Source organism: Prinia subflava, chromosome 12 (assembly GCF_021018805.1).
Source record: "Prinia subflava isolate CZ2003 ecotype Zambia chromosome 12, Cam_Psub_1.2, whole genome shotgun sequence".
NCBI classification, from domain to species: Eukaryota; Metazoa; Chordata; class Aves; order Passeriformes; family Cisticolidae; genus Prinia; species Prinia subflava.
In genome coordinates this window covers 17,855,130-18,082,775 of record NC_086258.1, presented here as the reverse complement: position 1 = coordinate 18,082,775, position 227,646 = coordinate 17,855,130, and the positions used below count along the sequence as shown (strand labels likewise).

General features: G+C 51.7%; 1 protein-coding gene and 3 long non-coding RNA genes across 10 annotated transcripts; all 4 read right to left on the bottom strand.

The window, feature by feature from the left end:
* Positions 1–34,826: 34,826 nt before the first annotated feature.
* Positions 34,827–37,970, bottom strand: LOC134557038 (uncharacterized). The gene is made up of 3 exons (XR_010081974.1): positions 37,547–37,970; positions 37,178–37,271; positions 34,827–36,333 (listed from the first exon to the last, which is right to left on the bottom strand). It is a non-coding gene; the product is annotated as an uncharacterized LOC134557038 (long non-coding RNA).
* Positions 37,971–51,896: 13,926 nt separating this feature from the next.
* On the bottom strand, positions 51,897–190,507 carry SEPTIN9 (septin 9). Of its 7 annotated transcripts, none has more exons than XM_063409336.1 (12): positions 190,273–190,507; positions 164,717–164,773; positions 108,398–109,057; positions 70,176–70,367; positions 67,195–67,323; positions 66,703–66,784; positions 65,503–65,640; positions 58,577–58,694; positions 57,153–57,248; positions 56,286–56,382; positions 54,731–54,782; positions 51,897–53,943 (listed from the first exon to the last, which is right to left on the bottom strand). In XM_063409336.1, exons 1-12 carry the CDS (start codon positions 190,490–190,492, stop codon positions 53,808–53,810), a joined length of 1,977 nt encoding a protein of 658 aa, XP_063265406.1. In that variant the 5' UTR covers positions 190,493–190,507; the 3' UTR covers positions 51,897–53,807. The 7 variants fall into 7 exon arrangements, with proteins under 7 accessions (XP_063265406.1, XP_063265408.1, XP_063265410.1 ...); XM_063409338.1 differs by lacking the exon at positions 190,273–190,507 and adding an exon at positions 189,680–190,026; XM_063409340.1 differs by lacking the exons at positions 164,717–164,773; positions 190,273–190,507 and adding an exon at positions 189,680–190,026.
* Positions 60,232–65,495, bottom strand: LOC134556900 (uncharacterized). Its single transcript, XR_010081955.1, has 2 exons — positions 62,033–65,495; positions 60,232–61,991 (listed from the first exon to the last, which is right to left on the bottom strand). It is a non-coding gene; the product is annotated as an uncharacterized LOC134556900 (long non-coding RNA).
* A 928-nt stretch (positions 190,508–191,435) lies between the features above and the next one.
* LOC134556899 (uncharacterized) lies at positions 191,436–203,446 on the bottom strand. Its single transcript, XR_010081954.1, has 3 exons — positions 203,328–203,446; positions 200,934–201,370; positions 191,436–197,790 (listed from the first exon to the last, which is right to left on the bottom strand). It is a non-coding gene; the product is annotated as an uncharacterized LOC134556899 (long non-coding RNA).
* Between the last annotated feature and the right edge of the window lie 24,200 nt (positions 203,447–227,646).

Below are 227,646 nucleotides of genomic sequence, written 5' to 3'. Positions count from 1 at the left end.
TTTTTGAGGAATAGATGGAGGTGACAGCGGGAAGGCTCCAGAAAAGTCCCGGGGAATGCAGCCAGCTGTGGCAACAATGGCTCTGCAGATGGTTGTCCTGGTGGAAAGGCAGCTTTGGTGGTGCTGAAACCCCAGTTTTCCATCATTACCTGGAGCATGCAATGATGGCCCTTTGAGGGCTGCAGGTTGGCAAAGCAAAACGGAGAGGGGTGAACGGGAGTGCCAAAGGCACCCGGACACTTCTCCATAACACTGGACTCCTAAATTATTGAGGTGCTTTGGAAAGATCCCATTTCTCAGAATTCCGCAAGATATTGGCATCCTTCCCTCCATCCCTGTCCATGACCGAATAAACACCCTAAAAAATGTAAATTGTTGGTAAATTGTTGTGTGGTTGCTGGTGCCTGAGGATAACATCAGGACTTTGGACAGAATCTCCTCACTTATTCTTCGTTTAGCCTAAGAAAATGTCAACAAGCTGCTCCAGAGTGAGCCCAGCCTCCTCAGAATTTGTGTGATGCTGGTGTTACTTGTTAGACATTTTCCTCAGGCAGAGCAAGGGAAGATACTGAGAGTACGAGGTAGGGGTTTTTTTTTAAAAAATATATGTACATTTAAAAATGCGTCAAAAATATTGTTTCTACAGTGTGCACTATTTTTTCTTCACCGTGGCTACGTTTGGACATCCTGCCCTAGGCACCTGTACACGCTCGGGTTTGCACAGGGGTTTTCCCCTTGATCTCCTGGCCAATAAAGTTTAACACGGTGGAAGATTCTGCCGGTTTTTTGCATTCGGAATACCCAACAGCGAGGGAATTACGGCGTGCCAAGCTGGACACCTTAAATATCACATTATGACACCAGCAGTGCAAAAGGCACCCCCCACATGTTCCTCAGTGAACACAGGACAGGGGCCAAAGCTTCAAAGAACAAAAATTCTCTTTTAAGGCCTTTAGGAAAACACTCCTTCAGCAGCACTGACTCGGCTCAACTTTCCAATTTTGATTCAAGAGCCACTGACCCCCCATTTCTGAAAAATTCTGAATCAGATGCCGGGAACGTAAAAGATGGGGCTGGCTCTGCTGTCCCTGGGCAGAAAGTTGGGAAATTGAGCCCAGAAAGTCTCGATCCATTCACACAAGAACTGGTCCCACATGTCTGTGCCGATATTCTTGAGAAACTCAGTTATCACCCACTCCCTTTTCATCCTTCTCTGCTGAACTACCCGGGGCGGATTAAGGGAAAGAGGAGACGCAAAGCCATCAGCATTTGTTTCTGGAGAAGACAGCTGAAAGCTGGGGAGGCAGAATGAGAAGGAAGCAGCGCCGAGACACAAAACATTCCAAGACAAATGCCCATTACCCAGCACAATGCGCTGCTACTTTCTTAGCAACACGCGTCACTTGAATTAATTTTCCGAAAGAAAACAGACTGTCTCAACAGCAGCCTGATGGCCTCAGCAATTCGCTTTACAATTACTCACTAAACTACCTTGATTTAATTATTCAAGAAGAATCTCACTGCCACTGATAACTACTTAATTAAAAACACAACTTTAGAGCAATAAGAGAGTCACATTATATTGCATTTGAAATAGATTTCTTGCTGTAAACATGCGCAGTTCATTTTAACCGGCTTAATGTGCCAATATATTTGGAGTCACAAGGATTTTAAGAATGGCTCGAGCACCAGTCATCATCCAGGGGCTGCAAACAACACTCGTGAGCTTGTTCTTGCTTGGAGCAATTCCACTCAGATCAAATTAAGAAAAGCAGCGCTGCGACAGAGACGGTGTAGAGCATAAAACTTGATGCTCGAAAAAGCCAGAAGCTGAGAAATGAGGACAAATTCTTATCCTGCTCCACTGTTCTTGTTGGAAATTACACAAGTTTTGATTTTTTTTAAGTAATTTTAGCCAGGGGTTTTGCGTTCCTTTGCCCAGGGGGGAGGGAATGGAGATCTCCTTTTAAAAGTCTCTGTTCCCTGGACGAGGCCTGCTGAGTTTAACACCTACAGACTGGGGGTAGCACAGGAGATACACAGGAGATAAGAGACCATTAATGAACATCAAGGCCCCAACATCCCCCCTGGTGGGGTGGAGACACCTGGTCTGGGGAGAGATCGATAAGAGAACCAAGAATGAGCACCTAATTAGCATCGGAGGCGAAGGGATCAATAACCAATAGGCAACCAAATACCAAGAATTGTGTAACTTGGGACCAGTGAACACCGAACCAATGAACTCCTCCGGGTTTTGTGTGTGTATCTGGGAAATCTGGTAAAGAACCAGGTGTGACAGAATACACAACCCTGGTTATGTGTGGATAAAATTATTTCTGCTGCACGTCCTGGCCAGAATAAAGTGTTAAAAATACATATTATAATATTGACTTTTCACAAATATTAAAATGGATGCTGTATGTATAATGTTAGAGTGACTTTGCTCTAAATACAGTTTTTATTTCTGCTATTAACTAAACTTAGATATAGTAGTGGAATAGCTGATATAGTTATGCTTGTAGTAATTGAACTGCCTGGATGGGATAACATCCAGTGAAGGTGTGATGAACACCCCTGCTATTGATATGCCAACTATGAGCACCTACTGCCTGTAGAAAGTATAGACTGTGGAAAACAAGGTTTATTTTTCTGGTAAAACTTAAGAAGTTTATTAAGAAGGCAATAGGAGACAGAGATAAAGCAAAGGGTTGTGCTGTTTGGTGTTGGCATTCAGCCAAGATCACACCTACTATTTTTGGACACATTCTTTAAATACCTTTTCTATTACATCAGCCTGTTGTATATTCATAGACCATTATGCATATTTATACTTTCCTACAAACTAATGTTTATGTTCCAGGAACTGTTTTGCATGGCCACTCCTTGGGTCTGCCTTTTTAGAGCATGGGTGTTTCTTGGCTGTGGTTTTGGTCCATTTTCTTTATCACTTCCATTTTGGGCCTTGGTCTATATTTTCTTCAGATGGCAGATGCTGATAGTTGGCATATCAGTAGCAGGGTCCTCATGATGTTTACTGGATTTTATCCTGAGCAAACAGACAGTTCATATATAATTATATTAGCTACTATTACTACCATGTCTAAGTTTTAATAATAGCAGAAATAAAAGCAAAGTTATTTTAACGTTATACATATAGCATTCATCTTAGTATTTACAAAAAGCCAACTTTATAATATGTATTTATAACAGGACCTAAACCCAAGCTGGAGGTGATAATAAGAATGGACTAAAACCACTGCCAAGACATGCACAAGCTCTAAAAATGTGGACCCGAGGTAGGGCCATGCTAAACAGCTCCTGGAATATGTAAACCAGTTTGGGGGAAAGTTTAAATGTGCATAATTGTTTATGACTATGCAATAGAATGGCACAATAGAAAAGGTATGTAAAGGGTGTCTCTGAAATAGCAGGTGTGATCTTGCACCCAGCTGTTAAAATTTGCTTTATTATCTTTGTCTCCTATTGTCCTCTATTAAACTTCTAAATTTTACCAGGAGAATGAACCTTTTTTTTCACAAAAGTAATGCCTTAATTCTCTAATGCTAAAAAATATTGCTGGAGAGTTTTTGTTTTCCACGTTGATTTTGTGACATTCCCCAGCACCCCCACTGTGCTCTCCTGGCCTCTTAGTTCTGCCAGAGCTCCACAGGTGAAGGTCCAAAACCTTGGCTGGTCCCACCCTCTCCATTCCCACCAGCAGAGAAGGACCTGCCCTGGTCCTAGCTGGGGCAAATACTCGTGATTTGAGCATTTTCCAAATCACAGCACAAATCTCCTGTCCCCCACTCTGTGACCTCACCCTGAGAGTCCCCAGGATCTTCTCCAAGAGCACAGAGGGGACATCCAGCCCTTCCCATGTCAGCTGGTGGGACCAGCCCACATCCTGCACAATGGACATCTCTGACTGAGGGCAACTGCCTGAAAACAATTCCCTTTTTTATGACTTCAGCGTTTTAATGGGTATCAAGTATGGATATCACGAGGTGCTTGCAAGAATCAAGAGGAATCTTTGAAAATCTGGTGCTTTTTAACCTGTGACAGAAGGGGCTGTGAATTCACTGCCTCCATTTCCACTGGGATAGAGATGGGTAAAGCTTTGGGGGAAGGAGCTCTTGGCCAGAGGGACCAGGGGCAAGCTGCAGACACCAGCCTGACTCATGAGGAACTTCCTGAGACCACTGGCTGGATTTAGGCTGTGCCAAGTGATGTAGGAAAGCCTCCCAAATCACCAGCACTCCATCTCCTATTTAGTTATTTAAAACCTCTCTCCTTCCCCCTAACTAAGACCCAGCTACTCCTTTGGTTTTAATGCATTTTCAGTGCAGATGAAAAACTATAGATGTATTTATATACGAAAAAAATTAAATGACTGCCTTCTTGAATATTATCTTCCCGTTTATTGTGTGCCCTCTCTCCCCTTCTCTTCCCAGAGAGACCAACCATCACATGAAAATGCTTTTCATCATCTGCAAAATTTGATGCCCAAAATAGCCCCATGGTTGCCCTAGCAACAAGCATTTATTCCCCCTCCCCCCAGCATCCCCCCCTTTGCATATTGCTGCATATTTCTATCATCTCTTTCCAGGCACAGTTCATAAACACGGCTGCATAATAAAGAATGTTATCACCAATGACTTACAGCCCAGCTGCTGCAAATAAGATATGAAGTGGCAAGGAAATACAATTTCATGCAGCTAGGACAACAGATTGATTGGGTGCCCTTCAAATTTGATGCCACTTCTTTAAGTCTGTCCAAATTCAAAAAAAAAAAAGGAAAAAAAAAAGTTAGTTTCCCCACCTCCCCATCTTTCCATGGTAGCAACAGACAATAAAAATGGGAGATAATTCACTAGGACACTCATTATGTCTGCAGCAACCTTGCCCTGAGAGATTGACAGTTTAAAGGCATGTGCTTCTTCTGCCACCTCCTCTACTTTTCCCCCAGCTGCCCTTCATCAAAAGTCTCATTCCTCCAGTTTGGTTGCCTGTTTAATTCAATCATCTTCCCTTTCAAATGATTATTTCTGTTCAGATTATGAGCCAGAAGGTTGTTACTGATAGAGACAAGCAGCCCCCTTAATTTCATTACCATCGTCTCCAAAACTTTGTCCTTGTTTTTACTTAGTTTTGGTAGCACAAGAGGAAAAGCCTCTGTCCCACAGCAATCCCATCAAAGAGCACTCCATCAAGGACAAAAGGAGGTGGGCTTGTAAATCCTTCCTCGCTGCTGTCAGCTCTGATGGGTTCACTTTCAAGGCTGTGGAGATCTGCTTTGGAGGCTGATGTGGATGTGCAGGGAGCACTTTGTGATGTCCTGGTGCCAACGTGTGACATGGCAGGGCAGGGACCTGCACTGCTGAATGGTGCTGATGGACCTGGGTGCTGCTGCTCACAGGAGAACAGCTCTGGGAGCAGACACCTCCCCATGCAGGGTTTGTCCCCACAGTCACCTCTCATTTCTGTCCCCTGCCTCCCCTCTGCTTTACTAGCAGAGTTTTATGGAATTCTTCACTCCCAGTGTGAAGATTGTGGTGTCTGTGTCTGAGCCATTGCTCCTTCCTTCCTTCCTTCCTTCCTTCCTTCCTTCCTTCCTTCCTTCCTTCCTTCCTTCCTTCCTTCCTTCCTTCCTTCCTTCCTTCCTTCCTTCCTTCCTTCCTTCCTTCCTTCCTTCCTTCCTTCCTTCCTTCCTTCCTTCCTTCCTTCCTTCCTTCCTTCCTTCCTTCCTTCCTTCCTTCCTTCCTTCCTTCCTTCCTTCCTTCCTTCCTTCCTTCCTTCCTTCCTTCCTTCCTTCCTTCCTTCCTTCCTTCCTTCCTTCCTTCCTTCCTTCCTTCCTTCCTTCCTTCCTTCCTTCCTTCCTTCCTTCCTTCCTTCCTTCCTTCCTTCCTTCCTTCCTTCCTTCCTTCCTTCCTTCCTTCCTTCCTTCCTTCCTTCCTTCCTTCCTTCCTTCCTTCCTTCCTTCCTTCCTTCCTTCCTTCCTTCCTTCCTTCCTTCCTTCCTTCCTCTCTGCAGTGAAAGAAAATCTGGTTTGTTCCCATCTAGCAAAGAGAAGAGAGAGCCCCATCGTGGTGTTGTGCAGCCTCTGGCCCCAAATTATCTCCAGGATTAGTTAACGCTAATCAATCCCCATCAATCAAATAAAGCACAGAGGAGGAAATGGCTCCTTGCAGAGAAGCCCTTCTCGTGTGCTCGACAGCAGCACCGACTGCTCCCAGATCCTCCCCAGAGCCCTGCAGTAACTCACTCCACATATGGGGAGCACACCAGGGCTGAAGGGAGCACTCCTCACAGCCAGGCTGAGCTGCAAGCAGCTCTCCCTGCCCACGAGCACAGAGATGCAGAAATTCTCCTTCATCTTTACACCGATTTGTTTCCTTTTTCCACAGAAAGGGTGGTAACACATTTGAATGGACCGAGCAGGGAAGCAGTGAGTCACCTTCCTTGGAAGTGTTCAAAACCCACATGGATGTGGCACTCGAGGCCGTGGTTTAGGGGTGAACGTGGTGGTGGTACGGGGCTGGCAGCTGGATTTGATGATTTTAAATTCTTGTCCAGCTTTAATGATTCTGTGGCTGTGCCTGAATGCAATGCAGGATCCCATTGCCTCTCAGCTCCCCCACGCCCATCAGGACATTGCAATGATGAGTCTAGAACAAGGTTTCAAGCACAAACAGCTCTGATTTGTGCAGTGAACTGGATCTGAATCCTGGCAGCTTGCACTCACTGGGCCTTAGGATGCTGTGATGCTTTAATGCATAGGACATTTGCCAGCTCTTCAGATGGAAAGCATGAAAGCAGCTCAGAACAGGATTATTACTTTTATTAAAATGAGAGATGAGGTTTTAAACCAAAAACTGCAGATCAGGAAACTTAAAACCATTTTCCATCTTGAAATATGTTCAACAATGGAGGAGTGAAGTCAGCATTAAAGCAGCATTCATGGGTCACACAGAGGAGTGGGCTCAGAAATGGCACTGGAAGAGCACAGCAAAGTTGGTGGTTTTTTGTATCTTTTAAAGCAGAGATGAAGAAAAGCAGAAAATGTGTAATACGAGAAGGAAAGATTTTTACAAACTAATTCCTACCAACTCATTTGAGGTGTGAGCAGTTCTTTAATCTAGGAAGGGTCGTTTCTGTGGCATTTTTCTGCACTAAGTGGAGGCCAAGTTCAAGAGAACTGTTTCTTTTAATTTCTTTTGGATACAAGTACTCGGAATCCAGATGCCCATTTATCTTTCCTGACTCAGGTAAACAAATTGAAAAAAACCCCAACATCTTAGTATGTCCTACAAATACCCCATAACACAGTGAGATCCAACATCACCTTTTCTTTTTTTTTTACACCTAAAACCTTAAACCCTTCTGACACCATAAAACACCGGCGTCCCCCATCCCATGATTGTTTCCCGTTATCTAGAGGGACATTAAAGAGAGAAAAATCGTGCTGAAAAAATGACATCTTATCTATTTCCTCCCTTCCTGCCGCCACTCCGTGCTTTTGCCGTGGCAGGTCGGACACCTGCTCCCCACACTGGGGCGGAGGAGGTGATAAATGCACCTTGGAGGTGATTAGGAGCGGCTGCATTCACCGAGTGTCAGCCTGGAACAGGCATCTCCGCTGGGCTGCCATTCTTTGTCCTGCCAACAAGCCCTAAAAGCAGGGGAGAAAGGCAAAAAAATAGAATAATTTTAGAAAAGAGGAAGGGACTGACAATTTTTTCTCTGTCTGGAGGGGAGAGCCGCTGCTGGGATGTGACACAAACCCCGGGGGATGCTGCAACCACACCAGGGTCCAACTGATGCCTTGGGAAGGCTGAGCTGGAACAGACACTGGGCAGAGCTGGAGAATAAAGCAGAGATTTATTGAAAGGCCTTTGGAGTACACCTTGGGCAGGACAAGAGCCTGGCCAGGGCTCTACACCCAAGGTGGACCCAAAATGGACAAACAGTCATGAGGTCTTACATTTTTATAAGTTTTGGTCCATTTGCATATTGGGGTTTAATTGTCCAGCTCCAGGTTTTGAGGTCCCATCCTTCTTGTTCCTCCCTCCAGCCACCCTTGTTTGTGCTTTAGGGCTGAAAGTTGTCCTTGGTGTGCAGCAGGAGAAGGATTTGTTTTGTGTCCCTGCTGTGTGCAGAGCTGAGTGACCCTGAGTGTGAGCTCAGAGCTGCACCCCTGGGCAGCACAGAGTCTGAAATACATGAGAGATAAAAATTAAGGCATCATACAAACTTTTTAATTTGCAGGAGGTTGGCTCTCCTGGATTCAGCTGTGACCCTCACACGTCTCTGGATATATTTACCCTGGCAGGACCCAAATTGCAACCCAGCCTGGCAGAGCCCAATTTAATCATCGCTGCACCAGTGACCGGCAGGGCCCTGATTGTTGCTCTTTAGCATCTCTGGACTGCATCACATCCTCATTTAGGCAGACTTTGGGCTACCCCAGCAGGGCTGAACAGGTCAAGGAAGAGGAGCCTCCTTTGGTTTTTCCCTGCCCCATCACAGCAGGCAGTGCTCTGCTTCCAAAGGAGTGGCTGCAGCAAGTGCATTGAACATTCCCCCCAGAACAGGCCCAGCTCTGACATTCTGCACATTCCAGTCCTGCCACAAGCCTTTGTCCTTTCTTTTGGGACTCCTTTTGGTGCTGGGATCTGCCAGTGGCTGTTGAAACTTGTGCTACACCACATGGCCACATCCCTGTGCAGATGTCTGGCCTTAAAACACACCTGGAGGTACCTGGAGAACCTCAACACTGAAAAATACAGGAACTCAAGAGTGCTGATGGCCACCCCTGTTCACACTCACAAGCTGGAGATGGACACTGGCATCTCCACGTGGATTTGCTTCAGCCAGTCGGGAGTGGCATCACATCCCTGAGCACAGGCTGAGAGGAGCAACAAACCTCCAGCACATCCTTTTTGTGTCTGAACCACTGAAGTGGGAGTGATGCCCCCAGCACAGCATCTGCTGGCCCCCCAAGCCACTCCATCACTTCCCAGGTGGGGAGGACACACCCGAGAACCAGCCCAGCCTTCGAGTTGTCAATTATGCTGTGGTTCCGCAGTGCAATTATTCATAAATATTTATACACACACGCTCCCTTTGTTCTGCTTTTGTGTGACATAGAGGGGAATTTTGGTTCTGTTCTCTCTCCCTCACCTGGATTTTCTCTGCTCTTTCTGTTGGATACAAGGGATTTGATTGAATTAACTTAATTGGCAAATGTATTGTTCAGACAGCTGTGACAGAAATGACTTTGTGCATTAGTTGGGAGGTTAAGTGGCTCATGGCAGCTCCCAACACCTTTTTTTGCTTTCAGCCCCCCTGTACAGACTCTGAGTCACTTTTTGTGTTTGGAAGCAGTTTTTGGGGGGTTTGGAAGCAGTTTCAGGGGGCAGGCAGATCTGCTGTGTTGTACATCATGTTTGGGTGCTGAGAGGCCACGCAGTCAGAGCTGCCGAAATCTCTGGCTCCTCACCTTGCTCCCAGCCACTGGCCACACCAGCTGCTTTGGGAATTGTGCCTACATGGCATTTTTGTTGAAAAGAGGATAACTACATGTCTGGAAAAGGCACCTGCAAGTCAACATTTCTGCCTGGTCTTTCTCTCACGTGCTGTGGCTGGACTTGGTGTGTCTGCCAGACCTCAAAGCCCCACAGGAGGGCTGTGAGTGCCCAAGTCCTGCTCTGCTGAGGCTCTGTAGGGCTGGTACCTTCACCCCTCACCTCACCCTGCAGCCCAGGTTCCTCACATGGGACTTGAGGTGACTGTGACCCAAATCCCTCCATGGGAACCATCTCCAGACAGACATGCAGGTCTCCAGGCAGGAGGAGTTGCTCATGGGCAGACCCTCCTGTCTCCCCTTTGACTCTCCAGCAGCTGAGCTGACGAGGTTCTCAACTTCACTACCTCAACTAAGAGCCTAAAATGGGCCAGTTTTCATCAGCCCTTCCCCTTTTCCCGTGAACTGTTGCCTGCCTTTTATTTTGCATAAACTACATAACTTTACAGCTTGGAAGTGTGTTGTTTGCAGGAGATCTTCGATGAAAATATTCACACCTTGGCATCCTTTTAACTCTTGCAACCACAAGAACAGCCAAGGAGCGGCAGGTCAGCAGCAGAGGGAAGCAGGAGAACCTGGTTTCTGGGGGTGCTGTGGGACACGTCAGGACACAAATCAGGAGAGGCATTTCACCCTTGTTCTCGTGGGCTGCACCACTCGAGGCCAGCCAGGCCCTGCAGTTCCACACTGCTGTGATTGCTCAGAAGCCACTGCCACAGCCATGGCAGACAGGCTGTCACCTTGTGTCCCTGACTGCAGGGGTGGCCGTGCTGCAGAGGGGATGGACACTGTCAGCACATGTGTAAGGCAAACAGCCCTTTGAATGTCAGGATTCGAGCATCTCCTCTGCTCACAGCCCCCAGGGCCCCAACACTCTCCAGAGCCCGGCCCATGATGGAAAACCAGGAGTCTCCAGTTTGTGACACACACAAACCTGACAGAGTCAGTGACTGAAGCCCCAGAGATGTGCAGTGACTTTGTGGGTGCAAAGAGAGACAGCAGCAATAATCCTGATGTCACCTGAGAAGTGGCTCTGCCCCAGCTGTCACTGTCACCGGGTGCTGCCAACACTCAGATGGGACCAAATTCCCTCTCCTGCATGGAGGAGGTCACCTCTGGATGACTGGCAAGGCAAGGTGTGGGAGAAGCTCCTGTTTACCAGCTCTCTGCACCCTGATCATCCTCTGGCCACTGGTCCATCACCCAGAGGGGCAGGACAGCCCTTCCCCAGTACCACGGGCACTTTAAGAACACATTCAAAGCTTACAGGCAGAGAGAGAATGGGAAATTTTCATAACCATTTTGATTCCTGCTAACTGAAGCCAGTGTAAATCTCTGTTTTTTATGAATCTCACTTACATTTCGTGCCTGACTTGTGCATAAAACTTCCCCAGATTTATACAAGCCAACTCCATAAGTCATCCCCTTCCCAATCGGGCCCTATATCTTGATGACCTTTTAGAAACCAATGACTGCTTTCCTGTTGTTATCCATAATTGGAAAAGCACTAGAGATAAGAAAATTTATGGCAATGAGTGATCTACCTGCAAGAGACAATAAAGAACCCTGGGCGGTGAAAGAAGGGGAAGGAGAAATCCCGCACACGGAGCGGCGCAGGCGTGGGGAACGCTCAGATGCACACACAGCTCTGCCTGAACTTTCCCTGTTCTCAAGCTCTCTCTCCTTGAGCCCTCATCTCCCCTGACATTGAGCCTCCACTCTACAGGACAGATGCACCCCTGCATTTCAGTTTTCTTGGGATTTACTTGCAGATCTTTGAGGTTTGAGGTGAACGAAGCGTTGTACAGGAGTGGGTTCACTCCTCAGGGGAATAATCTCATCCACACAACCCCATCCCTCTAGGAAAGGGAATCTTATCCACACAACCCCATCCCTGTAGTGCAGTGCTCACGCTGTTATGGGTGTAACACACAGGGGGTGGGCAGGGCAGCCCTACACCTCACTTTGGAGTTATCACAGAGACAAAAATCACCTCACCACCACCCACAGCAATCCAGCAGGAATCATTCCACACCACTGAACTGCTCCTGGGCACCACCAGCTCCATTCCCAGAGTGAATTTTGGTTTGTTTTGAAACAAAGGCAGGAGCTCACCTGCTGCCACACCCCTTCTCTGGCACTGCACAAACAGATTGGGGTGTAGCACTGCTGGGTGTGAGAAATGGGAGTTGTCCTTGAGGCACAGGTCCTAATCTTGGTTGTTCCCAAGAAATCCAGGACATGCCAAGACTCAAGAAGGGAATTGTTTCCAGTCACATCCACTTTCCAGTCAGAGTAACCCAGGTGACCTTCCTGTCTCTAAGGGTGCTGAAATGCAAAGGAGCATTCTCTAGTCCAAGGGTGAGACAGCAGCCACCAGCAGCACTGAAAGGGCTGAGTGTGGAGGGGAAGTCCCAGGTCTGCAAAGCAGAGGGATGAAAATCTGCAAACAGGCAAATAATTCAGCCAGCCTTACTCTAAAAGTTGCCTTCAACTCTGCTGCAAGAGCAGGAGCCTCCAACGAGAGGCAGCCAGGTTTCAGGGGCACTGCAGGGAAATAAAGCCCCCTTGTTCCTGGGGCAGCTGAGCACACATCCAGGCAGGATTCAGGATATCATCCAGCCCTTTCTGTTCTCCACATCTTCTACTGAAAAGTGCTGATCAAGGGGCAATGCTCAGCCCCTATCACGACAGCATTCTCAGGTAGCTGGAGGAGAGTTGCTAAAGCAGTGTAAAAAGTGGCTTTCCAAAGCTCTGCTGTCACTTGAGACACACAGATGCAGTGACCTGCACCCACTCTGATTGCTGTACAAGTGTTTGTGCTGCCCCAGCTTAAAATGGATCCTGGCCACAGCTCGTCTTTCCTATTTGCAGTCAGGAGGATTACACAGAACTATCTGTAATAATTAACTCCCGAGAGAGAAGATAAAGAGAAAACAGTCAGAGCAAGCGGCTCAGACCCAGAAAAAAACCCCAACAAAACAACGGATGACAAATTCCTGGCAGGGGCTGGGGTGAGGAGAGGCAGACAGAGAGGAGGAGTGGTTGTCATTGAGGAAACCCTGGCAGGTCTCCCCTACCAGCCCTTGCAAATAAAGATCTCTGCAGCTCCATTGAAGGTCGCCAGGTCTGTGCAGCGCAAGGCTCCTCCAGTTTGCAGCTTTTGAATGGCTCCCAGTGAGCTCTGCCCCTTTTTTAGGTTTTTTTGGGGGGTATGAGGTGGTGGCAGCTCAGGGCTGAACACCCCTCCCTTGCTGGGGTCTCCTGCAGCTGCTCTCCTGCAGCTCTGCTGAATTCAGTCTGTGCCGAGGACGTCTGCATTTTCGGATTATTCATTATGAATTGATTAGTTCATCCCACAGTCACCCTGATCATATTCTTCCTATGTACTAACATCTCAATGAATGAGCAGTCAAGTAGAAAATGAATGCATTAGTGCCTGATTGTATTACTAAGCTCTTGTATATGCTAACGAATGCAGCAGGGCTTAATTCAGCCCAATAACAAACAGGTAGTTGCAGAGTTAAGCTGCACAAGTGTCCAAATAAGAGTAAAACATCAAAAAAACCCTCTTAATATCTTTTGTGTTTAACATTCAAATTAGCTTTGGACGTGAGCACTTGTTTGTGGAGAATTCTTTTGTCTGGGTATAGAGACATTTTCCTGCTAGGATTTTCACAGTCATGACACTGAATCAGCCACTTTCGTCCCTGGCAGGGTAGAATTGATTACAAACCACCTAGTTAATTAAAAAAACCAGCTTGCATTCAGACCTGCTTTTTAGCAGAAACTAAGCTCAGAAAATTATTTTTAGAAGTCCACTGGAATTGCTATTTGCAGTAAAATATGCCAGATGAAGTTCTCTGCTGGGAACCGAGAAATGAAACTTTTTTCCCTTCCTTTTATTTTTATTTTTCATCATACTCTGTATGAGATAATTTCCTATTTCTACCCACAGCAGCTACAATTGTACATGGAGAAAAGAAAAGCTCAGAGAAAGCACAAAAGGAACGGGTACATTTTCTGAGCAGGTTGGCCAGGCAGGAACTTTGTCCTTGTCCATTGACTTACTGCGTGATGCAGAGAATAGCAGCTCTCTGGATCACAATCTGCTCATCAAAACTTTATGAGTAATAGATGAAAAAGTGTGGAAATTTTCCACACAGGCTCAGGTTTGGCTCACTTGTTCACTGCAACCAGCACAGCTGCAGACATGCAGAGCCCTGCAGTCCAAGCACACCCATTGCTGTGGCTTTTGGGGGGCACAGAGCACACAGACCCACTTGTGCTCCCCAAATTTACAAGGATGTTTACTCAGGGAGCTTTCCATAAGGATTTCTAGACAGGCTCAGATGGTGCAAACAACCAGCATCCTAACAGGTCCACATTATCCCTTCTACCAGCTGGTTACCATTAAAATGTAACAGGGACACTAGTAAAAAAAAAAAAATCCTCCTTCTGAGCAAGAAAAGAATCACCTAAACCACAAGAGACTCTGTAGCAGCTGTCAGAACAAGGCCTGGACAGCACCTCCCTCCACAAAAGGGTGGGCACTGACCCCTCCAGAGCCCATGGAGGTGACAATTCAGAGGAGCAGCAGCTGTGCCCAACAGACCTGAATGCAGCAGGGTGACTCAGCCGTGAGGCTGCATCTCTTAGGCAGCCTTGCTGGCTTAGGGGCTTGCACAAAAAGCTCTAAGAAATCCCTCCTGGATTGGACTCCCCTTGACTTTGCTCCTGAAAGGGGCAGCAGCAGGCAGCAGGGCTGCAGAGGGGCCCTGGGCAGGGCTGGCTGCCCCAGCAGGAGAGTTTTGGATCACAAATCAAGGCTGTGGCTGATACTGGTTGCTGAACCCTGGGACAGCAGCACCAACCCTCAGGCACCCTCATCCCCTGCTCCTTGCACCAGAACCAGGCGTGCCAAGAGCCACACATGGCCCTGGCCCAAACCCTTCTGAGGGATTGCCCCAGCAGGGGAATTTGGCTGCTCCTTCATCTCAGCCATGGGCAGCTCTTCCTGACGTCAGCCAAGGGAGATTTTCACTTCCCACCTCAGATGAGCCTTGGCTGTGTGGAGGTGGCCAGACCCTGTGGCCAAAGACCTGTCCTCCCACGGGCAGTGGGATATTGTGGAACTGAGCACTCAGATCCTCTGAGCAGAGTCTAAATTAGAGCCTGCAGGAAGTGCCTGTAACAACCTGAGTGCAGAAAACTGACTCATCCCCGTGTTTTCCCCAAGCACAGACTGTGGCTGTTTGGCAATACACCAGAGAAAATGACAGTATAAACTGGCAGATCCCAGCAAATCTCTTCTTTTGCTGCCTCTCTTTTTCACTTCCAAGAGGCAGAGTTGGGTTTGTTGCTATCCCATAGAGAAGCCTCATTCTCAGGTCTAAATCTGGCTCTCCCATCCTCTCAGTAGGCAAAGTGACAGAGGGATTGGTCTCGTAGATTAAAAAGACTCTGAGAATCAGTCAGTCCCAGAGATGCATTTGGGCTCTCTTCAATCAGTAGAGAGACATGTAAGCTTTGAATTCTGGCCCTGGGGAGCACAAGGTTCAGGTTTTTCACCACCACAAGGGCTGCACCCAGCTTGAAGGGAAGGTTCAGCACCTGATCCACTGCTCAGGTGAGAGGGCCCCACCACAGGCATAAGGCAGCAAAGGCTGCCAGAAATGCTGCATTCATCAGCCTCTCTCTGCATGGGGAAGAGATGTGCAGGCTTAAAAAATGCATGGTAATAACCTGATTTGAGTGCAGATGAGAAAGCTGCTGGGCCCTGGCTCCCAGGAGAGCTCTGCGGGAGTGGCCGCGGTGCAGAGGATTCCCAGAAATAAAATTGAGAGGATTAACCCCAGAAAAGGACTCCAGAGGTGCTGCCTTCTTGGGGCCTGGGGAAGAATGGGTGCTGGAACAGGGGGTGAGCTCAGACCAGCAGGAGAGTCAGCATCCCTGGCCCCCTGCAGCATCCCTGGCCCTCTGCAGCACCCCTGGCCCCCTGCAGCACCCCTGGCCCCCTGCAGCACCCCTGGGTCCCTGCAGCATCCCTGGGCCCCTGCAGCATCCCTGGCCCCCTGCAGCATCCCTGGCCCCTTGCAGGATCTCTCAGCCCTGCTGTGGGGCCAGCAGAGATTGTGGGTTTGTAACACGGGTGTGTTCTCACTAAGAACCACAGCGAGACCATTCACTCCTCTTACAGAGCCCACCAAAGAGCCATTTGTGATAATGGCCAAACTTGGTTTCATCTTGGAAATCTTTAATAGACTCCTGTATGTTATTGAGGTTTTAATGGAGCTGGGAGAAATCCAGAATAAACACCACAGACTATATGAAGACACTGGCTTTGTTTTTTGTATTCAGAATAAACCACTACTTAAATTTTTTTGTCAATATTTTCAATACTTCCCTGTGCACTCAGAGAAATATATATTTATTATTTCAGATTTTTCACCTCACCTTTTCTCTTTTCCTTCAGTTTTTTTTCTCCCCCTTCTTTCTACAGCCACAGAAGGAAAGGAATACAAGAAATAAGAAAAAGAAGTAGTGATGCCACTGCCATTTTCCAGGAGCAGCTTCTCCTAATAAATCTTAATAAATCTAATAAACCTAATAAATGCCTTTGGTGTCTCCCAGGGGCAGGGAGCTGCAGGAGGCAGCATGCACCAGCCCTGAGCAGGGAGCAGGACGTGGCTCACGAGCTGTGTGACAAGGAGGTGACAACTTTTGATGGGACATGATTGGGAGAATCATCTGGACATGTACTGGAAGAGGGTCACCAAACCCGTTCATTTGCCTTCCTTGGAGAGATGCCACCCTCCCTTCTTGGTTGAGGGGGGATCTCAGGCCTCTGTGAAGGGAAGAGACAAAGAAAGGAGGATGGGACCCTCCACGTGCCCCTCGACAGCAGCAGCAAAGGGCAGCAATGGTGTGCCCATATTAGAAATATTTTGCTCACCCAGAGACAAACAGAACCTACCTGGTAACTCAATAGTCCCAAGACTTGTCCTGTTACAAACAGGATAAGCTTCTCCATAGAAATTATCTCCTTGACATTAGCTGGGTGTTCCTGAGCCAGAGGAACAAGCTCCCTGGAGAACAGTGATAAAACCTCTCCAACTGCTGGGTTATCAAATGTTTATGCTAATCAGAGGGAGATGGTGATTATATTTGACCCCAGTGGGTGAGCACAAGTATCAGGCAACCTGGGCACAAGTACTCACGATTATGAGCTCCTGGACTAATAAAGCCAATTAGATATAAACAAAGGCATCAGGAGCAAATGAAAGTAGGACCTCTGTTCACAAACAGCTCTGGAAAAACTGCCAGTGGAGTGTTTTGATCTGTCCAAGCAAAACTGCTTCAGATAAACAAATTTGATGAGCACATGCTTTACTCAACATGTGCAGCTGAGGAGCTCTCCAGATTTACCTCATGTCTCCCAGAGAAAGGAAAAGTTCTGAGGTTTTACTCTTGGAAGTGTAACTGCCTTGGAGGAGACCCTCACAGAGATTAGAAGCTTTATATTACACAAAACAGCGGTTTATAATGTAAGGAAAGTCTTGTCTTGCTTCACCAGGAAATGAGGTACACAAGCAAACTGTCCTGTGAAAGCTGCAGGAATAGTCCAAGCAGTTCAGAAAAGGAACACAGGGCTGGGCAAAGTCAGACAAACAGGCCTGCAGACAGATGTTCTGTATTAACAGACAGAAAAAGGAAAAAAAAGGAGAAAAACACACCCCAAGACAACATAGCCTAAGAAACAAAACAATCCCCAACACTATTTCAACCTGGAAAAAGCATCTCTGCAAGTGTCCACACACAGCCAGCCCTGGAGGTATTATATGGAACAACAGATTCCACTATAGAAATCTCTATCCCACTTTCTGACATTTCCAATCCCTACATACTCAGTTAGATCCAAGAGTGAATCTAAAAAATACCCCTGCCTTACCCTTGCCCAAAGGAGGAAGGCCATGCATGCTACTCAAGAGCTTGCCTATATACTGTTCAAGACCAGGAAAACAGATCTAAACTATTTAATTTTTTGTTACCAGTCATGTTTTGTCTTCAGAGTTACTTTTCATGACCTCAGTAGAAGCTCATGTCTTTGGAAGGGCTTTCACAAAGCTGGAAGGAAACACAGGGTGGGGAACACCTGCTCTGGATTTTGTACCAAAGCTCTTGGAGCAAAAACACTTTGCTGAGGCAAGAGCTGGAAAGCAGGAGAGAGGCAGAGTGAGAGGGTAACCTGCTTTCCCAACAAGATCAACTCCCTTCATCCAAAAGAAAGAATTGGCACCTACTGCTATGGGCAGCAAGCAGGGTTCAGTCCAAAATAACCCCAGGTGGGCGTCCAACCTCACACACATTCCAGGGGTGTTGCTGGTGGTGCCAGCAGCACACAGAGCACACAGCCAGCTCACTGCTGAGGGACCCAAAGGAGCCCAGAAAACGATGGACACACCGTATCTGTGGCAGACATGGGCTGTTGCTGCTGTTAGCTGTGCCCAAATCAGGGCCTGAGGCAGCTCAGATACTTTTCCCGTGGTGTTCCCAACACCCACAGCCAAACCACTCAGGTGGCCTGGGGAGAAGCAAGGAGGAACTTGTCCAAAATTTGACCAGGGCCCTGATCCTAGCTTACACAGGAGCCTTTTCCCAGCCCTCCAGCATCTTCTGAGCAGACTGAAATCCTTCAAAGTGCTTTCTGCTTCTCCCTGGACGAAGGCATAACCAACAGAGGCTGGGAGCCAGGAGGAAGAGGCCAACAGCGTGGGCTGTGGAAAAGAAGACACAGGTTGTTGGTGCTCTGGCATGTTTTCATTTTTTTCCTTCTTTTTGAGGAGCTGTAGTGTCATCTTGTTTTATTTCCTGGCACTGCAGGCTGCTGGCAGGATGACTTGGTTGCCAGGGAAACTGCTGGGAAGGTGCACAGGGCTGCTGCCCGCATCTGGGCACCCACCCACAGCTGCCAGCCAGCACCCTGCTGCCTCCAGCCCTGCCACGCCAGCCTGGGAGGGGCAGGAAACAGCAGCCAGACAAGCCCCTGCTCCCACAGTGCCCAGATCAGGGGCTGGGGAAGTCTCCAGAGGCAGGGAGCGAGCCCTGCACAAGGGTCAGGATGTACAGCCAGCCCTGGCCCACCAGCAAGGACAGGGTTAGCCCAGAGCCTAAGGCAGGCTCTATTTTTATTGTTTTTTATTTTTAAATCGCTGCCATTTAGGAGGATTGTTATGGTTGGCAATTTGCAATAATCAATTTGAAACCACAGTTTGATTAGTTAATGCACTTTCTGCTGCTCTCTGCTCTTAATTTGATTGGGAGGAGAGAGGGGGGATGGATTTTATTTCCTGCTTTGTGACAGAGCTGGTTTGTGCATGTAGTGACACATCCACTGCTCCCGTGGGGCTGGGGCATGTCCCAGCCAGGGGCAGGACAGGCTGGGGACACCCTGGCAGCCAGGGGGACCTTTTCCAGGCAGCCAGAAGAATTTTCCTTCCCCACACCCCCCTCAGACTCAGCCAGTTCCTTCTGCCTCCCCAGCTCCACACAAAGGGCTGTGGGCAGGTGGGTGGGCAAGGCAGCTCTGGAGCAAAAGGAAAGCTGAGCATCAGCTCCAGAAATGTCTGCAGTGCATGGTAATATCCAAAATAAGCTGCAGGCAGGCTCTGCTCTTCGCACTTGCCAGTGATACATGACTATCCTGAAGGTTCTCACTTCAGTGCCCACACATAATTCCCACCAACAGCAGAGAGAGTAACAAAGCTGGGGAGGCATTTACAGGAAGGAGGAGAAGGAAATGCATTTTCCTCTCCCGTTCATGATCTATCCAGACTCCAAACACCTTGCTACAACCCGTATTTTCCCATGAAACCTGCCCAGCTTGTCAGAGCAGTGCAGGAATCCCCAGTCAGCTCTTTCAGAAGCTGGCACAGGTGTGTCCATGCCAGTGCACATCTCCTCTCCAGGGTACCCAATGGCGTTGCACACCAAGGCTTGCCCCCCACAAGCCCCAAGCCCCAAGCAGGGTGATGCTAATTCTGAATATCCAGCAGCCAGCACCCAGCCTCAGGAAATCCCAATCTGGAGCTGCAAAGCACCCAGCAGCTGGGACTCCAGGGCTCACCTGGGCAGCCACAACCCTCCCAGCTCCTGGAACAGCAGTGTCACCCACTTGGGAAAGGCCTTTCCACCTTAAAAATGACAGTATTGTGACACAAAGGTCTTTACCAACCCCTCCAAACCAAGTTATGTCTGAAGAAAAAAATTACTCCTGTTTTAGAAAAAAATGAACAACAAAACCAAACTCCCTTGTGTTTGCATGTCCTAAATTGTAGAGGGGGAGAGCCCAGAATGTGCAGGGGAAACTCCAGTGCTGTGAAGCTGTCAGAGAGGCTGAGTCTGTGTTCAGCAGTTATAAACCCCAGGGCAGAATGGTGAGCAGAGTGGTTAGCAGAGAACCAGGGGGAATATTTCCATCAATTAACTTTTACTACATCCCCACCAAGGTGACTCAGGCATTGACAGAACCCAGAGAATCCCAAATTGCTCCTCTCCATAGCAAACACTGTAACTTCCAAGGAGTCAGCTGGGGCCACCCAGCTCAGAGCTATTTTCTGCCTCCGTCACTCATGCTGTCTCTCAGAGCTCTTCACTGCTGCTCCTTCCTTTCCCTTCCTGCTCACACTATTCCCAGTCTTGGCAGCTTCCTCCACCCACCTCTCCCTGTCCCCAAATCTGTGTTTGATGATCTGTTCCCATCTCCCGGGTTATTCTCAGCACCACGTACCAAAGATACACCAAGCAGAGAGGCTGTGACGCTCCCCTCCGCTGCCCTAAGTGAGCAAGTTTATCTCTGTGCCATAAAAGGGAAAGGAAAAACCCAACAAACACATTTTTTGAAAGGCTTTACCCATCCCACCTGCTCGCGGAGCATCCTTGGGAGAAAGCTGGATTGTTGTGACTGGCGTTACCTGGTGCAGCAATTAGAGGCTGTATTTACAGCCCTGCTACCATTTTAATGCTGTTTTGCAGCTGTTGTACTCTCACTTAGAGAGTAAATGTAGTGGGGAACATCTGTTTCCTTCTGCTGGCTCGGGCGGCGTCCCCGGCCAGCGATTTCCCCTCTGCTGCCTTGGGCTGTCATTATTTCAATTACCATGGCAGGGACGGCTCCCTGTGCTGGGGAAGATGAAACTGGAAAGTCTCACAGATATGGCTGCTTGGCAAAAGACTCTGAGAATAGGAAACCTGTAAGTGAAATAGAAATGAGAGCAAGTTTTGATGTAAAAGATGTCAAACTGGTCAGTGACTGAACAACTGGAAAGATAATGGTTGAGTGAGCTGAAGGGAAGATCCCTGTTGGTTAAACAATGTCCTTGGCAAATAAAAGGATGCCAAGGGTCCAAGGGTCAGAGAGACCCTGCCAATGTGGCAAGGAAGAAAATAAAAAAGGGGTCTAGAGAGTAGTTTTTGGGGTTTAAATTATAACACAGTAATGTAGTATTTCTAATAGGCTGTTTGTAGATTCTATAGGGTTTGTGTTTTTTACTGGTTGGATGTTGTAATTTAGCATATTCAGTACAGAAAAAGATAAAATGTATTATAACCAGAACTTGGTGTCTCTCAAGCACGCTTTCAGTTGTGACTGGGAACTTTCAGCTGGCTCTTCTTACCCACGACCCAAGATTGCTGTAATTTCATCTATGCAATAAACAGCAGCTTTATTAAGAGCCACTTCAGAGTCCCACATCACTCATCTAGGCTCTTACATCCCTGCAGCAACAGGTCCCTGGCCACATTTCCCAGCAGAGTGGAGGTTTGAGGTGACCCCACTGGAATTTAGCTCTGAGCCCGGGGTCTGTGCTCCCTCTTCCCTCCAAACCCCAGCCACTGGTGTTTGGTCACCTCCCAAAAAGGGATGAAGATAAAGCAGAGACATTTAAGTCCTTCATGTCTCTCTTTATGCCCCCGGGATGCCTGGAGCCCCAGGCTGGAGGATCCTGACCCAGGGAGTGATAAGTTATCTTTGAAATTGTACAGAATTTGCTGCTCCAACTGAATGCCTTTGAGGCAATGGAGGCTGCTGGGATTCATCCCAGGGGACAGAAGGAGTTGGCTGATGTTGTTGTGAGCCCTCTCACAGTTATCCATCAATGGTCCTGGGAACCCAGAGCAGTCCCAGGCAACTGGGAGCTGCCAAATGTCGTTCTAATTTTCAAAAAGGGCAGGAATGAAAACTCTGGTAATTACAGGCCTGTCAGTCTCACATCAGTGCCTGGTGAAATTATGGAGAAGATCATTCCAGGAGTTGCTGAAAAACACTTGAGACACAATTCAGCCAGTGGACAAAACCAAGGTTGATGAAGGGGCAGTCAGGCCTGACCCTCCCTGAATATTCTTTTATTCCAAAATTACCCTCCCAGTGGGCAGAGGGAGGCAGTGGGTTTGGGCTTTAGGAATTTTAGCAAAGCTCCTGATGCTGTTTCTCACAGTAACCACCTGGACAAAGTGTCCAGCAGGCATCTAGACATGTACAAATCATCTGGACAAGGGTCAGGCTCCAACAGCAAATGCTCACATCTGGCTGGGGGCCAGTCAAGACTGTCCTCAATTTCAGAGCCTGTGCTCTTGTGTTTTATCAGTTACCTGGACAGAGGAGTTGAGCACAAACTAAGTAAATCTGCCAACAGTGTCATATTAGGAGGTCCAGTAGATTCTCATGAAGGTAGAGGAGAGACCTTTTGGCTTTATGGAGAGATCTTGCTACAGCAGAGCTCTGGGCTATCAGGAATTGAATTAAATTTAACAATTTCCACATTCTGCACCTGGGCCTGTGCAAACCTGGATGTATGTACAGAATGAGGGACAAGAGGCTGGAAAAGCTGCCTTAGAGCTGCATCAGAGGAAGATCATATGGGCTGTGATTAAAGAACCTTCCATTGAGAGGGTGATCAAGCCCTGGAATTGCTCCCCAGGGAGGTGGTCATGTATAGGCTCAAACACAGCCTGCACAACCCTCCTGGATGCATGGTTCAACTTCAAGGTTGTCCTGTTTGAAGCCAGGGGTTGGACTCTGATCCTTCCAGGGCCCTTTCAAACTCAGGATATTCCAGAATTCTCTGCTCCCGCCCAGCTTAGAAGTGCGTCGGCAATTCTTGGATGGTCCATGACACCCTGGAGGAGCAGTGCCATCAAGGAGGGGCTTTGAGACAGCAAATCGCTGCTGAATTGGTTATTCCTGGACACATTTATCTCTTTTTTCAAATCACTTAATCCATTCTGACCCTGCACCCAAGCCAGTGCCACCAACACCCCGAGCACACCCAGGAGATTCCTCCAGCAGCACCACGGGCCTGCAGCTGCCTCTGCATCCCCCAGAGCCTGCAAACACCTGAGGAGGAAAGGCTCTGATGGAAAGCACATTCCTGAAAGCCACACCCAGCCCTGTCTGTGCTGTGCATCAATCCATAATCTCATTTTACTGTCTCATTCCTGGTCTGTCCTCCCACCTGCCCCAGGTGCTCCACCTGGGGAATGTGTAGAGCAGGGAAATCTCAGTCACAGGACTGCCAGAACTTTCAAAGGAGCCAGGCTATTGTCTGACCTGTCTTCCAAGAGGAAAACTGCAGCCCAGGGAAGGGAAGTGGCTGATTCCTGTCCTGACCAAGCTCACCCGGGGTTTCCAGGTGAAAACCAAGGTCTCCATGCCTGGCCAATGCCCAGGGCCCAGCCCCTCAGTGTTGCAGGTACCTGAGCTGGAGGCTGATGTTGTGCCCTTTATCTTCCCATCCTCTTCTCTGTCCTTCCCCAGCCTTTTGCTTCCCCAAGAACTTGTCTGGATTAGAAAAATGATGTAAACGCAGCCAAAAAGCATTTTAGACCCCTGCACTGATACAGGTGTGGACAGTCCTCCTCCTTCTGGCTTCAGCTATTCCAGGCAGCCCTGAATGGAGATAAACCAGCCTAAGGGCTCCTGCTTGCTCAGGGTGGAGCTGTGTGGTCCCCCTGGGACTGGTTTTCCCAAACCCCAGAGTGGTGAGGCACAGAGGGAGAGCTGGGGGACAGCTGTGGCAGGGGAGGGCAGGGCAGGAGGCAGCCTGGGCTTGCAGGGCCAGCAGGGAGCAGCTCTCGGATCACAAAGGTCATCCTGGGTCTCAAGGGTCAGCCCTAGGTCGTGCTTGGAAAACCAGGTGCTCTTCCAGCCCCTGTCCCCTCTAGCAATGGGTCTGCTCCTCCCTCACTTCTGGCAGCCCTGCAGCGACTCGGGGTGAGGAAATCTGCCTGCACAGGGCCCTGTGGCCAGATCAAATACCGAGGCAGATGTGAGGAGACCTTCCTGCAGCTCCAGGATTTGCTTCCCGCCAGCAGTCTGCAGCCAGCCCCTCTCCTGCTGCAGACTCACTGCCCTGCTCTGTCCTTCCCAGTCCAATCGAGCTGTTCCAGGCTGGTGCTGCCTCCCCAGCCCTGCACATCAGCACCGAGCACGACAAATTCCCCAGGGCAGGGCTCTCCACACAATCCCACACCACAAACCCCTGCCAGCAAAGAGCAGCAGCTCGGGAATGCACCAGGAAAACCACTCTGCTGCTCCACAGGACGTTTAAGGAGAGCCAGGGTTATGCAAGTTTTTTATTTTTTGTACATTAAAGCCAACAGAAGGTTCTTAGCTTATTTAGGTCAATTAACTACAGCTTTCAAATTAAGTTCTCATCTCGTTTTACAGACAAGCTGTAAGCAAAGCGTAAAAAAAAAAAAAAAAAAAAAGGTCAGCTGAGAACAGCAGAGCCCAGGAGGGTTTCCAGACAAGTTATTTAAACCCGAAGGGTAGAAACAAAATTGAGATCAAAGGAGAGCACAGAGACCACCTAAACAACATCTGCTGCTTCTCCCACTTGTCTTTCCTTTGCTCTGTGCACCAAACTCGGGCCAGGAAAAGGTGGAAGGAGAACACGAAGAGCAGTGCAGGGAAGCCATTTGTGGCTTCCTTGGTCTCCCGGAGCCAGCAATGACGGTCCATATTCTGGAGTGCCATCTACTGGCATTTTTACCTCTTTGCTGTAAATTAAAGCCAACCCCGGTGTTAGAAGAGAGCCTGGGCAGCAGTCAAGCACTTGAAAAATGCCAGAATCCAGATAACCCCAGCCCAGTCCCCTTGTACGGGTGCATCACAACACGCAGTGGAATAATAAGATCATGGAGCACTTTTTTTTCCTGCAGGAAAAAGCCCCTTTCGTACACCAGATGGATAGTGCTCTCTTAATGAGCAGCTATTCAATATTTTTCTTTATCCTCATCCTTCAATATGTAGTCCTGTGTCCTGGGCATGGCATGCTATTGAAGTCCCGGGCTAAATAATGAGCTATTAATTTTCTCCTGGGCTTTCACAGCATTTATTATCGCAGTATCTGAGAGTGGTTTGCAAACATTAATTTGCCTGAGAGCAGCCCTGCAAGAGCTTGGAATTATTCTTGTGCAGATGGAGAACTGAGGCACGGCCAGTTTAAAACCAGAGGGGTTCCCTGGGGTTGGGGGCTCCAGCTGAGATGCAGAAAGGACCCACTTTTTGAACAAGCCAAAGCTTTTTAGGGCACCACATCCACAACCTCCACCTTTGGCCAGCTTTCCCCAGCCCACCTGGCTGGGAGCCCAGCAGCTCTGGGTTCACCTGAGATGAAGCTTCTCCACATTTTGTCTGAGGTTGCTGCAGTCCTCCAGGCTGCCCCATGAGCTGCAGACCCCCAGGAGCAGCACATCCCTCTGGGGTGGTCACCTCTGACCACAGCCTGAATTATCCCTTCCACCTGGGGCAGCCAAATTCACCCTGTGGATTTACTGGGGATCTTCCCAGAGACCATCTCGTCCCCATAACAGAGCCCACCACAAGACATCTCCTCACACACCTCTGGCAAGCTGAAAATTTGGGTAAGAAGACCAGAAATCACAGGAAAAATGTGCCACAGGAGGAGAGAGCAGGAGCAACACACTCAGGCTGGGCCCTGCCACCAAAGAATAACAGACCCTGTTGGTGTGGAGGAACTCAGAGCACTAGGGGAGACAGCACAAAGCTCATCCATATTCCCTGTCCAGCAGGAAAAATGTGTTATCCCACCCCTAAATCCAGTGAGCAGCATGACCCAGCCCATGTGAGCAGCTACGCCAACCCCAGACCAAGAGAACGGTGCCAGGGCACGTGGTGAGACTGCCACAGCAGCTCCCCAAGCTTCAGGAGATGCAAAACAGATCCAGAACAGAGCCAGCACATCACAGGAGAGGGCAGGGGAAAGGGTAAGACCCTTCTTGACACCTCTTTCTCCCCGTGCAGCCCTGACACCAGCCAGGCTGCAGCCACACAGCCACCCAGGAGAGGAAGAGCTCAGGCTGGGACTGCCCTCGAGTGTGGAGCTCTTCACATGCCCAAGTGTTTGGAAGAGGCAGAGCTTCAGTTCCCCTGCTCCAGGGCTGATGAATCCCATCGTGGCAGACCCAGCCATCCACTCTGTCCTGACAGGGCATCCTCCAGCCCCTGGTCAGTGTCTTCATTTCACCCAGAAGAATCACAAGACAACTTTGGGGACCAGAAGTCAATATTTTATATTGTGCTTTGAGAAGGAAGAACTACTCACATCATGACTATTATATTTTCTTTTTACTTTTCATCCTTTCCAGTCCCTTGCCCCTCCTAAGATCTTATTTGCATTTTTGATCAGACCCATACACTAAGAGAAAGCCCTCAGGGAGCTGGCTGTAACGCTGCCCAGGTCCTTTTCCTGGGCTGAATCAATTAATCTACACCCCTGGGAATAAAATGGATTTTTCCTGGCAATGTGTACAATTACTCCCAGTTTTCATTGGTAAGAGAAGGGGAGAGTGAGGCTTTGAAATGCAAAGTCGTTCGTGCAAATCACCACCCCCAGCAGCAAAAGCTTCCCCCGGTGCTGTGATCCCAGGTGAGGCAGCATCTTACCTGTGAGGGAAGGAGCTCTGCCTGCCCTGCCTGATCTGCCCACAGGATCCACCCGGGCTCATCCCTGCCCTGGGGCCTGGGGATCAGCGATGGCTCTGCCCGGGGAGATGAACGGGATCCTTCGGTAAGGGACCAACCCCCCTGTGCCTTCCCCAAACACAGCAGCATCCCATAAAAATGGACACAGGGATTTGCCCTTGCAGGGCTCTGCCAATTTACCCCCCTTAGCTCCACTGCCCAGGACATTTATGATTTTAAACCTCTACCTCCAAGCTCAAGGCTCTTAACCCCCTCCCCAGCATGAAGCACAGCAGGAGGGAAACCTGGCACAGGGACTGTCTGGGGGGGATCAGCCCAATTTGCTATTTTAAGATTTTTCAGCTCAATTTCCTCCTGTATGATTACACTGAGGTTCCTTTCTCCTCTCTCCTTTCCTTTCCTTTCCTTTCCTTTCCTTTCCTTTCCTTTCCTTTCCTTTCCTTTCCTTTCCTTTCCTTTCCTTTCCTTTCCTTTCCTTTCCTTTCCTTTCCTTTCCTTTCCTTTCCTTTCCTTTCCTTTCCTTTCCTTTCCTTTCCTTTCCTTTCCTTTCCTTTCCTCATGGACTAAATCCACTCTGAGCTGGCAGCTGGGAATATTTTCTCTCACCTCACAGTGGAAATATTGTTTCTTGATAGGAGAAGAAAGGAGGAATGTCCTGGTGTGGTCTAACACATCCTGCAAGTGGCAGCCAGTGCTTTGTGGACCCCAACAAGCTTCGTGGGGGTGCCACAGATAAAATGCTTTGCCAGGTCTTGCTTTGCGTGGAAGCTGAGTCACCTTCTTGCCTCACAGCCCATGCAAAGGCAACAGCACTTTTAGAAATGTCCAAATTAGTTAAGGGTATTACACCACAGCCTTGATAATCTCCAAATGCAAATGCTGCTGATTAACCACACACAGTGCCCCTTTCCCCCCTCATCCTGACTTTTTAGCACCTCTCATTCTCTCATCCCTGCTCTCTCTCTCTCTTATTCCACCTCCCACTGCCTTATCCATTTTCCTGACTCTTCTCCAGCCATCGTGGAGGGGTTTTGAGGGATTTCATGTTCCCTTCCAGCTGAACAGCTCCTCCCCCAGTCCTGTCCTTTCCCAGAGACACCAACACCTTCCTCCCGTGCTTTCCTGGGCACTGGGAGCTTTTCCCAGCAGCAGCAGATCCACCAAGAGCTGCCAAAGGCAAGGGCCAGAAGAACTATTAACCTAAAACTCACCAGGCTGCACAGAGGAGAGTCCCACCGTGGTTAACTTTATTTCTGGTTACTGACCCTCACAAGAGCCAAACGGAGCTCCAGGAATCCTGTCCTGCAAAAGCTTTGCCCAGGGAGCTCAGATAACTCTGGCTGAAAAACTTTGGGGTTTTGTGGTGTTGCCAACCCTCAGCAAATTCCCCAGAGCCTCTGTTCCTCTCCTGCTTCAAAGCTGGAAGGAAATTTCCAGGATGTTTAGGATTCCTGTGATTCACCACCAAGGTAGAAGAACTTTCCTGCATTAAGGGATGGTCCCAAGGGGAAGGGAGAGCCACAGGCTGCAGCGCTGTGTGTGTGCCTCAATTTCCCACTCAGGACCCAGGAATGATCCCAGCCACCCCTTCAAGGACCTGTGAGGGCTCTGGAACAGAGAGCTCCACACCAAGCTCCAGCCTCAAGTGGAACAACTTAAAAATCAAGTTCTCCTCCTCGGACCGACTCCCTGCACAACCCCTAGGTTGAACTCTGTGGAAAATAGTTAATTAATCTCTCCTGCTGCAGCCTAATTCTCTCTTCAACATGTGGCTGTCACTTCCCTGTCATCACAGCTGATTTACAATGGGGTTTAATTAAATCCTCCGTACATTATTCAGCATTCTCTGAAGACAACACCAAAGCAGCCAAGGGTATTTAAAATGTCACCTGCTGAGACGTATCATCTCCTCCTAAATAAATATGACAGTGATCAAACTTTGGCTAATTACAGTGACTTCGTTATTTGTTTGTATGTTTTAATATTTAATTGCTTTCGTGTTCATCCAATTACAAAGCAACAGCAAATAGAAATTAACTTTTTATCAGCGTGTTCCCAGCCCAGTTAATCAGCACTTCAAAGGCCAGACACAATAGGAGGCCATCCAACCTGAGAGCGCTTTACAATATATTCTCTGCTGAATGGACCGTTCTATTAAATTAAGGGAGAATTGTGTTTGTCAGGGCACTCCCAGCTCCCACCCGGATTCCCTTTATGTGGCCATTTAGGGCCTCCTTGCAGCAGGATTGTAAATTGTTTGTATTGCTGGTGGGGTTGTTATCTGCTCTGTGCTGCCCGAGGTGACAGGGATGCCTTGGGAAGGCAGAGCTGAACAGAGACTGGACAGAGCTGGAGAATAAAGCAGAGATTTATTGAAAGGCCTCCAGGATACACCTTGGGCAGGACAAGCTGACCAGGGCCATACCCAGGGGGGACCCAAAATGGGCACAAAATGGACAAATGGTCACGAGGTCTCACACTTTGATAAGTTTTGGTCCATTTGCATCTTGGGGTTTAATTGTCCAATTCCAGCTCCAGGCTGTGAGGTCCCATCCTTCTTGTTCCTCCCTCCAGCCACCCTTGTTTGTGCTTTTGGGCTGAAAGTTGTCCTTGGTGTGCAGCAGGAGAAGGATTTGTTTTGTGTCCCTGCTGTGTGCAGAGCTGAGTGACCCTGAGTGTGAGCTCAGAGCTGCACCCCTGGGCAGCACAGAGTCTGAAATACATGAAAGATAAAAATTAAGGTGTTAACAGTGGGTGGCTCCATGTCAGCAGAAAATCCTGGGAAATCACTTCCCTTTGGAAGCACATTCACATCTTGGTCCCTTGCATGTGGGACATCACTCAAAGTGTCCTGTCTGAAGTTACAGATGAGTTGAACCTCACTTTCCCCCCACAAATCTGAATTTTCCAATGCAGCCAGAGCAGACCCTGGAGTGCTCTCAAGCCAGGGGGCTGCAATAACTTTAATTTCATGTCCATTCCCTTGTGCCTGTTGAAATTAAGCTCAGCTTGGCAATGGGAAGAGGTCCATGAACTCCGATCCTGTCTGAGTCTGGGACACCTAGACCTATTTTAGTGATAACCAGGGGAAAACAGCAGGAACAGCCTGGAGATTCAGAGCAGATAGAAAAAAAAAAAAATTCTGCCAGTGCAACAATCTTGCTGGCAGCCAGCAAACTCTTTATATTGTCAGAAACCCAATGAAGAAAACAAAAGGTTAAGTGTGGCTGCTTTCCCCCAACAAATCTCCCAGCAGAAGTGGAAGCTGAGTGCAGACAGAGTGATTTAGGGTCACAGAAAACAGATATATAGCACATATACCAAACAGCAAAAGAGAAATAACACCAGACCAGCACACACATAAATGAGCCACATTAAAGAACTGCTCTGCATTGCCTTAATCCTGCATTTCTTTGCTTTACCCCATTATTACCACTCCAAAAAGCAGGATTTTTAGTCACCGCAGTGAAATTCCAGACAAGACACAAGAATTGTTCCATCAGTTAACATGATTTTGGTCAGCAGTCCACATAATGATAATAAAGCACAACCTCCTTGTTTTAAATATTCAAGTATCAAATATTCAAGCAGAAAAACGTAACCCTAACTAATGGTTATGCATCCACAAACCTGGGCCAGGCAGAGGTGTCTCCCTTGGAAGCACACACAGATTTTGATGTTACAGCCCAAACACGCTTTGTTGGGTTTTGGAGTTTATCAGAAGCCTTTCTTCCTTTGTGCATATAAAGAAAATAAAGAAAAACACCTGCACAGTCAAAAATGGGACAAATTGGGAGGTTTCTTGCCCCCCATGCTGCTGTTTCTGAGAGGGTTGAACCCAGCCCTCCCAGCAGTAAATGAAAACCTCCAAGAGCCCAGAACAGCCACAGCTCCTTCACACAGATTTTGGGAGATGCCAGAGCCCTTCTCACACCTTAATTCTTCCTGTTTACCCAAATCTATTGCAGCAGCAAATAAATCACAGCAAATCCATTGCTCACAGTAAAAGAACAATTCTGTAGAAAATCTGTTTCTCCAAACTCCACTGCAGCAGCAAAAATCATCTTTGCCCCTGGAGCACCAGGAGATCTGGTAGCCACAGAGGCACCAGCTTTCTGCAAAGGATGCAGGGACAACCTCACATTGAAATCCTCATGTTGAAGAAAAAAAGGTATTCTAGAGAAAAAAAAAAAAAAGTACTTTTACTAGATGGATTTATTTTTTCTTTAAAGCATACAAAAACAACCTCTGTTTTTTCCCCAGAGAAACAACTCTGTGTTTAATTTTAGGCTTCACTCATAAAATATTAAATGGACAAAGAAATCTGTTTGAAATACTTTGATTTTGTTGAAATTAAATATTTAATTTGACTCAAAATATTGTCTCAGATTTATTTTAAAACCACTTTGAGAGTGGTTTCATTTGAGAAATCAAGACTTGCTGAGGTTTTCATGGAAACAGGAGATCCGCTTTCTGCTATCTCCAGTAAGGACTCATTCACTTAATTTCTTTCCACCACAGTTACATGGTTCATTAAAAAGATACAGAAATATTGGTCTGACATCAAGGATGAAGCTGAAATAACTCTGGTGGGGTCCTTTGAAACAGCTGAGCAATGGGGAGGGAGAGATTTGAGGCTGGGAGGAAGAAAACTGAGAAGAAATGCAGAAATATGCATGTGAAGAAAAACAGGTATTTCCCACTTTGATGAAAAATCTGAGCATTTTGAAGTCTATGCACAAAGACTTCAGCAAAGTTGACTGCCAGTGACAAGAGACAGGGAAGCAAATAAAACCCCACCAAACTCCCAGGTAGGAAGCACAGCAAAGTAACTTTCTGTACAGAAGCAAGAGACTGGGAGGAACAGGTCTAAGGGATTAAAAACAGTTAATTCCAAACAAACTCCTGAGATATCGACCTTGCAAGGAGGAAATCAGACAGAAGAAATATCCTGATTTTCCTGGCCAGTCCCAACAACACCCAAAGCATCCTGCAAATGGGGTAGAGGCTTCAAGCTCTGCTGGTACCAGTGTGGGGATTTATATTGAAAAATAATCTATCACTGCATTCCCAACAAAGTCCTGGTTTGAATCATTTCAATATCCTTTGCCCTGAGGGGGAAAAAAAGTTGGAGAAAGTCCTGAAATCATGTTTATATCACTTCCAACATGCAATTTATTTTCCTCCCTCAGCTTGGAGGGAATTTGTATCCTGCAGCTTAAGCTGACTGCATCTGTCCAACTCCAGCCAAAGCACAAACCTCAGGCTCAGCTCCCAACCCCGGCCTGCACCAAATCAAAGGGCTCAGATGGCACAGCCTGTTCACTCTGGAACTTGCTGATGTTTGGAATTATGATTTACCAGCCTCGTTTGGGCCAACAATTATACTGATATTATTATTATTATTTCTGTATCTACATTTTTAATGTTTTCCAGGATGGCAAATACATCTCCTGCTCAGTTTTACTGCTTGGTTTCTGCATTTTTCAGCTCTGTGATAAATGGGGAGGCTGAGTACAGGGCATATCTCCAGGCTTCTGAAGCTGTCATACCATCAGAACTCAAGAAATAACTCCATGCTGGGGACAGCACAGAGAATCCAGTCTCTCCTCAGCTCCCCATTTCTCTGCTCCCAGGTTCTCATTATGCAGCTAAGTTTTAATTTGGTAATTTCATAAACAAAAAAAACCAAACCAAACCAAAAAAAAACCCCCAAAAAAGCCACAAACAAATAAACAAAAAAAAACCCCAAAAAACCCAAAAAACCCCCCAAAAAACCCCAAAACCAACCCTAGAGCCAGAGGACGACAGGAGAATTTGAACTTTCCTTCCCTAAAGCCAGGCTGGACAGGGCTTGGAGCAACCTGGTTTACTGGAAAGAGCCCTGCCCATAGCAGAAAGTTGGAACCAAATGAACTTCCAGGTTCCTCCCAAACCTTTCTCTGATTCCATGGAGAATCAAGTTTCTAACCACATCTGGTGAGAGTTTTTTTCAAAAGGCAACACTCAAAGCTGAAAATTGAGGAGAAAAAAAAAAAAGAAAGACAGAACTATGATGGTGAGGGGAAAAAAATCCAAGAGGACACGCCACAAATTAAATGTCAGGATTGGTTTTGATCAGCACCACTGAAGTGTTTAGTGTGAGTATTCCTGGGGGATTATCCAGGACATTTGGGGTGGGCACTGGGGTTTGATAACTCTTGACCACGCAGTGAGAAGGAACAACCTGCACTGGACATGCTGAAAATGGGGCTGTGGAGAAGAGCCCTGACAGTGTCCATCTCACACAGAGGGCAGAAATGTATAAACTCATTTTCATTTGCTCCTCCTGTTTTTCATCCCCCTTTTCAACCTGTTCAGCTTTATCAGTCAGGCCAACAAAGAGCGTCTTGGGTTGCAATGCAAGATGTAACCCAAAGTGTGTATTCTATCTGTCAAAACTGGGTGGGGAGGGGTTTTTTTTTCCTTTATCTCTTGTATAACCCATTCCTCAGAGCTCTGGGGGAGGGGGTGGGTGCCTTCTGTTAATGTTAAACCAGCTGGGGCAGGGTTCTTTATCCCTTCCAGGACCCATCCTGCCTCCAGGGGATCTCTGCTGTCCATGGGCCATCGAGGCTCCCTGCAGGGCTGATACAATTCCATCATCCATGGGAGATGCTCCACCCAGGGGAGGAGCCCGGCATTCCCACCTGGATAAACCCTGGCATTCAGAGCCCAGCACAGCCTGTGTGCACTGCATTCCCACCTGGATAAACCCTGGGATTCAGAGCCCAGCACAGCCTGTGTGCACTGCATTCCCACCTGGATAAACCCTGGCATTCAGAGCCCAGCACAGCCTGTGTGCACTGCATTCCCAGAGGAACACCAGACCCATCTCACACCACTGGAGCCTCCTACAGGATCCTCTCTGCTCCAACAGAACCACATCTGTCACTGCAGGAGGATTTAACTGCACTGCTCCCAACACCCTGAAAAACAGGGTATTCTGACTCTGTCAGTGTTTTCTTTTTTGTTTGTTTGCTTTTTTGTACTACTACATTTGTATTTTTAATATTCCTAGTAAAGAACGGTTATTCCTATCCCCATATCTTTGCCTGAGAGCCCTTTAATTTCAAAATTATAATTCAGATGGAGGGGTTTACATTCTCCATTCCAAGGGAGGCTCTGCCTTTCCCTGGCAGACACCTGCCTTTCCAAACCAGGACAAAGAGAGAAAAGCAGCTTTGTCCAGCTGCAAAAGCCCAGTGAAATTCCTCAGGATCTTTCTGCCTTCCCCGCATGGGGATCCTCTTGCTGCACACAGCTCCAGCTACCCCAGCCCATCCTTCACCTGACACCTGCTTCAGAAAAGGGAATCTCTGCTTCCCTCCACCTCCTGGCAGGCTCAGAGCTGCCCCAGGGTCTCCATGGGGAGATCCGTCAGGTGTTTTAGGATGAGCCAGGGTTCTGGATAAAGACAAGGATGCAGTGGATCACTGGGAAAAAAACCTATTGAGGCACAAGCTGTGGGCAAGACCGTGCCACATCCTGGGAGATGGAAGTGACCACTGGGGATATTCCAGAACCATCTGGACACAACTCTGTGCCTGGGATGACCCTGGATGAGACAGGACCAGATGATCCCACCTGGGGTCTTTTCCAACCTGGCCCATCCTGGGATTCTAATCTCAGCAGCAACTGCACACAAGGAAAAGCTCAAATGTGATCCAAGAGCATTGGGCTGCTCCTCCAGCCCCTCCAGCATCAGTGCCCTGTGACATTCCAAAGCTTTTGCAGAAGGAAATGCTTTTGCAGAAGGAAATGCTCCCAGAAAACCCCAGACAGGAACAGATTGACTTCCAACACACACAAAATTATATTTAAAAAAAGGGAAAAAAATCAAAGCCAGCAGCTTGCACACAAGCCTTGCATTTGCAATTCTGATTCTCTAATACGAAACAGCCCCCAACTGGGGGAGGGGTAGACAGGAAATATTACAGCAACGTTATTTTGTTACACTAATTACCAATAATGGCACATACTAGACTACCAACTACAGTCAATTCATTTTGAAAGCTATATAATAATGTTTAGGATAAGGAATTAATTTTTATAGCCACTGAAGCAGATTTACTTGTACTGTAATGCTGATTTATTACAAATTAAATTTCTTAACTCCAGAAGTTTCCTTGGAGAGCCTCAGCAGGACCTGGGAGGGACATAGCCGGCTGTGAGGGGGGAATTTGGGCAGCATTAAGGTCAGGGTGGCCAGACCATTATTAACCCTTAAGCACACATCTGTTTGGATGTATCCACCTTCATGGGCAAATTCAGCCCCAGAGTGTGCACACAACCCACTGGATGATTTTTCTCAAGTCAACTGATTGTTAAAGTGTAGGGTTTAATTTATTTTTTTATTGTATCATTTACAAAGGTAAAATTTCAGTACTACAAGGATTACACTTTTTCTTTTTTTTTCCAGCACTGAGAAATCCATAAAAGATTCATAAAGTGAAAACTTTGAAGTATAGTCAAGAAGATACACTCATTAATTTACAAAAACCATCCCTGGTGTCAATTGTTGACTGTGGAGAGGTTTAGATTGTTTCTTTCACTTCCATACAGGAGCGGATGGCTCAGACTTTGTACAGAGCTGAGGGTGAGGCTGGGCCTGGGCACAAGACCAGAGAGGGAGAGCAGGACTTCAGACAGGGACTGAATGTGATCCTTTCTGAGTGAAATAATTCATGAAATGACTGGGATAACGCCAGTTACTTCACTCCTGCTCACAAGCATCCATTACTACATCCATGACTGTCTGGCTGGGAAGCCTCCAGGGCCTTCTCCTGCAGGAACTGCAGGGTAGCTGGGCTGATCTTGCAGAAGGTTCCCTCCAGCTCTGGAGATGTGGTTGGCTGAGGGTGGGTGGATGAGGACAGGACTCAAAGGGGTGGCTGGGCTGAGCTCTGCATCCTCCAGAGGGAGGTGATTAATCCATTCTGCCTCCAGGGATGGAACAGCCACTGCTCCCTGAGTGCTTGGGATGCTCAAAGCAAACACAGGGAGGGTATGGCAGATGGAGGGAACAGAGGCTTGGGTTTTGGGATCCCTCTCTTTTGGGTGTGCAGGGAATTCTGTGATGTCTCACAGGGGACACATGTGGCCAGAGAAGGAGCTACACATCTGCATGAACCACACCAAGGGACTTCTGATGGGATCCAGCCCTGGGACCTTCATCGTTAAGAAAACCCAATGGAAAAATGTCCCTGCTATCCAGCCAGCCCTGAAAAAATATTCAGGCAAACACCCACAGATGGGGACCCACCAGGGAGCCTTTCAGGGTCAAGGACTAAGCTGTGGTCAGCCCCTCCTCATCTTGGAAAAGGGCCCCAGCCTGCCAGCCCAGCTCTTGACATTGCTGCTCCTTTAAAAAGAGCCGCTTATTCAGCCTAAGCCTTCCAGCGGCTCCAGCGATCACTGGCAGCCCAGGGCGGGCTTGCAGTGCTTTCTAAACATCGTCTCTGCACCATCTGATGTGTGCAGGCACCAAACAAAACCCCACTCGAATTCCTCAGGAGAAAGAACAAGGCAGCTGGAGCTGCTCCAATTCCCGTCCTGGCTGGAAGCAGCTCCCGGCGCGCAGACGCAAAACCACAAAAATAATTTGTCTGATGCCGTTGTTCCTACGTTTGGTGTCGCGGGGTTGTTTTTGTTTAGTTTTGTTTTTAATGACGCTTCTAGAGATCCCACCGCTTTGAGTTTCGTCCTGGGAGGGAGATGCAGAGGGAGGAGAGTCATTAGCTCATCCCGAAAGCCTGGCGAGGACAAGGAGAAGGGAGGAGGGCTTTCCCCTGCTAATCCTGCTCAGGCTGATCTCCCACCGCTGCTCTCCTGTGCTCCAGGATAAATGAGACTTCCCTAATTCTTTCCCCGCTGCAAATAACCAGACGGGGAGCCCGCACCATGCGGCTCGCACTGCCCTATCCATCAGCGCGTCCCGGCTGTAGGTAGCGGTGATTACAGCTCATTAGCGGCAATTACCGCCGCCGAGCTCGTAGGTGTTTTCCCCCAAGAACTTTCAGCAGCTCCAAAGCTCTTTGAAGGCTTCTCTGTGAAGAAGGGCTGGAGGAAATCCCTCCCCCTCTGCCCAGCAATGAGATCCTCCTTCCAAAACCCGCAGCCATCAGACAACACAGCGCAATCACAAAATGTAACTGGGAAAAACTCGCCAACACCGTGAGCCCGAAGGATGGGCGATGCTCCGGCTCTGTCCTCCGGGCACAGCTGGTTGGTGGGGAGCGCGTCTGCTCAGAATGACTCTTTATTTTCTCTCTTTTGCTCCTCAAAAAGCTTCTCCCGTGAGCAAGCCGGCCTCCCCCCGCCCCTCCTCCGGGGCCACAATGTAATTCCCACAAAAACCCCCACACAAGAGAAAAGCACACGTACAGTGGGTGCTTTTACCGCATACAAAGTACCACGGCAGTGGACTGAGGGATGGACCCTTTGAGAAATTCATATGCCAGCCTTCCCACTATAGCAATTTCATTCTGTCTTTGTAATTGTCTGATATTACATTGTTCCCTGCCAGAAGATTAATTAGCTAGTCTTACCCTCCAACATACCATCCCTCTGCAGCCCTCAAGGAAGCTGGAGTGGTGCCAAGTCGCACGGATTTGCTATTCTGGCTGGCAGCTGCTACTGTCGCTGCAGAAAAAAAAAAAGAAAAAAGAAAAAAAAAATTCCTCCTTTTGTCCCCAAGCAGCAATTGCTGTGCCAACTGACCCCCACATCCCCGGCCCTCCCAAAGCCACCACCAACGAGGCAGCCAAGTTTCAACGCCATGGGCCTGGCAGCGCGGAAAAATAAAAGAGTGGCAGGAAATGTAAATTAAAGATTAAAAAAAAACCAAGCAAAAAACGCTCCCCAGCCAACGCCCAGCACTCCCCACAGCCCGAGCCCCTCCTGGTGTCAATACTCACGCTGGCTGTGCCGTGGCCACGGGACACGCCGGGGAAGGGCACGGGTGAGGTGACATCCCAGCACGGACACCAACATCAGCACCCGACATCACCACCCCTCATCCCAGCCCAGAGCCACCTTCACAGCCCGGCCCAGCCTCAGCCCGTGCCCCAGAGGAGAGGCCAGCAGGGAGCATCTCCAGCCGTGCTGGCAGCAAGGAGCCACCACCCCAGCCGGGGCTGCTGCTGCCACAGCCGCTCTTGGCAAGGAGCCCGGCCCGGCACCGCGGTGGATGTGCTGCCTTTGTTCCCTCTCCATCTTCTGTCCTCACACACACACACTCACTCACGCTCTGGATCTCTCCATCTAACCCTAAACGTGGTGCCCAGGCAGGTGGGAGCTGCGGGGGTATGAGCACAACACACCTGCAGTCAGCATCCCAACGAGCTGTGGGGTTTTCCCTCTTCGTAAAGAGCAGGAGAGCTCAGAGACTGGGAGGTAAAAACCTGAACAATATGGTCACTCATCTAAACTGGTGCACACCACAAAGCCAGCTGCCAAGCACATCATCTTTCCCTCCAGACAGTGCTCAAAAACTCTGTTCTGCTAAAGTCACCCCAGCAGTTGATGTTTGCTGGTTGATTTGCTGGTTTGCCCCATCACCACCCACCAGGGCTCTCCAGCCATGTCCCACCAGGGCTGCAGCACAGTATGACAAGGTGTTTTCAGCACAGGAGGCACCACAAGTGCCAACAAGTTGTGGTTAAAGTAAAAAAAAAATGAAGAAAAGTAGAGCAGGACGTCTGCAGCACCAACAGGCACAGCTACAAGCAGTGAGGGGTGTACTGAACCCTGTACAACCCAACAGGCTCTGGTCCCCAAAAACACCAAACCTGGTGGCTTTGCCTCCTGCCCAAAAAGCAGGAGCTCAAAAGGAAGCCAATTTGTGATTTGTCCAGCTAAAAGGAAGCCAATTTGTGATTTGTTTCATTTTTAATCTGGGCAGCTGTTGCAGGACATCACCCTTCCTCCCCAGCACACACAGCCCAGCTACCCGAGGACTGGCACGGGGACAGGGAGCTCAGTTTGCTGGGCACAGGAGCCACTGGAAGCCACCCGTTCCTGGCTCTGGAAAGGAGCCCATATTGTCACGGGGGCTAATTAAGCTCCTCCACTAAGACAGCAGCTCCACACTGCCTCAGCACCCGCCTTAGCTGGCAGCCCCCCTCCGCGGGTGCTACGGAAACGGGAATTAAGCGGTGATGAATGCAGTATTAATTAATTAAGAGAAGATGCACATGAAGGGGGCGGGAGGCAGGGGGTCTTTGCGCTGTGGAAATCACCCAAGGAGGGGCCGCCGTAAATTTGTTTTTTATTGTTTTTGCTCGGGAGAAGGCGCTGCGGGGGGACCCGCGTGCCAAGGTGGTGGCAGTGACCCGCTGGCACCAGACCTGCCCGTCCTGCATCGCCGAGGAGAGGAGGATATCCCAAAAAAATGGCAAGGGAGGAAAGAGGCGCCGGCGGCTCCACGCCGCCATCTTCTCCCGCTGCGGAGGCCGAATGCAAAATCAATTTTGCACACTCTGAAATGGCTGTTCGGGAAGGGTTCGGGCTCTGCAGAGGTTAACGGGGAGGCTCAACCCAGCTGGCGCTGGGGGGATGGATGCCACTTTTCAGTTTGCATATTGAGATTGTTTACACACATGATTAGCTAATATATTAAGCTTCTTGAAAGGGAAAGAAAAAAAAAATGGCAAAGCACGTGGATTAGTTTTGATCTGTGTTCTTCATCCACTCGCCTCGCTCACAATACACCGCTGGAGAAGAGCAAGGACTTGGCCATCACTGCCAACAGCTGGCTTCTGGAGAAGGGCAGCAAATGGTTAAAATTCCATCAATGACTGCGGTGTCCAGGGTGATTTAGCACATCCAGCCTTACATCACAGCACATCAGGTAAATGCTGGTCCCCATCGTGCAAACTGGGGCAGCTCAGCCTGCTCAGAGGAGAGCTTTGGGTGGGTACCCAGCAGCCAGGGGTGGCCAGACCCTGACCTCCGTGGGAAGGACAAGATCCCTGTGGTCAGCCTGCTCTGCCAAGCCTTGGCCAGTGGCAGTGGGGTGCCAGGGACAGGTGAGTGCAGGCTGCAGAGCCCACATGCCATGGGAAGTGCTCAGCACTGCAGCTTTTGTTCTGCAGGGCTCTGCTCCTGGGGCTGGGTGTGGTTTCAAGTCTCTTTTCTGTCTCTAGGCTAGAGACAAACACCCTGGAGATAACCAAGGCTTTGTTTCATCACCAGCAGGGGCAGAGAAACTCAGCTGCAGACCCAGCTGACACTTCCCTGGGCTAACAGGACAGAGACCACCATTCCCTGATCCAGAGACATTCTGGGCATCTCCAGGACTCCCCTGCCAGGTATCTCCAATGCACACCTGGCTGTTTTCTCACTCCTCACATCACACACACTCCTGGCAACGCAGACCCAAGGTGTGGCTGTGCTTCCAGCAGCTCCACAGATCTGTCCCTGTCTCTCAGCTTACGCCAGTGTTTAACTGGTTTCACTCAGCACTTCTCCATACAAACTTCTTCCTGAGCGATCTCAGCAGGGTGACTGGCTGGGAAGTATTTTAGGGGAGCACTTTGAAACACCAGAACCTTGTGCTGCTCCTCCAACCCAGAGCCTGTGCTGCAGGCTCTGCTCCTGCATCCCTGCTGCTTGGACCAGCTTTTTGGGATCCTCCAAACACAATGCCCTTGAGCATTTCCAAACACACTGGCAAAGCTCTTCCACCTCACCATCCTTCTCCTCTGATGTGGTTTTAAAACCACACTTCTTCTTTGCTCCTTTTTTCCCCTGCTGCAGGGGTAATCCCTCCTCCCACAGCCAGGCATCACAGCAGCCACAGCAGCAACTCAGCTGCTCCTCTCTCCCTCACGTTCCTCCCCAGCTCTCACCACCCAGGGTGTGTTATTTATGCAACATCTCTTAACACTGACTTCTTCAGCACAACTTTTCCTTTAATTACTTGCATTAAAAATAAAAATGCCAACCTATGCGAGCAACTGCTCTCATTACAGTATCAGTCCTCCAGCTAATTAATATCTGTTAGCTTTGGCTTATGCACCAGGATGCCTAAATCCAAAATACACAAGGCTGCCAAGTTACTTTGCAAACAGGAGCGTTTGCCTTGAAGAAAGAATCACGTTATCCAATTTCTATGCAATCTCACCACAGCCTTTACCTTCAAGGTCTTAGAAGAGAGAAGGAAAGCTCATCCAGCTCAAAAGAGATTGCAGTGAAACCAAAGGGGAGGCCCAGGGGAAAGCAAAGAGAAAGAGAAGAGGAACAGCTTTCCAGAAGAAAGAGAAACACTATCTTTGTACCCACTCTGTTGTACTCACACAGGCCACATGGGGAAGGCTGAACCCGAGAAAAAAAACCTCCCAGCAGCTCCCAAGCCTCTCCCAGAGCACACACACACTTCTGCAGCCCGTGGGGAAGGAAAGGGAGCAGAGTGCAGCCGAGCTCAATCACAGCAGCAATCACAGCAGAGATCATCCCCTCCCTTTGTGGCGCTGTGTCACTGCCAGGTGACAACACAGCCACAACACTCAGGGCTGTGATGCAGCATGGTGACAAACAGAGCGGCCACCCCAGGGGTGGGTGACACCTGGCAGGGTGGGAAGGTGGGTTTAGCCCTCCTGCAAGCCCCCCGATGGCTCCTCAGTGCCAGCACACCCAGCACAGCCCAAGGCGGCGGGCTGGGAACTGATTAAAACCAGAAAAGCCTTCTGTAAACTTAATGCATAATTAACCTGAGCAACGCACTCGCAGGAGACATTATTGAGGTCAGGGAAGCATTAGAGCCACAAAAACAACTCTACTGGCAGATGAGGGATGAGAACATCCACTGTTAAATTATTTGGATACTCCTCTAATGCAAAGGATAAAACCTGCTGGATCCTAACTGGGACAAGCCTCTCCTCCAGGCAGATTATAGCAGGTTTCTTAGATCCTACTCCAAAACATCCGATGGGAAAGGCCAGAGAGGAGAGCTTGAGGTGGACAAGCCCTTTTGAGATTTTCTGTCCATGTCAGGTCTCAGGGGATTCCTGCCCTAGTGTGTGTCCATGAGTGGGACACAGAGGTGTGCACGAGCCACCTTTGGCTGTCCTTGCCCTTAGCTGAGGCCACCAGCCCACACAGGGAAGATTCATCAGGTCCCAAGTGCAATCCCTGGGAGGGGGGTGGTCCTGGGGTGGTCCCAGGGTGACCCAGCCCCACAGGTGCCCTGGACACCACGTGCATGTGGGAGATGCCTTGTGGTGCTCACCCAGCTCTGCTGGTCACACACCCTGAATCCAGTGGGTTCCAGGAAGGCTTTGAGTATTTTCAAGCCTTTACCAGTCTGGGCAAGGATGGGTGGAAGTTCTCCCTCTCCATTTTCACTTCCTGCACTTTCCTTTGTCCCTTCTCTGCCTTCACACCACTGTCACAGTTCCATGGTGCAGAAGCTCCTTTCAGACCCTCCCAAGTGGTGTTTGGGGCTCCAAGGTCCCAGTGATCTTCCTGATGCCAATTAAAACAACAGGAAATGCTCCCATTTGCCAGGGTCCATAACCAGACACCCACAGGCATGGCCCTCCCTCCACTCCTGGCTTGCTTAGAGCCACAGCACCCGTTCCACTTTTTAAAAACTCACATTAAATCAAGGTCTCTTTTGCAGAAATCCAATAAAACAGACCTTGTGAAACATTCCATGGAGACCAAGGGCTGCCCTTCCCAGGCTGCCCCTTTCTCAGAAGATCACGGTGTAAATTCTTGAGGCTTCCTCTGGAGAGAGCCAAGGGCTTCACTGGCAGCTCTGCTCCCAAACATCCCACAGGCACAGCACCTGCTTGGGATCTCCACAGCACCCCAGAGGGCTTTGTGGCAATGGGTTCACCTGGATGAGCCCTCTCACCCCCTCCTGCCCTGGGGCAATATCTCTGATGCTTTCAGCACACACAGACCAGGGGCAGCGCCAGCAGCTCTCTGGGGCAGTGCCAGGCTGTCTTCCTTTTCCAAACAATCCAAAATAATAAACCAGAATGTCCAAATGGTTCATTTTACAGCTAATTTTATGATAATTGGATAATAAGCATGGAGTCCTTGTATTTGCAGAAAACAAATATTTTAATTGTGCCAAGCTTCACTTGCTGAAGTGCCTCCCTGCCCCTCCAAGGGCTAGAAAGGCTCCCTTGGGCAAGAGGGATGCTCTCAGCCCACCAGACTCCAGCAGAAACACAAACAGCAGCTGTCCACAACTCCTGAATACAGCAGTGATGAGGCAGGACACGCTTGGGCACAGGTGAAACAAAGCCTGATCCAAACCCAGCTCATCCCACCCCTGGCACAGTCCTGCCTGCTTGCCCAGGCCAGGGCAGAGGGAGCCCTGCAGCCAAAGGGCTCAGGGGCTGCATCCTCCCAGTGCCCCCCAGTTAAACCCTCAGCCCCACGAGGGGGCAGGGACACCCACAAGGTGAAGGAGCACACCTGGGAAGGCAGCTCAGAGGGGGAGATGGGACAGCCAGGGAGCCCACAGAGCTGCAGGGATTGGGACACTCCTTAACAGCCCCCAGAAACAGAAAAGCCAGGTTTCCATCTGTTCCTGTTAATGCTTGGAGTCTGCTCTTCCACTGCAGCAAGTGGAAGCCTGGAGCAATATGGTCCTTCAAACTGGCCACAGTCCTGCAGCAGCATCACACATTTCATCCTCACTTCCCTCATCCTCTTGCTCAGGGCCTCCCATCACACTTAAAGAGGGTTTGTGGCGTGGCTGTCACCCAGATATCCATGGCCAACCCCTTGGAAGAGCCCTGACAAGCACAGCATCCATGGCTCTGCCCTGTTGAAAGGGAAAACTGGCTGCTGCTGCTGGCAGCACGGGACTTGTGGGATGCAGCTCCCTCACCTGCCAAGCAACAAGATAAAACAGCCCTTCCTCGGTTCACAGAGGTGCTATAATTCATCCCTGACACGTGCAACATTCCTTGGCAACCCCTGGAAAAGCCATTAGCACCAGAGGGGAGGTGAGGCCACACTCTGCCACCTCTCTCTGTCCACGTGCAGCAGGTGACAGCCACCAGCTCGCCCAACATGTGAGACTGAAAATGAAACAACTCTCATTTGCTTTCTGTTGCTTTCCAAATGACATCTCCCACACTTGCTGGAGGTGCCACTGTCACCAGGTCACCATGGATATCTCTTTGCCTGGAGGAACTTGGACTCACTTTTTCAAAAAAAGGGTAATAATGCAAAGAGGCTGGATGACATTTTCCCTTGTTCACATGGAGAAAAAAACCCTTGCAATCTCAGGTCTGATACAGATTGCATGATACAGAAATTTCATGAATCTGAGAATCTGGAAGCAAGTGAGAGAAAAGAGAAAGGGCAGTATTTTATATTTTGGGTATGGCTCAAGGTGGCCTCAGCTTTAGTAACTCCCCATGAGATGGTGCCACCCAGCCCTGCCAGGCCTCACCAGCTTGCTCCCGAATGGTTTCAGCACATTTAACACATATTTAACAGCTGAAATCCCCTTTGAATCTCCAGGCATTTCCCTGGTTTCAGCTCTGCTGGTGGATCCTTTGGTGGGATCTTTGCCTCCCTCTCACAGACCTTTTGTCCCACCTGCACATCAGCCCTGGCACAGCTGCTGAAGGTGCCCCACACACCCCATGAGCAGAAGCCCTTCCTCTCCAGGGCTCCAGTCCTGCAGGGTGTGCAGCTCATCCCCACAGAGTGTGGGATTGCCAAAGCAAACTGGCAAAAAAAAAATCAAGTGCAGCCAACCCGAAGGAACACAAGGAGCACAGGAATCTCATCCAAATAACCAACACTTATTTTCCTGTCTCAGCTTCAGCTCTCCAGGCTGCTCCTCAGGGTCAGCTCCTCTGAAACCCCTCTGACCTTCTCCCCTGCTTTATTTTTGAGCACATGGAGCTTGCCTCTCTTTTGCAGAGATTTTCCCTGGACCTGTTGATTCCTCACCCATCAAATTTAAATTTACCTTACCCAGGCTGCAGCCAAGGCTCTGTGCCCATGACTGCCCATGCTGGTGGCAGATAATTTACTTTAGTAACCCCCATGCTGCTGGCCCTACACTGAATCTCCTTCCAGTTCAGCACAGAAGGAAAAAAAACCCAAAATCCTGCATCCCAAACAGGTTTTGGTGGGTGGTCCATGCACATGAAAGTCCCACAGGATGGCAGAAATTGGATATCAGCAGCTGGATTCAGGCCTTGGCAAAGATGAAGATGTTTTGTACCCACCTGAGCCATTCTTATTTCCACCCCCAAACCCAGCATTTGCTGAGAACCTACAGCCTCTGCAAATAAAGAGCCAGGTTATTCCAGCTCCCAGCCGTGCTGCTGCTCCTCTTCCAGAGGAATTTTACACCCAAATCTTTGGCAAAGCCTGCTCTGAGCCCACCCAGTCCTCCTGTCAGCCACCACAAGGGAGGAGCTGGGCCAGGATCTCTCCTCGGTGTAAAACAGGATCACTGCCCAAGCCAGCTCCCATCCAAAGGGAACCTGCAACCCACTGGGTCCTGTTCCCTCCTCACAGGGCCTTCAACTCACCAAGATCAAGGGCTCCTTCTTTGCTTGTCCCTGAAAAGCAGGAGGAGGCTGCAGATATACTACGAGCACTTAGGAGGAAAAACATTACAGCATCTCAAGGTACTTTAAATGATTTAGATACAAACTTGCCTGTAATAAGACATCTATTTTGGTTAATCTCTTAGTTGCAAATCTTGAAACTCTTGAACCTGCCTCAGGCTACTGTCAGCAGCACTTCATTTAACAGTGCTTATTGGGAATAACTGCTATATCCCACTGTAACCTCCAAACCTCTTAAAGTCTCTCTTATTGCTCTGCCCAAATATACTTGCCTTCAGGACACAGGGAGTTTTTTCTTGCTAAGAAGTGCTAAGATGATTTGAACAAGCTGAATCAGAAGAGACTGTTTCTCAGGCAAAGCAGCCAAGACTCCAAACACCATCCCTATTTTGGGAGTGATTCCTTTTTTTTCTTTTTTTTCTTTTTTTTCTTTTTTTTTTTTTTTGAGCATTGACTCGGGTTATGAAATCTAATTACATCCTGCATTGCAACCCAAGCCAAGTGGCCTGGTTGACAGCAGCAAACCCCCCTGCTTTAAACACCCTTCTCCTGTTTAAAGAAGGAAGAACTGAGAGTGGGGTGTGCTCTGATGAACATCAGAGGTGCCAGAGTGAGATGGGAGAGGTCCGAGCCCAGAGCTTCCAAAGCTGAAATGTCCCACGTGCAGCCACCCAGCACAACCCCAAATGTGCCCACTCCTCCTCTGTGGAGTGCTCAGAAAAGGAGACATCAAACACCCATGGCCTCTCTTTTCCTCCACAGGGCTCAAATTGGGATTGGTGCCTCCTTCTGCACACACAGGTGGAAAAAATCCATTGCAGCCAGGCCTGGGGAGGAGCACAGAGGGTGCCAGCAGGACAGGGGGATTTTTAGGGCACAGAAAGCACCTCCAAAGTGTCACTCCTAGTTCTACTCTCACCCTGAGATGGGTTCCTCAGAGCTGTGCTGAACATCAATAAATCTTTTTGGTGGGACAGGGATCATTAGAGATGCTCCTTCCAAACCCTTTGTATCTTCATCCATCAGTCAGCTCTTTCTGCTGGAGAAGGTTCCTTCCATCCTGGAGAGTTTCAGGATTTGCAGACATCTCAGCTTTGCCCAGTAATTTTCTTCCTTATAAAATATTGCTAATGACAGAGTTTTAGACTCTCGGCCATACATCCACTTTCTGTTCCAGTATAAAATTTTCATCTGTCTTCCCTCTTCCTTCTAGTCTTTAAAAAAAATTACTGGAATAAAAAGGAAAGCACCGAGTAATTGAAAAGAGCTGCTAAAAACAGAGAGGAAGGAAAGCTAAGGGAAGTTATAATGATTGAAAAGTTCAATAAAATAGGAGGAAAGCAGGAAAAATTCCAATTTTTAATGAAATGGATGGCGAGGTGTCACTGGTACATGGCAGCAGATCCCTGGAAGGTGAGCTCTGTTTTCCCCTCCCAGGTCAGGCTCCCACCTCTATGGGCCACTTCAAAACCATCACCCCATTCCCTTCCCTTGTTTTAAATACAGCTGCATTTTCTCCTCTCCATTCACCCTCAAGCGAAATCTTTTCATCTGGTGCTTTCAAAGCCTGACCAATAAAATGTTGAAACCAATAAAACTGTTTGTGGGGAAAAAGTTTTCTGAAGAAAGCAGTCACAAAAGATGGTGTTTTACCAAAAGCTACGGGCAGAAAATGGAAGGTTGGAGTTGAAAAGCCCATGCAGATGAACCTTGAACGCTCTATTCTCACCATCATAATGAGCACATACATGATTAATGAAAATATTTATCCTCATAACCCACTGCAGCGAGTTAATATTTAATCCAAAGTCCACGTGAAAGCCCAGCCTCTCCCGGTTCCTCACCTACCTTTGTGTTTCCCTGGCAATGTCTGAGCTGTGCCAGCTGACCTGAGGTCTGGCTCTCTGGGGCTGGCTTTCCCTGCCTTTCTGCAGAAGTCCCACACCTTTTGATCCCGAAGGCGCCGCCGCCTGGGACCTACAAGGGTTCTCAGATAATCCCGTGGAGCCGGTGCTTTGTAACGCGCCTCACTTTGATATTCAAGGCAAAGCCGGACAGCCCACACATGAAAAGACATCCTTCCCTTTCTTCCCGGGCTTAATTTCATCTGCAAATTAAACATACCCAGACAGATATTTGTAGAGGAGTGCCCTGATCCTCCCGGGAGGGCCATGGAGTCTCCAATGTGTAATTTTGCTTTAGGAATATGATTTTAATCTTGGCTTTTTTTATTTCTGGGGCTGGTGGTGGGAGAGGAGAAGGGCAGGGAAGGGGGAATGCTGGAGGTGGGGCTCTCCTCTGCTCCCCCACAGTCTGAGCCCTGGGCTGATGCAGTGTGGGGTGGCTGGATGTACACAGGGGTCCAGGCTCTCTCTGCTTCCCTGTCCTTGTCCTCTGCAAAGCTGTTTCAGGACACGGGCCTTAAAAAGTGAATTTTTTTACCTTTCAAAGAGCAGGGTCTGTAAACTTTGCCAGCAAGAGCTCTCAGCTGTGACTTACAAAAAATACCCAAACTGAACCAAACCAAACCAAACCAAGCCAAACCAAACCAAACCAAACCAAACCAAACCACACCAAACCAAACCAAACCAAACCAAACCACACCAAACCAAACCAAACCAGACCAAACCAAACCAAACCAAACCACACCAAACCAAACCAAACCAAACTAAACCAAACCAAACCACACCACACCAAACCAAACCAAACCAAACCAAACCAAACCACACCAAACCAAACCAAACCAGACCAAACCAGACCAAACCAAACCACACCAAACCAAACCAAACCAAACCAAACCAAACCAAACCAAACCAAACCAAACCACACCACACCAAACCAAACCAAACCACACCACACCACACCAAACCAAACCAAACCAAACCAAACCAAACCACACCAAACCAAACCAAACCAAACCAAACCAAACCAAACCAAACCACACCAAACCAAACCAAACCGAACCAAACCAAACCAAACCAAACCAAACCAAACCACACCAAACCAAACCAAACCGAACCAAACCAAACCAAACCAAACCACACCAAACCAAACCAAACCAAACCAAACCAAACCACACCACACCACACCAAACCAAACCAAGCCAAACCAAACCAAACCACACCACACCAAACCAAACCAAACTCCTTTCAAAATTATGTACAGATTGAAATAACTGCTCAGCCCTGGGTCCTGATGGCCCTTTGTGACAAGGAGCTCTCAGAATCATCCACCTCCCTGTATCCCAGTCCTCCATCCCATATTTTCACTGTGGTCAACCCCTAGCACTAAAAATTAACCACAAAAAGGGAACATTTTGGCTTATGTCATTTACAGATATCCCCTAGAGCAGAGGATAAAGGACTTTTATTTTGTTTTCCAGTTAAATATTTTCATTTTATCTTCTTGTTAAAGAGTAACTCAGTGCTATTCTCTTGCCCAGCATCACTCATTTAAACATCCTCCTGATGGGAAGAGTTCAGGGGAGGGAAACTTGCAGCAAAGATGGTTTCAGTAGTAATAAGGCAGGGGACTTTGGCACATTTCTGCATGCTATGAGGTATGTCTTTAAGCTTCAGTAAACTTTTGGAGTCCCTGGGAAGCTGGTAATGTGCCTTTGAAGGAAGTATGACTTATGAAATTGCAGTTTTTAGCTTAGCTGGGTAATGTTAATGAGAAAATATCATGGGCTGCTGGTAGAAGTCTCCTGAATCCCATAAGTTAGGGATAAATTATTCTGTTTTCCTAAATGAAGCAGCACCGTGCAGTGCTGCTCCTAAATCAGGCTGATGGCGAGAATTATTTATTAATTTGTGAAGGTCCAGGGAGAAGCTCAAGCAAATAAATACAAACTAAACAGAGTGAGAGAGTTACAATACAAATTCAACAGAGTGAGAGGGTCACAAACTTGAGCTTTGTGGAAGAAAAGGGTTTGCTGGGGTTGTGAGAAGGAGCAGGAGGGTTGGGACCAGCACCTTCTGTGATGAAGGCAGCGTGAGGAGCTGGAAGTGGAGGGACAAATCCTCCTTTCTGCTGGAGCCACAGTGAAGGGGATCAAACCCCCCCAAGCTTTCAGCTGCAGTGCAGCAGCTTCCCTGTAATTAAAGCCTGAGCTCTGCAGCTCTGCCTGTGCCTGCTGCAGCCCGGCTGGCACATCAAAGGGAGATGTTTCCCACAAGGACAGCTCCCACATCAGGGAATTCGGGGTTTGATGCACACTCCAGTGTGTAAGTTATGGCCCAGCAAAGCCCCTGAACAGCAGCTCACACCCAGCAGGTGATGCCACATTCTCCTGGTGCCCTGTGGTGCCCTGGATTTTGGGCAGCACAGCTTTACCCAAGGCTCCATCCCTGGAGCAGGTACCACAGCTCCTCTGGGCTCTGCAGGTACCACACAGCTCAGCCTCCCCTCCTACCCAGAGAGGATTTATTCCTGCCTGAGCAGGTCTCCAATGGTGGCATTAATCAGGGAGATGGACGAGTACAAGCCCGTTTATTGTGCGCTGTGGGTGAGTGATAAGTGTGTGCCGGTGCCTGGGATAGCAATCAGCAGAAGGGAGCGAAAGGAAGAGGAGGGAAGAGCAGCATTGTGGGTAAATATGTGCTCTTCTGGTGGTGATTACCCTCCAAGTAATTAGTTTTTAAATCAGGCAGACGTTTTGGGAACTACTTGCTATGAGCTGCTTTAATTATTTATACTCCCTTTTTATTCTTGTTATTTATAGTCCTCCTCTTTGGATGGAGATGCTCTTTGGAACCTGACCCATCTCCAGCCCTCCCTGGCCCCACAGCTGCCTCCTCCAGGGCTGCCAGGCACCCCAGAGCCCGGCTCTGCTGGGGGCTCCCCTTCCCTCTCCCTCCCAGAACCAGGCAAGGCAAGGGAGGGCCCATCCTTGCTGTGGAAAGCCCTGTTCAGATGGGTAATTAAACTCTCACTCATCTTCATTTCCCTCCTTTGTTAAAGTGAGGCCACTCAATAAGCCATTAGTGCAAGGTCCTTTCTGTCAGCCAAGGCATCCCTAGGCACATTTCCCTCGGAGACAGCTGGGGACGGTGTGGGCAGGGGGAGCAGCTCCTTGCCTGCCCCCTCCTCTGCCCAAACCCTCCCCATGCAGCCCCTGCCAGGTCACTCCTGCCCTTTGGCCGAGGCTCTGGGGAGAGAGGGGGAATTTTGCAATGGCCAACCCTTCCCCCAGCTGGGATTTTTCCCACAGCACCACACAAGCCCCTGTTCCATCAGAGCATCTGGTGTTGTTGCTCTTCCTTCGCCAACCCCACCTCTCTGGAGCTTCCCAACATCTGGAAGCCATTCCCTGCACCATTCCCATGAAGGGACCTCCGACCTCCCCAGCTCCTCCTCTGGGCTAAACAAAAGCTGCCCTTGCTGCTGAGCTGGGGAATTTTGCCTGCTTTCCCCTCTCGCCATCCACAAACCATTTCTCAATGTGTCACCAGGGCAGCATCTGCCTGGGAAGCCCTGGAGCATCCTCTGCCCCCTCTCTCTCCATGGACACACGCAGCCTCCAGCATCTGCCTGGAGAGCCCTGGAGCATCCTCTATGCCATCTCCCTCTCATGCTCAGACACCAGCAGTGAGGAAAATTGCAAAAAACCCCAAAATCCCAGCACAAGAAAAACCACAATATGGGCAAAACTTGCTGCAGATTCCTCCAGGAGCAAGGCCATGGCCCGTGTTTGTAGCTACTACAGGTACACATTGATTTTTCTCTGCTCCCTCCTTAGGACCTTTTGTTCTGGGTCTTGCTCTGGTTACAGCAGTGAGAACACCTTGACTTTGCTGTTTCTCACCCTGGAATCATTTGTGAGCTGTGGGGGTGAGGGGGGTTTGGGCTAAAGCAGCTCCAGAACTACAGTGGAGCTCAAAGAAGGGAAGGGCATTGATGGGTGGGTTTGGCACTGGGCACAGGGGGCCATCACTGCACACCTCGCTGGATGCCACCTGAGATGAGACAATTCACTGCACCAAAACCCAGGTGCCAGCAGAAAAGCAGAGTTAAAATGTACATGAGCCTGTCCTGTGCTCTAGAGCCCCACAGGAACCTGAGTGCTGTCCTGCTGGGTTTGTTCTCATCCAGTCCCACAGAATCCCAGAGGGGCTGAGGCTGGGAAGGGCCTTTGGAGGTCACTTGCTCCAGCTCCAGCTCAGGCAGGGTCACTTAGAGCTGGTCACCCAGGAGTGTGTCCAGGTGGCTTCTGAGTTCCACTGCTTGGGGGGAAAACCACAATAAACACATCAGAGAGAGATCAAACCACCAGAGGGGACAGCGTCAGCTCTGTGACACCAGGGGAAATGAGGTTTTCAGGATGGCAAATCTTCCAAGGGAAGCCAACTTCCAAGGGCATCCCAAGGCCAGCCCTGCAGCCATGAAGGGTTTTGAAGAGCATCTGCCAGTGGAGCCAAAGCCACACTCGTGTGAGACAAGCTCCTGCTTGCCTTTGAACGAGGGGCAACTCGCCTCTCCATAAAAAACCCAGGAAGCACAGTGGGAACAGCTTCACCATGGATCCACCTGCCTCCCTCAGGATCAGGCTGGCTCCATCCCGAAGGTGCTCAGCAGAATCAGCTCCAGCATTTTGTAGGGTACCTGGGGCAAGTATCTGAGGTGGGATGGGTCAGGGGGGTGAGGAAATTATCTTTCACCAAACAGGGCAGTTCTGGGGCTGGGAACAGACATTTCCAAACAAGCCTCCTTCTATTTGCATTCGAAACATTTATTTTGGGAAATACATATTAAACACTATTATTTATACAAAAATGGACTAAACTTTCATAATGCTTATAACCCCCAAAAGGCCATTTTAATAGATCTGGATGAAGGGTTTTTTTATTGTATTATTTTCCTTTTTTTTTTTTTCCTTCAAAAAAAAAAAAGTCAGGTTACAAAGGAGAAAGCGGCGTGTCTTGCTTGGCCCAGCTTGAGATACCAACTAGAGGAAAAAACAAGTTTAAGATGGCATTTGCAGAAGTGCCTCACACAAGAGATTTTTCTCCCCTTTCAGTCTTTTTTTTAACACTTGAAATATATATATATTTTTTCAGTTAATACATTTTTTGTTGTTGTTTTTGCTAAAATATAGCAAGTCAGCAAGTAGAGAGTTGCTGTTCCCCAACAGCTCCGTGGGGCTGCTGTGGAGGGGGAATAGGAGTGAAGGAGAGAAGGGATTCTCACCCCACACCCCTTTGGCTGCTGGGGGGGATGTTTGGGGAGCCCCTGATCCCCTGGGCATCCCCAGCAAGGGGAGAGGAACCTCCTCCTCCTCCTGGTCACTGGTGCTGAGCCAGGCTCTGTCCCCTGTGGGCTCTGCAGGTGCCTTCCAGTGCTAGAGGATGGGCCACGCTGCCACTTCAGGGTGTGCCCCCAAAAATGGGTGATTTGCAGGAAGATTTTCTCCCTTAGAGAGGATTGGGGGACAGGTGGGACACCAGAAAGGCGAGGGGAGCTGGGGAGAGGGGCAGGACTGCAGAGCTCTGCTCCTGTGTCACAGTGCTACCTAAGGCTGGCAGGGTCTGCTTTACTGGAGACACAGAGAGAGGAGGGTGTGGGGGCAGAGCAGGGGGAGCAGCACCCACAAACAGCCCCAGCCCCCCACAGCTGCAGGGCTGGGTCAGCACATGCACAGACCCCTGCACAAGGACCAGAAAAACAGGAGCATTTTCCCTGGATACACACCACACAAGGGGAGCCAGGCAATGAGAAGGAATTAAGAGACACCCAAGAGCCTCCTCTGATGTAGGGAAAAGCCCAAGAATCACAAGGGTCAGACAGGACAACCTCTGCCTCCCACCGCTGCTTTGCAGAGACGAAGTTCCACGCTCAGCCCCCCCAGGACAAACACACTCCGACAAAGACCCACCCAACTGAATGACAAATAAATACACGAGTGTTCCCAGCACATCAGCCACAGCTCTGGCCCAAGGGAGAGGGAACCAGAGCCTCCACGGAGGTTCACAGCCTTTTACAGGCTGCAAAGACAGCCCCTCCCTCCCCTCTCCCACACTATTGCAAGGTCACAGTCTGAAAAGGCACTTCTCCCAAAGCAGGTCGCTCTGCCTGGCCGGGGGTGGGTGACAGGCGAGGTGACACCTAAACACTCCCAGTTTATTGCATGTAGAAGGGGTACAGGGGCGGGGTTGGGGGCTGGCAGGTCCCAGAGGGCTGCAGAGGGCTCGGAGGAGGCGGCAGGACACAAGGACGGCGCTGCCTTGCTCTCTTCATCCCACCGCGCCTTGCTTCATTCTGCACTCACCCAGAGGAACCCTGGCCCTCAATGGACGGAGAAGAGCCCCTGCAGGGAGGGGCTGGAAGGGCTCCCAGGGCACCCCAACCCTGCTGGCCCCACAGCTCTGCTCCCCTGGGGGAGAGCTGGGGACAAGCGAGAGCCTGGCCTCCGCAGAGGGACGGTCCCCAGCCCTGGGGCTGAGCACACAGCTCATGGCACAAAGCAGGGGGACAGCGGCCACCCCGCTGCACGTCTGGTTATTTGGTCAGTGAACAGGCAGGGGGGCAGGGAGCAGGGCGGGAGGGGCAGTGGCAGAGGATTGATATAAAAATCGAGGGGCAGAGGGGAGGAGGAGCGAGCGCGGTCCCGGCGGCGGCGCGGTCACATCTCGTGGGCCGCCAGCTCCTTGTCGGCCACGCCGTTGGACAGAGAGCTCTGGCCCTCGTTCAGCCTCTTCACCCTGTAGGCTTCGAAGTGGATGTTGCTGGTAATATCCTTGATGTTCTGCATGTGTGTCCTGCGGGGAGGGAGAGGGAGAAATCACACCTTGCTGGGCCAGCCCAAACACGTCCCCAGCCCCGCTGTCCCCTCCTGCCCTGCTGGTTCCTGGTGCCTTTGGGGCACAGGGGGGAGCAAAGGCAGGAATGGGCAGCATTGCTGGGCAGCAGGAGCAGAAGCCTTCACTTGTGCTTGGGGACACAGGACCTGTGGCTGCAGGACACCCACACAGGGAGAGCCCCACCCTGCCAGCCCTGGAGCCCTGGCACCCTGCACCTCTGCAGCCCCACAGAACTCTGCCAGCAACAAACAGACCACAAGAGCAGAGTTAACCTTGCAGCCACACTGAGGAGGAGCCCAATGTCCCCTCTCTAGCAAGGCCAGAGGCTCAGCCTCCCTCTCCCCCACAGCAGGGCACTGCTTTCAATCGGGACCAGCCATCACCCAGACCCCACAGCGAGCCCCCAGTGGAGGGTGATGTCTTTGGGGGTGACATCTGACACTGGTGAGGGACCACTAAGGCCAAAAGCTGCTTGCAGGCGAGCTGGAGCCACCCTGCCAGCAATCCTAGAGCATGTCCTGACCCCTGCACGCTCCTCTCCCCCTTGAACTCAGCACTGCAGCTGAGAAAAGGCCCCAGGGAGTGGGGCCAGCCCTTGCAGAGGGGCTGCAGAGTGGCAGGGGCTGGCAGGGCAGGCAGGGATGGGGCAGCAGAGCAAAGCAGCAGCTGCTTGGAGCTGTGCTGGGCTGTCCCCTCTCCCTGGATGCCACCTGGTGACCCAAGGCTCTGGGGACAGGGCACTGACCTGATGAGGAGGTCTCGCAGGTAGGCGAACTCACAGTGTGTTGTGTTCTCCACTGGAAGGGAAACAGAGAGACAGCAGTGAGCACCCCTGGCCACCACCCGGGGCCAGCAGCACCTGGGGGCTTCCCCAGCCTCTGGAGGGCTCAGGTGGGCGCTCACACCCCGGGGTACAGGGCTCAGGAGTCCTCTTTGCTGCTGAAAAGCTGGCAAGAGCTTTCAGACCTCCTCTGCCCCAGCCCTGGTGAGGTCTGACTGAGCATCCACAGCCCCTTCCCAGTGTCCCACCACCAAGGGAACTACCTGCAGCACCCCCAGCACAACGCTGGGACCCCCAGAACCCTGAACAGGACAGGGAGGGGCCATGGTGAGCTTTGCAGTGAGCACCAGGAGTGTCTCCACAGAAGTTTCATCTGTAGCTTGGCCACGAGCATCCTGCAGCATCCCAGGCACGCTGCCAGGGCTGGGCAAGGACATGAACTCCTGCTGCCAAAGGCTGCTGCTGGCAGCAGGAGGAGTGCTTGCAACAGGGAAAAATCAAAGGGTGCTGCTTCACCACAATCAGTCTGACAGCTGCTATTTTACCCCTGATTTTACTCAATTTAGAGGAAAAACTCCTTTTTAAATTTCTTTTTTTACCCAAACAATCCTGTACATAGAAGAGAAGAATCCTTTATGTTGGAGAAGACCTCTAAGATCATCAAGTCCAACCATTAAACATCGTGCAGGAATGGCAAAACAAAAGCAACACTGCTGTGCAAAGGCTGCCTGTGGCCATGGCTGTGTCCTGGGGGTCTCCCTGTGCTGAAGGCAGATGCCACAAGTAGAAGGTGAGGGTTTAAATGAATCCCATTGAACTCAGAATGTTCAGGGACACAGCACGAGAGGGCAGCAGAGCTTCAAAATACACTGCTTTTCCTGGCAGCTTTGTTCAACCATCCCTCAGCACAGGATTCCTGTTAGAAAGGACTCGTAAATGAGAGGAAGCTGTGAAGTGCAGGGGAGGAAGATGAGAGGGGTGGCACTGGAGATGAGCCAGCTGCCTGCCAGAAACCACAAACGGGGAAATGTGCAGATGTGCTGGAGACAGGAGCTTTCATCCAGCCTTTAAACCACCACTGTAAAATGGGGGAGAAAAAAGGGAGATGCTGATGGGAAATGGAAGAGATCTCACAAGGGCACCAACCAAAGCCATGGTGGAGGGTGCAGATGCAAGGGGAAGGTTCTAACAGGGGCCTGAGACACGGGGATGTCACTGGTGTGCCCTCAAATCCTGCCATCAGGCAATTAACTGTGCAAGAAGCACAAGCCAGGCCACGAGACTCCCAGAAATGTCCCCTCCAGCACTCAGCCACCCCCCAAGACACACCAAGGCCCAGGAACCCAGCCCAGGAGCACTGGCCAAGGTGTTTCCAGTCCTCCAACATCAGGAAAATTATCTTTTTTGGAGGGGCAGGGAAGCACCACATCCACCTCAACTTCTGCTGCTGGTTTTGGGCTTTATTGCCTTCTGCCAGGGCAGGGAGATGGGCTCAGGGGGGGAAGCGAGGATGAGGTACCTTCAATGGTGCCCCACTTGGTCTTCCTCCCAAGGATTCGTCTTCCATTCACCTGGTACTCCTGGTCACTGCCCACCACTGCAAACGGGATCATTTCCTGTGGAAAGAGAAAAACAAAGTTGTGATTTCTTCCTGGGAACTGATCAAGAAATCAATCCAGTGAGGAAAGTCCTCCCTAGAGCTGTTTCCAGGAGGGTTTCATGGTTTGCCCCTGAAGTTCCTGGGCAGTGCTGCCTGCCAGGGCCCACAGGCAGCCCAGGACTGGGTACCAGCATCTCTTGCACATGTGCCCAGCCTAAAACCAGCCCAAACCCAGCCTAATCCACTCCCTCATTGGCAGGCACCAGGTACAGCTGGAGCAAAGGTATCCCAAAGCTTCCCTGGGAATTTCCCCCAGCTCTGGCAGCCTGTGGCTCACTCATTTCCTGATCCAAGTTGGTGTCTTTGAACTTCAGAGTCCCTAAAAGACATTTTTCTCCCTCGAATTTGTCCAATCCACTTTACCGTGTAAAAAAAATTGCTGGCTGAATCCTGTAGCACAGAATTGCCAGCTGCAGGCAGCCTACAGGTAAAATTCCATCCCAGTGCTGGCAAGGCTGCTGCCCTAGCCAGGGGTGGGTGGGCAGCTCTGTTCCCTGAGCCTGGGGCAGGGGAAGGGGCCATGGACCCTCTGCAGGGGTGGAGATGGGGACAGCACACCCTCCCCACGAGCCCCTCTCACCCTCTTGCCACCCTGCTCTGAGCTCTGGCAGGATCCTGCTGCTGGGCAGACCCCAGGGACAGGGCACGGAGCTTGGGGAAGAAAACAAGAGGCCTTTTGGAAGGGAAGCCCCAGGACACGCCCCGGAGCTGCAGGGCTGCACTGACCCGGAATTTCTCGTTCACCAGCCGATCTTCGGAGTCCTCATCAAACTCCTTCTGGGGATACACGTCGATCCCGTTGGCCAGGAGATCAGCCATTATCTAGGGGGAAGAGCAGGGGGACAGCTGAAGGACAGGCACAGGTGATGCTTGAAGTTTTATCTTTTGTGTATTTTAGATTCTGTGCAGCTCTGAGCTCACAGTCAGGGTCACTCAGCTCTGCACACAGCAGGGACACAAAACAAATCCTTCTCCTGCTGCACACCAAGGACAACTTTCAGCCCCAAAAGCACAAACAAGGGTGGGCTGGAGGGAGGAACAAGAAGGATGGGACCTCACAGCCTGGAGCTGTAATTGGACAATTAAACCCCAATATGCAAATGGACCAAAACTTATAAAAATGTAAGACCTCATGACTGTTTGTCCATTTTGTGACCATTTTGGGTCCACCCCTGGTCAGGCTCTTGTCCTGCCCAAGGTGTATCCTTAAAGGGCTTTCAGTAAATCTCTACTTTATTCTCTAGCTCTGCCGAGTCTCTGTTCCAGGTCAGCCTGCCCAAGGCATGACATCATCCTCCCAAAATAACAGAAACCAGCCGAAAATAACAACAACAACAAAGCAGGAGAAGCAGGCCTGGATACGCAGAGCTCCAAGCTCACCCTGCACTGCCAGAGATCCAAGAGAAACACCAGGAGGTGCTTGGAGAGCTGCCCTGCCCTGGGGCAACGCGGGGTCACTCAGAGCTGCAGCCCCAGGCACAGCCCTGCCACGAGAGCCAAGGGGGCAGGGGCAGCAGGGATGGGCTGCTGAGGGAACCCTGGGCACTGAGAATATCAGACTCTGTGCTGACAGAGGAAACTGTGCTGACCCCCAAGGAAACCCTGCATTCAACCTGAGGCCATGGAACAGGCTCGCAAAGCTGAGTGACAGCACTGGGATTGTGGGTGTGGAGTTTGAACAGAAGTGTGTGACATCACATGGTGGAAAACTTAAGAGTTCAAGGTTTTAGAATACAGTAATATATATATAAAGGAAGATGGAGGTTTTAGGGCAGAGGCTGAGTCCTTCTTTTTTACCTTTTTCTCCATGGGTTTGGGTGGTTTTTTGTAATTGGGTAGAAAAGTCCTCATTGAGTGGTTGGATATTGGGTTAAAAGTAAAAATAACCTAGGTGTCATTTCTTAATTGGACAGTTTATCCTTAGAAGACCTTGTAGAGAGATAGATACGGCTCCATTTTTAGTTTTTTGGCTAGAAGTGCTGTAGACCTCACAGGTTTGGGGACAGTAATATAGATAAGAATTAATAAACTCCTGACTCCAAACACAAAATACAGAATCGAGCATTTAGTCCCAAGCCTGGAAAAAGAAGGTAAAAGCAGCAGGGTGGCAGAGCTGGGAGCCCGGGGCAGGGGCAGCAGCCCCTCCTCACCCGCTGTTTGAAGTGGTCCCTCTCCTCCAGCGTTAGCGTGTCGGCCTTGGCGATCACCGGCACGATGTTCACCACCTTGCTCAGGCGCTTCATGAACTCGATGTCCAGCGGCCGGAGCCTGCAAAACAGCAGGGAAAAGGGGATTTGTAGTCCCCTGGCAGGGAGGGGGCATTCATGTTGGAGTCTAGAACATCCCTCTGGCCACCCTGGAGGGTTTGGAGACCGGACAGGGGGTCTGGGATCTGTACAGGGGGGTCACAGCCTCACACAGAGCCCAGGAGGACACTGCCTCTGATCCCTGCCATGGCAGTGAATGCCCACATTGTATGGAGAATCACAAGCTGAGAGAATTCAAAATAAGCAGTATTTAGTTTATCATAGAATGTAAATGTAGAATCTAGGATTTTTAGTATATGGGGTTGAAGAGGCAACATGGAGGAATTGGGGAGTGGCCCCTGTGCTCCTTGTTCTTGCTCTCGTCCCCCATTTTCTGCTGAGTTGGATCTCAAGGATTGGTTTAGAGTAGAAATGACATGTTAGCATAGGTAGTAGGCATTGGTACAATTTTGTAAATAAAAAGTTCTTTGTGGACAGTGGTTGGGTCAGGGGTACTGTACATAAGGTGTGGGGCTCTCTGAGCCGCCCAGTCCCCCGCGTGTCCTGCTCTGCTGGGGACGCCTCACAGAGCTGAGACAGAACTGAGATAATGAAGAATAAACAACCTTGGAAATGTGCACTGGTGGACTCAGCTTGTCGTCTCTACCTCTAGTGTGTAACACTTAGGGCAAAGAGAAGACTGAAAACCTGATTACCTCTGGGAGCAGCAAACCAGAGGAAACTCCCAGGGAACAGCAACCTTGGGGGAACCCTTACTGCCTTGGGGAACAGCAACCCCAAGGAGAATCTCAGGGAATCAACAACCCTGAGACATTCATAGAGCACACAGAGAGGGAATTGCTTCCTTTCAGACAGGACAAGTGGAGGCGTTTTCTTAAAAGCACAACAGCGCAGGGAGGGTTTGAAAACACTTTAAACATTTCCCTTTCAAAGGTGCTGCTGTTGCCTGTGAACCCTCACAAAGCCCCGTGAAGTGGCAGAGGGCTTTTATCTCTGCACAGAGGGCTGCAGGGGCTTGCCCAGAGCTGTGGTGTCCTTGGTGGAGCTGGGATGAGAGCAGGGAGATGCTGGCTGCAGGGCCAGCCTGATGCCATGCACAAGTCCAAACCTGCTCCAGCTCCATGCCAGCTGCCACCAGCCACCCAGGGACAGCACGACATGGGAATGGCCAGAGGTGACTGTCACACTGCCCACTGTGCTGAGCACCACTCCCTGGTTGTGCACAAGCCTCTCACACTCATCAGCTGGGATTAAAAAAAGGTCTGGAAATGCTCCAGGGGCTCACAGAGCACAGAGGAGATGCTGCTTGTTCCAGAGGGCGAGAGAATGTCAGAAAATCTCTACAACAAAAGTCCCAGCAGAGGAAAGCAGCGGGGATTGCATAACCCCAGTGATCAGCGCCTGGGGAAATCCCTCCCTGCTGACAGCAGGGGCACGGCTCCAGTCCCACACTGCTCACATCCAAGGCCTGCAGGCAGCCAGGAAGGCACCTGGCCATCCCCCCCCCTGCTCCTCAGTCCTCCCTGAAGGTGTTGTAACTGCTGAGGGTCCCAAACCAGGAGAAAACCCTCCCTGGGACGCCTCCAGTTGCTGCAGGTCCCCCTCGGTGGCTCTGAAGGTGACAGGGACAAACAGCACAGGTGAGCAGGTGATGCCTTGGAAAGGAATCCTGGAGGTGCCAGGATCACCTTTGGGGCAGGAGCCTGTCTGGAATGAGCCTCACTGAAGGGACAAGAGAGCACCCACTGCCAACAGACTCAAGCCAAACCCCAGCAGGGTCTCCTCAGGCCCTACAAAGGGCTCAGAGATCCCTGCAGCCCCAGACACAGGAGTGCAGAGGGGAAGGGGCTGATCCTGCCCCTCAGCAGCCATCAGGCAGCGTCCCCAACCCATGGGGACACCTCTGCCTGGCTCCAGTGCTGAGGGAGGGACATTCAGCCCCAGACAGACCCACTCAGCTCCAGCTGATCTGAAAACAGCAGCTCAAGGCTGCCCCAGGGCACCCAGCACTGGTGACCCCCCTGAACCCTGCCCTGGTCATCCCCTCTGCCAGGGGTGGAGCTGCACTGTGCCAGGTGAGTCCTGTCCCCACACCCCAACAAAACACACACAGCCCCCAGCACATCGTTAGCACAGGGATAAACGAGGTCCTAACACAAACACAGGGTCACAGATCACCCTGGGCCCCAGGAAAGAGAGATTTTGGCTATTAAAGGGAAAAAAGAATAGAAAAAAACACAAGGAACCCCCCATGGACACATCTAAGCTGACTTGCTGCTGGCAAACATTGTTTGGAGCTCTGCATAATGTATTTCCCAGACCTCCAAGGAAGCAATGCAGTAATGCTCCCTTCCCAGCAGAATTCTTTCCCCTCCTCTCTCTTTGCTATTTTCCAAACAATTTTTCTCCTCTAAAAGCTTCTTCCCCACTGAGCCTGTGTTCCTGCCTCTTTCATCAGCTTTTCCTTTAAAGACCAGGATGCACACAGAGCAAATGCAGAGCAATCCACAGCCAGGCAGACTGTGTTTGGAGTTTCAGCTCAATCTACATGTGAAAAGCTCAGTTCCCATCCCTCAGATCCCTCACACATCCGGAGGATGCCGAGGATGCCACAGTGGAGAGGAGGCAGAGCCAGAGCCTGCCCACGCCCCTGCTGTGTCCATCTGTACCCACCCAGGCACCTCTGACACAACCTCCTGCTCCCATGGGCTCCTGACAGTGCCTCATCCACAGAGGTGACCCCCCTGCACCACCCTGAGACCACCAAGGGACTCCCCAGCAGAGCAAACTCTGTGTTTTTAGGGTTTTCTGCAAGTTTCTAGATATTCTATCAACTTATCCTAGGTAGGTAGGGGTTTTGGTTTCCACAAAACCTTAATTATGTAAAAGAAAGTGAACCTTTCCACTAAGAACAATGTCTGCCTGTAGCTAAACATCCCATTCGTGTGAAGACACCGAAGGAAAATGGATTAGGTGGTGACAAGTGCTATTTGCTCTGAGCACATCATAGAAGAGAATGCTCAAGAAAAAAAATAAACCTATTTTCTTCCCCTTCCCCAAATGGGCCCTGATATTATTAACTTATAACTCACATTCTGGGCTCTGCTGGGAGGGGTGGAGGAGCTCAGAGGGGAGTGGATGGGCTGGAGCAGGAGGTGCAGAACGGGCTCCAGCCACTCCAGCTGGTGCTGCTTGTTCCCTCAGCCCCTCCTGGGCTTGGCTGTGCACCTGGGCACACCTTGCCAGGGCTGGGCACACCTTGCCAGGGCTGGGCACACCTTGCCAGGGCTGGGCACACCTTGCCAGGGGCTGGGCACACCTTGCCAGGGCTGGGCACACACTGTGGTGCCCAGCACACACGTTATTTATTCTGCCACAGTGCACAGACAGGATCTCAGCACAGGCTCACTCCTGCTGGTTCCCCTGAAATGCTGTTACAGGAATCAAAATCCACAGTGAGCTGCAAAGTTATTTCCTTTTGGTTGTGCCCCAGCTCAAACCCACAGCAGGAATTGGAGCTGTGTGTTGAGCAAACACCAGCGAGGCCCCAGCAGCCACCCAGCCCCACCACCTGCTCCAGGGAGCTGCTGGGCACCTGAGAGGGGCAGCCAGAGGGGAAACAGGGATGGGTGGCAATTCCTGAGCCACCAGCTCTGGTAGAGGCCAGGCAGAGCTCCAGAGCCATTCCTGAGCTGAACAGAGCTCTGCACGGGTCAGAGCAGGGATATTTTTTGGGTGGCAGAGCTGGAAGCCCCTGCCAGGGCCATCCTCGGGCATGGTTACATGGGAGTGCTGCAGGCTGTGTGTGTGAGCTGCAAAACCTGCCCTGAACTCCCTTGAGAACTCCCTCATGCAGCAGAAACTTCTCTGCTGATTAACCCTGGAGCTGCCAGGATGGGAGGGCCAGACTGGAGCAGAGCCAAGCAATCCTCTGCTCCGGCCTCTGACTCTCTGCACCAACTTTGATTTTATCCCTCACTCCTTTAAATTTAGAAAAAAGCAAGCTCTCACCCCAGCTCTGGCAGGGTTAACCCAGCTGCCTGCAGCATCCCCAGGGAGTCCTGAGCCATGTCCACCCTCACCACCAGCAGCAGCTCCCCAGGAGGGCAGCACCCAGCACCGGGGATGGCCAGGGCAGCGTGGGGATGGTGCCACTGGGGTTCCCTGCAGCTGGTGACAATGTCCCCAGGGCTGGTCCCTGGGGACCAGGTGCCAGGAAGGCACCTGGCCATCATCCCCCCTGCTCCTCAGTCCTCCCTGAAGGTGTTGTAACTGCTGAGGGTCCCAAACCAGGAGAAAACCCTCCCTGGGACACCTCCGGTTGCTGCAGGTCCCCCTTGGTGGCTGTGAAGGTGATGGGGACACGCAGCACAGGTGAGCAGGTGATGCCTTGGAAAGGAATCCTGGAGGTGCCAGGGTCCAGGCAGGAGCCTGTCTGGAATGAGCCCACTGCCATCCTCTCAGTCACCTCCTGGAGAAGACAGAGGCACCACAGCAAGGACTCAATGCCCTTCCCATACCCTGCTGCGAGGGTCCATGGCCCTGCTGCCTCAGGTAGGGCACAAACTGCACCCCAGTTGTGTGTGACAGCCCCAGGACAAGGCTCCCACACAGGATCCTCTGCTACAGCACTGTCACAGCAACATCACCCTGCAGGAGAGGTGGCCCCGTCACCTTTTGTGTCTATGTGCTGGGGAAAGCCTGTCCACAATGAAGGAAAAACACAATTTGGACTTCCCAAGAGAGCAGAATGAAACCCAAATGCCTGCTTGAGTTCTCAGAGAAGCAAAATTTCCCATCAACTTTTGGAGTCCTAGAAACTTAGATTTAAGGTTTTAGTATATAGTAATATGTGTGAGTTAAGATGGAGGATTTTGGGTGTTGCCTTTGTGTTTCTTCTTCACCTTCTTCCATCCCTTCATGGGTTTGGGTGGTTTTCTGTAATTAGGTGAAAAAGGTCCACATTGCGGGCCTTGGGTGGTCATTATTGGGTCAAGAACATAAATAATATAGGTATCACTTATTGGGGATTTATCACTTCAATAACCTTGGAAAGAGTTAGAAACTCTCCATTTTACCCTCATTTTCTAAGAGCTCACGGTGCGTGAATCTGTAAATACTGCAAACAGATAAGAGATAATAAAAATTCCAAGTCTGAACTCAAAATCTACCTTTCCCATGTTATTTATCCTGACCTTGGCAGAGAGAAAAAGGAACCAGAACTGTTACAATCAACTTCCCCCTCCCGGTGGGGTTTGCCCCTCAGGTGGCAGGAGGGGACGGGTGAGCTGGTGGCAGCAGGGACAGCTCAGCCAGGCTGGGGGGAAGGAGGATCAGCACAGGGCTCAGCAACAGCAGCCTCCAAAGGCCAGGCTTGCTCGGATATTGGAAACACATGTTCACTGGAGAGAAGGAAAAAAAGCAGCTGAAAAGCCACACAATTGCTGTTGGCCGGCGGGTGAGAGAAACCAGAGCGCGGCTGGAGAGGCTCCGCCGGGGGACACGGCCCCACATCCCTGCCAGGCACCCTGCACTCCCAGCCCCCTGAGCATCACATGAGCTTTCTAAGAGTTAAAGAGTTTAAGAGTTTTTAAGAGCCAGAGGGGTGAGGAAAAGCTGGAGCTCAACTAATGCTGCAAGTCAGAGCTGCCAGCTGCAGATCTGTGTTGAGATCGGTGGGACCAACATGTTAGACTGGCCTAAAAATGTCATTTCTCTTTGAAACCTTCTCTGTTTTATTGTGTTCAACCATAAATGTTTCGTCAGCCCCTCTGCTCCTGATCAGTTACACAACAGGGGCATAACTGGCCCATGGAGTAATTTTATTCCAGTGAAGGATGCATTTTTGGTCTACCCACTGACAGAAGCAAAACAAAGTCTTTTCTATTGGAATAAATCTCCACATGGGGAAGTGGAAAAGGCTGACATGAATGCAGTGCTGGAGGCTTAAGTTTACTTTTGAAAACAGACCCAAAAACATCCCCAGTGCACACAGAGCCAGAAGTGGAAGGAATTGACACAAATCAAAAGGAAAGTTAGGTCTCATTTTGTGTTGCCCTACTTTAAATCACAATTTTCAAGACATTTTAAGCACCCCAGATTTTCAGGGTGGGCTGTGTGCCTAGGAGGGGAAAAAAAAAAAACAGAAAAGCAAAAAAATACAGTGAGATCTGGGCCTTTTGATGTTGTCACTTGAGAAGTGCCAGAGCCAGGAGAACTCTGGGCTGAATAAACAGCATCCCACTTGCAGACGAGTCAAACAACCTACAAAATGCTCTTATGGGGTGAGGGTGTTCACTGCCTTGGAAGTACAAAACTGGCTTCTCCCCTTACAATGTCAGGGGCAAAGAAAGAAGAAAATTCATGTTCTACTTGCAAAAGTAGCCTCTCCATCCAATTTGAGACCTGTGTCCATCCTTGGCGAGGTGACCACAGCACAGCCAGCAGCTCTGGAGCTCAGGGAGCATTCTGTGGCCCTTCAGAAAGGAAAAGCCACACTTCTCTGGGGCACAGCAGCTCTGCTGTGTTACTGCAAGGCCTCCAGATGACACAGCCCTAAGGATGGCTTCAAGCTGCCCTCGAGCTCCTCAAGCCCCCAAAAACGTGGGAGGATCCCAGGCAGGAGTGCCCTGGTGGCTGAGCTGATGGGGCACAGAGGTGACACCCGAGGGGAGGCAGGGACAGCGTGGAGTGACCCCTGGCTGGGATGAAATAAATAAACACAGCCCCTGGGCTGGGGTCCAGGTGCCCTGCTGGCACATGGAGGGGGAAGGCCCTCTGAGGGGTGGCAGGGACAGCAGGGTACGTACGAGTGGCCCGTGGCTGGGATGAAATAAATACAGCAGTGCACCCGCGTGTCGGGGATCTGCTTCTTGCGGTTGATGTTGATCTCCTCCTGCAGGTACTTCTCGTACTGGTCGTTGATGAACTTCATGATGGGCTGCCAGCTGCAGAGAGAGGGAATACAGGATGGTCTGAGCTGATGCCTTAAATTTTATCTTTCATGTTTTTACAGATTCTGTGCTGCCCAGGGGTGCAGCTCTGAGCTCACACTCAGGGTCACTCAGCTCTGCACACAGCAGGGACACAAAACAAATCCTTTTCCTGCTGCACACCAAGGACAACTTTCAGCCCAAAAGCACAAACAAGGGTGGGCTGGAGGAAGGAACAAGAAGGATGGGACCTCACAATTTGAAGCTGTAATTGGACAATTAAACCCCAATATGCAAATGGACCAAAACTTATTGAAGTGTGAGACCTCGTGACCGTTTGTGCATTTTGTGCCCATTTTGGGTCCACCTTGGGTCTAGCACTGGCCAGGCTCTTGTCCTGCCCAAGGTGTATCCTGGAGGCCTTTCAATAAATCTCTAGTTTATTCTCTAGCTCTGTCCAGTCTCTGTTCCAGGTCAGCCTTCCCAAGGCATGAGGGACGTGCACCACCCTGACCCTCCCACCTGCCCTGACTGTGTGAATCAGAGCCTGCAGAGCCTGGCATGCTCAGCATCTCCTAAATCACGAACCTCAGGTGTTCACTGCTTAGCAGCTCTGTGCACTGTTGCAGGAGGGGATTTATTGGCTGGTTTAGACAAGCAAGAGCCTAAAAAGTGCTCCCATTTTTCCTCCTGGAGCTGGCTGTGGAGCAGCACAGCGCTGGGGCCGTGCCCGGGCTCCTTGCACTGTCAGGGCTCAGGAGCATGAGCAGAACCAAAGCCCCCAAGCCCAGCCTGGGGCCATCCCACAGTGACAGACACTGTGCCAGGGATCCCGGGCACAGCTCAGCCTCCAGAGCCACAGAGCAGGGTCTGGGGACCGGCCCTGCTGGCACACAGCTGCTCCCAGCCACAAACAAAGGTTGCCTCATGCCTGGAACAGCAGGATGTTTGTGGCTCTCACGGGGAGCATGGCACTGCTCTGCCACCACAACAGGCTCCTTCCTGCTGCCCAGGGAGCAGGGGCACAGTGCCAGGGGTCAGGGGGTGCTGGGGCTCCCCTGCCCTCCCCCAGCTCACCAGTTCTCGTTGTTGATGTGGTCCCCAAAGCCCGGCGTGTCGATGACTGTCAGCTTCATGCGAACCCCCTTCTCCTCAATCTCTGAAAGAGAGGAAAGCCGGGGTGTGAGGCCAGTGCTGGTGGGTGCTCTGGCCAAGCCCACCCTCCCAAAATCAGCTGCAGGGCTGGAGCTTGCTCCCAGGGGAGAAATGCAGCTTCACAGCTCCTCAGAGGGACAAATCAGCCCTCCAAAGGGATCCAGCCCCTTATCCACCCTGAAATGCCAGCCCCACAGCCACCTCACTGGTGCCTCCCAACACAATTAACTCAGTGCTGATGAATAAATAAAGAATAGATGATTTCTCAGCCCTGCAAGCCTCTCTGGATGGTAAAAGCCCATTCAGAGAGATGAGAGTAGAGGTTTATGGAGCTCCACAACTCTGAGTCCCCAGAGACACAAGGCAGAGCAGGACCCAAAGCCAAAGCAGCAGGTGGGGCCTGCAGGGCCTCACCATGAGTGATGGATTTGATTTCAATGGTCTTGGGGATCCTCTCCTCAGCAGTTGGCTGTACAGATTTCCGGCTGATCTTGGATTTGAAGAGGGTGTTGATTAACGTGGATTTCCCCAAGCCACTCTGACCTGGAAGAGAGCAGGATAACCCAAATCAGCACTCCCTGGTCTGTCAGGGGCCAGGGGATGGGGCTGCTGACAGCCTCAGCCTGCACCAGATCTGCCAGAGGGATGGAGGGAGGCAGGGACGAGGAGCAGCTGCTCCAAGGAGCTCCAGTCCAGCCCAGCCAGGAGGATGCTGCAGGTAGCAAAGCCCTTCCCTGACTCCAAAGCAGCAAAGCAGCTGCTTCCCTGCATCCAGGCAAAATCCCGAGGACAGGCAGACAGCTGGGGATGTTTGAAGGGCTGTGGTGATGCAGTGGGGCATGGGGACCAGGGAACCCCGGGGAAAAGCATCCCAAACGTGCCTTCACTCTCCTGCAGTCTGCTCCTGCTGTTCCACAGGGAAGGCTTTGGAGCAGCTTGGCAAGCCTTTATCTGGACAGGACTAACAGCAGCAACAACCCTACAAACCTGAGCCCTGCTGCATCTGCTGCTGCTTCCCTGACAGGCCTGCTGCCCTCGGCCCAGCTGGCTGCACAGACACAGCTCCACGCCAGGGGCCTCTCTCAATCCCACAAACAGCCCAAGAAGCACACGAGATTCCACAACTTTAGAAAAACAGCTTTTAGAAAAGCATTTTCATGCTTAATATCCCAGAGCTGATGCTGATCTGTGTGGAAAGGACAGCAGCAGCTCCTGACTCTCCAGGAACAGCTGTCCCATGAGCTTGGAGAACAATCTTTCCAGAGCAAAGAGAGCAGAATTAACTCCTCAAAGCCCAGGCAGCAGATGTTCTGGGCCCCCTGCAAACACTGCAGAGACCCTGCACACACCATGGGGACCCAGTGGCCCCGTTCTGCCAAAACACATCACAGCCAACATCATGGCACTGCCACCAGCACGTCCCCTGCCCCCCAGAGTGTCCCCAAGCAGAGCCAGCAAGGGTTTTACCCACATCCTTCAGGACCCTGGCCCATCCAGGCTGCCAAAGCCAATGGTAGGGCCAAGCAGCACTGAGCATCACCTGGCATCAGCCCTGATCAAACAGCAATGTTAGAGCTGAGTTTGCAACATCACCAATGGCTGCAATCCAGCACAGGGAGACTCTCTTTGACAGCCACTGCCACTGCTGGGCTGTAAGAAACACATGGGCCAGGCTGGTGGGAGTGCTCCCAGTCCTCTGCTGCCTAAAAACACAGGGCCAAGCACTAACAGGCCTGGAGCTGGGCATGCAGAGCCAAAACAGCTCTCACTGCACCAGTGCTCACCACTAAATGGAGCACCTGGGGAGAGGGGAGGCTGTGTGACACACTGGGGACACACTGAAATCAGGGTGACACACTGCCAGAGCTCCAGGCAGTGGTCTCTGCATTCATGTCTGTCCAAGCTGCCTGGAAAGGGACAAGAGCTGAGAGCCACCAGCAGCCAGGATGTGATGTCCCATGGCACCACAGCCACAGGCCAGCCTTGCTGAGCCATGGAGGGGTTCAGCTGGGGACTCTAAGGTTGTGACACAGGCAGCTGAGCACAGGGCAGAGCCCCCTTCCAACAGCCCTGGTGTGCAGCCCACTGCCTTTCCCACAGCTGAAATCCAGTGGGAAAAAATGCAGCTGAGCCTGGCCACCTCTGCTCTCCTTCCAGCTGCTTTGCACAGAAAACTGAATGCAAAAGATGTGCTTTGGGGTTGGGATTTTTCAAAGTTTTGACATTTCTCTTCATCTCTGCAACTTGAGAGGACAAGGGACTAAGCTGACCACAGCCTGCAGCCCTGTCTCAGCTCTGGCTGGGATTGTGAAACTCTTCTGAACAGGGGCCTTGCTACAGTGGGGAAAGGGTTTTCAGAAAGCCCCATCACAGGGAGGCAGTGAGGAGTGACCCCCCCAGGGCAGCGATGCTCAGTTCCCTCCTCCCCTGCAGGACAGGTCACCTCCCTCCTCCCTGCCCTCTTCTCCCACCTGGAAGACAGAGATGGGAGCAATTTCAGCTCAAGGACTCACAGCTTAGGCTGGATGGGAGTCCTGGAGCTAAACCCATCCCCAGGGAGGCACAGCAGGGTGAGGGCTGGCTGCTGCCCCTTCCCTGCAGTGCTGCTCCTCCTGCATCTTCTGGGAGGGCCAGAGCTCGACTTGTTTATGCTGCCCCGAATTCCCAGCCTGTAAACAGCCAGCCCAGAGCCTGCCAAGGGCAGAACAATGTTTTCCAGGCACGGGCCTCCATACCACACACAGCGCTGCCAAGGCAGAGCTGCTCCTCAACATCCCTCCCCATCTGCACAGCGAGGTGCTGAGGCAGCACAGCCTGCTCCTGGAGGGATGGGAGGCTGCCCCTGGAGGGATGGGAGCCTGCTCCTGGAGGGATGGGAGCCTGCTCCTGGAGGGATGGGAGGCTGCTCCTGGAGGGATGGGAGCCTGCTCCTGGAGGGATGGGAGCCTGCTCCAGCAGGGAAATGGGAGCTCAGCACAGGTAATCTCTCTTTCAGGAGACAAAAACCCTGTGAGGAACAGCTGAGGGAGCTGGGGTTGTTTAGCCTGGAGAAAAGGAGACTCAGGGGTGACCTTATCACTCTCTACAGCTCCCTGAAAGGGGTTGTGTCAGGTGGGGTTGATCTCCTTCTCCAGGCAGCACTGACAGAATGAGAGGACACAGCCTCAAGCTGCACCAAAGGTTGGATATTAGGAAGAAGTTTTTCAAGGAAAGAGTGATAAAGTATTGGAATGGTCTGCCAAGGGAGGTGGTGGAGTCACCATCCCTGGATGTGTTTAAACAAAGCCTGGATGTGGCACTGGTGCCATGGTTTAGTTGAGGTGTTAGGGCATGGGTTGGACTCGATGACCTTGGAGATCTCTCCCAACCTGTGAATCTGCGATCCTGTGACTCACCCACGACCATGATGTTGAACTCGAAGCCCTGTTTCATGGCTTTCCTCCTCAGCTGCTCCAGGATGGCGTCGATGCCCACGTAGCCGAAGTCCGCAGCCGGTTTGTCCGGCCGTGCCGGCGCCGCCTGCTTGGGGCCGGCATCGCGCGGGGCGTCCGTCATGCCGGGAGCGTGGCTGGGAACGGCCTCGGGACCTGCGGGGCAAACACAGCCTGCTCAGAGCTGCTGCTCCTGCCAGGGAGCCGCAGGAGCTGCCTGCTGCCTCCAAAGTGGGAATAAAAGATGGGCAGAGACTCGGGGTGTCTTGGGTTGCAATATGTAACCAAAAGTTGGTATTGTGTTCCCATCTGTTGAAGGTGGTTGAGGAGGTGTTTTTTTCCTTTATCTCTTGTATAACCCATTCCTCAGAACTCTGGGGCAGGGGGTGGGTGCCTTCTGTTAATGGGCAGCTGTTAAACCAGCTGGGGCAGGGTTCCTTATCCCTTCCAGGACCCATCCTCCCTCCAGGGGATCTCTGCTGTCCATGGGCCATCGAGGCTCCCTGCAGGGCTGATCCAATTCCATCATCCATGGGAGATGCTGCACCCAGGGGAGGAGCCCAGCATTCCCACCTGGATAAACCCTGGCATTCAGAGCCCAGCACAGCCTGTGTGCACTGCATTCCCACCTGGATAAACCCTGGCATTCAGAGCCCAGCACAGCCTGTGTGCACTGCATTCCCACCTGGATAAACCCTGGCATTCAGAGCCCAGCACAGCCTGTGTGCTCTGCATTCCCACCTGGATAAACCCTGGCATTCAGAGCCCAGCACAGCCTGTGTGCACTGCATTCCCACCTGGATAAACCCTGGCATTCAGAGCCCAGCACAGCCTGTGTGCACTGCATTCCCACCTGGATAAACCCTGGCATTCAGAGCCCAGCACAGCCTGTGTGCACTGCATTCCCAGAGGAACACCAGACCCATCTCACACCACTGGAGCCTCCTACAGGATCATCTCTGCTCCAACAGAGCCACATCTGTCCCTCCAGGAGGATTTAACTGCACTGCTCCCAACACCCTGACCCACAGGGTGTCAGGTCATATTCTGACTCTGTCAGTTTTCTAGGATTTTTTTTCCTTGTTTTTGGTTTTGTTTCTTTTTTGTACTACTACAGTTGTATATTTAATATTCCTAATAAAGAATTGTTATTCCTATTCCCATATCTTTGCCTGAAAGCCCCTTAACTGCAAAATTATAATAATTTGGAGGGAGGGGGTTTACATTCTTCATTCCAAGGGAAACTCCAGCTTTCCCTGGCAGACACCTGCCTTTCCAAACCAAGACACAGGGGTACCAGCAGGCTGGGAGGAAGGAGGAGTGTGGAATCTTCCTCTACAATAATTACTCTGAATTTGGGATTTTCTTTCTCTATTTACTGTGTTTGCTTGATCCCTGCCCACTGCACCAAACCTGCCACAGCAAAGGGGTTCTGCTGAGCACACCAGGTCCCACAGCAGCTGATCTGCTGCCACAGAGCAGGACCCAGCACCCACAAAGTCCTCAACCCACTTTGTTTGGGAGTGACAAAGGCTTTTAGCCCCACTGCCCCGTGCCCTTTAGCTGCTGCTGAAGGCTGGCAGACCTACACACCCCACTCCTCCACAGCACTGGAATTACAGCACTGTGCACACTGCTGGTGTCAACAACTCAGCCACGCTCTGGGGGGGAGCTGGGTGGCTTTGCAGACACACAGAGTCCTTGGCACCCACTGCCATGTGCCCTGCTCGAGCTCTAACTTACACAGATCAGAGGCTGCCGGCCCTGGCTTGTGGAAAACCCAACACATTTGCATCAAGACGGGCTGTGCCAGACAACACCCACGCAGCCACGGAGCTTCTGCGATCTAATTCTGTCGATATCTGCTCAGAAACCCAAACCCTTCAGCTGCCCTCAGAGACAGGGGGCCTGTCTCCCCTGCAAGATGCTCCAGCTTAGCAAAGTTCTGCAGAAAAAGCAAATGTAAAGCTACTGCCCCAGCCAACAGCTTATTAAGGAAAACCAGGGAATTATCTACTCCCCCAGGCACCAGGCAGGAGCCGGGAAGGACAAAGTGCCCCAAGTGCCCTGGAATGATGTGGCCTTGTCCCCTGCCAGCCCCAGCTGCTCTGCATCACCCACAGCGGATACAGCAAATATCCCAAAGGCAGGGAGTGCACAAGATCAGCCCAGCCCCCTGCAAGCTCCTGGAGGCATCAGCCACATGCAGCACGCTCCTCTGATCCAGGCACACAGAGGGAGCTTTAGGAAAACACACTTCTAAGAGCCCTCCCCACCCCAGGCTGCTGCTGCTCAGTGTCTGGGTCCCTGCAGCCACCAGCCTAAGTGAGCATTTTGTTGTTGCTCAGTGTTTTGCAATGATTATTTATTATTTTTAATCATTTATTGTTATTAATGAAAACATTGCTATTTGCAAAGCCCTCACCCCTCTAGACAGCAACACGGCTCTCAGCTCATCTCACCCCAGTTATTCCTGGCCTTTGATGATGTGCTGCCTGCTTTTCTCTCCCTCCCTCTCTCTGTAGGACTGTGGCTGGGCCAAAGGAGCTCCTCCAAACACAAGCCCATCATCCCTTTTCCTCTGGCTGTCTCAGACTGGACCTGCTGGGGTCTGTGAGGTGGAACCACACTCTCCCTGCAAGCACAGCACACTTCCACACGCTTAGTATAGGCCAAGCAGGAAACAAAAAAAGAAAAAACAAACCTAGAACTAATCCCAAAGACTGCTGGGTCACTTTGAACACTTTTTTCCAACCCTCAGTCCCAGGCTGTGCAGCTGAGCATTACTCACAGAGCTGCTGGAGAGCAAACATGCTGGCCCTGAGATAATCCCACTCCTCCAGGGAACCCTGCACTGCTGGAACTGCACTGGCATGGGAGCAGGAACCCTGCACAGCTGGAACTGCACTGCCATGGGAGCAGGAACCCTGCACAGCTGGAACTGCACTGGCATGGGAGCAGGAACGCTGCACAGCTGGAACTGCACTGGCATGGGAGCAGGAACTGCACAGCTGGAATTGCACTGCCACGGGAGCAGGAACTGCACAGCTGGAACTGCACTGGCATGGGAGCAGGAACCCTGCACAGCTGGAACTGCACTGCCACACTGCCCCTCACAAAGTCAACCAGCCTCACCACAAATCCCAAATTAACTTTGTTCCAAAATGGCAAAGCCAAAAGTAGAAAAAAAATCCCTGCATAACACTAAAAAAACCACCCCCACAAAACGAGAACTAAATCATGTGGAAAATATGCTGCCACCAGCAGCAACACCAGCATAACACAGGTTATGCAATGGGTTTAACTCCTCCAGGCACAACTTTTGTGCACAGGACAGCCCCAAGGATGGGACAGCAAACTGGGACAGGTAAGGTGCAGAGAAATTGAGAAATTAAATAGATCAGAAAGCCACCCTCCCCTTAATAAAGGCCAGGATAATCTCCAGTACCCCAAGGAGCAGTTGGCAGCTTGCAGAGGGGCTGACCTGTCCCTGGGCAGGGACATGTGCAGGCAAACTATCCCCAGCTCAGGGAGCAGACACTCCTCACCAAACTGCCCTCAGGGGGAGGAGAAGGGCTCAGGGCTTGCCAGGCTCCAGCCAGAGGAAGAGCAGCACCCCTGTCAGGGCAGCCCATGTGCTTCAGCTGGTCTGTGGGGAGACTGTGATTTAAAGCACCTGGGTCCTGACTGGGGAAAAATAGAATAAAATCAGTATATCGCAGCTAGGAGTGTCTGCAGGACAGCAGGGAGGCAAAGTCACCAATGCCTCAGCAGCACCAGCAAACTCTCAAGGGGAATGCCACAACTCAAATGTCCAGTTTCTTTTTTTCCAGCTTCCCAGCACTGAGATGGTCTTTTCTCAGAAAAACTCCAGTGTCACACTCAGGTCCAAGGGGTTTGTGCCAGCAGAAGGAGGGTGCAGCCCAAGCACAGGACCACTCGGTGACAGCACACAGGGATGCTGTGCTGGGTGGCAGGGAGCACTCCCAGGAGTCACCTCTAAAACAATTGAGATCTCAGAAATAAACTGGAGCGGAGCAGTGGATGCCTGGGATGCACCATAGGTACATCCTGGATTTGTCTGACCTGCTGCGCTGTCTGAGGGGACGATGTCACACCTGTGGTGCTGTCAGAGCCAGTGTCACTGAGCTGACCCTTCTGGAGCACTGCAAGGAGGGATGGTTAATAAACACCCTGTTACTGTCTGAAATCCCTGACTGCCACTGAGCCCCTGCAGGAGCAGGACCAGACTCACATGATTCACCACTGTCACCTCAACCCAACTGCTGTCCCTCACACCAGGGGCCATCGCTTCACTGATGGGGCAAAGAGCTCAGAGCCTGCAGCTCTCTCCCACTAAAGTGCTCCTGGATAAACACCAAGCACAAGGGAACAAGTGCTTGTGCCACATTTAGACCTTCCCTGCCAGGGAAACCCTGCCCACGTGGGCACAGGAGATGTGGAGATGGTCAGGACAGTGCTGCACTGAGCAAGGACAGAGCCAGAGCTCCGGCTCGGGCACGGCTGACTCAGGACAGCTGCTCCAAAGCTGATTTTGCCAAAGGCTCGGGGCTGTTGCTCTGTAATTGATGCATGTCAGACACGAGCCAAAGCCAACATCTGTGAAGCAGCAGATGAAAGGCACCCCGTGGGCAGGGAAGCCCCTGGGAGCCCCCCGGGACCCTCCTGCTCCTTCAGCCAGCTGGATGCCGTGTGCTGTGGGATGGGCTTGGCCAGGGGCTGCTGGAGCTGCTGTGCTGGTGCCACGAGGCTGCCACAGCCCGGGACACTGCGGGCAGGGCACGTGAGGACAGCCATGGGCTCCCCAAATCCCAAAACCAGGGCTGGTAATGCTCCCTGAGGATCTGGGACAGTCTCTGCAGGAGACTGGGGCTGCACTGCAGACACACAAAGGTTAAAGCAGCCTGGCAGAGGCTGAACTGGGAAGGTCTCACCCACCCCAGGTCCTGGCTAGACCCAGCAGCTCCATGCTCTGCTGGTGATCTGGGAGAGCTGAGCTGGTCCTGGAGCAGGGTTGGTCACAGACCTGGTGTTCAGTGCTGTGCAGAGGAACCAGAGAGAGGCCAGGAGGCTGCACCTCTGCTGTGGCCGCCTGTCAACAGATCCAAACCACTGCACCCTCCACAGATGCACACACATCAATGCCAAAATGGCAATGTCTGGGGAGTAAACACAAGAAACACCCTCTGATGCCAGGAACACCAGGCACTGGCCACCTTCTGATGATGTTGCAACCAGTTCTGCAGAGCTATGAGCACCCAGAAGACCAGGACACTGCGGATAACTTCCCTTCCCTCCACACAATAGAAGCTGGAAATACCATGGGCTTCCAGATTTGTGGGATGGGTTTGTGCAAACACAGAGAGCAGGTTCAGAGCAGTGAACAATGGTGTATCAGGGGTGAAAGCACAGCCTAGGCAGCTGAGTATCCACACTTGTTTTCACAGGAAAAACGTGAATCATCCAACCGTTGGAGTTTTGGGGGCAGCTCTCTTGGAGGATTGTGCCAGTAGGGTGTCACAGTGACATTTGCAGCTCCAAAGAGAGAATCTACAGCTCCTGGTTAAGCACAGCAGGCTGTGGGACTGCAGCACAGGCAGCCTCCAGGGCCTCTCCCCTTGGCACACTGAGCCAGTGACCACAGGCTGTGGAAACAGATCCAACCTGCAGAGGAGGTGGCAGGGACACAGCTCTCCCTCCCGAGGGGACAGCAGGAGTCTCAGCAAAGCCAGGACTGGATGCAATCCCAGCACAGCCCAGGCACTGCTGGCTTTTTCAGCTGCCACGGGCTCCCCTGGTGCTGAAGGTGGCAGGTCCCTGCTGGATGTGTGGGTGCCAGGGAACGTGAGGCACAGCTCACTGCAAAGCTGAGGTGGCTCAGACTGGCACACAGAGCCAGTGCCACAGACCCTGCAGCACCAAATTGGAATTAAGGGACGTTCCTGTTCCTCAGCTGCAATCCCCAGCACCTGGCTGGCACTGCCAGCCCCAAGCTGAGCCTGTCCCTTGCATCCCTGAGCATCGGGCTACAGTTTCAGGCTGGCCACCAGCCCAGGCCCCCCTACCAACCAGTCACGTTTCCTTCTCAGCTTGCAGTTCCACCTGGGTGCCAACAAACACGACCCAGAAATATCAGAGTGTGCTTAACTCCCCTTCATTAGACCAAATCCACCCAAGAGCTGTCAGAGAGGTGGCCAGGTGCCTCCTGAGCACGCAAGATGCTCCGGGCTTGAAGCCTTTTACTCCCGTGGGGATTAAAACCCATGTTCTCAGAGTTTAAAAAAGGAGGTAGTGATTCCTGCTGTGGTGTGAACGCTTCCACAGACAACCAGGCAGGGCCACAGCCCTGAGCCACACGTCCTGGGCAGACACCACGTGCAGGTCGAGCCGTGCCCGCCAGCCACGCGCGCTTCCGTCCTCCCTGTGCTTCCCCTCCTGCTCCGGAAGCGCGGCAGTCCCTGCCCTCTGCAGCTCAGCCCTCCTGGCTCTCTTACTCACCAGAGATCCACGCTGCAGGGCTCCCCATCGCTGCTTCCCTCCCCATCCTAAACCCTCGGGCTGCTGCAGGCTCCGGTCACCAGCGTGTCTGGGCTGGGATGCAGGAGCCCATTCCAGGGTTCAAACCGTGGCACCAGCTCCACAACCTCAGACTCTTACCCGTGGCTCCTGGATGTGGAGTGAGGCTGACCACCAGGCTGACCACCGGGCTGACCACCGGGCTGACCACCGGGCTGACCACCAGACTGACCACCACCCTGCCCCGGCTGGACACATGTAGCCCTGGCAGCACAATCCCCAGTCCAACATTCTCCTTCCTCCAACCACAGCAGCTCTAAACCACTTACTAAAACCTGAAAAGATTTGTCAGGCTGTTTGCCTCCACTTTTAAAAAAGCAGCAGATGATCATGAACAACCCCAAGTCTCAGCTCGGGCATGCAGAGATCTCTGGCCATGCGGCCCCACTGCTCCCAGCTGTAAGGAGCTTCTTCCCCTGGAGCAAGGCTGACCCCAGAGCAGCCCTCCCTCCCTGGGAACACCCCACTGAGAGGAGCCTTCCTGCACACACATCTCAGCAGAAGCTGCTCCATCAACAGGCCCCACACCAGTGGCCAGGACAGCCCTTGCTCCCCACAGGCAGGCTCAGGGTGCCTGTGCCCAGGGAGTCCAAGGACACCCACAAAACTGATTCCACGGGGCTCTGAGTGTGGGATCCACCCCTGCCCACCCAGGCTGGACAATGGTACTCAGCACAGGAGGGGCACGGGGACCCTCCCCAGCCCCCAGCCGAGGGAAGGCACCCTTCACCCCTGTCACCACTGCTCTGCACAGCTCTGTGCTGTGAAAACAAAGAGCCAGGCAGCGCTGCCCAAACTCAGCCTGTCCAGACAACCCTGCAGAGGGAACGAGTCGGGCCGAGCCCCAGGAACGGGCACGGCTGAGTGTGCACCCCATGCCCCCATCCACGAGGCACTGACTGCAGCTACGGCAAAAAAAAAGGGAGCAAGCCAGAGGGATTCACATCCCGGGCTGCAGTTCGGCTTTCCTTCTTTTTTTTTTCTCCCCTCTTTATTTTCCTCCCCGTTTTAAAATCTCTTTTTCCCGCTTGGTTTTGTTCTTTGATGGGTAGGGTGGTATGGATTTTTATTCGATTTCTTTGTTTGTTTCTGTTGTTTTCTTCCTTTACCGAAGGCAGCTGTGTCCCAGCCGCCCTGCCAGGCCTTCAGCGGGGGCAGCAGGCAGAGCAGGGGACATGGGGGTTCCCACGGGGACAGGGCAGGGGACACGGGGTATTCACAGTGACAGGGCAGGGGACACGGGGGTACTCACAGGGACAGAACAGGGGACCTGGGGGAGCCCCAGGGCAGGGCAGGGGACATGGGGGAGCCCCAGGAAGGGCAGGGGACACGGGGGTATCGACGGGGACAGGGCAGGGGACAAGGGGGAGCCCCCAGGCAGGGCAGGGGCTGATCTCCTGATCTCCATGGACCCCGGACAATGCCGGCAGCGCGGCCAGGCGGTGCCGAGCAGCCGCCCCTCCTGCGGGGCACGGCGGCGGCAGAAGGGGCCGAGCCCCCCGCAGCAGCCGGTGCCCGTGCCCGGGGGATGCCCTGCCCTGCCCTGCCCTGCCCTGCCCTGCCCTGCCCTGCCCTGCCCCGCCGCGGAACCCCCGCACTGCCCCGCTGCCCCCCGCAGGATCCGCGGAACCCACACCCCCCTCGCCGCTCTCTCAGGCCCTTCCCCAGGATAATTCACCCCCCAAAAAAGCGCTTCCCCACCGCCGTAATCCCCGCTCCGCTGCCCCACGGAGCCCCCGGGCAGCGGAGACTCACCCGCGGCGGCTCCGGCAGCCGCTGGCTCCCGCCTCCTCCCGCGCTGTCCTCCGCCTCCTCCCCCATCGCCCTTCCTCCTCCTCCTCCTCCTCCTCCTCCCCCATCACCCTGCCTCCTCCCCCTCCAGCCCGGCCCGGGGGGATGGAGCCTCTTCCCGGGAAGTCGCTTCGCCCCCGGGCGGTTTCCATCCATCCTCCGCCGCTCCCGGCCCGGCCCGGGGGGGCCGCAGAGGGTGAGAGGAGGAGGAGGCTGGGGGCTCGTCCCAGCCCGGCTCCAGCGCCCAGAGAGCCCGGGACAAACGGGGCAGCGCCGTTCCAGGAGGAGCCCGCTTCACCCACTGCGCCAGGGACGAGGGTCCCAGCCCCATCCCCTTGCCCAGGGAAGCCTTGTGCTTCCAGCATCCCGGAATTCTCCAGCAGAGCGCCGGAGCAGCCGCGGGTGGGTGCGAGCGCTGGGAGCGGGGCTCACTTTGCTCTGCAGCTGGTTGGAGATGTCCGGGCTGCATCTCACATCTGCCACGACAAGATGTCAGCAACCCCCACGGGCACGGCTGCTCTCTGAGATGATGTCAGTGCAGCCGAATGAAGATATTAGCTGTCTCCACAACTCCTTCCTGCCTTCTACCTTGATCCCAGAATGTCCCCAGCCCTCTCCCACCAGCAGAGGGAAGCTGCCATGTGCCCCGGGCCAGGGAAGCCGGGCTGCAGCACCTGACCCTGCTCCCTCCCACACACCCTGGGGTGGGGGGATGTCCCCTCTGTGGGGTCCAGCAGCAGTGGTGGCACTCTGCCCTGTCACAGCCGAGGTGAAGCCAACCTCCCTCTTTTGGGCTCCTGGGTCTGACACGTTACTTTGACCTACCCTAGGTCCTCGGGACTTTTTCCCTGCAGTTCCCAGACTTGCATTCCCAGAGAAAGGCCTGCAGGTGATGAAAGGGTTAAGACAGATGTGCACATCTGCAATCTCCAACACCCAGAGGAGTCCCTTTCCCACACACAGCCCCTGCACAGCCTGCAAGCCCAGGGCTAGCACTCGTACTCCCTTTTGGACCCGTCACCAGTGCCACCAGCCTCTGCCACACTCCTGCCACCCGTGCCAGTGGCACCACAGCCACCCCAGCCCTGTCTCCTGCCTGTGGCTCTAGCGTGGCTTCCATGTCTGCTTCCAGACCAGCACCAGTGGCAGATCTTCCTCCAGCCAGCACAGCCAGCACGGCAGGCTGGCAGCAGCCCCTCCCCACCACGCTGGGCTGGCAGCAGCCCCTCCCCACCACGCTGGGCTGGCAGCAGCCCCTCCCCACCACGCTGGGCTGGCAGCACTCCTCCTGTGATGCCCAGCAAGGCTGGCACAGGCTGCTCTGCAAACGATGGGTGCTGAGGGGGGAAGGGGGAAAAGACCCACATCCTTCCACTTCAGCAAGTGCCACAAATACCAAATTCTGAGAAAGCTCCACCCAGCACCCAGGCAGGAAACCCAGCCTCAATCTGCTTATGCTGCAGCTGCATGCAGATTTCTGCCAGATTACACCACTTTTTATGACTTATTACAGCTTTAACCCCTATCAATGGGCATTAGCGTTTTAATCTCTCTAATCTCCAGGAAAATCCAATGCTAGATGCCAAACCAGGCTTGCCCGAGCAGCAGCTCTGTTTGCAAGTCACTCCAGCCTTGTTCTAGCTGGAGAAAGGCAGGAAAAAGGCTGAGCCAGGCTCACTTTGGTGCTGTGCTTGCACAAAGAGCAAAGGGAGGCTCTCAGGTGCGATGGCTTCCTGTCCCTGCCATTAAGTCAACCACATCTGTGGCAGTGCAGGAGTTAAGCATCAGCACAGGGTTCGTGTGCCCAAACTGAGACCAAACTCCTCGCTTCTCTGAGTTAATTTTTTCAGATTGAAATCATGGGCATGCTTTAGTCTTGCCTGTGAGGGAATAAAAAGAAACCAGAGGAAAGTTCTCCCCGTGGTCACTGAAGCTCTGCAAAGATGTTTCACAGAAACACAGACTGGTTTGGTTGAAAGAGGCCTTAAAGACCACCCAATTCCAACCATGGGCAGGGACACCTTCCCCTAGACCAGGTTCAACCTGGCCTTGGACATTTTCGGGGATGTGGCAGCCACAGCTCCTCTGGACACCCCCTGCCAGGACCTCACCACCCTCAGGGAAAAAAATAGGGTACATGGGAACTCAACACTGTGTACAAGTTGTTTCCCAGAGTAATTAATTGAAAATATTTTGTTTCAGCTCATATCTCCTCCTTCCCAGGAGCAACAGGTGGTGAGGGAGCAGCTCAGAAGGACAACAAAAGTGTCGTCCTTGGCCTCACAGCAAGTGCAGCAGGGCTTTGGGAGCACTGCTGTCCCCAGGACGGCTCTTGGTGACTTTGGGGTGTTTGAGGAGGCACTCTCAGGGTGACAAACAGCCCAGACAAACTCTGGGATTTGTTCTTACAGGAACATCTCTGTTCCTGTGAGCAGCACAGGGCTCTGCCTGCAGTCCTCCCACTGCTCATTTCTGGCTCTGAGCACAGGCAGGGCCCACAGGCAGAGCGAGGAAGCAGCTTCACCCCTGGAGTGCAGATGAACTGGGGAGGGAACAAGTGACTTGCCCAGGGTCACGCTGAAATCCTACAGCAGAGCCAAGAATTGGATCCAAATCCCCTAATTAAGGGTTTTAAAATCACAAACTCATTGTTCTTCTCTTAGAAAAACCTAATTATCAGAGTTACGAGCAATTCTAACAAGGCTTATTGCTGTTGTAAATTGTATCAAGGGATTTGAACTAACTACAGATCCAGCTTTTAGTCTTGCAGCTAATCTGAAACATTAAGATTCCTGCCTGGCTTACACAATCCAATCTGTTCTGCTTTTTGGGCCATCCCTACAGGTGAAAGCAGGTCCCCAAGTAAAAGCCACACTGCAGGGCTCACTGGAGAATGTGGTTCAGCACTGATGCTCAGGGATACACCAACGAGGGCTTCAACAGCCCCTGAGTTTTGGGGACAATCCCACAGCCCTGCCCAGCAGTGGGGCTCTCCCCCAGCAGCCTTGCAGCCCTCTCCTGTGCCAGGCAATGCTCTGCCCTTGGCCAGCTCCAACCATAAATCCCCAGCTTTGAGGAATAACCAAGATCTGGAAGTGAGGGCAGCTCCACCAGCACTACCCAGCCTGTGGGCAGACCTGCCAACAAACTCCCTTCATCCCAGGCTGCCCAGCTCCTAGGAAAACACCAAATCCCTTGGGCAACATGAACAGGACGTGTTCTCTCACAGGAATGCTGAAGGGACATTTCCAATTTTACTGCACCTCAGCAATCTCCAGTCAAAAGTGCACCATTAGGGCTTAGGAAATAATTTTTATTCTTTCAATATTGCTGCAATGCTACCTGCCAGTCCCCAGTGACTGTGATAGATGGAAATTCTGCCAGCTATATTTATAATCTCAGATCAATAGCAGAGTGAAAAGCACATCCAGAGACCTTGGTAGAGCAAACTCAGTGGAAAGTAGAATGACCGAGAAAAGGACACAAGCTTGCAGATCACAAGACAAAAATTTAACTTTTTTAGCACTGAAAGGGACGCCATCACCTCTAGCAGGAACAGCAAAGATCCCCCAATGCCAGGAACAGCTAAAACCAGCCCCAAAGCTTTTCTAAGAGCCTGAGTGCAGGTCTGCAAGTGTTACCACCCAGGGAGGGCTCTGGCAGGCAGAGCCTGGTCCCTTCAGCAAGGGACTCCCCAGAACATCTTTAAGACCCACAGATCAATGACATTTCCCCCCCTCTGGCTGTTGTGAACTCCCAAGTCCATAGATGATGCAGGTTTTTTTTTCTTTTAAGCTACCTGGTTTCTGGCACTGAGCAGCTCCTCTGAGCAGCCCACGTCAGACACACCTCTGCAGGTATCCCCAGTTCCTTCATGAAAGCAGCTCTTTGGTGGCTTAAATCTGGAGAGAGGGGGCAGTGGAGCAGCAGTAACATGGGGTGCAGGCACTGCCAGGAGCACCCCAGAGCCCTCCAGAGCTCAGGGACATCCTGAGCCAGCACAGGGAGCAGCCATCCCTCCGTGCCTTGCCCAGGAGCAGATCCAGCCCCCCCAGCAGTGCTGCACCGTGGCTGTTCTGCTGAACCCACACCACACCCAGGCCTGTCCCAGCTCCCAAAACCCAGAGTCCCCTCCAGCTGGACACCTCCAGGCTGTTCCCACTCTCCAGGAAGGAAGGAAGGAATTATTTCACACGCTGTCACGCGCAGCTGGCACCGAGTCCTTGGTGAGTCACCCTGTCCCTGGGGACGCCATCCTGGTGTCACATCCCAGCAGTGTCCCTGCTGCAGCCTCCCTTCCTCTGGCACATTCCTCCTGCAGAGGGTCTGCAGTGCCTGCTCCCTTGAGAGGCTCCTCACCGTGCTGGAGCAACCCAGCACTTTCCAAAAGGGAACAGGCTTTGCTAGGAAGGCACCCCGCAGTCACAAATATTTGGAAAAAGCAAGAAAGGACTCTGCTCTTCCCAGATTCCATTTCCCTGGCAAGGGGCACTGGTTGGGGCACTGGTTTGGGCGCTGCTGTGCTGGTTTGGACAGACACCAAGCGCACCCAGCATCTCCCAGGCGCTGCCACGGCCTCAGCTCTGAGCACAGGTTTTGCCCAGCGGGGACAGGCCTGCCTTGGCACCAAAACCTGCTGCTCACATCCCCGGGCCAGCTCTGCAGATGGCACAGCCCAGCCATGCCCAAGGAAACACACTTGGCTCCTTGGGAGCAATCCTCACCCCTCCTCCTCAAGGGCATGATCTGCTTCCCCAGACACCCCCACAGATTATCTCAAAGGACAAATCATCCCCCAAAAGGGGTAAAGCAAAACTCTGCACCTCACCCCAGCAGCATCCCTGCACCCCACTCCACCAAACCCCTGTATCCTGCCCTGTGGAGAGCAGATGGAGCCTACACAGAGCTCACACACCAAGGAGCACCTCCGAGAACCCCAGCATCCCCAAACACCCCCTCTGCTCCTCTCACCACCAGCAGCACGGTCAGAGCAGACCCAGCAGCAGGGGCAGAGGATGAGTTTGGCAAAACCAAATCACCTTTGCAAGGGAGAACAGCGGGGAGTGAAAAATCCGACTGCCTGAGGCACCCCAAAGTTGTTCCAGTGGTTTAAACCCTTTCACCTCTCTGGGTGGGGAGATGCCCAGGCAGTGACATCCCTGGGGGTCACAGCGACCCCCTGGTACAAACCAAGCTGCAAAGAGGCTGCTGGGCTGTCCCAACAGTCCCTGCAGGCCACGTGCAGGGATACACGTCCCTGCAAGCTCCACACAATGAACCCTTCTCCCTCCTTTGTCTGCTGCCCCTTTTGAACCTATAAGCGCCGTTTGGAGGTAAAGAAGCGAGTATTTAGGGCATCCTAACCCAGAAAAGAAGGAAAACTCCATTCAAGCTGCCGGGCTGTCTCCTGCAGCTTAATTAACAACAACCCATCCCCAGCAAGCCGCTGCAGCGCCAGCTGTCTGCTCGCATGGAGGTGCCTTGCTCGGAAGAATAGTGCTTTGTGTTTGGATGGGAAAAGGTCAGGAGGATGGGGGGAGGAGGAGCAGGGGCAGGGGAGGGAAATGCGCTGCTCCCCTGCAGTTCCCGACGCTGTCAGTGAGCCCTGCTCGGTGCCCATCTGCTGCTGGCTCAGCTCTGGGAGATGGTGGCACCCCTCCACCAGCCCTGCAGTGATCACGTCCTAAAATTCGGCACAGAGAGGGACACAGGGAGAATTCAGGGCTGTGGGCTGCATCCCCCCACTGCTGGGAGGTCTGGGGAGCTCCTGATGCCACTTTGACACGGTCCAGGACCCCCTCTGGGGAAATCCCTGCTCTGCTCTTATCAGGAGGTTGATAAGAGCACAGGACCAGCGCTGCAGGGAGCCGGCACTGTGTGCCCCTGGCAGCTTTTCCAGGCCACCAGAGAGGGACTGTTCCTGCTACCATTTGGCTTTTGTATAAACAAACGAGCCAAGCCAGGCTCACAGCAGCAGTGCATGGATCCAAGGTGATGCAACAACGGCACAGTGGGGAAACAAAGGCAAAGGGAGCCAAGCCCTGGGTGTGAGATGCCCACAGCCACAGACTCCAGGGCATGGCTGTGAAATCGCCTCCATTTCTGCTTGGCCACAGAGCCCTGCTGAGTACCAAACCAGGACAGCTCCCTGGACCCTGGGCACCACCGCCAGGGCTACAGGGAAACCTGGTGAGGGGCTGGGAACACAAACCCTGTGAGGAGCGGATGAGGGAGCTGGGGGTGTTTAGCCTGGAGAAAAGGAGACTCAGAGGTGACTTTATCACTCTCTACAACTCCCTGAAAAGTGGCTGTGGTCAGGTGAGGTTGTGTTCTCACCCCCTTATCAGGAGGTGATAAGGCAGCATCTGACAGATTGAGAGGACACAGTCTCAAACTGCACCAGGGGAAATATAGGTTGGATATTAGGAAAAAGGTTTTCACAGAAAGGGTAATAAAGTATTCAAATGATCTGCCCAGGGAGGTGGTGGAGTCACCATCCCTGGATGTGTTTTAAAAAAAATGGATGTGGCTCTGGGTGCCGTGGTTTAGTTGAGGTGTCAGGGCTGGGTTGGACTCAATGATCTTGAAGGTCTCTCCCCGCCTGGTCATTCTGTGATTCTGTGAATTCTGTGGATGCTCTCTGCCTGCCATCACCCTGCTCCTGGCTGGCTGTCCAGCCCTCCAGCTCTCCTGATAAAGTGATGCCCCTGCCCCAGCCCAGTGCCATGCCAGGCTGGGCCCTGGTGCCCAGGGAGCACCACAGGCACGGTCACTGCCCTCTGGGGAGCACACAGGCAGCTCTTGTGCTCTGCCAGCTGGCCTGGCCTCTGCTCTCACTGTCACTTTTGCCCCCTCCTTCTCCCAGCCGTGTCCCTGGGGCTGCCCCAGCACGGAGACACCTCTGGTGCCAGTGCAGGACTGGGGTGCAAGGTCCCATCCGTTTATCCTGGGAATAAAGAGAGACTAAAAACAGCAAAGAAAGGCAGTGGGAAGCAGTGTTAAGGCAGGTCCCTGTCCCACAGACACGTCTCCTAGACAGGCACAAAGGCTTTGCACTTCATCCCCTAGCTGTGCAGGGGGGATGCACAGTGCCCCTACAGTGCTTCCACCCCAGGAAAAGGTCCCTGTTGCTTAGCAAAGGGCCATTCATCAGCAGGACTGTGTGGGATGACAAAGGGTTAACCCACTGCAGCTGGGCCAGAAATACCATCCAGGACAAAGAGAGACTTCATGTCACCCTCACGGCATCCGCCCAGCAGCAGAAAAAGGGGCCTTAATCCGATTCCCAAAGAAAATGTGGCTTTTACAGCCCCGCCTGGCCAGGGCCCTCCTGCAAGTTCTGCCATCTACAGCAACAGTTAACCCAGTCTGAGTTTGAGAATTGGCCAGAAAATAGGAAGGGAAATCACTTTTCCACGAGTTTGTGAGAAGGGAGAGCTGGGTGGCAGCTGGATCCAGGCAGCGTTCCTCCAGCAGGACGACAGGGACAGGGATGCCTCAGCCTGGAAAATCTGATGGCCCCAAAGCATCCCTAGAGCAGCCAGACCTGGGCAGTGGCTTTCAGGGGATTTATCAAGGGCTGGAGAAAGCACCACTGCTGATTTCCCACTGGCTGCACTCCTTCCTAGAGATCACAGTGAGGGACCTGTGAGCACCCCAGCACTGCCTAGTATTTTGGGGGTGATAAGGATGAACCAGCAGAGATTTTGTGGCAGAACTCTGCCTCGTCCCCGTGGGGACAGGGACCCCAGGGACACTGCTGGGAGGCAGACAGTGCTCACACCCACGAGATGTGGATGAAGCACCTCTGCCTTCGCCTCCCAGCTGCCAGCCAGGCACTCATCCCACAGTGCCACGTCCCTGCCTGAGCCACAGCTGCGTCCCTGGGGTAAGCAGGGTTTGCCAGCCTGGCCCCTCCACCCCGTTACCTTGAAATGCCACATGCCCACTCCCCTCCTGATTTTTGGACAGACTCTTCCAGGAAGCCACTGAGCTGTATTTGCAAGATTAACTCTTTCAGTCCCATTTTGGTGATTATTTTTTAACAAACGAGGTGGCTTTACTGTACTCTACTCCACAAAGCCTGACAAATCCCAGGGATAAATGAAAAGAAATACAGCTGAATTCAGCCATAAGATCACAGCACCCAGCAGGCTCAACCCCAGGAGAGCCAGCCTTCCCTCTGCCCTGCACTGGAGCAAAGCTCAGACACGTTACCCAAGGAGCAGCAGCTCCAGCCCGTGTTTCACCCAGCCCCAGCACAGCTTTGACAGGGCTGCATGCGGCGCCGGGGCCATACGGAAATCACAGCATTTAAAACCACAGGCTATAAAAATTCCACCGTGCTCAGAGAAGGGAAGTCTGGATTCCCCATGGCGAGGTGTCCAGGAACTGCTGCTGCCGGGTTATTGGCCACCAAGCCATCAGACCCTGCCACATGTGCACGCCTGGAGCCACGGCCAGCACACCCCGGGGAGGGGGGACCTGCTGAGGGGCTCTGGGGTCCAACACACCCAAACCCCACCACGGAGCTCCCCACGAGCCCCACAGGGATTCTGATCTCAGCATGGGAAATCATGGATGGCAACTACAACAGCATGGCAGAGGCCACAGCTCCCAGGGCTAATGCAGTCCTCTGTGTGTCCCAAACTTGTTTTAGGTGTCGTGACATGTCCTTATCTGCACTCAGAATGCCCTTACAGCAGGGAACACACCCTGGACAGCTGTCGTTCTCCTGGATGCTCTATCCTACAATCTGGAATCACACCTGGACAAGGCAGCAGCACTTAGGGGTTCACACATAATCACAATTCTTGCTTTTTCGCATTTTTAGCTTGTCTCAAAACCAAAGCTCAGCCCAGTGCTGCCTGCACACACAAATGCCCCATTTCCTGGCTCACCTGTCTCCCATGAGAATTCAGTCCAACCAACAGTCATTAATTAGCACCAGGGAACCCAGGATTCTCAGCCAGCACATCTCCAACAGCAGTGCAGAATCCCCTCCCACCCCAGAGCTGCCCCACCAGCCTGCTCCCTCCGCCGCACCCACAGCAGCAGGAATTCAACAAAATCAAGCAACTTTAACCCAAAACTTGCCTGGCGCTGTGGGAGGCTGTTCCTGCACCCCTCTGCTCCGTGTGCTCCTGTGAGCTGGCCCTGGGAAGCAGCAGCAGCCAGCCCGGTGTGCCGTGCAGGGCGCACTGCTCAGCTCATGGGTGGCTGGATCCCCGTGGTTCCAAAGCAGGGCTCAGGGCCGAGGTGGAATGAGCTGATATTTGCAGAAGGGTGGACACAACACCGATGGAATCGCCGAGAAATCAACACCAAGAGCTCGGTGTGTGCTGGAAGTGAGAGCACAGGGCAGCAGGGCTGGCCCCATTGGATCCCAGCTGCTCCCCTGGCCCAGATCTGCTCTGGCAGAGCCGAGATAGTCCCAGCCCTGAATACGTCAGCCCAGATCCATCCCGGATGCTCCTTCCCTAAATGAAGTGTGGCCACACTGGGATGGATATAAAAAGCCTAGCCTGAAATCCTCTGGCGTGGAGCCTTTCCTGCAGCCCTGGCTGCTTCCAGGGGCTGTTTGACAGGGAGACATTGGGATACAGGGGGAAAGAGCAGTTCCTGGGGGTTCACACTGACACAGCCCAGCACCCCCAGCCTCTGCCAGACTAAGGCAAGAGGGAAAAGCCCTGTGCTTGGCAAGTCCTGGGGGTCCCAGCGCGTCACCTCAACATCTGTGTCATGGTCACTGGGAAAACAGCCACCAGGAGGGGTGGGACAAGGATGCAGAGGGGACCTTCAAATCATAAAAAAAAACTAACAAGGAAAAGAAAAGAAAAAGGAAAAGAAAAGAAAAGTGAGGCTTGGAGCTAGGCTGGTTTGCAGAGCTCCAGGGCTGCAACACAGCACAGAACAAACTGTGGGGACACAGCTGGGCTGGAGCATGGTGTGACCCCGCTGCCACCCCTGGGACCCTGGCCCTAGGACCACTGAGCCTCTGTGTCCCCCTTTCCCCAAACCCCACTGTGGGGACCCCCAGCCCCATCCCCCTGCACTCACCACCGGGGCCAGGGCTGGTTCAAAGGAGCCAATTAAAGAGAAACACGCGGGGGATGCTCCCGGGATGGGGGAGGCCAGTCCTGCTCTCGGGGGCTGTCCCTGGCAGCACATTCCTCCCAGGAAGGGATCAGCTCTCCCCTGGCAGGCAGCCGGCCATCCCCATGTGCCCTGTCCCCAGCCCTGTGGTGTCTCTGTCCCCATGGTGTCCATATCCCAGTGACATCCCCACGTGCCCCTTCCCTGTGCTGTCCCCATCCCCATGGCAGCCACATCCCTGGAGTGTCACTGTCCCACTGGTGTCCCCAACCTTGTGGCATGCCCACCCTCACAGTGTCCCCATCCATGTGGCATCTCCACACCCCTGCCCTTTTTCAGGGGTCCCCAGGGCTCTGGGTGATCCCAGTGCACCCCACAGTGCACAGGGGCTGTGTGACCTGGGCACAGGCTGCAGCTCAGGGGGCTGCTGTGAGCGATGGGGCAGGATGGGCAGGAGGAGAGCAGCAGGCTGGTTTTGGGGAGCACTTCCCACACAGGCACTGAGAGCCACGGGCAGGGCCGGGCACAGGAGCCCTGCACCCACCGGAGCACACAGGGATGCTCAGGAGGTGGGGTTTGCCCCGTGGCCATCAGGACAAGGGGCCATCAAACAGCAGGAATTTCCCTTTTCATCAGTTCAGAGCCGACTTCCAGAGCAGAATCCAAGGCGACTTCCAGAGCAGAATCCAAGGCGTGAGGCTCCCCCGGGCTGCCAGGCCTCCCTTCCATCACCAGACACACTCCCCACCATGTCACAGGAACCAATTCACCAAAAGTACCCTGAGAGCATCTCCAGTGCAGCCCAAAGAGCTCTCACATCTGCCAGGCTGGAGAGGCTGTGGCAGCCCCTTCCCACCACCTGCACAATGCAAACCACCCCTGGTCCCTCTGGGGCCCCCAAACCAGCCCAGACCCCAGCACAGGCAGCACCCTCCCCTTCCCTGGCACTGCCAGCAGCCAGGGCTCCTTCCCACCACGGGGCTGCAGGAGCTGGGTGAGGACAGCAGGGTCCTGTTCTGCTGGCAGCTGACACCCCAGGGAGCCCCCAGCCCCTGGATCATGTCAGGGTTGCTGCCAGCCTGTGTCACCCCCAGGAGCTGTGATGCCCTTGTGCCACTCTCTGCCTGCTCAGGCCCCGCACATCCCATCCCATCCCATCCCATCCCATCCCATCCCATCCCATCCCATCCCATCCCATCCCATCCCATCCCATCCCATCCCATCCCATCCCATCCCATCCCATCCCATCCCATCCCATCCCATCCCATCCCATCCCATCCCATCCCATCCCATCCCAGTTCTGCCTCCCCCCCCAGCACAGCCCCTGACAAATCACTCCCCTGTGACAATGCCTGCATCCCGTCCCTGCTGTTTTCCCCCTGCTGAGCCACTGCTCTGTTTTTTCCCCCCTTTACCCTTCAAACCCCCACGCCCTCACTCTCAGCTTCCCCACTCCACAAATCCCCGCTGGCACGGCTGTGCAGACCCCAGCACAGCCCTTGCCAGAGGTTTTTACTCCCTCAGGCTGGGGACAGCTCAAGCAGAGACACTTACTCAGCCAAGGATGAGGCGAGGACAATGCACGCTGCACGCCAGAGCCAAGGATGCCTCAGCACCTCCTTCAGCTGCTGCCCCAGAGAGCCTCCCCACAACTTCTGCAAAGTTCTGCTCAATTCCCTCCGAAAAGGTCTCACAAAGCTGATCCCTCCTGGCTCCCTGCCTCCCTCACCACCAGACATGAAAAGCACTCGAGTTTCTCCCCGGGTAACGCGGGTAAAAGCCTCCAACATCAAAGGCACCACACAAGAGTTCTGCCCTCCCATTCCTCCCAGGCACCAGTGCTGGGGCTGCCTCCCTTGAAAGCACAGCAGCCTCAGTGGCTGAGGCGCCAACTGTGCTGAAAACACAGTTTTGATTTCTTTTTCTCTATTTTTTTTTCCTTTTTGTCCCTTTTTTTTTTTTTTTTTTTTTTTTTTTTTTTTTTTTTTTTAAATCAGCCACAAACTGGGGAACTTGTGGGCAAGTCTGGGCCAGGCTCTCCTTCAGGGGCAACACGACCAGTGTGGTCTGGGGGGGTTTTGCCCACTGTCTGCTGCATGGTCACCCCAGGAAAAGGGGGGCAAAAATATCCCTTGTGCCACTCCTGCCTGCTCATTGCCCAACACTGAAGGAACCCACTAAAAGTGTCCTGAGGCAAAACCACAGGCACCCTCCAAGCCAGCAGATTCCCATGGATTTCTCAGCAACCTCTGTAACTCCTCTCCCCCATCTGCAAAACAGAAACAACATCTCCCCCCTGCTTGGGGACACATTTGATATCTGCACAAAGCAAAGCAGGGCGAGGGAGGGGTGTTTACCTGCCTGCAAACAGGGAGCAGCATTCCCACCCAAAACAACACGGCCTCTGCACAAAATTCCCGGGCAGAGGGAGCAGTTGCAGGCCCAGCAGGAACAGCCACGGATCCAGAAAAGCAGGAGGGCTAGGAAATAGCTTCGAACACCGCAGGGATTTCAAAGAGCCCTAGGAGCACGTGGTTTCTTGGCCCGTTTCAGAGCGTTCCTCATCCCCTTCATCCCACACAGCAGTTGTTCCTGCCAGATCACGGCCTGCCCGGGAATGCTAGGTTCATTTTATTGCTGCAGCATGGAAACAGCGCTGGTTTGCAGGGGGGAGGTGGGAGGGCTCTGCCGTGCAGCACTTGGCTGCATTCACGCTGTGATGAATATCACCCGACACACAGATACCAGATGTGCTCGGGGCAGGCTGGAGCGTATCCTAAATTGCACCAAGATGGAATTTTTGGGCAGTTTTCAGGGAGTGCTGAGGGCAGGCAGTGATGGGAGAGCAGAGATTTACACAGATAGGCAAGAAAAGAGGATTCTGTGGGGTTATGGCACTGGTCATAACCCCTGGGCCAGCTGCAGTGCCACGGGCTGTGCTTATAATCAGCACCTTGTCATTTTGGGGGCAATTACTCCAATTCCCGTCCATCTGTGGGTCTGATTTCCACATGCTCACAGCAAAAAACACTTCAGTTTTACCCCTGCTTCTGCTGATCTCACAGAACTTTAGCTCCAGGAAGGAATTGCTGGTTCAGGAACAGCAAACACGGGTAAGGTTGGACCTCTCCATGCTGCCTCCCCAGGGTCCCACTGCAAGCCCACCCCTAAGCAAATCCATCACCAGCTTCTCCCCACCCTTCTGGGGAGTGCCCTGGGGTCACCTACATGGGCGTCCCTTTAATTAGAACCAAAACCTGGAGCAGCACTGGAGACTCATTCCAGCTTTTTGGAGGCCACACACTGCCCTGACAGAGAGCTGACCTCGAGCAGGGCTCGCTGCTGGCTGCAGGGGGATGTGTGGCTGTGGCCCATGGCCTGTCCCTGTGCAGGGTGACACAGCCCAACCCTTGCTCCAGGATGGGAGCACCTCGCTGAGCAGCCACGGAGCAGCAGAGTCCCTGTGGAGCCCAGTGCAGCCCCACTGGGGGACCAGCCAGCAAACAGAGCCAGGCAAGGAGGGGATCTGCTGGAATGCCTTCAGATGTCAGAACTGTGGGATGCCCCAAACCCTCAGCATGGCATTTCAGAGACCTCTCTGCTCTGTGCAGGGCTCCCTCCTGCTGATCCCACCCCTGGGACATGGCTGATGTCCTCCCAAAATGAGTTCAGGCTGTGCCTGGACCCTCTGGTTTTCACTTTTCTCCTTTGCCCAGATTTGGGAGCTGAGCTTTGGGTCATCCTCACCTCCCCCAGACCACATCAGCCCCACACAGAGGTGCCCAGGTGTCGTTCACACCCCACTCCAGTAGCTCTGGGTGCTGCTGATGACATGAGTGGTGACAACCACCAGCACCAGTGTCACCAGGGCTGTCCCACGGGACACAAACCAGAGAACAAAAAGAGGGTCCAGGGCAGAGTAAAACAGTGCTAGCTGTGTCTTCTGCTGTAAGCATGAAAAGAAGCAACAAAAAGGAGCATTTCTCCTTCCTGAAACTCCATGGACGTGCTTGCTGCCAACAGGGAAAACTTGGGAGCCTGTGTGTCTGTCCAGGCAGGACCTGCAGCAACTCTGGGCGTGAGAAACCCCAAATTCTGCACCCCGCGGGGCTGCTTTGTGCTTCTGCTGAAATGGTGGGGTCTGGTTGGCACCTAAAGCCTGGTTTGGGAGCAGGACAATTCTCTGCAGGCTCCCAGCTATGGCTCAGAGGACTTCACCCAAGCGAAGTTTCCCTCTTTCCTCCTCCGTTTTTTCCCACCATGGGTCCGTGCTGTGCATGTAAAACCAGAGCTGAGTTGTGAATTTACACCCAGAAACCAAAAGTAAAAGATCCCCATTATTCACTTTTGTGAGCAAAGGTTAAATCCTACCAAATACATCAGCTTTTGTGGACAGGACAAGCGTTTGGCAGCCAGCAGGAAGGAACAGGAACGTGGGAATTCCTCCTACGACTTGGCAACAGACTCTTCCCCCAGCACGGGAGCTCTCTGGGGTCTGCTCAGCCTCTGCCAAGCTGAGAAAGCCCCTCATTCAAGCACTCAGTAATCTCACAGGACATCCTGTAGCTCAAGGAGGAGTTCAAATGAGCGGCTGGATGGATTCAAGCTGCCTAATTGTTGGAGAGAGCAATAGGAAAGGCGGGGTGGCAGACCTGGAGCTGTGATGTCCTGAGCTGCTCTTTGGAGAAACACCTCATCTTGCTGAATACAGAAGGTGTCTGCAGCAAATCAGCTCCTGAGCCAGTCGTGCTAAGCTGTCACACCATGTCTGCCTGCAATGGGCTCCACCACGACGTGAAAGAAGCAGTGTTAGTATTTCCTGGGAGGGCTAAGAGGGGCATCCTGCCTCCTCCTCCCTCATCCCAGCTGCTCCCATCACCCCACTCCCCGTGACAGAACACATCTGGGGGTCTGATGCCCCTCCAGCATCAGGGTGAGGGAGCACTGCTGGGTTCAGAGGCACAGGAGAGCCAAGACATCCGTCCTAAAAGGTATTCAGGCACCTAATTCCAATTAGGCTGTAATATTCCTCAAGAGATTGCAGAAGGTAGATGATAGATAGATAGATAGATAGATAGATAGATAGATAGATAGACAGACAGATAGATAGATAGATAGATAGATAGATAGATAGATAGATAGATAGATAGACAGATAGATAGATAGATAGATGGATGATTGGATGGATGGATGGATGGATGGATGGATGGATGGATGGATGGATGGATGGATGGATGGATGGATGGATGGACGGACAGATAGATGATTAGATGATTAGATAGATAGACAGACAGATACATACATACACACATACATACATAGATGTAAGGACCAATATTTGAGAGATGTTTTGGGGCAGACCTGCACCACAGTCACTCCAAGTGGGGCAAGAAGCACTCAGCAGCTGCAGCCAGGTCTCCACCAGCATCCACCCTCCAGGGCATTACATGGGCTGGGACCAGCACTCAGACCACAGGCAGGTGTCCACACACCCGTGACAGAAGCCAGGGGGGCAGGTGGCTGCATTTGCTGGGGAAATGGAGAGACCTGAACTAGAAACTGCTGCTGCAGCTCTCAAAGGAGTGTCAGGAACCATCACAGGAGCTGCTGGGGGCAGCCACCTCTAAGGAAGCAGAGCTTAGCTTCAGGTGTGAATGAAAGGAGCATTTCAGAGCTGCCCTGCATGCTTGGTGCATGTTTTTGGGGTTCATTTGTACTGTTTGGCTCCAATCCCCAGCTTTACAGCACCCACAAACCTAACATGGTAACCACAGGTCATACTTCCTGCAGGTCTCACACAGGGCAGCTCTTCAGCACACAAACCCACAGGACACCAAGGGTCCTCCCAGCCCTGTCTCCGTTTCCTGCAAGGACTGGAGAAAGTGTCAGGGGAATGCTCCAGGCTGCAAATCCCACGGGACCCCCATGAGGAGGGAACAGCACGTGCTGCCCCACAGCAGTGGGGGAGCATAGCGGGGTGCTGTGCTCCCCAAACGCCCATCTCAGCCTGGCCAGCACTGAGTGAGCCCAAGCTGAGCCCCATCACCCCATGAAACCATAGCAGCCCCACTACCTCCCAAATGCCAAGCTAGAGAATCCAGGACAGCCCTGCAGCCACCCAGCCCTGCTCAGAGCCTCCCCCCGATCTGAGATAAAGGCAGGGGCTCTGCTCTGTGACGCTCCTTAAAGGTCACAGGCCCCAGTGGGGTTTGAGGTTTTCAGTTCTGCAGGACACACCTCTCATGTCTGACACCCTCCTGAAGCTGAGAGCAGAGTGCTGCTGATTTCACACTATTCTTGGTGGCCAAGGTCCCCCCACAACCTCACGAGAACATTCGGGAATCTGTCAACCCTCGGTGAAGTTTTTTAACCTGAAAAAAGCATTGAGGGTTTTAAGACCCCGGACCCAAAGTTTGGGACCATCTAAGCAAAGGCTGTGGTGGAAACTTGTTTTCTAGATGAAGAGCAACAGGGAAAATCAGCTTTTGAGGCAAAGACTGGCTGGATCCATCCCTTGAGGGATGCAGGCACGTCCAGCACAGCCCCTCTCTCTGCCCCTTCCCATCCCAAACCATGCTCCTCCAGAGCACATCAGGGCAAGGCAGAACCCCAGTCTCACAGGGACTGGCTAAAACTCACTCCCTGGGCTCCAGATCACCCATTCATCTCAGGTTTAAGACAAGCTTCAAGAAGGATTTAAGACAAACTTTAGCCTCCCTGCAGCCCTGTGGTTCAGCAAGACGAGCACTGCCCCCTGCCCTTGGACAAAGCCTCTCAAGGAGCCCTTTCCAAACCTCCCCCCAAACCTTTCTGTGCCTGTCCCAGAGCTGCAGCCCCAGGGCTCCGTGTCCCTCTGTGCGTGGGAAGGAGGGCACGTCCCCCACAGGGACACCCTGGCCCGCAGTGACACGGAGGGCAGGGCTGGCAGGGGCACACCGGGAGGAGAAAAACAAATCCCCCATGCAGGGACTGCACAGTGGCACCACTCCCTCCTGCAGCCCCACAGCTGCTCAGCACACCCTGGGGCTGCTGAGCTGCCTCAAGGGTGTCAGGACACTCCTGGGGAAGGATGTTCCCTTTCCCCATGAATTCCCCTCCCCGTTCCCCCACCCCACCTGGAGCCCTGTGGATGCAAGGATGCTGCAGAGTATTTGCTTCACCAGCTGATGGGGCAGGGAGGGTAAAAGCAGCCCTAAACCCAAGCACCTTTTGGGGCAGCAAAGCCTCTTCACACACATCCCCTGCCCCAACCACCCTGCTGGTCCCTGTGGCAGCCACAGGCCAATGGGGATCTGGGGCAAAAAACTGCATTTCTGTCCCCAAGCAGCCCCAACTTCTGCCCAAAAAACTGCATTTCTTCCCCCAAACAGCCCTAGCATCTGCCCCTCCAGTGGTGGTGCAGCCCACCCCTCCTCTCCCGCCCCCCACACCCTGCAGTGGCAGCCCCAGGACTGGCTCCACTCCCCCAGCTCCAGCAGGTTATCCAAGAGCACTGGGCACCTCTGAGGTACTGCAGGCTGCAGACACAGCTCTCAGCCAGCTGTGACTGCTTCTGGGATTTAAATCAGCCTCTTCTTCCCCTCCCCCAGGTCTGCTGGCCAGAGCTTTCCCAGGAAATGCACCCCACGGAAAAACCTGGGAAAACAAGCAGGGTGTGCCTCTCCAAATCCCGAGCCCTGAGCGCTGCTCAGGGTTTAGGGGGTTATGTGCCATGGGGAAAGGTGGGCATCCAACCCTGACCTCCCCAGGCCCAGAGCTGCCTCTGAGGATGGGACTCACCCCTCTGGGTCCGTGCTCTCGCAGGGCTGCCAGCATCCCACATGGAAGGGCAAGGCAGGGGTCAGGGCGGGGAGCCTGGGAGGAGGGAGCTTGGAGCACAGCATAATGCTCCATTCACGGTGCACCCGCCCCAAAACGCACCCACACACTGCGCTGCTGCTCCTGAGCTGGAACACGCCTCCCAAGGGGACCCAGCTCCCAGCACGGGTGCAATTTTTCCTCCATTATGAGCAATTTTAGGATTCTCAGTGAGTGCTGGAGGAAGTGAGTGTGAGCGAGCTGAGACCAGCCCAAGCTCTGACCCATCCTCCTCCTCTTGCTCTGCCCACAGCCTCCACCTCATTCCTCCTGCACCTGCACACTCCAGACACAGCTCAGAGATTCTTTTTTATCCAACCGAGAACATTCTGAATACAATTCCTCAAATCTCCACGCTCCAGCCAGCAAACCAGGGCTAGGAGAAGCTTTCCACAGTAATCCCCAGGGAGCTGAAGGTGTGACAACCACCCCAGCGCGGTCCTCCCTGCCCATGGAATCCCATCGCTGCCCACCCTTCCCCGCGCAAATTCCCATTTCTGTCCGTCTGTCCCGGACACAGAGCTGCTGTTCCCTGCCTGCCCAGGTAGATGGAGCTCAGCCGGCACCAAGCGGGAATTCACCCGCGCTGGGAGGATTCCCTGCCTCTGATGAAGCCAAGAACTCAGCAGTGATTTCCCCTGGAGGGAGAGGAAGGTCCCGCTGCAGCCCCAGAAAAAACAACTCAGACCCGGCCACCCCAGACCTTCACCCTTCACTTCAGGCTGGGATTGCTCTGGCAGATGAACTGCTACAAACATTCCATCAGAACCCTGCTTTCCCAGCTCCCTGGAAGTTCTCTGCTGGGAACTCACTCTGATGATATTCTGCCCCACACTTTCCCCCAGTTCTCCCCACTCATCTCCCACAAAACCAAAAGGCAGCAAAGCCCAGAGGAGCAGGACACGAATTGCCCATTTTTCCCCCATAAATTCAGGGGGATGGGGGTCAGGGGGACCCACAGGGCCCCTCATCCTGCTGGAAGCTGCCAGGCACAAGCAGCAGGGGGAGGGGGTGTCCAGGCTTTCCATCCATCACCCCGGGGTCACCCTCCCCAGCCAGGCCGGATGTAGGATGTCTAATATTTCTCCAGTTCTGTTTTAACACTCACACCATCTTGGGAGCAGGAAGCTTAAGCCATTTCCTGCAAGGCATTGCTCTGCCCTTCAAATATTTTCAGCCTCGGTGCAAACTGTTTTAAAACTGAGCCTGGCAGCTGGAAGTGTGAAATCAGAGGAGGGGCTTGTCCAGGGAAAATTCAGCTTGTGAAACCTCTGCAGCCCCCGCTGCTGCAGAGCAGCAGAATAAATATTGCTGCGGACAATAAAAGAGAGCAATTAATCTTGCATGTCTGAAAAATGAGAAGGAGAAGCAGAAACTCCAAACAATGTTCTCTGTGCCTCTCCCAAGGGACACAACACTGGTCCCCAGCAGAAAGCCACAGCCTTTGGCTCTGCAGCCACCATTTGAAGCTTTCCCAGCTTTGCTTTTGCAGTGGAGCCCAAATCTTGGCTTGGCTTTGCTTTGCCTGCCCTTCAAATGACTGCCCCATAAATAATCTGTCCCACACATGGGCTGAAATAACCCCAAAGAGACCCTTCCCACTCCTCCAAGTGGAGAAGACAAACATCATTCCCTGAAGCTCTGCAGGAGAATTTTGGGCAGTGCCAGGGCAGAGGTGGCACTCGCCACATGACCCCACAGGCCAGCACAGCTCAGCCCATGCCCACATCCCCCTCAGCCCCATCCCCACACCTCCCTTAGCAGGCAAGGATGGGGACAGATGGATGGCAGCTCATCTCCTGCTGCTGTCCCTGGCTGCTCCAGCCCACGTGTCCCCCGTGAGCTCAGCTCCCCTCCAGGTGACACCAGGGACACAAAGCCCTGCCCCAAGGGCTCTGCTTCCCCTGAGCTCCCACTCCTTGCTCCTTCACAGGACTTTTCTGTCCAGGAACTGAAGCCACAAAGCAGAAAGGAAACTCCAGAGCTCCTCCAGGGCCCTGCAGGAACCCTTCACCTCCCAACCTCAGGGCGTGCACTCCTGGGCTGTAAATAAACTTTTATTTACTACACAAAGTAGGGCAAGGAGGACTGTTTCCCTGAGGAATGCTGGGAGGAACATCAGCGTTGTGGCAGCATCTCAGATTTCATCTGACTGCACAAAGCAGTTCCTGGAGAGCTTGGCAGGAGCCAGGCAGGGCACGGCAACACCTCTGCAGTGGCCACGTCCCCCCCAAACCCCAGCCAGCTCAGACAGGCATCTCTCAGGGGCACAGATCTGCCCAGCCACCCTACACCCAGCACTGCCAGGCCTGGAGAGAACAGGGCTGGAGGAAATTCACCTCCTGCATCCCACAGAGCAGCACAGAGCTGAGGTCCAGCCTCTGCAGCCGGACTGTGATGGATCCACTGCTGCCCCCAGGACCACCCACACCCCTGATCAACGTTCCCATCACATCTCGGAGCACTGAATTACCCAAAGCCAGGGCATCACCCTCAACTGCGTCCTCTCGTCTTCTCCAAGGCCACCAAAAGGGGTGGACAGGGGGTCTTGGGGGCGATGTGACCCCGGGGAGGGCCCCAGCAGTGAACTTGGCCTCCCACTTCCACCCCATTTATCTGCATGCTGGGATGCAGGAGGAAGCAAGTTCAGCCAGAGTTTGTCTAAACAATTATGTTTTATCAGAAAAGCTGCTCAGATCTACTCCTTTTTTTCCCAGGACATATCTGGACAATTCCAAGGTAATCTCCATTCTCCATCCAGCCTGCACCAGATGGAAGCAGGAGTGAGGACGTGAGGCAAGGAGCATCCAAATGCCCCTGCTCCTCCCTTGGTGCCAGCAGCCCCCAACATCAGCCAGGAAGAACAATCCATCCCACATCTGCTCCATACATATGCCTTCCAAATCCCTATTTCCTCTTCAAACTATGGGGTTTTCAAATTTAGGAGAGAGCAAGGGAGACTGGCAAGGTTTTGACACAGAAAGTACCTGATACATCCCTTTCTTCCTGGACAGCCCAGGGCCTCCCTTTGCAGAGCCACTCCAGTGACCTGGGCAGTGCCTTCTCCCACCCTGCACAGTCCCACAGCACCTCTGGGAGCAGCACCAGCTAATTCCTAATCACAGCTGAACCTGGAAGAAGAAAGAACCCAGTGCAAGGACTGACCTCAGGCCACGTTCTCCAAAAGGAGAAGCTGGAGTGGGCAGAGGGATTCCTCCAAGACAATAAAGGAGTGGGCAGCAAAGGCAGGGTGCTGACCAGGCTCTGCTGCCATACAAGCTTTTGCCATGTCCTCAGTGCTTTTCTGGCTCTTCTCTGGTCCTTGGATTGATCTCCCCTGCAGATGGGGGGGAGCTGCCAGTGAGTGCCCTGAGTGCATCTCGCAGGAGATGGAGCACGAGCCTGCACATTTGCAGCTTCAGAGACTGAAACCAGGCACTCATCCTGGACCTCCACGTGCCAGAGCTTCAGAGAAGGGTTCAGAGCACATCAAGTGCTCAGTGCATCAGCAGAGAACAGCACAAGCTCCCAGATCAGAGCAAAATTCCCCATCCAGAGTCACAACACACAAGGGAAGCAAACACAGGCAGGGGCTCCAGCCCAGCTGGGTAGGGGAGCTCCTGTGATGTCCCTCCAGATCTCCCCAGCCCACGTGAAACATGCCCAGGTGCATTTGAGCTGGAGTTGAAAGCAATGCCCTGCAGTTCAAGACTTGTGAGTTACCACACGGCTGTGGCTGAGAAAGCTCCTCTCAGAAGCTTATATATCAACTTTTATCACTGTCCTCTCCTCCTGGGCACCACATCCTTTTGGATTCCCATCTAATCTTACTCTGAGATCTCCACGAGCTGAGCTTTTCTTTAAAAGAGGGAAGGAACATCTGTCCCACTCCATGTGCAGCAGGAGAGGAGGAAAAGGGGGAAGGCAGAGCCACCATAAAAAGTTAAAGGATTATGGATAAGCATCAAGGAAAAGCTTCACACACACACACACTACAGTAAATGATCCTCACACACACACACACTACAGTAAATGATCATCCACAGCAACAGAACATCCTGACCCAAGAGGACCAGGTTGGCTGGGGCCTGTCAAGCACTCATGATAACAAGGGATTAATGCCCTGCCCAGCCCTGTGCTGGGTAAATCCCTTTTCACCTCCACCTGACTGTGGGAAGAATACAGGAGAGCTCCTGGTAAAACCACCTGGCTCAGGTGAGCCCTGGACATCTTCTCAAGGGTTGAAAAGCTGAACATAAACCCAAGGTTCTGCTTGTATTTGCTGGAGCATCATCAACCTCTGAAACTCAGGGTGTTGAAAAATGCTTAATTTCAGCCCTCCTTCATCCCTGTTGGACAAATGGCCCTTGCCATGCCAAAACCAGCCCACAGCTTCCCCACAGAACTACCTGCAGGTGATACAAGTCCAGCAACCCCAAATGCCCACGCTATCACTCCTGGGCTGACACAGCAACCTTAGAAAGTTTGTTAAAACAATTTGCTTTCCATAAATGCATCAACATCTGCAAAGTTTTGTTGTTTGCAAAGTATTTTGGACCAGACCTTTGGGTCCAGCTTTGTCTCCTGGCATGCCTGGTGCCACCTCCATGCCAAGATAAACCAAAATGATTCAGGAGGGTGAAGTATTGATGCATGTGACCCTACAGAAACCCTGGGAACTTCTGTGCAGAGACCAGTTCAGAAGGTCAATGAAATGAGTGACCCAGATTTATCCAACCCAAAAGAAAGCAGCTCTCTCCCCACATCCCTCCTTTAAAACCTCCAACAGATGTAAGAAAAACTGGGCCCAAAGAAGTCTGAGCACAGGCTGCAATCCAAGACCAGCTACTTTTTCCATTTATAGCCACATTCACTTCAGCTTCACCACAGCATTTTGGACAATGCAGAAGTGTCTGTGTGTCTGTTTGTTTGCTGGAGGAGTGTAAAGAACACAACTGGCTTGCTGTCAGCTTATCTTTTTTGCTCACAACAATGTTTGATCTTCTGCAAACAAAGTTATTTCTCTATAATCTCAACTCAGTCCTCTGACAGAGTTTATGGAGTTGGCACTGCACCCAGCCTATGGTGTCCCTTCAACCACTGGCCAACAGAAACATCTCAGGCAGGGACAGCAGTCTAGAAATAGCTTAAAAGAGAAGGATTCCTTAATTACAGAAGGTTCATCACCATTGCCATTGCTTCCCTCCCCCAGCAGACAGCAGAGAAGTCACAAAACCAGCGGCCAGGCCCTGCTGCAGGAGATCAAAGCAAACTCTTTGTTTTATCTTGGTCAAGATAACGGATTTTATTTGCCTTATCAGCCTGTAGGATGATTAACCTAAATGTGAGAAAGCTGGAGGATCCAAAGGAGCTGATGGGTGGGGAGCATGTTCCCCAGCACGACTGCCATGGGCTCCAGACATGCAAATACCACAGGATAAACAGAGAAACTCCTGGGTCTGGTTCCTACATGCCCCCCTCGGCCAGGGCTGTGTCTCCCTTTGCCTTCCAGCACCACCTGGATGAACACAAATCCCACAGCAGAAGGGGGCACTCAGCCCTTTCTCAGCCAGCAAAGGCACCTCTCCCCAGGGGCTGCCCCAGTTCTCATCACAGAGGGGAGTCAAAGGTCCCTGAGGGTGCCCAGGGCTCACAGCCCAGCTGGAGCACAGATCCCATGAGCCAGGGAAGAATTTAATCCCAATATCCCATTTAATCCTTCCCTCTAGCAGTGGGGAGCCATTCCCCTTGTCCTGTCCCTCCTTCCCTTGTCCCAGGTGCCCCTGCAGTCGGTCTCCTTCTGCCTGGAACAGGAGGCTCTGACCTCTACAGACACACATCCCCCCTGGATCCCTCCCACACGGCTCAGGAGATGCCATGGATGCACAGCCTCGCCCACAGACCCAACCCAGCCACGGAAGAGGCCAGGGCCAGGGTCACTCTGCAGCTCAGCAGGCAGTCACAGGCTGCTTTGGGTAGGAAGGGACCTTAGACATCACCCAGTGCCACCCCTGCCATGGCACGGACACCTTCCACTATCCCAGGCTGCTCCAAGCCCCATCCAACCTGGCCTTGGACACTGCCAGGGATGGGGCAGTCACCCTTGGCACCCTGTGCCAGGGCCTCACCACCCTCACAGGGAAGAATTTAATCCCAGTATCCCATCTATCCCTGCCCTCTGGCAGTGGGAAGCCATTCCCAGTATCCTGTCCCTCCATCCCTTGTCCCCAGTCCCTCTCCAGCTCTTCTGGAGCCCCTTTAGGCTCTGGAAGGGGCTCTGAGCCTTCTCCAGGTGAGCACCCCCAGCTCTCCCAGCCTGGCTGCAGCCCTTGGAGCATTCCTGTGGCCCCCTCTGGACTCTCTCCAGCAGCTCCACATCCTCCTGGTGTTGGATGCAGCCCCCCAGCTTTGCCCTCTCCTGGTCTCAGAGACCACACGTGGCAGGGAAAGGAAGTGGGAGCCGTGGTGTTTCCTGTGGGAAACTCTCCCTTTGCATAATGAAGCTGCACTGGGGAGGTCCCTGCTTCTCCTGTGGGCCCTCAGGGACTTCCAGCAAGGCAAACAAACCCTCCTGGCTCTGCCTGGATGCAGTGGACTGCTCAAATTTCCTGGGGTGTATCCTGCCCACAGCCTGTGCCCACGCAAAGCAGGGACAGTGTGACAGGAGGTGAGCACAACACAGCGAGCTTGGGGACAACATTCCTGCAGGACTGAGATGGGCAGCACCAGCACCATCACAGCCTCACACCACTCAGCCTCCTCCTGGCGTCCCCAGTGCCCACGTTACACCCCAAACACCCCCCAGACACCCCCCAGACACCCCCCAGACACCCCCCAGACACCTCCCTAACACACCGAGGGGCACCTGCACAGCCAGGGACAGGGCACACGCAGGGACATCGAGCAGGCAGTGCCCTCCCCATGCACGGCATGTCCTGGATCAGCCTCTGTGATGGGACATTCCTCTCCCCCACACGTGCTCCCGCTCTTCCTTCCAAGTCACTGGGCCTGCAGCTCTAGATTTTTCCAGATTATCTCATTTTTGGCGCCCACGTTTGCAAACCGGGACTCGGCGTTTCCCGCTCAGCCCCTCCGTTTGGAACCCTGGGCTGTAGGAGTTTTCCCATTAAAAATAATAACAAGAACACAAAAAAGGCTGCCCGTAGCCTAGCCTGAATCTGTCAGCTGGCTTGGGAGGAAACATTTCCCTGCAGCTTTAATCTCTTTGTACAGTTAAAGAGCTGGAAATGGTGACTCACTGCATCTCCACTCAGCCCTGCGCTCTCCATCCCAGGGAGCCTCGCTGTGTTAACAGCTGTCCAAATCCTAAAACCCCTGCAGCCCCACACTTGGTGTCACCCCAGCAGCACAGGATGGAAGAAAAGTCACCCCAAAAGGCTTGTGTGGCTTCACTTCTCCATTCCTGGGTGTCCCTGGCAGGGTGGGTGCTTGAAACTCGTGGGAGGGCACTGGGCTGCAGCCCCCACCACGAGTTCCCAGCACACAGCAACAGGTCCTTGCTTTTCACCAGGATTTCAGTGGATCTCTAAGTTTTCTTCTTTCTATTTTAAAGTATTTTTTGATTGTTTAAATTTAACCCAACTCTATGGGATTTCTAAAGAAAAGTCTTTCCATAAGGGTTCTAGCTGGAAAAAAGAGTGAAAACAGTTGAATTGCTTCTCCTTGCTGATGTTGTCCTGCTTGTTGTGTAGCAAAATAGATGGGGGGGACCCTGCAGAGTTTTGAGAGGCACCTGGCACCCTGTGTGGCTGTCCCAAAGTGGCCACGGGACAAAGACTCCAACCAAGCTGAAAGCTCAGAGATGGTCCAGCCTGTTTTGCATAGTTGGGGCACAGAGGAAGGTCACATCCCTGTTTTAGGTGAATGTTCCCATTATTCATTATATCTGCCTTGATTTATCTAAACAAGCTCCAGAGCATCCTTGCCACGAAGGCCCACGGGGCAGGAGCAGGGGTGGGATAGGGCCTGCCTTGCTGGCTGAGCATTGTCCCCAAGGCCTGGGAGACAGCAGCTGGTGAGGAGACAAACAGGAGCACCAGATCAGCCTTCACTTCTCATCTGGGAGTGCTTCCAGTCCATCACCTGAGACCCCAGAACTGAGCCTTCACTGAGCCATCAGTACAAACAGACTGGGGGAAGTGGGAACAGACTATTAAACCAAAACGGAAACCTCAGCTTTCCTGGGGCCAGCAATGCCCTCCCCCTCTCCAAGCCCGACCACCACACATTGCAAAGAACAAGAGAAGGCCAAGATGTTCAACCACACAAGCACAATGGCAGAGATGAGAAGCACAGTAGAAGGGGATGCTGTGGCAGGAGGATGTGGCAGGATCACCCACGACAGATTTGATGTGGCTTTTCCTGAGGATCCCACGAGATCTCTCCATTGCAAAGGGCAGGTGGATGTCTCTGGATGAAGCCCTGCTGCTCCCACAATGATTCCCTGTTCCTCTCCTCACAGGGATGAACCACACTGGCACCACACCTCTGCTCAGACCTGCCCTGCCAGCACAGGGCAGGAACACCCTCCCCTGCCAGCTCCATCCCAGCCCAGTGCCCCGGGACTGGGAGTGAACTGCTGCCCACAGCAGGAGCCTGGGAGAGGTCACCCCCACCCACGGGCGCTCACATTTGGGTATTCACACGTGGTAATGTGAATTTGTGTGTCCTGCACAGCAAGGACAGCCTCTCACAGCGCCCAAGGCTGCGGGTTCAGAAACAGCCCTTCCCCTCACCTTGTTTTTATGGCTATTTTTAATTGCTTGTGCCTCTTTCTGCCCTCTGCATGTCCTCCCCTTGCCTGTCCCCACTGCACAGCCCAGCTCACACTGCCCTGGCAGACTCCAGCTACAGCAATCCACACCACCTTGTCATCCCATCACATTTCCTTGTCCCATCTGGGAAGCACCAGCCACACAAAGTCCCCACTGACATCTCCACTGGAGATTTTGGGGACACAAAGCCACCTTTGCAGTGGCACATCCCACAGGAACGGGTGCCTCTGTCCCATCACCCTGCCACTACTGCCCTAATTCAATGTTAGACCAGCACAAACGAAGCAAATGCTGCCCAGGGAGTGCAGGAGAGCACAGAGGCTCAGAGAGGGAGAACACGGATGGGAAGGAATATTTCCTGCCCCATCAAACACCTCCTGCTCTCCTCCCACCTCGGGAAGCCCAGCTCTGGAGCAGGCTCAGCCCACACCGCCAGCCACGCTGCCCTAATGAAGCTCAGCACTGAAATTACTCCTTTCCTCTGTGGTTTGTTCTGAACTGCCAAGCTCCCTGTGACTGCTGCTCTCCTCTGACCGGCCTCTTCCTGCACAGCACGCTCTCCTGCATGCCTTCAGCAGCAGGGCAAGGCAGCTGAGCCTGACAGCTGGGGAAGGCAAGCCCCAGCACAGGAGAGAGGGCAGCTGGAGGCAGCTGCCTGCATCCCCTGCTCAGCTGTTTGTGCTGGAGAGCCACAGCAGCGGGATCCAGGGGTGTCCAGAGCCCCTGGAGCACCTCCTGCTGCCCCAAACCCTGGAGAGGAGCTGCCACACGCTGTCTGCTGCAGGCAGCAGAGAGGCAGCCTCTTCATTTAGGGAGCTGTGGTGGGGCCAAAGCTGCAGCGGAGCTGGAGCATTGGCAATGTGCCTGCAGCCATCTGTGGGACATCCTGAGGGACCCTGTGCAGCCCCCCAAAATCTCTCTGTGTTCCTGCACCAGCAGCAAGGAGAGAGGCCAGGCACCTGCCCAGCATCACCTCAGGGTGGGGGTTGTGGACCAAGGGAAGGAGCACCCCAAAATGGGGTCGTGTTTGAGAGCAAACCAGGGCAACCTCAAGTGATGGCAGTGGAGGAGGAGATGGTCAGGAAGGGGACACGTGCTCTGGCAGTGACCCCAGGCTGTACCCTTGTGCTGACACCCAGGGAAAAGGAGACAGAGCCCTCACAACCCCTCTAGCTTTGTCTTCTGGCCCTTTGTAGCAGAGGGGTTGGACCCAGATGATCTCCAGGGTCCATTCCAAGCCAAACCATTCTGTGGTGATTCTTGGAGACATTTGGACTGAAAGCCCCTTTTGTACCAGACCCAGGCTGGCTGTGCTGCAAGGCAGACTCCAGACAGCTGGGCTCAGGGGTGACACTCATCCCAGCAGCTGTCCCCCCTCTCTCCCCACCCCGGGCAGCTGGAGAATTCAGCAGCTCTGCCAGCCCTCTCCTCTTAAAGTGCCCAACCCTGCATGGGGTTCAGGGCTTGGGACACCCCGAGCAGCCCAGACCCAGCAGGACGAGGCTGGGCACCCACCCACGGGGCAGGATGGGCCTCCTGGGCACCACACACAGCAGCTGGGGACAGGGAGAGGGGCTCACACAACCCCCCCTTGGGCTGGGGCTCAGAGCTCAGCTGTGCCCAGCTGGAGATGCCCCAGCCTGTAAAGAAAGCCCAGCTCAGAAAAGCCACACCTACACCACAGTAAGAAAAACCCACCTGGGTCCTGCAGGTTTGAAATCAGCTCCCCTGCTGACTCCTGACTTGGTTTTACACCAGCACACACCACAGCCTGGCCTCTCTGCATGTCAGTGTGACCACAGGGCTGCACCCAGGAGAGGGGATGGAGCCCCTGGTGCAGCTCCAGGGCCAGGCAGGGACCTCCCAGGTCCTGGCTCAGCCACCCCACCCCATCCCACAGCCCCCAGGGAGAGGCACAGGGTGGGGAGGGATGGGTGCCCTCCACCCAACCACAGAATCCCTCACAGGAGAGCTCATGGGCAAAGGAGAATGGAAAAGTAATTAACAGGTCTGAAAGGAAAATCTCCAAAACATTACGGAGAATACATGACAGCTGGCAAGGGAGGGAAGCTAGCTTTAATATGGAATTAATTGAAAACAAGATAGAGCTAATGTAAGCCAGGTCTCCAGTTTAATAGTGGCTCTGGTCCATGTTGTTACTAGACTTTGTCTCCAAGGTCAAAAAAACCCTGACTTCTGCTAATGAAGAGGCGGTTCCTGCCCCACAACCATAAACAACATCACCAAACAACGATATCCCAACAACACCTCCAGAGCCAGCACCTCTCCCGCACCTCAGAGCCTTTCCAGGGTTCTGTGGGTCTGCACACAGCGCCTGAGCTGGCAGAACTGTCACGTCCCAGCACCCAGGCTTTTGGCATTTCCTTTTCTTTTCCTTCTAGACTTGACAGAGTTTCTTATTTAACCCGACAGCTCTTTCAGACAGGATAAACCCAAGGGTAACAGCTCAGCGTGTGGACACATCTGAGCACAGACCCCAGAGCAGCCTCGAGAGGCGTCACCACAGGAGCTGAAAGAGCAGCACACAGCACTTGGCATCTCCTGGGTGACACCTTGATGCCTTGAGTTCTAGCTTCCGTGTTTTTCAGATTCTGTGCTGCCTCAGGGTGCAGGTCTGAGCCTTGTATTAAGTGCTAGTAAGCTCTCTAAACAGAACAGGGACACAAAACAAATCCTTCTCCTGCTGCACACCAAGGACAACTTTCAGCCCAAAAGCACAAACAAGGGGGGCTGGAGGGAGGAACAAGAAGGATGGGACCTCACAGCCTGGAGCTGGAATTGGACAATTAAACCCCAATATGCAAATAGACCAAAACTTATCAAAGTGTGAGACCTTGTGACCATTTGTCCATTTTGTGCCCATTTTGGGTCCACCTTGGGTCTAGCCCTGGCCAGGCTCTTGTCCTGCCCAAGGTGTATCCTAGAGGCCTTTCAACAAACCTCTACTCCATTCTCCAGCTCTGCCCAGTCTCTGTTCCAGCCCAGCCTTCCCAAGGCATCGACCCACGGCAGTGCCAGGGCTGCACTCACCTCCTTCTCTCTTGGGCGGGCTCTCCACGGGCCCCGGCTGTGGCTTTGGCTCTGCCAGGTGGTGCTGGGCGGGCAGGGCATGGTCTGAGCTCTCTGCCGGCCTCGTGGCTGGTGGCTCGGCCGCCTTGCCCAGCTGGACATCGGGGCGGCGCGGGGCCGCGTCGGGCGCGGCGGCGCTGGCGGCGTTGGCGATGCCGGGCTCGGCGCGGCGCTGCGGCGGCTCGGGGATCTTGGAGGCCGGCGCCTCGGCCCTGCGCGGCTCCTGGGGCTTGCCCAGGGTGATCTCAGTCCTCCTGGCCGCCGGCTCGGGGGCTCTGTGCCCCGCATCCGCCCGCTTGAGGCCGAACCGCGACAAGCCCGAGGCGGAGTTCTCCACCTGCTTGGAGGAGATGTCGATGGAGATTTCCGTCCTCCTGGACACCGGCTCGGGCACTTTGGGGCCAGAGAGCTCCACTCTCCTCAGAGGGGGCTTGGGGGATCTTTGGGCCGTGGGCTCCGCATGCCGGGTGGATGGTTCCGAATTCCTGGCGCCGAGTTCCTGAAACTTCTGCGTGGAGCTGGACACGGTGGACCTGAGGAGGGTGTTTGGGGCCCGTCTTTGTGGGGTGGAAGAATTTGAAGACTGATCTACCTCCTCAACCTCAAAGGATCTTTTCAGAGCTGAAAAACATGAGAAGGAGTTCGGGATTTAGTTACCATCCACCTGAGTGTCTCCAGAGATCTTACAGACACTTCACAAGGCCCATAACTCCATTTCTGCTCCTTCATCCCAGGACTCATAATCCATTTAAGCAGCTGGGGATTAAAGGCCCTGTCTCTTCAGACAAGCTAAAAACCCAGTAATAAAACAAATTGGGGCAGGAAATTCAGCCCCAGAGCAGAAATCATCCCCACACTGCCCTCCATCCCACACTCAGAGAGGAGCAGAGGCTCCCACCACGGTATGGCAGAGCAGAGCAGGGCACTGGATTCGGGGGAAGACAGAAATCCAGCTTCCAACACCTCGCTTTCCCTTTCACATCCAAAGGATGCACAGATAAACACAGGCTTTCCTGTGAGCGCTGCCAGCAAAATCCAAGCTGGGAACAGGAAATCAATCCCAGGAGAGCACCAAATCCATATAAATGCAACAAGAAAACCAAAGGCAGCAGCCACAGAAGCTCCTATCCTTAAAAACAAACCTAGAGACCACATGAACCAGAGACTGAAGTGTTTTGAGCACACAGACTTGAGACCCCGATACAAGGAAAGGGACAGCTGATCCCTGCTCCTCTGTGGAGCCCTCCCAGCCATGCCACCACCAGCTCACAGGGGTGGATGCTCCCTGCAGCAGTCCCTGCCCTGCAGTCTGCGCTTGGCACAGCTCAAGCACTGCAGGTCTGTGTCCGAGTCACAGCTCTCAGCATCCCCAGAATAATTAATACAAAAAAAAGCCCCACACTGGAAAGATGTTTCAACATGTTCCAACTCTCAGGCCTCTAATCCTGACCTGCAGCTCTGACCCTCCAACACAGATTTTCTAATTTCCCTTCTCCATCACACACTTTATCCAGAAACTAACATTTTAGCTGTTCTTTTTGGGTTTTTTGTTGTTGTTTTTTTTTTTTCCCAAAACCCCCACATTCAAAACAATGCACCAGCCAAGCCCAGTCTGCATTTTGCTGGAAACAAAGCGAGCGGAAGGGACGACCCGACGGGGAGCCCCTGCCTGGCCTTGAGCAAAGCTGGGTGGGCAAGAGCAGCACAGGGCATGGCACTGGCAGCTCCCTGAGGGATGGAATCACAGTTCTGTCCACACCAGGCTCTTCAAACCTGGTTTCAGACCTTCCCAACCCTCCAGTCAGCTCCCAAAATTCTTCTGCAGAGCTTCAGGGGATGATGTTTGTCTTCTCCTCCACTTGGAGGAGCAGGAAGGGTCTCTTTGGGGTTATTTCAGCCTGTGTGTGGGACAGATTATTTATGGGGCAGTCATCTGAAGGGCAGGCAAAGCCAAGCCAAGATTTGGGTTCCACTGCAAGAGCAAAGCTGGGAAAGCTCCAAATGGTGGCTGCAGAGCCAAGGGGGGACACGGCTGTGGCTTTCTGCTGGGGACCAGTGTTGTGTCCCTTGGGAGAGGCACAGAAAACATTGTTTGGAGTTTCTGCTTCTCCTCTTCCCTTCAACAAGCAGCCCTATAACCTCCTGAGAGACGTGTCTTGTGGAACAGGGTAAATGTTCTCAAGGAACTCTGCAGCAAAGGAAATGCTGACCACTATCTTTCCTTAATGAACACTGCCCTGGAGATCCCTCAGTACCAAGAGGTTTGGGGATTTCTTTCTGACCTGCTAATGAGCTTTGGATACAGACAGCCCTGCTGACCTCCAAGGGTTCCTCACATGAGCCACATCCATCATCTCCACTCCTCTGAGCCCTGCTGCCACTTCCTACAGAAATGGTGGTAACCCCATTGCAATGCTGACACACATGGCCCTTTCTTTTGACTTTAAACCTCCCAAAGTGCCCCAAGGCCAGGGTAAACCTGTCCAATGCCACTCATGTGGTCTTTCTGGAGCACAGCCAGCCCTGTCCTTATCAAAGGGCTGGACTGAATTACAACACCCAAAAATGGCTTTTTTCCAGGTCCTTCTGGGCCTTTATGCAGAAAAGAGAAAAAGGTCAAAGCCCAGACACAAAGGGGTTCAAAAGGCCTGAGGCAGAGCTGCAGAACCACGATTACAGTCTCAGGACAACAAGGCCTTGCAGAAAACTCCTCCCTTGTGCTGCAGTGCCAGCGGGCAGGAAGGGGGGACTGAGGGGCTGGGCAGGAACCTTCACCCCAAAGAGAGGCAGAAATGGCTCAGCACAGGTTCTGACACCAAAATCCTGAGGAGCCCCAGGTCTCAGCGGCATTCCCTCCCCAGCAGGGACACTGACTTGCCTGGGGACAACCCAGGAGCTTTCTCCCCCATGGCTTTGCAGGATGGGCTGTCCATCTCATGGTGTCACAGAGATTTTGGTACCCAACTTGTCCTGCTGCCACATTTGGCCACTGCCCTGAATTCAGCGTGGTCTGGAGAAGGTCAGACATCCCAGGCAGGAAAAATAAGGACTGTGGTCACGAGGGTTTGTGTTTCCACCTCTGTTCAGAGCCCCATTGCCATGAACACCATCCTTGGGAATGTCACCTTCACAATGGTGGCCCTCAGAGGGACCAGGCACGGCTGGAGCTCCCTGCTCAGCATTGCCTCTCTCCTCCTTGCACGAGAAGAGAGAAGGACCTCAGGAAGCACAACAGCTCTCAAAAAAAAAAAGAGAAAAAACTTATAAATAGTGTCTCCTGCCCAGAGCCAGGAAAGCAAAGTAAACAGCCTCTGCTCCTCCCAGCTTCCTGCAGGGAAGTGTCCCTGCTCCTCACAAAAACAGGAGCTGAAGGAAGGCAGGGCTGGAGAGGCCGACACCCCACTCCCACCCACCGTGCCAGGGTCCCAGGTGGGCAGTTGTGGCTAATTCTCTGTGTCCCCAAGGGCTCCAGGTCCCTGTCATACCCCTGAGAGCCCCAGACAAGGTGTCCCAGCCTGAGCAGGGCCTGGGCTGGCCACACTGCAGGACTGTCCCCACTGTCATATTTTGAGAGGGTCTGGGGCACAAGCAGGGCTTCCCCAGCCCCCTGCAGGTTTCCAGTGACCAGCTGTGTTGGAGGCAGCTGGCAGGGAGAGTGGCAGACGTGCTGAGCACCACCCTTCCTTCTCCTCCTCTGGAGGTGCACGTGGGGCTGAACCTGCACTGCCTTTGCCACGTTCGTCTTTCATCCACTTCCAGACCCATTCAGACATCTCTGGCTCAATCCACCACTGCTGAAGGCAGCAGCTTTTGGGCAGGGAAAGCCCAAAATCCCCTAAAATGAGATTTCCAAGCGTTTCCTATTGGATGCAACCTCTGCAACAGCCCAGCACCATCACGTCTGGGCTGGGCACCGCTCACTGCGGTGTCCCTTTGGGCACCAGACCTTGCAAATCTCTCAAGGTCACAGTGCTTTGCTCAGCACCACCCAGCTCTGCAGGGCTGGCTTCAAAAATACCCCTGCTAATCCTCCTGCTGGATGAGGGAGGCACAGGCTGTCCCTGTTCGAGGTGGCTCTGCTGGCTGTGCACAAGGACCCGCCCTCCTGAAAACCCAAACGTGCTCCATACCAGACACAAGAACTGTGTGTTCATCCTGCCTTCATCCTGCTCAAACGCTCCCCAAGCAGCCACAGTGGGGGATGGAAAGGAGAAAACATCAATTTCTCTTTCTGTTTTATGCAGCAGTGCTGGGGATGGCTGCACACTGAGGCCACCGTGTCATCCTGGTCACCCCCAGCCAGGCACCAGCAGGTCACACGCCAGCAGCTCAAGCTGCTCCTCAGGGATCCTCTCAGCCAGGGACAGAGGGCAGAGGTCTGCTTCAAACCCCAGCAGCTCATGCAACAGCCAAGAGTCTTCCAGAGATGTCACAAGTGAGTGACATTGGGGACTCCCACGTGCACAGCCCTTGCAGAAGGAGACTCCCTCCCAGGCAAGCCCAAGGGTGCCCAGATGCCATGAAGGGATCTGGTTCCTGTGTGATGGTTCTGGCTTCTTTTTCTCTGCCAAGGTTGGGATTAATACACAGGAGTTGCAGTTTGTGTTCTGACTTGGATGTTTATTTTTTCTTATCTATTTACAGACTCACGAGCTGTGGGCTCCAACTAGCAAGTTAGAGAAATGAGGTAAAATAGAGCACCTCTCTATCTCTACAGGGTCTTTTCAAGGACAATCTGTCCAATTAGGAAATGCCACCTAAATTATTTTACTTTAAACCAAATAACCAACTACTTGAAGTCCACAATGCAGACACCATCAACAAATTACAGAAAACCACCCAAACCCAGGAAGAAGAAGGAGCAAGAAGGTGGAAAAAAAAGAACAACTAACCTCCACCCTAAAGTCTCCATCTTGCCCCACATATATTACTATATACCAAGATCTTTAAACCTATTTAGAGTTAGAGTTTCCAGAATTCCTGCCCTAGGGCTCCACATCCCCCAGCTGGGAGCTCTGGAGTTCACAGCTCGCTGCCACCACACTGCGGGCACCCCGGGGGGGTCAGCCAGGGAACATCTGCAACATCTGCAACATCTGCTCTTCCTCCCTGCCCTTTTCCAGCAGAATATCCCACCAGCAGGCCAGGGGAGGCTTCACACAAGGAAACACAGAGCGCAGGAGGAGACCAAAATAAACAGCAAGGGATGCTGGCTCCTCCGGGAGCCGCTTCCCAGCCGGAGCCTCCAGCTCTGCCGTGGCTGCAGCTCCCAACTGCTTCCCATTAAACATCCTGTGCCCCTCGCGCGGTCTCTGTAACCCTGGGGTTACATTTGCTTGCTTGCTTAAGCACAGAGAGCTTTCCTGGGGTTTTTGGACACATGAGAGCCTGGTGGGGCCGGGGCAGGCGAGCCCCGTTATTTCCCACCACACAATGGCACTGTTTGAGAGGCAGGGCTCGCTCTAAAGTGCTACCAGATGGTCACCTCCTGTTCCCAGGCAGGAAAGGGGGGAGGCTGCAGCTCTCATCTTTCAAGGAACCCTCGGAAACCCAACACAGCTTTCACTGCTCACGGCCCTTAAAGCTTCCCAGAGCCCTGTCACGGGCAGGGTGCTCGTGGCTCTCTTCTGGCCCAGGCTGAGAGCAAAGAGTTTGCCCAGGTCTGGTTTGTCCAAACCTCCCCTGAGTGGTGCCACTGAAGAGCTGCCACCACCCACAGCAGAGATGGGTGCGCTGGAGTGAACTGAGGGCTCAGTTCTGGGGTCAAGCAGGGTGTTCTGCATGTACCTGTAGGGTATATCCACTGTGTATGAAACCTAAAGGTCCCACAGCAGAAAGGGAAGGGAGCTGCACCCCTGCTGCAGGGCCAGAGCAGGATATCTTTACCCCATCCTCAACAACAAAGTGCTCCCAGCTGCCCTGAGCCCCTCAGTGGGGTCAAAATCACAGGACTGAGACAGAAAATCCCTGGCAGTGCAGGCAGCAAGCGATGCTGGCAGGGTTTTGTGAGTACACACAGCTTCAAAACAGCCCGAGAAACTCAGATCCCCTCTACATCCACAGAAACCAAGGCAGAAAATCTTAAAAGCACCTTTCCCAAAGCTTCCAGTGATCTAACAAAAGAAAGAAGAGAAGCTAGGGTTGCTGGGGCCCCTCCCTGTGCTTGTGCCAGGAGGCTGCACACTTTTCCTCTACCAATAAACCAACCTTGCTGCACTGTGTATATAAAATATATATCTGTATCTATCTATCTATCTAGATATATGTATCTATATATATCTAATGACACCCTGCTGTTGTACCCTGACTCTCACGCTATCCTGGGTGAGGTTATGAACAGTTTATGCACCCAGATAAATCCTTTCTCTGACTTCACAGACAGCCTTCAAAAGAAGTTGCACTAGACTGCCTGGTCTGAATCACACGTACAAGAAGAGGCTGGCAATGTGCTGCCACTATGCAGGGCCTTTCTGAATGGGGTAAACGGTACCAAGAGGTGAGTTCTGGTGGAAATTTGGGGATAAATGCAAGTTCAGGGCTCTGACATCAATCAAAGCAGCATTTCTCTCACTCACAGCAAGGTCTAGAACAGCTTGAGGCTGATGCAGCAAACTGCTCCTTTCCCAGAAATGAACATGCAAAAGCAAAGTCAGGAACAAGAATAGAAAAAATAAAATCAAATCCACACTCAGATTAATACAAAATCTCAGCTTTCCAGTCCCTATAATGCAGTTCTCAAAATATTTCAGCTTGATTCTCTATTATACTTGGGTTTATATAACCATTAACTCGCAGCAAAATGCTTCCAGATCAGACCAGTATATTTTACATCCCTTATATTCATTTCATACTTGTACAGAAAATTACATAAAACACAGGGTATCCAGCCCAGCAGATTGCATTACTGGCTCACTCCAGCTCCTGTCTCCGCTCTGTGCTCCAGTTTCCTTTCATAGGGGGAGGAGGAAGGAGGGAAATAAATCTTTTCTGTGCCTCCCATGGGGCTGCAGATTTGGTTTGGTTCACTAATATTTCTAAAATGCCTCGAAATGATTACCCAGAGACAAAAGTATGATGCAGATGGTCTTGCAGAGCCCAGCCTGCCCCGTGCTGGTGCCACAGATGCCATCCCCAGGTGTCCTGAATCCCAGAGTCCACACAAGGGACATGGAGAGTGACTCAGGTGGGTGACCAGCCTGAGTAGCAGGGACTGGGTGATTAAATCAGTGAAGTCTCCCTTTGAGAAGATGCTTTGATGGGTGGTGTTGCAACATGCTGGTTAAAAAGCGACAGAAAAAGGGTAAATTGGTGAAAGGGGCAAAGGAGGGAGCCAGGAGCCCTTCACCCCTGCAGTGCTGCCCACTCCTGCTGATTGCTGCTGTCCCTGCAGCTCTGATGACTCTCTTGGAGGGGACACCCAGCACTGCAGTGTGAGCTGGTGTCCAAAGTGTCCTGAGGGCTGGCAGAGAGCAGAGCCTTCCTCCTCCCTGCGAAACGTGCTTTGAAAAATAAAACAAAATCCATCCTTTTCACATTTCCCTGTACTTTTACTCCCAATGGCCAAGATGACAGAAAGACTGAGTCCCAGCCCAGTCCTCACCACACTCCTTGTCCCCCAAACCAGTGCAGCTGGCCAGTGGCACTGCCCTCACCACCAATCCCTGCCATGAGCCCCAGGGCTGGGAGAGGCTGCAGAGCACTCACCTCACCCCAGCAAGGGGCTGCACAGTTTTGTGATGCTTGCCTCCCAAACTGCCACCTCTGCTGCCAGGGTAGTGGCACAGACTGATGTCACCGTGTCCCCTGCCCTGCAGTCCACAGGAGGCTGGCACTAGGGTGACACCACACCTGGACACAAGGCTGGCACCCCCCAACCTGCCCTTGGTGCCAGCAGCCCTGGAGGATGCAGGGTCACACACCACCCCCCCTCTGGCACACAAACCAACCCAGAGCCAGCCTGGATGGACACTGCCCCTGGGCCACCGCTCTGGAGGTGTCCCCAGGAGACCCAAGGGCTGAGCTCCATCCAGCAGCCTGACAAAAGCAATCAGGGTAAAAGCTTGAGTCACAGCCATCAGGAGATGAGAGCTGTTCAGAGCGAGCTGCAGCCAGCAGCAAACCCCTTCTAGCCCAAGGGTTACTCCTTACCTGCACTGTTTGTGGCAGGGAAGGAAGTGAGGAGGGCTCTCCCCACGATGGCACCAGCCCAGCAGCTGGGTACAAACTGCTGGTGCCACCAGAGGGGTGCCAGGACCAAACAACACCCAGGTGTGAAATGGGAAGTGGCCAGGACACAACCCCATCCCTGTGAAGGGCATGACAGCCCACAAAGAGCTCCCCTGAAGGACCCTGACCCCACTAACCAGGCACAGCCCCACCAGGAGCTGAACTCAGACCCACTGACTCATTTTACAGGCTTCAAATAAGCTTAACCAGGATTTAGGGTCACTTGGCTTGTTGCCTCCACATCCCATCTCCAAAGACCAAAGAGGTGCCAGAGCTCACTGCAGCAGGAGGGGACAGGGAGGTTGGGAGGTGGAAAGAGCCCACGTCATATTCTTGCAGAAAGATTGCTGCCTTAAATATCAAAGTCAGAAATGTGAATATCTGGAGTGGTTATGGGCTCTGAAGTCTCCATGATTGTCTTTGGATTTATGACACATCCCCATCCCCGTTTTTGTGGCTGCTGTCTCAGTCCTGGCTTCTGGAAAAAAGGGCTGAGCAGCTCCCTGAAAGGAAGGGCAGCAAACCAGAAATTAAACCAGCACCCAGTGAGGCCATGGGGCACCCAGAGGTGCCAGGTCAATGCCTGGCAGTAATTTAGCCCCAGGTTTGCTGGCATGTATTGGCCAAGAGCCGTGGTCAAGAGCTGTCAGACCTGACCCAACTTGTTCCAGAGGTGCTTCCTACTCTCTCCACCGCCCTAATCCACCAAGAGGCAACGAGCAGAGAGTGCAGCATGTTAGGTGAGTGCCTTACTGAGGGGAAGGTGCTACCAAGGTTCCAGAGACTGGGGAGAGCAGGGTGTACGTGCTCCAGCCCCTGACTCTCCTCCAGGCACCAGCACCAGCTTGCAGAACCAGAGCAGCTGCCCTGGCTCTGGTGTGGAGAGCCATCCCCTCCTGCCCTTCCCACCCAGGCTCCTCTGGAGGGTCTCTTTATGGTTAGCACGGTGCTGTGCTCACTCAGACCAAGGCTGGTCCCACTCTGGGAGCCCTCCCTGCTGGCACAGAGGGGTGGCACTGCTGGGTGCCACAGGGGGTGCCCAGCCCCAGGACACACAGCCCAGCCTGCCCTGCAGGACTGTAAAAAACAACCCCTGCAGGACCCTACATCCTAACCAGGGCCAGAGGTGATCCCCAGAGCCCAGCTCACACGGACAGAGATCACCTGTTCTTCCCTTTCCCACTCCCTCACAACCTTTTTATTCCCAAAGAATGAGATCTACACAGGGCAAGTCCCAGCCCACGACAGCAGGTACCCACTGCTGTGACCAGGCAGATGAGGCTTTTTGAGTTTGTGGCTCGAAGGCAGGTTCTGCAGGGGAAGATACAACTTCTGCAGGGAAGACACAAAACTTCCCTTCCCACAGGCACCTTCCTCTCCCAGCATGTGAGGACTTGGCAGAAAACTCCCACCCAGCCCATCCTTTTGTCTCAGATAGAGAAATGTAGGCATGGAACAAGGGAGAGAACACTCTGAAGTGGCTGTAAAGCCCAGCTTTGAGGGTATGAGAGGTGACTTGGCTCTCTTGGAGCACCAACCACATCAGTGAGCAGCTCTGGCTCTGCCCACACTGAGCTGGAGACGAGGAGCTCCAGCAGAGACCAGTCACAGAGCGACTTTTTGTGGACAGCCCAGGAAACCCAACAATTGAGGAGCTTTGCTTCACTCCCAGGGTTGGGATGATCCGAGATGCGAATCGGAAAGATCTTTTTGCGTTTCCTTTTCCAGGCATTGAGCCCTGGCACACGAGGGACCGTGAGTCACAGGCTCAGCTCCCAGCCCTGCGTGCGAGCCGGGCTGGTGCTCACCCTGCAAACCTTGGGCCGGGCTTGGGGGACACACCTCACACCCCAGAGAGACACTCACACAAACACGAGGCACAGCCCACCTCCAGGGCTTTCTACTCTGCTGAATTCGAGGCACATCACCCACGCTGGCACGTTCCTGCTAATATTAGCCCGGGGCTGAGTCCAGCATCCGCAGCACGCGGCTGCAGCTGCTCCCCGGGGCAGCACCACGGCCACGTGTCCCACAGACATCCCGGGCATCTGCTCAAGGAAATTTTAAGGATGAGTCCCTGAGTTTTGTGGGTGTAAAAAAGCCTCTTTATAATGCAGCCCTCCTGAAAATGAACTGGGTGATGGTTTTTTGGTGGCACTTGAAACTGCGACGTAACTTAGCCTGAGTTTGTACCTCATTGAGACAAAGTCTGCTGGTGAAATACTTAAAATACCCTGCACTGTGTGGTGAGAGAAGTGTCTGGAAAGTGTGCAACAGTAAAGGAAGAGTAAATAAATAAAACAGCCAGAGAAACCTTCTGATCAGCAGTGTCATGTCCTGGCAGGGCTGGAGGCTCTCCACCCAGCCCCACAGCACTGCCAAGGCTCACCCACCAGGCAGCACACGTTCCCCAGGGGAGCTGGGCTCTGAGCAATGGCAAAATCAGGGATTAAGAGCCATCAACAAATGCTGTCTCATGGTTTCTGCCAGGATAAAGCTGCCAGCCTGTGCCCTCACCGAGCTGTACCCCCAGATAGCACAGAGAACTCCTGGGCACTCTCCTGCCTCTCCACACCCTCACAGCCCTGCTCAGCATTTCCACCAGGCAGTTTACACCCACTGTGACAATCTGGGTTTCAACACTACAGGGAAACGATTCTGGTGCTGACTGACAGCACTGGCAAAGGCAAAGAGAGCCTGGCATCAGTGCTGCCAGCTCACCACCAGCGAGTGCCAGTAAAAACACGCCTCAGTTACCCTGGGGCACTGCTCGGCAGCAGCCACATCCCACCGGGGTGAGGGACTGGAGCAGATCTCTCCTGCCTCACCACCAGGCAGCAGATACTGAGTGCACAGTGCTGTACCCCTCTGTCAGGACGATGAGTACCACGCCGTGGGATGATCTTTGTGCAGCATCACAACCAACCAGAGCCGTGAGCAGGAACACCCACCGCTCTGAGTGGAGCACCGTGGACACCTGCACCCCCACATCGCCCAGCCTGGGCTGCACCAGGGAGGGCTGGGCTGCACACATTGCTAACACACTGCACAGGCATCTCAGCAGGTTCATTTAGCACTGCAGCCTCCCTTCCCTGCAGCTCAGGGTCTGTGTCTGAGACCCTGGGGAGCTGAGGGACCCACAGCCCCGTGAGGCAGAGCAGAGCTTGGGAAGCACTGCTGCAACCACGGCTGAACCAGCCACGCTCCTGAAAACCTGCCAGAATCTATAAACCCAGGGGCACAGCTATCATGCTCTGTAAATCCTGGCAAACCACAGACCTAATGATGCTCTGCCCCATTAGAGACGAGGAAGCTTTTGTCAGTCAAATAATGGGGATTAGAATCGTAGAGTAGGTTTTGTTGGAAGAGACCTTACAGATCAACTTGTTCCAACCCCAGTGCCAAGGGCAGAGAACATCTTCCATCAAACAAGGCTGCTCACAGTCCCATCCAACCTGACCTTGAACACTTCCAGGGATGGGACATCCACAGTTTCTCTGGGGCAAGAAGCCCCTGGACTCTTCTATTGCCCTGCTGCAGGATCTGCTGGATAGTGCAAGGTGGGCACTGTGAGCAGCCCCATCACAGCACCGGGCACAAGGAAGAACACACTCTGTTGTGCTCTGTTTTCCTCTCAAATGTTGCTTTGATCTGGAAACTAGAATGGAATCAAGTACCTGGTACTGCCTCCCTCTCCCCAAGGGCCTTTGCATCCTCCTCAGGCTCACCAAGGCTGCAGCTCCACAGCCAAGGCTGCAGCTCCCTGCCTCTGCAGCACAGCAGGGACAAGAACCCAGGCAGGGATGCTGGGATGAAAACTGGCACGGATGCAGTGAGGAAAACAGGCAGGAGCAGCCAGGGTGACTGGGGAGGGCAGGCAGTGTGCCTGGGGGGAACAAAGGGAGCCCTGGATGGCCTGGTGCTCCTGCTCCGTGGTGTTTCTGGCAGATCTTTCCTGCTTGGCCAGGGGCTGCATGGGGCTGAGGTACCCACCCAGCAGAGAGAACACTGCATCTCCTGCCCTACAGGCTGCAGATTAATTGCTTGCTTTTTCGGGAAGCTGCTGTGCAAGGCCGAGTGTTAATTAAATTGTGAAACAGTAGCCCAGAACCCTGCTCAAGGGCAAGGCCAGATCTTTTGGCTTCAGACGCACGGAGTTTTCCCCAGCCTCTCCCTCTGCACAGGCAGGAGCTGTTAGTGCTCCACAGACTGAAAATAAAGGCAACACAGAGCTGCTCGGTGCCACGAAGGAACACACACAGCTCCAACAGGCAGCCCCGGGGCCCACAGCAGAGCCTTCATCGTATCCGAGTAGGGAATTACTCATTCTTCAGAGATTTAAATGCACTTGGGGCAGCGAGAGGGAAGCTGTAATTACATCAGCGCTTGCAGCGGATGGGGAAGCTCAAGGACAGTCACCAAGGCGCCCGTGAACCCCCAGCACCAAAAGGGTGCTGGATTCGGGTCACCCTCAGTGTCCCAACACTTGTTAGCTCCAATCTTCCAGAGGGACGTGACTTCCTCAGCCTCCTGCTACGCCCTCCCCTGCCAGCTGCAGCCGGAGAAACCCCACGGGCTGGAAATAGGGGAGGTGACCGCGTCCGAGCCCTACGACAAGGACAGCAGAGACCCCAGCCTTGCCAGCCGCTTCCTGCCCGACCTGGAAGAGGAACCCCTGTGCCCTGAGCTTCCTCGGCTGCCCAGCAGGAAAAACAGCAGAGCTCTGCTTCCCGAAGGCCGGGCTGGGCTCTCCGGGCGGCGGTGGAGGCTCAGCCTAGAGCGGTGCACACGCAGCCCTGGAAAAGCTTTCACCGCGGCCCCAACATCTCCGCTACTTCTTGAAGGGTTTTGTTGGGTTTTTTTCCCCTTTTTTTTTTTTTTTTTTTTTTTTTTTTTTTTTTTTTTTCTAGAAACCGCTGCACAAAGCTCCGCTTGGGTCGCTGCCAGGACGCGCGAGTGCGCAGGGATGGAGCTGCTCTTCCAAAACTGCTGGGGAAGATGAGCTCCCCCGAGCCGAGCTCTCAACGCCTGCTCCACGCACAGCCCCAGCCCTCTTCTGCCTGTCTCTCACTCCCAGACCCATCTGGCAGCGGCACGATCCCCCCTAGATCTTGTTTTCTTGCCCCAAAAGCCAGAATAACAGGCAAAAAGAGGCAGGGGCTCGAGGAGAAGCCATCCCGGTCCGCACGCCCAGGGGGCTGCACGGAGAGCCCGAATCAGCGAGCACGGCAGAGCTGCGGACCCCTGGAGCCCTGCCACGGGACACTGCGGGGCTCTCCAGGGCAGGCAGCTCCGGCTGCGGGGACACGGGAAACTTGGGATCGTCCCCCACATCCCAGCTGCTCCAGGGCTGTGTTCACCCCAAAGCCGGGAATCAACAGAAGGGCCTCGCCTGGCTTTTTTTTCCAGACTTTCAGTCTGGTCAGGCGGGTGTTTTCAGCTGAAAAAACTACGTAAATGAACTCGGGAAGGGCAGGAAAAGAGAAACATCCCGTAAGACCCTGCCTTGGCAGATAGCACCGGGCGCAGCCGCTCCGGACAAAAGGCACCGACAGCCCTGGGGATGCCGCCCTGGGGCACCCCGCTCCTTCCAGCCCTCCCTGCCCGCGGGGTGCCACCCCAGCCTCGGCCAGGACTCCCATCCCGGGCACCAGCGGCGCGGGGAGACTGCGGCAGCCGAGCCCGGGGGAAGCCGAGCCGAGCTCAACCCGCTCCTTGTGCCGCGGCTGCCACAGCTCCTCCCGGCCGAGCCCCCAGAAGCGGCCGCTCCCTGCCGGGCTCCCCCCGTGGGGCGCCCCTTCCCACCCCCGGCGCGCTCCGTCGCGGGCTGCCACCCACCCACCTTCGAAGTCGGAGATGATGCCCTCCAGGTGGGCGCTGACGGCCGGGTCGGCCATGGCGGGGCGCGGGGCGCTGCCCCCCGGCTCCGCGGTGCGCGCTGCGGCCGCGCGAATGGCGGAGGGCGAGCGGCTGCGGCCGCCCCCCGCCCCGCCGGGCAGGCAGCCGTGCCCCCGGCCCGGCCCAGCGCGGCCCGGCCCGGCTCGGCCCCTCGCCGCGCACTGGCTGCTCCCCACGCCCGTCACGCCGCCCCCTCCGCCGCGCCGGCCCCTCCGCGGGGCGGTGGCCGGGACCCCCGCCCCGCCCCGATGGGGCTGCGGGGTGCGGGGGGCACCCCCCGGGCACTGCCGGGCAGCCCCGCATGCCCCGAGCCCGCTGTGCCCCTCCTTGCGGGCCCCGGCACGGGGGCACAGCCTGCGGGAGAGAAGCTGCTCTGCCCCACGGAGGGGGAACCGGCCCCCGCACGGGTGGGTCACTCCCCCGATGTTCTCCGGCACTGATGAGCCTTTCACTGCTCGGTTTACCCTTGTTTGGAAAGGGACAACTCGGCCACGTTCCGTTTCTATAATTTCTCAAAATCGAGCCAGCGCTGTGCTGACCCACCACTGCCAAATCCAAGCAGCCTGCTCTGGAAAATCATCGCTGCAGGAACAGCGGGGGATGCAAAACTCGCCCCGGTGCTGCGCCCAGCGCTGAGCACTCAATGCTGCCACAGCTCTCTCCACTCCAGCCCGAGGCAGCGAGGAAAACGCCAGCCCTGTCATCCACACCGGCCCCTGGGATCCACACCAGCCCCTGGCATCACCACCAGCCCCTTCCATCCACACCGGCCCCTGGGATTCACACCAGCCCCTGGCATCACCACCAGCCCGAGGCAGCGAGGAAAACACCAGCCCTGGCATCCACACCGGCCCCTTCCATCCACACCAATCCCTTCCATCCACACCGGCCCCTTCCATGACACTGCTGCCTTCTCCCCACCTCTCACACGCTCTCAGGTTGAACATCTCGCTATCTGATGCTTCTCCCTTCCGCTGTTGATTCAGATCCTGCCCTCTTGACCCTCTTTTTATCCTCCCCGCCCTGTGTTTTAATAGCATCGTTTTAAAGTGATGATACCCCCTGAAATGTGTCCAGGCACATCAACAGGAAAGGCAAAATGAGTGGGTTGGGCTCTCAGTCCCCTTTGGGTGAACCATAAAGGAAAATTTATGCAAAACAGTAGTACAGTTACCGTCTGCTGCTGCAGAAAGTATGAGCTTCACCACAGACATCACCCTTTTAATTTCACACATTTAAAGTCTGCAAACACCGCAGACTCCCCCAGAGTGTACACGAACCAGAAAATGAAACCAACAACACCAACTTCCCAGACTCAACAAGCTCCAGGTTTTCCGTACAGCCCAAGGAAAGGCATTACTTGAAAACATGAAAACTCTTCACATAATCTCGAGAACACACATTTACAACAGAAGTATGGTATTTTAAGGTAGGTACAGCGGGTTTCCTCTCCTCTGTCAGGCAGCAGTGCTCAGCTCTTTCCTTTTTTGCTCTCCTCGTGGTGTCAGAAACCACCGCACCACAGCAGTGCAGGGAGGAACAGCTCTGCATCCTTCTGCATCACAACTGGAAACAAAAACCTGCAACACACTGCCTGTAAAGCTCCTCCATCCTGGCTGAAACCACCAGCTGTCCCCGATGGCTTGAGGAGGGCAGGAATGACCACGGACCTGTGGCTCCTGTGACACTGAGCTCAGCACCCGGGTGCCAGGTCCCTGCTGTCCCCACGGTAGGGAGTGGTGGCAGCTGCCACCCGCGTCACTAGCATCGATTTTTGAAAGAAAGTGTCTTTATTTGTGTCCTTCCAAGCTCTTGTGCAGGTCACATCCGCAATCCATTTCCAGCAGGTAAAAATGTAGCTGTCAATAATTAACTTTGTTACTGAGCGAGAAAAAAGTCCCACTTCATTAGAAATCATGGCTGACTGGCTCACTGGAAGAACAGAACCTGGATCAGCCTTTCACAAAATCTGTTAAACATCCTGACTACACCCTCATGGCAAAGCTGTAGAATTGGTTTAAAGCAGGGAAAAAAATGAGCTAAGCAAGACAAACTAAAAATTCTTATTGTAAAGAAGATTTTAAGTGTGGAATCTGAGGAAGGGCCAAGCACATTTTTTGACGTTCAGCGTCTACCCCCTTGCAAATCCCACAGGATTCAATGTGAGAGCCCCTGCTTGGAGTGTGGAGGCACTCTCTGAACTGGGTCACACAGGGGTTGGTGTGATGCTGTGACAGGCACCCTGTTTTTGAGGTCAACAGGAGGCCAGAAGAAGCAAACTGCTAGGAAAAAACACAAAATATTCTCGATAGACTGTGGTAGGGAGCATCACAATGATGTGTGCTGGCCTCGTGGAGCTGGTGGAGGAGCTCAGAGCACTTCAGCAGGAGAGGCTGAGGCAGTCTGGGTCAGCCCCAGCTCCCCGGGTCACTCTGCCTTTCCCAAGCAAAGGCAATGTTATCATCCTGGACCTAATAAAAGTTTAGCAAATCACGCAGCCAAGAGGAGAGCCCCGAGAAGTGTGAAATAAAATATCCGGGCTAGAAGTAGGAGTTCCTTTTCATTAAAACCAGCTGGGTCATATTGCACCCATGTGCACCTAAGGCACTGAGAGGGGGAGAGAAAGATGGAAAATTACAGCAACTAAAGAATAACAAGGATATCTAGAACTCTAACAGTAAATATTTTAAGCAGCAAGGTATGTAAACAGCTCACCCCATAGCACATAGCCCAAGCGCCTGCTTGTAGAAGAGGAGCGAGATTTCCTTCAGGGAGATAAGCCCATCCTTCTCTCTTGGAGACTTTCTTGACCTTTTATCTCACTGGGCCACGTCAGAAGCACAACTTTACAAGAGCGTCAGCCCAGAAAAATCATCCCCCTGACCAAGCTGCACACAATCAAACTCCACTTCATCTGGGTTTCCACCTGCATCCTCAACCCAAAAGCTTATGTTTAGCTAAATCTTTGTTCTAGAAAGCCAGGCAACCCTGGGAAGCTGAGCCCCCATCTCAGAGGGATGGAGAACCTGCCTCCTCCCCTGGAACTGATTTTTGGGGTTCCCTGTCAGCACAGTGTGTGTTGTGCTGCTCAGCCAAATGCAGTTTTGGCACAGCCCCTGCTTTGCACTTTCCAGGTAGATGGAGGAGACGGAGGACCCTGAGACTTCTCCTGATGAAAGATCTCCCACCGTGATCACATCACCTACTCTGCCTTTGATTGGGTGACCAGGTTCTGCTCCTTCTGTTTTTGTGGCAGGGATTTTCTTCAGTCACTTCTCCGGCTTTCCCGTGCCTTTCTCTGGACATATCACAGGTGTTTGTCATTACATTTGAATTTTTGGTTTAGCACTGCAGCCTCCCTTCCCTGCATTTTTTTGTATCTTAAAAGAGAAAGATCTCCCTTTTCAAAATGAAGAAAGCAGATCACATCTCTTCTGTCACTTGCTGCTCCCCTTGCTCACACTGTTTTTACCATACCAGAAGCCTCACTCAAGCTCCTGCTTTGATGAGACCTTTGGGATCCTCTACACACCAACTGCAGCCCAAGATAAAATTCCTCTTCTCCAAAGCACTGGCTGCAGGAGAATTTTAGGTAAATATTTTCCCTGCTGTGTTACATTACAGTAGAAATATTTTTTGTTTCCTTACTATGCTAGGCCACCACTGACTGCCCAGCCCTTTCTCCTTCACCATCACTCTGCTCTTCAGATGAGCAAGAAACTTCCTGCAAAGTTGTTTTATTGGCCTAGAAGTGATTTCCTGCCCCAGAAAGGCAGTCTGTAAAATCTGCTGATCACTCAGTTACAGGCACCAAGCTAAAAATGGATTGATGCCACAAGAGCTGGCAGATGCAAGAAATTTTAACCCTTTTTCTCTGGGTGCCTCACCCCTGGGCTCCCCTGCAAGGCAAGGGATGTGCCTTGAGGGCTTCTCCAGATCTCAGCTCAAACTCCTGGAGAAGCACATGGAGGACCACAAAACAACCAGACTTAGAAAGTCACTTCAAGGAGAAAAGAAAAACATAAGACAAAAAAATCCAACCAAACAAGGAGACGGCAGGTATCAGCTTTAGAAGGTCCTTTAACAGGCTAAGGCAGAAAAGGGACTTTCCTATCCAAACCCATTTCAAACAGCACTCTGCACTTTCCTTGCAGGCTGCTAAGAATGCAGTTTTTCAGGCAGACTTTCTTCCTCCCACAAGTCAAGGTTTTTCTGAAGCTCTTATCGGGCTCTCAATCTGCTGCAGTCATGAGCTCAGGCTGGGTGAGCCATGAGTCATGGTGGCTACCTGAGCCTGTAACATCTCCTACACTAAAGTGGGCAATTCATCCACAGGATCTTCCCCTTCCTCCTCGTATTTTAATTAGAAAACAAACCCCTTTATTGATTATGGCCTCTTCCATCAAATGCTTTGAGGCTTACAGACCAAAATTACTATGTAGGAGGAGCTCAGTGTCATTATTATTAATCACTCAATGGTTTTTTGAGAGCCCAAAGACCTTTTCTGCTGCTGACCACAGGTGAAACCTCCTTCCCAGCCTTTATGGGAAGGTGCAGGGGATGGGTTCCCCTAGAGGCACTTGCAGCGTGAGACACCAACCCCAGCGTGCTCAGGGCATCACTTCCAGCTCAGCACTGGGCAGCTCTGGCTGCACCATCCCCGCAGCAGCACCAACACAGGGTCACAGGGAGAGGCAGATTTGGAAGGTGAAGGAAAGGTGAGCCACAGCTCTTCTCTCTGTGGAAGCCCAGGGGCCTGAGATACCCTTTTAGATCAGGGTGAGAAAAACTTTCCTGCCACAGGCCTTTGCAGCCATATGTTGGTATCTCTTAGGTTTCGTTGTTCTATAGGTTTAAGTTTATGTCACCCTGTTCAGCCTCGTTCACCATATACACACACCCTCCTAGAATGTTCTTCCTTCCCTATGACCCCACTGGGTTATTTTTGCCACAGTACCCCACCCCTGTTATCCCATTAGTCCCCCTGTTCCTATTTACCCCTCTGAACCATTTCCCCCCATCCCTCTTGGACCCTGACCCTCAAGACCACCCATTTCTCTGGTATATAACCCTGGATCCTTGGCCCTCTTTTGGCTCTCGTCCCTGGAACACACTTGAGGCTGTACCTACGATGCAGACAATGAACATTTCAGATTTCCACCGTCTCCTCTCCTTTATCCTCAGCCCTTTGTTAGCAGAGTGCTCCTGGCCCCGAGATGCTGCATCTCTCCAAGCCACAAATAAAGGCTGCTGCCATCGCCTTCCCCTCTTCTCCTCAGCTCCTGGCAGAGCTGTTGAGTTCCTGCCCTGCCTCTGCCCCAAAACCATCTCTGCCTCCAAACCCACCTGGGAGAGCTGCAGCCATCTCCATAGGACAGGAGGGGAAACTGAGGCACAGGACAGCTGTCACTCAGGATCAGGGAGCTGGCAGGTCATGAGAGCAGGGCTGGCTGTGGCAGGGAGCAGCGCTGGGAGCCCCCAGTCCTTGGGAAGTGCTGCTGTCACTGCCTGGGGACCAGGGGACTCCGGAAGGGAAGTCAGGCACGGCTCCCATCCCCTCCACCCATGGTTTCGTGTGGATGAGGGCGTGAATCCAGCCCTGATTACGCAGGAATCGCCACCAAAAGAGGCTCCTTCCCAAGGCTGCAGGATCCTCCTGCTTCCGAAGGGAAGAGGAAACACGGGGAGGACGGACGCACTTCAGTGCCAGTCACTCTTCCCTTCCTCCACAAGGAAACCGAGAGCATGGGAAAAGCTAAATGATCCAAAATAGGTTTGTAACTTGAGATTTCTGCATAATGAACTGGTTTTGGTGGGTTTTGGTGGCTTTGGGGATTTTTTGTGTTTTTTGTTTGCTGGTTTGGTTTTGTTTTTGTGTTTTGTTTTGGGGTTTTGTTTGGGTTTTTTGTTTTTGTTTTGTGGGTTTTGTTATTGTTTTGGTTTCAGGGGGGAGTTGTTTGTTTTTTTAAGAAAATGCTGCCAGATCTCATCTGTTACTGCCACACAGCCAGGGATCTGCACAGAAAGGGCCAGGTAACTTTGAAAGACTGGATAACAGGAAAAGGACAAAATTTGGAAGAATGGCAGAAGGGCAGCACTAATAAAGGGCTTTTAATAAAGTCTTTGCTCATTAAAAAAGCCTCAGCACAAAGACCTCACTGCCCCAGTAGGTCCCAGCGTGACCACAAGCCACCAATGTCACAAAATTAAAGTGAGTAACTCCTAAAATGTATTAAATGAGAGACTTTTAGCAGCAAAGCAGAAACCATTAGGGCTCTGTCACGAGTCATCCTGGCTACCCAGCATCACTGACACCCCACAGGAAGGTGGAGGGGATGGGGCTGCCAGAAGCATCACCCACAGATGCACTGCAGGGAAGAGCTGCTGTGGGCAAAGATCACTGTTACCAAGGGAACAAAAAACCCCAATCCAACCCCAAATATGGTTGTGGTATAAACAGATCAGTAAGAGTGGAACTGTTAGGAACGAAAAAAAAAAAAAAAAAAAAAACCAAAAAAAAAACACCACAAACAACCACACCACAACTGACCCTCTCCTGGCTAGAGTAACACCCCCCACACCCCAGACAATCTGAGCAGGGAGAGCTGCCCTGAAGGAAAGTTGCCTGGCAACTTTTCCCTACCTAATTGAAATGTGAAAAGAAGCTGCCCACACCTAGATAGCCCTATTGTCCTTTGTAACTACCTCATTTAGCAAGAGTAACTTCGGCTAGGACCAGGACAAATGCATATGCATTTGGATATGCAGATAGGGCGGGGCCGCCCCCGTGGATCCTGGGAGGTTTTTTTGGGGAAACTGCACCCCAAGACAGGAAGCTGGATTCGTCAGAAGAGAATTGGATAGTGCCCTGGCTGAGCGGGGAGTGGATGCACCTCCTAGCCTGGTTTGAAGATTGGCCATGACCTGTGAAGAGCCTGAATGGAATGGGAACCGGCCAGCTGAGCTGACTGATGCAGAGAATGGGAAACTCTTAAAACTTTTCCCTGAAGGCAAAGAGCTGACTGCCAGTGCTCTGCCTTCTGATGGTTGACCAGAGAGAACTGCCAGCTGTTTCTATGGGAACAAAGACTCAGCATCCACTGGGACAGCACCTGCTCCTTCAGATGGCTGCAGTAGTGTAGAAAACTCCGATCAGACTTTGCAATCCTGCTGATGATTTTAATAATGAGCTGATCACTTTAATAAAGAGCTGAATATTAATAAAGGCATATGCCCTGTTCTTTTCAGAACTGAGAAGATTTTAAAGGGATAAGGTGGAAAGGGACTGGTGTGAAGTCAAGGGAGGAAAAGGCCAAAGAGGTTTCTGCTTGTAGGAAATTAAATATGACACGAGGAAGGAGAAGGTCCCTGAACCTACAGCTTCTCAGATATTCAGTGTACAAACAGGGCACAAAACAAACTTGGTGTTCTGGACAGCCTGGAGCTGAGATGGCCCATGGGAGCTGGATGGGTGAGGAGCAAGCACAGACAACCACAGCCCCTTCTCCCCACCTCAGCAGGGGCAGAGCTGTGAAGATCAAGGCTTGCCTTCCTCTCAGGTTTAACCCCATTAAATCAGGCACAGAGGAGGCAGCAGCCTGTTCTTGCACAGAACAAGGGATGCATCACGTGTGGCTACACTGAGCAGGGCAGGGGAGCACCAGCATCCCTCCCCTCACCCTCCTAACCTGGGAACAGAGCTGGATCTGTCCTGGTCCCACTGTGCTCATCCCTGATGGTCCCAAACACCTCCCTGGGGACTGATGGGGTCACCCAGAGCTACCCCAGTGCTAAGGTGGGATTCAAGCCAGGAACCTGATCCCACTGCTTGCCTGCAGGGAGGATGCTGTGGGTCAGCACCTTCTGTGCTGGGCTCCAGGGGCACATGGCTGGGCTGGGGGGCACAGCTCTGTCCCCTGCAACACCCTCCCGTGGACTCTGAGCCCCATCCCCTCCAAGGAGCAGCCAGTCAGCCCATGGACCTGGAGATCTGCATGCTCAGGCTGAGTCCCATCACCTCACACCAGCACCGTGGCCCAGCTCGAAGCATTTCATGCCAGGGCAGTGATTCCAGCTATTGTGTGTGCTGAGAGCCTGGAAAGGGAAATGCTGCCCTGAGCCTGGGCCAGGCACATCATCCGAGCCACCCTGGGCTCTGGGAGTGTTGTTTTTGTCTTCTTTTTTGCCAGGGTAGGGATTAAATGCTTGATTCTGTATTTTGTGTTCAGACTCAGATGTTTATTAATTCTTATCTATATTACAGTCTCACAAACCATGAGCACTTCTAGCTAACAAAGTAAAAATGAACTGTATCTATCTCTCTACAAGGCCTTTTAAGAACAAACTGTTCAGTTAAGAAATGACACCTAAGTTATTTTTACTTTTAACCCAATATCCAACCACTCATGGTCTGCAGTGAGGACTTTTCTACCCAATTACAAAAAACCACCCAGACCCATGAAGAAGGTGAAAAAGAAGGACTCAGCCTCTGCCCTAAAACCTCCACCTTGCTTTATATATATATTACTATATTCTAGAACCTTAAACTCTAGGTTTTCCACCTTATTTGTAGTGTACTTTGTATTGTAGTGTGTAGTTTGAATAGAAGTGACATTACACACTCCTATCCAAACTCCACACCCACAATCCCAGTGTTGTCACTCAATTTTGGGAGCCTTCTCCACAGCCTCAGGTCAATGCAGGGTTTCCTTGTGGGTCAGTGCCTGTCAGCACAGAAAATCTAAAATTCTCAGTGCCCAGGGTTCCAACACGGGAGGGCCGTGGTGTCCCCAAGTGCCTGGGAGGGGAGAAGGGGAGGGAAGGGAAGCACAGATCCCTGGTGTTGATTAAACAGCAGGGGACACTTGCAGAGGAAGGAAATGGAAAGAGGATCAGGAACTGCATCTGCCTGAACCTCAGGCAGTTAAAACAAACCCACTCTCAAGCTCTTGCTCTTCTCAGTTTCAGGTCAGGCTTTTCTAAGAACCTGGGAGGTGCAATTTAGGATCCAAGCAGAAAACTGACTTAATGACTTTAATTATTTCCTAAAAAAAATTAATTATTAATCACTGCTTTTTAACATTGAGTCCAAACAGGCACAGAACTCAATGTCTCATGACAGCACAGATGTTTTAATAGAAACAAGAGGCTTCAGAAACCTTGCTCATCCTTAATGAGTTTAACACACACAGGGCTCAGCACGTTTCCTTTGGAAAACCTTCCTGCGTGGTTGACTCCAGAAGGAATTGCAGTGCCTGGGCCTTGGGGCTGGGAACACCTTTTCACTGCTTGCACCCTGCTGGTGTTTGCAGGGGGGGAAGAAAAGGAGACAGTCAGTTAGAACACTGAATCCCTTGGGCAGAGGCCATTTCCAGCACTGTCCACTTCCCAGCAGCCCCTAATCAGGGAGAATTTGCAGGAATAAATAAGCTGGCAGTGCTCCACGCGTGCACTCCACTTCCAGATGTGCGTGTCTCATTCTCACGTGGTGTCCAGGGCAGGGCTGGAAACTCCATCCTGCGCAGCGAGGGCAGGAGGCCGGCACAGCCCAGCCCCTCCCCGGGTACAAACCCCTCCATCCTGCCTCCCCCACACATCCCAGCCCCCTCGGGCACTGCCCTTCACCCTTCCAGTGCTCCCCACCCCTCTCCCATCACACGTGGCCACCAGACCCCCACGGGACCCTCCCAACCCCACTGCTGGGAAATCGCCTCCCGCTGCTCCCCCAGCCGCCTGCTCGCGACCTTTTCAACCCAAAACTTTCCAGTCATAAATATACCAGCCTCGTGGCAGGAAACTTGCTTTTCTTATGCTTCTCCCCTGCTTCTCAGAGAGCCATTTCCAGCAGTGATCCCTGCGCCAGCCCCCAGTTGTTTCTCCCCGCTCCTCCGAGATACTCCAGGCACGCAGCAAAATCTGCTGCAGCATAAAGACCCCAAAACTCCCTGTAAAGGCTCAGGAAGCACCACAAGCTGCAGGTCAGGCCTCAGGAGCAGCTGTACCTACTGATCTCCCTGCTTGCCATCAAAGGTTTTATTATTATTATTCCTTTTTGACATAAAGCAGTTTGATAAGAACAATTCCCAGATGGAGCCGCAGCCCCACACCCACTCAGCTTCCTCTGGGCAGCAGTGTGGGAGCTCACTGCACAGCAGGAGGAGGACACGAGGGCAGGGGGAGAGGAAGGAGAGGAAGAATGAGCACAATTTTCCTTTCCTTTTAAAGGTTTTGGCAGAGGGCAGCGAAAGCACCAGTGGGGATGCTGAGGTGTGATCACCAGCATCCACACAGCACTGAGCACCCCTGGCAGCTTCCCTTTGCTCCAGCTGCACCACACAGCGCTGGGAAAGGTGCACAAGTGGACAGGAATTGCTGTCAAAGTCCATGGGGTGTCTCCAGGAGGATGGGAATGTGGATGCCCTGCAATGGTCTGGCCAAGGGAAGCGTCCTCAGCTCCACCACTGCTGCCTGGGAGAGCCTGGCAAGCCCAACATGGGCACTCAAAATCAGGCAGGATTGGTGGAGTTAAACTGCTGAGCTCGAGGAGAGCAATGGGAAAGAGATGAACCACCCTGGGGACCAGCTGCCCTCAGCACGGGCAGGGTCTCAGTAAACCATCCTCTTGAAAAGTCTATTACAGCCCTCTCAGACTTGCACAAAGCACATCCAGGGTAACTCCCACTGAGCAGATCCCAGGGTAATCCCAGACACATCCAAGGTAACTCCCACTGAGCAGATCCCAGAATAATCCCAGACACATCCAAGGTAACTCCCACTGACCAGATCCCAGAATAATCCCAGACACATCCAAGGTAACTCCCACTGACCAGATCCCAGAATAATCCCAGACACATCCAAGGTAATTCCCACTGACCAGATCCCAGGGTAATCCCAGACACATCCAGTGATGGATGGAGCCAAGCTGTGCTGGGCACCACTAAAGAAACATCCCTGAGCTGTGGGTTCAAGGGATCTACCCCGAATACAGGGAGCTCAGCCTGCAGTTGCCTCTCCTGCTGGAAAAGGGGAATAGCAGAGCCCCCTCCAACCAGGTCTCCCACAGTACACCACCTTTTGTTCTCCAATCCATCTTGCAGATACCCAGCACTGCCTACTCAGCATCTTCTACAGATGCAGAAGTTTCACAGCTGATTTAAAAATCTGGAGTTAAAAAAAAAAAAAAAAAAGGCAATGAGTCAGTGTTTTTAGGGGAATTTCCCTCAGCTTCCTCTCCCTTTCCCCTGCTCAGCCCTGCTGCCTGCCTCGTACCCTGCAGGCTTCCCCACCACAGGGCACTTGTTCCTGCTGAGATTAAATCATTGCTGCAGGAGAGAACTGAGGCTGTCACCACCTCCCCAGGCTCACCCTGTGTGCTGGAACAGGCTACCAAACACCCAGCCTCACCCTGAGCAGGACAAGACCTGGGCTAAACCCTCCTACCTGCCCCAGTGCAGCTTTCCAAGAGCCATAGCTGGCACATGTGGCTGAACACTGGGGATTTCAGCCTCCTGAGACAAAAGAGGATTGAAAAAAATAGAAAAAAAAATCAACTGGGAGATGTGCTGCAAGCAGTCCAAAAGCAGGGGCCATCCAGTGCTTCCCTAAATGGGAAAGAGGCCCCTGAGCACGCTGGGGGCAGAGCAGCAGGCACGGAGAGAGGGCACCAAGCCAGGAGGGAGAGGGGGAGATTTCCAGCAAGAAATGCAAGGGGAGACAAACTCCCCACTGCAACCCCAAGCAAGCAGTAAAACCCTGGGGATGGGCTGAGTTTGGGGGTCTGGAGCAGGGCAAAGCTCAGCACCTGAGGGACACAGCCCTTCCTGGGGCAGTGGCACAGAGTGGAGGCTGCTGGGCCATCAGCTCTGACTCTTGTGTTTCCAAATGAGCCCAGCAGAGTTTGAATGTCCTGAAGGAGCAGAGCTGGCCCTGCTCCTTTGCAGTGACAGCCAGGGCTGGGCTGTCCCACAGCCCCTATGCTGCGCATCTTTTTTTGTGTCCATAAACCCCCGTGGCCAAGCCCAGCAGGGGAAGGGGAACAGGACAAATTCTCCATTCCAAGGAGCTGTGCTCAGTGCCATCTCACCAAGCCATGCCACAATCAGGCCCTGTGTTCTCTCTCCTGCCATCTCCAGACTGCAGGCACCACTTGCCACCCCATCACTCACTCCCCCTCTGATAACTCAGCATCACCGTGCTGACTTCTTTTATTACTTCATCTTACCAAGTGCCCATAGCAACCACCCAGGTCAGGGAGTATTGGACTTGATGTTCCACCAGAAGAATTAAACTGCCCTCTTTTACGAGAAGTTAAAATAAGGTAGAAACTAAATCTGAAATGTTTTTCCTTATAAAGGAATGACAGGAGGAAAGAGCTGGATGCATTAAGCCTTTCTCCCTCAGCAGGGACTGGCAGTGTCTATAAACTCAGGGATGTTGTTATTCCCAGACAAGTAATCACAGACAGACCAACACAGCCAGGTTTACCTTGACTCAAGGGATTAACCTGCCAGACCTGGGCTCTGTCCTTAAATACCTTCCTTCTCCTCACACCTCCAGGAAAAAAAAAAACTCCTGCACCACAGAACCCCAGGGCTGTTGGTTCAACAACCAGATGACATTCCTGAGAGACAAATAAAACTGCCCTGCTGCCTCCTTCCAGCGCTGGGGCCCTGGGGAGCACTCTCCTGCAGAAACAGGTGCCTTGCAGGGAGGACCTTAACCCCTGCAGGGACACTGTGCCCACCAGCTCCAGCCACAGGCGTGCACATCCCAACCAAAGGTGTCTCCTCTGCTCTGCTCCGCTTCGGGAGGTGCTTGCCAAACAAACCTTCCCCTGCCTGTAGCTTGGGAAAGGGTTTCCTGCCAGCTGGAGGCCAGACAGCAATCCCTGCACTGCAGAGGAGTGCCAGCAGCCCAGAGCAGCCCTGGGCACTCCCTCAGCCAGTGACGGTGACCTGAGGCAGGAGCAGGGCTGGCCCCGTTGTCACCATCCCCTGCACAGCCCAGGCACTCAGCGAGCTCTGTCAGAGGATGCTCTCGTGCAAATCTGGTGAGCCAGGCCTTGTGGAAGCAGCCAGAGGCCAATTTGCACATAAACAGCCAATTAGCTGGAGAAGGAGATGCCCACTTGGTCGCTTGCCATTCTGGAGACAGATTTAAGACACGCGGGAATTCAATCTCCGGTCCAGATACCGCTGTGGCCAAACAGGCCACCTCCTTCACTGGCCTCTGGGAGAGCCTCTGGCAGCACAACAAAAGGAGTGTTTAGCAAAGCTACAGACTCGCTTGGAAAAGCTGGAGGCCGATGAGGAGTTTTGCAGCCAAGCTTCGTATAAACACATTGATAATGCTGTTAGCACAGGGCTGGGAGGAGCGGGGCTGCACAGCAACAGCAGGCCTCTGTCTGCCTCAAGAAAGCCCCTTTCTTGCCATGCACATGTTTAATCCATGATCTGTGTCTGCTGCCAGTCGTACCAAACCCTGCTCACCTCATCTGTCTTCCACACACGAGGGATGTGAGCGGGGCCGGAGCCGAGGGGCTGGCCCCCAAACCACTCTCTACTCTGTGCCCTCCTGCTCTGCCCCGAAACATCCACCCTGTCCCCGTCAAACACCTTCCTTGGGGTTCAACACACAGCTGGGAGGCCTCAGCACTCTCACGGCAGACGTGGGGAAAACTCCTGTGTGAGCAGCTTTGAGGGCTCATCTCCAACCAGCTCTTAGACAAGAAGAGCCATTTCCGTGCTCTGTCTTGGGATCATGGAAGGGTGGGGTTGGAAGGGACCTTTGAAGGCCATCTAGTCCAACTCTCTGCAAACAGCCAGGTCTTCAACTGGATAATACAGCTCAGAGACCTGCACAGCCCATCCAGGGCACACATCTGTGCCCTGCTGCCTGCAGGCAGAGGGGCTGGGGGACAATCCAGCACCAAAATTCAATGTTACCTCTTGCTCACAGAAACTCTCCTGCCCCCACATCCCCTCTGCACCTCTCAGAGAGGGGCTGCCCCAGCTCTGTGGGCAGGAAACAGCCTCACCAGCCACAGCATCAGGGCATCCTCGTTCTGCTGAGGATTTGGGACACTTGGATTCACCTTTGCTCACGTTGGTGCAACCCCAGGATAAATCCTGCGTGCCCATCCCTGGCAGATCTGCCTTGATGTGGCTGTCACTCTGATTTGTGTCGCTCAGCAGCTCTGCTGATTGCTTGAGAAAATGCAGGTTTTGCATTTTCTAGGCTCTCCTGAGCCCAGCCAGCCTGCACTGCCTGCAGCCATCTCCCAGCTGCAGGGGGCACAGACACCAAACTCATCCTGGCATGGGGGGACAACGGCAGCACGAGTCTAACTCCTGGAAATGCACTCACAAAGACATTTCTGGAGCTCAGAGAAACAGCCCTTCCCCCTCACACCTGCTGACCACCTGCCACCACCTCAGAGTCATCCCTGTGTCACCACAAACATTTTATTACAGCTATGGAGCAAGCACTTCAGGCACAATGAATATTCATGCTGCCTTCCGCAGCAGTGAACTGGGGTCCCAGCAAAGCTCAAGCTCTGCAAAGCCTTCCCTACCCTCCCACAAGGCACTGAAGCGTGGGAGTTGAACAAGGATCAGTATTATCCACTAAACCACAGAATGAGCTTTGCAGAAACTGGCAGGCTGGATTGTTTCCAGTTGCTAAAGAAGGCAAATAGTCCAGCCCAGTCCTCTCGTGCCAGATGTGTGGAGCATTTGCAGACTTGAGAATGTGAAGAGCCCCCCTCCACATCCTGAGAAGCAGGCAGTGCCCCTCACACACCCCCAGCAATGCCTGTTACTCAGAGCACAGTGGCACTCAAACAATTCTCTTTATTTTCCTGAATTAGGCATTAAAAAGGCTTTTTGAAGGCAGTGGTTTCCTTCTAGGTCTTGCAGGCTGATGGAGAGAAGAGCTGGCAAAGCTCAAGGAAGGCTGTCAAAGGAATAAAGCAAAATAAACCCCTCACCTTAGAAGGAAACAGCCACAGCCTCTGACAAAGGAATAAAGTAAAATAACCCCCTCATCTTATAAGGAATCAGCCACGGGCTCTCCACAGTGTAGCACAGCCAGGGCTTTGCCTGGGAAGGGCTGACTGGAGCTCACACTATGGAACAGAAGGATGGTTACTGGGGATGAACTGGGCATCTTCCAGGGAGAAACATCCAAAGCCAGACACAATTCTAAGTGTTCCACACAGTCTGGAGCTTCCAGAAAAGTTTCCCACCACAAAGACAGGGACCTCTTTGCATCTTATCACCACTCCTGATCTTCTACCTGACGATAACTCTGTCTTTCAACCTCATTCAAAGACAGACTGGATGTCTGTATCTTTCCTCTATCACAAGGGCTCCCTCAGCCCATACCAGCCACACAAGCATGAATTTCCAGACCCAGCAGGTTTTCAGCATTTACAGGATCTCCTTGGCCTGCCTTTCCCTTTGGTGCATCTCCTGAAGGAGCCGTGCAGCTCTTCTGCAGCAGCACTGCGAGATCCCACAGCAGCAGCCATCAAGCTACCCACGCCTCCGTTTGAAGGACAACAAAATCCTCCAGCCTGGCAATGAAAGGGCCCCACTATGTGTTAACTGTGCCTTTGCTTCCTTTGCTCTGACCCTCACACCCCGAGCTGGGAGCTCCTCGCAGCCAAGCTCACTCACAGTGAGCACTGCCTCAGCTCCAGAGCCAAGGAAACCCCTGTGGATTACAGCCTGTTGCTGCATGTGCTGTCAGAAAGGCACAGAGTGTCAGAAATCACCCAGAGGGCCAGGCCCTGTGACAAATGATCCAGATTTATTGCTACTCTCCTTCCCCGGGGGAGCGGGAAATCTCACAGTGCCCTGGCCTCAGGGCAAGCCCATGAACTGCAGCTCCTCAAAGCCCACGTCCTGCTGCTCCACCTTCCCTCTCCACCCAGCCCCAGGAGCTCCCAGAGGTGTGGCATCCTCCCCTGCCTGCCAGCTCGGAGATAAACCTCCACTCCCACGCCTTCCTCGGGAGAAACACCCGATCGTGGTGGAGAGGGAGTGCAGCATCCCGAGCTGCTGGAAAATCACATCCACAGGAGGCCACGGCGAGCTGGGACACTCAGGTGGAGCCACACTGGCAAATCCAAACTCCTGAGGAGGACCCTGCTGGCCCCTCACGGTGTGGGACAGCTCCCAACACCTCCAGCAGCAGCGGGCACAGGGATGGCCCAAAGCCACCTCAGCGGGATCCCCACGGCCTCGCTCTGCCCCACGGGGCTCCCGTCCCTCCCCAACCTCGCCCAGCTGCCAAAGCCTCTGGGGCAGCTCTGCCTCCTGCAAGGGACTGTCAGCAGCCTGCAGAGTGCACGTCCAGCCTCGGATAAGAGGGAAGGATGTTTCTGTGACCCTCGGGAAACGCCGAGCGCAGCAGGATTGCCGGGAGTGAGTGTTTGGCCGCAGGAGCCGGGGGAGCTCCACGCCAGCCCAGATCCCTGCCCTTAACTCACCAGAATAAAAGGGCAGCTTCCTATCCAATGGGAAATAGCAAAGTCCTTGCCATGCAAGATGTTCTTGTTGGTGGCAGATGCAGCTGATGAGCGCAGTATTAAATCCAAGTGGCCACTTCCAGCTCTTCCTGAGAGAGACCAGCTCCCCACAGAGCCAATTCTGTGTCTCTGCTGGAAAACATCAGGTTTGTTCCTTGCTGTTGGTTTCTCTTTAGTTTTTTTAAAGCCAGTTTGCTTTCCAAGCTGGTAACAGGACTGCAAACCAGCCTGGCTTTATTGCTTAAGTCCATGCATTATCAGTGAGAGGGCTATGAAGGGATGTTTTTGATGGGTTATTTTGATGATGGGTCTGACATATCTGCTTGAAAAAAGAAAATTGTGAGCAGCAGTCTGCCTTGGAAAGCAGCTTTACAAATACTAGCAGCTCCTGATGTTAATTAACTTTGCTAACAATGAGAAAAGTACTAAAAGCATCCAAAAAGTAAGGAAGAGCAAGACAGGCACCTGGGAGTCAACATCCAAAGAACCTGGAGGGAAACATGAGAGTCACTGGGAGCTGAGGACCTCGGACAGGCAGAGGTGGGAATGGCAGAGGTACTTGGGTTTCAGATGGAGGTGATGCCTCCACACCTCATCCTCACCATCCCCACACAGATTACCACACTCTACACATGCCCAGACACTGCTGACCTCCACAGTTCAATGCAATTCCTGTTTCATAGTTAAGCATGAGAGACAGTTCAATTAACTCAAACAGCTTCTCCCAGATGGCCAGAGGCAATTAGGGAACAGCCCTGCTTCTGCTGGTCCTTGCAGCTGCACAAAGACTGTGCATCACCACCTGAAGGCACGCAGGGAGAAGCAGCAACCTGAATTTCAGCTCAAAACACAACATGAACTTCTGCCAAAGTTCAGGCAGCCTCTGCCCCCTGAAGCTGTCCTTGGGTTCACACTGGGTTTGAAGCCAGCACAGTGGAGTTTGACAGGAAAAGCTTCAAATGCACTCATATGTCAACAGCTACAACTTTTTACTTCATGGGGAAACCTGTCAGCAGAATGTCCTGTCCCAGCCAAGCTGCCTTTGAGCAGTGTGATCACCACAGGACTGGATTTCCCAGGGTTTATGGTGGGCAGTGTTCACTGCTGCCGGGGCTCAGAGGGGCTCCCAGCAGAAGGAGGGCACTGACAGCCACAAAACAACCTGCAGCCTTGTACAAGAGGGAACTGGGAAAGAAAAGGAGCAGATGCTTGGGTTTGATGGATAATCAGTGGTGTTGGGTGAATCCTTCAGTGCAGAAAAATGGGTGCTCTGCTGTCGGCCCATTGTTTGGATTCATGTCCCTCTGTGAGCAAAAAGCAGCAAAATAAACCTTTTCTTGTTATCACAGGATCATAAAATGGTTTGGGTTGAAGGGACCTTAAAGATCATCTTGTTTCAGCCCCTCTGCCATGGGCAGGGACACTTTCCTCTATCCAAGCCCTGTCCAACCTGGCCTTGGACACTTCTAGGGATGGAGCACACACAGGCTCTGGCAGAGGAGCAAATCCTGGGCGAGCAGGCAGACCTGAGCTCCACCAGAGACAGAGCAGGGCTCGGGTCCCTGCTGGCCCGCACTGGGAAACTGCACACAGAGAGAGGAGGGGGAGGAGGGCAGGGAGCCAAGAGAGGGAGAGCTCAGGCTGAGACCCCACCCTTGCTGCTCAAACCCTCCTGATACCCCTCCTGCTGCCTCTGAGGCCCTTTTCTCCAAAATCCCTTTTCTTCCTGCAGGCCTGCAGCTCTGGTGTGATTGCCACAGCTCTCTGGCAGCCCTTCAGCCCCCAGGACCAAAGCAGCTCTGCATCACCCGCTGTCAAACATCCCCTTGTGCCTCTGGCTGTCACCTTCTGCCCTTGTGCAGGGCAAGATGAAGTTTCCTCTCCAGCTGCAGACAAAGGGCCACTCTCTGAGCAGTCCTGAGCTGAGGAGGGAGCAGTGGAGCTGCTGGAGAGGTGAGCAGAGGGCACCAGAGGTGGGTCCTACCCCATCTGGGGATCAGCCATGAGGTGGAGAGCAGCCTGAGCACCACAGCTGCTGCACAGGTGTGCCCACGGCAGGACAGGACCAGAGCTGTGACAAAACCTCTTGCTGTGTCCTTTTGGAGCAAGGCCAGGAGCAGAATCCAAAGCACCCGGCTCCATCAGTGCTCAGGCAACATCCCCCACAGCCTCACAGCACAGCCAGAGCAACGCCCAAGCACAGAGCCCAGTGCCACCAGTACCACCAGTACCACCAGTACCACCAGTACCACCAGTACCACCAGTACCACCAGTCACTGCAGCAAACAGCCACTGGAACACCAGTAACACCAGTACCACCAGTCACTGCAGCAAACAGCCACTGGAACACCAGTAACACCAGTACCACCAGTTACTGCAGCAAACAGTCACTGGAACACCAGTAACACCAGGTACTGCAGCAAACAGCTACTGGAAGACCAGTTACACCAGTAACACCAGTTACTGCAGCAGACAGCCACTAGAACACCAGTAACACCAGTTACTGCAGCAAACAGCCACTGGAACACCAGTAACACCAGTTACTGCAGCAGACAGCCACTAGAACACCAGTAACACCAGTAACACCAGTTACTACAGCAAACAGCCACTGGAACACCAGTAACACCAGTACCACCAGTTACTGCAGCAAAGAGCCACTGGAACATCAGTAACACCAGTAACACCAGTCACTGCAGCAAATATTACTGGAACACCAGTAACACCAGTAACACCAGTTACTGTAGCAGCCACTGGAACACCAGTAACACCAGTTACTACAGCAAACAGCCACTGGAACACCAGCAACACCAGTTACTGCAGCAAACAGTCACTGGAACACCAGTTACTGCAGCAAACATTACTGGAACACCAGTAACACCAGTAACACCAGGTACTGGAACAACGGGGAGAGAGGACAACCTTCAACGGGCTTTTCCAGGGTGTCTCAGGGGCTGAAGAGGTGCCAGGATCCAGAACAGCCCTCCTGGATGGAAACACCGCCTGCAGCACTGGGCTCTGCTGCAGAGGGGAGCGGGGAGGGAAGGGTTTCCTGGTCCGTGGCCAACACTGCTGTTTATGGAGGATATGCCTTCCCCAGGGTGTGTTTCAACAGAGAGCACAAGACTCACAATTTCATACTTCACTTTCCCTCTCCACCCACCGGGAACTTATCATATTTTCTGGAAAAAAAAAAAAAAAAAAACACCCCAAAACAACCAACAGCTCAGCAAGCTCGGTGGTTTCCAAGCAGGCTCCCTCCCCTGAGGAGCAGCTGTCAATACAGAGATCAACCAGGGCTTTTCAGGCAGCTAAAGTCAGGTTTGACCAGTTCTCCACTTGAATGGATCAAAGAATGCAAGAAAGGGGAGAACTGGGAAATATTTTAGGTGCTGAAGCCCTCTTCATGGCCCAACAGCTTATCTGCTCTCAAGGTTGCCTGCTTTGCCTCTATCTTGATAAATCTGTGAACAATTAAACACGAGCCCTCTTGGTGAGTGTTCCTGGAGTGGCAGCTCCAGCCTTGTCACTCTACTGAGCCAAGAAAAGCCACAGGGGGAAGGAAAACAATAAAGCAAAACTAAATGTTTCAGGGTTGGGGAGGGAGAACTGGGGGAAATGGTAGGGCCATCCTCATTTCCAGGGAAAGAGAGGGCAAAATTTAAATACCTCAGAAGAAAACAGCAGGGAAGGGATGAGCAGGTTTATGTCTTCCATCTCCCCACGGAACAGAGGAGATAGATGCTCTTGCTGATGAGAGGGGCGGGCACAGGACACACCAGCCAGTGCTGAGTGGTGCTGCAGCTGTGAACACGGCCCTGGCAGCAGCAGCATCTCTCCAGAGGAAGTTTTGTCCATGCCAGCCCTGCCTTCAATGCCTGAGGAATGAGCACTGCCAGCAGAGAATAAATCCCATGCTCTTGCTCTTTGGCCCACACCTCCCAGCAGAGACAGATCCAGTGGGAACAACTCCAGCCTGATGCCCACCCACACCCAGCCCCACATCTCAAATCAGCCACTGCCCACAGTGGAGGGAGCTCATCCCAGCCCTGCCCGGGCTGCTGACACATCCAAGGCTCAAATTCCCAGCTTGATCACCACAACCCCCTCGCAGCTGCCTCGCAGAGGATCCTGCAGTGCCGAGGAAAAACGGAAAGGATCCACCTCATTTTCCATCTGGGAAGTGAGAGCACACGTGTTAAATGATTTACGCAAGGGCACAGAGCCATTCAGTGCAGGAGCAGGAAGAGGGCTCCAACAGCCCTGCTTTAAAGTGCCACGAGATCATTCCCTCCTGCTGCTGCTCAGATCCTGACTCACTAGTAAATAAAAGCTGTGGCAAAGAGCAAATCTGTTCAGGAGAGGAGAACCCTGATGCTTTTAGCACCGTAGTGATAAACACTGTCCATTTTACTGAATAAAACCCCTCCCTGTAAAGACATAAATCAGAATTTACTGTCCTGGGTTCTAAACCACAGCAGTTATTTGCTTTTTACAGCCAGACACAACCTTTCAGAGGGGAAATTCAAGTGAACACCTAGGGGTGAAGGGGCATCTCTGAGGCAGAGGAGAAGCGATGCAGATGTGGGCATGGGGAGGCTGGAAGGGGGCTGAAGCAGGGATTGCAGGCAGCCCTCGCAGTTCCCAGGGCCTGGGCAGGGAACGTGGCAGTGCCCACCTCATCCCTCCAGCCCTGGGGTGAGCCGGGGCATCTCCAGCCCCCAGAGCGCAGCACCATCACTTTCTGCGGCCACGCATCCCTGTCCTGCACTCGGACCCCTGTCCTGCACTCGGACCCCTGTCCTGCACTGCGGATCTCTGTCCTGCTCTTGGGATCCATGTCCCACACTCAGGACCCATGTCCCACACTCAGGACCCCTGTCCTGCACTGCGGATCTCTGTCCTGCTCCTGGGATCCATGTCCCACACTCAGGATCCCTGTCCCACACTCAGGATCCCTGTCCCACACTCAGGACACGTGTCCCACACTCAGGACACGTGTCCCACACTCAGGACCCGTGTCCTGCACTCAGGATCCTTGTCCCACACTCAGGACCCGTGTCCTGCACTCAGGATCCTTGTCCTGCACTCAGGATCCATGTCCCACACTCAGGACCCGTGTCCCTCATTCAGGACCCGTGTCCCATGAGCTGTCCCACACTCAGGATCCCTGTCCCACACTCAGGACCTGTGTCCCACACTCAGGACCCGTGTCACACACTCAGGACACATGTCCTTCACTCAGGACCCGTGTCCCACGAGCTGTCTCCCTGCCTGGCCCCTGGCACCCGTTCCCAGCCCAGGCACATCCGTGGGGATGGGGTTGAGTCAGAGGCAGTGACAGACCCGTGAGTCAGAGATGGGAGCCGAAGCCTCGGGGGATGCTGACACATCTGCCCTTGGCTGGAAAGCAGCAGCCAGGGCTGTGGGAGGGAGCTGCTGGAGGGCAGGAGACGCTGATGCCTTGGAGTGGCTACCTAGAAGAGAGGCCAGACAGAGGATAGAGGATAGAGTGGGTATTTATTAAAGTGGGTATTTATAAAGTGGGTATTTATTAAAGGCCTTCAAATACACACTGTGCAGCCAAAAGCCTCGCAGAGACTACACCCAAGATGGTCACGAGTTTTTCAGACAGAAATAAGTCTGGTCCATTTACATATCAGGGGTTAATCCTCCAATTACAGCTTCAGTCAAATTCTCCCAGTTTGCTCCCCCCCAATTCACTTTTGTTTATACAGGCCTGAGGCAGTGATTCTGCCATTGGTTCTCAGGCCTGGAAGGATTGTTCTGTCTGAGCAAAATGTGAGGAGAGCTTACTAACACTCCATGTGGAGTTCAGAGTTATACCCTAATGCAGTACAGCATCTGAAAAACATCAAAGATAAAAGCTCAAGGCATCAACCCCAGAGGGTCAGCCCAGGGATCTCAGTCAGCTGAGATGGGACAGATTTCCTAGAGGCATCCCCGTGGGTGGTGAAGCCAACCAAGGTGTTTCTCATGCAGGAATCCCTCCCCATGTGCTAAAAAAGCAGCAAGAAGCTTTGGGATGTTCTTTACAAGGTATAGGTTTGAAAAGGTCGGCTGAAGCAGTGGGAAAAGCCTCTTTGCACTCCTTTACACATGGTAGTCAAGGAAACAGGTCTCTGGAAAACAGATCTGAGGCTGATGTCCTGCGCAGCCCCAGGCAATCCACTCTTTACAAGCCACCCTGTGAAGAGACATCTCAATGTTTCTGTGAAGTCCTCAGGACCCTGCCTCCAGCTACACTCGCAGCAATCATCACCCAGACCCTCTGAGCAGAGCTGGAGTCCCTGCAGCAGTGCCACAGCCACAGCAGTGCCACAGCCACAGCAGTGACAGGGACCCACACAGAACACCCCTGGGCAGGGCAGCACCGCCCTGGGCTGGGATGAGCCTCTCAAGCCTCGATTCCCCCAGCTCAGGGCAGCACAATGCTCTGCATTTCCTGCACCACGCAGACAAGAAGGTCTGGAAAGTTCTTTGCTTGGGAGAGCCAGGGATCAGCAGCTGCAGCAGCTCATGGGCCAGGCAGCACCAGGAGCTCCTGAGGAGGGTGCAGAGATGCAGACCCTCACACAGGACTTCAAACAGGAGCCTGCCCAAACCTAAACTCCAAGCAGAACCTCAGAAGCACCAAACACAGGGATGCCCTGCCAGACTGGCTTCACTGGAAACCAGAACTGGCCTCAAGAACAACTACTTTAGTTTATAAGCTACCTGCTAATGATGTAATTACAAAATCAATGCAGATCTGTTTATACAGCACCGACTTCATGTGGGAAAAAATGTTTTGATACAAGAAAGGCATTTTTTTACAGGGAGAATAATCAGTCACTGGAACAAGCTCCCCGGGGACATGGTAGAGTCCCCACTGCTAGAGGTTTTCAGGATGTAATTGAGAACTGTGCTAGATAATCTTATTTAGGCTCCCTGTCCCACAAAAGGCTGGGCCAGGTGATCTTCTGGCATCCTTTCCAACCTGGGCTGTCATTCCACGAAAAAATACACTCTCAGATTTATTGTGTGATTATTTGCTTGTAAAACTAATGCATTTTATTCACCTGTAAACCCCTGCCCATTCTGCCCCCAAGCCACAATCCAGAGCTGTTTATAAGTCTCTAACAACACTCTTGGCATCAGCAACCCAAAATTCTGTTAAAACTCACACTGAAGGGCTGTTTCACTTCCCCTGCACTCAAACAGCATCTCCATCCTGCAGCACAGGCTCACATTGTCCCATGGCAGGGAAGCAGCACCAGGGTACAGGGTAAATCAATTTAACCACAGCATGAAAATGCTGGAGGACAGGCAGGGCCATGTCCTGCTCAGCTATGGGGAAATTAAGTTTTCAGTATTGGAGCTTAGAAAGGGAGAAGCTGCCCTTGCAAACAGACACTGCTGGGAAGAAGCAATGGATAGAGCCCAAGAAGCTGCTTAAAATGGGTCAAGATCCATGGATATTGGTTAAGCACACACATGAAGGATGCTGTCTCCATCAGCTGTCCAGAGCAGGCAACAAGCACTGACAGCCCACATGGAACAGCTCCAGATCCCTCTCACAACCCTGTCTGAGGGACTCTGCTCACTGCAGTGAGCTCCGAGTTCCCAGCTGCAATCCCACAACTCCTCCACTGACAGGGAGCTTCAGCAGAGACCCAAACACCAGAACCTCACCCAAAATCAAAGGGGAATGGCAGCTCAGAGGCAGAGCAAGGGATTTTCCCTACATTTGCTCAGGTACAAGGCTGCTCCTGACGTGGGGCTTGGTGCCCAAGTGATGCCACGGGGCCCTGAGCCCAACACAGCGCTCACAGCACGGGGCATCCACTGCTCTCTAGCAAATCCCTCTGTCCACCAGCTACAGCTGCAAGTACTGCATGGAAAAGCCAACAGGACACAGATATTGTGCTTCTGAGATCATTAAGGCAACACAAGACATGTGTTGACCCAGACATACTTCCCTAACTACGTACTTGCCTCTACTCAGCATTATGGTATGCTGGACCTTGGAAGAGCCCTGACTCGCATGAGAAATGTCCTCCCTCACCCCAGCAGCATGGGAATTGCCTCTCTGGGAGGCTCCAAGTCATCCAGCAAAGCAAAAATCTGCAAAGGAGCTCCAGCCCTGGTGCTGGCCCAGCTCAGCGGAGCGGTGTCGAGGAGAGTTACCTGCGCTGTCAGGCCAGAGATGAGTTGTGCCCCACAGCGGGGCCATATTTAATGGAGATGAGCAGAATTTCCAGCAGATTTAAGAGCAGACATCAGGAAATGGACAATGCTTCATACCTTGACATGCCTCAGACAACTGCGGGAATGCGTCCGCCGGCCAGGCGGGAGCGGCAGCCAAAGGGGCTGGGAGCAGCACGGAGCTCTCTGCAGACACAGCACCTGCAGAGGCAGCTCCAGAGCCCCAGAAAACCCAGAACCTTCCCCAAGAGACACTGCAGGGAGCTCCTGTTCACTGAGACACAACCTGCAGCCACTGCAGGTTGCTACAGAACAGGCAGAGTGAAGGTACAGGTGGCTTTTACAGGGCAGCACTGCAGCAGGAGACAGGGGCCAGCAGCAGGCAGGGACACCAGCAGTGGGACAGTGACAGCACAGAGAGGGCTAAGGACACACGGGAAGGTGTCCCTGAGTGCCAGGGCTGGGGGAGTGCAGTGGGATCTGACAGGAGGTGGAAGCGTGCAGGCTGTAAACACACAGCCCGGTGTCCCACGTGTGGGGTGCTGAGCCAGAGGAAAAAGGAAAATGTCTGGCAAATAAGGTATATGGCTGTGAGAAACCACTAAAAAGAGATGTGTCAGGCTTTTATCTGCCGTTTCCTGGGAGTAACAGGGACACCTGAGACAGGAAAGACAGCTGAAGTCATCAGAAGCAGCCTCAACCCCTCTGCCTTGACACACACCTTTAGAAGATTAACTTTTATTTAAAAAAATGAAGAAGCAAGTGCATCCCCTCACACCTCCAGCAATCACAAACAGCACCCCTGCTTTCCTTCCCTCTTTCTCAGTCCAGGCATGCGGTGCTCTCCAGGCAGCTCTGAGAATATCAGAGATGTTTTGTTGTGACCACCCAGTCCCTGCAAACCACACACACAAGGGGCTGTGTCCCTGCTGCTCAGGGTGATGGATAAAACCATGTCAAACTCAGAATATTCCACACAAACATACCTGTAGTGGATGTAAGTGAAAGATCCAGAGTAACCACAATGGGTTAATGAGACCTTTATCTTCCCTCTATGCACTTACAGCCCCCACGCCAGGCTCTGCCTAACACATGCCACTCACGGCAGTCAGGTGTTATGATCCCACATTCATCATCATCTATTAACCTAAAAATGAGCTTTTCCAGTGCAGTTTCGAAGGTGACATGAATTATTTCACTGGGGGATCAGACATCCTTTCCCATCACGGCTGCAGCCGTCCTCTCACCTCACCAGGGCAGTAACCAGATCCTCCCTGCCCAGGGAGCTGCAGACCCTTCCTTTTCTTTTAAGAAGAGGCCAGAGGCCCCGCGGCAATAACAATTAAAGCTTTGTAGAGAGATTTGAGCTAGTCAAAGGGACCAGCCGCTAGGGAAAGACAGGAGAGCCATCTCCAGGCCACTGCCACCAGCGCAACCTGGCACGGAGGGACAGAGCCCAGAGCACGGCTCGCAGCCCCAAAATCAGGGCAGAGACACGCCTGGAAACAAATCCATTTACACCTAGTGCTTTTCACGCTTTCACAGCTTTCAGAAATGTGTGAGAAATGAGTTAGCTGGGTTAGAAGAGACAAACAGGTTCTGTGAGATTGTGTTTCTCCTGCCAGCACCCATGGGCATCACCTGAGACTGGCACCTTGCTGCAGAGCAGGCAGCCCCTCGCTGCCCCACGGCTGGCAGTGAGGCTGGCACACACCCACAGCCTCACCTCGCACCTTCCGTGCCTTCTCCTGAGGCTCCAGGGGTTTGTCATCCCCTGGGATGGGACCCTGGGTCAGGGACACGGCTCTGGGAGGACAGCCCAGGCTCTCCCTGGGCAGGGGACAGCCCAGGGGACATGTCCTGCCCAGCAGCTGTGGGAAAGCAGACTCAAAGAAGAGGCCAGGCCCAGTTCCCAGTGCCTGGAGTGCCCTCAGCCCATGCTCAGCCCCAACCTCAGCTCAGGAGTCAGCTCTTCCCACCCACAGCCGAGGACTAATTAAAAGCATGTTTAGGGCCAGAGCAGTGACTGGGACATGGCCCCAGCGTGGCACGGATCTGCTTTCATCCACATCATCTCTCAGCTAGCCCCAAAGGCAGGGCCCAGCCGTCCTGCTGGGCTGAGCCCTGCTCCCTGCTCCTCTCCTCCAGGGCCCATCAGCAGGACCAGGGAGCAGAGCAGCTCTCCCTGTGCACCCACGCTGGGCCATGGGAGTCAGCAGCACAGCCTGGTGATGTCAGAATTACAGAAACACTCCGCTTGGAAAAGACACCTAAAATCATCAGTTCCAACCATTATTAGCCACTTCTGTGCCCAGAATCTCTTCAAGAACAGTTCTGCCACACGTGGATTATCACTCTCTCCACTGAGCAGTTTTCCCTGCCTATGCTGACCCCTTCGAGCAGGGGCCTGTGGAGCAGATCAGACACCAGACTTTCAGGCCATCTCTTTCCCCATCCCACATTTCATGCCAAAGTCACGTGTAATAAACACCACTAGGACGGCCAGCACGTTTCCAAGGTCCCACACAGCATTTGAGTGAGGGCAGAGGGGTTGTGTTCATCATCCTGGCAGCCTCCATTTATGCACACCTGGCCCAGGTCACTGGGCACAGCCACGTGCCCTCCCTGCATCCCTGCCCACGGCTCAGCCACCCCTGGAAAAGCCAGTTCCAGGTCAGTGAAACACAGATGCACTTGGACATTGGTTTGCAAATATTGCTCCAGGGCCTTAGCAAGAGCTCCTGCACCTTTGCACAAAGATGCTCAGGGGTCTTCCTGCCCTTCCCCTGTGTGCTGCACGCCCTGGGAGCAGTGACAGCCAGCCTTGCACAGGGCACAGCATGAGGGCTGAGAGAACCCCATCTTTGGTGCTCCTTCAGAACAAAAAGCCCTGGATCACACCTCGAGGGAGTCCCCTTTATCCCCCACCTTTGCAGAGCTGCCCAGCACCTCTGTGAGGAGGAAGTGGACCCAGCACTGCACCACGGATGGATCAGACCCCCCTGTCACCCCCTTCTGTCCCTGCCCAGTGGCACAGGCTCTCCAGCCCGAAGCTCCAGGCTGCTGAAACACCACCAGGCTCTGAGTTACAAGCAGCTCTCAGGAATGCTTTGAAGTGGCTCAGACCAGAGGAGAAAGCACAAGCAGCAGAGATGGACAGAGGGATGAGAAGGTGCCACCCACACTCTGAAGAGGGAGTGCAGGTAAACCCTTATCCAGAGGGCACGGGGCTGTTCTCAGCACATCCCTGCATGGGCACGGTGGGTCTGGAACAGGCCAGCAGTGGGAGCAGCCTTCCCCGGCCGCAGCTTCTCTCCACCCCGGCTTGAGCTCTCCCTCTGCTCCCTGTGGTTTCCCTCCCAGCGCCGGTGCCCGGCAGCCGCCCGGGAACGCCCAGGACAGGAGGCCTGGTGCCACAGGAGGGTGAGCTGAGCTGTGCCAGGGCTGCCTGCGAGGAGGGAGAGCTCCTCTGGATCCACCAGTGCAGGCACAGACACCCCCTCCCTCAATTTCCCTGTCCTGGTCACCCTGACCATGCACACACAGAGGGACAGCACAGAGCCTGTCCCCTGGTCACACTGACCATGCACAGAGGGGACAGCACACAGCCTGTCCCCTGGTCACACTGCCCATGCACAGAGGGGACAGCACACAGCCTGTCCCCTGGTCACACTGCCCATGCACAGAGGGGACAGCACACAGCCTGTCCCCTGGTCACCTTGACCACACACACACACACACAGGGGACAGCACACAGCCTGTCCCCTGGTCACACTGACCATGCACAGAGGGGACAGCACACAGCCTGTCCCCTGGTCACACTGACCATGCACAGAGGGGACAGCACACAGCCTGTCCCCTGGTCACACTGACCATGCACAGAGGGGACAGCACACAGCCTGTCCCCTGGTCACACTGACCATAGACACAGAGGGGACAGCACACAGCCTGTCCCCTGGTCACCTTGACCACACACACACACAGAGGGGACAGCACACAGCCTGTCCCTGGTCACCCTGACCATGCACACACAGAGGGGACAGCACACAGCCTGTCCCCTGGTCACCCTGCCCATAGACACAGAGGGGACAGCACACAGCCTGTCCCTGGTCACACTGACCATGCACAGAGGGGACAGCACACAGCCTGTCCCCTGGTCACACTGACCATGCACAGAGGGGACAGCACACAGCCTGTCCCCTGTCCCTGCTGCCAGGAACAGCCACAGCCACCCACAGCAGCTCCACGGAGCTGGGGGTAGTTCTTGGAATCACTCGGACATGCACTGCTGGCAGGAATTGCGGGAGAACCGGGGAATTACAGGAATTACTCCCTGCTCTGCCTGCCCCCCTCCAGCCTCTCCCCCCAGCATAAAGCAGGGACCAGCCCTGGAGCCCGCAGGCAGCTCCTGCCCAGCCAGGCGGGATGGGAGGGCAAAAAACCCAGGGAAGACACTTGGGGCAAGCAGGAAAATCTCCACCACAACACACACACGCACAGACAGAGCGCCAGGAGCCAACCTTCAGAGCCGAACCGCGTCTCCATGCCAAGAGCTGGGCGATTTTCCTCCCTCTCTCTCCGCGGCTCGCAGCTCTGAGCTAACAGGCTCAGCATTCATCCCCCCGCGCCGTGCGGCACATGGGAGCGCAGGGGGGGAGAGAGGGGCTCAAATGAAATCCAGACCTAGAGAGCAGTTTCTTCTTTCCCCCCTGCTTCCCCCCCTTCATCCCCCTCCCGGCTTCTGCTGGAATCACCGTCTGTCTCGAGGGCTCAGGAGGATGGAAAAAAAAAAAGAAAAAAAAAATGCAGAAGGGAAGCGTTGCAGGGGAAAAAAAAAAAGTTAAAAAAAAAGGGAAATAAATAAAGGAATCGGCTGAAATCCACCCAGAGTGGGGCTGTTCCTCTTCTCAAAGTACAGAAGCTGCTGAAATGGTAGGAGTGCAGGGGCAGAATATAACGTGTTAAAAGATCAATAGCCTACCTGAAATCCGGTCCCTCTCCATTACTACGGGATATATTTAGCATCCGCGTGTCACGGCCGTCCCTTTTTTCGGTGGCGTCCCCTTCTTTCCCCCACTCTCCCTCCCTCCTTGCCTTGCCTCCTCCTCCTCTTCTTCCAAAAAAAGCTCTTTGTCTGGTCTAATTTCTTCAATCTGTTGCAATCATGAATGCATCCAAATTACCACATTTCCATGTGCTGATCATATGTTTGTGCTCCAAACTGAAGTAGCTTTGTCTCTTTGAAATGAAAAAGAAGAGTAAGAGAGAAAGAGAAAGGAGGAAGAAGAAAGGAAAAGGGGGTACATGACCCGAAAAATCCTGTAACTCCCTGGAATACTCCACCAGGCGCAGGAAAAACTGGAAATCCCGAGTCCTCTGTAAAACAGTCTTAAAGCTACAGCATGCGAGTGTCCAGGGGAGCGCTCCAGCCTCCGCAGCTCCCTCTTAATATCCACCAGGAGATGCTTAAGGAACTTGGCTCCTCGCAATAACACAGCGAACAACTCATCCAGCTTCTCAAATCTCTCCCCACTTCTCCAGCCTTATTTTCCTGCTATTTCCTCTATCCCCTCCTCCTTCCTTGGCTCCAGCATTTTAAAAGAGCGCAGATCCTGCACGCTCCCCCCGCTCCTCCCCGCCCTTCTGCCAGGTCTGAAGTTTCGATTCATGCATAAACTATTCGGCTGATGAAGGCTGACTTCATTCCGAGCTCAGCATCGCCGCTGCGGGTCCCGCACGCGTTCCCGGGTCCTGCTCGGCCCCTCGGGGCTCCCTGCGGGCCCTGGCACCGCTTCTCCCCGCTGGGACAAGGGCAGGGCAGGCGGCAGCGCCATCTCCGAGCCTGCCACAAGCCGCAGGGACACTCCGTGCCCCCGACAGGAGCGCTGGGTTCTCTCCCCGGTGTGGAGGTGGGATTTGCGAGGTTTTCCCCCGATGTGCTGCCCGGGCAGGGGGCAGAGGGGGCAGAGGGAGCGGGGCAGCCCCGCAGGGCTGGTGCCCGCAGGGATGTGTGTATACACGGGCTGGCCCGCACGGAAACTTCCACTTGGCCGCCGGCCCGGGCACAGCGGGGACACGGCGATAGCAGCTCCAGCGCGGGCTGCCCGCTGCCCGAACACCCCGCACCACCCTGCCGAGCCAGCCGGCACCGATTCCTACCGATAATCACCCAGCCAGATGCCAGGGCACAGCCTCCATCCCCAGAGCTGGCACAGAAACTGCTCAATCCCCCGCCAAGGCGATGCTGGGAGGGGAGGCACAGCTGTTCCACGTGTGCTGACAGGACCCCTGTGTGATCAGCATGGTCCAAGTGACAGTTTTGACCCCAAAAAGCTTGCAAGTTCACACAGAAAAACCCAAGAGTGACATCTGTGACACAGCCTGGCACTGCTGTCACGCCATGGGCACAAGGACAGGTTATTGCCCAGCTGGATGGATAAACCTCCAAGGAAAAATTCCAGGTGCTACAGGCACTGTGAAACCTTTGGACAGCCTGGGCTGACACTCTGTCACCTCTCAACACTGAGGATTTGTCCCGTTCAGCAGCCGATGCAGCATCCCCAAAGCAGAGAGGGAGGAACCCAGCCAGGAGCCGGCTGTGGGGTCAGCCCAGCCCCACAGCCAGCAGGGAGCCCTAAATACCCCAGAAGAGAGCCCTAAACACCCCAAAGAGAGCAGGGACTTCTGCAGACCCCAGTAGAGAGCCCTAAACACCCCAGAAGAGAGCCCTAAACACCCCAGAAGAGAGACCTAAACACCCCAGCAGGCAGCAGGGAGCCCTGCACACCCTGGTTGGCAGCCCCAGGACAGCCCAGTCCTTCGGGAACTTTCTCTCCAATGCCCCTCTCTCCCCCAGCCCGTTATTTCCCAGGCAGAGGAGTTCAGATTCCTTCCCAAACCCTGCTCATTCACTGTTTGCTAGCAGATCTCGGTGTTCCCGCTGCCAGAGGCACTGAGGGGACAATGAGCAATGTTTCCCCATTAACAGCTCGGACCGAGCTTCCTGCCCCAGACCTCAAAGGTGCTGAACACAAAGCAAGGACACGGGGCAGCTGCAGAGCCCCGTGGAGCACAAACCCCACTGCACCGCCTCCAGCGAGCAGCCCCAGGGCCCAGCACGGCCCAGAGAGGAAGGGAAAAACCCCGGGGAGGTGTGGAGAGAGGAAGGAGGTGAATGGAAAGGAAGAAGGGATGGGGGCAGCAGTGCATTTTAGCCTCCAGACTTTAACCCATCAAGACCCAGGTGGCTGGGAAGGATGAAGGCAGCATTCCTAGCAGGGCAGATCACTCAGGGAAGTGAACCCAGACTATGGTTAATGCAATTGAACTTGAAATGCACAAAACCTCCAGGTAGCTGTTCTCATGCAGACCTGGAGTACTCATGCAAATTTTAATGGATTCACTTTAAAGGTGCAGCCGTGCGTCTCTGAAGCAGTGCTCACTGCACTAAAGTGAGCACTTTAGTGCACTAAAGCACTAAAAGGCAAATAATAAATATAAAAGGCCAATAATAAATATAAAAGGCAAATAATAAATAAAGGCAAAGGGGTGCCTGTGATTAAGAGAGGGGTACCCCGTGCTGGTGATGTCGACACAGGTTTGTTCCCTTCAGAGGTGTGTTTCCAGTGACCCTCATGTTCCAGGGCTGGGAGTTCCCCATTTTTCTTCATTTCTGAGAAGCTTCTCAAGTGTCTGTTCAAATGGATATTCAGTGGTCTGGGCACTGTACAAATGTGTACAGAGAAAGAAAATGCATATTCCATTTTCTAGCAGTACAGCTATAGGGTGGGGGGAAGTCAAGCACACCCAGATTTTAGGAAGAGGACAGAGAACTCTTTTCCCCTGCCTTCTTGGGGTTCAAACCCCCTGGGGTCAACTTTTGGGAAAGCCACAAGGAGAGGGAGGAGGCAGGAGCAGCTCTAGGGAAATCACTGCTATCTGCTGTAAAAACACCCCCAACCTCCACACACAAACAGGGATCAGACACAAAGCAGGAGCTCAGGGGCTGGCACAGGGTGCACACATTTTCCCCCACGGGTTTGGACACTGCCACGGGTGGCAGCCAGCAGGAAGCACTGCCAGGTGCAGAGAAAGCAAGGAAGGAAATCACTGAAAGTCGACCAAGCCCTGCACCAGGCTCAGCTGGAGCCTTCTCTCCCTCACCTCTGCAGGGCCCGCCCAGCCCCTGGCCAAGCCAGGAGCTGCTCTTTGTGCATGGGCACAGAGAAAAGCAGGGGCTGTGGCCATGGCACAGAGCCCAGTGGGCAGCCAGGAGGGGGTTCAGGACCATTGTCACTGTCACCAGCCACAGCAGGGGCACAGACACCTGCAGGTATTCAGGTAGATCTTATTTGCTGTCCCCTGTCTGCCTCTCCAGTTTTATGCTGGGATTACGTTCCTGGGGCATTTCATCTGTCAGGAGAGCTGTTTTCTTTCCTGCCTGGTTCAGTGCAGTGTCTCAGTCACAGCTGACCACTTCCACCAGGGTTTTAGCACATCAGGCAGGTGTCACCTGTAGCCCCAGCCCTGAGCTGGAGAGGATGAGGGCTACAAGTCCACTCAGGGATCAGAGGTTCAGGCTGTGCTGGGAAAGCTGCAGGAAGCAGCCAGAGCAGCCAAAGACCTCCAGGGCCTGGATAGGCAGGAAAAATGGGGATTCAGCTGGTTCTTTTACAGGTTATCTCAGCTATCTGCAGCACTGGGTGTCTGGGAGGAGAGCACAGAGGGAGGACAGTGCGGCAGAGCGCAGCATTCCTAAATCAAATTATGTTTAGTGAAGCATTTTCACAAGAGGAAATGCAGGTCCAATCAAGTGATCCAACTCAATCAAGTGTTACTCCATTATATTCCCTCCATGGCTTTTACCCCCAGGTTGGACTGAGCCAGCTGTGAGAGAATCTGAGCCTCCATGGGCTGTTTGCTCCAAAACCCTTTCTTTTACATTTTTATGAGCCTCGATGATGGGGAAGAAGGTAAACATTGACTGAAACTGTTCTTTTGGAAGAAAAGAAGTCCTTTTTTTTTTTTTTTTTTGTCCTTTCCTTTGTCCTTTTTGGAAAAAAGTTAAAACCAAACCAAGGAGATCCTCCTCTTTCCAAGGGAGGTACTCACGCTCTCAGTGCTGCTGCCCTGCTCTTTGCCAGGTGTTTGTTTGCCTCCCCACTCCATCCCCCTCTCCCAGCTGAGCAGACAAGGAGCTGCCCTGCCCGGGGCTGCAGCTCTCAGCTCCTCCACGTGTGCTGCCAAGCACTATTCTGCCACTCCCTGGCAATTTCTTACGAAAACCTCTATTGCCTCAACACAGGGGAACACAAATCACTCAGATCCTCATGAGTTACTACCTTTCCTAAGCCAGAGACCTCACCCAGGACACAGAGCTCATCCCCAGGCAGAGCTGGGGTGGCAGTGGCAGCAGGGGATGGCTGTGCCAGCAGCAACACATGTCCCCTGCTGCCCCAGCCCCACGCAGCCCCCTGAGTTTCTCGTGGAGGGATTTATCTTTAAGGACAGTCCCTGTCAGAGCTCTCCTCCATGCTGGCCCTCAAGCTCTCTGCCTGAAAGCCTCAAGCTGCTGGAAATGCCTTGCTCCTCCCCAGGCTCTCTGCTCACTCTTTAACACTCCTGTGCTGAAGAATTAACAGCAGCCGGCAGGGCAGAGCGAGAGGCGAGGCAGGACTGGACACTCCTCACCCTCCTGGGAGAGCAGAAGGAGTTTCAGATAAATATTAACCTTTCCACAATCCTCTGCTGATGTTTTCCTTCCTGGACCCCTCCCTCCCATTCGTTTTGCCCTCTTTACCCTCCTGGAGAGCCCCAAACAGGGGGGGTCTCCCCACCCCTGAGGGTCTGTAGTCATTCCCTGCTGGGGAAGGCAGAGCTCCGTGGGGCACTGCTGAATTTGCTCCTCTATTCAGCTTTGGTGAGATCCCAGCTGGGTCTCTGCTCACACCAAACACACACAGCAGGGCAGGACACGCCAGCCCTCCTTCCCCCTTCCATCCATTTCCCCGGATTCCCCGGCAAGCAGGGAGTGTCCCCTGCCAGGTGCTGCACCCACACGGTTCCACAGCTGCCCCACTGCCCCCTGCCCCCTGGCAGCTCAGCTGGAAGCGTGTCCTGGCACTGCCACCAGCCCCAGGAGCATCCCCTGCACAGGCACCTGGAGCCAGCCACGTCCCAGCACAGCTGTGCCCTCACAGGGCTGCCAGAGGTGACAAGGAATTTATTTCTCTCTCGGCACTCTTTTACTCTGGAGGAGCAGGGATACTTTCCTCCATCCTTCAAAAGGGGAGAGGACAAACAGATAAACCCACAGTGCCATTCCTGTCCCCTCTCTCTGCTGCACCTGATGTCAGGTTCTGCTGAAAGGGCTCTCAAGGCTTCCTCCAGAGATGCCTGGTGCTGAGGTGAGAAAGAACCTTGCTCAAGGACTTCTGCTCCTGTCCTGGAGGAGCCACACTGCACTTCTGTGTTTCCTTTCCTCAGGGGAGCCCTGTGGGCCTTGTCAGCACTCACCAACAAATCTGTATCACGCTCCAGTGTGGAAAGTTGTTATCTTAAAACACAGCCAGCAGTTGAAGCCCCCAAACATCGCAGAGCATGAAAGCCCAGGTCATTCCTGAACTGCTGATTTTTATTTTACTGTCCATGTTCTCCTCACACCAGAGCACACAGAGCCAGGGGCTGTGGGAAGAGCATCCATCTCTACCTCCTCACCCCCAGTGCTCAGCAGCATTTGGGGGCTCAGCGAGACCACACATGAAACTGAAGATGGATCAGAGGGGTTCTGAGGGAACAGAACCAGCAGGCAGCACTCAGCACATCCCCTCACACAGCCCAGGGCACCCAGCACTGCCCTGGAATTTCTCAGCTGTGCACTGAGGCACCCACGCTGGCTCCCTGTGAGTAACACTCTGCTCTGCTGGGAGCACGTGGGAGCCCCACAGGGCTCTGCCAGCAGCTCAGAGTCCACATGACAGCGTTACACAAGTCCCCTGTGTGTGTCCTGCAGGAGTCGAGCACCTGAGCTGGGAGCAGCCCCACTGCTCTGACTTCTTGCTGCCCAGAGCTGGGATCACCAACAGGGCTGTGCCAGCAGAGGGGACACTCCAGGCTAGCTGGGGACCCTCCAGGTTGGCAGGTGACCCTCCAGACTGGCTGGGCACCTTCCAGGCTGGCAGGGCACCCTCCAGGCTGGCTGGGGACCCTCCAGGCTGTCTGGGGTCTCTCCAGGCTGGCAGGGGACCCTCCAGGCTGGCTGGTGTCTCTCCAGGCTGGCTGGGGACCCTCCAGGCTGGCTGGTGACCAAGCTGCACCCTCTGCTGCTTTGCCCTGGTGAGGAGAAAGGCCATGTGTGGTGAAGGGACACGTGCCAAGCGAGGGTTTGTCCCCAGGGAGCCCGAGGGGAGCGGGTGGTGCATGGGGATGCTCTGGCAGGAGAGCTGCACAGCTGGGGTGACCGGTTTGGTGCCTCAGACAAAGGGGAATAGAGGCTGCCCGAAGAAATTCGTGTGACCTCATCTAAGGACACATCCAGAGCCACGAGGCTGCAACCACAGGCTCCAGTTAACCCCTCAGCTGCTCCAGCGCAGTGAAAGGCACCTCTGTGCTTCAAGCACAGAATCACAGCAGAATTTGGGTTGGAAAAGAGCTCCAGGAGTTCACTGAGCACAACCATTAGCCCATCACCGCAGTGCTCACCACCAAACCATGTCCTCGAGTGCCACACCCACAGGACTTTCGAACGTTTCAAGGGATGGTAATTCCACCCTGCCTTGGGCAGCCTGTTCCAATGCCAGACCACCTTCCCAGTGAAGAAATTTTTCCTGATATCCAATCTAAACCACCCCTGGTCCCTTGAGGACATTTCACCACACGCCAGAGAGGTGCTGACACTGCAGTGCACACTGTGCATCCTCCCAGCTTCCAGAGCTGCACCCGGAGCCTGCACTCCAGCCTGGGTCTCAGGATGCCAGCAGGAAGCTACAGACAGATGCAGGACAAGCTGAAGGGCTGTGCCCGGGTTTACAGGAGGTTCCCAGCCTCAGTTTGCTCAGATGCCACGCTGACACGTGGAGGGCTGTGCTGTGAGTGGCAGTGCCCACGTCTGAGCTGCAGAAGTGTGACAGTTCTGACAGCACTTCCCTGAGGAAAAACCCCTCACACACCTAATGGTTTTTATAGCACTCGGAATTCGCTTATGTAACAGCCATCATGCACGCTCCAGTGGGGAGCCCCCGGCTCCTGACATCCCTTTTGTTTATCTCCACTATCCTGGTTAACCCACAGCCTCACAGAAACCAGTTTCTACACTTGTCCTCTCACAGACTCCAGGCACAAAGAGAGGAGATGATCCTCAGGGCAAGGTACTAAGTCAAGAGATGGAAACAGCAAGATCTGTTGTCATATCTACTGTGAATTCTGAGCAATCCAAATTAGTGAGCTCTGCTGAAATCCTGCTGTCCCTGTTAAAGCCAATGCCAATTTAAACCATGCCCACAGCTATGTGTGTTCAGCTCTTCCACCCACCTGGCCTCACATCTTCCCATTTCAGTGCCCATGGGGAAGGATTCCTGGACTCACAGGCAGTGCTTAAGGCACAGCTTTCAGGCTCTCTGCGGCTTTATTTTTCCAAGCTATGAAATAGGAACATCCATAACTATTAAAGGGAAAATGCAGGGCTTGATCAGGGAAGAACCAAGTAAGACAAGAATTATCTTGTTGAAATTTTCACGTAAGACTATAATATTTTTATTCTTGTTAATCCCAGGTGCCAGAGACCCCTGGGGTGCCCTGGGCAGTGCAGTGACATCAGGGTAAGTGGGGTGCTAGGAGCTCACAGGCTCAAACCACAATTTGCAGCTTTGAGCCACCTCCCTCCTCCTCCATCCCCAGCCCACACTGGTCCACCCACTGAGGCTTCTGGCCCAGCTACCACCATCATGAAGGGTGAACAGGGGGCTTGAGCAGGTACAAACAACATCTGGATGGGAACTCCCCACCTTCTACCCAAAAGAAGCATTTAGACAGCACAAGACAAGCTATCCCAGCAAAGGTGGAGTGCCCCTTTCTAACACAACCCAGAGAGCTGGCCTTGACTTCCTGCCTCTCCAAATTATGCCCTGCACTTCCAAAAAGCTCCGAGACAAGCTGTGGCTGATCCACAGCCAGCTGCTGACGAGGCAGGAGCGGGGCCGCTGCGCTCTCCCTTTCTGCATGGAAAAGTCCTGCCTGCCCTGGCCCTGGCAGGCTGCCCCTGCTCCAGGCAGCCTCACAGCCACACAAAGGCTCCAACAGGAAAGCTGAGGCACCTGCTCCCCTCCCACCCCTTTGGGACCTCTCGTGAACAAAGCACCTGAGGCACAAAGAGCACGGGGCCAGAGCAGTGCTGCCGAAACACAGCTGGAAGGCATCGCCCTCCCTGCTCACCTACACAGGGAAAATCTGCTGGTGTAGCTAAATCAGTAAACTCTAGCTCTTCATGGACCCTCTCTTGTGTTACCCTTGCCAGGGGAGTTCCTTCCTCTTTAGCAAAAACTGAGTTGTAGGCTGGAAACAAATCAAAGTACAGAGCACAGCTGGCTGCCCGAGAGGAACACGATCCCAGTTCCTTCCACTCCAGCTGCTCTGGGCTGTTTTCTGGCTGAGCTGTGAACACAGCCCTGCTCCACATGGCAAATGTCAGCAAATATTTCTCTCCTTCAAATCCATCAGGTAGAGTTGTAGGGAAATGAGGTGGGAGTAACTTCCCTGACACGCCACTCCTAACTCAGGCAGCAGACACTCTGCAGGGCTGGGATCATCCAGAGGGGCCTGGACAGCCTCATGTGACCCTCAGGAAGTTCAGCAGGGCCAGGGCAGTGTCCTGCACATGGGTCAGGGCAATCCCAAGCACAGGCTGGGCTGAGAAGGGATCAGGACTATTCCTGGGGAGGGCTTGGGGCTGTTGGTTGATGAGAAGCTCCACAGAACTCGGCAAGGTGCACTGCTGGCCCGGAGAGCCAAACGTGTCCTGGGCTGCAGTGCAAGAATTGGGAGCAGCAGGTCAAGGGAGGGGATCTGCCCCTCTATTCCACTCTCCTGAGACCCCTTCCTGCAGCTCTGGGGCCATCAACACAGGAAGGATGTGAAGGGCAGGAGGGAGTCCAGAGGAGAGCACAGGGATGCTCCAAGGGCTGGATGCTCCTGAGGACTGCTCCCTCTGCTCTGCAGCCAGGCTGGGAGAGATGGGGTGACCTGGGGAGGGCTCCAGGGAGACCTCAGAGCCCCTTCCAGTGCCTGAAACAGCTCCAGGAGAGCTGGAGAAGGAGTTCTGAGTCCCACCCCAGGGGCTTATCTGGGACTGCACCGCAGGTTTGAACAAAACCAGCCCCACAGCCCCAAATCCCTGGAACTGCTGGATGCCAGCGCCACACAACCACTTCCAGAGGGAAAAGAAAATCTGAGTGGCAGAATGAGGGTTCCAAAAGAGGCCAGCACCAGTTCTGCAGGTTCCTACCCTCACTGCACACCCCAAGGCAGCACGTGGATGCCTGTGGAGCTCTCTGGATGCCAGGAGTTGGTGGCTATGGAGATGCACATCATCCCTTTCTTTGTTTAGGTGGCAAAGAGCCCAAAGCAACCCAGCCCCTCCCGCAACGCTTCACTTGCAACCCCTGCTCAGTCATCCCAACCCCAATTTATCTTTTACAGGAATAAAAGCTTCTGGGTGCAAGGCCAGATGTGCAGAGGGGAAAATTTGGACTTGAAACAAGGGGAAATTGAGCTGCAGTTATATGGAGCCATAAATATTTACTGCAATGTAAACTGAAGGACTGAACTGCTCATTTGATTTTTTAACTCAAAAAAAAAGAATTAAAATTTACAGGGTCTCTCACCAGAAAAGTATATAATTAGTCTAAGGAAAACATGCTTGAACAAATGTGCTGTGTCTGTCAGTGTGGATTCCCTTTGGAGCTGCACCAATTCCCCCTTCTGCCCTGGGATGTCTGTACATGAGAGCAGGCGGTGCCAGGGCTGAGGCAGCAGCTTTGTTTGTGCATATGCACAGGATAAACACACGCTTCAGCTCAGAACTGCCAGCGCTGCGCTGGTGGCCGAGTTTGGAAGCATCAGCTCTAACATTTTTGGAAGCAGCAGCTCTAAACTTCAGCTCAGCCCTTCTGTCCTTGTGCTGTCGTGAAGCTTTAACACTCACACAACCCCAGGGCTCCCCAATAATCCCCACTCAATGCCCTTTTGCTGCCACTCGGTGTCAGTTTGGGGTGCAGTGGCCTCCTCTGTCCGTGATCCCATCCTCCCACTGATGGTGGTGACAGTGCAGGGCAGTGTCACCGCCTGGCAGCCCCTGCCACCCTCACCTGTGCCATCAGCAGCTGTCCCTGTGCTGGTGAGCTCAGGAGGGCAGTCTCAGGGCTGATTTTCCTCCAGATGTGTGAGTTTGGAGTTTTTCTTCCTGAAAGCCCCATGCCCAAACCAGAAAAGAAGCACAGAGTCTGCAAGCTCAGCTTTCCAAGGTTGTTTATTCTTCCTTATCTCTCTGTTCTCTCTCTGCCCTGCCAAGTGTCCTTCTGCAGAGCAGGGCACGAGCAGACTCCCCCTGGTCAGGAGATCCCAGACCCTTTTACCAGTTCTCTGACCTTCTACAATGTATTTTTATTCACAATTCTATACCAACTAATTCATACCTATTCTAAACACGAGTGCAAACTAAACCAATCTTGTGTGCCCTGTCACAGCAGAAGATGGAATCTAGAGGAGAAGAGGAAGGAGAACAGGACAATGCCCTGATTCCTCCACCTTGTCTTCCCAACCTCCATTCTAAAAATTCCAAATTCTACATTTCCACCCTGTGACAAACTTAATTACTATTTATTTCACACTCTTGTGGCTTGTAATTCTTCACATAACATTGGTAATTTTTTCCATGGGCTGAGCTCAAAGACAGGGTTGTTTTGGGCTCTGTGCCAGGGTCCCAGACCCCTCTGCCAGGGTCCCAGACCCCTCAGGGCAGCCAGAGGGATGCCCTGGACTCCAAGAGGCCGGGCAGGCAGTGTCCCAGGGTGTTCAAGTGCACGTTCAGCCAGATATCTGTGACTAATCCCCGTCCCACATGTGCTGCTGGCTGCTCCAGCACAGCCCCTGCTCCAGGAAGGCACCCCCAGGGTGGCTTTGTGCTGCCACCCACGCCGAGGGAAAGCTGCAGAGCTCTGTTTTGATAAGCCCATCTGGGAGCTGAGGCAGGATATGAGGGCTGAGGAGATGGACTGAGACAGCAAATCGAGCCTGGAGAGAGCAGCTGAGGGACAGAGAGACCAAGGCGACAGGAGAGGACAAAACCTGAAGTGAGTGTGGTCAGGGCAGGGTGCTGAGGAGGGCAGTGGGGTTTGGGGGGGACAGGCAGCAGAGAAAATGAGGCATCAGTGGTGAGGGGAGGTCATCCAGGCTGGAATTAGATGATCTCTAAGGTTCCTTCCAACCCAAACCCTTCTAGCACTCTGTGATATCAGAGAAGGAAACAAGAAGGAAGATTTCAGTGGCAACAAAGCTCCTGCTGATGAAGAATAATGTGTGGGATGTCCAAAGCACCTCGATGTGGAGACAGCTTCCCACAGGGGTTTGAACCAGGGAGCAGCAGCACAGGCTCATCAGAGGGGCTCACACAGCCAGCAAAAGGGGCTCCCAGAAGGAAAAGCCCAGACCTGGGCTGCCTCAGCTTCCCTTGGAGTTTTTTAGATGAGAACAGTGACATTTTTCATTTGCAGAAAACCACCAGGGACACCTGGGCAGCCCCAGCACGAGTCACACACAAACAAACAGAGCACACAGCCTCAGGTACTCACAAGCACTGGGAATTCTGCTGCTGCTTTCCTGAGGCTGGGAAACACCTTCTGAAGAAAAGCAAACCCTCCCACCCGCTTCCTTCTGAATCAGAAGCAGCTTCCAAACACATTAAGCTGCAATTAGGGCTGTAAATTTAGCTACAAGCACTTATAATCCATAAACCTGCACATCCAATAAAAAATAATAGCTAAGGAGAGTCCAAAGGAGCTCCTAAGGACTAAAGTGGGTTTCAACCACAGGCCACTCCTGCTTTTTGTTGCCCTATGTTGAATTGGGTTGGAGCTTGTTAATTATTGTCTCTGGACCCATTATACAGTAAGGAATATTTTATATTCTCTTTCTTTTCATAGTTTGTTGGGGCTTTTAACAAAAAGATATATATATATCCCACGCTCTGTTTTTCCCATGTACTGCTTTCTTTCTCCAGCACAGAGAGCTCTGCATTTATCAGCTGCAAGCTTTGCCTTTGAGACATGTGATTTCTGACTCTCACCTCCTGCATTCCCTCTATTTTTTCCATTTTTATTTTAATTTTAGTTGGATGAGGAGGTTTGAAAGAGAGGAATCCCCACACTTACTGGGACTGGTCTGGTCGCTGAGCCTCCGAAGTCTCCCGCTGGAGGTCCGGATGATTCCTAAAGGGAGAAGAAGGTTGGAATAAGGAGTCCATGTGAATATTGTGTGTGGAGTTACCTCCCTGCTATCACTCTACATCTGGCACAGCCCTGTCGGGAATCTGCTTGGTACAACCATCTCTCAGATCCAGGGAGAGCTGCACGTTATTTTAACCAAAAACCACCTGAGGAGAGACCTCCACCTTTCCCTGAAGATGTCAAACATTATTATTTAAACACACCAAACTCACAAATGTATTTAGGGTTTCCAGAAACTCCAGAAGGGACTTTAGAAATCATTATGTGGGACATTCACATTCATCTCTCACTGCAGGGTATTTTATCCTAGAGAAGTGCAGCACTTCTTGAGACAGATTTCCTTGCTGGGAGAGGAGAGCACAGGAATTTTGGTATTTGCATGACTCCTGCACTTACAGAGACTCCTCTCTGGTGGGCTGTACCCACATCCTGGGAACACATCCTGTGTGGGGTCAGAGCAGTGGAACAGGGGAGTCACCTCCCCTTGCACCCCCATTTCAGAGTCCTCAGGAATTCCCAGGTGCCTGCCTGTGTCCCAGACTCCAGGCAAGCCAGTGTCACCTGCTGACTACACCAACATTTCTGACCCATCATCAGCTTGTTTAATTTCTCTGCCATGCCAGCTGCCTGTTTGTAAAACGATGATTGCCACAGCACTCGCTCCCCACTCAGCAAGAACCCCAATTCTCCTTAAAACCCCCAGAAATCCCATTTAGTTTAAACACAGCCATATGAAACTGGACATGGATTTGTGCCTCACCTTCTGGCTTTTTATCTCAAAAAAAGTGGCCACAACAAATGCAGTGAACCACCTCAGGTAGGATGCTATATCCTGGAATCCTCAAAAATGGTATGATCTCCTGGTATGGACATGCCCAGGAGGTCTGGGGTGTCCTGCTGGAGGAGCAGAGGGATGGACACCAGCTCAAGGAGAGTGTCCAGGATGGACACCAGCTCAAGGAGAGTGTTCAGGATGGACACGAGCTCCAGGACAGTGTCCAGGATGGACACCAGCTCAAGGAGAGTGTCCAGGACGGACACCAGCTCCAGGACAGTGTCCAGCATCTTGGGCACAAGAAGCTGGAGCTGCCAAGCCATGGGATCTCCTCAGCTCATTCCAAACCCTGCCTCAGCACACAAAAACCTCGGGTCAGGGTTTCTACCTGCAAACTGGAAAGAAACCCCCAGGATTTCTTGGTGGTGGTGTCATTCAATTGTATTATTTAAACTGTCTTCTCACCATCTACCAGATCTGTTGGACAAGAAGCAAAGGGATTAAAACAGCATCAATTTAAGATGCAGAACAGCTCTAAACTGTGATTTGTAATGGAGTCACAATCTTACAAACCTTGTCAGCTAGAAGAGTGCATCGTACAAGGAAAATGAAATACATTAAAAAAGAAATAGATATATATAGATAAAAGGCAGGGAAACTTTCATAGCAGTAATGCCTGGGATAGAGGGAGGGAAGGGAAAAAGCTGCCTGGCAGCTGGACATGGAAAAAGCATTTCATGCTCAGAATCCTGTGCTTGTGTATATATATTTATATATATATATATATATGCACATGTGTGTTTGCTCTCTCCCTTTCCTTTTCTGACATAAAAAACCTCTGTGCCTACAACGTGATGTGGTTGAGCCACAGGGCTGGTCCTGGGAAAGGGCGACACAGGGAGAACCCCTGGGCAGCACCACCCAGAGCCACCCCCTGCCTCAGCTCTGCCCTCAGAGAGCCAAAAATACAGCCAGGACTGTCAGAGTCAAAAATACAGCCAGGACTGTCCACCCCCACGCAGGAACACCCAGCCTGTGTGCTCGAGAGCTTTACCTGCATGGCAACAGGGCAGGTTGGAGCTACAGCCATCACCCAGCCTCACTTTCCATCACTGACAGCAGCACAAGGGCTGAGGCCTCTGGAACTTGTGCCTTATGAGCAGCATTTTGAATTTCAAACATATTTTTGCTATTAAACCCAGTCTCGGAATCTTTTTCTTAATTCTTTTTTTCTCTCTAAGTGCCTACTGCTTCTTTGGACGCTAGCTAGAATGAAAAGCCATATTTCCTCTGCTGAACTGATTTTTAAACAGCTCTTCTTGAGCCAGGCTGCAAGAGCAGCCACATGCCAGCCCTGCCCCATGCAGAACACCACCTCTGAGCTCCCTGTGTGCAGGCAAGGTGCAGTGTTGAAATCCAGCTTTTAGAATTGCTAAAAAAACCCAGAGCAAACCAGCCCTGATGGGTGGCAGGCTGAGGAATGCAGATGTGCAGCCATGCTGAGCTGGTTAGAGCAGCCTTTCATGTTCAAAGCCTGCATTCAGTCTGCGGCGAGGCAGGACGGAAGCTGAACGAGGAGCTTACAGGCTTGGACAGGATCACAGATAGGAAATAGGCTTTATTCCCTTCAGCAAGCAGTGGAAAAACACACACAGCACTTGGAGCATCCAGCACAGCCAGCCGAGCATCCCGGCCTTGGCTGAGCCTGTGGCTTTTGTGCAAACCTTTCTGAGGGTTTGTGGGGGTGCCCTGTCCCCCAGGTTTGCTGGAATTATCATTCACACCCTTCTTGCAAAGGGTGGACAAGCTGAGTTGGTTTGCTCTGTGCTGGAGGCAGCGTTAGGAGGAGGTTTTTCTGACAGCTGTTGCTTCACTGCCTGTTAACAACATTAATAACACCTAATAATGCTGTTCATCCTCTCTCAGACAAAGGGAAAATGAGGAGCAAACTAGGAAATGGGATGAACTTGCAAAAGCAGGGCCCACAGAGGATAGAGACTTGTTGATTTAACTTCAATTCTTAGAAATGGTGGAGTTAATTATCAAAAAAGTCTTTTCCTAAATAGATAGCATGGTGATAATTAACAATCAGTGGAGACCTGTAAAGAACAAACAGCACTGGGCAAACATATTTTTTTATGTTTCAACCTGGCAGCCCAATACCTTAAGAGAAAATCCAGAAAGAGGAGGGAGAGCTGCAGAGTCTGAGCCAAGCTTGCTGTCTGTGGTGATCCACTGCCCCTTCACAGAGGGAGGATCCAGACACAGTCCTGGAAAGCAGATAAACAGCAGGGGAAGCTGGCAGCCTGGCAAGGCAGGGAGAGCAGATCTAGCAAAAAATAAAATAAATAAGGAGGAAGCAACAGCTAAAAATATGCTGCCAGGAAGGTGGCAGAGGGGGCAGGAGCAGAGAGCATCAGCTGCTGAGCTGGGGTTACCTCTGTTCCCTCTATTTATAGCCTAGAAGCAGCAGTTTGAGCCCCACATTTGAGCTGAGATGAAAATCAAACATTTCCACGGCAGACACCATGTCTGTGAGCCTTCCCTCTCAGCACCAACGCCCTCCAGCCACGCTGGAAATGCACTGTAGCCCTCAGGACTAAGACATACAGTGCAGTGTGCTTCATTGAGCTGAAACTGGGAGTTCTCCCCCTGGCTCCCAACAGAAGGAATTCGGAATGGAAGAGTCCAAAATTAAAAGTCAGTCAGTCCAGGAGTGGCTCACTCAGCGGGGCTGATGGGCCTCAGCAGGACAAAGCCCAGCTCAGCCTCCCCTTGGCTCACTTGCTGAGCAGAGCTTTTTCACATTTTATAATCAATGACTGATTCCCTCCAGATCCACGGGCTGGGGCCATGTGGCCCAGCAGAAAGGCAGCAGCACCCAAAACCTCTGAACCTCTCTTGGGTCTCCTTCACAACTGACAAAGCCCAGAATCACCCCTAGGATCGTGTCAGTGCCAGTCCACGTTTAAATTGCTCCCTCCAGACAACGCTGGGCCAGGTTTTCTACTGTTTCATGCTTCTTGCAGCTGCTGATGTAACACAACAGGGGTGAAGCATCCCAGGGTTGAAATGGGAGCCCCTCCTGGGTGCTCACCCTGCTGCAGGGGGTGCAGACAGGGCAGGGCAGCAGGGGGATGGAACCCAGTCTGGAGAAATGTCCAGTGTGACTTTTCTGGCTGAGCTGGCCGGATCTGAACCTGGAGCTAACCAGGGAATTGCCAGAGGTGTTCATCTCCATCGATGTCAATGCATACATTCTCCAAAACACACCAGGGTTTTTGGATGACACACTGCAGAGCTTCTGGATCAATGTAACAGTAAAGAGAGAGCCCACGTGAGATTGATTTTCTCCTCCCAGTGAGCCATCCATGCTGCTACATTCCCATGATGTAAAATTCCAAAGGACAGGCGAGCAATTCCCATTATCAACAGAAACCACGCGGTGAGGACAAACAATGGAGGATGCAGCTCAGGAACCCGCTCTCTAGGCAGTCCAGTAAAAGCAAGAAAACAAACAAACAACAGAACCCAAGCCAGACAAAGGTGGTGATGGAAAGGGATGGGCCAAACGCAGCAGGAGCCATCCCACGCTGTGCTGGAGTCAGCAAAGAGGCACCAGCTCACCCCAGCAGCCAGCGTGAGCCTTGCTTCTGTTCCATGTGTTGGCTGCAGGGTCTGAGATCACATAATGCAGCTTCCTTCTTCACCCAGCACAGCCCAGCAGGGTTCCAGACAGCGCTGGGATGTCTCCATCCAGGACCAGTTTCCTGCCCTGGACATATCCCCACTCCTGGCTGCCTGGGGTGTACAGCCCCTGGCCAAATCATGGAGCCAGCTCATGGCTCTGCATGGCTCCAGCTTTGGGGTGCTGGGGGTTCCTCAGCAGAACAACCCTTCAGAGAGCTCACAGCACCTACACACCCCCAGCAGCTTCCAAAGCAGAGGCTGGCAGGGTTGACTCCCCCCAGGGCAGGACCTGCAGCCCCTGGGCACTGCACACACCCAGCCCCAGCTCCTCCAGCCCATCCTGGCCTCTGCTGTCACCCAGGAGCATGTAAAGGACAGCCAGGATGGCACTGCCATGCTCAGGTACCAGTGCAGGCTGCTGGGACAGGGTTTGGCACTCTTTTCACTGTGCAAGGCCATCCCACCACCCCCAGGACCGCTCAGGGTGTGACATCTCTCTCGTTGTACTCATGCCACAGGCACCACCCAGAGAGGGGCAGGTGAGTTCCCTTCACTGACAGCTGCATTTCACCCCGCTTCCCCAAGACAGGCCCTGAAAGCTCCAGGGATAAAAAAGAGTGGCTGAGACCTCACCAGCAGCAAGGCCTGGAGCTGTTAACAGGAGGAAAGGCCACACGTGGTTTGATCACAGTCACTGCCTCCAGGGCTGCTCCAGAGCTCAAATGCTGACACAGGACATCACCTCTGGAGGCAGGGCCTGCACAGGGAGTGTCACTGGAGACAGCTGGGGACACAGGGGAGCCAGCGACTGCAAGGGAGGGACATCTCTGAGCAGACTGGCAGAGGAAGAAGAATCTCTATTGCTCTAAGTCCAGTGAACCACACAATTACAGCCTCCCTTCCATTAGCTTGAAATCCTCTTGCAACATTAACCTCAAGAGGAATACAGTTAAACAAAAAGGGAAAAAAATTCATGTTCATTTCCAGTACTAATCAGAAACATGCTCCGAAGAATAAAAGATACTTTTCCAGATCCTGCGTAACAGAAACTCTTTGTAAAGAAGCTGAGCACAGCTAGAAAAACTAAAAACTTCAACTCTAGTGCATGGTTTCATTCTGGATCAAATATCTCTGGCAGCAAACTGAGCTTTCACCAGGATGGAGAGATGCTGGTGGGGTGGAGAGAGGAATGCTGGAGGGAGGGATGGTGCTGGGATGGAAGGAGGGATGGTGCTGGGATGGAAGGAGGGATGGTGCTGGGATGGAAGGAGGGATGGTGCTGGAATGGAGGGATGCTGTGGCCAAGGGGCACTGACTGCAGACTCAGGAGTGCCCCAACACCTTCCAACACAGCCTAGATGCACCAACAAGCTGTGTCCAGGTCAAAGGCTGAGCACAGACAGCCTAAACCACCACCAATTCCCCTCTCGTGGGAGCTGGAGTCACACAACACTGCTCACCAGCCACAAGTTCACACTTAGAAAGAACCCAGCCAGAGGCTGGAGCTCAAATCACCCTCAAGGAAACACAGGAAAAGTGACATTAGCAAGATGCATCTATTCCCACCACAGCACTCTACTTCAGCAGGTGCCAAAAGCATTCTAACAGTAAAAAAATGTTCCAGAAGCTTGTGCTAATGACAAGAGGCAGCAAGACTCAAGCCTCAATTTTTGCAATGTTAGAAAGGCTTCCCCAAGGCCAGCAGTGGTCTGCACAAGCAAAGGGCTGTGTTAGGTAGAAGGACCAGTCCTGCACATGGTGGCAGAGGGTGACAGGGAACACAGCACTTTAACCTTGGCCCAAATATAGGCTTTGATTCAAATTGTTAACTCAAATTAAACTGCAGTAATTCTCAGGAAATCAATTTCTGCATCCATAAAGCTTAAGGCCAGAAAATTTCCTTGGCTGACCCACAAAACCCACAGCACACACTTCTGTCTGGTCAAATGGATTCAAGCTCGTGCTCGAACGAAGTCTTGGCTTTTTGGAGACATTCAATCTCAGTGTCAAGACTAAAACATTGGAGTGATCTCAAGTGCTTTGGCAACTTGTTCAAGAACTAAAATGGCCTTCAAACAATTCACAGAGTCTCCCTTTCCCCCTTGAGTTTATTCTGAGGTGAGTAAGCTCAGTCCTCAGTTATTCACTTCATAGAAATAACGAGATCATTTCACCACCCCTCGTGATCATCTGTTCCTTACTGACCACAAATTCCTCACAGCTGATACTCATTCAGAGATACGCTGGACAGCCATGAAAGCACTAAAAAAAAAATTAGCACAAGCAGTTTTTCTCATGAAAAAAAAGTGTGTTAGTCATCATCTGTGATCCTTGTGGCTGGAGCGTTCCAGCGGCCCGGCCGGGCAGCGGTGCCACGTCACCACAGCAATGACTCGTGCAGATGCACATCCACACCACCAGTGTCCACACAAACGGGAAAAGACTGCAAAAACAGGCCTTTTGTATGTGCTGTCAGCTCTGCTGGCTTGGAGGATTCTTTTACTGAGCGGCAGGAGTCAAGGGAAAAGGGTTTATGTGGGAATAGGAAACTGCTCTTGTACAGCTCTGCTGGTTGGGGATGGAGCTGGTAACCACTGTCAAGTCTAAAATCCCTCCAAGTTCACTGTTGGTACTAACCAGATTTCCAGAGAGGTCTCGTCCCTCTAAATTTTCCCTGTCTTCACCACACTCCTCACTTGCCCACAGTCCTTATCTGCCAGAATCCAAGAGAGAGAATCAGGACCTAAGAACTGGAATTCAGTGAACAGGTGCCTTGTGGCATTTTCACTAAATGAGGGGGGTTTGAGCTTGTAAAGTCATGGCAAGAGCAGCTTGGATCTGATCCCATTTGTTCCTGGAGAACCTGCAGCATCCCAGCAGAGGGGGGAAGGAGGGAAGGCATCTGAACCCATCCAAGCCACAGCCTTGCTCAAAGAAGGAAATAACTCCTCCCTTAGTAATCAAACTCTTACATTAACCAGCTCACAGAGCTCCAGCAAGCTAGAAAGGTGTTAATTAATTAACATTAACAACACAAGAGTCCCCAGGAGCCTGAGTGGACAAGGGAGAAGGCTCAGAGCACTATGGAAACAAAGCAAAAGCAAATAATCACTGCTCATCCTTCGCTTTCCAAAACCCCCCAACATTTACAGCTTCCAGCCTCATGAGTGCACCTCACCTCCTCGGGTTCATCTGCCAGTGGCCCTGGATTAGCTGGAGGAAACCACGGGCAGATCTGAAGGAGGGGAAAGGAATTTTAAAACTCCAGTGTGGTATTTCCATATGGATCAAATACTCCCGAGGCACCCCGCAGCTCTGCTCCCCACTCCCACAGGCCTGAACGCTCTGGCTCTGACCACAGAGTGTCCAGAGAAGTCCTGGTGCAAACCTCCCAGCCCAGCATCTGCCTCTCTGCTCTGCTCCAGCACTATGCGCAGTTCTAGAAGAAACATGATACTTCAGATTAAAAAGAAAATAAAATTAAAAAGTCATCCTTACTTAGATTTTAAACCAATTTCTTGCCACCTTCTTACAACCTCGATGCAATCACTTTTTTTTTCCTCAGCCCCAGCACTTGCTCAGTGAGGGCTCACAGCTTCCCTGCTCGTTTCACACACACACAGAGCTCCCAAATTTGTGTTTCAGAGGGTCCCCCTGGCAACAAACAGCGCTGGATTTATCATGGGAGCCCTGCAAGCCTGGGGCTGCCATCAGGATGGAATACAGACCCCTTCTGTTTGCCAGGCCCTGCAAGGCAAATGTTGATTTTTCCCAGAGAGGGGTGGGGATGTACAAAGGAGAAAAGCCCAGAACAAAGCAGCAGCAGCAGCCCAAGGGCAGCAGACGACAAAGGGCAGGGGTTAAGGGCTCTGCTGAGCCTGGTGACCCACGGGGTGACACACCAGGGTCCTTGTCAGAGGGCTGCAGGTCCTGGAGCAAACAGGACACCCAGAGCAGACCCTTAATTTTTATCTCTCATGTATTTCAGACTCTGTGCTGCCCAGGGTGCAGCTCTGAGCTCACACTCAGGGTCACTCAGCTCTGCACACAGCAGGGACACAAAACAAATCCTTCTCCTACTGCACACCACGGACAACTTTCAGCCCCAAAGCACAAACAAGGGTGGGCTGGAGGGAGGAACAAGAAGGATGGGACCTCACAGCCTGGAGCTGGAATTGGACAATTAAACCCCAAGATGCAAATGGGCCCAAAGTTATAAAAATGTAGGACCTTGTGATCGTTTGTCCATTTTGTGCCTATTTTGGGTCCACCTTGGGTGTAGCCCTGGCCAGGCTCTTGTCCTGCCCAAGGTGAATCCTTAAAGACCTTTCAATAAATATCTACTTTATTCTCTAGCTTTGTCCAGGCACCCAGTCTGTTCCCAGTCAGCCTTCCCAAGGCATCATTTGGACACTTTGGAACACCCAGCCCCAGGAACAGCTCCCCATCCGAGTTGCAGGAGGAACAGGGCAGCCTTTGGGTTTGAGAGCAAGGTCTGACTCTGCAGAGGCTGCAAAGGAACAAGCTCAGCCAGGGGTTTTCCTTCGGTGCAGGTCCCAGTCTCACTCCAGACTTGGACAAAGTGTCCTCTTCCTTCCTGCCCTGTGAGAGATGCTCTGCTGCAGCCAGGTAACATCTGGGTAGAGGAACCAGCACCAGGCAAAGGAGCAGCCAAGGGCCCAGGGTCACTAAATCCCTTCCTAGCCAGAAACTCAGATGAATATTCAGGGTCAAGACCCACAAACTGTCTGGCCACTCGATTGAGAACAGGCAACCTTGGAAGAGCATCAAGATCAAGCAGGTAATGGCCCCTTTTCTATCCAGATAGATAGATAGATAGATAGATAGAGAGATAGAGAGATAGATATTCTAAATATGCTTCAGGCTGCAAACACCACCAGAGCCCTTCCACCTGAGCAGCCCCAGTGCAGCAGCAGCCTGAACACACACCCAGCACCTCACACACACAGCTCACACCATGACGAGCCTGCACTGCTCGGGCAGATCCCCTGGGGTACTCTGATCTGCACAGAATTGTCTGAAAATCAGAAAGCCCAAGCTCTGGGCTGTGGTTCAGCAAACAGCTCCCTGCATAGCCCTACACAGAAAAACCCCGAGCTCTAAAATGGCAGTTTCACCCTTGGGACATCACAAATGCACATTTATCTCTGAGCCCAAGCCCATCTTGACTCTCTGCTCGTATGAGGCTGATGCTGCCCTGGGCAGATGCTGAGGGGGGCAGGCAGGGAGGACCAGCTCAGCCGTGGGGCAAAGCCAGCTGCAAGCAGAGGAGTCAGAACTGCTCAGCCACCATCAGGACTCCAACATGACTCTCTGCACGTAATTTTCCTCCTCCACATAGTCTTCCCTGCCTGCAAAATGAGGTGTCAAACACTTCCCCTGGTCAGAGGAGCTGCAGAGATGTATTATTTAATGTTTTTACATTTTAGCTGCACTTTAAAGAATGACTCAGACACTATCTATAGATTCCTGAGATAATGTCCGCTGTCCTTAAACAGGAGAGAAGGGAAATTACAATTGAGACTACAGTGAACCCTGGCCTCACACAATTGAGGGTTTTCTCCTATTAATTCTACCTCAGAAGTAGCCAAGGCAACCCAGTTTCATAAACTAATAACATTCTTTGGTGTTTTTCCTTGTATCTTACAATTATATTTAATAGTGGCCGCAGCAGGGAAGTTGGAAGAGAACTTCAGCCAAACTTAGGACATATTTGAGTGCCTAATGCTGCAGATCAGCTTTCAGTGGAGTTTGCAGAAGTGCCTTTACAAACTTCAGTACAATTCCATCTGGATCTTACACGCTACTTGTGGAGCTGGTTTGGGGACCACAGTTGCTCTTCCTGTGGGTGTCTGACTGGAGATAGAAGAAAGAGCCCCCTCTGTCTGTGAGGGGCCAGTCAACTCCAAGGTTAAATTTCTTGTGTGCTCCCCTTCTGCCCCCCAGACTCTCTATAAACCATTTAAAGGCATTAAATGAGGGGCCAGGTTGTCACAAGTCCCCATGGTCCATGCTTTGGCCTGGAATCCATCAGGGATACCCAGCACAGAAGCAGTAAGTTCATTTAAATCAATAAATATGTAGAATCAACATGCAAGTGCCAATATCCTATTGGATTGTCCTTTAAAATCTTTGTAAGGGACAAGGGGCAGGCACTGATCTGTTATCTCTGGTGACCAGTGAGAGGACTCAAGGAAACAGCAAAAAGCAGTGCCAGGGGAGGCTTAGGTTGGATATTAGGAAAAGGTTTTTCATCCAGAGGGTGGTGGGGCACTGAACAGGCTCCCCAGGGCAGTGGTCATGCCCTCAACCCAGCCAGAGTTCAAGAAGTGTTTGGACAATGCCCTCAGGGTGGGATTTTGGGGCTGTCCTGTGCAGGGCCAGGAGTTGGATTTGCTGAACCTTGGATGTCCCATCTCAAAATATTTTTTGATTCCACTAATAAAATAACTCTAGACCCAGCACCTTCCTTTCTGCCAAGCCATGCTCTCCAACAGCCAGCTCTAGAGCAGAGCAGCAGGAAGATTAGGAATGGGTTCATTTAAATAAAGCCTAGAAATAAAAAACACCTCTGGATGCTACTCCATGATTGCACACATCCCTCTCCAGGTACCAAATGGTCCCAGTGCAACTCCTTCTCCTAATGGGCTTCTCCAGGTGCCAGCAGGGGAACAGCAAACTGGCACCACCAACCAGCCCAGCCCTGGCAAAAGGCAGAGTGAAATCACTCCTGGCACAGGTGAAAACCATTCCAAGCCATGGAGCAGCGCCTGCAGCCTCTGAGGAAGCCTTTATGGAGAGAAAGAGGGCTCACACAAGGAGGCACAAAGCCCATTCTGTGGCTCTGCTGAAAGGCAGCATTGTCCATGGAACACGGCACGCTCGGGGTAACGGAGCTGTCAGCGGAGCCCTGGGCCCCATCCAGAACCCCCCCGAGTCCCTCACCCCAACAATCCAGATGTTCAGACTCCACTGTGCAAATCCTTGCCACAAAAAAGGCACTTTCTGCTCGTCCTGAGTGACCCAAGCCCCGGTGCACTGACCCGGGCACTGCAGAGCACCCGCGCCACGGTGGATTCCAGCAGGGTGGAGCTCCCTTGTGCCAGAAGGAGTGAACTCCACAGGGAGAACCTGCCCTGGGCTGTGCACAGCCTGCTGCCAGCCACACCTCAAAGGAATTCCCCTGTCTGGAGGCTCAGGTCACTTCTGATGCCCTGGACACCTCAGTCAGAGTTCATGACACGAGCTGACCTTTCACAAACAGCATCTCCTGCAGCCTGAGCACTCCAACACCTCCTGTCCAGAGGGGATCATGGCACTGCCACAGCCTCCAGCCCAAACCTACCTCCACTTTTGCACCCCTGGCAGGAGCACCACCCAGGCAGGAACCTCCCGCCCCTGTCCAGAGCTGCAGGACTGATGTGGGGCCAAGGCAGGATGCTCTGGGGGGGTGTCAAAATTCCAGCCTTATCTCCAGAGGCTGAGATCATGAGCAGAAAATGTTTCTGTGTTGTCTCAGCCAGCTTCCTGTTGGCACCCCTCTTCCTCCACTGAAGCACCTCTCTGTGAGCAGTTTCAGAGCCAGAGGAGAACATTCAGTGGTACAGACTAAATGTATTTGCCATGTCTGAGACATCACATCCAGAGAAGGCAACGAGGCTGGAGAGGGGCTGGGAACACAAACCCTGTGAGGAACGGCTGAGGGAGCTGGGGGTGTTTATCCTGGAGAAAAGGAGACTCAGGGGTGACCTTATCACTCTCTACAACTCCCTGAAAGGGGCTGTGTCAGGTGGGGTTGGTCTCCTTCTCCAGACAGCACTGACAGAATGAGAGGACACAGCCTCAGGCTGCACCAAGGGAAATACAGGTTGGATATTAGGAAAAAGTTTTTTACAAAAAGGGTAATAAAGTATTGGAATGGTGTACCTGGGGAGGTGGTGGATTCTCCATGTCTGGATGTGTTTAAGGAAAGCCTGGATGTGGCACTCAGTGCCATGGTTTAGTTGAGGTTAGGGTTGGGTAGGACTTGATCCTGGAGCTCTCTTCCAACCCAGTGATTCTGTGATCAGATTTGTGCCAGTGCCCGTCCTTAGCACGACCCAGCTGCTCCTCAGCCAGCTGTGAGGCTGCCACTGCCTCTGGAACCTGCTGCAGCACCAAGCAGTCACCACACGCTGGCAGCCACCTGCCTTAGTGCCTGAGGGAAGGCTGGGACCATGACCTGAGATCTCCAGGGGGTTTGGCTCCTCACCCCAGCAGCACCTGGATGACACAGCCACCAGGAGCTGGGCTGAGTCACCTCCAGCCCCAGACAGAGGGGGAGATAGGGTGAATTATCTGCTGGAGAGAGGCTGCAGGGACCTGCAGCTCTGATTCAGAGATGCTTTGAGATGGCTCAACCCAGGAAAAATTAAATTCCACCTCATTTTTTCCAGGCCTCGGTCCTCAGTAATACAGGATATTAGCTCCCTCAGCTTGAAGATCAGTGTCTGGATGAGTTGCCAGAACAGAAGCACTTGGCTTATCCTCAGTCCCCTGACAAGGAGCAGGGCTCAGAGCCCCTGCTGGTGCCCCAGGCTGGCCACACAAACCCAGTGAGGCAGCAGGTTCCTCTGTTTCCCAGGTAAAGGCCACATTTATCCATAGGGTGGATCCCCTGCAGGAGCCCAGAGCCCCTCTGCAGGCTCTGCCCAGGTGATACAAGCACAGAGAAGGTCACTGCCACACACCCCCATTCTCCATGGGAAGGTGACATCCATGTCCCTCTCCAGGGGCAGCTGCCACCCTTCACTCCCTGTGTATAAACAAAGCACTGACCTCCAGGGCTCCTGGGCATCTGTCACCATCAGTTTATTCCATGAGAAAGTGAAATTAAAAAAAAAAAACAACCCTGCAGCTGAAACAGTGCTTAATCTTGCAAAGATTATGATTTGAAAAGCAGAGGAGGCTGTTAAGCCCCCAAAGCAGAGGTCTCTACTTGGTTTATAGTCTTATTTTGCCCATAATCTATAGACAACAGGGCTTGGATGCTTCCAGGGTGTTCGTAGGGGTTATGCCAAGGCAGCTTTTAATCCAAAGTCTGACCTCCCAGCTGTGTTCTGACCTAAGGACACAATCCATTAACAGAAATGGGAAGAAAGGTTATTAAACATGATGGGGACACCAAGTGAGGATGAAATGTTAGAGATGATTAGAATTCAAATTAATTCAAATCTCTGGAAAAGGACAATAACCAAACAAATAAAGAGGAGACTGAGGGAAGACCTCACTGTGGTCTTTAACATCCTCATGAGGAGCATCACAGGGGCAGGTATGATCTCTTCACTCTGGTGACAAGAGCAGGACTCAGGGAAATGGAGCTGAGTCAGGGCAGGTTTAGGTTGGATATGAGGAAAGGTTTTTCATCCAGAGAGTGGCTGAGCACTGGAACAGGCTCCCGTGGGAGGTGGTCACAGCACCGAGCCTGTTTGGGCTCAAGGGGTGTTTGGACAATGCTCTCACATGGTGAGACTCTTGGGGTGTCCTGAGCAGGGCCAGGAGTTGGGCTTGACGGTCCTGATGGGTCCCTTCCAACTCAGCAGATTCTGTGATTTGGTGAGAAAACTCCAACAGGACCAGCACAAAGGTCTAATTCACACACCAGACTCAAGCCTGTGGTGGTGGGAGGCTCCTACAGAAGATCCATCACTGCCAGGCTGTGTCATCACCCACTGGAGGAATAGCTGAGGGTGACAGGTACTCCAGGCAGGCTGTGGGAGGGACCTGACTGCAGAGTGAGGGGTGGGAGGCAGGCTGTCAGAATGGTGAAAATGAGACCAGGAGATGTTTTCCATCAGAAGTGTTCCCTTTGCAGACCCCTGCTGCTGTTCCCTGGCTCCCCAGCGGGCACAGAGAGGCTCTGCACCAAGCAGGCAGATATTTAATTTGATGTTCTGTGTAGCTGCACACAAAGCAGAGCACAGCCCATTCCCTCTTTCAGCCTTGTGTGAACACTCTGGTTCCACAGGTGCTCCCCTCCTCTGCTCCCAGCAGGGAGCTGCAGTGGTGCCAGGCAGGGCAGTCCAAGGGTTTGTTTGCACTGCACCAGCTCCTCTCTCTGGGGCTCTGCTCCAGCCTCCTGCAAACACCCCGAGCAGGGCTGGGGCTGCTGCAGGCTGTGAGCACAAGGCAGGGCTCTGCTGTGGATCTCTGAGCCCTCGGAGGGGACAAGGGGACACCTGCCACCTGCCAGCCCCACCTTCTGTGTTTGCTCAGAGAGAGGAGCAAACAAACCCCGCCCGGCAGGCCCCGCGCTCCCTCAGACATCCAAACAAGGTGTGCAAAAGAGAGGCTCACTGTTTTAGTGACATTTAAAAGGTTTAAAAAAAAGTCAATAGGAGACAGAAATAAAGGGTTAAAGTGGCTGGGTGCTTGGCATTCAGCCAAGAGCATCCTTAGTACCTTAGAGAAAATCTTGAAATATTTTTTATTGCATTCGTTTGTTGCATATTTATAGACTATCCAGGGATGGATCAAACTCTCAAGGGCTGAGCTCATCCTTCCCCAGATTAACCCTTTGCTCCCAACACTAACTGCAGGAATCAGCTGCCAGACCCTTCCACATCACTGCTGGGAGATTTATCTGACAAAAACCCACCACGGGAGAGAACTCAGAGCTTCTTGCTCCAGCTGCCAAGCAGGATGAGGAGACCACCCAAGCCATGACATCCCCGAGAAGCCACAGCACAGAGAGCCTCCCTGAGCTCTCAGATGTGAGGCTCCCCAACTGGGGCATCTCACTTGTCAGAACAGCAATTTGGGAAAGCGTTCACAGATGCAGATGGAGCTGAATGGAAATTAATGTCAAAGGGTAATTAGCTGCAGTAATGGCAGTCCTTCAGGTTGTGTCTGAGCTGTTCAGCAGATACTCAACATCACTGAGAGTCATAGCTAACCTGCTAAAAAAACCAATCAATGAATTAAAGAAAAAAGCACTTGAAACCCCGTGGTGTGGTGGTTCTGGGACAGTCTGGGCACAACTCAAACTCACATTTCTCAGCATTATAACCAATTTTATAAATCATGCTCTAAAACACGTGAAGGCAGGGCACCAGAGGGGAAAAAGCCCTTCATGTGGCAGAGTGGGCTGCAAGAACACACCACAGAGGTCTGGATTTAAGGATTTCACAGTGTTTCTGGCAACTGACCTCAGATAAGGACACTGCAGCACATGTGACTTCTATCACTAGAACACTGAAAATCAGTGAGCTTGAAAACCTTCCCCAAAGCAAAGAGGACGAGGAGAATTAGGCTTGGACTGGGGACATCATCAACTTCAATGCTTCAAATTAAATTCCACACTGGGAAAGGATTCTCTTCCATCCTCATTCCTACTGATTAAAATGTACCTAGATTTTGCTTTTAAGTTTAAAAGTTAATTGAAAGTCATCCTGGGAGAGTGATGGAAGTTGAAAATGCAGAGAGCAAAGCCTTCCTAAGGTGCTGGTGGCTGAGCCCCCCATCACAGACCTGGGCAGGCTGGGGTGGGTGACAGCCACAGTGGGTGACGCTTGTTCTTCTCTCACCTTTCCTGCAGGCAAAACGGAGCCTCCAGCCTCCCTAACCCCCTGCAACAACCCCCTGCCACCCCCCTGGGCTGTCCTGTGCTAGTCCCTTGTCCTGACTTGTCCTGCTCCAAGATCTGCTGTTCTCCTCAGCAGCTTCTCCCTGTACGTGCCCAGGCACTCAGAGCTCAGCACTGAGTCACCCCCAGGGCTGAGGGCATCTCCTCCTGCCTGCCCTTGTTTATTCTCCCCGTCACACAAAGCTGTAGGCAATCCCCCCTCCCTGGATAACACCAGGCCAAAGGGGCTGATCCCCAGAGATTCCCTGGCATGGCCAGCCCGGGACGTGACTCTGGATGAGCTGAGGGAACAGGCAGTGTCAGGGACCCTCTGTCCCCAGCAGCTGCTCTGGGCTCAGCCCCAAGAGGCCAAGCTTGTCCCAAAGGGAGGAGTTCATCCCCCAGCACACTCTCCCCCTGGAACTGGAGCCCAAGCTCCACCATTCCCTCAGTCCCCAGAATAGCAATACTCCCACTCCAGGAAATTATGGATTTTCTTCAGCATTACTGTGACCTTTTTAATTTCCATTCCGCCTTTAGCTGTCTCCTCCCCTACACTCCTTCTCCAAACAAATCTCAAAGCTGTACAAACTGTTTCCTGTAAATAATACTCATCTGGCATGGACAAAGGGGAGAAAAAAACCAAAACCCTTTGGCTGCTAGTTCCAACTTGCAATCATCCCTCCAGTTTAACTTCCATCTGTTTGACCGGGGAGCAACGAAGGCAGCCCAGCATTTGGGGGAAATGGAGGGGACAGTGACATGCTCTGGCCATCAGATTTGAACCTGAAATGAGAAGTTCAGGTCATGGAAATGACTGATATTGTGCTTCAGAGGGTGCAGTGCAGTGATCAATGTTGAATCTGTACTGGTAACCTTTAAGTTGAGCCTGTTTTGCCTTTTTCCTCCCAAGGTCTGTCTCACAGAAATAAAAGAGAGTAGGCACAAAAACCATCACAAATTCAGTACACCAGCCGAGAAAAGTTAAAAACAAAGTTTAAAATAGTTAAAATTCATGAACGTGGAACTACTACACACTCGGGCAAGAACTTCCCAACGAGCCCCCTCGTGCCCAGCAGTCAGCTGTCCTCACAAGTGTCACTGCACTGAACAAAAGCTTTCCTTGCCCAGGCTCTGGTGCCATCCCCATGGGTGCCAGCCCCTGCTCTGGAGATGACTGAATCCCTCTGAGTCCCCAAGAGGCTCACCTGAGCAGTGACACAGCAGGAAACAGCTTCCCCCAGCTGTGAGCCCCTCTCTGGAACAGCAGCCCTGAAAGGGTGCCTTGAGCTGTCCCTGTCACCAGCCAGTCACCGAGGCCACCGTGGGAACGGGCTGAGTCACCAGGGCTGTGCTGCCTCTCCCCCCACACCGCTGCCTGTGTGGCTGCACAAGCACAGCAGCATCTCCTGAGGGTGCCAGGACCTGGCAGCAAGGGGAACTCCCTGGTGTGGTGTTCAACACTCCCCGGTGTGGCTGTGTCACCCCAAGGGACAGGTGTCCCCTGCAGGTCACCTCTGCCTGCTCTTCAGGAGCTCCCTGGCCTCACACACCTGTCCCACAGGTTAAAACCTCACCAAATGGCTGCAGTACAAAGCCCTCTCCTCTTCCACAGACTTTTCCCTGGATTTGGGTCACACCTCGTGCAGCAAACCCCTCTAAGAGGGTGTCCAAGAGGGGCAGGCTGGCCTCACACAGAGCACCCTGCTGGCTGCCAGCGCTGCTCTGCAGAATGTCCCTGCAGCATCTCCCTGTTCCGTGTCCCACTGCTTCCCCCTGCCCAGGCAGGGCAGAGGTGTTTTGGGGAATCAGGAATCCCCCCACAGGGCCCCACAGGATTGTGTTCTCCAAATGTCTGCGAGTTGTGGTTTGTTATTTGTCTTTCTCCACAGGCAGGATTTCCTTGCTTCTCCAGACTGTTTTCTAACATAGGTTGGGATGTTTTTCCTACCTGGAGCAAAGCTCTGCCCCTGCCCACACACACCAGCAAGGCTGGAAAGAGCAGAACACCCAACCCAACCCACCACACCCCCTGATCCGGCCACCCCAGCACTGCACAGGAGGGTTTTCCACAACAAGGCTCTGTCAGTCATCACCAGCCATCAGAAACATGTGATGGCACATTGCATTTACATCTCAGGCAATCTGTTCTGTCAGCAAAACGGGAGCAAAATAAAACAATTGTGCCCTTTGATTGGACTCCTCAGGTCCCACCTCAGGGTTTGCAGCAGGGAAGAGCTGAGGGAAGTTTGCCAGGACTGATGCCAAGTGCCATCAACAGCTCTGGATATCTGCTGAGCCACAGAAACCAGCTGAGAACAGTCTGCCCAGGGATCAAGGTGCTTTCATCCCACAGGGGCTACAGCAACCTGTAACGCTCAAGAAAATTACAGCCTTTACTGCCACAAGAGAGGACAGGAGTGTTGGAAGTCTAGTCCTCTGAAGAATACAACTTTTTCTTTTTAAAAGCAAGCAGGAGAATGGTTCATTGTTTTAGGTATTAACTCCACAGTGCAGACCTGAGCAGTCCTGCCTCTCAGGCACAGTGTTGGTGTGGGAGCAACACTGCCCTATTCTTCTGCCTTTTCTTCTGCCACCCACCACACGCCAGTCATGCAGAAATTCAGGGATGTGGCGTGGGAAGGACGTGCCTGCTTTTCCCTGGATCCCCCAGCACTCAGGACAAAGGCAGCTGCTCTCTCTGAGTGTCTTTGAGTGTTGGTACAGCTCAAAAAAACAATCCTGTGGCACCAGCCAGTGGCAACATCACAAGTCACTGTCCCACGTGTGTGCAGCAATGGGGAAGTGGCAGAGCAGGGAACAGCACAGTGTGATGGATCAAGTGGTTAAAAACAGTAAATAAATTGAGGGAGTTGGGGATGAAAACCCACCAGAGAAAAGTGTGAATGCTGTGAACATAAGCAGGCACCATGGCTGCTCCTCACTGGTTCAAAAATGTGAGACGTGGGTATGGACAAGTCAGAGATGTGCTTGTCCAAAAAGGAATAAGGGTTTGCTGTATAGCATTTTGTTTGTTATGGGGCTTAAAGCAAGGACAAGGAGCCGTGGATGTTTGCTATCAACCAGCTTTCACGTGGATCTGAATTATGCAGATCATTCCTGGCAGCTGACCCAGCCAACCTGCAGAGCTTTCAGCATCCTGAAAATAATGCAAAGCCTTTGTCTGTGCAGAAGCCTCCTGCTGTTCTGAGATTATCAAAAAACAAGTTCATTTTGTGGGCCTTGGTATTTTCCTTCCTGCTCTTTCGGGAACACCAGGTAACACAGCACAAACCCATACCAAGAACACCCTCCACAGCCTCAGGGCACGGACTGATGTTTCTGGGGAGTCACACTCCAGGATGGCATTGCCAGCACCCCCATCCTTCCCCTTCCCTCTATTCCTGGGCTCCAAAATCCTCTACCCACCCTTTTTCCCCTTTTACACCCCCCTCACTCTCACTGGGCCAGCAATCCAAATTTTGGGGAGTAAGAGCCAGCTGAGAGTTTCAGCTGAAAAACAATGGCTTTTTTTTCCCTTAATGTATTTCAAAACAAACTATTTTGAATTTCTTTTGCAAATGACAATCTAAAATTAAATGAATGTTTTTGTTGGATCCGAGCAGTATTTTTTCCTTGATATCGCAGTTTGGCCAGCGAACTAGAGGGAAAAAAAAATACAAAAAAAATCAGGTCTGAGCAACTCTTTTCATTTTTCCCCAGCTCAGTGACGGGAGATGGGGTCGGGTTCAGGAGCAAACAATGGGCTCTGCACACACCAGGTCATCCCTGCCCCACCCAGGAGCTTTTATGGCAGGGTGGTTAAAACTCTTTGAGGGAATCACACCAGGTCTGTCTGGCTCAGTATCAGCCTGAAAAAGATCCAGTCTCTGTTTTTCCAGCCTGTTTCAGCCCAGCTACAGCCAGATATGGATCGAGGCCCCTCCAACAGACTGAGCTTGGCCAGTCACAGCCCTTGAGGATTATTTTGGGGGGAGACGTCCCTGCACTGCTGTGGAGACCCAGGGTTTTATCCCCTAGATAGCTGCACGTCAACCCTGGAGGGACTGAGGCAAATGGGGAAAGACACTCTTTAGGTCATGGTGAGGAAAACCTCCCTCCCACAGGCCTTTGCAGCCACATGTTGATACCTCTGGGTTTGTTTCATTGGTTTGTTGAGTTTATGTCACCCTGTTCAGCCTCGTTCACCATATACACACCCCTCCCAGAATGTTCTTCCTTCCCTCTGACCCCACTGGGTTATTTTTGCCCCAGTACCCCACCCATTAGTCCCTCTGGTTCTTGGCCACCCCTTTCACAGAATCACAGAATCACTGGGTTGGAAGAGAGCTCCAGGATCATCAAGTCCAACCCAACCCTAACCTCAACTAAACCACTGCCACATCCAGTCTTTTCTTAAATACATCCAGACATAGAGAATCCACCACCTCCCCAGGTACATCATTCCAATACTTTGTTACCTTTTCTGTAAAAAACTTTTTCCTAATATCCAACTTGTATTTCCCTTGGCACAGCTTGAGGCTGTGTCCTCTCGTTCTGTCAGTGCTGCCTGGAGAAGGAGACCAACCCCACCTGACACAGCCCCTTTCAGGAGGTTGTAGAGAGTGATGAGGTCACCCCTGAGTCTCCTTTTCTCCAGGCTAAACACCCCCAGCTCCCTCAGCATTTCCTCACAGGGTTTGTGTTCCCAGCCCCTCATCAGCTTCGCTGCCTCCTCTGGACACAGCACTCAATGTCCTTCCTAGTCTGAGGGGACAGAACCCCCTCTGCACCATTTCCCCCCATCCCTCTTGGACCCTGACCCTCAAGACCACCCATTTCTCTGGTATATAACCCTGGATCCTTGGCCCTCTTTTTGCTCTCATCCCTGGAACACATTCGAGGCTGTACCCACGGTGCAGACAATGAACATTTCAGATTTCCAAACGGGCCCCCATCTCCTCACCTTTTTCCTCAGCCCTTTATCAGCAGAGTGCTGCAGGCCCCGAGGCACAGGTGGCTCTCAGGGACACTCTGTGACACTGCAGCTTCACTGGGCTCTAATGAACTCCCTCCCTGTGCTGGCTGAGCACTCGCTGTGGCACGTGTCCCTGTGCTGCCACAGCTGCACTCTGCAGCTCTGCCCAGCCCAGCAAGAGCTCCTGTGCTTCTCTGCCCTCCCTGGGATGTCCTGGAGCACAAACCAGAGCCCTTTGGTGGGGCACAAGCCCCCACACCTTTCCCTGCTGCTGCCTTGGCTCAGATCCCCGGGTGCACAGCAGTGGTGTCAGCTCCAAGGACAGGATGGGGCTGGGCAGGAGGGGACCTGGGACACCACAAACCAACAATCAGAGGGCAGAGCTGCTTCCCCAGAGCTTCCAGCTGAGATGGGATCACAGAATGGTTTGGGTTGAAATGGGCTGTCATATTCAGGTAAAGCTTTATGAAATAAAGGCCTTATTACCCTTGTGAAGACATAGCTTAGGTTTGCTACTTCAGCTAAGTAAAAGAAGACTCTAAGAGGGTGACTCAGCTGGAGTAGGGGTAGAAAGATGTAAAAAATGTGAGAAATGTACTGCAGAGACTGCTGCATGTCCAATTGCAGTGTATAGTGATTAGTTGACTTGAGCTTATTGTGCCTTAAAACTGTGTAAACTGATAACCAGCTACCTACTAAAGAAAGCCTAACTTTTGCAATAAAGTTTACTATTAATGCTCACAACCATCCTCAGCATCAGTCTTGTGTCCACCATTAATGGACCTTAAAAAGATTACCTCACTCCAATCCCTGCATGGGACACTCTTCCCAAGACCAGGTTGTTCAGAGCCACATCCAACCTGCCTTGAGCACTTCCAGGGATGAGACAGCCACAGATTCTCTAGACAGCACCAGCAAATCCAATCTGACTTATATTCTATTTCCCATGTTTTATAGGGAATCATTTTGTGAGTCACAATATGGGAAAATCCTCATGCAGTGATGGAATCACAGCCTTGCTGTTATTCCTGTAATTTTTCCCATAGCTCATATCTGAAGAGTAATTTCTCCCTAAGTGCCTCAGCAATGAATTAGGAGTCTGCTGTTGGGGTAAGGGTGGGTGACACACAATCACTACAAATAATTCTGGAGGTGCTGTAGTTCTGGTGATCCTTATTTCAGTGAGAGCCAGCATCTCACATCAACCTGAAACTGAAACCATCCTTGGCCAAAACCACTCACCCCATCCTTGAAAACACCTATAAATCGTGGTGTCATTTATCACAAATCCTGTCTACTGCTTCCTTGGCGATGCAATTGGGCTTGAGTAATGGAAAGTGAGAACCAAGAAATCCTTTAAAAGTAGTATTCCAGGGCAAGCTTGCCTTCAGCAACTGAAATAACAGACATCCCCAAGGCACACATGTGAGAGCTGGCTTCAGTAGAAGTGATTGCTGTGTAAAATCCCTGCTTCCAGCTCTCCCCTCCTCCTGCTGCTGCTGCTGCCAGGAGTTCCAGGAACAAAAGCAGTGCTGGGATGAGCCACACGTGCCCGTGGCTATGGCACAAAGGTCTCCCTGAGCCTCCCTGCTCTAAGAGGTGAGGCACCCCAAGGCAAACTCTTCATCTCGACCACACCTACGTGGCGTGTGCTCAGAAGTGGCAGCAGGTGGGCTGGGATGCCCTAGAAGTGCTTCAGGGAAGGAAAATGAGCAGCCCAACAAAGGAGAGCACTGCTGTGCCCGTGAGGAGCTGCAGGTTCAGCCCTGGGATGTCAAGCAATTTACTCCAGCTGGGTTCAGGGGGACCCAATCTACAAAAGAGATCCAAAACAAGCCAGAGAGGGACAAATCAGGCCAGACTTAACAAGTACCTAGCCTTGTGTTTAGAGGTTCATTTCTTTTTTCCTTTGCCATCATTTCCAGGAGTTTCTCAACCAGGTACCGCATTTCCAGCCTGCCAGGGGCTGTCAGCATCAGCTTTGGCAGCTGAGCAGTCACTTTGTCACATCACCAGCTCCTCCCACAGACAGCAGAGAGCCCAGAGGCTCCTCAGCACCCTGCACATCAATGTCTTGGAGAAGCAACCTGGGTCCCCAGGGAAATTCCCCAAAATGAGTGAACACACCAGCCACAGAGGGCTGGCTCCACCTCACAGAGGTGGCAGCTCTCCAAGGTGCCCTCCCCAGCCCCATGGGTGATTCCTCCACCTCCATCCACCTTCTGCCCCATAAGTCAGGGAGATTTATTGGGTGCAGCACCCAAAGGTGAAGGCTTTGCAACCCAGGGCAGCTCAGCAGCGCTGCCTGTGCTCTTTGCAAGCTGTGAGGTGCCTGTAGGGAGAGCAGCTGTCCTGTTGCTTCTCAGTGGAGTATTCTGGGCAAGGCAGTTCTGCCCTTTTTGTTTACATAGCTGCACCAGGGAAATCTCACGGCAGCGTTTCCAAAATACAGCCACAGCCCCCTGGTGAAACAAAGGTACTGCCCAGATGTCAGCTCAGCTGGGTGGGAGGGTTTGGGCACCCACCAAAGACACGTCAGGGGCTTTGCACAACCAGCACAACCCACCCCAAACAGGCACAGCAGCAAAGCACCCTTGGCCTCACCTGCAAGGAGCCACAACAGCAGGTCACAGAGCTGGCAGCTTGTCTGAATGCCAGCCAGCAGTATCCAGACCTCTCCCTACACTGCTCCTCCCTGCTCCAACCACCTCAGGAGGCCACAACAAACAACAGGTTCCCCTACACACCGTGCACAACCATTAAGATGAGATTTAATCCATTACAACATGCTAATCACCACACTCAGACTGTCCCAGGTTCCTGGCACACAAACCCTAATAAACCCTCCCGGCAGCCCATTTAGCAGCACTAATGAGAGAAGAAAAATGTGCAAGAGAGAAACGTTGCTAATTGATTTTAAGCATAAACAGGCAGCAGCATCACAGAGTGACTTTTCTGAGTGAAGCCAAACCCCAGCTCCTGTGGCTCATGAGCTCAGGCAGAGTCCTGTGGCCGTGACATGGCTCAAGTGACTGGCAGATGCCACCAGCAGCCCTGAGGGGTGGCCAGCCCCGTGGCCTGGGGCGTTTGGAGGATGCTGGCATGGTGACACCACGTCCCCACCGTGGCCAGGGCAAAGCCAGGGCAGAACTTGGCTTGCAGAGCCGCAGATCTGAGATCAGCTGCAGAGCAAAGTCCAGCAGCTGGAGGAGCTGCCAGAGACACCTGAGCTTTACAGGCACCTCTCAGAGGAGACTTGTGCACTCTGTGCTGCTCCAGGCACCTCCTGGGGCAGGATTTCACGGGGAATTCAGAGGAATGACACCAGGCATGGCTGTTAACACTGTGTTAGCTGGGGAGAAGGAGCAGAGGGCACAATGCCCTCACCACATAGGTGAGGAGGGGGAGAAGGCAGAATTGAGTCCCCAGCATGAGGGGATCCCATCTCTTAGAGCCCATTTGGAAATGCCTGCGGCCCCGAGGGCAGCCAGTGTCACTCACACACACACACACACACACACACACCGCCGTGCTGTCCCCATGTCACGCTGCCCTCGGCGCTGGAGCTCACCCCGTGCTGGCACAGGCGCCTTCCACAGCACGGTCCGTGCCCCCTGTGCCCGGTTCTGCCCGGAACAAGCTGCCTCGCTGCCTTTGCTTGGCTTTCCAAGCCTTTTCCACTTGTTTCTACACAGCGATCCAGCTCTTCGCTCCTCCGCACGGCGCTCACGGCCACAGGGATTGTGCACATCGCACTCGGGGGGGTTTAAACCTTTTTCTTTTCCCAGCACAGACACAAAGGGAGAGGCGAGGGAGGCTCACCTGAATACGAGGATTTCTTCATGCCGTCGCTGCGGGCTGTGGCATGGGAGCAGGGGCGAGGCCGGGCGCGGTGCCGGGGCTGCCGCGATCCTTTTGTAGGCAGGGCCGGGGAGGGGACGCGCACGGAGCCACCGCATCCGAGCCTGCCCCCGGCCCAGGGACAGCCCGGCTGTGGGCACACACCTTTCCTTCCCCGGCTGTGGGCACACACCTTTGCCGGTGAGGGCTGTTCCAATTCTCCCGGCACAGGCAGGGGAAGATCGGGGCTCAGCCTCCCCCCGGGGCTGCCCCTCAGCCCCCGGCACCAAACCCTCCCCGGGGCTCGGCCCCGCCGCCTCCCCGCCCCGCACACCCCGGGGCTCTGGGCCGCCGCAGCCAAGGGAAGGGATGGAATTTCACGCCTCCAGCCCGGCGCACCCCGTGGATTTGATTCAGCCCTTGGCTGCTGGAGCAGCTCGGGTCAGCGCCGCTCTGCCGTCTCTAGTTCAAAGTGCAGCGGTGACCCGTGAAAACGCCTCTTTCCTCTCCAAACCCGCTCGTCCGCGGCTCGTTCGAGGCTGCGGACCGAGCCAAGCCTTTGTGCAGGCTCGCACCTCGCTTTTCTCGCTGCTGCCGGGAGGGCAGGGAGCCACGGACCCCAGAAAGAGCCCCCAGACATCGCCCCAGGGCTGGGGAAAAGGATTTTACTGCTCCTCGTGTGCCAGCAGGGCGGACACGCTCCGGATCGCTCCCCTGCGAGAGGCAGGTTGGGCAATTAGTTACACAAATGCAATCAGCCGGGGGCATTACAAACACAGACAGGAAGAAAGTCATAGCGACTCTTAATTTAAGAGCACAGGGAAGTGCAGGAGCCTGAACTGCTGGAGGAAGGGCCAGGCTGTTCCCTGGGAATATTTGCACAGCCCCTCTGGTGGGTCACCCACACAGAAAGGTGCAGAGCACAAGTCCTGTTCACATGAGAGAATTCCACCGGCTCTAGGGAAGGCATGGATTCCACAGGAAGGGCTTTCTGCTTGGTTCCAGACTCTTCCAGAGAAGGGGAAAAAAGCTTTCTGTCCCCAGCCCTAACCCTGGCACGGGGACAGAAGAAGGCAGTAGATGAGCTGGATTAAGAGGATATGGTCCTATCAGCATTTCTTCCCATTTCTCAGCCACAGATTATCTCCTCTGTAACAGATCTGAGCAAAAGGATTGTCTGAGTCTCTCTCTGGCTTTAGTGCAGAACTGGAAGAGCTGGCTGAAGCCACCGGGGGATTCAGTGCTAAGCAGCCAGACTTTGCACTGGAACAGCTCAGGAGCGCTCCACATCCCCAGGACTGTAGCAAAAACCACTACCCAGGGCTGCAGGACAGATCTACATTGCTCTGGTGCTGGGCTCTGCAGGAGGGAGATGTTTGCAAGAGCTGTCATCAGCAAAACTTCCATCAAAAACCCCTCTTGAACCACCAAAGGTTTGTTGCTTAATCGAGCACACATTTAGGGCAATAATAATGATACATCACCCTTTCCACAGGTGCTTTTTGAAATCATTAGTCACAATTCATGGAGGAGAAACACCAGTGCAAGGACTTGCCCCACCTCCTGCACCAAAGCAAGGGCAAAGTCAGGAGCAGAGCAGGTCCTGGTCACTGACCCCACTGTTCTCTCTGCTGGGCACGGCTGTTTGACCCTCAGCACCCACAGGGCTGCTAAAGGCACCTTTCCCTTCTTGATTATGGGGACATGTGTGCCTGCTTTGTGTGCAATTGCACGGGCACAGCTCCATGTCCAGCCCTTAGTGTGATTACTCGTGCAGAGGGTGTCTGTGCCACGGTCCCAGGGCTGCTGTGGCTGGAGCAGTTTGTTGGGAGCTGTTTGGCCATTTGATCAGCTCCACTGCACAAACACAAACAGCAGATTGTGGGGCAGGAGTCCTACTGCAGGGCCAAACAAACACGATGAGACAGAAAATGGCTGAAGGGATAATTTTCTGAAATACTCTCTGACAAAGAATCCTTTCCTTTGCCTGCCCAGCCTCAGAAGTGCCCAGAGAATCAGTCACTTGGCTCAGAAGGGCAGGTTAATGTTTAATACAATGCAGAGCCCACAGGCTCCCAACAGGTAAGTCATTTAGAGCTTTTTTTTTTTTTTTCCCTGCTTTTTCGTAAGTCAATGAGGGAATTTACTGTTCCTGAAAGGGAGGGATGTGGACTGCAGGCTCAGCCTGCCTGCAGCTCTGGCAGGCACTGTGTGAGCTTCACACATCCAGCCCTGGCACCCACACCCGTCCTGCCCCAGCCCCGGGCACCCCCTGCCAAACACACCCACCCTGGCACTGGGGTGCACAGCCCTGGCACAGGCACAGAGCTGTCCTGGTTTAAGGCAAATTTGGGAGGAAATCTCCAAATGGGGTCACTCTGGGAAGCAAACCCAAACAGCCCCTCCTCCAATCAGTCTGGGGAAAAAATCTCAGAGAAAAGTGGAAAAAACTATTTATTTAACAAAGTATCCACAAGCACAAAAAATGAATAATATGAAACAACAAAACCTCTCGCTGTTCTGAAGAGATGGCAAATTCAGAGAGTCCTTGCTGTGGGTGTAGCTGGGCTGGCTCAGTCTCCTATCAGTTTCTCCTGTGCTGGAAATGCCATCCTGGGCCTCACAGGTGTGAGCTCCCACTGCTCCTCTGGGTTTTCAGTCCAGAGCAGGTTCAAACAGTTCCAAGAAAAAGGAAAGAAATAAAACAGTCGAGGGAGCTTCTCTGCCTCAGCCAGCTAAAACCAACTAAAAGCACGGGAGATCTCTGTCCTGCTGTCTGTCCGTGCTGCAGACAGCACAGTCCAGGAGCAGAACGTGGAGGAGGCAGTGCAGGTTCTGAAAACAAACTCAGTGCTTCTTCTCTCCTCTCCTCAGCTCTCAGAACCAGTCTTAAAGGTGTAAAACTTAATATACAGAATAAACAGAACAGATTATTTTGGATACATGCATTAAAAAAGTCACCCCAGGACAGCACCCATCAGAGAGGCTGCATTAGCCTCGCTTGTCCCACCTCGGGGTGCCCAGATCCACACACAGCAGAGACCTCTGGAGAGATGAGCCTGGGCAGGCTGCTCTGAGCCAGATGTTGCACCTCCTGCAGCAGCTGCTGAGCCTGGCCCAGCTGTGGTGCCCTCAGCAGCTGGTTCTTCCTGCAGCACAGGAGTTAGAGTTGTTGCAGGCATGAAAAGCATTGGCTGTGATGCTCCCTAGAACAGAGGCTAGACAAGGTTAGGAGAATAAAGTGTGTATTTATTAAAGGCCTGCAATTCATACACCTTGGGCAGTCAAAAGCCTCACAGAGACTACACCCAAGATGGTCATGAGTTTTTCAGACAGATATAAGTTTGGTCCATTTACATATCAGGGGTTAGTCCTCCAATTACAGCTTCAGGTAATGAAGTCACGTTCCCACAGTTTGCTCCCCCCAATTCACTTTTGTTTATACTTTCCAGTGCCTGAGGCTGCAGGGTGTCCTTGAGTTCCAGGCCCAGAGGAATTGTTCTGTCTGACCAAAGTGTGAAGACAGTAGCTAACACTTTCTATGGAATTTAGAGTTATGCACTAATGCAGTACAGGATCTGAAAAATGTAAAGGCTGAAATCTTAAGGCATCAGCTGCAAGGGGTCTGTGCTCTCTCCCCCAGCATCCTCCTCCAGGGAGCCACGTTCCCCAGTATGTGGGGGTCCTGCTTGCAGAAACACAATCTCCCAAACTAAACACTGCAGTGATCAGAGGAGGGAGAGACAAGCACTGCCAGCTCCACACCGTGGGCTGAGGCCGGCAGCCAGAGGCCCAGGAAAGGGTCAGAGGGAGGGAGAGAACAGCAGAGGCAGCAGCACCCAGAAATGCACGTTGGAGTGAGGAGGAAGGGTACAAGTAAGGAAAGCAGGAGCTCCATGGCAAAAAAACCCAAAAAAACTGTTACAAGGAATTATACAAATGTCCCAAGACATTTGAGAATGCTGGGCTGTGTCACTGCCTCTGACTGACTCATTCTGTCTCTCTGACTGAGCTTCTCCCACAAAAGAGGAGGAGGATGGAGTTTTCCCAGAGAGAGGTGAGGTGAGGCTCAGGGTTCCTGGGGTTCCAAGGCATTGACTGGTGGGCAGAAGTGCCTGCCATGCAGAGAACTGAACTCCCTGGGTGTCCAGCAACAAGGGGAAGCAGGAATTTACACTGCAAGGACCTGTCCAGGTGCATCAGAGCAGACCTTGGGGAACAGCGTCTCCGGCTGATACAGGGGTAGAACCTCAGGACTATAAATCCCCCCCATCTCCCTCTCCACCTCTGTTTGTTTCACAAATGATCCTCCAAGCTCCTTTCCTGACCAATCACCCTTTTGTGGCTGCAGTGCTGGCAGGCAGCTGCCAAACTGAGCAGGAGGGGAACAGTGACACTGCACTCTGGCCTGGCCATCCCTGCAAAACCCAGCATGGAGAGCCCCTGGATCCAAGAGAAAGGAAGCAGGAGATCAGCACACAGGAGCTGAGACCCTGTGGGGTTTGGCTGAGACAGGGCTGCCCTGGCAGGTACCAAGGAGGGCCTTGGGCACTGCTGCCTGTGCAGTGGGACATGACTCACCCCAGAACCCAAAAGCTGGGACTCATCAAGCCAGCACAAAGGGTCAGGAGTTCATCATCCCACTGGATCTGCTCAGTTCCACTGGAGGAGCTCTGTGTCAGCAGTCTGAGCCCACACTCTGTGCCCTTTGCAGGGCACCATCCCCATTGTCTCTGCCCAGTTCTCATTGTTGGTGCCCAGGACAGTGAGATGCTTGTGAGAAAGGACAAAAGCACTGGACACTGGCAGAATCTGCCCTTCTCTCTGCCACCTTCTTGAGGAAATTAAACTCTCATGGCACCTCTGATGGCTCTGCCTTTCCCCTGCAGCCCTAGCAGAGCATTCACTCACACAATGCACCCCTTGTGCCAGTCAGTTAATCCATACAGTTCACTGCTTACTTACATTCATTATCCTCATTTAGTTATTAAAAAAAAAAAAGCAAACACATATTTTCATTTTTAACAGCTCTGAGAAGGGGTTATCCAAACTGGGATTAAAACTCTGGGCTGTCTAACTCATTGCTGCCTCACTTTTCAGCTGCAGGAATGTTGGCTGCTCCAAGCTCAGTGGAGCCTTATGAAAACATACCTGCCCAGATTTTGGAGAGGGAGATAGGAATCAGCTCGATGATCAAAGCCCCTGATAGCATTCCTGGATCATACAGGCTGTTCATGCAGAGGTCTGCAGGACTGATTGGCAGTGACCTGGAACTGCTTCCCGCAGCACTCGGGGATGATTCAGTGGAATTCACATCCAAAAATCCTCCAAGCCCTGACTTCATCTGCAGGCACATATGAATCATGTGGCTGCTGTGAGGCAGCAGCCTGACTCTCAGGCTTGCAGTTTGGAAATCAGGGGTAAGGGTAGGTTTATGGAGTGCATTTGGGGTGACCTGTTACTCATGAGCACCAAAGAACCATGAGATGGGGTGGTGGGATGTGTGGGAGAGCAGCTCAGGTTCACATGGATGGGGAAGAATCTCTTGGAAACAGGGGCTGAGATCTCAGCTAAATCTGTGTAATTTAACACACAACAGGCCTGTCTTCCTGTCCTCAGTGTCACTGGGGACAGTGTGGCCACCTGTAAGTCCCTGTGTCCCCAAATGTCTGTGCAAACCTGACTGCCAAACCCAGCATGGCTAAACACAAACAACAGCAATGGCACCAGCTACCACCACTGCCAGAACTTGCCATAGTCCAGTCCTGAACCACATTTGCTTGCCACTGGCCAGGATTTCATGCAGCTCTCTCCCCTTCTTGCTCCACAGTAGGAAAACACAGATGTTCAGCCTGTCAGCATCAATCCACAATGCTCAGATGCAGGAGGCCAGGCAGCTGCGGTGACCTAAAGCCTCGTCACCCTCTCTCTGCTTTTTCCAGAGCTTGATTCATTTGCTTAGGACACAGCACAGCCAGGCCCTCTGTGGTCTTAACTGCATATGGTTAAGAGGTAAATAATTTAGCTGTGTGTTTCCTAACTTTTTTCCCAGAGATTCCATCTGACAACAAAGCACCAAAACCCCACAGCACTAAAGGATCATCATGTATGATCTGATGGTCAGGCTGCTCCCGTTGGGGTGATGGTTATGGTAAGGAGGCAAATAACTTAATGAAGCAATTACTCCTATCAAATCAGCAGGTTTTGTTCTTTTCTTCTGCCTTAATTACAAGGAACCAGGAAGAATGTCCAATTACTCAGGGCAGAATTTCATTACCAAACATAGATAACATCTGCTCAGCCACAAGGTACATCAGATGGCCATTTTCATAGAAAGGTTAGGGAAGAGAATACTTCAGCCTGAAATTAAAGTTGAAGAGGGCATTAACAGACAACAAAATAAAAATTAAAGGCACTAGTCAATGCCCATTCAACAGAAGGAAAATCCCTGAATGTAAGGGAAGTCCGAATGAAAGGTCATAAGTGTTTTCCATTTTCAATAGCTCCAGTTTCTGAAAACAAAACCCTTCAAGGTGGCTTATGAGCTGACCCACATGAATACATCCCCCACCCCCCTCCAAGAATCATTGTAAAATCCCCGAGCTGCTTTCAGAACTGCCAGCTAAGCACTTCAGAATCTAACTGCAAGTTTGAAAAACAAAAGCAGGTCAAAGTCAAACTCTCAAACCCCTCACAGCTTAATCCATTTTTCACAAATAAAGAACCCTGGTTTATGGCTTTTATGGTTTGAGTTTGAGTTGAAACTACAGGAATTAAGCAACAACCTCAGCTTTGTGTCAGCTGTGTCCTTCCAAAGTGGTACAGAAGGGATCTGGATCTTACTTGCCACCAAGTGAGGCGATCCCAAATTTTCATCCAGCATCACCCCTAACCCAGGGCAGGGCCTTCCCCAGTGCTGGAATCCCCAGGTGCATTTTCACAAGTGCAATTCACACAAGTGAATATGCACCCCTAGGGAAGTGGGAGAGGGGAGCAGAGGCAGTGCTGCAGCTCTGAAAATGCAGGCTTGCTGCTGCAGGAGGCACAGGACGTGTGGGGTGGAGGGACCACACAGCAGCTCTCCTGACCTCCTCAGCAGCACAGCCAGCCTGGCTGCAGGCTGAGCACATGAACCAGCCAGGCAAGGATGTTTGGCTGCTCCTGTGCCTGTGTGGAGACATCCCTGGCAGGGAATGGCGCAGTCATGCTGCAAGCTCTGCTTAGCTGTGCCTGCCGTGATTTCCAAATCCAGCCCTCAGTGCAGCCCTGTGTCTTAGCTTGGAAAGGCAGGTGTCTGCCAGGGAAAGGCAGAGTTTCCCTTGGAATGGAGAATGTAAATCCCCTCCCTCTGAATTATTATAATTTTGAAATTAAGCGGCTTTCAGGAAAAGGTATGGGAATAGGAATAACAGTTCTTTACTAGAAATATTAAATATACAAATGTAGTAGTACAAAAAAGCAAAAAAACAAAAAAAGAAAAAACCATGACAGAGTCAGAGCACAACCTGACACCCTGTTGGTCAGGGTGTTGGGAGCAGTGCAATTAAATCCTCCTGCAGTGACAGATGTGGCTCTGTTGGAGCAGAGATGATCCTGTAGGAGGCTCCAGTGGTGTGAGATGGGTCTGGTGTTCCTCTGAGAATGCAGTGCACACAGGCTGTGCTGGGCTCTGAATGCCAGGGTTTATCCAGGTGGGAATGCAGTGCACACAGACTGTGCTGGGCTCTGAATCCCAGGGTTTATCCAGGTGGGAATGCAGTGCACACAGGCTGTGCTGGGCTCTGAATGCCAGGGTTTATCCAGGTGGGAATGCAGTGCACACAGGCTGTGCTGGGCTCTGAATGCCAGGGTTTATCCAGGTGGGAATGCAGTGCACACAGGCTGTGCTGGGCTCTGAATGCCAGGGTTTATCCAGGTGGGAATGCAGAGCACACAGGCTGTGCTGGGCTCTGAATCCCAGGGTTTATCCAGGTGGGAATGCTGGGCTCCTCCCCTGGGTGCAGCATCTCCCATGGATGATGGAATTGGATCAGCCCTGCAGGGAGCCTCGATGGCCCATGGACAGCAGAGATCCCCTGGAGGGAGGATGGGTCCTGGAAGAGATAAGGAACCCTGCCCCAGCTGGTTTAACAGCTGCCCATGAACAGAAGGCACCCACCCCCTTCCCTCTGGAGTTATGAGATAAAGAAAAACACTTCTTCAACCGGTTTCAACAGATGAGAATAGAATACATCTTGCATTGCAACCCAAGACACCCTGAGAGTGATTCAGAGCATTTTCCTACCTGCATGACCTTACACGTTTGCCTCCCCTGTCTGCGAGCCAGAGGCACGAGGTGCCCCTGACGGCTCTGATGGAAAAGCAGCCCCAAATGCAGAGGGGGCTCTGCCTTTTCTCTCTGGACTGCAGCCATGGGGCCTGCTAGAACTGGGAAAGGGGAGCAAGGAACTGGAAAATAGAATCAACAATTAAAGAGCCCACTGAAAATGTGGATAAAGGAAAACCACTGAGGGATCGACCAGAGTCTGCCTATAATCACTAGCAAAGCAATTACAGAATTAGGGATGATTTGTAACAGACTGAAGAGCTGGATACTTGGCACATGCTATGGAAAAGCTGTAAGGAGGGAATTCTGTATGCTGGCACCAGGCTCAGGAGCCACAAGTGATGCAGCCTCAGCAGTTCTGTCCTTTGCAGAGCAAACTGAGCAGAATTTGGATGTCTTTTCTTATAGCTCTCAGCTTCCAGCTATAATTTGGTCCAGCCATCGATTCCAAGTTTTAAAAATCAAAACAAACAAAATTTAGTTATGCAGAAGGTTGGAAAAATATGAGGGATGATTAATAGTAGCCACTGTTTCCTCAGTGCTGTAACACAGAGCAGCTTCCAGCCAGCACTGGCAGCTCTTGGGGGAGGAAATTACTATTGTCCAATTTCACAGGTGGGGAAACTGAGACACAAAAGGGCTGCAGAAAGCAGCTGGTTTAGCCCAGCTTTAGAGTTGTAGTCCTAGAGTTTTATTATACATAAAACTCTGAATATTCCTGGAAACTGGGTCAGGTTGATCTGTGGTACACTGTCACCCAGCATCAGCCTTCACTTGTGTCTCTGCCCTGCTTGCTAAGGACATAATTCTGCTGTTATTTTCTCTTTTCTTGCACTGGCACAGCTTCATTTCTCATTGCTCTTTATCTTCCATCGATGTCATTTACTCCAGAATTTCAAAGGATGATTTTGCCACCAACTAGCAGCAGCTAAAATACCTGCCCAAGATTTAGGGGAGTGGAGAAACAAAACCCAAACTCATTTCCAATCAACTCACACATGAGCAACAAGCCCTGAGCTGAGAAGTCCAAGACTTCCAAATTCATTGGGTACAAACTCCTTTGGAAAGCTCCAGAAAGCTCCAGGGGATTCTCCCACTGACAGTGAAAGGAGCAAATCTAAAAGACAGAGGAGTTTCAACAGGCTTTAAGGGTAAAAATCAGCTTCATTTGAAGCTCTGCTGTGCCAGTACGGAAGCAGCCAGGGCTGCCTTCACACCCAGCCCAGAGTGATCAATCACCATGAATCATCCCTGGAGAGAGGAGCAGGGAGGTGATTTAAACACTGGAACATGCCTGCTGCTGCTCAGCACGTACCTGCATGACTGGGCTGACATACCCACCTCGGAGGGACTTCAAACACGCTGGGGAGGCAGGGAGGGAGCAGGAGAACCTCAAATCCGTGTTCCTGCCCACACCCTCTGAGCCCCACAGGGGACAATCCCAGTCTTGCTACTGGAGAAGCACTTTAGAGCCTGAATATGTATTTTCATCCTATGTGTTGCTTTAAAATATGCTCAGCTTTACAAACTGGGTTTTTTGGTGTTGTCTTTGTTGGGTTTGGTTGGTTTTTTTTTTGTTTTTTTTTTTTCTGACACTCCCATGGTGCAGACAGGCCCTGTAAGGCAGCACCAGAGATGAAGAGAGAAAACAGAGCCACAGAAACAAGCAAAGCCATCTCTCCTCTTGCTTATGGAGGGACAAACACAGCTTTAAAGGCTCTGAGCAAACAGAGCTGGGGTTTGAGTCCAGTTCTGTACAAACTGGCAGGGACTGCACAGTGATGCAGGGAAACGACTGCCCAAGAGCAGCAGAGGGCCGGGGTGTCAGCCCAGCCCCTCAGCCCTGCCAGGACAAGCCAAGCAGCATCAGAGGCTGCTGGCAGGGTTTTGGGGGGCTTTGAGGAGTCAGCTGGGGCTCAGGCTGGGGCATGAATGGTTTCCCAACAGGAATGATTCAGAGTCTGGAGCGGTTTCAGGAGGAGCTGGCTGGTGCCAGGAGCTTTGTGAATGTAGCAGCAAGGAATGCTTCCTCCCTCCTCATCCCCCGGCTGCTCCGGGACCAGGCTGTGCAGAACCACTCAGAAAGGAGCGGGTTGTGATCCAGAAACCCCAGGGGGAACTGGCCCCCATTCCCACATGGGCTGTGAAGGGAAGCTCCACAGAGTAGCTGCAGAAAGAGTCACCTGCTGGGAGGGTCGAGGCTCCAGAAAACCCTCACTTCACCCGTGGCCAAAGGCAAACAGCTCTGCTCCGAGGAGGGGGGAGGACAGGAACTATAAAAGGGCTATTACAAGCCCTAGTGCAAAAGCCTTCCTGCTGCTGCTGTGTTTAACAACTCACACTCCCAAGAGGAGCAGGACTGAGAGCAGTCAGACCCACGGAGGGTTCCCATCCCCTGCCAGCTCCCAGCCTGGCACCGCTGCTGCCCTCAACCCCTGTGGCCCTGTCTGAGGGATTAATTTTCACTCAGGTGGCTGCTCCTGCCCTGCCCTCCCCTGGCTCGGGTGCTGTCCCCCTGCCACAGCCCCTGCTCGGTGTTGTAGTGGTTGTCCAAGAGTTTTAACAAATTTAAATGTGTCCCCAACACCACAGGCAGCTCCTTTTCCAGTGAGGTCCTTGTGTGTACTGAAATCAACTACAAACATCATCTTTTTGCCTTTCTTTTTCTTTCCCTCTAAGATTGAAACTACAGAAAGTAACTCGAGGGACATCCACCTGGCCATGGCTTTTAGCCATCATCTCTGGACAGAGCACATCAGAATTCTGAGGAGAAACACTGCCTGTAAACACTGCCTTGGAGAGGAGAAAAGCAGTGGAAAATAACTAAAGTTTAACTAAACTGCTCCGAGATGCAGCTTCAGGGTAGTGTTACAGCAAAAATGCCTCACATTTCAATATTTGCTCACTGACCTGAGCACTGGTGGAGTCAGTTCTCCTACTTCCCCCTTCAGGCAGCTCATGAGTAAAAAAAAAAAAAAAAATGGATGCAGCAGGTAAATAATTCTTCCTGAAGCATCCAGCAGGTTCTGTTCTCCCCAGGACATCTCCACAGCCATCTGCAGGACCAAACCCTCCAAGTCTTGCTTGTGCTGCTTGGTCTTCATGGCCACAGGAGGTTTCCCAAGGAGTCAGACCTCAGGTTGCTAATTTTGACAGAAAACGGAGGCTTTTGAGCAGAAATGTGAGCAGTCACCAGGTGGAGCTGTTCCCGATTGTATTTCCTTGTCTGTAGGCTTTTCTGTCATGAAGAACTCCAGGGAAGACAGGCAGCAGTGTGGTGCCTGCCTTTGCAGAGGTCGAGCATAAATCAGTCTGCTCACGGTCTGAACAGAGCCATTCTCCAGCCGCTGCTTCCAAGCCGTGCACAAGGAGAGGAACACACAACTGTAAACAGATTTCTCCTTCCATTAAAGCCAAAGCCATTTTTACAATAATCATTACTAGCAGCACACGACCAGTGCCTCCCAGCCCACCACTCTGATTCAAGGATTGGAGGCTGTTGATGCCCACAGCCCCTCAGACACGTGGTTCAAACCCGGAGGTTTTCGAGGAGAAAATCTGAATTGCTGCTGAGGCATGCCCATTTTATTGGCACTTCAACTTATCTAACCACAAGAGCAGCTTGGCCAATGACAAATTACACTGTTTATACAATTAACAGTCCTGGATGAGCATATCTCTTCCAAGAAACCATGAGCACTTACAAAGCTGTCTTTTTACAGCAAGGAAGAAAGCCAATGCAAAAGCGGAGCATGTGGCTGCCAGTTATAATTGAAATCATTTTAATAATTCATGCCTCATTACCTTGCCACATGGCAGTTCAAAGACCATCTCCTAATCCTTTAACCCTTCTCTCCTGCGTCCTTTGGTTTGGTTTCTTAGTTTAATCAGTGAAGAAACAAAATGGGGAATGCTCATCAGCACTTGCCCATGGGGACAAAACCCAATGGGGGCTGGTGAGTCTAAGCTCTTAATCCCCTTCCTCCTGCCCTCCTTGGTTTCCTGATTTGATCTCTCACTGCCAGCTGAATCAGTATAGAAATTAATAAACTATCTATTAGATATGCCAAAGCTGGAATTTCTTTATGAGGTGTCTTGGTACAGCACATACAGGACAAGGGGAGCTCCTGTTATTTAACAGCTTTATATGGCCAGGTAAGAATTGCTGGAAGCAACTGTGTCCTTTATCCTCTGATATCTCCTAGGATTTTTCCAGCTTTGAGTTGTCCTCTGGGTAGTCAGTCCCACAGCTGTGCCCTTTCTCCTTAGCAGAATTGCAATTTGAAAGTCAGGATACCAGAACATAATATTTTTTAAATGGTTTTGGAGCTTTCTTGTTGCCCCCTTTGCCATCGAGGGAGAGAACACCTGATATCTATTTATTCTTCCAGTACTACGTGGGCAGATTGCAAACAATAAAGTAAGATCTAATGTTATTTATGGCTGCAAGTATGGTCCTGTTCTCTCATGAAAAGGAAATAACCTTGTAAAAACACATTCATTTTGAGCACAGTGTGTATTTACACACAGGAAGGGTCCCTCCTTCACCAGTTCAACTCAGTGTGTATGAGGGAAACCAAACCACGTACACACAAACATGCACCAACATGTGCAGAACAGGAGTGCTAGCAGGAGATTTCAACAGAGCAGAGACTATTATTCTATCATTCTATCATTTATAAGTTATTACTCAATGTGTTCCAGCAGGCAGGCACACAGAGCTGGAGATAAACCCAGCCTGGTGAAAGCTGTAGCACAAGGAGCAGCACGAGCTCTGTGCTGCTGTCACCTCTCCTCCAGCACCCAGAGCTGAGCCCTGAGCCTCCAGCAGGGCACAAACCCCATCCCCTCTGCAGCTGAAATAAACCCTGAACTTCCAGAACAGCACAAACCCCATCCCCTCTGCAGCTGAAATAAACCCTGAACTTCCAGAACAGCACAAACCCCATCCCCTCTGCAGCTGAAATAAATCCTGAGCCTCTAGAACAGCACAAACCCCATCCCCTCAGCAGCTGAAATAAACCCTGAACTTCCAGAACAGCACAAACCCCATCCCCTCAGCAGCTGAAATAAACCCTGAGCTTCCAGAACAGCACAAACCCCATCCCCTCAGCAGCTGAAACAAACCCTGAGCCTCCAGCAGGGCACAAACCCCATCCCCTCTGCAGCTGAAATAAACCCTGAGCTTCCAGAACAGCACAAACCCCATCCCCTCTGCAGCTGAAATAAACCCTGAGCTTCCAGAACAGCACAAACCCTGAGCCTCAGCAGCTGAAATAAACCCTTCCATGCTCCAGCTCCCACCTGCATCTCCACACAGGGAAGAGCTGCTGGCAGGGGTGGGGAGAGCCCTCAGGCTCCAGCTGGAGGGAGTTTTTGTGCCCAGTGCTTTTGAGTTGGTGTCCCCTGGCAGCAGAGGCAGCACAGGGTCACCTTGGGGAACCTTTCAAACACACACAGGAGTCAAGCCTCAGGGGATGGAAACCTGCCCAGCTCCAGTGGCATTAGGAGAGGAGATTTATCCCGTTTTTTTAAGTCTGTCACAAAGGTTTTTCTGTTGAACACAGAGCCATTCCCACCTTCCCCTCACCTGCTCCCTGCCTGAAGTGCTCATCAGAGGAGTTGCTGTGCCTGTGGATGGTCTGGATTAGAGTGTGGGAAGTCCCCTGTGCCTTTTCCCAGGCTGGATGAATGCCTAGCAAGAAAAGGGATCTTTGCAGGGAATTTAATAGGCAGCCTGAGCAGCACTCCAGAAGCTGCATGTTACCTTTGAAGCCCTAAAATAAAATCTATTGACAGATCACTCTGCCTGCAGGGAGAGGACAGAGGTGATCAAACACAGGTTTCTTTCATGGATAAGCTCTGAGCCAAAGCTCTCTCCGTTTGACAGGGGAAAGAGTACAATGAGTGTGACTCATGGCAGAGCTGTGTGGGTGATGTGCTGCCCACAGGCAGGATGCTCAGCTGATGAGGCCATTTCAACCACTAGACCACATCCAACATGTCATGCTGCTCTTAAATGTTGCAGAACCAAGGTGCCCAGGTGGGGTTTTGCCCTCAGAATGCTGATAAGAATTCTTAATTCCCCTTTTCTATCGCTACTTACATTAACAAGCACTGGCCAGTGACAAAAAATGTTAAGGTTTTCAAGTACCATCAAATTGGATTTTCCAGTTTGTAGGAGAGGAAAAGTAAAGGTCACAGTGATCATTACAGCTGTCTTCTTATTCAAAGCACAGCACTTGAGAGAAGAGTTTGGCCTCACTTCTAATCAGCATTCAGTGCTGAAGAGCTTGGGGCTCTTCTGGTCTGGGCAAAGGGCCAGAAAGTGACACTGAACAGAAAAAGTAAGCAAAGTCTATTCTAATATCACTGAGCAAACCAGGTGAAATACAAAAAAAAAATAAGTCCATTAAAGCACAAAGCTCTAATTCAGTTTCCTGAATTTCAGGTTTTTTCCCCCCTTACAAGATTAGGAATTACAGTAAAACAGGCAAGACACTGATCTTGAGTCTGGTGTTTAAGGAGGATAAAAATGGTGCCTTGGCGAAAATGCTGCCAGCACACAGCAGAACTCAGAGGATCAGAACAGAGCTGTGGGTCACGCAAGGAATGAGAGCAGAAGTCCAAGAATTTGCCACAGCCGTGTTCTGGACTGCTCTGGAAGATTACCTGCTCCCAAATTCATCCTCTCTGAGAGCTGGCTGCTGCTCCCTTCTCAATTCCCAGGCACACTGCACCCTCCAGTCTCCATCCAGCTGGATCTCCTCCAGTTCTTCCCTTCCAAACCCGTGTTAAAGTCTTTTAAGGGATCCCAAGCATTCTGCAGTTGAACACAAAGGAACAAAGCTGACCATGTCTCTCCTCCCTCCCTGGCCATCCCTTCCAGCCACGCTGCCAACTTCCAGCACATCCTGGCCATATATTTAGTCTGCAGTAATTTGCTTTGCGTTGTCTTGTGCAAGGTCCAAGCTCAGGAATTACATATCCAGTGAGGCATCCAGCACTCTGGGAAACCCTGGAGTTTTGGAGACTCAACTCCTCCTGCTGCTGCCAGAGCTTGAGAGACCTCGTGGTCCAGAGCACACAGGGACTCAGAGGAGCTGCATGGCAGCTGGGGGAGACAATCCCAAATCCCTGTCTGTGTGTGCTGGCAGGGTGGGAGTTGCCCTTAAAGTGATTCAGGGACTGGATCAGTGCTGGGTCCTGGGCACTCCCACCTGCCAGGTACAGCCATGGGCACCTCATGGCACAGAGGCTGAGGCACAAGAGCCACCACAGCGTCCTTAAAATGGGCAAAAAAAATCTGCAACTGGCAAAAAACCATTTCCAACTCAGGCTCCTTCACCTTGTTCATAAGGAAAGGCTGGGTAGGGGAGGATTGGTTGGACAGAAAACACTTGGAGGCCAATGGCTGTGAGACACCTTCTCCTGAGGAACCCCAAGCTGCTCATTTGTCTGCCTTTAAAGGAGACAAAGCTCCTCTGTGACTGAACAGTGTCACCAAGCTAAGCCTGGAGCTAAACCTGTCAGGCCAAAGCAGATCAAGAGCCTTGAGAAAACACCTCAGTGACCAGCAGAGCACAAGGCTGCACTGGGCTCCAGAGCAGTCCAGGGAGATGGGGGAGGCTGGAACATCAGGGTGGAGCAGCACTGAGGGAATTCACCTCCTGAATGATGCAGCAGGTCAGATTTAACCAACACCTCCAGAGCTAAGCAGGAGTCACTTCCTAAAACATAATCACTCAGGGTCTGCTTAGACTGACACGTGTCCTCATTCCAAGCTGGAGGCACAAATAGGGTGGAAGTGAGAAGCAGAGCCCTCACTGCCCCCAGCCCTTAAGATTTACAGCCCTGAAGCAGCAGCCTGCAGGTGAGCCCAGCTTGGGATGCTCATCCTGGAGAGAGCTCCTTCTCTCAACACTGCTCTGTGCACAAGCAGGACTCCTAATCAGTGCCTGGGGTAGAAACAGCTTCTTCTATTCTGTTCTCATCAACCATTTCACGGTGGCACAACCCAGGTGCCTGTGCCCCACAGGTGGAAGATGAGTTGAAGGAGTTTTTGGAACCCACCACAGACACAGCAGCTGCTTGGATCCCTGAAAACAGCCAAGGGGCCTTCACTGGGGTGCTGGTGGTGTTGGGAAGTGCTGGGACAATTGCTGGTGCTCAGATGAAATGGTTTTGTGCCTGCCCAGAGGCAGCACGTCCTGGTGCCCTGTCCTTGTTAGGGCAGACACAATTTACAGAGTGACACATAGAATCTCTTCTGAAGGCTCAGAGGGCTCTTTATTATGGCAGCATGCTGTCTTTTACAAACCTCATGGGCAACTTCGTTAATAGCTTTCTTGTTAATTGTTCTATTGGTTAGTAAAAGATATTCTACTTGTCCATCAATTCTATCTGTTCTTGTATTTTTTACATATTTTCTTTACTGATTCTCGTGGGACAAATCCCTTGTTATTACAGGTACACTTCTTTTTCACCCTCAGAATAGATTGTTGTGTTAAAGGAACTTCTCATTCTCAAAATATGGGAACTTACAAGTTGCTTGTTAGCTGCACTTAGAAAGTTATGTTAATTAACTGCACTTAGAAAGAAGTCACAGGCTAGCTCTTCATTTAATAGAGCAGGCCCGATTTTATGAGGCTTTTCTTTTATAATTCTTCTACCTGTCACAACATTTCCCACCCAGCTCCAGTCCCAGGCTGGAGATGCCAAGCAGGAGGAAGGATAACCTTGCCATGGAAGGGAAAACTAAACACGGTCATGTTCTCTCTAGAGCACCTTCCCCTAGCAGCCTGCTCCCGCCTCAACACACAGGAATTCCTGAGGAAATATCACCCTCTTGTGTCTGAAGTGAAGCAAGCAAGAAGTGCTCCAAAAGTGGAAAATAAAGAACATTGGGGTCACGATTCTCGAGTTTGGAGAAGTGGTCTCTGGTCCAAGGGCAGGGATGGGGGAGCTGCCCTCCACAGCCCCTGCAGAAAGGGATGTGCTCTGCTCTTACTGGTTTAAATGCAATAATCGAGGGTCTCAACCCCATTTCACTCAGGATTCTACAAGCTGTGAAAGGTGAAAAGCAGCGATTCCATGCACACACGAGGCAAATGACATGGATATTAAATAACCTTGCACACTGGCTTAGCACTGAGAGACCTCCATGGCTCTCTCCTGCTCCTGGCACCAGCCTGCCCAGCTGGGACCACGAATCAGGGAGGGACCAGTGCAGAGCACTTCAATATTCAATATTCAATATTCAATATTCAATATTCAATATTCAATATTCAATATTCAATATTCAATATTCAATATTCCTAAATATTTAATTTCAGAAATACATTCAGAAATAGTGAATTCGTAATTATTCAGAGCCAGTGCTCTGCTACAAAGAGTTCCACTTTTCCCAAAATCTGCCAGCTTGGTGTGCCACCTCCCTGGGACATTTCTGGGCTCTGCCTGCAAGAACCTGAGGCTCTCTGTGCTCCCAGAGCTGAGGGATGGGCTGGGAGCTGAGGAGGGGGATTTGCCAAGGCTCAGTCCTGTGAGCTAAACTGGGCTTTCACTTTTAACTGAGATGGGAATCTGCCACTCAGATGCCACTTCAGACACGCGCTGTCACTGCCAACCACCATTTCATGTTCTTTCTCATGCTTACTTCATCCTTGGAAAAAAACCAAAAATAATAATTAAAAAAAAAAATTAAAAATTCTGCAAACATGACTTGAGTGAGGCAAACCCATTTTCCATGGAGAAAGCTTTTTCTGTTCTCCTTTCTCCTGAGCAGGCCTAGGGCAGTTTCTGCTGGGCTTTGCAGAGGTGGCATCTCTCCAGCAGCCACTGCACATGCTGGGAGCTGGTCCCTCAGTAACCCTGGCACTGCTCATCCCAGCTCACACCACCACTTCTGCATTTGGGTTTGATTTTGGGGGGGCTTTTTTCAATTATTTGGGTCTTTGGGGGTTTTTTCGTGGTTTTTGGGGGGTGGGTGGGGAGGTGTTTTACTGTCTTTTGTTGTTGTTGGCTTTTTTTGTTTGGTTGGGGGATTTTAAATTTATGTTGTGGTTTTGGTGTTTTGGGAGGTTTTTTGATTTTTGGGTGGGTTTTTTGTTGTTTTTTATATATTTTTGGGAGGTTTTTTGATTTTTTTTGTTTTGATTTGTTTTTTGGGGTTTTTTGGGGGAATTGGGTTGGGGGGGTTGTTTGTTTGTTGATTGTTTTTGTTTGTTTTGTTTGCTCTTGTTGTTTGTTGTTGTTGTTCTTGGGTTTTTTGCTTTTCTCCATGGCCATTTTAGCATCTCTCACACAGCACTAATTAAGACAGCAACCCTTCCCAGAGGATTACCATATCTTCCAAAGGTTTTGAGTACCTCATTTGGTTTGATCTGCTCACTTGCAGCCAAGGTAAAAATAATTCCCACTGTCCCACCCAGGCTCAGCTTGCTCATTCCAGGTGCCATCCCTATTTCACTCCCCCTGCAGGTTTCTCCTACATCCTCTTAAAAAGCCACAAGCACACAAGCAATTTAGCTTGGGGGGGAAAATAAGTGATAAATAGCAATAAAATAGCTAACTGAGGACATGAGATCCACAATGTGTTTGTCATTTAGATTTAATCAAAATGTTAATAGGCATTCAATGTTATTTGAGAATTTCAGATGTATTTAATAGGAGAGGATTTGCATATCTACCACTGAGTTTTTAATCCTTGATAAATGTGTAGAATAATTCAATGAACATACAAGAGTTGGCTGATTAAATCTCAATTATAAAGGCAAGTCTTACCCACTCTATTTATTATGACTGTTCTCTCAGCATTGCCTAATTAAGCCATATTTGATTATGGGGTGAAAAACATTTATTGCAGATATTGTGGCTCTGTAATTGATGCATATCTGTGGCCTGGCTGTTAAGCCCTAATAAATACATTTTAAACAGCTAATTATTTAATTAACAACACCCTTCCAAGCTCAGTGTAAACCATTCTGCAGCCCTGCCATGAAAGCCCTGCCAGGAATGAAAGCCCTGGGAGCTGCTGCAATGTTTTCACCCCTCTCTCCATGTGCCAGCCTTGCTGGATGCTCCCAGCTCTGCCTCCAGTGCTTTGAAAAGAGACTCCACCACAAGGGCTGGGATCCACCAGTCCAAACTGGTCTCTGCAGCGTGGACATTGGCAGCTGAGCTGGTGTTTATCTGTCACAGTCCAGGGAGAGGAATAAGCCCTAGCAGGGAATGCTGTGGTTCTGTTTGTAGGACACACCCAGCTCCTTTTATTTATCACTTTTCTCTTTCATCTTGTGCTGCCAACATCCTGCTCCCCCAGCAGGTTTTAGAAGCAGCCTCACAGGTGCACTCCCACCCTGAAGACAACTGAAGTTCAGCAAGATGAAAGTACAGTTCCATGATATTACACGTCCATCGCACCTTCTAAACTTTATTTTCTTGCCCGTTTCTTGAAAGGTTGACAGAACCTTCCAAGTCAAGCTAATTCCAATCACTGCCTGGCCCAAGAGGCAGCTCTGTGCTGGTCCCCACTTCAATTAACTCCAATTAACAAGAGAGGCAAAAGCACAAGAGCTCTGGAACTCTTCCATGGCAGGAGCCCCTTCTGCAGGAGATTTTGGACATCACCAGGTGTCCACAGTTTAGTTCCAGCTCCCAGTTCAGCAACTGGAGATGTTCAAAGAAAGAGGAGCACCACAGTGTGCCCAAGATTTGTTTGTTTTCCCTCAGCTATGAAAACTTAACTCCTCTTCCTTGCTGAGACTTTGGTACCAGAAAATCTACCACAGAAACAGAGAAAATAGAAAGACAAAGGTCTGTGTGAACTCTTCCTAGATAAACACACACATCCACAGCACAGCTCCCAAATGTGCACATCAGATAGGCTGGAAGGAGATTCAATGGCACTGCTGAAGCTCAGCACAGCTCTGTGACTCTCTGGTGCTTTCCTGCAGGGGTTAAAAATGTGCAGTTTAGGCTACTAAGCCACTGTCTTTTCCTGTGACTTAAAAGAGCACTGCCCTAAGTTTTCGTTTTCTTCAGATCAAATCATTCATCCTGTTCTAACTACCCAGCATTAAAAGCACTTGCCCAGCTCATACTTTTTTTTAAATGTGTTTGCTAATCTGAAGCAAGATTTGCTAATGTAGACCTGGTGGGATGTAATTGCAGCAGACACCAACACAAGTAGAAGAAGTTAGAAGGATTTTTGCTAAGAAATACAGAAACAACCCCAAAGCTCCTCAGAGAGCCAGCAAAGAGAGCCTGCTGCCTTTCCCAGGCAGGATTCCTCCTAGCAAGGAAGGGACCTTGCAAAATACCATAATTGAATAATCCATCTGTTTATTATCAGAGAATTATCTGCTTCAGGGTTTTCTCCTCCTAGATGCCAGAAATGGTGAAAATTTGCAAAAAAAAAGAAAGAAAAAAATCTGAAAAGCTGACTGCAAAGCACCACGGTCAGCCCCAGCCAAGGCCTGTGTTTGGGACTAGAGGAAGTTTAATTTCATTTGGTCCTTAGGAAACAAACACTGACAACCCCAATATCACACAGAGTTACCCACAGTCACTGTCCCAGCCACTCTGGTGCCTCTTGGTCTCCTTTGGGACACCAAGGGAGCACAAGAGGCAACAACAATCTGAGCCCCTTGAACACAGGGATGCTGTGACTTCAAGTCAAACATCCTGGTTTATCTGTTAGTGAGGGATCCTCTTCAGGAACTCTGCATGCTCCTTTGTAAGGTAATTATAAGTTAATTATACTCATAAATTATAACGTAATTACAATCTGAATATAATTTTGACCCCAAACCATTTTTAATCTCACAGAATACTAAGTACCAACTTCCATCTAACAGCCACTGGCATTCCCTTTTCCTCCAGCTATAATGAACCCCAAAGTAAGAACACTGCTCCTCTCTCTCCTCAACCAGCCAGGCTGGTAAACTGGACCCAGAGGTTCCACCCACAGCACCTCAAGTATTATCACCTTCTCAATAAATTTGGAACCATCTGTTATGTGCCTCTAACCCAGGTTTGATGGCAGCAAACAGCACGCCAGCCTTGCAGAGGGTGGCTAACACCCACAGTCTCTTTAAGCAGACAGTCAGGGGCTTCAAAGTCTCTGAAAAACCAGGCAAATGTAACAAATCAAACCACAAATGCTTCTGTAAAAACCAGTGGTGAATATTTAAAACTCAGTCCAAACACAATAATTTGGTTTTTCAGTGTCTCAGAAAGAATCACACAAAGGATAATACTCCCTGACTTTTATCTTGGGGGAGTGTGTGGAAACTGTTTCCCATTGGGGATAAATGTAGACCCTTTGGGTTAAGGCATATATTGAATAAAAATACAGCTACCTGCATCCTCCACCCACAGCTGATGGGGAGATGGCAGGGATTCCTCTGGAGTGGGATCATCTGTTTGTAGCTCTGAGCTGCTTTTTCCTGGGAGGAAGAGTCAAAGCTGAAGATCTACCATTAGGACTTACCTTCAAAAGAATTTTAATGAAGCAGAAATCCTAAATGTGGAAAATTAAAGAGCCTCCTGTTTTATCCCTGGTATCTAAATCCTGTAGGCAACATGAAAGTCACTGAAATATTTCTCAGACTGAAAAATACAAAACGTACATATGAGAATCCTCCTCTGATGAATATTTGATAGGAGTGGGATCCTATCTCAGCATGGGATGTGGATTTAACCATAATCTGATGTAGTAAAATGAAACACCTCAGACCTAACACTGGTTGTACTTGTGGCTTTTGAATATACATCCTGTTTTGATGCAAAGGAAACAAAAAGACACAAAAGCAGGGAGGAAGAGCCCAAAAATAAAAATGCAGCTTCCAGTTCTTACAAACTAAACTTGCTCCTGAGGAAATACGCTGCCAGCACAAAAATTAAGGAAAACTTCACAACGACGAGTTGAGGTTTTGAGGCAGTGCATGTGCCTGCCTTTTTATTTAAAGCCTTTCAAGGTAGATGAAAAAGCCACGGTTATCCTGGGGGCTTGATTTAGGCCCCTGTTAGATGAAGGGCAGCCACAGAGACAAAGTGCTGCCTGGGGGCGGATGCCAGCTGATATACAAAGGTGCAGCTAAACTACAGCAGAGCTGCAAAAGGTTGTGACATCCCCTCCTTCACTTGAGAGCACTTCCAGAGTGAGCACAATTCCAGCTCACGGCTGCTGGGTGTCCTGGGGGTGCTGGGAACATCCAGCACCTTCTTCCCCAAACCATTCAGAGCGGGGTGTCTTGGTTTGGAAAGGCAGGTGTCTGCCAGGGAAAGCTGGAGCTTCCCTTGGAATGGAGAACATAAATCCCCTCCCTCTGAATTATTATAATTTAAAAATCAAGGGGTTTTCTTGCAAAGATAGGGGAATAGGAATAACAGTTCTTTATTAGGGATATTTAAAAAATTACAAATGTAGTAGTACAAAAAACAAGCAAACAAAAAAGACTTATACAAACAATGACAGAGTCAGAACATGACCTGACACAGTGTTGGACAGGGTGTTGGGAGCAGTGCAATTAAATCCTCCTGGAGGGACAGATGTGGTTCTGTTGGAGCAGAGATGAGCCTGTAGGAGGCTCCAGTGGTGGTGAGATGGGTCTGGTGTTCCTCTGGGAATGCAGTGCACACAGGCTGTGCTGGGCTCTGAATGCCAGGGTTTATCCATTGGGAATGCAGTGCACACAGGCTGTGCTGGGCTCTGAATGCCAGGGTTTATCCAGGTGGGAATGCAGTGCACACAGGCTGTGCTGGGCTCTGAATGCCAGGGTTTATCCAGGTGGGAATGCAGAGCACACAGGCTGTGCTGGGCTCTGAATCCCAGGGTTTATCCAGGTGGGAATGCAGTGCACACAGGCTGTGCTGGGCTCTGAATGCCAGGGTTTATCCAGGTGGGAATGCAGTGCACACAGGCTGTGCTGGGCTCTGAATGCCAGGGTTTATCCAGGTGGGAATGCAGTGCACACAGGCTGTGCTGGGCTCTGAATGCCAGGGTTTATCCAGGTGGGAATGCCGGGCTCCTCCCCTGGGTGCAGCATCTCCCATGGATGATGGAATTGGATCAGCCCTGCAGGGAGCCTCGATGGCCCATGGACAGCAGAGATCCCCTGGAGGGAGGATGGGTCCTGGAAGGGATAAAGAACCCTGCCCCAGCTGGTTTAACAGCTGACCATTGACAGAAGGCACCCACCCCTCCCCCAGAGCTCTGAGGAATGGGTTATACAAGAGATAAAGGAAAAAAAACACCTCCCCAACCGCTTTCAACAGATGGGAGTAGAATACACACTGTTGGTTACATATTGCAACCCAAGACACAGGGTAACACCTGCACTCCCTGCCTTTTGCAGGCAGCCCCAGGATGCAGCTGTGAACATCTCCCAGTCTTTCCAGGATGTCTGACAATTACAAATAATTCACTGCACTGAACGACAGAGTGGCCACAGGCAGCTGTAGCACAGAGCACAGTGTGGCAGTGACAGTGGGGAAACTGAGGGGCCACAGGCAGCTGTAATGATGTCTTAAGATTTTAGCCTTCACTTTTTTCAAATCCAGTACTGCTTTGGTGCATAACTCTGAACTCCGTATGAAGTGTTTGTAAGCTCTCTTCACATTTTGGTCAGACAAAACAATCCTTCCAGGCCTGAGATCCAAGGACACCCTACAGCCTCAGGCCCTGAAAAAGTACAAACAAAAGTGAATTGGGGGGAGCAAACTGGGGAAATAGGACTTCATTACCCAAAGCTGTAATTGGGGAAATAACCCCTAATATATAAATGGACCAAACTTACATCTCTGAAAAACTTGTGACCATTGTCCATATTGGGGAGGCTTCATCTGCCCTCAGTGCAGGACCAAGAAGGTCCTGCATTAAATATATGCGGTTTTATCCTTTTAACTTTGACTGGCCTCTGTATCTAGTAAGCCTGAAAAAGGCATCAGTAACACAGAGCATGGTGTGACAGTGACAGTGACAGTGACAGTGACAGTGACAGTGAGGAAACTGAGGGGCTACAGCTGTAACACAAAGTACAAAACACAACCGTGACAGTGACAGTGACAGTGACAGTGACAGTGACAGTGAGGGAGCTGAGGGGCCACAGCTGTAGCACAGAGCATGGTGTGACAGTGGCAGTGACAGTGACTGTGGCAGTGACAGGGAGGGAGCTGAGGGGCCACAGCTGTAGCACAGAGCACGGTGTGACAGTGACAGTGACAGTGGTAATGACAGTGACAGTGACAGGGAGGGAGCCGAGGGGCCACAGCTGTAGCACAGAGCACGGTGTGACAGTGACAGTGGTAATGACAGTGACAGTGACAGTGGCAGTGGCAGTGGCAGTGGCAGTGACAGTGGCAGTGGCAGTGGCAGTAACAGTGACAGTGGCAGTAACAGTGACAGTGGCAGTGACAGTGGCAGTGACAGTGACAGTGACAGTGGCAGTGGCAGTAACAGTGGCAGTGGCAGTGGCAGTGGCAGTGGCAGTGGCAGTAACAGTGACAGTGGCAGTGACAGTGACAGTGGCAGTGGCAGTAACAGTGACAGTGACAGTGACTGTGACAGTGACAGGGAGGGAGCCGAGGGGCCACAGCTGTAGCTCAGAGCATGGTGTGACAGTGGCAGTGACAGTGACAGTGACAGTGGCAGTGACAGTGGCAGTGGCAGTGACAGTGACAGTGGCAGTAACAGTGACAGTGACAGTGACAGTGACAGTGACAGGGAGGGAGCCGAGGGGCCACAGTTGTAGCTCAGAGCATGGTGTGACAGTGGCAGTGACAGTGACAGTGGCAGTGGCAGTGCCAGCGAGGGACCCTGTGGCAGTGGCAGGTGGCAGCTCAGAGGAGCAGAGCAGGGCTGGTTTCAGGCTGCAGCTCTGCAGGAGCACTGCCACAGCCCTGCCCAGCACACACAACCACAGCTCCTGCCAGGACGTGCTCACAGGTCCCTCTCTCATGCTGGGGACAGGCCAGAGCACAGAGCAGCCCCTGTAGCACTTGTGACCATAAATAACACCCCAGGCCCCCCTGCAGCAGTCAGGCTTCGCTGTCTCCACCGCAAACCCACAATTTTTGTCTTGAGACATGAGAGCAGCCCGAGAGAAGCGAGCTGCAGAAAGCATGTTGTTAAGGAACATCATTATTTTTATCACGGATGTTTCTGCCTCTCTTTTTGTTCCACCCAGGTGGTGCCCCCAGGTCTGAGCATTAGGGCTTGCCATGGAGTAAGAGGCACTGGAAGCTCTGCCCTTCTCTGCCTTCAGCCAAGCCCACTCACACAATTTGCAAGCTCACCATGACCAGCACGGTGAGATTTACTAACAATTTACTAACAAAAGCACCAGGAGGGTAACAGCCATCCCTTCAGTGATGAATCCCTCCTGGTCCACCTAGTCCTGGACAAGGCGAAAAGTTCCAAAGCCTCAGTTCAGGTTGTTCATTTGAGTTTCTCTGTGAGTTCTAAACCTGGTAAGAATTCTCCTCTATTTCATCTTTTGGCTAGGACAGAAATATAATCATCTATTTTTCCATGCTACAACTTTATTTCCAAAAGACCCTTGCAAGAAGGAGGGCACATGGCTCTCTCTGTGTTTTATTTTTCATTTTAGCCTTGAAAGTCATTAGGAGCTGTAATCTCTTTACCTGCAATGTGTACACACACATGCTTGATTTCTTTTTTGAAACCTTGAACTGTTCAGGGGTTTTTTTAATTAAATAAAGAGTTTTGAGTCCAAAAGCTGTTAGAGTTTAGGCACCAACTGCCATCACTTTGAGGAGACTTCCTAGAAAAGCTTCCACAGTGAGCATTAGAGAGTATGAGAATGAGGGTAACAGAGAAATCCACAACAGTGCTACAGAGTTTTTTCAATAATTTAATTTCTCAGAAATCACGAGCATTTGTACAAAATGTCATCTCTGCATTGGGGCTTTAAATGTCACTCACCCACAAGCTTTCTGCCAGTTGTCTGAGCAGAGATAATACAACCCAAGTGAAACCACTGGCCTTAGTGATTTCTCAGAAGACTGGTCCCTGAGTTGTAAGGCAATGATGTGTGGGGAAAGAGACCCCAGAAACCAAGTGTCTCTTCTTTCCTGTCCTACCACATCAGAGCAATAAATTCTACTATCTGAGGATGAAATAGTTACTACCACTGGTAAAGCATAATTGGTAAAGTACAACAACTCCCAGAATAAGATTTTACAGCTTGTGTGATTCTGCTAAGAGCAGATGGACCAAATGTCTCAGGGCGTCATGAACTGCAGAGAGGGATGAAATTAAAGGCTCTTCCAGAGAGCTACTAATTACTAATTACTGATACTAATTCATGGAAGGAATGAGAGATCATCTTTCTCTTGTGCAGTGTTTAGATATTATTCCCATTACAGACAGCACAGGAGTGTAGCAGAGCATCTCTAATATCTCAGGTGAAATCTCTGGGGCCATGGATGCGTTCTCCAGGGAGAGTTTCAGACACATGCCAGCCAAAAGGAAAATAATGGTTCCTGTGAAGTAGTTACACAGGAATTAGCACCATCCAGGGAGTTCATCCAGCCCTCCTAGCATTAATTACACAAAGTAGAGTCATCTCGCAACCACAATTGGACAGAAAATCTACTTGCACCAGACTGATTGTGACAACACTGTAAAATTTTAGTGTTAGAACAAAGTGGTTTATTCCCTTTAGTCAGTTTTTAGGCTGGTTGCTTTATTTCCATTGCTTAAATGAAAAAATTATGTGAGATTATTGTAGACAAAGCAGGGTGCTCTAGATATATGAGAGAATAATTATGATGAGTAATGTACTGATTTTTATAAAAAGTAAGTTAAAACCTGTTGAGACTCCAAATGAAATTGGAAAGATTTCTTCATGTTGCACAAAGCCAGTAACCAGTCACTCCTGAAGAATTTGAAATAGTGTTAAAAACCATGCAAAACAACATAAATACTGTTAAATTTATACAACAAGCAGTAAAAGAATTCATTAACTAGTGCAGGAGCATAATAACCAAATATGTCAGATTAAAGAAATGACACCAATGAAGCATTTTCAACACCTTAATGCTCAAAGCTGTGAGAAAACCAAATCTGTGAATCAGAAAAAAATCCCTGCATGTTTTCAAACTGACTGTAAGCTGACTGCTAATATATTACAAGTTGAGGGTAACAAAACATTCAAAAAGAAACTAAAAGCTTTGGAAAACAGGTGCTTACAAAAGCTTGCATACCATGACTGGAAATAGGTTTTTTACTAACACAGGGACCTTGAGAAATCAGCAGTCAGTAGCTTGTCCTCAGCAGAGCTGGACATATTTTGGTCAGATCCTCTGAATTTTGTAACTGGATGCCTCCTGCATGAGTTATGGGATGGAAAAGGAGTCACAAGGAGCCAGGTGGGAGAAGCTGGCTGCAGCCCCCTCTCCCAGCGTGGGTGAGTGTCACACACGGGTCATGCAGCCCTTACAGCTGCTGGGAGCACACAAACACTGCACTGCAGGGGCCACTGAGACATCCCAGTGTCCTGCAATGTGTCACAAGCCACAGGAGCAGAACCTGCTCCTCTCCTGTCTCCTGCCCTCCTGCAAAAGGTTTTGTGGCTCATCTGGGCTTATCAGCCTCCCTGGCACCTGAGTTCAGGCACAACCTTGTCACACACACCCGAGTCAAGGGGTTAAAATGCTTTTTCCAGCTAAATTTTCCTGAGTCTGCAGGCTCCATCAGCACTAATCCACATCTGCTGGCTGATTTCTTCAGTTTTGCAAATAACCAAAAGCATTCTTGATGAGCCTTCCCCTTCCCAGGCACTCAGCCCAGGCCACTCCATCCAGACCTGGCCCCTGAGTCATTTCAGACTCTCTTTGCTCCTTTTCTTTTGGATTTTCTCTGCTCCTGACCTGCTGTCCTTGCCCAGCTGCCTTGGCTTGCTCCATCCCTGTTCCACAAACGCTGACACTGGAGCTTTGCTTTGCTCCCAGCTGCAATTCCTGTCATTTATCCCGAGGATGGGGCTGGGGACATCCCCAACACCCTGACACTGTTCTCACTGCTGCAGGTCCCATCCCAGCCTCAGAACTGCACTTCCCACCTCTCCTTGAAAATCATTTCCCTCTCCAGAGGCTGAGATGAGAGACAGAAAAAGAAGCAAAGGCAACAGAATTAGCCCAGAGCAATTCTGTCTGAAACTCTGGGGGTGAAAATGTCAGTTTTTCTGTTTCTAGGGAAGTTCTGAGACAACTCTGCATCTTCAGAGTGCTTTAATGCTCTTGGGCAGCCAAATCTCCAATTATTCCCTGACTCTCTGGAGCTAAATTCCCCAGCAGTTCATTCACCACTGCTTGGGTTAATCGTGGTGCTGATTCTCTGCCCCTCCACACATGAAATGTATGGCTCATGAAAGGGCTCAGTGCCTGTCATTCTCTTTAGCAAGGTGTTACTTCTCTTTTTAAAAAAATTGTTTACACAAAACCAAAAAAACACCTCCACTACTGTTTCTTTTCACAGCTTTTTTTTTTCTCTTCACCACTGTGGTCATGTTTGCATAGCAGCTATACAGAAAGCTGATTTCAAATGCCTCTTTGCTCATTGTGAACCTCCCTGTGCTGGCTCTCAGGGGTTTTGTCCTTTTTTGACTAAACCTGCACTGTGTTCCAAAAATGAAAATGTGGTGAGAGGTGAGTAACTATGGGCACCTCAGTTCCTATATTGGTACCTAATTTGTTGGTTCTTCCCCAGCTCTTCACCCACCCTTGAGCTGGGCTTTTCCAGGGACAAAGACAGAACTGGTCACAGCACCAAATGCAGCAGAATTCAAGAAAAGTTTGGGCAATGACACATGGAATACACAGGGTCTGGAGGGTTATTTTCTATTTTCTTCGGTGATTGGTTTTAAAAAGAAAAACCTTACTTGCAGATTTTGTAATTAAAGTGCAAAGCAGTTCTTATGTTGTCTAGTGGGATGCTGTTAGGAGCAGTTTATAAGGAATTTTCAAAAAGCCTCAAATCACTTTAAGAAAAAAAATAAACACAACAAACCACTAAAAGAAAGAAAAATCCATTTATTTGCCAGATATACAAAACAGGTTTTAATATACATATGAAAATATTGAGGAACTGTACAAAACACAATTTATCCAGGTCTGGTGCACAGCATTTCCTGAGAGATATCTGGAGGGAGATGTGCTCTCCTGAGGGGCAGGATTGTCTTGGCAAGCTGGGATCTTGCCAGAGCTCAGCTCTGGAGGGGAATTACCCTTTCTGCCTGGCTCTGCTCCAGCTATGCACTCATCAAACTGACCCTAATCCCTCAAAAAAAAATAATAAACAATTACATCAATAGAGAGAAACTCCAGTCTCAGCCTGTCCTCAGCAACCAGAGCCACCCCCATCAATCCTGCCCTGTAACGAGGCAATCCAGCATTCCTCTGTGGATTGTTGACTTTCCACAGTGGCCCCAACACTTCAAAACCAAAACACCCCTGGAGGAGGCCGAGCCCTTCCTTGGCCCAGCTCCCCTCAGACACCTGATCTAGAAGCTGCTACTAAACCAAATTTAGATTTAGCCTCTTCTTCTGATGTGGGTTTTGACAAATCCCCTTGATAAGAAGGGGGTTTAGATCAGCCCCACCCGTGCCCAGACTGGAATGCAGGTGTTGCATTCTATCTTCCTTTTGCCAGGGTCAGGATTAAATGCTCGATTCCATATTTTTTGTCCGGACTCAGGTGTTTATGAATTCTTATCTATATTACAGTCTCACAGACTGTGAGTTCTACAGCACTTCTAGCTAACAAACTAAAAATGGAGCCTTTCTCTCTCTCTGCAAGGCCTTTTAAGGATAAACTGTCCAATTAAGAAACACCTAAATTATTTTTACTTTTAACCCAATAACCAACCACCCATGGCCTGCAATGCAAATTTTTCTACCCAATTACAAAATACCCCCCAACCCATGAAGAAGAAGGTGAAAAAGAAGGACTGGACTACACCCTAAAACCTCTATCTTGCTTTATATACATATTTCTATATTCTAAAACCTTAAACTCCAAGTTTTCCACGCTGTGATATCACACACTTCTATTCAAACTCCACACCCACAATCCCAGTGCTGTCATTCAATTTTTGAAGCCTTCTCCACGGCCTCAGGTCAATGCAGTGTTTCCTTGGGGGTCAGTGCCTGTGAGCACAGAAAATCTGAAATTCTCAGCACTCAGGGTTCCAACATGCAGGCATTGTCTTTACCCCAGATTATTTCACATTGTGTTGTACAGTTTGGAGTCACTGGGTTGGAGAAACACAACACCAGCACATCACCAACATTTCTGCTGTCCCAGGAAGCCACCAGGACTCAGGTTTAGTCACTTTGCTCATCAGCCGCATCAAGACCCCCATCAATCATGCGAGTAGCTCTGACAGAGCTTTTAGTAAACTAAAATCTGGACTTGGTTGTGTTTTTGTGGGTCTGTCATGCCCTTGGAGCAGGTGAGCACACACGGATCCAGCATTTCCTTCACGTTCCTGAAGTTTCTCCAAAACAGATTTCCCTGCTGTAACTCTTGAGCAGTTTGAGCTGCCTGAGCTCTCGGGCAGACCCTGAGGATCCATGAGAGAACTGGAATCCATGTGGATTCCATTGCAAATGGATCCTGTGTGGATCCATTGCAAATTATTGACCAGCCCCTGTGGTCTTCCTGAGCACTTAGCAAAGCTCAGAACCAGACCTCCCCATCCCTCCCACCTTCCCAGAAAGGGTTATTTGGCAAAGAAACGAGCCCATATGTTGCATTTAGCCTCAAAATTCTGCTCTTTCACACTGAACTGCCTGCATGTGTCCAGGGTATCTGCATTTCACTACATTTTCTGTACATTACAAAAAAAAAAAAATTACAAAAGGTAGAAACAGCCTCGGAAATGAGGGTTTTCTGTCCACTGAAGAAGGCAGGTGATAACAATTTCAGTTCAGGGGTTAAAGCAGGTCTCAGAGCTGCCTCTGAGTGAGTGGTCCCAGCTGCAGGAGTTTATTCACCTCTGGAATAGGTGTTGCTTCTGACCAGCGTGCTCCGTCTGGAGTTGAAGGACATGTCCTCATACACCACATTTCGCTTTTTCCTCTGGAAATATTTCTTCACCTGGAAAACAAAGAAAACATCCATTCAAAACAGAGCCTGGAAAAACCCCAACCAAGGAGTCATTTTCTATCTTAGGAGTGCATCTACATCATCTGTTGGAAGAGGGAACATATTTTTAGAATTCCTCTCACGACCCAGTGAGGTCTTAGAGGACCTCAAGTGGAAATTATCAGTTTATTTATTTAACTTTCTTTTATGAGTCTGATGTAATTTCCTTCAAAAGTTGGATGTAACTGTAGCTTTGGCATAAATAAATAATGACAATAATAATAAATAAGGCTCATTCTTAGACTGTTACTGGTCACACAGGACACCAGGTCCCACTGGGCTTTCACAGAATGATGTTACATTACTGGTCTTTAGCAGTGCTGCATCCACATTTGGAGGGACCAGACAGGAGCCTGTCAGTCACACTTAATTCCCAGTAACCTTTATGGAGCAGAAGGATCTATCAGAGACAATTTCTGGGCACTTTCGGCAGTATACGTGTAGAGATAATCCCAGTGAAGGAAAAAAAAATTAATATTTTTTTCTGGAAAGGGGCAATTTTTTTTTCTCCCAGCACTACTTGCAGACATCAGGCTATTTTATGAGTTTTTGTTGCCCTTGTGTCCCCCTCCAAACATTCTTTTACATCTCCTACAAGCTTGCTATGTACAGCTCCAGTCCCAATTCACAAAAAAATAAAATTAAAAAGCAAGCAAAGCAGAACAGTGAGGAGCTTTGTTCAGGGATACACACACAACACATGGCTGTGTCAACCACACAGCTCACTCGAGGTTTGTTATCAAAAGACAAACAATATCTCATTTACAAAGGGTTACAGAAATACAAGACACTGTGTTAGCCGCCAAGAGCTTACAGCTGCAAGATGTTAAACAAAAGGGCAAATAGGAGAGCAATAGGAAGCCACAATTCCTTAGGTTTATCAGATGTTTGCTTGACTCAGGCATATTTTAAAATAATATAATTTGTGCCACAGTTCTGCTGTGATGGCAGTGTACTCACATCCACACGGCACAGGGTGCAGCACACCAGGGCACAGAACAGCAGAGCCACCACGGTGACAAGGACATACAAATCCCACGAGCTCTTCTCACATGCCACTTCTGCATTTAAAATTACAGCAGTGTTATTGTAAGTACAAAGAGGCAGAACCTTGTTTTTATTCTGGAAGAAAAATGATTTTACAGGCTAACCAAAAATTCAGATATCAACAGAGCCACGTTTGCTGTGCCTTTAGTGTTCTCCCTGGCATTCCCTGTGCTCTTCCAGAGGCTGGCTGCAGGTGGGTCAGCAAGGAGCACTCCCCAAAGGCACCTCCACACCACTGACTGTCACTGTGAGCCTTGCTCGAAAAGACACACTGAGCCAGGAATTTGGGATAGCAGAAAGCAGCAGGGGAGAATCCTGCTTTGTTTATTACTTCCTATTATATACTTTTAGCAAGGTGACCATGAATTGGAGAGTGGTATTCCCACCTCTCAACCACATTGCTCAAAGGGACTGTCACACAGTCATTCCTCTCTAAGGATAAGAATGTGAAACAATGATAATATTTACAATTACACTCTCCTTGCTTATATGAAATGAGTGTGAGAAGGTGAAGACCTTCTACTTTAATATGAACACTCAGCAAACTAGGAAAATCTCATGGTAACAACTGACAGCACCACACGCTCCTGAAAGGAGCAGAAAATGTTCTCCTGCAGTGCTGCTGCAACCCTGAGGGCTCTGAATTGTCCAAGAGCCTGAGAGGCACAGACAGAAACAGGAGGATGCTGTGGTGTGAAATGCACTGAGCAGAACAGAGAATTCACAGAGTGACCAGGCTGGAAGAGACCTTCAAGATCATCGAGTCCAACCCATGCCCAAACACCTCAAACAATGCTGGTGGAAAGGGTTTCAACTCTCTAAAACCTCAATTAATCCATATATGAATAACACACTAATTAATAATGACACCCCTGCTGTCATTATAGGACACGAAAAAAAGGTGAGAGACTCCAAATATTTCAGAAGGCAAAGGGCATAGAAAAGGCTTTGTTGTCTAATTCTTACTACTTTTCATAAGGTGTTCCAATCAGATTTAACATGATTGGTGAACAGGAATGACACCTCTCTAATCCTACTGGTTAAACTGGAGAAACAGCTAAAATGGGGTTTTTTGAGAACTAGAAAGGCAAAACACCACCTGGAGAAAGGTTGTTTTGAGAAAGGACAGTTGTTTGCCAACTGGTTTTAGAAAAAGCTTTCTTGAGAAATTTTCCCTTGGGAAAAAAGTTAGCAGCTGCTGGCAGGCTCAGATCTCTCAGACCCAGAAATACCAGGCACACACTCCTGCTTTGTCAGGCTGCTGTTATTTCTCCCACCTCACTTCACTGAGCTGTTGCCCCAGTTGTGGCTGGTGGCACAGAACAGGACCACAGTTGCCTTTGCAGACTGAAGGAAAAGCCTCTGTGACTCTTAGGACCTTTGCAAACCTTATTTTACAGAGGCCTCAGCAAAGCCCAGTGCACAGGGTTAAATTAAACAGTAATACCAAAATCAAGCACTCTCTAGCTGGTTCTGACTTCAGCTTAGCAAATGGGTACAGCACCATCCTGCAGAAAAATTAAAAACTCATCTTTGGAGCACAGGAAAGTAAAAATTCGTCTTTGAGCACAGAAAAATCAAACTCCCTCCTTGGGACACAGGAAAATCAACCCCCTCTTTGCAGCAGACACTCACAGAGTGCTCAGTGTGTAACAAGGGTATGTGAGAACATCTCTGCTGTGGTCTGTGGTGCTTGAAGCAAATGCCCAAGGACTTGTTTTGTACTCCCCAGTGTGATCTATTTTAAACACAAGTGTTGCTAGAGGGAATCGTTTCTAAAAGCCGTTTGTGTCACACTAAGGTCAAAGAATTGGTGCTGAAAGTACTTATTCATATCCTAAAACTGACAGATTGCACACAGCGAAGTGTTTGTTACCTTGTTTTGAGCTTTCTTTCTCTTTCTAAGCTGCAGGATTATGGCAAGGTCTGAATTCCCCTCTGGTTGTACGAGGCAGGTGGAAGCACAGAGTCTGTTTGTGTCTGAGATCAACAGGGCACAGAGGGCCTGAGCCCACTCTCCAAACTTCCCTAGGTGTGCCTGTGCTGACTCAAGTTCCAAAAGCTTTGTGTGCACAACACAACAATAGATATTTATGATGAAACAAGCAAAAGGGTCGTACCTTTAACCAGCACCATGGTGCCACTCGCTGAGAGCAGGGGGGAACCCTTCACCAGCTCAGCACAGACGTAGTTATCACTGTCCTTTTCCTGGAGGTTGTGTAGAGTTATCACAACTCTGTTTCCTTCCCTTGAATACTCCAAGCGATTCCCAAAGGCAGGAGAAACCTCTGACACGCTCTGATTTAACACAGACAGAACTGGGCCAGGCTGCACGTGAGTCCTGAGCAAGTAGAAACCCTCATCTTCAGGAGAGCTTTCCAACATGCAGGTGATGCTGACAGACTGGCCTTGCTCAGGGTTGGCATAGAGAGGGAACTGCTCCAGAGCCCCGCTGGATTTAGCTAAAAACAGAGAGATTACTGGTTATCACATGCCCAACACAATGCATTTTAACTGGGGAGCAAGGGCACAGAACAGACAGAAAGAACAGAGCACAGAAATGTAAATAAAATGAATTTTTAAACATGCTTTACACAGGCTTTCAGAAGAAGGATATATTTTAGTACACCCTGGCATATCTGCCTGCCTCAGGATCTAAAAGTAGGACTGACCAAGGTTTAGCTGTTTGTAAAGGGTTTGCATCTACCTAAAAAATTATAAATACTGACCTCCTCTAAGGGAATACATCCTAATCAGCGTGGCCTGGAGCCATAAATCATTGCCTGCTTTCTCAAGTGAGATGAAGCCTTAGAGAGATCTGGGGGCTATTGGTCTGGATCAAATCCCACAGAGTGTGTCCCATCAAGGCTGAAAATGGTCTATGAGAATGGAGTGCTCATTAATGACTCACTGTCCAGCCAGGAAGACATTCCACTGAGTTCCACTGAGGACTTGTTCCTTTTAACATTATTGATAAAGTGGATAAGGGAGTGAGGACAGAATTTATCATGTTTGTAAAGAGGAGCTTGTAAGCATTTCAGAGAAGAGGATCAGAATCAAACAGAGATATAAAGCAATTTAATAAAATAATTTGGAGAGACAATACACAATAAAAAAATATGATTACTCTGAGAAAACACAGCCAAGAGTTTGAAAGGAGAAGCCCAAGGGAGGAGGTGATAATCCTTCATGGATTTAAATTACTATTTCTGATCAGCAATCAATTAGATTTCACATGCCTTGGGGACAGGAAAGGAAGAAAACAGTGTAAGCTTTAGGAAAGATGTTTCATGTTAGAAGGTCTCATTGGAAGGACAGGAGGAATAAAATTCCAAAGAATAGTGTGGACTCAACCCTCTTCTAATGAAGAAAAAAAATAAAGACAGAAAATTTGTTGCCCCAACCAGCAACACCTGTCAAAAGAAGCACTTCTGCCCATTCAGCAGCTCTTCACTAACAGGAGAAAAAACTCTTTATCCACTCATGCCCAACTTGCAGACCCTGCCTAACAAATTCCAGTTCCAGACCAGCTTCCCAATTATTACTAATTTGTCCCCAAATTTAATTAATTTAATTTAACTAATTTAAGACAAATTTGCAAAAACAAAAGAGATTTGCAAAAACAACTGCTACCAAAAAAAACCCTTCTTTGCTCTGCTAGTTGTTTAAAAAGGTTTGACAGGTTGTTTTGGAAAGAGCTGTGGGACCTCACTGTTTCTAAACTGCTGCAGTAACCTATGACTCATGTGAAAATCTGTAGCTGGAATTAATTAGTCACAAATTAATCTTCTAGGATGGTTTGGGGGTTTTTTGGTACCATACTATCTCATATGTTTTCTTTGTTGTTTCAGGGAGCAAACCCACACATTCCTTCAAATCCATACATGACCTGAGCAGACACAGAAGTTCTGTCAGACTCACCCTCCCATTGTGTCTTCTTTCAGTCTTTGATTTAAGATATGGATCTGTATTTACCTTTAATTAAAGGTGGAATTACAGTACCTTTGACCACTACTATGGTTGTCTTCCCATGCAGCTCTTTGGCAAGGCCATTGATGTTAACAATCTCCCAGCACTGGTAGATTTCAGAATCAGATTTCTGTAACCTGTGCAGGGTTATCCTGAGATTCTTCCCTTCCTTTGAATACTCAGCGCGATGAGCAAATTCAGGATTGATCACTGGAGGTTTCTCCTTGAGCAAATTTATCACTTTGAGATTCTGTCTGACAACTTTCAAGGACATCATCACTTGATTTTGTGAACCAGTCATTGGGCAAGTTATGCTGATGGAGTCTCCTTCCCAAGCACTGATAACTTCTGTTGACTGTTCATTTCCTCCACCTAAAAATAAGAAATGCAGTTGAAATTGTAATATCAGAGTTCCTCTTGGTCTGTTCATATCAGAGCAGGTTTCAAACCCAACTCCTCCATCAGCAGAACTCCTCTGTAAGAATGGATCTGAGTCTCCTTATGCTGGACATGGCATTTCTTGGCTGTCCTGGCACCTGTAGTGCCTTTCATGTCCCTTGATCTGAGAAACTCAGCACCTTCCCAAGCTTCAAAGGCCTTGGCAAAAAACTGGCTCCCCTCATTCACACAGAAAATTTATTTCTCCCCGTAGATTCTCTGGATGATCCTAATGGTTCTCAAAATACAAGCTGCTGTAAACCCAGCCTGATAATTGTTTTCAGATCTAAGTCAGGAATTTAGAAATAAGAAAAAGTGTCAGAAAATAGAAGAAAACACACTAATCTTTTTAAAGTGGCATTTAATAACATCACATAACTGGATAATACAGATTCTCAGCATCAGTACAGGAAGAGGGCTGCAGAAGGTGTAAGTCCAATCTATTTTAAGAACTAAAGGCATGCAAATGTAGAATGAGACCCTTGGATTTCTCCAATGACCCCAATATCCAAAGCAACTGAACAAGGAGCAATGAATAGTGAGGAACAGAGAGATCAAATGGGAAACACCTGAGAGAAGCTACATCAGAAGCAAGGGAAGAAAAATTAAGTAGAGAGCATTGTGTGTCTAAGACAAACATAGTTTAGAAAAGGTTGCAAAAAGGAAAGGAAATATTGAAATATTGAAATGTAAGCAGAGTAAGAGCATCGATGTTGTACGTACCAGCCTGGGCACGGAGGCACGGGAGAAGGAGAAGGAGGAGGGATGCATTTGGGAGACACAACATCCACAGCATTTTCAAAGGTCTTTTAAGTTGCTCCCTCAATCTGACCAACGAGTTACAGTCCTGAGGAAGGAGTCATATGCCCCAGGTTGAGCTTTGCCTGCCAGTTACGAGAGCTGTCTGCTGAAAGAAGTCAGCAGAGTTTTGCTTTTGCCTTTGTATCACAATGAATGTGATGGAGGGGGAAGAGTCACTTCTCTGGGAGGGGC

Excerpts from the sequence above, each read along its gene's own strand:
- SEPTIN9 (XM_063409336.1), bottom strand. The coding sequence starts at position 190,492 with ATGACTTTCTTCCTGTCTGTGTTTGTAATGCCCCCGGCTGATTGCATT. Across the intron at positions 109,058-164,716 it reads CAGCGACCAGACCAGTCCCA|CTCTGAAAAGATCCTTTGAG; the intron begins GTAAGTGTGGGG and ends CATGTTTTTCAG. Across the intron at positions 66,785-67,194 it reads AATCAAATCCATCACTCATG|AGATTGAGGAGAAGGGGGTT; the intron begins GTGAGGCCCTGC and ends CCTCTCTTTCAG.